General features: G+C 44.7%; 7 protein-coding genes and 1 long non-coding RNA gene across 12 annotated transcripts; 5 read left to right on the forward strand and 3 right to left on the reverse strand.

The window, feature by feature from the left end:
• Positions 1–26,371: 26,371 nt before the first annotated feature.
• On the forward strand, positions 26,372–56,970 carry BEAN1 (brain expressed associated with NEDD4 1). The gene is made up of 5 exons (XM_036897921.2): positions 26,372–26,510; positions 31,732–31,838; positions 49,166–49,414; positions 53,657–53,807; positions 54,763–56,970. The coding sequence occupies exons 2-5, from the start codon at positions 31,814–31,816 to the stop codon at positions 55,100–55,102; spliced, it is 765 nt and encodes a 254-aa protein (XP_036753816.2). The 5' UTR covers positions 26,372–26,510; positions 31,732–31,813; the 3' UTR covers positions 55,103–56,970.
• LOC130681016 (uncharacterized) lies at positions 49,274–64,131 on the reverse strand. Its single transcript, XR_008994054.1, has 4 exons — positions 63,781–64,131; positions 52,097–52,171; positions 51,795–51,871; positions 49,274–49,701 (listed from the first exon to the last, which is right to left on the reverse strand). It is a non-coding gene; the product is annotated as an uncharacterized LOC130681016 (long non-coding RNA).
• A 7,847-nt stretch (positions 64,132–71,978) lies between these two features.
• On the reverse strand, positions 71,979–153,806 carry TK2 (thymidine kinase 2). Of its 3 annotated transcripts, XM_036897713.2 has the most exons (12): positions 152,695–153,806; positions 101,977–102,156; positions 100,142–100,353; positions 96,007–96,044; positions 92,401–92,475; positions 89,406–89,459; positions 87,322–87,411; positions 85,230–85,303; positions 79,564–79,652; positions 78,886–78,965; positions 76,593–76,673; positions 71,979–75,416 (listed from the first exon to the last, which is right to left on the reverse strand). In XM_036897713.2, exons 7-12 carry the CDS (start codon positions 87,403–87,405, stop codon positions 75,318–75,320), a joined length of 507 nt encoding a protein of 168 aa, XP_036753608.1. In that variant the 5' UTR covers positions 87,406–87,411; positions 89,406–89,459; positions 92,401–92,475; positions 96,007–96,044; positions 100,142–100,353; positions 101,977–102,156; positions 152,695–153,806; the 3' UTR covers positions 71,979–75,317. The 3 variants fall into 3 exon arrangements, with proteins under 3 accessions (XP_036753608.1, XP_036753605.1, XP_036753607.1); XM_036897710.2 differs by lacking the exons at positions 100,142–100,353; positions 101,977–102,156; positions 152,695–153,806 and adding an exon at positions 97,008–97,314; XM_036897712.2 differs by lacking the exons at positions 76,593–76,673; positions 100,142–100,353; positions 101,977–102,156; positions 152,695–153,806 and adding an exon at positions 97,008–97,316.
• CKLF (chemokine like factor) lies at positions 100,393–104,385 on the forward strand. Its single transcript, XM_036897719.2, is given in 3 exon segments — positions 100,393–101,602; positions 104,268–104,321; positions 104,324–104,385. Coding segments are annotated over 3 exon segments (294 nt in total). The 5' UTR covers positions 100,393–101,403; the 3' UTR covers positions 104,365–104,385.
• LOC118918689 (uncharacterized) lies at positions 104,618–105,256 on the forward strand. The gene has a single exon (XM_036897714.2). The coding sequence runs from the start codon at positions 104,618–104,620 to the stop codon at positions 105,254–105,256; it is 639 nt and encodes a 212-aa protein (XP_036753609.1).
• CMTM2 (CKLF like MARVEL transmembrane domain containing 2) lies at positions 124,393–140,724 on the forward strand. The gene is given in 6 exon segments (XM_057492893.1): positions 124,393–124,422; positions 124,463–124,690; positions 124,816–124,974; positions 138,726–138,797; positions 138,799–138,828; positions 139,285–140,724. Coding segments are annotated over 6 exon segments (732 nt in total). The 3' UTR covers positions 139,498–140,724.
• Positions 153,807–153,914: 108 nt separating the features above from the next.
• On the forward strand, positions 153,915–162,432 carry CMTM3 (CKLF like MARVEL transmembrane domain containing 3). 3 transcript variants are annotated; one of them, XR_008994165.1, is made up of 5 exons: positions 153,915–154,203; positions 157,146–157,301; positions 157,805–157,997; positions 158,289–158,384; positions 158,782–158,902. XR_008994165.1 is itself a non-coding variant. In XM_036897717.2 (5 exons), the coding sequence occupies exons 1-5, from the start codon at positions 154,051–154,053 to the stop codon at positions 161,316–161,318; spliced, it is 555 nt and encodes a 184-aa protein (XP_036753612.1). In that variant the 5' UTR covers positions 153,933–154,050; the 3' UTR covers positions 161,319–162,432. The 3 variants fall into 3 exon arrangements, 2 of the variants coding, with proteins under 2 accessions (XP_036753613.2, XP_036753612.1); XM_036897717.2 differs by lacking the exon at positions 157,805–157,997 and adding an exon at positions 161,290–162,432 and having other exon boundaries at positions 153,933–154,203; XM_036897718.2 differs by lacking the exons at positions 157,805–157,997; positions 158,782–158,902 and adding an exon at positions 161,290–162,432 and having other exon boundaries at positions 153,918–154,203.
• Positions 162,433–170,363: 7,931 nt separating this feature from the next.
• Positions 170,364–232,820, reverse strand: CMTM4 (CKLF like MARVEL transmembrane domain containing 4). The gene is made up of 4 exons (XM_036897716.2): positions 232,311–232,820; positions 182,859–183,035; positions 171,736–171,834; positions 170,364–170,627 (listed from the first exon to the last, which is right to left on the reverse strand). Exons 1-4 carry the CDS (start codon positions 232,494–232,496, stop codon positions 170,463–170,465), a joined length of 627 nt encoding a protein of 208 aa, XP_036753611.1. The 5' UTR covers positions 232,497–232,820; the 3' UTR covers positions 170,364–170,462.
• Between the last annotated feature and the right edge of the window lie 30,250 nt (positions 232,821–263,070).

Consider the following 263,070-nt stretch of genomic DNA (forward strand, 5'->3'; position numbering starts at 1 on the left):
GCTATCTGTTAGGTCTAGTTGGTTTATAGGGTTGTTCAAGTCTTTTATTTCTTCATTGATCTTCTGTCTAGTTAATCTATCCATTATTGAAGTGGGGTGCTGAAATCTCCAACTAATATTGTTGAATTGTCTATTTCTCAGTTGAATTCTGACAGTTTTTGCTTCACGTTTGGGGTCTCTTGTTAGGGGCATATAGTTTATAACTATTACATATTCATGATGGATTGACACTTAGCATTATAAAATGTACCTCTTTATATCTAGTAACAACTTTTAACTTAAAGTCTATTTTGTCTGAAATTAGTATAGTCACTCCAGCTCTTTTAGTTACCATTTACATGGTATATCCTTTTCCATCCTTTTACTTTCAATCATTTTGTGTCTTTTGGTATAAAGTGTCTTCTGTGGACAAAATATAGTTGGATCATGGCAATTTATCCATCTTACCAGTCTCTGATTGGAGTGTTTAATCCTTTTATATTTGATGTAATTACCAATAAGGTAGGATTTATACCTGCCATTTTCCTATTTTATGTCTTATGTCTTACTGTCTTATGTCTTTTTTGTTCCTCTATTACCCCACTACTGCCTTCTGTTATGTTTGATATTTTCTAGTGTACCATTTAAATTTTCTTGTCATTTCTTTTACTGTATTTTTTTAGTTGTTTTCCTAGTGGTTCCCCTGAGCATTAAATTCAAAATCTTAACTTACAACAATCTACTTTGAATTCATATCAATTTAATTTAAATATTGTACAAAACTTTGTTCTTATGTAGCTCTACTCCTTCCTCTTCTTCGCACTATCATTGTTGTACATACTACATTTTTATACATTGTATGCCCATCAACATACAATGTAGATTCATAATTATTGCTTTATGCAGTTGTCTCTTAGGAGGGAAAATGGAATTACAAATATATACATATATATATGTATGTATGTATGTATACTTAAGTTGTCTTTTATATCCACCTCCACAGTTATCTTTACTGCTGACCTTTATTTATTCATGTGGATTCAAATTACTGTCTAGTGTCTTTTCATTTCATCCTGAAGGACTCCCTTTAGTATTTTTTGTAGAAAAGGTCTGCTAGTGAGGAATTGTCTCCATTTTGTTTGTCTAGGAATGTCTTGATTTATCTTTTATTTTTTAAAGGATAGTTTAGCTAGATATATAATTCTTAACTGGTAGGCTTTCTCTTTTAGCACTTTGAATGTCACCCCACTGCCTACTGACCTCCCTGACTTCTGATGAGAAACTGGCTATTGATCTTATACATATATATTTTGTATGTAACAAGTTGTATCTCTCTTGCTGTTTACAATATTCCCTTGGTCTTTAATTTTTGACAGTTTCATTATGAAGTGTCTAAGATAAATTCTAAGACTTTATCTTACTTGAAGTTCATTGAACATCTTAGATGTGTCAATATTTTTAACAAATTTGGAAGATTGGGGCCATTATTTCTTCAGGTATTCTTTCTGCCTCTTTCTTTTCCTCCTCTCCTCTGGGATTCCCATTTTTCATAGACTAGTATGCTTGCTAATGTTTAGTAGCTATCTGTAAGGTTCTATTCATTTTCTTCATTCTTTATTCTCTCTGTTCCTCATACTAGATAGTCTCAATTGACCTATCTTAAAGTAGGTCGATCCTTTCTTTAGCAAACTCACATCTGCTCTTGAGCTCTTCTAGTGAATTTTTCACCTCACTTATTATACTTTCAACTCCAGAATTCTATTTGGTTCTTTTTTTATAATTTCTACCTTATTGATAGTTTTTTTTGGTGAGACATCATCCTCACACTTTTCTTTAGTTCTTCAGACACGGCACCCTTTAGTTCTTTGAATATAGTTTAAACAACTGGTTTAAAGTCTTTGTCTAGTAAGCCCAACACCTGGGTACCTTCAGGGATGGTTTCTATTGAGTGCTTTTTTTCCTGTAAATGAGCTATACTTTTGTGTTTCCTTGCATGCCTCATAATTTTGGTAAAAAATTGGATATTTGAAATAATATAATGTGGCAAGAGTGGAAACCAGACCCTTGCCCCCCCAAGGTTTTTGTTGCTATTGCAGTTTATTTAGTAGCTTTCCTAAACTAATGCTGTAAAGTTTGCAGTCTTTGTTGTGTGTGGCTACTGAAGTCTCTGCTTGGTAGTGGTCAGCTAATGATTGTACAGAGATCCCCTTAAATGCCTGGAACCAGAAGTCTCTCAGCATTTGCTGAGGTGTTCTGTGTGTATGTTGGGGAACTCCTTCGATGCTCATGCAGGCAGTTTACAACTCAGCCTTAGCCTTCACCTTCTGATGGCACAGGGCCTTGAAGTCAGTGGAGATGAGAGCTCAGGGGCTTCTCAGGTCTTTCCTAGGTGTGTGCCCAGTCCCACATGTGTGAGTGGCCTTTTAGATTTCCAGGAATATGCCAAAGGTTTTCAAAGCCCTCTGTAGACAGCTCATTCCCCAACTTTTCCTTTTAAGATTTTTGGTCAGTCCCTTGTTTGTCCCAGCTGTTATCACTGCCTCCAGCAGCTACACTGTTAAATGGTTGCCACTATTTTCAGTAAATACCCTCAGAAAATAAGGCTATTTTCACTGAGCAAGTTTCAAGTCAGATCAGATACAACCTTGCAAGTGAGATCTTCTGGGGAACCACCAGACAGGTCAAACAATGACAGTCCCCTGGGGACTCATCTTCAGAGGAGCCCCAGCCCTGTCCTGTTCTTTCCAACGGCTTCTAGGCTTCTGGGATTCACTGTGATTGTGGGGGTATTCAGTTTCAAGGCTACCGCAGGGCTAAAGGGAAGAGGATGGGACTAGGGTAAGTCAAAACAACATAAACTTCATATTCCTTACCATGATTTAGCTATTTTTCTTGAATAAACATTCCCGGAATTGTTGCAAACCTTTAGTCAATAGTTCTGAAAAAAAATTATTTTGTCAATATTTTCCAATGTTCTCTTTGCTTTTATAGAAGAGGGGATTGCCTTATTCTGCCATTCCTATTGATGTTGCCCCCACAGGCTGGTTTTTGAGCTCTGTTGTCCTACCTGTCTGAAGTACTTGCCCCCTGAACTCACAGTTATCCAACATCTGAAGTCCCTAAGATCTGTCCACTACCTTCTCCTCCAAGAAACCTCCCAGACCTCAAGTCACCTCCAGATCAGCCACTCCCTCTCCCTACAACCGTCCCATGGGGCCTGGTTCTGAGCTCCTGGCCACCCTGGCCACCTCCTCTCTTTGGCTCCTGTTTACCCTGAGGTGGGAAAAGTGATCCTCTTGAAGACAGAAGACTCACCTCTGAATTTGGAGCCTTTAGTGGACACCACAGCAGGATACAAACCCAGTGCTCCCTGGAATCTGTGAGCCACACTACATATATCTGTTCCAGCCAACCGTGGGCCTTGAGTCAGGCCAGTGGTCAGGAGGCAGAGACTCAGAGACTTTCCCTTCCCCAAGGTGTGACCCTCCTCATTTCACAGATACTAAAGTGAGATTCAGAAAGGGTATGATGTGGCCAAAGCAACACAGTAAGTTAGAAACAGAATTGGGGCTAGAACCCACCTCCCAGCTCCCAGGAAAATGTGGGCCTGCTTGGGACTTCCCCATGCCTGGGGACTGAAGGCTAGACCAGGATGCACCATCCACACCCTTTGTGCTGGTCATGAGCAAAATCACCACTAGGGGGTGCGCAGCATCAACAAATGCTCAGCCCTCACCAGCAACTGCAGGGCTGTGCACCCAAGCTCTGAGAATCCTGAACCTTGGCAGAGAACCTGGATTGGAGAAGCCGAGGAATCTGGCCCCACCACCCACTATAGGCTCCAGCTCCACACCTTCCCCTCCAGCCAGGCTCTGATTGGGATAAAAGAGTCAGAGTTGTCTGCCTTCCTGAGGGAATGGGATACCTGTGGCCTCAAAAAGCCCTGTTGGTACCAAGAATCTCAATTCACAGGAAGCAATTGGCTGTGGCTTCAGGATCCTTTGACCTGTGAGGGTCATAGTGCACCATTAATCCCTCCCTGCACTAAGGGCCCCTGACTCAGTGTCCCTGCCTCGCCCCCTGCTCTGCCCCACTTTCACCAAACCGATCCTGCAGCACTGACTCCGGGCCATCAATTGGCCGTCCCTAAGCACCCTGATTCCAGGCACCTACAAGGTCAAGAGTCCTTACAATAAATCCTACTGCCCTTAAAGCAACAGATTAAGTCTCTGATCCTCACAACCAAAATCCCAGACCACCCAGAAACCCCCCTTCTAAACACTAGCCTTAGAGCACAGGGTGTGTCTGCCGCAATATTAATTTCTGGTTGTACAGAAAGCAAATATTGGAAATCATAGAAATGTCCAACAATAAGAGAGTGGTTAAGTAAATTATGGCAGATACATAGAACAATACTGGGCAGCCATTAAAAGTCAAGTGACATGGTGATCTTGAACTAAACGAAAGGTCAAGTAAAACAGCAGACCCTACTGTATTATTTACAGTCAGATCCAATTTTTTTACTAGATATTCATCTCCAAGTTTTGGAACTATGAATCATTTTTCTTTTCTTCCTAATTCTGTGTTTTCCAAATGTTCTGTAATCAGCATGCATGTTTCTTATCAGAAAAGATGTTATTTTAATGTCAATCTGTAAACAATTTCTTCTAATTGAAAAACACTGAATTTGGTAAGCAAAGTTTGTCTCAAGTATCTTTTTAACATTGAAAGTTTTCGTTTTAAAAGAAAAGTTTGAGTTTACTATTTATTGATGCAAGAGATAATTTTTTTAATTAACTAATTGCTTTTGAACCCAGGAAAACTGTTGTTGGAGAACTGACTCACTTAACTGGGTTCTTTAATTTTTTAATTTTAATTTTTGAAAGCATTTCTTTGAACTTGGTCATGTGGGGTCTGTACCTCTTAACCTTTGCGGTCCTTAAATCTCAAATTTCCAGCTGCTTTCTGTATCAGAACAACGCAAAACACAGGAAGAAAAAAACCTGGCTTTCTCATCAGGTGACCCCCACAGTATTCTACAATGCATAGAAATTCCCTACATTACTTTGTCAAAAACTAAGAGAAACAGCTGGGACCAATTTCCCACAGCCCATCCAGGCCATCTGGGAAAGCTGAACACAGGACTTCACAATGTGCTTTTGTAGCCTAGGGTGTATGTAGTACAGTTAGTTAACCTATGATACTCCTGAGCAGTGGTTGCTGGAGGGATGTTTAACGATGTTACACAGGAAACTATGCAAGAGGGATTTGTTTTCATATGGGACTCTGAGAAGGAAGTGAGTCTTCACATCAAAGGAAGAAAACAAAGCTCTACCTTTTAGTTCAGGAAACCAGAGAAAGCTTTTCCTAGCTGAGCAGAGAGAGACCTATAGGCATAGGGCACTCTACAGGAAACAGAAAAGCCTGCTCTTGAAAGCAGCTGACATTTTACAGAGCATCAAGAGAGTGAAAAGTGATAGGGGGCCTTTTTTTTTTAATTTTATTTAAACCAACTGTAGCATAGACATACATTGAAATACTATTGAATAATAAAAATGAAGGAAACACTGACATGTGCAACAAATTGCATGAATCTCAAATGTGTTATGCTAAGTGAAAGAAGGTAGACACAAAAGACTACATTTGCACGATTCCATTTATACAACATTCTGCAAAAGGCAAAACTGTAGCAGCAGAGAACAGATCAGGGTTTCCAGGAAAGGATTTGACTAATAAAGAGAGGAATGGGGGAAACTTTTGGAGTAATGGGACTGTTCCACGTCTTGTATGTAGTAGTGGTCACACAAGTCTACGCATTCTTCCAGATCATATAACTGTACTCCAAAAACAGGAAAGGTTACTGTGTGCAAATTAAAAGGACAATTTTTTAAATCACCAACTTTTTAAATGGAGAGATATTTGATCAGGGTCTGATTTATTTATCAGTCACTTAATTGGCACACAAGGTCCAAGGGCATCTGCTTATTTACTTGTTCATTCTCTATTTCTAAAATATCTGTTCAATGCACCAAATTCCCTTGATTCTATTCCTGACATCTCTTGAAGACCTCTCCTTCTCTAAACTGTTCCCAGCCTTAGTTGGGGCCCTCTTCATTCTCTCTATCACATTCCCCAAATTTACCAATTGCTCTTTGTATCTCTAGCCTTGACACCTGACAGGCATTCTGCTGCCACTGAAATGGTTTTTTCTACAATGCAAATAAGATCTTGTACTCCCTTGCTTAAAACTCCTCAACCAAATTTTCAAACCCTCCATGGCTCTTTACTTTCAGATGATAGAGCCCAAACTTGAGCCTGTTACCCAAGGCCTTGCTTGATCTGGCTCCTCCTGAACATTTTAATCTCTTCATTGTCATATCTGCCCTGATGCCACACATTCTTGTCATATTAAGCTTTGAGCCTTTCCTCATACATACAGTAGGGTGCCTTATTGGTCAAAATATACACTGCCCTGCTCTGTGGGAGGATTACACATCTCTAACCCACTGATGTCAAACCTGGACAGGTAACTCACATTTTCAAATAAAAGGTGGATGGAAGTGACACTTGCCACTTCAGAGCAGAAATTTCAAGAACCAATTCCTGTTTCCACCTGTTCTCTTCACTCTCCCACTAGCAGTGAACCCATAAGTGAAAAATAAACCTGCACTGCTATAAGCCACTGATATTTGAGGGGTGTCACCATAGCATAACTTAGCCTCAGCTGACCAAAACACTCCGTTAGATTATAAACTCCATACTTACTCATTGTGCAATCTCTGTGCATGGTGGGCATTTAATATATATTTGTTGAATGAATAAGTATACAGGTGATCCTTGAACAATGAGGGGGTCAGGGGCAAAGAAGCCCTGTGAAGTCAAAAACCCACATATAACTTCTGACTCCCCCAAAACTTAACTACTAATAGACTCCTGTTGGCTAGTCTATGTTACTGATAACATAAACAGTTGATGAACACATATTTTGTATGTTATATATATTACATACAGTATTTTTACAATAAAGTAAGCTAAAGAAAAGAAAATGTCTTTTCAAATTGTCACAAAACCAAAAATTTTTGTAATGTATTTATTGAAAAAAATTTGTGCACAAGTATACCCACACAGTTCAAACCCATGATGTTCAAGAGTCAACTGTAATAAGTAAAGGAATGAACACATGACCTCTGGACCTTTGCACATGCTATTCTCTCTGTAAAGAGTGATGATCTCTGCTTCTTCACCTGCCCAATTGCTCAAATCAAACCTCAGAGATATCCTCCTCCAAGAAGCCCTCCTTGTCCATCCCCTTCCTCCTCCCTAAGGCATCTGTGTATATTTCTGCTGTCATAATTTTCAGTCTCCGTGCCCTGACTATGATATCTGTAGACAGAGCCAGGTCTGCCTCACCTGGGTGGCCCTGTGGCCAGGCACAGCCTGGCCTAGAGCAAATAGGTGGGGATGAATGAAATAAACATGTAGACAGTTTTCCAGTCCTTCAGGTAACCACAGGCTTTCTCTACTCCAGCCCTTTGCACATGCTGTTCCCCTACCTGGAGCATCAGTCCCTTCCCTATTTGCTAATATAACTCTTTCAAATCGTTTAACATCACCTACCCCATCCACTGCACATCCCTGTCACAATTAAGTCACTTCCTCTCCCTTGTTATCACAAACTTAATGCATCCCTTCAACAGAGCCTTTATCACATGGCACTGAGATCTTCTGTGGTCTTTCTCTCTATGCGTACTGTGAGAGCAGGGCCTGAGTCTGATTCACTACTATGTCTCCATACCTAGGACTTCATAATAATTACAGCAATAACAAAATAATAACCAACCAGAATTTACTCTGGTCAAATAAATGGATATATGGATATGTGAGTGAATGAATTAATTCCTGTGAGTGGGTTCCGTCAGAAAGCCATCTCACCACTGGAGGGTAATTCTCTGAATGTGATGAGGCCTGAGCTGCTTGGCACTTTACTACCCCAGTTGACTCCTCTCCCAGGTCACATGGACTACATGACCCCACTGGCAAGTGAAGGAGGGTTGTAAGGATCAGTGCACTGTCCCACTTCCCAAATCCAACTGGGAAGAGGTGAACCAGAGTGCATGACTCCAGAGAATTGTGCACACCAGGTCTGCTGGCCCTGGAGCCACTTCTGATCTGTTACTGACAAGGAACAACTGGGAGATGGGAGGAATGGAGAAAGACGTGCAGAAAAGGAGAAGTGAGAAGGAATCTGCATCCATCTCGAGTCAATGTGTGTGACTAATTGCATAAATGACTGCAGATGTGACTGGGAACTCTGAATATGACGGTGAGTATCCAAGGTCACAAAACCCTAATCACCTCCACATAATGCCTTGCTCCAGAGAACCCCAAGGGAAGCAAGGAAAATGACAGGGGAAAAGAAAAAGCATTTATCCAGAACACATCCTAAAAGCAGACCCCCAGGAACGTCAATCATCTGGAAACAAACAGGACCTCAAAGCAAATAAAAAGCTTCTTGATCGGTACTCATCAGAGATGTCAAGTCTAAGAAAGCAAGGTCCGCTCCTACAGATGGGAAGAATCCAAGGAAATACAACTATGAGCAATGTGGGATCCTGAAGCAGATCCTGAGACAGAAAAAGAACATTTGAGAAAAACTAGTGAAATTCATGTAAGGTACAATGATAGAATTGTACCAAAGTTAATTGCCTGGTTTTGATCATTGTGCTATAGTGATAGAAGCTGTTGTCATCAGGGGAAGCTGGGTGAAGGATATACATGAACTCTATTTTTGCAGTATTTTTGTAAATCTTAAAATAAACAGTATGTTTTGTTTCATCTTCCAAAGGACTGCTACAAGGCCAGCAAACTCCTGGTAAGAATGCAGTCATCTCACCAAACCTGGTTTGGCTGAGCACATATGAAGACAGCTTTTTTATTTAGCCATCGTGGATATTGCTCTCTCCGGAAACCTACAGTTCTTATGTGTGAAGCTTAAAGGCCTCAAATGGACGGAGACAAGCTAGAAGTGACACACTGAGAAGTCGCAGGGACAGAGAAGTATGACAGTGCCATTTGGGGCCATTCAGTGCGGATCCACCTGTGCATGTGAAGAATCTCTGGAGGCAGCTCCCTGTTCCAGCACAATCGCTGGGCTTAAAGATCCAACTCCATTTGTGCAGCATGTTTTTGTGGAGCCCTGAGCCAGACCCTGAGCTGGGAACAAGTATTGAACGAGTCTCAGTTTCATCCCCCAGAAGTTCACAAACAGGATGCACATATGCACAAACACAGAGGAAAATCTTACACAGTTTCTATCATTTTGAAATATGAGGTGTGTTATGGGACCCAACAAAAAGGAGCTTTAATTCAACCTCAGGGGAGACAAGGTCAGAGACGCTGCTTGAAAAGATGGATGTCTGGATGTTAGAAGTGGCTAGAACTAGGGGCTGAGGTGGAGAGTGGTTGGAATAGGACCTAGAGATGTGGGCAGGGACCAGATCAGAAAGGACCTTGACTGCCCTTCCAGTGCGGACTTGACCCTGTAGCAACGGGAAGCTGCTGAAGGGCTGAAGCAAGGGTGTGGACTGATTTAAGGAAGCACAATGCTGTAGTGTGGAGGGACGTTCTTTCAAGACTGAGCAAAATAGAAGTTACATTGAGGCCCATCTGTGCCCTGTTTTAGCGGTGGGTCGCCTCCAGCACAATGTGTGAGGGTGAAAATGAACAAGGCAAGAGCCCAAACATACTGAGAAGCAGCTTATTCCCCACAGGGTCGAAGTCACAAGACTCCACTGCCCACCAGGCAGCCCTGCCTTTCCCCACATGCGAAGGCTCAGCTGCTCCAGGCTCGGGGTGTGCATGAATTGCGCTCGCACTGTGCTGCATTCGCGTGTCATGATTAATGTACATCTTGGGGATAAGTTCTCCCAGCAGCATTTCAAGTCCATTCTGATTGGCTCAAATGATAGCAGACCGACTGCCTCCCAGGGGAGGAAGAAAAGAGAGGCCCCATCTCTCCTGCCCACCCAGGTTTCCAGCTGTGTCAGACGGCCCTCCAAGGCCTCAAGCTGCTGTGCCTGCTTGAGAGGAGCAGACGCAGGGGGCAACAAAGCCCCCAGAGTCATCGAGCTGGGTTCTGAGAGTCCCCCTTCCCGAGTCCCGTGGATGTGTGCAGGCGACAGAGAGATGCTCCTGAGTTCCCCAGAGTCGCCAGGAACTCCGGTGGAGAAGACCAGGACAGAAAGGAGAGGCAGAGTTAAAAGTCCCCTTTACACTCACTAGCTGCCCCAGTGAAGGGAGCCACAGGCTAGACAGGGGACCCAGGCCCCTGTAGCGCCTGCATGAGACCCCTTCTGCTGGATCAAGGTTCTGAATGGACAAGCGATTTGCCACAGGACTCACAGCAAGTAAATGGCAGAACGGGGAATCGAACCAGGGTTTTCTGGGTCCAAACCCAGAACTCCTGACCCAGTCCACAGTGAACTTCTCTGTGCTTTCCAGAAATTAGAGAAAGCAGAGGCCTCGTACAGTCCCCTGTGTTCCATCCCTGTACCCTGCTAGCCAATGCTAGCCAAGTGCATTGGACACCTACTATATGCCAGGCCAGCCCCACCTGAACCACGTCCTTCCCCTGTAACTAGCTTCTAAAATGAATGGTGGAAATACCTGATACATACATAGGTTTTCTATAAATGTTTTCTGCACTGCTTGATTCATATGCCATCTCCTTCCAAAAAGAATCAAAGCCACTTAAAAACATAAACATACTACTTAGGTTTTCTCTAACAGATGAGTAACTAGGTGAAAATGAAATGTACACATATCTCAATTTTTTTAAATAAGTGAGTAAATCAGGACAAAGGAAACACATGTACTACAATTTTTTTAAGTAAGTGGGTGAATTGGGACAAATTAAAAATAAAGATAGGAAATAAAAGAAAAAACTCAGGATGACACCAAAAGACACAATTCCGGGACTTACCAGAAGTGGACCTCAAAAATTGACTTTAAGTAGCAGCTACCGTAGAGGGAAGCTCCCTCTGTTGCAAGATTCATTATATTCAAGAGCAATTTAAAAATAAACAGAAAGAAAAAAATGTTCAGAAGTGGAACTATTTTTGCTTACTGAGTCTGGAAAGTTCTCCCAAGGAATAAATATTAGTTCCTTTCCTCTTACCCTCCTTCCTGGAATCCCAATTTCTCCTCCATCTTCAGGCTGTGAACCTACCTGTCCTGTCTCAGCTGGGCAGGTGCAGAAAGGTGGGGTACTCTTTTTATTTTTTAAAGCTTTTCATCAAAGTATAGTATATGTACATTAAAACAGATCTACATGTGCTGTTCAGTGGATTTTCACAAACAAAATACACCTGTGCACCCCGCACCCAGAGCAAGAAATAGCATTACCAACACAGCTGACGCCTCCTCCCTGCTGACACCTCACCCATGGTACATATTGCCTGGACTTCTCACAGCATGGATGTGCTTTTCCTGTTTTGGAACTTTGTATAAATAGAGTCATTCAGTGCCTGGCTTCTTTTGCTCAACCCTTTGTTTGTAAGTTGCCCATACATTGCTCATAGTTGTACTATGTTCATTCTCACTGCCTTGTTCTGCCATGTGACCATAACACAATTCATTCTCCTGTAGATGGGCAGGTCCATCCATTATTGGTCAGGAAAATAAAGACAATCACAGGTTGCACAGGGGTATTTTTACCTAAATTAACTCAATAGTTCATTTAAGTGCTTGAGTTCAGAAGATGCCAATGGTATTTTTCTAAAACTTTTAAATTAGACTCCAGTGTGCCATCTGAGAACTGTCAGTCTGGCGGCTGACATTATTTTGATCACTGAAATCTATTTTTGCAACCAAAGATGTCTCAGTCCTGTGGCCAGGAAACCAAAAAACATAGAGGAAAACCATAAGAACTTTTTTCTGCTCTTTTGTGATTAGAACATTCAGTATTTGTAGTCAACATTTATTTAGACTTTACTATGTGTCAAGAACTATGCTAAACACTTCACTTGTATTATTTCTTTCAATCCTGACAACAACCCTATGAAAAAGTTTTATTACTCCCATTTTTCATATTTTGTTCTCAGCACCTAGTGTAAGATCTTGTATAAGCCAGGCACTCAATAAGTGTTTATTAAACAAGCCAATGAATAAATAATAGTACCTATCAGGTTTACAGCCCATCATATATACCAGAAACTGTGCCAAATGCTTACATTCATTATCCTATTGAATGTTCCCAACAAACCTGAGGTAACACAGGAGACATCTTTAGGGGTTTTGCCCAACTCACAAGTACTCACTTTCTCTGAAAACTACCTCCTGCTAATTCATATGTCCACTAGCTGCCATGTTTGTGTTATATGACCCCGCCCCTTTGGTCCCAGTTGACTGGACTAAAAGTGGACACCTAATGCAGCTCAGCCAATCAGATTCTCTCTTAGGAATTTGTACTTGAGATCAAAGATGGTCAGTTAGTTCTACTTGTGGCTAGAATCGAGATACTGTGAGCTTACTCCCAAGCTGCAGTGTGGACTTTTTATAGAATAATAGAGAAAGAGGATCTGTAAGAGAAAAATTAGGAGACTGAGCAGAGAGAGGTACTGAGACATGAGGTAGAGTCCTGCCTGGGTTCCCACCTACTTCTTTGTTCTCCACTCCAGGACCTCAAAAAGCCCAGATTGGATTCTAGTATATTCTCCTTTTTTTGCTTAAAATGATTCAAGTTGGTTCCCATTAGTTTTTCTGCTACCAAAAACTCTCAACTAAGATAGCTAAGTTTTATTTTCCCCTTCCATGTATGCAGAAATGAAGCTCAGAGGAAGTAAAGTGACTTGTCCAAAGTCACAATCCAGTGAGTGGTAGAGCAAAGTCTTGAACCCAAGTCTACCCAACTCTGTAGCCTGAGGTGTTTCCCTTCTACATGCTGGTGTTCCCTGGGCCAGTTCAAGGGGACCCCCCTGCCAGATCAATCTTTCACCCCTCACTGCAAGCTTTCTGAGGACAGAGGCCACCTCTGACTCACCATAGCAGCTCCACCTGGGCTGACACTTGTCAGGTGCCACTGGCGAGCCACCACGATGGCAATTTCACAGGGCCAAAGGAAACATGATGGCGTGACTGATGGGAAGTTAATGAGTTTTATGGATGCAAATTATAGAGGCAGAAAAGTGGGGCAAAGAGCTGAGATACTTCCTAGTGACCTTGACAGACAAGGCAGTGAACAACTGGTGAAAGTCCATGGCAGCCACAAAGCTGGAGAGAGGCCACCACAAGACTAAAGACCTTGGTGGGGAGTATGCGTGCCACCCTGGAAAATTGAGAACCCCTAAATCTTCCTCATGCCACAACCCTCAACCTGACTGCCTTTACTTTAGCTTTGACAAAGTAAGTGAAGTGAGAACTGGGTTTGGGTCCAGGCCAAATGTGGGGACCTAGGCCATCTTCAGGGGCTGGACTCAGAGCACAGCATTAGCCAAAGTCCTCATTCTGCAGGGACCAGACCATCGATGCCCTCTGCACACACATACTCCACCCCATCTTCCACAAGGCAGCCAGAGAGAGCTTTCTAAAACACCAACCTGAACATGTCATCTACTCTATGAAGCCCTTACATGGCTCCCAAGGCCCTCAGCATGTCATTCATGGTCTGTATGACCTCCTGTGGTATAACAAAGAACAGATTTGGTCTTTGTTCAGGGTTCCTGGCACAGAGCTCCTAAAACCCTTGGAATTTCCCAAGGGTTAAAGGTGATAGAAGCATCTTTTGTTACATTTGGTTGTTGTACAGAGTTCCTAAGACTCTTGGAATTTCCTCAGTGATAGAAATGTCTTTTTATTCATAATAAGCCCCTTTGACCACACTTGAGTTCATATGAATGAAGTGACTTAGGGTGGGGCCCCCACACAGCCTCAAGTATGACTGTGGTCCCCAGAAAGACCAAGTGGTTACAGGGTTAGAACTTTCTGTTCCACCCACTGGCCTACAAGAAAGGGAATGGGGGAGAGGGGTGAAGGGTGTAAGGGGCTGCAGATTAAGCTGTATATGATAGGTGGACACATGGAGGTGCTGGAACAGTGATGTGCTCAGAGAGGTGATGGGAACTCCACACACCTCACCCCCACATTGCCCTATGCCTCTCTTCCCTCTCAATGTTCCTGAGTTGTATCCTTTATAATAAACTGATAAATCTAAGTACTTTCTCCGAGTCTGTGAGTTATTCTAGCAAATTAATGAACCCAAGGAGGGGATCATAGAAACCCTCTATTTATAGCCAGAAGCATAGTCTAGTGACTGGCATCTAAAATGGTGAGCAGTCTTGTGGTATTGAGTCCTTAAGCTACTGGGTCTGTGCTAACTCCAGATAGTCAGGGTCAGAACTGAACTGAATTGTTGAACACCCAGTAGGTGTCTGCAGTTAGACAATCAGTTGCTGGTGTTGGAACACACGTCATACCTGCCATTCCACTGTTCTCTCATAACATGCCACTCATTCACACTCAATTTCACTCCCAACATTGCAAGTTACCCACATCCCTGATACAGTTTGATTGAACTTTAAACTCAAGCAGCACAACTTCAAAGCAGCGTTTTCTAATCTCATAGATTGGGTTAAGTCTCCTTTCTTTGTATATACAGCAGAGTGCTGGGCCTGCAGTAGGCACCAGTAAATACGTATGGGATACACGGGTGGATGGACGCATGGTGGATGCATGCATGCGCAGATGGGGTAGGTAGATAAATGGGACAGATTTGTATAGATGGATGGATAGGAGGAAGAATAAATGGTATGTGGGAGAGTAGGGAGGTGGATGGATGAGAGGATGGATGGATGGTGGATGGTGGATGGGTGGATGGGAAGATATGAGAGGGGATGGGTGGATAAATGAGAGGATTTATGAATGGATAAATTGATAGATGATAGGAAGGAAGGAAAGAGAATACACGGATTCATAGGAGGATAGATAGGTGGATGGATAGATGGGTGCATCAATCAATGATGATGCGTTCATGCCTAAGGCTAGAATTTAGTCCTTAGCTTGTCTTTGTGGCCTGGATTTCTCTCAGAATTCTGCCGCCTGCCAATGACTACTGAAATTCAACATGTATAAAATCAAATTCATATTCTTCTTCCCCAAACTTGATTCCCTTCTAGTGTTTTCCTCCTCAGTGGATGGCACCACCACCCAACCAGCTATTCCGACCAGAAATTCAGGGGTCATCCTTGTCTCCATCTGTTCCCTCAGCCCCCATACCCAAGACATCACCAAGTCTGGCTGACTTTACCTCAGACATCTCTGTCCAACTGATCCACCTCTTCCATCTCTAGGGCCACCATCGCTTCTCTTCTAGGCTAGTGTGACTACATCTCCAGCCTCCCAGCCTCTGTTTTGTCTTGCCTTGCCCCCAACCATCAATAAAGCTGTCTTTTCAAAAGGCAGGTCTGATTATCAACAATAATTCAACACCACGAAATCTGTGGGACACAGTGAAGGCCGTGCTAAGAGGGAAGTATATTGCAATATAGGGCTAACTCAGGAAAGAAGAACTATCCCAAATGAACAGTCTAAACTCACAATTAATGAAACTAGGAAAAGAAGAACAAATGAGGCCCAAAGTCAGTATAAGGAGGGAATAATAAAGATTAGAGCAGAAATAAATAAAATCGAGAAGAATAAAACAATAGAAAGAATCAATGAAAGCAGGAGCTGGTTCTTTGGGAAAATAAACAAAATAGATAAACCCCTAGCCAGACTTATCAAGAAAAAATGAGTCTACATACATAAACAGAATCAGAAATGAGACAGGAAAAATCACTACAGACACCAAAAAAATACAAAGAATTATGAGTGAATACTATGAAAAATTATATGCTAACAAACTGGATAACCTAGAGGAAATGAACAACTTTCTAGAAAAATACAACTTCCAATACTAACCCAGGAAGAAACAGAAAACCTGAATAGACGAATTACCAGCAAAGAAATTGAACTGGGAATCAAAAAACTACCAAAGAACAAAACTCCTGGACCAGATAGTTTCACTGCTGAATTTTATCAAACATTTAGTGAAGACCTAATACCCATCCTCCTTAAAGTTTTCCAAAAAGTAGAAGAGGAGGGGATACTCCCAAACTCATTCTATGAGGCCAGCATCACTCTAATACCAAAACCAGGCAAAGACACCACAAAAAGAGAAAATTACAGACCAATATCCCTGTTGAACATAGATGCAAAAATACTCAACAAAATATTAGCAAAACAAATTCAAAAATACATCAAGAGGATCATACACCATGATCAAGTGGGATTCATCCCAGGGATGCAAGGATGGTACAATATTCGAGAATCCATCAACATCATCCACCACATCAACAAAAAGAAGGACAAAAACCATTTGAAAATCTCCATAGATGATGAAAAAGCATTTGACAAAATTCAACATCCATTCATGATAAAAACTCTCAACAAAATGGGTATAGAGGGCAAGTATATCAAAATAATAAAGGCCATATATGACAAACCCACAGCCAACATCATACTTAACAGGGAGGAGCTGAAAGCTTTTCCTTTAAGATTGGGAACAAGACAAGGATGCCCACTCTCCCCACTTCTATTCAATATAGTTCTGGAGATCCTAGCCACTGCAATCAGACAACACAAGGAAATAAAAGGCATTCAGATTGGCAAGGAAGAAGTTAAACTGTCCGTGTTTGCAAATGACATGATACTGTACATAAAAAACCCTAAAGAATCCCCTCCAAACTACTAGATTTAATATCTGAATTCAGCAAAGTTGTGGAATATAAAATTAATACACAGAAATCTGTTGCATTCCTATACACTAATGATGAACTAGCAGAAAGAGAAATCAGGGAAACAGTTCCATTCACAATTGCATCTAAAAGAATAAAATACTACGATGAAACCTAACCAAAGAAGTGAAAGACCTATACTCTGAAAACTACAAGACACTCTTCAGAGAAATTAAAGAAGATACCAATAAATGGAAACACATCTTATGCTCATGGATGGGAAGAATTAATATTGTCAAAATGGCCATCCTGCCTAAAGCAATCTACAGATTCAATGCAATGCCTATCAAAATACCAACAGCATTCTTCAACAAACTAGAGCAAATAGTTCTAAAATTCATATGGAGTCACAAAAGACTCCGAATAGCCAAAGCAATCCTGAGAAGGAAGACTAAAGTGGGGAGAATTATGCTCCCTGACTTCAAGCCCTACTACAAAGCCACAGTAATCAAGACAATTTGGTACTGGCACAAGAACAGACCCATAGACCAATGGAACAGATTGGAGAGCTCAGATATAAACCCAAGCATATATGGTCAATTAATATATGATAAAGGAGCCATGGATATACAATGGAGAAATGACAGCCTCTTCAACAGGTGGTGTTGGCAAAACTGGACAGCTACATGTAAGAGAATGACACTGGATTATTGTCTAACCCCATACACAAAAGTAAACTCAAAAATGGATCAAAGACCTGAATATAAGTCATGAAACAATAAAATTCTTAGAATAAAACAAAGGCAAAAATCTCTTGAATATAAACATGAGCAACTTTTTCCTGAACACATCTCCTCAGGCAAGGGAAACAAATTAAAAATGAACAAATGGGACTGCATCATGCTAAAAAGCTCCTGTACAGCAAAGGACACTATCAGCAGAACAAAAAGGCATCCTACGTATGGGAGAATATATTTGTAAATGACATATCTGACAAGGGGTTAACATGCAAAATATATAAAGAACTCATAAGCCTCAACACCCAAAAAGCAAATAACCCTATTAAAAAATGGGCATAGGTAGGCGAAGCTGTGGAGAAAGGGGAACCCTACACTGCTGGTGGGAATGTAAATTAGTTCAACCATTGTGGAAAGCAGTATGGAGGTACATCAAAATGCTCAAAACAGACTTACCATTTGACCCAGGAATTGCACTCCTAGGAATTTACCCTAAGAATGCAGCAATCAAGTTTGAGAAAGACCAATGCACCCCTATGTTTATCACAGCACTATTTACAATAGCCAAGAATTGGAAGCAACCTAAATGTCCATCGATAGATGAATGGATAAAGAAGATGTGGTACATATACACAATGGAATACTACTCAGCCATAAGAAAAGGGCAAATCCTACCATTTGCAGCAACATGGATGGAGCTGGAGGGTATTATGCTCAGTGAAACAAGCCAAGTGGAGAAAGAGAAATACCAAATGATCTCACTCATCTGTGGAGTACAAGAACAAAGGGAAAACTGAAGGAACAAAACAGCAGCAGAATCACAGAACTCAAGAATGGACTAACAGGTACCAAAGGGAAAGGGACTGGGGAGGATGGGTGGGTAGGGAGGGGTAATGGTGGGGAGAAAAAGGGGGGTATTAAGATTAGCATCCATAGGGGGGTGGGAGAAAGGGGAGGGTTGTACAACACAGAGAAGACAAGTACTGATTCTACAACATTTTGCTATGCTGATGAACAGTGACTGTAAAGGGGTATATAGGGGGGACCTGGTATAGGGGTAAGCCTAGTAAACAAAGTATTCGTCATGTAAGTGTAGGTTAATTAAAAAAAAAAAAAGAAGCAGTTCCTGTGTGGTGACCTCCAATGAGCTCAACACAATGATATAAAGGGCATATAAAAGTGTAGGCAAAGGGTCTGTTTGTGTTTATACAGAGGATCAAAGCCTAATTTGGCTACCCCAAAAATGAACTAAGATACGATTTGAAAAAGAACTTCCAACATCAGCACTCTCTGGAAGACTCATGCCAGAAGATGATCATCAAAAAAACCCCAACAAAGATCCACGCACTGCTACAGCTGTAGATGCACTCATCCCACCAGTTCCTGGACTTGCCATGGGAATGAGGAAGGAGATATCTAAGCTGGCCTGTGCATACAGTAAAACAACAAATTTGACTGGATCTATATGGTTGGAACTCAACCAAGAATTAGGAGAAGTGCAAATTGTAGCACTCCAAAATCTTACAACTACAGACTATTTACTGTTAAAAGAACATATGGGATGTGAACAGTCCCCAGGAATGGGTTGTTTTAATTTATCTGAATTCTCTCAGACAGTTCAAGTTCAGCTGGACAATATCTACCATATCATAGATAAGTTTTCACAAATGCCTAAGGTGCCTAACTGGTTTTCTTGGTTTCACTGGAGATGGCTGGTAATTACAGGTATGCTTTGGTTACGTAACTGTACTCCTATTATGTTAATGTGTGTGCGCAATTTAAGTAGTAGCTTAAAACCTATACATGCTGAAGTTACTCTACAAGAAGATATGTCAAAGAAATAATCAATCTTCCCATGTTTTCTTCCACCTGCTACTTCTATAGCTTTTCTTCTTCCTTCCTAAATACAACCCTTAAATAGAATTCGTGCCATATATCGAATTTACCGAGTATCCTAATTCTTCCAAGTGGTAAAGATACCTCAAGACAAATGCTGGGCATAGAAGCTACAGGGCATAAATATGTAAAGAAATAAAAAGCTAACCATTTCAAACAATAAGGCTTCTCTCTCACTTACCAACTTTACATTTCCCTGTATGGCCCCGGAAGATGACTGGTTAGCCAGAGACAGGTAAGATTCCTCAAGGGAGGAACAACCTAAGACAGGCACAGTCGCAGGGGGGCCATCAGGTGAGAAATTGGGGATCAACAGAGGTGAGGCTTAGAACCTCACCCCCCCTGTTCTGAGAGAAATCTTCTGCATACGTGGATGTTTTATTGCCCTGGTCTAGCTTGGATTAACACATAGTCTACAGGCACACACCTGATCATCTACATTTGCTCTCTTACAACACTAAACTATGTTTTCTACCTTTATCTTGTATCTACCTACCACTTCAGCATTTTATTAAAAATAATAATAATAAAGAGAGAAATGTGGTATCCACATATAAATCAAGTATAAAAATCAAATGAATATTCATATTTGAACTGACTGTTTATAGTTCATAATGCATGAGCAAAACCGAAAGCTTCTGTGATGACTGCCCTTGTACTACTGTTCACTATGTAACTTATTCACTATGTAAGAATTTGTTCTCCATGTAAGAACTTGTTCGTTAAGCTTCAAAAGATTGGAGACTGACAATAATTAGGCTTGGGGTGGATTAATGATTGTGCATTGAGCATTGACCCCCCTATACAGAATTTTATTGTTGTCAACAACCATTTGATCAATAAATATGAGCGATGCCCTCACAAAATATATATATACACACACACACACACACACACACATATATATATATATATATATATATATATATACGCACTTCCAATTGTAAAATAAATAAGTAACCGGGATGTAATGTATAGCATAAGGAATATAGTCAAAATATTGTAACAACTTGGTATGGTGATAGCTGGTACCTAGAATTATCATGTATATAAATGTTGAATCACTGTGTTGTACACCTGAAACTAATGTAATACTGTGTGTCAACTACCCTTCAGTAAAAAAATAAAAAATAAAAAAAATGGAGAGGATATGAACAGACAATTCTCCAAAGAAGAAATTCAGATGGCCAACAGGCACATGAAAAGATGCTCCACAACAGGGAGATGCAAATTATCAGGGAAATGCAAATTAAAACAACAATGAGATATCACCTCACACCAGTTAGGATGTCCAACACAGAAAAGAATAGGAACAATAAATGCTGGCAAGGATGCAGAGAAAGGGGAACCCTCCTACACTGCTGGTGGGAATGTAAACTAGTTCAACCATTTTGGAAAGCTGTATAGAGGTTCCTCAAAAACTAAAAATAGAAATACCATTTGACCCAGGAATTCCACTCCTAGGAATTTACCCTAAGAATGCAGCAGCCCAGTTTAAAATAGACATATGCACCCCTATGTTTATCACAGCACTATTTACAATAGCCAAGAAATGGAAACAACCTAAGTCCATTAGTAGATGACTGGATAAAGAAGATGTGGTACATATACATAATGAAATATTATTCAGCCATAAGAAGAAAACAAATCTTACCATTTGCAACAACATGGATGGAGCTAGAGGGTATTATGCTCAGTGAAATAAGCCAGGGGGAGAAACACAAGACCAAATGATTTCACTCATCTGTGGAGCATAAGAACAAAGCAAAAACTGAAAGAACAAAACAGCAACAGATTCACAGAACCCAAGAATGGACTAACAGTTACCAAAGGGAAAGGGACTAGGGTGGGGAGGTGGGTAGGAAGAGAGGAAGAAGGGGAATAAGGAGCATTACTGGGGGTGGCACGGGGAAGGCAGTATAGCACAGAGAAGACAAGTAGTGACTCTCTAGCATCTTACTACGCTGATGGACAGTGACTGTAATGGGGTACGGGGTGGGGACTTGATAATGGGGAGAATCTAGAAACCACAACACTGCTCATGTAATTGTATATTAATAATACCAAAATAAAAATTAATTAATTAATTAAATTTAAAAATGCAGGTCTGATTATGCCACCACCACTCCTCCAAAATATTGTTCAAAACATTTTAATGCCTTCCATTGCTCTTAGGATCGAAAGAAATCCTGGGCCCTACCCATTTCTCCTGCCTCATCCCATCCCCTGACAAGATCAGACCACTTACAACACTCTAAAACCGTGGCATGTTCCATCATTGCAACTTTATATCTATCTCTGTGACTCCATGATTAATATCTATCCCCCTCCTCACAGTGAGCCCCACAAAGGAGAGACTATGTTTATTTTGGCTTTACTTGTTTTTCGGTCACGCAGTCTTGGGTGCACATCTGGATTCTGCCCCTAATTAGCTATGTGACTTTGAGCAAGTTACTTGACCTTGATAAACCTCCTTGCTGCACATGAAAAAACAGAAAATATTGTCTCCCCTCCACAGGACACTGGAGGATGGAATTAAATAGTGTATGTAGTGTGGGTCACAGAGGGTCTAGTCCCTATGAGGACATCACGAGCTGGGAGCAGCAGCAGAAAGATGTGTATGTACTTCCTGCTCACCCCTCAGCCAGTCCACCCTGAAATAAGCTCTACACTAAACACACATCTTCAGGCAGGTCCAGAAATAAGTTCTTCAGCACCTGGAGATGAGACTGCTCTCAGGGCCCTGGAAGGGCAGCTTCCCTCCTAAGGAGTAACAGAGAGTGGCAGCCTGCTCTAGCCCCTTCAGAACACAGAGTGGTCAGGGATTATTAAATCCCCAGAAGAGCTTAGGGACCCAGGGCCAGCATTCTTAAGGTAGCCATTTCATTAAGTCCCTTCCTCCCACAAGAGCCTATGATGGCTCCCACTCCCTAAGCATCAGGTGTAGCCTCCTTTATCCGGAGCCTCACCTCCATCCCCCATCTGGCACCTGGTGCCCAGAGCCCATCCTTCATTCAGTCAGGTGTCTTCACCCACCTCCATACGGCTTCTTGACCCCAGGCCCTGATCTCTGTCCTGGAAAGCCGTCTACCTTCAGGTCTCCCCCTCTGAATCTTTTTCCACCTCTCAAAGCCCCCTTCTTCCAGAAAGCCCTCTAGAACTGATTCAGCCCATACTAATTTCTCTCCATGGGCCCAAGACCCTGATGCCTCCAATTAAAGACAAAGCTCTGGTGTTAAGACCCATCTGGATACAATCCCAAGCTTAAAGGACACGCTTTTTTAAAGGATAAAATCATGAATGCTATACAAGTATAAAACAAACACATGTCAAAGACTTCAACACATTAATTAATGAGGGAACCAATAAAATGCTACACACAATTTCAAAGGCAAATCCAAAGTGCAACCACATGTATAGCTTTCAGCCCACCCCCAAGATGTCAACTGACCTCACCAGGTGATGTTCATTTGCATCTCAACAGTAAGACTTCTCACTACAATCCGCTTTCTACAGCTTAAAGAATAACATCGCTCAGACACCAGGAAAGACACAAACTCCTATAGAAACAGATAATCATCTGTGAGATAACACCTAAGTATTCAATTCAAAGGACACTTGGTAATCTTTTTGCCTATTTTAAAGTGTTTCAACTTACCTGGTGCAGTTTAACCAGTTGTGCATCTCTGAAAAGTCAGTTAAATTTGGAGGGTCTCAGTCGCCTCATCTGCAAAGTGGGGTGAAAGCACAGAAACACCCCAAGCTCTCAGCAGCTCCAGGAGCTGCTTCAAGTTTTACAGATATTTCCCACCCCATGAGCTTCCTCCCGTACTTCAGCACCACCTCTGAGCTCCCTGACCCCAGTGAACACAAACTAAGGCTTCTTCCTCCATCTGCTCTTAACACCACCAAGACACATTCAAGAGGACCTTCAGCAAACTCAGAGGAGAGAGGAAAACTCTTTGAAAAGCTGGTGGGACAGGTTTTCCTCCTTCACCAGCTTCCCTTTTTAGAGCATGGTGTGCTTCCCAGCCCTAAAGTCATAGTAACTGGAGAACCAGGCGCTTTGTGTCATATTCAAGCCTGGAATATGCTTTTGACATAATTCTGTATAAGAGATACACTAGCAAGAGGTACACTTTCTGAAAGGCCTGCTGGGTTTTTTAGATAGATATCTCACTCAATGGTTTGACCATCCTGATGGCCCTTCCTCTCCCCTCCTTCACTCTTAGTATCAGAAGATTCCCAACAATAGAATTGATAAGTTGACCATCCCCTGTGAGTGACAGGGTCATAGAGAGCACATGCTGGGGCAAGTTCCCACAGCCTGGACTCAAGAACTCCCAGGGCACTTCACTGTGCTAAGATGGCACTGCTGGACTTCCCATAGACTCCTCCCTCCACCTTCCTGCCCGACCTTTCGCCAAGCAGACACTAAACACCATTATGCTTCCTTGGTGCCCAGGAGATGCCACTCCTGCAAGTCTGGCCCAATACAGAAGAAAGCCTCAAAAATATGTGGACCTACCCATCGAAATAAAGAATAATCACAGACATGCACAAATTTACCCATGAGGATGTTCATTGCAGTGTTGTCTGTAAGTGAGAAAAACTGGATGCAAGCTAAATGCCCAGCAATAGAGGATTGGCTAAATAAAATATAGTACAACCATCTGGTGCAGTGCTAGGCAGCCATTAAAACTGTGACGTAGGAGAGAAGAGATTAGTCAGCAAGCTCACTCCATTGAAGGACACTTACAGAGTTATGCAATTAGAATGAGAAAAAAGAAACCTTAATATTAAGTAATGAGTTTTTATGTTTTTTTGCCTTCAGATGTTTCCCGTCCTCCACTAATATGTATTTGTGGAATGAGTTTTTATGTTCTTTTGCCTTCAGATGTTTCCCAGTGTCCTCCACTAATATGTATTTGTGGATGGACAGATAGACAAATTGACATAATCCGATAACTCCCCTATAACCCCATGCCACTAAGGCCCAGTGGAAACCAGTTCTGGGTTCCAGTGTGAAGAACAAGCCAAATTGGCCAGACCAATGATGCTCAAATGGAGGATGGAGGGGAATAAACTCTTTAGGCTGGAGCCTTCCATAGGACTTACTCAAAGTAAGCCACCCTGACAAAACACACATACACATAGTCTGCTACAGTAAAACCACTACCAACCAGAATATCCATCCTGCAAGGCTTGGCAGGTGTCTGTCAGGGAGATCGAAGTCATCCTTAGCAGGGTTGTGCTGGAGGCTGTGCCTGGGAATCTTAGGACCTCCAGTGCTACCTCTCTGGCCCTGGTCTGTCCCCTCCTTTCTCTAGTCCTTTATTTGTTCATTCATAAAATAAATGCATGGGATTGGACAAGGGGCCTCCCAGGTCCCCTTTCTTAGGACTCTGAGAGATGTTTCCCTGTATTCTGGCCCCATCTCCCCCAGAGCACATATGCCATGACAGCCTCAGATGGAGCTAGAACAACCCAGCCACGGTCCCACTCCTTCACACATAGTCTAGGGACTATGAGGAAGGCAGCACAGGAGGCAAAGCCCAGAATAAACAGTTACCAAAGGAGGCTGGGATGTGTCCTCACTCACTGAGGCCCCAGACCGTGCTGGTCCTCTGCCTCCACGCAAGGAAGCCCAAGATACGGTGGCTGGCCGAGCTAGAATGGAGTGCCTTTGTTTTCCCCACCAGGGCCTGCACTGCCCCCACCCTCCCTACAGTGCCAGTGGCTGCCTGCCTTCTCGTCTACACAATCCCCATGGCTCTTGTGCTTCCCCATTTTCTCCTCAAAATGTGCAGATGTCATCATGTTTTATTTTTCAGAACCACTTCCTAGCCGCCATCAACAAAATGGGGGTTAGGGGAGAGTTATCAACAAAATATCCCATCAATTCATTCATCAAATTCAGAGTGCAAACTGTTCAGGCTTCCAACAGTCTCCCTCGTGGGAGCCCCGAGTTATGTACGAGAGACACAAATAATTGGAGAGCACCCCAACCTAGCAGGGATGCAATAAACAGGAGTTTTACTCTATTGGAGACTGGAAGGCCTGGAGGATGCCTTGCCCGAGGCTCCAAAGTAGGGTGCAGACCAAGCAGGTCCAGATGCCCGAGCCTCCGCTGAGCAGGCGTCCTGTTGAGAAAGGCATGCATCTGCTGGGGCCGAACTCTGTGCCCAAGGTTTGGAGGGAGAGGTGTACAGAGGGCACAGGGTGGAACCAGGGGTGAAAAGAAAGGCCTGCTGGTGGCTCAGGAGAGGACAGCTTCAGCGTGGCCTAGCTGACATCCGGGCACACCCCAGCACTCACCTGCCAGCAACTGGGGAGCAGAAGGCCCTGCCAGGCTCATCTGCCCCTCCAGTAGCCGAGACAGGGAGCCCCTGCCGAAGTGCGCAGCCTTGCCTCTTGCCAACCTGTCTGTCCTTCCCTGCACATATCTTTTGGACTTCTCTGCACATGTCTGAGTCTGTCCTTCTTTGCTGCCACTTGTCTGTATGTCATTCCCTATACACGCCTGTCTGTCCTGCTCACACGTCCGACTGGCTCGCTGGCCTCTCTGCATCTCTCGGCTTCTTCGTGGTGCCCGCCCGGCCTGCCTCTGTGTGGGTGTCGGGCTGGCCGTGCGCAGAGGGGTGCGGCTCGGCCCTCCTCCTCTCCCTCGTCCCCTCATCTCAGGAATGACCCAGGCGGTGGCCCTGCACTGTTGAGGCCCGGGAGCCGCGGCGCAGCGCTGCTAAGGCCCGGAAGGCGCGCCGCCGCCTAGGGGGGCGGAGTGGGCGGCCGTGGCGTGGGCGGCGGCGCGCGGCTGCAGCTGGGCAGGGCAGGGCCGGGGCCGGACCCGGGAAGCCGCCGCCTCCTGAGCCCGGGATCGCGGGCACCAGGTCCGCTCGGCGCAGCCCCGCCCCGCCCCGCCCCGCCCCTCCGCGAAGAGCAGGCCGAGGCAGAGCGGCGCGCCCCCCGCGACGCCCGAGCCCGAGCGCAGCGGCATCCGAGCGGGAAGCGGAGTGGGAGCCGGAGCCGGAGCCGGAGCGGGAGCCCGAGCTGGAGCCGCAGCCGGAGCCGGAGCTGGAGCTGGAGCCGGCACTGCAGCGCGCCGCGCGGAGCGAGGCAGCCAAGCCGAGTAAGGGGCGTGGGGTCGGGGGCGGTGCTGGGGGGGGCGGGGAGGGGGTCCCGGCCCCCTCCCCCGCGCTCTGCAGGGGCCCCGGGGCACGCACACACTCCGGGGCGCTGGGCGCGAAGCCTGGGCGCGCCGGGAGGGCGGACGCACGGTCTGGAGTGGAACCGCAACGCGCTCCCAGCAGAATCCTCGGACTCCCACAGACCCCTGTCTCTGCCCCTGCGCCCCCGGGCGGGCCGCCGGGGCGGGTGGAGGCAAGGGCTGCTCCTGAGCACGCCCTCGGGCCGCGGGGAACGGGAGGTTTCCCGGATTCTTGCCTGAGTCGAGTCCCAGAGGAGCATCCACCGCGTGTGTGGGGGCATAAGACAGTCTCTCCGGCCGCGCGCCCTCGGTTTCGGGGATCCCTAAACAACCTATCCAAGAAGGGCGAAGTAGGACGCACTTTGGACCACGGTGGAAGAGAAAACGGGCTCTTTTGGAGTTTGAAGCTAGAACTCAACCCCCACTTTTGAGCTAGGAAGTTTGACCCTCCGACAGGCGGGTCATCCGGGCCATGCCCCAGCTTCCGTGCCTGCCCTGCTGGCCTAGCTCAGCACCAAAGGTGGGAGAGGGGCGTCCCTACCGCCTTCTCCCGCTCTGGAGCAGACTTTCCCTTGCGCGGTCAAGTGGGACCCCAGGCTGAGAACGAGGCAGCTGCTTTAGCTGGCTTCGCAGCGCCAAGCGGCACTGCCGCCTCTCCCCAAGCGCCCTTGGAAGCTGGGTAATGTCCCCCCCCAACCCCCGGCTGACTCGCGCAGCCCTTCCTCTCTCCGCACCGGGCTCCGCGGTCTGGAGGTTGGTGCGCGAGGAACCAGGGCTGCCCTCCTGCCTGATCCCACCCGGGTGCCAGCGTGGGTGGCCAGACCCACGCCAGTAAGGGGAAGACACAAGTGACAGGTGTGAGAGGCATGTGCTCTACGAATTTGGTCCTTGGTCCTGATCCACGCAGTCCCACAGGCACTTGCCTTGAGGATGTCCCTTGGACTCCCAAACATCCCGATTGCTTTACTAAAGAAGTGACTTCACCTCCCTGGGCCTCAGTTTCCCCTGCTGACAAGTAGGCAACATTCAGTTATGAGCAGAATGTTTAAGGGCTTTGAAACCAGAGGATGGTCTTGGCAAATTTCCTGGCTGTGTGACCTTAGACAAGACATTTAACCTCTCTTGAGCCTCAGCTTCCCCATCTGAAACACGGGGAAGGTGAGCTACAAGGATTAAATGAGACGGTGCACGTGGGGAGCCTACTATGGTTCTTGGCAGACAGCCAGCACTCAATTCAGATTGGCTACAGGTGTTACTTTATGAAGTGTCCAGCACCAGTACATGTTGAGGCAGAGTGAGTTCTCCTGGGATGTGGGGACTTGGCACCTCCCCCACTACCACACACACACACACACAACACCCTTCAAAAAGGCCTTTCAATCTCCCAAGGCATTGTTGATATCTAATTGCAATGCAAGACTCTCTTCTCAGGGCCTACTCTTTCTCAGACATTCCCTCCTACTTGGCCTCTCCCAGCCCAGCTCTCCTCTGCCAACCCTACCATCCCCATCCAGGTTGGAAAAGACTGTATCTGACAGATTGTATTCCCTTTTGCCCTTGGCTGATGTCTGTTGCCCCAGTAGAGGGCTTCCCACATATTACTCACATTTTGTGAAGGGAATACTGCACAACTCCCTCCATGCCAGGATTTGGGGGAATGGGGAGGAGCAATCAGGCTGTCAGGTGGCTTGGGCATTCCAGTTGTGAAGGTTCAGACAGGCAGTGAAAGCAGCAGGTGTCTACCAGAGACAAGAGAGTGGGAAGTCCCAACCCTAATTCCATGCTGACCATGGTGTGTTCATCCAGGACACTGAGCCACGAAGCACCAGAAGTGCTGAACCTCCAGAAAGCTGACTGAGAGGTTAGAACTTCAGAGCTGGAAGATCCCTAGGAAGAGATCTACCCAGTCTGTTCTGCTGGGGGCTCAGACCCAGAGCAGAGCAGGAGAGGCTGGGGGCCTCAGAGAGGATGCTGGGGTCGTTGGGGGTGGCATATGGAGAATGTAGGTGGCTTGGAGCACTGTTGGGAGGAAAACAAAGGTCTAGACTGCAGACACCCATGTTAGTCCTGGCCACCTGTGGCCCAGCTGCCCAGAACGGGAGCGGGTCCACATGTTGCCTGGTGGGGACCTGGTGAGAACTGGCTGCCTCCTTGAGCTCCTCCTACACAGAAACCCCTCTCACCTCTTCCTCTGTAGCCCACTCCAGCCCCTCCTGCATTCACCCACTGAGGTGACACATCCCTGCATCTTCCATAATCCTCACACCTCTTCTTCCCAAAGGAGTTAATCAGAGACTAATTAGGAGGTTTGTGTCTCCTGGTTCACATATATTTGGAACACAGCCCATCAGGAATATGATGGGGTTATGGGAATTATCTTCAGTCTTTGGGAATAATCAGAAACACTCAGAGACGCATGTCCTGAAGCCTTTGTCCTGGAAGTGCTCAGAGCACAAGGTGAGAGGCAGGAAGGTGTCAATCTGCACTCAGTCTCCTAAAGGGAGATCACTTGGAGACTTCTGGAGCCCCTAGGCAAGTGAGCACAAGAGCAGTGTTGTGGCTGGGAGCGTGACTTCTTGGAGTTAGACTGCCTGGGTTTACAGCATGTGATTCTGGGAGGAGATTTACCTTTCAGAGCCTCAATTTCCCTTGAAAATTGTTTAACCAATGAGCAGTCTCCCGCCTTTTCTTCCTAACTATTGCCTTCATTTAGACATCTCCTGCCACAGCCTGCTGCCTCCCACACCTGGTCCGCCCTCTGCACCAAAAGGATGAAAGCAGATCACGTCACTACCCCCCGCTTAGAATCCTCCAAAGGCCAGCGAGCTCACTACCGCACCTGGCCCCCTTCCATTTCTCTGGATCTCAGTGTCGTCATCTCTAAAACGGGGATTTGTTTTGAGATCCATTAAGCAGATAGCACGTGGTTGAGCAGGTAAACATCACGGCATCAAGTGGCCTGTTCTACAGGCCAGCCCACGCCTGCAGCCCCTGGCAGTCCGCTGTCTGCTGCGCTGAGGCTGAACCTCCCGATGCGCCTACCGCGCATGCGCCGCGCCAGACTCTGCCTGCCAGCAGCCCGCAGCGCATGGCCGCTGCACTTAACCACACACGCATCTGCCCAGTTCTGAGTAACGCAGCGGGCCGCAGGGTGGAGGTATTCCGGGAGTGAGGACACGAAGCGGAGTGGAATGATATGGCGTTGCATAATACCACTGAATCCACTTCAAAGCCTGGCGTACCACTGCCCGCCCGCCAGCCCGCCCTCCAGTTGCTAGCCAGACAATCGAGTCGCGGATGAGTCACAGGCAGGAACGCGCCTCGCCTCAGATGCTGGGCTCCGAGAGGCGGGCAGCAGGAGACGTGACCCGGGAGTGCCCCCCCACCCCCTCAGCCCCTGCGCCAGAACTCCAATCGCAGCAAACCATACGCTCAGCCCATCCGTGTCAGACCCATCCATCCACTACCACATCACTAAATCCTCAGAGCCGCTCTGGTCACAAATGGGGCTACCAGGGTGGGCACTTGCTTACGTGGACACTTGACATCCAGCTCCTTTGTCTTGGTGACTCCAAGAGAAGCTCCACCCAAGGAGAAGGTCTGATGCCACCAAGAGATGGTTTTCCTTACGCTGGAATCCTCAAGTGGGGGAGGGAAGCTGGAAGAGGAAACAGGTTGAAAATCCCGTTTTAGAATCCCGAAAGCCTCTCCTCTGTTTTCCAAAGAGTTTTGTGGGACACCCTGTAAATATCTGAATAAACCGATGCAAGCTGGGATGCTGGGAGAATGCAGCAGGAGGGTGTGTGTGTGAAATGCTGATTGAGTTACACAACCCAGGGAATTGTCAGCTTCGCAGTCATGAATGATCTGGGGGAGCATCTCAACACCTTACATGAGTGTCCCCCTCAGGAAATAGAACGTCATTAAAAGGTAGCCTCAACACCACGGAAGTGATGTGTCAGCATCAGGCCAAGGTTTTGTTCTAGAGTTTTCCACATTTTAAAAAATATCCCTCAGTGCCCAGCCCTCAGTGAGTTCCAGAGGGCACACTGGCTCATGGCTGCCAGCTTTCCCCTGCAAAAGCCCACTGGGCTCTTCATCCATGGTCCCTGCTCAGCAACTCCCAAAGGTACAGTTTGGTTTCTCAAGTCAAGTGCACATACTCCCTAGGAAATAACTATTATATCTCCCAGCTGTTCACACAGCCTTGTGTCACTCGGGGCTCAGGAGATACTGAAGCAGTTTTTAGTAGCATGGGATCTTTAGTAGCATGGGAGGCTGGGTTACTTTTTGAAAGTGTTTCCTCCATCACAAATGGGTGTTAGAATGACCTGGTGCTCCCTTGCTGTACAGACGTCCAGGAATTACACCAAGTTCATACTGAGGGCTGGAGGGTTGGCGAAGAGACATTTTCATTCTCTAGGCCTTTATTAGGTGCCTTCCAAGGAAGTGTGCTGGCTGACAGTGTGGGCTTTGGAATCAAACAGACCTGGGTTCTAGTCCCAGCCTGTAATTAGAAGCCATGTGGCCTTAGACAAGCTATATAACCTCTCTGAGACTCAACTTCCTTATTTACAGAATGAGAATGGAAAGAGTGTCCCCCTCTTAAAGTTGTTGGCATAATAGTAATAATAATATGGTTTAAGGTAGGCAACTCTGAACACCCTTCCAAAACAGCTGTGGGGTCTTGAACTAGCCTTTTGCCCTTTCCAGGTCAGTTTCCCCTTCTGTGAAGTGAGGGCATTGGACTGGTCTTTAAGGGTCCTTGCAGCCCCAAAAGTTGTAAGATGCTTGGCATGCCATGGTCCATTGCAATTCTCCGAGGCAGTGGGATCTCACATGTTCATGACACAGGAGAACTCTGGGGCATCTCTTATTCCTGCACGAGGGTCCACCCATAAGAGAGATTCTCCCATTTACCCACTACTAAGATCCCAGCATTCATCTGCCCTACCCCTGTCTCCAGACTCCCATACTCTGCAGCCCAGAGCTCCCACAGGCCCCTGCCAAAACTGGGCACATCTCTCAAAGTCACCATCCTCTTCCCAAAGCTTGACAGCCCAGGATACATGAGCACCCAGCCTGCAGGGTCAGTGGGTGCCAAATGGGCGCCCCCATCACCTGCCTGTTTGTGTCTCTGCAGGTGAGCGGAGGGTCCTTCCTTGCGAGAAGTCAGAGCTGTGCACGTGGGCAGGCTGGCTCCGCTGTTCTGCTCCAAGGATTACATGTCCTTCAAACGCCCCTGCCCCTGTAAGTCTCCTCCCTACATCCTTCCACCGCTTGGGCCAGGTGAAGGCAGAGCGTGGAGTCAAGGATGCAAAGAATGGCTCTAGGATGTTTGCCCAGAGTTCCAGGGGTCTGATCAGGGGCTGATGTGATATGACAGCAATGGGGATAGCAACACAGAAGACCCCTGATATTTGCAAGTCTCACTTTTGCAAATCCCTCTATGTGAGCACTTTCCAAAGTGTGAGTTGGGGTTCCTCCAAGGGATGTTAATAATGGTGTTACTTTAAGAAGCAAAATCCACGGCTTAAATGAGTGTGTGGGAAATGCTGGGTGAGACAAGTTAGGTAGGTTTTGCTATCACAGGACTTTTCAGAGTCTTTAATGTGGTGATGTATGTTTGAGGCTCCCATAGGAAATAGAGAGCCATGGACTTCCCAAATTTAACTGATCACAAGAAATGTCTCACTCGACTGACGTTCCATAGACCATACTCCTTGAAATTCTCTGTCCTAAGGAAACCCTTCCTGCAGCATCGCCACCTTGAAGCCCCTCATTTACTAATTCATTTCATCTAATTAAGCCATTAGATTATTTTGCATACAACATTCCTCTCATGGCTCCCTGGTACCCATGAGCTCAGGCAATGGTCTTAGCAGGTGTACCCCTGGGGTTCAAGGGCACAACCCCGTTTGACTTACTCCCTTAGTCCCCACCAGCCCTGCCTTCACCCAATGCATGCTGGGTGGGATCATCACCAGGTATGCCTCAGGGAGTAAAGTGACAGTGGGGGTCATTGTCCAAAGAGTGGCATTCAGGGGGTACAGGAGCCCAGCCTGGTGCTACCATGGGTACTCAAGGAGGACACAGGTCAAGAGCTGGTAAGATAATTTCTGACAGATAGTTTAAACTCAGTAAGTTATTGTTACTGTTGTTACTGCAGCTGTTGTAGCATAATCAGGAAATCAAAGCCCAAGGCACAGGCCAGGTGACAAGGCTGCCATTTAGGGGCACATTGGGGCCCACAAACACCAGCACCACAGAGGTCTAGGATAGTCATGTCCTCACCCCCACAAGCCACTAGGAATAGAGAAGGCTGGTAAAGGGCAAGGCTGGACTACTGCTGAGTGTGGAAGGCTTTCCAGAACCTTCTGGAGTCAAGCCAGGCCCTCCAGAGCCCTGCCCATCTGCACTAACAGAGGCCCAGCACAGAACAGACCTCTGCGTATCCACCTCCTAAGGATTCCAGGGTGTGGCCATCAATCTTCTGAGCTGTTTATTTCTGCATTAGCCCCTCCCACTTTGGGCCTGGCACCTGGCATGCAGCAGGCACTCAATAAATGTTTGTTGTATGAACAAATGCATAGTCATATGCTCTGGATAAGAAGCTGGAAGCAGTGGGTTGGGGAGAAGTAGATGCTCCTGATTCTGCCACTAGATTCTCTCTGTGGCTTTGGCCAACCAGTCCACATCTCTAAAACTAAGGGGTAGCCTGAGGCCAGTGGGTTTCAGGAGCTCAGGCCTGCTGTGAAGTGACATAGAAGGTGAGGGGAGTGCAGGCTGGCATAACCCTGGACTCTCTACAACCCACTGCTTCAGCCAGAGCAGCTCTGCTTCTATCTGTATGCAGGTTGGAGTTTGCTCAGATTTCATTTAGAGAAAAGGGTCCCAAGCAGTGGCCATCTGGGTGCTGTGGGGTTGTGTGGCCCACCCCTTCTCTATCATCTCTCCTTCCCTGATGGATTCTTCCCCTCACATTGTCCAGTCTGATGCCTTTTTCTCTGAACTTGTCCAAGAAGTGTTCACTGTCCCCACTTTCAGTGGCCCCAGCCAGCTCCAGTCTGGCTTCTACATCCCCACCCCACACCCCGTTGACATCTATGTCAATAAATCCAGTTCTCAGCTGCCTCTGACCATATCGGTCATTTCAACTTTCCTGACGACTTCTCCTTAGGGTTCCTTCACTCTGAGCCCTCCAGCCCCTCTGGCCATTCATGACCTCCTTCAGCAGTGCTCTTCCTGCACCTGCCCTGGGATACTAGGGCCCCCAGGGCTGCAACCCCACCCATGGGCTTCTCACTCCAAGCGCTGCAGGCTCTCGACCGGCTGCTTCCAGGGCTCTCTCCCAACCCCGTTTCTGCCTGCACTCCACCTTCTGCTGCCTGTCTCCCCTGGGCAGCCCCCGCCCCTGCCCCTCAAATTCAGCGTGTCCCAAACTGCACTCTTCGTCTTGCCCTCCAAGCCGACTTTGCTTGGTTTTGCTGTATTAGTTTAGGGCACCACTGACTCAGTCCCGCAGGTCAGAATCTGGGTGCGACCTTCAGTTCCCTTCTGCATACTCATCACTGCCAACTGCCCGAGGAGACCCTGGGGTTTCCGAAAAGGGTCCACAAATTGCCATTCTGACTTGCCCCTATCTGGGCTCCCTCTTCAGAGCCAACCTGGAAATAACTGCCTTAGTAAATGTTTGTTGAACAACTGGACAAATAAGCAAATTGAGATGAAGTGAGTGCCTCTGGGCGGCCTCCTCAGCTCACAGACCAGAGACTTGCGCACAGTCCTGGAAGGGACGCGGAACCACAGGAGCCCCATCCTGAAAACACCAGACACGGGAACACGACGAGGAACGGACCCGAAAGTCACAGGAGGGCCCTGACATGGACACACACCCTCTTTTTTTAACACCTTTCCTGCTCTGTGAATGTAGACACCTAACAGGGCATTGCTTTAGCTTTCTTAGCTCACAGAATCACCTTGCTTGGAATATGTGAAGACACCAGAGCCCATTAAAACCGGGAAAACTTGGGTAGGAGACACAGCTTGTTCCAGTTCAGGTTTCCACACACTACCCTGACTGACTGAGGAGGATGAGAAGAAGTCGCCAGAAGGAAAAATAAGTCCCCCGTCTCCCAAGCGAGGCCCCGCTCCTGGGAGTCAAGAGCCCAGGAGGTCAGGGAGAGAGAGAGAGAACGTGGACGATACAGCACAGAGCAGGGAGGCTGCCATCGGTCTGTCCAGCCCCCACTACAGATGCTGGGTGAAGCGGGACATCCGTCAGCCTCTCAGGGGTCAGCAGACGAGAATGAGACCAGGCTGGGCCAACTCCTCCCAGGCACTGCCCACGCCCCAATGTCCCCCAACCCCATCTTACCTTCCAGGTGTTTCAGCCCATCTTGGGCCCCCTGATAGACCACCCCAGCAGACCCCAGGGCCCACACACCACCCCAGTTAGCAGGTGAGAAGACTTAGGGCCAAGGGAGGAGACAAGAAGAGGGAAAGGAAGGTAGGGGAACGTCTGACCCAGGAAAGCCCAGAGGGTTTTGGCTCCGTGGCTGAGAGAGGAAAGTCGGTCTTCTGCCTGCGAGTGCCGGACTTGTGAGCTGTTCTCCAGCCTCAAGCACCGAGTGAGAGAGAGGGCGGCCCAGCCTGGCACTGCAAGAAGGCTGCAGGCGTGGGAGCTTTCTCCATCTGGCCCTAGCTGGGCAGCGCAGCCCAGGATTTCCCCAGGACCCAGATTCCAAGAACAGATGCTCCACAACCTCTTCTCTGCCACTGGCAGATGGCAGCTCCATAGAGCTCCCTGTGACACGGAGGTGGCCTGTCTCCTCTGACTTTGCGGGATGGATCTCAGGGAGAAGGGGCCTTGGGATCCCAGGGGAGACTGAGCCCCATGGCAAAGCAGAAGGGAGAGTGGACATTAACGTCCACTAATTCACAAAGGATGTCAGGTGGGGCTTGTCTCTGCTAAGCCCACAGACCTCACACAGGCTGGCAGGAATCACAGCCTAGTGGAGCCTCTGGGCGGGTTTAGGTCTCCCTCAGAGTCCATGTGAGGTGGTAGACAGTGCTTGACTTCACGGACAGCCAGGCACTGAGACTTGCCAGCTGTGTGATCTGGAAAAAACTACTTAACATTTAGAGACCTCAATTTGTTCATCTATAAAATGGAAATAGTCATATCAGTCTTTGGTTTGGTGCTCAGATTTAACATGCCATAAGGAGAATCTGGCTTGGCATAGGCACTGAGAAGATGCTCAAGAAACTTGAAAGTCTTGTCCTTTTGACCACCCTCTCCCTACATACCTATTACCAAAGTGTTTAGTACTGGAGCAGGGAAGATGGAGACAGGTGGGGACTCTGGAGATGAATTTGGAGTTTGGACCAGGTACCACTGTTTTCTGCTCTGCCCACTGTAACGGTTACCTCTGTAGAGACTTAGCGATCAACAAACAGAAGCATTTGAGGACAAGGAAGTCAGGTGATGGAACACCCTCCACCATTTGTTGCTTCAGTGCCCAGAGAAGACATGGCTAACCAACAGCAGTGCTCTTTCCTGAGCCCAGATGCAAGCTCAGACTCCCTGAACACATGCAAGCTCTACACAACGGTCATTAACCTGTGGAATGAAACCTTTGTTCATTCTTTCCTGAGGTCTGACTTTGGAGTATAAAAATAGAAGGAGTGACTTCATCTGGTCATTTCTTTCTGAGACTCAGTTTCTTCATCTGTAAAATGGGGTTGATTGAAGGATCCACCTCTGAGGGTTGCTGTGAGCATCAAATGAGGTATCATAGTTTGAGGGCTTACAACACCTCATGATCATGTCTTTATGTGGCCTGCCTTGATGCAACCCTGCAAAGAGAGGGATCAGTGTGCCCATTCCACATATGGAGAAACTGAGGCTCAAGAACATGAAAAAAAAACCAGTCTAGGTGACACAGCTAGAAAATGGTGGGCAAGGTTACACCCCAGATGAGTCTTTCCAAGACTCAATTTTAGCTAAACCACAGCTGGACAAAAGGACAAGAGTGGAGTCAAGTCCATCCCTCTACCCCCAACCCCTGGACCGAGAGTCCACTCTGCAGCAGGACTTCCTGGCCTCACGAATGCCCTGGGTGCCCCTCCTCAGAGCTCTCTTTCTAGCACAGAGTCTGACTGTAGTGAGGGCTCAATTAATTGTAATTGTACCATCATTTTATATTTGAGTCCCAGGCAAGAAGGCACCAACCTCTGCTTAAGCACTGAATGTAGTAATAATACAGGTACCCCCCACTTTTAGAAAGTTCACTTCTCGCCACTTCACTTTTATGAAAGACCTACATTAGTTCCTGTTCTTGCCAACCAAAAGGTATCTGAAGAGGACTTTCATTGTTACGAAATGGTAATTGCTTCTTTGCTTTAGTATGAAAGTTTTTCATAGGAACACTACTTTCAGATAGCGGGGGGAACCTTAAGAGCAGTGCCCCCCAGCTTCTGCAGAGCACTCCCAGCTAGCACAGTTCTTGCATTTCACTGTGCCCTGGCAGTGAGCATCCTGGGTTATGAGCAACATCTATACACTTGACAGCCTCCAAATTTACATCTCCAGCCTCAGACTATCCCTGAACTCCAGACTCATATATCCAACTGTTCATTATGGACCTTCACTCAGATGTCCACTGTATGCTGCACAGCATCTCAGATGTAACATGTCAAACCTTAAATCTTGATTTTCAGTCCTGCACCAAAACCATCATCTTCCCCATCTCAGTAAATAGCAGCTCAGTCCTTCCACATGCTCAGGCCCCAAATTTGTCACTTTTTACTGCTCTCTTCTCACCCATCCCAAATCCATTTCTGCAAATCTTAACAGTTTCATTTTCAAATCTGACCCCATCTCGTCACCCTTATGGCTAACTCCCTGGATCGGTCACCATCATTATCTAAGGGCACCACAGTTATCACCTGGACCACAGTCCAACCTCTTCCCACAACTAGGGAGTGTGGCAAAGGGAAAGTTCTACAAACTGAGCCTTGGGTCAGTGGAGGACAAAATGGTTTCTCTATCTAGAAATCTTTCCAGGGAAAGCAGGTCTCCCAGAGTGTCACCCATGGTATCCCCAAACCAAGTGCACTTGGATGGGGGAGGATTTTCCTACAAATTGGAATGTTTCTCTGCCAAGGGCTACCCTAGATCAGCTACCCTGAAACAGTGCTGCCCACGCCTGGAACTATGCCCAGGCTGATTAGGAAAGGCTGCTTGTGTTCTGTGGTGTCTTCTGTAAAGAGTCTTCTGTGAAAGCCTGCATGCTTCCCAGACAGGAGAGAGACCCCAAGACAGAGAAGTCACATGCCGAGGGACCCACTGGAGGAGACAGGATTCAAAAGCAGGACCAGGCTCTGGGCATGGGCCACTCTGGTCCCCCTGGGAGCTTCAGTACATTTTCACCTCCCACAATTCCCTCTGTTTGCTTCTCTTGGCATTTAAAGCACCATGTCCCCCATCAGTCCCCAAACAATCAGCTTCTAGGGGCTGTCTCCTCTGCCCACCTGACACACCCGGGCTTCTTATCTGTAGGTGACCTCTAGGCCCTGCTAGAGTCATTCCAGAGCTTTTCTCTGCCCATACCCTAGGCAACTTCAGCCCTTGGGTGATACTTGTCTCCCATAGGAATGGGATTAGATGTAGCAGATGTAGTCTAATGCAGTAAAAACAGCAAGAGCTGAAAGACCCAGGTTCAAAGACCATTGGAGCAAGTGCATTTAACTCATCTAAGCCTCTGTTTATTCATCTGTAAAATGGGAGAAGAGACCCAGTTTCCAGTGTGACCGTGAAAGCTTGGTGAGCACATAGGATTTTCTCTTGTCTCTCTTCTTTGGCTACTGAATCACTTTGGAGTTTTCATTTGAATTTCTCTGGTGGCTAGTTTAGCACCTTGGACAGCCTCTTCTGCGCAGTGACTGTTCAAGTCTTTTGCCGATTTTTCTATTGGGCCTTTTTATCATTGATTTCTAAGAGTTCTTTATATATTCTGAGTACCAGTCCTCTGTTGGATATATTACTGCAAAAATCTTTGTGGATTGACTTTTGACTCTCATAACTCTGTTTCTGGATTAACAGATACCCTTAATAGTTTAGATGTGAAGTATTTATTAATTTTTGTATATAATTATTTACTTTATGCATATTTAACTTCAGAATTCACAGAAAATAAGATGATATGGGACATACAATTATGGAATACCCCCTGGTATGTCTTAGGAACAGAGAATTTTATTGATGCTCTTCAAAGAATACAATTTATAAATATAAAAGCCAAGGTAGGTCACCTTTTAAGTTGGATGGCAGCCTTGTTAAAGAGTTTTTTGTCTATTATTGAAATTTGAGGTCTTAGGTTAAGTGAAATTTAAAGGATTGCTCATGATAAAACTTTTTCAAAAACCTCAAACTTTTTTCAAGATAAAGAGGTACCTCCAATACTCTAAAATATCAACAGTGATCTCACTAGTTTTAAGGCTTTTTGCAGTACCTGTGGCTATTGCACATGCACAGTATGGCACCAATACTCTCTCAGCAGTGAGAATTACAGCACTGTGGCACTGTCCCATGTCATCCTTGTGAAGGAGTAGGATGACCAGTTACACCTGGGTGATAACAGTGCCCCAGTGTATCTACCATGCATGAAATCCAATTATCTAAAACAACATGACTATCAAATTCCCAGACAGTACATAATTTATAACTGAATTTGTATATTCAGAAACCCACGGAGTGTTCTTTGAATTATTTTCAAATAAAAGTATATTGAACATTAAATAAAACCCTGAACCAAATAGTAGAACCACAATAGTGGCTAAAGCTCAGTGTCTGATCTAACACATGTTTACATATCAATTCAATCTCAGTTTCTGCTCAATCCTAGCCCATCGAGCATTTCTCCTGCAGTAGGGTTTATTTTTAAGTGCACAAGAAAGACAGACCCATTGTCTTATTACAGTCATGGAGACAGCAAGCTGATGCAACCTGTGCAAGAGGAGAAAGGCGCATATAATATTTTTCTTTTGTTCAACGTTAGCTTTGACTTAGAGTAGAATGCAAAAATGTATTGTAAAAACTGAATGAGGTTCTGTTTGTAAGTGTAATTCAGTAACCAAGAACTATACCTCACCTGCAAAAATCTGCAGGATTGGAAGTACTAAAGTGACACTAATATTGATGCATAGGTAGACAGAGGTACCAAAGGCACTGGTAATGTGAGTCATTATCGAAATATAGCCTGGGTAAATATTGCACTATTCCTGCCAGCTGCTGCTAAGACTTGCACTTTTTGAACTGAAGAGGAATCCTGTGGGGCTTTTTACATATCCCTTATTTGAAGAAAGGCTGATTTAGGTCCCCTCATTGAACATGAGGCCTAGGTTTCAAAGTGAGTTTTCCTTTATCATCACAAGATGTATTATAATCGGTTAATACTGTTTGACATTGAACTGCTTTAATTGATGGTGTGATACTCTCTTGGGTATCCTGCCAAGAACAAACCCATTAGAGGGAAAAAGCTAATTGTGAAAAAAATGGATAATTCCATAAAGGTGTGAAGAAGGACCATTTTGTGTCTTGGGATCTATGAACTACTTCCAGGTACCTGTACAGACAGATACCTCCATGAGAAGCATTTTCTAGTGTCCTGGGGTAGGTTGCAAATGATGAATATATTTAGAAAATCTTTCCAGATCTTCCACTTGCTCCAGCCATGGCCTTGACACCCTGTTCACATCTAAGTCCTGTGCAATTCCTGCCCACCTTAAAGTCCAAACTCCAACCAAAGATCTTGATTTTAATATAGTACAAATTTATTGATTTTTTGATGGTTAGTGCTTTTGAATACTGTTTAAGAAATCCAAGGTCATGAAGCCATATTCTAGTGGTTTCTTCTCGAAGCATTACTGTTTTGCCTCTCACATTTAGATGTACGTCTGGGGGATATTTTTAAGATTCTAAGGTTTAACTGTCACATACTGAGCATCTACTGTGTGCCAAGCATCCTGCTAGGCAGTGTGCTTTGACCATTTCATAGCAGAGATTGCTGTTCCCATTTTACAGATGAAGTGATAGGGGCCCAGGAGAGGGAACTGCTCAGAGGGCACCACCTAAAAGAGGCAGGGTCAGGATTTGAGCCCAGGACTGGCTCTGGCTTAGAGCCTAAAACAAAGATGCAGGACAGCTCTGGTGGAGGAGCTCTGGACTTACCCAGATCAAGTGGCTGCTGAGTTGAGGATAATTTGCAACATTCGTAAATTTAACATTTTATACATCACTTATTCATAAACTTCCTGGAAAGTCCATGTTGTAGTAAATGGTCATTTTTTCCAAGCCGAGTCTTATAATGAAAGCTGGGAGGTGAAAGCTAATCCCCCAGCTGATGGGTGGGCCAAGCTAGGCCCCCAGCATTGCTTCTTATCACAATTCCACTATTTCCTACTCATCAAGCATGTACAGTGACTCAACTGGTGTTATAAAAACCTGTGTACTTCGTGGAAAACAGCCTAACAGCCAACTCAAGGTGGTGATGGAAAAGGAGAGGAAATGAGGTCGGGGCCATTGATGAGTCTAGCAAGAAAATGAGAGTTTGGTGTGGGTTCAAGTGGAAAGTCTAACTGCCATGGCTTGGCTCTGTGATGTCAGCCAGTTCACCATGTCCTCTGCAGACATGGGAAAAAGTGGTTTGTGATGCTGTTTCAGTGAACCTTTCAGCCAATAAATACATTGTTCGTCAAACCAGAGATAAAACCTCAGTGAATGAGGACAAGATGGTGAGCTTACAGAATTTGGATATGCAGAGGTACATGTATGTTAATTTTAGTGAGTTTACTTAATTGGTATCTTAATAGCATCTTAAGTGGTATCTTAATAGTGGAATAAATCCCTTCCATCTTGTATGTATAGAATCATGAAGGGCCTATGGGTGGTCACTTACATTTCTCCAGTTATATTTGAATGCAGTGGTTGAAAATCTTCTACTTGGCAGTGCAGCACTCATCTGTTAATTCTCACATGTAAGAGAGATGGAAGCAGAGCTACTCTGCATGAAGGGAGAGCAGGGAGGTCCACGATACCCCAAGATGTGGCCCCCAGGGCTGGGGCACCTGTGTGGGACCTCTAGCTTCCCACAGTTTGAGAAGTTCCTGTTTGTCTGATTCATACCCATGTTCCAAGTGTCTAGCATGTGTCCAGGCATGGAATAAGCACTAGTATTGGGGATGGATGGATGGATGGATGGATGGATGGATGGATGGATGGATGGATGGATGGACGGATGGATGGATGCATGGATGGATGGATGCATGGACGGACGGATGGACGGATGGACGGATGGATGGATGGATGGATGGATGGATGGATGGATGGATGGATGGATGGATGGATGGATGGATGGATGGATTACTGAATGCATGGACAGATGGATGATCAAGTGTCTTCTGAGTAGATGCCCAGGAGGGTGGATGATTGGTTGAGTGAATTTATGTAGGATTGATGGTGGATGACTTCACATTGCAATCTCCCTTCCACTATAATCTGCCTCACTTGTAATGCCACAAATGGCCAAGTAAAAGGTGTCTGGACCTTGACCTATTAGCTGCCTTCTTGCAGAGATGCATGCCGTAGTAAGAAGAATGCTGAGCCCCAAGCAGCCTTCTCCTCGACCCCGTAATCCCCATGTTCAGCTGCCAGCAGGGTGAGAGCCCACAGCCTCCCCCTCTCCCGGGCTCTGATGAGACCTCTGTGCTCCCGCCCATGCTTCCTCCCTCCCCTGTTCTTGGGCTGCCCTCTCGGGGAGGCTATCCCTGACCCATCCCCCATCACAGTCTCCTGGCGACCTGGATGTCAGCAAGCGAAAGGTCACCGAAAAAGGCAGGAGAGGAGACTCGGAAGTGCCCAAGCAGGTGGCCCTGCCCTGTCATGTCCCCTGCCCCAGCCCCTGTCCACATCCCTGCTGGAAGGCTGGGACCAGCCAGTGGCGAGCAGAGGGAAGACAGTGCCTGGATCCTGTTGCCCACATTCCCTCAGTGACCTCACGGCCCCATCCGGACGCTTTCAGCAGCAGCGGAAGAAGCCTACTGCTGAGGCTAGACCTGCCAGGGAAGTGGACTCATGACAGATGTCTTCAGAATTTTTTGTGACAGGAGCCATCAGTCAGATTTGAGTCTCCGGCTCTTCTCCCTCTAGCCAGCACCTCGGGGGGAATGGGCAGGCCTGGGGGTCTAACGGTGTTGGCTCAGCACCTCTAGTGCCGCACGGCGCTCCCTGTGTCACTGCCGCTCAGGGGCCGCAGCTCCCTGCACCCAGACGGCCCGCACGCTGTGCTCAGCAAGGACTCAGTGGTGGTGGTGTCTGCCTCGGGGTCCCTGCCCTGCATCCTTCCCAGCTTCCCCCAAATGGAGCCGGCCCTGAGCCATTCCCCGGACACAGGCCTGGATCTCCCTCCCTGCCCTCACACCAACTGGGCTCCTGCCCTTCCTCGCTCCTCTGTGGCCTGTTCACCCGCTGTGGAGGGAGAACAGCTCAAGAATAAGTGCCCCTTTGCACAGATAGCAAGCAGGGCCGGAAAGCACAGGGGGGGTGCCCGGGTCACAAGTGAGTGAGTGACAGAACCAGGAACAGAACCCAGTTCCCCTCTCTCCACCTGCACACCGTCCTGCTCTCTTCCCCTGCTCTGTGCCACTATGTGGTGAATTACCAGGCAGGCCTGGGTTCAAATCCCAGATCTGGGACATGCAGAGCCTTCTGACTCAACTGGGATTCCCAGTGCCAGCGCTGAACCAGAAGTCAGGAGGCACAGGACTTCTGCCTGGCCCGGCAGTGGCCCATGGACCCAGGCACCACTGCAGCCCCCAAGGGGACGTGGGGACCCCATGTACAGAGCTCGAGAGCACCAGGGCTGCCTCTGAGGCCTGCTCAGGGAACATCAGATTGGACAAGCAGAGTGCAGTGGCCTTATGCCCCTCAGGTGTGTTCACCGGAGCCTGCTGGGCGCTCATCTCTGCACAGTGTGGGGGGTGCAGCTCCGCCCCAGCTCCACACTCGTGAGGACCTTGCAGCTGCTTCCTCTCTGGTCTCCCGCCTCCCAATCTGCCCTCCAGTCTGCAGCCAGAGGGCTCTCCTAAAACACTGACCATGTTCCTTCCTGTCTTCTCTTTGCTCTGGAATAAAGACGGTCTCTTGATCTGACCTTCAAGATACCTCATGGTCTGGCCCCTCCAACCTCAGCCCCCAGCAGTCTCTCCTCCAGCCACCACCTCTCTCATGACTCCTCAAATGCACCAAAACTTCACTGGGATCCCCAAGGTTCTTCTATGGTGGAATTTGCCAGACTGATTTATCATTGAACACCCCAACCCCGATCCCTGGACTCCTCAGTTAAGACCTGATTGACTCTCCTAAACGGAAACATCTACTCCATTCCAACAATCTGCCAGTGCTTGTAAATGTCCATGGATCCTGTGGTTGGATGAGTGATGGGCAGAAGGAAGGGCCAATGGGTGAGTGAGAATGACTGAGAGCAGCCCGTCTGCCCTCCCCTGGGATGTGCTCAGGCATGCAGAGCAGCCAATCCAACTTCCCTTCGCAAAATTCAAATGGCTCTTAGCTGCCTTTCTGTGCTGGCCTTGCCCAAGGCACTGGGGAGCCCCACAAGGAGACAGAGAGGACCCAGGCCCTGCCCTCCAGGGGCTCTCATTCCATATGCAACCCACTCGGTTAAGAGTTCAGGCTCAGAAATTGCATAGAACTACCTGACCCAAGTTCTGGCTCCATCACTTTAGCTCTGTGCCTTGGTTTCCCCATTTGTAAAAGGTGGGGGGACAAAGCAACCTGACTCTCGGGTTGCTGTGGAGATTACAAGAGATGACAGTGCATGTAAAGTGTTGAGCCTGACTGATGAATCCTAAATGCTCAGTCAGTGAGAGTGACATTATTGTCCTTACCCCTCTTTGGAGAAATTGTCCCAAGGCCCCCTCCCTACAGTCCCAACACCACCTCTAGGACAGATGCAGAAATGGAAAATACACAGAATAGAGGGTCCCCACCCCAGGCCTGGGTTGTTTGCTCCCCCTCCCTATATACCTGCTTGCCGTGATCTCGCTCTTCCAGACACACACAGCTGTCTTCTCTGGACTCTTGGTATCTTATCAGCAGTACTCAGCTGTCAATATGTCTTCACCCTGAATAAGCCGTAGGCCATGGCCTGCTTTGACTACTTATAAAGTAGCCGAGAGGAAGCAAAGCATCGTTTTAGGGCTAGGAGCATTTTACTCTAGCAAGAGCCAAACAATATAAGCCCCAGAGCGCAGTGCCTGGTAGCCACAGAATAGCATCTTTGCTAAGAGCATGGGGCTTCGGCTGTCTACGTACTCAGGTTCCTCTGTGTGGGTTGTGGGTTGTTGGGTAAGTTACTTAATCTTCTCTGAGGCTCAGTTTCCCCCACCTGTTAACTAGGGATCCCATCACAGGCCAGCATGAGAATTGAATGAGATAATATAGTGTGTAAGAAGCACCAGGCATGGTGTGGGACACACAGTAGGTGTTGAGGAGATGGTAGCTATCATGCTGTTATGTGGAAGGAGGGTCAGCACCTCAAGGAAGAGCTGGTGTTTTGAAGCACAAGTTCCTCTTAACCATGGGCACCTCTGTAGAAGAGGCTTGGAATGAAAGTCCAGGATAGAGAGAAAGTTTGCTCCATCCTCTGTCCTTGCTGCAGCTGGTGAAGGGGGACAGGGAGGCCGAGGGGTGGGAAGGGGGCTGTCATGATGTTATTTCTCTGCAGACATATTTATCTTACTGATAAGATGGGCCCAGAGTTTGGAACTGGAAGAGTTTCCCTCTTAATTTAAAGCAGGGTCTACCTCTGCCAGTCTCAGTGACTGGAAGATTAATTTCGCAACTGGCCATGCAGGCGGGTGCCTGCGCCAGCTGGCTCCATCTGCAGGCACGGGCAATGCCATCTCTGTGCCTGACTGGTAATGAGCCTGGCACTGCCCTGGGGGTGAGGCTCTCATCTGCTGCTCAGGTGGAGGGAAGAGCACCGTCGAGGTGACCCAGTGGGGCTGGCACCTCGGCAGCAGGTTCTGCGTGCTGAGCAGGGCACGCAGGCACACGCACATCCAACACTGGGTTTTCACTCTGGACCCCCTCAGCTTGCTATGGTCAGATCTCTGGCAGTACATCTGCCTTGGCTCATGGGACAACCAATGTGTCCCAAGCTATTGCAGCAGCTAGGACACACTGAACAGGGCAGTCCAGAGCCCAGACAGCAGTGTGGACCCCATACATTCCTACCCTCCCCAAAGATGGCCTGTGTACCCGACACTTCAAAGTCCTGCCCTTGGCTTCAAAGGTGAGAAGCCACGTGGCAGAGAGGAAGAGGGTGACACTGGTTGGACAGCCAGATGCCCTGCACTTTACTAGAACACAGTAGTGGTGGAGTGACCACTAGCTCACCTCTAGTCCAAGCCAAAGCCCTGGTTGTGGGTTCAGGAGTGGTAGCACAGGGGACTGTGGTCCCGCTAGGTGAGTGGCGGCCAAAAGCTCCATCGCATGACCAGGTAAAATCACTGCGTGGAGTGCTGTGTTGAAAAGGAAGCTGAAGTTGCCTTCTAGGCTAAACAGGAAAGAGAACCATCGTCAATTAGTAATGTCTGCCATTGGCATAGACTCAGCAGATGGCAGCAAGCCAGCTATAGACTCGCCAGTCAAGGACTAGATTTCTCCTAAATTGAGGTCAGACTGGCCAACTCAAACTGCTCCCTTTTGCCTGGGAGAAAGATGGAGGACAGCCTCACTTTGCCACCTTTCACCTGTGGTTCTTGCAGAAAAACAGAAACATTTAGCTTAGTGCAGCTTAGGGCCAAGGAAATAAAAATGAGAAGTGGGGACTTCATCAAAACCTCAAGCAGTTATGGCCAGTCAAAAAGCAGAGAAGAAATCAAATTCTATACTGTACTGAATATGGAATATTGAAGTCTCTGACTGTTACTGCTGCATTGTCTACTTCTCACTTCAATTTGTCAGCCTTTGCTTCACACGTCTTAGGACTCTGTTCATAGGTGCATATATGTTTATAATTGTTATAACTTCCTGATGGATGGACCCTTTAATCATTGTATAATGTCCCTCTTATCTCTAACAACATTTTTGTTTTGAAATCTATTTTTTCTGATATTAGTATAGCCACTCCAGCTTTCTTAATGTTGCTCTTCATATGGCATCTGATCCTTTCACTTCAACCTAGTCATGTGTCTGGGTGCCAAGTGAGGCTCTTAAGAGAGCACATAGTTGGATCTTCTTTTTCATCCAGTCTGACAATCTCTGCTCTCTGACTGGCTCGTCTAATCAATTTGCATTTAATGTTATTACTGATATATTTGGATTTACATCTGCCATTTTACTTTTTGTCTTCTACATGTCTCTTGTCATTTTTGTCCCTGTTTCTACTTTTTGCTTTAATATTTTCTATTATAATATTTTAATTCCTTTAATGATTTTTTTCACTGTCTGAATTATATTCTTAGTGGTTGCTCTAGAATCTACTATATACATCTAAGCATGTCACAATCTACTTCATATTTATACGAAGTTAATTCCAGTGAGAATTAAGACACTCCAGTTACTCCTATCTAACCCTTTCCCCCTTCCCCTTTTTGTGCTGTTATTGTTACACTTTAGAGAGCTCCTTTTCTAGCTCCTCATGACTGGGTCAGGGGACCACGGCCCAGAGAGGGCCTGGCTTAGTCATTTACTGGCTGCTTGATTGTGGGTTAAATCATTTAATATCTTTGAGCCCCTCTCCTCACCTATGAAAATGGGAGAATTGTATGAACAGTGATGAAGTGAGCTCTTAACATGAGCCTATACATAGTTGAGGCTCTGAAAACAGGAATCTGTGTTTGGCTCTCAAAGAATCCCAGAAATCCATTTACCCCGGTCTTCTCCTATCAGAGTCAGGAAGCATGTGTGCTCAGCCAAAGCCGGGGCAGCAACCTGTCGCCAGTGCATGACCCTGCAGGGGAGCAGCTTACAATGAGCTTCCGCAAGCAAAGGCCTGTTTCTCAGGCGAGGGTGACATGCCAGCCCCTCCTGGTGAAGATCAGTAGGCTACAAGAGCCCCCCGCATGGGCCCGAACTGCTGGCAGGGCATGTTTGGGCTTTACCCACCCAACTCTGCCAATGGCTGGGTGTGGGTGAGGCTTTTAGAGGCTTCTAATTCTTCACTCAAATTCTGCTTGATTACCACCCAAGACAGGGGCCTCATTCCCCTGAAGAAGCTCAGAGTTTCCCTGATATTTCCCCATCTGGTCTCAACTCTGGAGCCACTCAGGACATGCCCTGGTCACCTGTGGTGTGCCCGGGCCCAGTGCTGAGCTTGACAACACAGAGAGTGATCAACACATGCCTAACAAATGCAAAGCAGGGACATGAGTAAAGGCTCTGTGAGGACATAAAAGGGACCCCTTTCAGAACAGGGCCGAGGAATGCTTGCCCCCACCCTGTGGCTCATTAAGTGTCTGAAGCTGGCTCCCTGTGGCTACCCAGAAATCAGGCCGGCAGCCTCAGGAAAGGCTCATACCTAGGGCAGGGGACACTGGAGAATGAGCACTGGACTTTGAGGCTTGGGCCTGACTCTAGCTTGACTCGGCCATAGAGTAACTGGGTGACCATGGGATGGTCACCTAGCACGGAGCCTGAATGAAAGAGCAGACGCCCGGGCTCTTCCTGGCTGACTCTAAACCCTCCCCAGGACCCCAGTTCCCAAAGCCCCATCATCTTATCCTATAGGAGGACAAAGTCATCCCAGTTCCCAGGAACCTCTTCGTAGAGCTCTCAGGCGCCTAGCTATTAGGCCTAGAGGAGGTTCTTGCATCCTATCCATACTCCTTTCTAGAAGTCCCCACTCCTCTATGCCTTTGTCCTTGTTCTTCCCCTGCCTGGAATGCGTCTCAGCTTCGCCTCCTCTGGGAAGCCTTCCCTGATCTGATCCAACCCCCTGACATGTCTGGGTCAGTTGCCGCCCAGCCCTGGGCCTGCCCAATTTCCTTGCAGTTCCCTGGGTAGGTTTCGTCCCCACAGCAGGCCAGTGTTGGAGGCCAGCCCAGCTGGTCCTCATACTCTGATCTCCTGTGCATTCCCCTCCCCTTCCCAAGACCTTGTTAAAGTCATGCTGACCTTCCAAGCTCTTGTCTTAGTCGAATCAAGTCCTTGACTAGCACTGAGTCCTGGGTTCAGGCCTCAGCTGTGCCACTCATTTTCTGTGTGACTGCGCAAGTCCATTGCCATCTCTGAGCTTCCCTTTATAATGTGTAGGTTGAAGTCCCAGGCCAGAGCTTCAGAGCAGGGGAGGTGAGCTCCCCACTGGCAGCCCCCACTCCTGTGGCACTGCTCCCCTCCTCCCTGGCTGGAGCAGACAGGACAGAGTCCATGAGCCTGACCCCGGATATCCTCCATTTATTCGGGGGTAAATGACCCACAGGGCAGCAGGGATGGGGGAGGAAGGCGCGTGACAGGGTCCGCGCCCCAGCTCAGCGTCTCTCTCTGTCCACAGTAGCTCGATCCAACCGCACCAGCTACTTCTACCCCACGTTCTCAGAGAGCTCAGAGCACAGCCATCTTCTCGTGTCTCCCGTGCTGGTGGCGAGCGCAGTCATAGGTGTGGTCATCATCCTCTCTTGCATCACCATCATTGTGGGCAGCATCCGCAGGGACAGGCAGGCCCGGCTCCAGAGGCACCACCGCCGCCGCCGCCACCGCCGCCGCCGCCGCCGTCGCCGCCGAGAATACGAGCACGGCTACGGTGAGCTGTGGCCGCCCCCGCCCCCTGGGACGCCCCTGCGGTGGCGACTACCATCCAGGGGACATCAGTGAGGTGGAGCTCTGCCATGGGCGGGGCGGGTGGGCAGGAAAGCATCCTGGAGGTCCTGGGTGGTCAGGAGGAGCTCAGGGATGCATGCTCACCACAATGTTCTCAGTGGCATGAGAAGCCCAGCTGTCTGCCAGGGTGAGGCCGAAGGTCAGAGGGAGGGCAGGGTGCTTCTCCCCAGCTCCCGTCCAGGCTGTACCGAAAGCTGGTCCAGCTGGTGCCTGCGTGGAGGGATGGATGAAGAGAGGAATGGGTGAGTGGGATGCGAAGACAGACGCATAGTGGGGTGAAAAGATGGATAGGTGGGGGGTTTGAGTGGATGGGCCAGTCGGTGGATGCAGAGATGAATGAGTGGGTGGGATGGGGATGGATGGCTAAATGGGTGGATGGAAGGATGGATGAATGGGGAGGCAGACCGATGGGTGGAAAGATGGATGTCAGGAGGGTAGGGAGATGGACAGGTGGAGGGTTGGATGGGACAAGTGGGTATATGCATAGGAGGATGGATGAATGGATAGGATGAATAATGTATGAATGAATCTATCCCAAAAGAAGCTACAAGGTGCAAAGAGAACCGATTTGAGAGTTTCCCGGTTATGGGAATCACCCTTACACAGAGTTGGTAGCTAATTCTTGGGCTGACCAGCCCCAAAAGTGTTCATCTGGCCAGAATGCCTGAATTTTTTATTGAATAGTCAGCCACCTGACTCTGCTTTATATTTGGAAGGGGCCAGTTATCTAAAAGCAGCAGGAAGGAACTCAATTCATTCAATTCTCAGTTTTCAATGGCAGGAAAAAGCCTGCACTGAAGCCTGACAGGTCCCTGCTTAGAGTTGGGAAAGAAAACAGGTCTGGAGTTGTATAACCCCAGAAGGCACCGGGCACACTGCAGATTAAGTGACTGGGAGGCTGCAGAGCCATGGCAGGGCCTGAGGGTCTTTCCTCCTGCAGGCCAAACAGCTTGGGAGAAAGAAAGGAAAAATTTTAAAACAGATTAAATTGGTTCTGACCAGCTTGGACCTTAGGAGGCCTGAAATATGCAGCCCTCCCCCAACACACCCTGATTAACCACCAGGTTTGTGGTGTTCCCTCTCCCTTTTCACAGAGCAACTAGTTAAGAATCATTAGTTAAGTTACTAGTTAACTAGAGTAACTAGTTAAGGAAGGTGCCACCTTTTAGCAATTAAGGGGCCCTGCAGCTGGTGAACAGAAGCTGGTAGTGACTGCCAGCAGGTAAAGGTAAAGAGTACTCACTGCATGCCCAGCACTTTTTAAGCGTAATCTCATTTAATCCTCACAATGGTCCTGAAGGTGGCTACTTTTTATTACTTTCCTTGTTTACAGATAAGCAAGCTGAGATTGGGGGTGAGCCTTAGCCTATTCAGGCTGCTGTAACAAAAATATATAAGCTGGGTGTCTTGTAAACAACAAAAATGTTATTTCTCAGTCTGGAGGCTAGAGATTCCAAGATCGAGGCACTGGTCGGTTCAGTGTCTGGGGCGGGGACCCACTTTCTGTTTCATAAGACAAGCCTTCCTGCTGTGTCCTCAGGTGGTGGAGGGGGTGAGCTAGCTCTGTGGGGTCTCTTTTATAAGGTCAGTGATCGAATCACTTCCCAAGGCTCCACCTCCTAATACGATCTCCTTGAGGGATTGGATTTCATTATATGAACTGGAGGGGGCACATACTCAGATCATAGCAGGGTGGTTAAGTAACTTGCCTGGGGTCACCGAGCCAAGTGGATCCCAAATTTGAGCCCAGGGAGCCCAACCTGGGTGCCCCCAATCTAGCTGCTGCACCGCACTGCTCAGAGAGGCTGGGCACTCCTGCCCGAGGGAAGTTGAAGGTGTGAGGGAAATGCCAGCAGCAGCCGCCTCGTGTACCTCAGGGCAGTGTCCAGCAGGCACACTCAAGGCCTACAGGCTCTTCAGGCCTAGATGTCGCTTCTCTAGTTAAGCCTAAGCTATTAGGGAAACCAGAAGAGTAGCAAGCTGGAACTCAGGACAAGACACAGAAAGACATCACCACGGCAGGGAGGCAGGGGCCGCAGCAGAAGAAAGATGCAAAAGGTTCGTGACTTGCATCACTGACCAACAATTCAGATGAAGAAAAAGGTCAGCAATAATAAGAGGTGAAAGCTCAGCTGACCCAGACCCCTCAAGTCTCCCCAGAAGCCAAGACCCCCCCCAGGTAGACAAGCCAGCAGCTCTGCCCACACCAGCCTGGCCTGTCCCTACCCTTCCATCAGCAGCCTGACCCTTGGGGATGCAGGTATTCCACAAGAGTGCAGCCCAGCTCGATGTCTGGGACTGACCTGGGTCATCTCTGGCTTGAAGCCTCAGCTAGGTGAGTGCCTCCGGGCAGCCTCGGTTTCCCCAATGTGCTCAGCCTCTGGGAGGTCCAAGAAAAGCAGTGTAAGGAGAGGGGTAGATGGCAGTGGAGTTTGGCCCTGCCAGCCGTCAGGTCTGCCCACTGGAGCCACCCCACACAGATCCAGGAAGAGCCTTCGCTTTCCTGAACATCCTACCGGCAGGTGGGGCCCTCCCCTGGCAATGGTGGCAAGGACAGGACCCCAGCACATGAGCACAGCGGTCCCGGTTGAACTTCCATCCTCACCCAGTTGTTGTGTACTGTCCTCCCTGGGTTTCTTCCCCAAATTCTTCCAGAAATGCTAGCTCTTCAGCTGGTGCCCTAAAGGGAAGCAAGTGTCATTTCAGCTCCTTTTTAAAGCATATGTTATTCAGTTCCTTATTTCTAGTAGAAAAGTAATATGTGTTCATTGTGGAAAACCTTTAAAATACAGAAAACATGAAGAAGAATATAAGGGTCATGATCCTGTCATCCAGACAGACCCACTGTTAACGTGTTTGGAATATTGTCTTCGGAGAGCTTTCTCAATATCCCATAGATAAGCCTGGGATTATACCCACAGATAGAATTTTTTATCCAGATCTTTCCACTCAGTTGAATCAAGAGTGGGAAAAAGAGATTAGGGGAGTAGGAAGAGCAGTCTTTGGGGTTATACAGACTGCACATGAATTCCAACTCCACACTATACCAGGTAAGTTTGAACCCTGAGCCTCAGCTGCTTAAGTCTGTAGAATGGGGACAGCAACCATGCTGCCGACCTCAAAGCAAGGCTCTGAGCCCCACCCTAGACAGACAAGCCCCGCCCCTGATGTTCAAACCTGTTTTCTGAGGGGAAGAGCCATGTGGGAGCCCACTGGGGGTGGGGAGACTTCATGCCTCACCTATCTTCGCATCTCCCACTGCCCCCAGCCTCTACTAGACCTGTCAGAAACGGGGAGGTGGAGAGCTTGCTGGGTGCGGAGCTAGGACATCCAGCTGCCCTCTGGTCCTACCAATGATTTGCTTTGTGGCCTCCAGCAAGTCACCAAGGCTCTCTGAACCTCAGCTGTAGAGTGAGAAGACTGTGCTCCATCAGTAGCATTTCCTAAGCAATTACTAGGTCTAAGAAAATAAGATTCTATGGTCTTATGCTGCACAAGCATAGCCAAGTGTATTTTTCAGATGCAGGAATTTTGAGAGCCTCTGATATGCCAATATGCAGTAAAAAACTCAGAAAAGAATGTAGTATATGGGCTCACCAGAATTCATCATTGAAGCCCCTTTTCACGGTGGGATTCCTAAAGAAAATAGTACATGGTTGGGATCAGGGAGTAGGGAGGTCTGACACCAGAGACCTCTGCAACCCGCATTCCCTGATACTCTCCCTATTTTTCATGCCCCAGCCCTTCCCCACAGCTCAAAGCTTTCTGTTCACACCACATTCCCAGATTCAGCTCTAGGACCCCCTCCTCTAGGAAGCCCTCCCTGACCTCCAGGCTGGGTCAGGTCCATCTCTGTTCCCACAACCCCAGTACTATGTCTATCTAACTTCATGACACACTGTCCATTACCAGGCTATCCCGAAGACAGGCTGCCCACCGCTGTGGGAGGCCCCCCAGGTCAGGGCCAGCTTTACTTACTGTGACCCCATGCCCGCCATGGCTCTGGTGCTCACACTCTGAAACTGTTGCTGAGGAGATGGGGTGGTGTGCTTGGTGAGGGACAGGATGGTGCGTTGGAGAGAAAAGAATCTGTGGCCTCAGGTAGACACATGAGGACCCTCCCTGGTGCTGGCTGAGGCCTAGGCTGAATGTCTGCTCCCTGCAGCGTCCGATGGGCACACGTACAGCCGCTCCAGCCGCGGGATGCGCTATGCCTGCAGCCCTGTCGAGGACTGGCCCCCTCCCTTGGACCTCAGCTCCGATGGGGACGTGGATACCACAGTGCTCCGGGAGCTGTACCCAGATTCTCCACCAGGGTAAGGGGGCCGTGTCAGGGGAGGAGGGCATGAGAGTGAGGGCTCTGGGCACAAATCCCACACACAGGGGAAGTACCTACACCTCCCCCAACTACAATAAATGCAAACATACACTCAGTGGGTATGGTCATCTCCACACCCCACCCAGCTAAGCGGATCCCAGTGAGGCAGGGCATGACTCAGCAGCAGCACCAGGGGACACATGAAAAGGAAAGGACAAGCTCAGCTCCTTCAGACTGGGGTGAAGGGGTGGGGTGGAGGGTCCAGCCCTAGCTCCTCAGTATGCACGCCCGGAGCACAAATCACATCCCCGGAGACAGGAGTGACTGTGTCCCAGACAGCCCTGTCCCATCAGAAAATTCTTCTCTGGGGCGCCTCTGGGTCCTCTCTTGCCAGCCACCCTCAAGCAGATCACCCCCCAGTTAGTACTTAACAAAAGTGGTCAGGCCTCTCTCATCACTTCCCTACCAGGGGGCCCCGAAGGCCCATGTCCCCAGGGCCAGTCCAGTCGGCCCTTTCTTTGGCCAGTGGATGCATTTTTGCCCTGCAGCCAGGCCCGAGGACTCCTTCCTAAACCAGAAGGGCCACTTTGGAGTGACTTGAGACCAAGGACTGCCTGGCAACCTGAGGTTCTCCCACCAGTACCACCGACACTCAGTGCCCAGCCTGGGAGGTGCTCCAACAGCAGCGGCTGCTGCTGTTCTGAGCAGACACCCAGAGCTCAGTGACTTGCTCTCTCAAGTGCACATGGAATACTGGAGCTGAGTCAGGACCAGAATCCAGGTTGCAGTGGTTCAGGGGTGCCCCTCCTCAGGGGAGAGAGGGGTTTCACTGCAGCCAGCATGACAGAGGCCTGGCCTGGTCCATGCCAGGGCAGCCTGTCACTGCAGACAGGCCTCTGGCCCTTGGGGAGAGAGCCCTGCACCCACCCCTAAGGGAGCCTCTTCTCTTGTAGTTACGAGGAATGTGTGGGGCCTGGCGCCACTCAGCTGTACATCCCTACGGATGCACCACCACCCTACTCGCTGACTGACTCCTGCCCAGCGCAGGACGGCGTCCTTGACCTGGGAAGTGGCCACAGCCCTGGCCAACACCAGCAGGCACAGAGGATCCAGGGCCAGAGTGGCCTCCGCACCATCTCCATGGACACCCTGCCCCCTTATGAGGCTGTGTGTGGGGCCAGCCCCCCATCAGGCCTGCTGCCACTGCCAGGACCAGAACCAGGGCCAAGGAGCTCCCAGGGCTCACCTGCCCCAACCTGGGCCCCAGCCTCCAGCCCAGAGAGGATTGTTTGAGTAACTCAGCTGGTCAGGTCCTGTCTTCAGGCTGAGCCACATCGTTTAGGCACATGGGGGCACACACACACACACACACACACACACATACACACTGATATGTACACACCAGTCATGCTCACATGCACTTCCACAGGCACACATCTAATTACAACTTGTACAGACACACCCATGTGCACACACACATCCAGACATGCCCGTGTGCAGACATGTGCACAAACACAGCGCCTCCCCCAACATCCACACAAACCCATCTGCAAAAGTTTCATGAAAAATGAAGCTTTCCCAACCTCCCTTCTCCTCCTCAGCCTGTCGATTATGCCTCTGCAGACAAGGCTGGGAGAAGAGAGGAGAAGGGACTGGGCTTGCTCCTCCCTCTCCCTGGGCCTGTCTGCCCCTGCCCTCACCTGGCAGGCTGTGCCCAAACTCCAATTCTGCCTCCAGAAACTTCTCTACCTTTCCAGGTCAGCTGCCTGCCCTGACCCCACCCCAGGGCACCTTGTCCTCCTGGCTGGGGGGACAAGCCTCAGTGAGGTTCAGCTGCATGCTGCACCTCTCTCTCAATTCCAGGGCAGAAGAGCTACAACATCACCACCCTGCCACTTACAGGGTGAGGGACACGGGTCTGGGGGCTCAGGTACAACCTGGAGGCCCTCACAGTCCCCCCTGCCACCACCACCCCCGAAAACCCAGTGCCCTCAGTCTGGTGGTGCTAGCGGAGTTATCTCAGAGCCCCCACCCCAAGCCACAGATGATAAACAGGATCTTTAGTGGGTGTGCAGTGGAGGTGGTGGGGTACAGCTGTTCTTCAAGTCAGTCCAACCACTGCCCAAGACTGAGGGTCTTCCAGGAAGATAAGGGCTGTCTGGATACAACTCTGAGGCAGATGTGGCCTCTCACAAAGTATGTGTCCAGCTGACCATTATGGCCTAAGCTTGAATGGGCTGGAGGCAGAAGCTGGTGCCGTCCTCCTGGACAGCAGCTCACAGCTGGGAATTGTAAGCCAATGAGTTCTGGCCCAGCCCTCCAGGGTGTTAGACAGAGACAAAATAAAGGGGATGTGAGCCCCGTAAATACCACCATGCCATGAGAGGACCAGTGGTCATATCGGAGCCTCACCACTAGGGGCGCCACAGAAGATCTGCGGGGTTGCCTGGCTGTAGAGAGACCCAGAGCTCGGCCCATGAATCCCAGCAATTTTCAACAGAGACCATGCAGGTAACAGAGCTGATTCCTGGAGACCCAGCCTGCTGGAGAGTGGCAGCCCAGCATTTTGGGGCGAGTTCCCGCCAGCATCACCAGCGGCAGGGAGTGGAGTTCTCAAGCCCACCCTGCCTCACTCCCCATCCCCTCCCAAAACAGCACCCCCATTCATCCTCTCCCCCTTATTTCAATTCCTCCAATGAAGGGCTAAGACAATTCAGTAATCCCTTTCTTAAGAAGAGGGGTGGCAAGGATGGCGATCGTGAATTTTATTTTCTGTAGAAATAGAATTTTCTGGTGCAGAACTGAAAGGAATCCACCCATTGGTTCTGTAGCATCCTGGAGCCCCTGACTCCACCTGGGGAGGGACCCTGTTTACAAGCAGTTCTGTCCACTTTTGTGGTGTACTGTTTTCTAGGCAAAAAATATCTGTCTGTTGTACTGTACAGCTTTTAAACGCACTCCAGGGATGACGCTCTTAAGAAACGCATCTTGCTTCCGCAACCCTAGAGAGTGCTGGGGAAAAAAGATAAAAACCCCCAGTACTCATCAGTGTTTTGGGGGGATGGAGCTGAGCAGCTTTTCTTGTTCCTGGATTAATCGCTGAATAAGCAACAGTGTATCTTTTCTGTGTTCAAAATAAATATATCAATAAAAAATGTTGCAAGGAGTAACTATGGAAGTACATGGGTGGGGTGGGGTGGCTGTTATGCCATCTGAAATTTGTAGGGAAAGGAAACAGTAAACAGCAGAAAACTGAAAATATTAGTTCTCTCAAGAGTACAGCCATTAAAGCCTTGTGATTTTCCTGTTGACAAGGATATCTGGGTGACTTGTAGGCATTACTTTTTTTCTTAACCTCACTGAAACATGGCATTATTTCTCTGAGATTTGGCCAGTGTAAACGTCTCCAAGACAGACCATAAACTTTAGGACTTGACTCCAGGGACACCAGGGACTATACATTTCACTTTGACATCAGTTGGCTTTCAGCACCTTTATGGCTTTGACTACCAAAGTGGGGAGGAATTTATAATTAGACCAAAATGTTTGTTTATTCCCCCTGTGCAGAAATTCTCTTCCTTTCTGTGCTCTCTGTAAGACCTCAGCTTTGGTCATTGATCACCTGGCTGACGGTGCCTGGTTCCCTTCCTCTGTCGCCTGTGCTTCCCACTCAGACTCTGGTGGAACCCACTGGCATAGTCCGAGACCCCCGTGTGCTGCGGAGGTCGTATGCCGATCCTGGAGCAACGGGCAGCCCCGGTCTCGTCCTAGCACTCCTGCGCCCATACTGCCACCTGCTGGCCGCCTGCTGACAATGTTCAAAGTGAACACGCAGGCCCCTGAAAAACGAGCAAACTCCCTTCTCCCGCTTTCAAACCCTCTGCTAAGGACACTCATAGTTGTATATGGCCCTGAGCTTGTCTCCCACCCATGGGATTTTCCATGAGGTTTAACCCATTCAAGCATCCCATTTTTAGGAATCGCTCCTGCCCCGCAGCATCTCTCTTTGGGCACAGACTGATACCTAAGTCCTCTCTCTGTATGCAAAACAACAGTCTTCTGTCTTTCTAAATACCACTGAGCATGGCTCAGATGCCACTTCTGTGCTCTGGGAATGAATGTAGCAGCCTTCGTGGTGATGGTTTCCAGCCCACAGGCTGACCCCCAATCTGACCCACCCACATTGACACAGTTCAGCAACAAAGACCCTCAGGACCCCATCAGCCCGGGGCCTGCTGGGCTTGACGTTCCCTCCCTCCTCTAGCCACAATAAACCCTGTGCCCACTGTGACCTGCTATGGCTTGCCCACATGTGGCACCACATTCAGGGTCCTTCTGCAGGCTCCTGCAAGGAGACTGGACTCTCCACTCTGCCAGGGGCCTGCACGGTGAGGCCAAGGAGAGCCCCTCAGGCAGCAGAGCTCAGCCCAAACTCACCGGGGCCCCAAGGAGGTGGGAGGTGGAGCCTGATTCCTAGGACAGTGGGACCAGGAGAGCGACAGGACCAGACTCTGGGACAGGATAGGAGTTTAAGGGGCTGATGAGGGAGGACCAGTAGGAAGTGGGCTGTGAAACACAGAAGGGAAGGAAGCTTATGGGGGGGCGGTCATCAAGCAGGTTGCCACTGTGGACAGCTGAGCTCAGTCCTGCCCTGACAATTCTGAGATAGCATGGAGCACACCTCCAAGTTACCCCCTAAGGGGAAGGGGGCTGGATCACTCATACACCACCTCTCAAGGGTCACTGTTTGAGGCTGCTCTTTGGAGATCGTCAATCCCTGCCCCCTGTGCAGCCCCGTGAGCTCCTCTGACCAGAGAAAATCTTCAGACAAGAGCTGGCAGCTGAGACCATTGCCATGGTCAGCATGATCTGCCACTGGGTCAGTACATTGGCACAGCGTGTTCCAAAGTCTCTGAACAGGGCACCAACAGCACTTGCCACACATGAGCAGCAGGAATCACCCAAGAGAGGACGGAGGAGTGTTGATCCAAGTGTGGCTGTCCACAGTAGCCCCTTGGAACATCAGTGGCTCACGTACACACAGAGGTCTCTCACACCAAGTTCCTACAGACACCCGTGGACCCCCAGAGCGTCACTCCTCTCACACCACCTGCAAGTTTGTATATGCTTGCTCAGATAGCTTTGGTGCACACACCCTAGTGCCCCTCACACTCAAGGCTCACACGCTCAGGGGTCCCATATGCATACTCCAAGGCCACTGACTCACACTCAGGTGTCACCATCAGTGTCCATCTGATGACTGACCAGGTTGCAGGTACGAGCAGGGGAAGGACAGGAAGCTTCATTGTCTGAGAGAGCGAATCTTCTGTCCTGGCTTCTGTTCTGCTCTGCTAACACTGAACCGCCCCAAGTCCAGGTGAATGCTCTCAATCAAAACCAATCACCTGGGTCAGGCCTGGTATTCTCGGGCTAGGGGGCAGGGCATGCCTTTGCCCCTGGGTTGCAGCACAGCTGTGCCTGCTCCGCATCTCACCCAGGACTCCTGGGTCTGCAGGTCCTCAGGCCCTGCTATTACAGCCTGAGCGATTCAACAACTACCCATCCTCACCGGCCAGGGCCCTGGGGACTTGAGGCCACCCCTCCTTCTGCCCCATGGCTGGTGGCTATCTGGTTCATCACCCACCCCCATTATAAGGGACAGCTCTTCAAAGAACATCTGACAGGCTCTGAGCCCCATCACCCACCCTTATTATTTAACTGCAAGAGACAGAAACCTAGTTTGAATCTTCTTAAGCAAGAAAGGATATTTATTGGCTCAGAGAACTAATGTCTAAGTGGTTAACTCGAACTTCAGGGATGGCTGGATCCAGGAAGTCTGAGAACATTGGGCAGGTGTATTGTCTCTCTTGAGTCTGCTGCCCCCTGAATCGCCTTCATTCTCCTGCAGAAACAATGGCTGTGGGTGCCCCAAGTCTAGCTGGCTGACTCATTATCCAAAATGAAGAGAGACCCTCTCTCTTCCAGAGACCAAACGTCAACTCTCAGAGAAAAATGATTGGCCTGGACACACACTCATGCGTGGCCCTCTGAATGGCTGTGGGAGTAGAGTTTTTGATTACTGGGCCTGGGTTACATGCACACTCCCACAGGCGAGGAGTCATCGAATCAGTCTTTTCTAAAGCAAAGAGGGACGAAGGTAGGGAGATTGGGCGCATGCAGAACAGCCAGCCCTGCCCGGTTCCCTGGACATGACAGCCCTGCCCACCAGCTCTGAGTCTCAGTGATGATGTCACGCCAGGGGAAAGCAGTGACCACCCCGTCAGCTATGCAGAGGCAGGGGCAGGGGGAGCTGGGCGTGGCTGCTGACCAGGGCCCACAGCAGAGGAAAGAGCAGGTAGAACCAGCCCCCAGCAGCCTGAGGGAACCACGATCTTGAATCTGTCCTGGCTCTTTCCCACCGTCGCCCTGTCTGGGAGAGGCTACCAGCCCAGTTCATGTGCCAGCTTCGGGGAGCTGGGCAGATTCCACACTGAGGGCACTCTGTGCCCCGAGGCGATTCACCTGAGGAATACGCCCATCCATAGTTTGGTTCCCAAAAAGGAACCAAATACATAGTTTTGTTCCCGAAAAGGAACACAGATTTAGGCAAAAGGCCAATGTATGGATCTGTGAAAGTGGGTCTGAGGTTCGGGGCAAGGCACCGACTCCCTCCCCGAGGGCAGAGCTCCTGCAGCCCCTCCTCCTCTCAGCCCTTCTCTTCCTGGACTGTCCCCGCATGTCTGAGCCATCTCTGCCAGATTGGGGGCCCAGGGTCAGGGCTCAGGCTGGATCCTCTCTGGGTAGTGGGCCCAGAGGCGTTTATGGGATGGGCAACTGGCAAGAACATTCAGTTCAGTTCTGAGAGAAACAGGTCCCTCCCTGTGTGTCACAGCCTGGATGACAGGCCTGGGACTCCTGTCCAGGCTGCAGCCCACCCCTGCACTCCCTGTGGCCTCTGAGCTCCTAGGCTCTATAGGGAACCTGGGAGCCTTTAGACAGCAGGGACTGTGAATGAAGGCTGGGTGCTGGGATCCAGAAGCCTGGCTGTCCCTGCTTCTTTCATCAGCTCACTGTGTGACCTTGAGCCAGACCCTTTCCTTTTCTGGGCCTCAGGATGGCCCAACCACAGCCCCTGAGATCTCTAGTGCCCCCTTAGTGTTAGATCCCTGCCCCCTGTAGTGTTGGCAGTTAGCCACCCTGGCAGGCAGAAACAGCAGGTTTCATTAAGCCAGTCACTCCTCTGAGGGCCCAGAAAATGTGAATAATGCAGTTGACACCAAATCCAACACTTGGAGGCTGCAGTGGCCCAGTGGGGAGGAAGCCGGCCCTGGAGAAGCGGGGCTGACCCCAACATGAGAAGGCAGCGAGGGGAATCCCAGGCGCCCTGCCTAGCGCCTTCCCCTCAGGAGCCTCAGCCACCCCAGAGACAAGGGCGGGAGGCAGGCAGTTCACAAGGACAGTGGGCGTCCTAAGAGCTGAGACCAGAATGTCCAGAGTGAGTGAAGTGGTTGAATCAGTAAGTAACCAAAAGCAGCAGAAGAATCACGAGAGGGGGATGGGACGATCACACTGTGTGGACCAATGGGTTAAACTTTGCTAATTAATAGGAAAAAATCAAAAGTCACTCCAGCCTTCTCCTCAAGGAGAAAATCTTCCTGGGGCCAAGGAGAGGGACAGAGACAGAGACAAAGAGAATTAAGACTCTTTTGTTTTAGACACCCCCCCTTCCTTGGCCTATGACCTCCCCTTCTAGACAAGTCAATGGCCTGGAACCCTGTATATCCCCCACCCTCAAATCTGCCACTCCCATTTGGGGCTCTCACAGATTTTTGGTATCACGGAAAAAGCATGGTCTTGGGTATCAGATAGAGTTGGTGTGATAAGCTGAATAAGGGGCCCCCAAGCTGTCCTGGTTCTAACCCCCAGAACCTGTGAGTGTGTTACCTTCCAGGTCACGGGGACTGTGCAGAGGTGATTAAGGACCCTGAGCAGAGGCAATTATCCTGGTTATGCAGGGGCACCCAATGTAACCACAGGTCCTTATAAGAGGGAGGCCACAGTGTCAAAGTAAGAGGCAGTGTGACAAACTGAAACAGAATGAAGAGAAATGGGAGACTGAAAGATGCTACACTGGGGCTTTGAGGAGGGAGGAGGCAGCACAGACAGGAATGCAGGCGGCCTCCCAAAGCTGGAAGAAGTGAGGAAGTGGATTCTCCCCTAGAACCTCCAAAAAACAACTGGTGAGACTGATTTGGACTTATGACCGCTAGGGTTAAAAATAAATAAATTTGTGTTGCTTTAAGCCACTACATTTGTGATTTGTTGCAGCACAGTAAGAAACTAACATACTTGGGTTTCAATGCCTGCTTTTGTTCTCTCTGCCTCAGTGTCCTCATTAGTAAAACAGGAGGAAGGGGGACTTGGTCACTGACAGGCAGGGCCTCAGGCTGTGACAGTGTGTAATGCCTACCAGCAGCCTCCCACGACAGCCTGACCCTGACCTATGTCTCCAACCCAGAAGGAGGCCGAGGGGGAAACCAAGGGGGTGCTACATGTGCGCCTGGACTAGTACCTAATCTACCTGAAGTTTGGGATCAGATGAACTGATGTATGTTAAAGAGCAACACCCCTAATACTGGACCTCAAATGAATAATCCAGAACAGGGACAGGAGGCCAGCAGAGACTCATAAAAAGCAAATGATAATCAAGAACCAGGTCTTCCTGGGCTGTTTCTACAAGGTCCTGCTCTACCACCACACCCTCAGCTGGGCTCCCTCGGCTGCCAGCAGGGACCTTTCTCATCTTTCTCTGAAGCCCCCAGGCTGGCAAGGACTGAGACACAGGCTGGCTGCCAAAGACAGCGTTTCCCCAAACACCAAACAAGGACGATAAAAAGGACCCAGGGTCCAAGAGGTTGAGAAATAGGCCCGTGCTGCCCCCTCCTAGAAATTCACACCCTACAATTAGCCCCCTACATAAGAAGTCCTGAAGCCCAGAAGCCAAGGGACAGTACTTAACCCAGTAATTCCCAAATTTATTTGGCCGTGGGGAATATTCACTCACATGTAAGTCTCAGAACCTCCAACAAATGCTCCTAGGGGAGCACACTTCGAGAAATGCCGACCCCCATGGAAAGAGTGAGTCACTGAGTGGCTGAATGAATCATTACTTAATTAAGTACTGGGTGAATGAATTGGAGGAAGGAGGAAGGAAGGAGCGAGGAGAACCGCAAGTGGATGGAGGGAAGGGTAGATGGGAGAGTGTGCAGGGTCCCTGTCTGTTCTCCTAAAAGCAGGACAAAGATTTGGGTTTAACTGGTTTTTTTGGGAGGCAATCCCAGGAAGCACGGTAAGGAGTAGAGAATTACGACGAGAGAGGGAGCAGAGCCAATGAATGGCGCATTCCTGTGGACAACTGGGGCCCAGCCCGCGTGGCTCCCTCTGAAGGACGGTGCACAACACCCCTGCGAACTGTCCCACCAAGGGCAGGAAGCTGGGGCTTCTATCCACCACCCCTCCTCGGTGTGGAAAGGGTGTGGAAAGATGCCGGCCTCCTGGGTCTAGCTTTCCCGTTTGTTTCAGGGACGGGGTGGGGGCTGTCTGACCTTGGCTCTGCTCCACCCAGGAGACAGGACTGGGGGCTGAGCAGAGGCCCAGCCACCCTCAGAGCTCAGCCCTCCAGAGTGACAAGCAGTGGCAGGGCCATTCTGAGTGCAGCTTTCTCTCTGGCTTCCTGATAAGCTTTGGGGTGGGATGCAGGCAGGCCGGCAGGCCACTTCTCCACATCCAGCCCCTCAGAGCCGCCATGAACCAGCCCCAACCCACAGACTCAGCTGAGGCCGCTCCTGAGCTGCTGCTGGGTGACCCACTACTCCCTGCAGGGAGCCAGGGAGGGCCGGCTCGAGGTCTGCGGGCAAGCAGCTCCCACCCACAGGGCCCAGCAGCTCTTGGGCACAGAGGCCCCTCCTCACCTCTGTCTCCCTGAGGATGTGGCCCCTGATGTGGGGGCCACATACTCTCTGGGGGCGCCCCCGCCCTGCTCAGCACATCTGCCACAGACTGGTGCAGGCACTGGAGTTCCTGGAGCTCATCTCTGTCAACCTACTTCTGTGTCCCTGGAGGAAGGAAATCAGATCCCTAAAGGTAAGCACCGTCATGCCCTTGACCAAGGGGGTCCCAGGTAGGGGCCAGGGCTCTGGCTCCAGGGAGAGCAGTGTGTCTATCGTGCCCACTGACTTTGGTGCCATTTTACAGTTGGAGAAACTGAGAGCTAAAGAGGCTAATCTAGGATCACCAGCTATCAAGTAGCACAGACAGGCCTCAAACTCCCGACCATGAGGTTACACTGTCTCTTTAAAGAGAAGAAACTAAGGAGCTCATAATAAACAAGGGAAGGACTGGCTTTGGAAAGCCACCGGAAAACTTTGATCTCTTCTGGCTCCAGGCCAGGGCCCCTGGATTGGGAGCCAGGATACCAGGGCCTCACCCCAGCTCATTCATTCTCTTGCTGTGACTTGAGACAGGTCCTGTTCTGCCTCTGGGCCTTAGTGTGCCCTTCTGTAAAATGGAACAGAGGTAACATGATCACCGGCCAGGTTTCCATTTGACCAACCTCCCTGGCCCAGCTGTTTCTCAGGAGCTTCCAGTGCCCCCGGCGTCAGCAGGGTGCCTTGATCCTGCCTGGCCCTTCTCAGCTGCCCTGCTGCGATGTATCCCACCTCTAACAAACACCCGTTTGTTCCACATGTACACTGGGAACTTTGCCTACTGGGTGCGGACTGTACTTTCTGCACACACACTGCATGGCATTCTGCGCAGGCTGGGCTGCACAGCCACCTCCAAGGCTGAGTTTTCGCTGGTCCAGGCCGACAGCGAGGAGGGACACCAAGCAGATGGTATTGGAGATCTTCCTGGTCAGAGTCGCATGTGAGGCTATTCCGGAAACCTCAGGCAGGCAGGTCCTGAGGCTGGGCAGAGAGAAACTGGTCAGGCTCCCCTGCAGGCATGGCTCAGAGAGAAGGCTGGTGAAGGCCCACAGCTGTCTCGAGGGGGCCCAGCCAGGTGCAGGCCCCTCAGAAGGAGTGGGATCGGAGAAGGCTCTGGCTGAGGGCCTTGCCCATCAGAGCTCTCTGCCAGCGGCCCTGAGCCTGCCTGAGATCTTGACAACCCCCCAGAGCCTTCTCACCGATCCCTGTGTCCCCTCGGATCCCCAGTGCCATACCAGCACATGCTCAGACAGTGAGGAGTTTTTGACCTGCTACAGTGGCCTTGTCCTGCACCAGGCAGCCCTGTTCTCCAAAGACATTGCCCTTGAGCAGCCTGAAAAGAAACCACCTCCAGGGTCTAGTGCTGAGTTCCAGCCCACCTTCACGTGAGGTGGTCACCCACTTGGGGGCAGCAGTGAGCGGCCCTGGTCCCTGATGCAGCTCCTAAGAGCAGAGGGGTCACCATCCCCAGCCAGCTCTGCCTGACGCCCAACCCCCAACTGTCAGAGAAGTCCTGGACCTAAAGCCAGAAGCACAGCCAAGCTGGCCACCCCCAGCACACACGCCGCTCCCCCAACTGCTTCCTCCGAGATGGATGAGCTCTGTGAGCACCTCTCCCACTTCCTCTGTCCCCCAACTCTAGCAGGCCAGCCCAGGGCTTCCTAGACCCTGGGTTTGAAGAGAATGGACAGAGACCCTCATGAGGCCAAAGCCTGCCGGTGAGGACAGAAGCCCAAACAGGAGGGTCACTTAGCTCTGGGGATGTACTCAGGCCCCCCTCTCATGTACAAGAGCCCCCCTAGCATTCACTATGTCTCCCCAGGGAGCCAGTTCCCACCCAAGGACACCTCCCAGAGAACAGCTGAGGATGTCACCCCTGGGTGGTACAGGAGCAGACACCCTAAGCAGGCTGCTCTTCCACCAGGAATGTGATCACTTAGAGAGGTGGCAGATCTGAGACCACAGCATGGGGCATCTATTAATCAACCCCAGCTGGTCTCAAGTCCCAGCCCTGCCACCTACTAACTGTGACTTTAGACTACACACTCCACCTCTCCAAGCCTCCTTCTCCTCATCTATAAAGTGGGTGTGGTCAGATGTACCTCACAGGAGGCTGGGAAGAGTTAGTAGGGTGAACTAGGCATAGCACCCCTCAATACTGACCTCAGGGGGCGCATATCCCTGCTCAGTGTGTGATCTTGGGTGAGTCCTCCTACATCTCTGAGTTTCAGTTTCTCTCAGCATCCTAAGGTACCCGTCACAGGGCAGATTAAAAGACAGATGTAATATGCCCCTAATCTGTTTAGGGTCCACTGCCAGCCCCCCTTTTCTCTCAGCTAGCTTCTGGTTGACAGAAAACAAAACCACACTTGGGAGGTCCAGCTCAGCTCACATACCTGCTCTCTCTCCAGGGGTTGGGGGCTCCACCCGTTGGGGCTGCAGTAGAGAGACCCCTCCACCAGCCATCTTCTGCCCACACATATGCACAGATGCATGTACACTTGCACACAGGTGGGTGCTTCCAGACTCAGCACACATGCACCCTTAGGCATTCCTCATTGGTGTCCCTACAGAGCATCCTTCCCCAGCCCTTTCCTATGCGGTGGGGGATGACGCTTGCCTGGGCCAGCCTGTCAAATTTGCATCTGTGAAGTGGGGAGGATGACTCCTGCCTCACAGGGTAGTGGTGAGCAGTAAAGATTATGTAGGTAAAGGCCCTTTCTGGGCACACAGTGGGTGCTTAATGGGGCCTGCCTTGCTCTCCCCAGAACTGAGCCTATGACCCCACTACTTTCAGTCTAAGATCAAGGGGGATCACAGGTGGGAAGGATTCAAGGAGCATCAGCCCACCTCCCTCCCAGTCAGAGAGCCATTCACTGGGCCAGCTCCTACACGGGCTTTCCAGGGCAAATCAGGGAGCAGAGCGCATCAGAGGGAGAGAAGCACCCGGTCAGTCATCCACCATCCACCCTGCCCCAACCCCATCACTCAGCAGTCGACATGCGAGCTGATGAAGTGTCAGTGGCTGGGGTCCTAGGGGAGAGTGAGGGGCCAGACCCCAACAACCTCCATGCTGGGGAAGAACATCAGGACCAGGATGGGCTGGATGGAGGCAGAGGGTCCTCAGGGGAAGGGGTGAGTTGGGAAAGGGGATGGGCTCAGGAACCATGGCACCCAGGGCCTGTCCTCTGGGGCCCTACTCCTGGGTCTGACCTGGAGCAAAGGAGCCTGGGAGGGCAACTTGACCCATGGTTCCAGGAGCAGGAAAGACAAGCTAATGACCATCTTTATTCATTTTCTTTCTGATCATTAATATGCAGATGCCCAAACCAAAACAGCACTTGTGCTCTCACCCCAGCATTCCCCATGTAGGTAAAGACCCCACCACCAACTTGTCAGCCGATGCCTAATGTAGGAATCATCCTTGACTGTTCTCCCCCGAGCCCACCAACCCTCATCCAACCCATCTCGCTCTGTCACAAGAGCCCAAATCTGACCACGTCTCGTCTGAGCTACCTACCGTGATCTCTCACTCAGATCCATGGAGGACGCCAGCCCCCTCCCTGGCCCCCCAGCTAACACCCTCATCCCCCTTAATCAGCTCCAACCAGCCGACAGGGAATCCTGTTAAACCCTAAGGTCCACCATGACTCCCATGTGCTCATTTCCCTCCAGGGAGTCCCACAGGCTTGGCCCCTCACTACCTTCTGACCTCATCTCATGTCCCTTTCCCCCCAGGCCACTGCAGCCAAGTAGCTTCTTCTAGGTGCTCAAACAAGCTAAGCCCACCCCTACTCAGCCTCTGCACAGACTGTTCCAGTCCAGATACTGTTTTCCAGAGTTACTAGATTAGTTCCTTTCTTTCCTACCCCTGCAGTGTGGCTGTCCACTGTGATACTGTTAGGTTCATCTGGAAGTGTTTATATTCCATTTTCCACTCCCCTAGATCCTAGCTCATCTTGTTTACTTTGGGGGTGATGTGAAATGTTACTGGGGTGCTAGAAGTCAGTTATACAGAAAGATACATTCACAGAAGTGTCACTGCCTTCTCATCCCTGCAGCCCTGATCCCATTCTTCCCTTCTTCAAGCCTTTTCCCACCAATCTATCCTTCCTATAGTTCCTTTGCTCTATCTACACCTTTACTTGCGTCTCTTCTTTCCTATGTAAAGGGAAGCATGGCAGAGATACTCCTTTGGACATTGTGGGATTTTTTTCCACTTAAAAGGAAGTCCTGGAATTTGTTCTGTTCAGAAAGCTCTGCCTTGTTCCTTTATGCAGCTGCATACTACTACATTGTCCCGGGGCACCATAATTTATTTAACCGTTCTCTTATGTATGAGTCTTTAGGTTGCTTCCAGTGTTTTGCAATTACAAGCAATGCTGCAATAAGTAACCTTGTGCATATGTATTTTCAAATTGTAAAAAATATGGATTAGATCCTGGAAGTGGGATTGCTGGATCACAATGTGAGTCACATGTTATTTGTTAGGTGTTAACAGATTACTCTTTAGAAGAGTTATACAAGTTTGCACTCCCACCAGCAATGTATGAGAGTGCTTCTTGTTTCCCCACAGCCACCAACAGAAGGTGTTTTGTTGTTGTTTTTGAGTTTTGTTTTTGTTTCTCTTGCCAATCCGGTAGAAGAGAGATCTTATCTCAGAGTTCTTAAAATTTGCTGTCTTAGTCCACTGGGCTGCTCTAACAAGACACCACATACTGTTTGGCTTATAAACAACAGAAATTTATTTCTCACAGTTCTGGAGGCTGGAAGTCCAAGCTCAGCGTACAGGCATGGCTGTGTTCTGGTGAAGTTCCTCTTCCAGGTTGCAGACTGCTGACTTCCCGCTGTGTCCTCGCTGGTAGAAGAGGCTCAGGAGCTCTGCGGGGTCTCTTCTAAGAGCACCGGCCCCTTTCATGAGGCTCCCACCCTCATGACCTAATGACCTCCCAAAGGCCCTCCTCCCAATACCACTGCCTTGGGCCTTAGGTTTCCAACATACAAACCTGGGGGAGACACAAATATTCAGACCACAGCATTTGCTTTACTCTTATTGCATGAATTTAAATATTTTTCATGTTTAAAAGCTCTATTTTGATATCTTTTTTATTGTTTGTTCCCATCTTCTCATTTTTCTATTGAATTTTTGGTCCTTTGTTCTTCATTTTTGAAGAACTCTTCAAAGATATTTAGGGCTTTAACCCTTTGTCTGTGATATATGTTGTATTTTCTCCCAGTTTGTCAACTGTCCTTTGACTTAATTTACAGCAGGTAAGTTTCCACAAGTACTCAGATCTATTTCTGAGCTCTCTATTCTAGGCCACTGGTCTCTTTGTGTATTCATGTGCCAGTTCATCATACTGTCTTAAGTATAGAGGTTTTGTAGTGTTTTAATGTCTGGTAAGACCATTGTAGTTATTCTTTTTCAGGGGTTTCCTGGTTATTCCTGCATGTTTATTTTCCTATATGAACTTCAGCATAATGTGCCTAACTTCATAAAGCTGACTGTGATGTTTCTACTGGGATTGTATTAAATTTGTCATTTAACTTTGGGAGAACTGATATATCTTTTTAAAGTTGAGTCATCCTAGCCAAGAATGGGATGTCTTCGTATTTGTTCAAGTCTTATTCAGTGTCTTTCAGGAGTGTTTTAACACTTTTCTTGTATAGTTTTGCACATACATTTCTTGTTAAATTTATTTTGAAGTATTTTGTCTTGTTACCATTGTAAACAGGATTTGGGCACTATTAAAACCTGTTTATGTATGTGAATTTTGTATCCTGCTACCTCGCTGAAATCTTACTGTTAGTTTTTTTTTTAACCACTGGGATATATTTTAATCTCTGGGATATATTGCTGTATTGGGGTTCATTCTTTATCCCAGGAGAAGGGAGTGCTGAGGCTGCTGGCGCCCTCCTGCTTCGGTGTGGGTTTTCTCAGGGGTATTTCAGGGTGGGGCAGCTATAAGGAGCTAAACTTCATGCTTCGTGCATGGAGGGTCCATGTCTGTCCTGCTCACCGGGTGGTCCTGGCACCCAGCAGAGCCTAGCCCGGGGCTAATGCATGGGAAATGTTGTCAGGAGATGGAGAGAAATAGAGGCCTACTTCCATATTACCTGGGGACTCGTGAGCAAATGGCTGGCAAGGATGCTGAAATAGTATTTCCCCCATAACCCAGCTGTAGAAACACGCATGCTCTTCACATGCTCTAAAAATGAAAATGCAGGCTCTCTACCACCCTGGCTTGGAGCAGACTGACAACAGCTTCCCCCTCCAGGAACGTGCGAGAGAGTCTGGTCGCCTCTGCAGCAATGAGGTGGAGGGGGTTTGAAGGAGCAGGAAATAGCCAGGCACTGCTCTAGACCCTCCCTATGTTCCTAATTCATTAAACTGTCCCCTTCCTAGTCTGTGAGCCCCTCTCCTTGTGAAGGAGGAAACAGAACCACAGTGTCCAGGGGAGGAAGAAACAGGACCAGAGAAGTGAAGGGACCTGCTCAAGGTCTCACCACCAGTAACCAGGGAAACTGGGATCCCAGCCCATGTTCTGACCCCAAAGTCCAAGCCTCACACACAAAGCCAAGCAGCTTCCAAAAGGTAAGATACATTTAACAATTAGGAATTGGTCACTGCTCATTTCTCTGGGCACTTCCTAAAATAAGCCTAAAGCCTCCAAGATCTGGCTACAAATGCATCTGCTCTGTGCTTTAGGGAAAGGGCAGGTGAGAGGTCACCTGGGCCCATGCTGAAGGAGGTCTGCCAAGAAATGAGACAGACTAGAAAACATTATTTTTGTGTGTAAGGAAATCCAGGGCCTTTGAAAACAAGAGGCATCAGTTCTCTCCCATCCTGTGTCTCTCCCAGCCCTCCCTCTCATGACAGACCACCAGGTGCAGATCCGGAGTCCCCATAAGAAATGGAAACATTTTGAAAAAGAAAAGAAAGGCCAACTGCATGCCCCATGCTCTGTTATTCTTAGGAAGGCCATGAGGCACTTTCCAGAGGTAGAGTCCAGAGGGTCAGCCACAGTAAGGCCTGTGATCTATAAGGTCAGTCGAGATTAACTGGTGAGAGTGTGCATCCATGCCACTGTGATGAGAAGTTACTGTGGTCACCGCCATTACCAAGGCCCACCAGCTGCACCATGACCCAGTTTCCTGGGCATACCAGCTGAACTAACATTTATGGACTAGCATTGCTGCATACCAGACCCTGGTCTGGGACCCCAAATGCCAGGTTATTCTCACAGCTCTGACAAGTGAGCAATGCTCCTATCTGACAGATAAGATAACCAGCACTCATAAGAAGTTCAACAACATGCCAAGGTTTCTCTGAACTCCTGGATGTCCAATTCTAGAAAGCATAAATCTCAAGAAATAGTTCTCAAAGGGTGATCCCTAGACCAACAGCCTCATCATCACCTGGTAAGTTGTATAAAACAAATTCTTAGGCCCATCCCAGACCTGCTGAATTAGAAACTCTGAGGGTAGGTTCAAGAATCTGTTTTAACACCCACCCCCCAGAAGATTCAGATGCTCTTAAGTTAGAGAACAATGAGCAAGAGAATCCCAAAGGGCACAAAAGTCATCAGCGGCTGCTGATCCTCTAAAACAGTGCTTCTCAATGTGTGTTTTCAGGGAACATGACCACTTCTGAGATTGATAACTGGTATTCCCAAATGAGGGTTTCCACTGGTTTATGAGAGTCCCTGACTTAACCGACATTTAAAGGGTGTTTTTATCACAGAACTTCTTGAGGTTAACCAGGCTAATGTATCCTTAGGGTGTTACCCAAATTTCCTGGGCTACAGAACCCTTTTCTCAAAACACCTATTATTATCTCTGAGGACACCTGTGTTCCATGGACCCAAGTCTTAAGAAAAAGCCAAGAAATGCAGGAATTCAAGATGACAGCAATAAATGCCAATACCCATTCTGGTTTCCACAAGATTGGCTTTGTCTTACTTCTGTTTAATGACAGCTTTTGCCAGGCTCACCATCTTACGTATACTAAAGGAACACAGGGTTCATTGCAGCCTTAGGGGAGCTGCAGGGTTGCAGTTACCTGGCAAAGCAAGCCTGTGCCAGTGACCCTGGGGCCTTGGCTGAGTAATGCGCTGCCAAAGCCTCCAGAGGCCCCAGGCAAGGCATTATCAGTATCAGAGTCTCAACAATGGAGGCCAACATTTCCAAAAGCTTGTCAATTACTTTAATAACTGTAACCCTGCAGGGTAGATAAGCCAAAGGGCTGAGTGTTACTCATTCCACAGACATGTGAGCATTTGAAGGGGGCTCGGGGCAGTAGGGAAATGAGGTAGTGTATATTCAACAGTAGCCATGGACAGACAGGCTTTGGAAACCCTCAGAGGTGTATATACCTCAGTCCTTCCCCAGGTCTGACAGAGGGAGTCCCAGGAAGGGTCTCTGACTAATGTGTTCCTCAGGCAGAGGGGCACTTCTCATCTAGGTGAGGGGCTCAGGTCAAAATCAAAGGGGGCAGGAAGAGAAACAGGTAAAAATAAGCTGGGAGTGCACAGGATAGGTGGTCTCTGCCCTCACAGGGTCAGCCCAGCATGGGATGTAGGTTGAGCTGAGGCACTGCAGTAACAGGTGGTGAGGGTGATGTGATGTGAGGACAGAAGGGAGGGGCAGGGGAGCCCAGAGGGCACTGCAGCGCTGAAGCCAGATGGTGTGGTCCAGCCTATGGGTGTCAACTTCCTTCTGGCCTTTCCCCCACCTCCAAAGCCTCTAGCAAAGTCCTGTTAGAACCTTCCAGCCTGTCTTAGTTATGCCTTGTAGAGGTCATCATCCATATTTGAATTAAAGTGTGAATGGGACACAGTATGTCCTGATGCCAACATTAGCCAGAGTAGGAGCTCCAGCGCCCGGGGGATGGTGAGGCTCATGGAGGGAGGAAGCCACTAACCAGGAAGTCACACTGGGAACAGAAAAGCAGACAGAGCCTGGGACCCCAGGGGTCTCAGAGCCACCACACCAGCCGTAGACCACCTATCTCCATATTTTGTTTTACATGTAAAAGAAATATACTTTTATTTTGTTCTTTTTAAATCAGCAGATACATGAAGTATTTCTGAATGGTTCTAATCATGTATTTTATGTGTAAAATTTAAAAAGCTTAAGTGTAAACTGGAATTATTTCACTAAAAATGCTGACTGAAAGAAAGTGTATATGCTGCTCAAGATTTTTTTTTCTTCCAATTAGCAAGAGTCAAAGCAGCAGCAGTGTGCTGAGGTGTGTCTGACTTCGTGCCCTACAGAAACACGCCTCAGGGTAAGAATGGGGCGACACCAACAGGTCTGGAACATGGCAATTCAGGGATACCAGCCCCTGCCAGGCTCTTCCCAGCCATTCCCACAAGTCCCTGGGGAGTGCCTCCCTCTGCTCTAAGAACTAGGCCCCCTACCTACCATGGGCCATCTACCCTTTTCCTGCCCAAGCTCACCACAGTTTATAGCTGCTCTATGACCCCTGCTGCCACATGCACAGGGAAAGCAACCCTGGTGCAAGCTGGGCTCCCTCTGTTTCATGGGACATCTCTGGGCTGGGAGACTTCTGCAACCAGCCCCAGTGACTGCAGCTGCACACAGCATCCTCTCCATGGAGCCAGGGTGGGAGACAATGGTTCTTTTGGACCCATACATTGCATGTTAGGCAGCTGGGTGTTTAAGAAATAAAAACACATTATCCTAGTGGCACAAGGATGCTGTAGGGAGCTAAAATCACTGACGTAGGAAACACTCCAATGTTAACATCAGGTTTAGGGTGAAAGGTTTACTGGCTACCACAGAGCAAGATTAAAAAATATATATATCACACTTCCTCCAAAACAGATACTCAAATTGAGCTGTGGGAAAAATACTGGCCTACTCATTTACAAACTCCCAAAGATGGCCCCACTGTCAAGGTACCTGGTCACAGAGGTTCTTGCCTCCCTAAGGCTTCTGGTCAATCACTGACATTTGGGCTGAGACACATCCCCGCTGGGTTGCTGCCCCTCATCCCGCCCACATGGCCCAAGAATTGGTCCAGATGGGAAGGAGCAGGAGCCACAGGGCTTGCCCTCTTAGTATTCCCTCCAGGACTGGATCACCAGGGGCACCTGTCGCCTATGTACCATCAGGATGTTGCATGCACAGGTGCCACACTCACACAGAGGCTGGGACAAGGCCTTCCAACTTTTGTTTACACCAACCACTGCTAGGGAGAGGCCAAGGGCTGTTTCCGCAGAGCTCACACCTGACTCTTCCCTCTGCTTGCGGCAGTCTTCTTGAAGCTCTTCTCCACCCACCTCCGAAACATCAGGAGCGCTACTGCTCCACAGGCCTTTGCTCCTAGGCCCCAACGTTCCGTCCAGACTGTCCCAAAAGAGAATGTTCTTCTCTTCTCCTGTTTCCTGCTTGACTCAAGGGGCAGCTTTGTCTTGATTGAGTCATTGTGCACTGTCACAGCTGAGCAAAACAAGATATTTTCTGAACCAATAAGGATGGTTTCATGCTCTATGGCCCAAGGTGATGCCTTGGATGGAAAAACATTTCAAAAAGGCTTAATTGAAGGCCACTGGTGTCTTTCTGCCAGGCCACAAAGTCTCAGTAATTCCAAGGCCGAAGCTCCTCACACAAGGCTGCCAGGGAGTAGAGGAGCCTAAAACGCCAGGGCTAGTGATCCCTTGTCTCAGTTGGGCACTGAGCAAGCCAGCCAGATGCCAAAAGCCACTCCCCTCACATGGAACTGGCGGCAGCTCAAGAAGGATCTTCATCACCAAGGAGACCAAGCACCACGCAGGAGCCAATGCGTGATTCTCCTACAGATGTGGACGTCTGGTGACAGGGTGGTAAATGCCACAGCAGCCTCATGCTGGGAAACCACTGAATGCGGAGCTCAAGCCAAACTGCCCAATTCTGTGAAAGTCTAGAAATGCTGACTGTCACCGAGAACTGCTCAAATGATGAGAAAATGATGATACTGGCTCCATGTCGTGCTGGCTCTCCCCACACACGTGAGGCTCTCCAGCAGGGGAAGGCAGGGCTCTGAGGATGAGGCAACCTGGGGCAGGAGTACATTCTGGAGTCACCAAAAGCCTGCATTGTGCCAACTCCACTGTCACTGGCTGCGCAACCCTAAGGAGCCCCTTAGTCTGAGCTTCAACCCTCTCCCCTGGGATGTAAGGCACTCTCACCCTTCTGGGTGGTCTGAAAGGTTAGAGACCATGATCCCAGCATAGTTTCAGATGGTTTTCCCTTAATGAGAGGGATCCAACAGTGGGAAGCCACTAGGAGAGGCACCAGGAGGCATGCAAGGCTGGGAGCACCGAAGGGCAGGACAGATCCATTGGTCCCTTTGTCATTTCCCGTAACCCAGGGGAAGACACTGGCAGGGGAGAAAAGACCATTAGGAAAACAAGTCTGGCTAGACAAAAAGCCCTCCTGAAAGTACATATTTCCAAATTGCTTCTAATAGCTGACTTGGCAGCAGCAGGCATTTTTCTGGCATGATCTTTCCCATCCTATGGACCATGTTTCCAATTCTCTGGAGTTAATATTCGGTCCCGGGTTTGTTCAAAGAGTTCTAACATTTTCTGCATGTTGTGGTCAGCCTCAATCACCTGGAAATTAAGCACACAGGTCATGGGGCTGCACTTACCCTGAACATCACATCACCTTCCCTTCACAGATGGGAGAGAAGTGGAGTAAAGCTGGATGAGGCAGGGAGACAGAGAAGCCCAACATCACAGGCAGATAAAAAGGTCAGAGCCAACCAGCACCTGGTCCTAGGTCAATCTACATCCTCAACTTTATTTGCACTTGAAAATCCACTACAGCTGTCCCTGCAACAAGCTTGTGAATGATTTTTTTCCTCATCATTTTACTCTATGCAATTTTCTATAATGAGGGGAAAAAAAAGACTTTCCTTCTTTAAAAATCCAATACAGTAATATCTCACTTCCCAGCAACCTCACTGCCTGGAAGAGCCAGGAGTAATAGTATTTGAGCAGCCCAAGAATATGTCCCCAAGGCCACGCAGAGGAATGTGTGCGAAACCCCCCTCAGATCCCATGCTGTACACACATTCCTCACAGTCTTAGGTGTCCACTGCCTGCCTCGGGAACTTCGGCAGCAGCAAATCAAAAAATGAGGGGACAGGGAAGCTAGGGAACACAGAGCAGACACATCAACATAGTTAGAAGGGGCAAGTATCAGCAGGAGAAAGGAGAGTTACGACAAAAAGCAAACACAGGAACTCCAAAGACATTAGTGGTCTGGGGCAAACAATCCTACAGACCTCAGCACCTCCTAAGGGCATCACTGTGTGACAGCCCAGAGCAGCAACACACGTTCCTTCAGACGCCCTGGGTCGCCAAGAAAAGGTGCAGTGAGGCTCTGTACCTGCCATCCACTGAAGAAGGGGTGGTCACTTCAGGAAGACGACCATCCCAAATGGGCAAAGCCAAAACCCAGGTCTAGAGGCCACAGCTACCTGAAACGCTCCCGCACTGACGATGCTGGGTAAGCGAGATGCTACCACGGTCACCCAGTGTGATGTGATTCAGTGTGACACTGAAACAGATCACCTTCCCTCAGTCTGTCCATCTCCCTCTGAGACTCAGTCTGGAATGGAGACTGAGAAAGAGAGAGAGAGAGAGAGAGTCCCTTTCACCTTTCCCACTTCCTTCTTGCCTGTCCTTGAGTTCTGAAGGACCCAGCCCTTCCCCAGACTGCACAGTAGCCCACGTTCCCCTGGTTGCTTCTACCGAAGTCTCCTGCCCTGTTGGGGGACTCACCAGAACAGGGGCCACCACGGGGAAAAGGCCCCCCTTGATGAGCCACTCCTCGTAGAGATGGTGAATAGCATCCAGGTACTCCTGCAGGAGACACACACACATGCAGGCTGTCGGAGCAGCGAGAGGAGCAGACCTCTCCCGCCACAGGTCTCAGGCAGGCGGGTGAGCATCAGTGACCACGGGGCAGTGGCTTGGACAAAGGAGCCCACAACAGCCACCCTGGCCCAAGTGGGCAGCAGTGAACGCAGCTGCACACTCCACTGGCCAGCCTGGGCCTCCGTAGTCAGAAGCATCACTCCAGCTGCCCATCCCATCCTCCACCTCACTCCGCCTCACTGGTGCTTCGTACACTCTCCAGCCTGGCTTCTCTCATTTACCGCTGCTTTTCCATCAGCAGGGCCACCAGTTCCTTCTTGGGGGTGCCCCATGGCTGCTCCATGGCCAGGCATCCCAGCCCTGAACCCTCCAAACCCTGCCCTTAGTTCTTCCCAAGAGGAACACAACCTCACTGGCCAAGGAGTCCCCTCCCAGTGCGCCCCCTCCACCAGACACCTTGTCACCTATGGCTCCTCTAGATCACAAAGACCAGCTTGAAAAAGCCCGAGGAGGTGGAAGTGACAGGAAAACGGCCCAGACACGCCCCTAAGCCACAGTGCTTACACCCAACAGGCCCAGAAGGCACATCCTCTCCCACATGCAGGCCAGGGTGCTTTGGGCAGCCCGTGACCACCTCCTCAGGCTGCAGTTTACTCCCAGCCCAGGAACTCTAGGGCAAACTGCACTTCCACCTTTTCATCTGCCACAGAGTTCGCCCTCAGCACCAACAGACTTGTCCTTGAGGCCTTGTCAAAACCGTTAAGACAATGGCTTAGATAATAGTTTGGAGGGACTCCAGGCTTGCCATTTCTTTGGAATATCTGGGTCATGGCACAGAGCTGCTGTGCCCCATCGTAGCATGGTCCAGTCTGCCACATGGCACCCTCCTCCAATCAGTCCCACCTCCACATTTCAAAGTAACTGCCCACTGCAAGGACTGGGCCTTCATGTCTGGAATCAACCTTGCTGATGCCTGGGCAAACAAGGCTGGGCAGGTGTCAGGAGCTGGACAGATCTTCCAGGGCCCCCAATACAGCCCCTCCTGATCTCTGACCTCCATGACCTCACAGTAAATGCTTGCATGCCCAGCTGCCGTTGGTGATCCTCCAGTGGCATTCATGTGGGGCATTCAGTTCAACATTAACTGAGCAACTCCTAGTTCAATATTAACTGAGCAAGCCCTAAGACACATGATGGGGACACAGAGGGAATAAGTTCTAATCTTTAAAAGCTCACACTTTAGTGAGGGATAAGGAATAAACAAGTAGTTTCAGTATGCTTGTCCTAAGGGCTATGATCATAATAAGCCCAGAGGCTGGGGGAGTACAATGAAGGGAAGGTCAGGGAAGGCTTCCTGAAGGAGGTGACATCTAAGCTGAATTGGGTAAGCAAAAAAAGCCACTATGTAAAGACATATTTGTGTGACTCCATGATGAGTATGAGAGAGAGAGAGAAAGAGTGTGTGTGTATGTCTATGTACGGCCACAACTAGTTTAGGGCAGAATGTGAAAAACAGGGAATGGGGGGAGATAAAACCAATTATCCGGGGTCTCATATGGCATGCTACAAATGGGGACTTTATCCTAGACAAGCAGCAAGGCTCTGAAGGGTTTCAGGCCGGGAAATGTGCGAGTGGTGTTGTGTCTTGGAAACATCACCCGAGCAGCAGAGTGCGGGCTGGATTCTGGGGGCAGATGTGGGCAGAGAGAGCAGTCCAAGCCTGCTACAGCCACCCTAACTAGGATCAGTGTGTCCCTGAGCCAGAACCCAGGAAGACGAGGCACTGGACAAACACAGTGAGTGCCACCTCTAAGCCAGGCGCTGCGCTAAGCAAACACTGGGAAGCAGCAGCAGGCAAGAGGGCACGTTCTAGCCAGGGCACACACAGGGGCACAGCGGCGAGCAATCTTCAGGACGTGGACCGGGCAAGCCCTGGTGACACGCGGTGCACAGCGGGAGAAGGGACACCTCTGAGCACGGAGGGCACCAACCACTGAGTCCAGGGCCACAGGAAGTGAGACAGACCAGGACATCAAATGGGGTCTCCAGCCACAGAGGAAATCAGAGTTCACCCTCCGAAATGCTCAGTTCCTGTTTTTCTCTGTGACAACAGCACCACCGTCTCATGCAGGGTGGTGCCAGCTGCGAGGGAGGTGGTTTCCCAGGGCATCTTTAACTGGTTGAAGGGGGCTCTTACCAGTGGAATGACCTTTTCCTCTTCCCTGCATCGCATCTTTAACCTCTGGTAACAGGTCTCAGGAGTGGTCCGGAGATAAACTGAGAATAAATAAAAATGCGTGGCTCTAACTATTCTGCTCATGGCTTGGAAGTGAAAAACCAAGGAGGGGGGAAGGAAGATGCGCAGGCAAAGTGTGAAGAGAAACACCTGCCCGCAGCTTGGCGCAGGAGGCGCAGGTCACGGGCCAGCTTGTACTGACGCAGCTGTGTGGCCTCACAGGCATCGTGGCCCTCGTCCTGACTTTCATTCCCTTTCCGTGTCACCAGCCCCACGGGGTTTCTGTGATGCCAAATGAGGTTCCCTACACAGACAGAGCTCAGCGCAGGGCCTGGCACACAGTGGGTCTCAGGACAGGTTCTGGCCCTCCTCCCTCCCTTACAACAAGAAAAAAAACCATCAAATCACAATGGACCCAGGGAAAGGCAACTTGAGGAAAAAAGGGCAGGGTGCTTCTGCAGAAGGGGCCAAAAGCCCCCGGATTCCGTCTACCCTTGGGGAAAAGGCTGAACTGATGTGGGGGAATTACCCACATAAGCACCCTGCCCACAGCCCCTGCTGGCTGGCAGCCCACCAAGCTCACCCTCCCTGGACCCAGGGCAGGAGGGCAGGGAGGGAAGTTTGGAGGGGCCATCTCACCTATCAAATCAATGGACACGTCCATGTTCCTCGTGATCCAGTCAAACCATTCAGACAGAACCACGTAGTCCACTTCGGGCATCTTCCCACTAAAATGAGAGTTGTAAGGGTTTGTTCACCCACAAGAAGGGTCCTGGGCGGTGCCATTCCTCAAAAGGATCTGGCTTTCATTAAAAGGGCCTTGCCAAGGGCACATGGCCTAGTGTGATCCACGTGACATTGGACGTATGATGACGACAAGGACCCTAAACACCTCCAACCTTCTGCTGCCTGAGGACAGTGCACGGAATAATGCAGCAAGTTCCAAGGCACTGCCCAATGGGCTCTGAACTCTAAGCAGAGAAGGGGGCTATGAAGCCTGTCCCCTGGGAACAGGGACAGCACTCAGGTTGAGAGGTAGAGCAGCAAACCAATTTCACCTCTAGAAATTTATTTTGTGGAAATAATCATGGATGCCTAGTGTAGCACTATTTAAAATAATGAAAAACTAAATCTTGGTACAGATATACAATAGCAAACTGTGCACTAACTGAAAGATGATGCTGTAAAGTCATATTTAATGACATGGCATATGCTCATAATCGAGTGAAAACAGGAGGACATAAAATTGTGTGTATAGTATGACCCAACCTTACTTCCAAGAGTATTTGTCCACACATTTTGAAGAGACCGGAAAGAAAAACACCAAAATGCTAACAGTGCTTTTCTCTGTAGGATTACGGGAAGACTTTAAATTTTTTTTTTTTTTTACCTTTCTGTATTTCAGAAAATTTAACAACATATTAGTTCTCAAATTAAAGTGGAGGTGGGGAGGCAGGATTACATATTTAAAGTGTTAAGTGAAAAAGAAAGGAAGAGAGGCAGGGCCAGAGTGAAGACCTGTCCCTGGCCCCTGGGGTCCCCTCCCAGGAGGACCCGGACAGAGGAGAGACAGAGCAATGGCAGCAGCTGGGGGAAGCCAGCCCGCCAACGGCTGGGGGACCCTCAGAGGCCCAGGAGAGGAACTGGCCCATCTGACAGCCTCCACCCACCGTGGGTACCATCCTGGATCCACTCTGGGCCAAGTCTGGCAAGACTGGAAGCAGGAGGGCACGTGCGGAGCTGTGTGCAGAGGGCGTTTTGGGTGTCGTCTGGAGCAAGGGGTGGGGGACAAGCTGGCCCCCTGCCAGGCACTGTGAACTGACTCCTACCTGAGCAGGGAGATGGGGACCAGGGACGGGCAGGGAGGAGGCCACAAGCTGGAACAGTGTTGGAGGGAGACTAAGGGCATAAGCAGCCCTGCCTGGGGGCCCAAGTAACAGGGCATGGCACAGACTGAAGAGGGACAGTCCCCCCGGTCCCTGAGACCACCATGATGCCTTCAGCAGGGAAGAGCTGCACCTGGCTGGGCAGCAGGAAAATGTATGGCGCCCAAGAGAACAGCAGGGCCAGAGGGGCATTTGCTGCACCTCGAAGGGTCTTCTGGCATCAGATCTGAGCAAGGACCAGAGCAGACAAACACACGAGGACTCCCCGGGTAAGTGGAGGAGGGCTGGAAGGAAGTCCCACACCACTGCGGAGGAGACTGCGCCGATGAAATCCAGGCACTAAACGGAACACCTTTGGGACCATATGCTAGTATGGTATGAGGGCAGGTGGCTGCCTGTCCCCCAATTCTTTCCTTTTATCTCCTAAAACCAGCCCATTATTTATTTGGGGTCCATCCCACAGACCTGAGTGTTTCAGGGAAACCTGACCCCACCCCAAGCTTCAGGGTAGGCCTGTCAGTGTAGGGCACCCCCTGGCCACAGGGGCCCAACCTGGTGAGACACAAGGGAGGTTTGCAGGGGTTTATGGAAACCACGCTTCCTCAAACTTAGTGGAAAGCCACTGGCAGGACACCTACCCTCTGGCAAGCAAGGGAGAAGTCTCGTTCTGCCACAACAGTCTGTCACCGTGAGGGAATCATAGTGAGGACACTAAAGAGACAGAGTAGGAAAACACAGAGAAACGGGGCCAGAGGCACCAAACGAACCCAGCCCCAAAGCCTGGCATGAGCCAGCCAGGAACAGGCTCACTGTTGAGGCTACACTGAGTTGGGCTTCAGTTAGTTGCAGCTACGAGTACTTGGTGTTCAAGAAACCAAACCACTCTCTCAACATGTTTCCCTTCTCTGGGAAGCAAAGAGTTTTGTTCTCCAGAAGAAAAGTGACTCCAAGGGAATGAGGATTTGCAGAAAGGGAGCCGCTGATCAGCACCCCCCTCCCCCTCCCCACACCTCCTCCACCAAACACACAGCCTGAGGACACAGAACACCCCGGAAACACAGCGCTGTGGGCCAGGCAGCAGTGGGGGGGTGGGAGGGAAGGCGCCCAACACAACAGTCTCCCAAGTCTCTGCAGCTGAGCAATCAGGCATCAGACTTTGCCCTGGGAGGATTTCACATGTGCTTGCAGGGTTCACGGGAGTCTGTCAAAGCCCAGAGGTGGGAGGGGCCCCGAAGCTGCAACCACAGAACTGAATCGCAGTTCAGGACACATGTAGCACAGTGTTAACCAAAACCAAATCAAACACTGCCACTAAAGTGTCACGTGTGCATGGAGGCACATGGACACATGGGTAAAGGGTCACACCTACGGGGGAGTTCTGAGAGCCACTGCTCACTGGAAAGTAGCTACAGGTGGCCTTGTGACCTCTCCTAAGCGGCTCAAGGGTGTCTCCCGTTCCCACCCCCACCGAGCCCAAACCGGAGGCTTCCCCTCCCGGGCTGAGAGCAGATGGAGGAAGCAGGACCTCCCTTCCCACTGCTCTTCGGCCCAGGTCCTCTGTGAGGTAGCGCTTTGCAGCAGCGTCCCTCCCTCCGCAGGCAGACCTCCACAAAACCCTTCCAGGAGCAACGTGCTGGAAGGAAGGTGCTGGGGACCCAGGATGACTAATCACTGGCCGAGCTGAGAAAACAGCAGCCTACTTTCCATGATTCCAAGGGATGTCAGGCTGCGCGGGCACTGTTTTAGCCTTATTTGTGGTTTTCTTCCTGGAAACTCTTCCCAGACCCTCCTGTGTCTGCCTCAAGAACGGGGCACCCTGCACCACCAATAAGCCACTGCTGTGACTTCACAGAACAGACTGAGGGGGGTGCCTCTCTACAGAAAATCCAATTGCACAACTCACCAACTGTGGCCTGAGGGGGTTTCACAGGGCCTTCCCCTCACCCCAGGGTGGCAAAATTGGAGTCATGGGTCCATAAATCCTACTGTTTTATTTGGCACAGTTAGCTGCCACCAACTCCCTGAGGCGTGGAGAGGCCCCAATTTGCACAACACAGGTTAGAACAGAAATCTCATACTCAAATGCCAGCCTCCTTGCATACAGTATTTTCTTGTGAGGTCAGTTTTAGTCCCAATTTATAGATGAGGAAAACTGAGGCCCAGAAACATTAAGCTCACCTCTCTCTGAGCAGGAATTTAAGCCAGACTCTCCGTGGCCCCTAAACCTACATGGTCTCCATCCTATCACCTGTGCTCCCTGGTCTACCAGCTGAGGGGATGGTCTGGATCACATAGTATCTCTTCGGCCTCAGCTGGAGGAAGGCCAAGGGCTCTCAGGCCCATGACCCAGGCTGTGAGCCACAAGTCTGGACCAGAACAGGGGAGGAGTCCAAGCCCCAGGGGCCAGTCAAGGAGGTAGGAGACCTGCCTGTTGTTCCAAACACAGGGTCTTAATCAATGCCCCCGACCACCAACCCTACATGAGTCAGCATGTCATTACCCCAGCTGGGCTGCACTCAATTCCCTTGCTTCTGTTCTTGGAAAACACCAACCAGGCAATCTTGTGAAATCTATGCATTTAATTATTCAGCCCACAGGGCGGGGGCCATACAATTGCTTGTGTGGCCGCTTCAGCTACGTGTCGTTCTTGCCACCTTTTCAGCTTTTCATTTTAGTACAGTGCCCACACCTCAGAAGTTCCTGTCTTTAAGGAGAGCACACAACCAGAATCTTCCTCTTCAGCAATTAACACACCCTCTCCAACGCCTGGTGGCATAACTGTACTTACATCCTGCCCACCCCAAACTTGCTGGGGTGAAGGGCCTGGAAGAGGTGGGTCTATCCCTAGAACTCCTCGCTATTCAAGGCCCTAAAGGCAAGAACACCCTATGAGAAACTGTGCTTTGGGGGATGGAGAATTCTAGTATGTGGCCATGCCTGCAGCATTTCCTTGGGGACCCCCCAGATCCCAAGCCATAGCTGCAAAAGCTTCTGGTTAAAAGGATCAATTCCAACACTGAAGGGACAGCAGCAACTCGCACCCAGCCTTTTCAGTGGCCCCATCAAAGGAAGGGGTGTGGAACAGCTGGGGCCAGAACCAGGGGAACATGTCTGGCTGGAGACCAAAGAACGACTAGAGGTCCTCTTGCCCAACAACACTGACCAGGTGCCAGCTCTGTGCAGAGACCACTAGTAAACGTGGTCCCTATACTCAAGGGGCTTATGGTCCAGTTGAAAGACACAAAATAGATAACTAAACAAATAAACACTAAGTTGAACCATGTGAAACTGCCATTTTTGTAAGTCAAAATTGGTCAAATATTAACAATTTCATAAGGTTCAGCCTAATTAGCTGTCTTAAATATTATGAAGAAAACCAAGAGAACTAAGTAACCAAGAATAACAAGGGGCTCAACTCCTCTAGACAGGGTGGCTGGGGAGGGTCAGGACAGGTGGCATTTAGGATGACAGCTGCAGGTGAGAGGGAACAGGCAGCCAGCATGTGGAGAGAGGAAGGCAAATATCAAGACCAGCTCTGCAAGGGAGTGACAGTCACACCCCAAAGCTCAACGCAGGAAGAAGCAGTAATGTGGGGCTGCCAAGAAGAGGGGGACTGGATACAGAGGTACCAAGGAGGGAGGGGTGTGCAAGAAGCTGAAGTTTCAGACCTAGGCCTGCAGCCCATTTCTCCATGACCCCTAAAAATCAGCAGTCAAGAGAACACAGACATGAAGGGCCCCATGCCTGAGCCCTCAGCTCTGAGCCACCAGAGGCCCCCCAACAATGTCTGTACGACTGAGTATGCACCCATGAGAGCAGAAGACAGTTTTGAGTGCAATGATAACAAACATTGTACACACCATGCCAGACCGACCGATAGTTGCTCTGGATCTTCCCCCTTCTCTAGATGCTCCCACTTGGCCATGTAACCCACCAAAGGCCTCCTACCTCTCAGGCTGGGGTCGGCTTGTAGGACCTGCTTTGGCCAATGGGATGTTAGCAAATGTGAAGCTGAGGCCTGAAAGTGTTCATGCATTCCACTGGTGCTTTTGCCCTCTGCCATCACCATGAGAAGTGAGTGCCCAGGCTGGCCTGCTGGTCCTTTGAGGAGGATGAGAAGCATGCAGATGAGTCACCTCAGTCACCCTTGCTGGGGGCCATCCTTAATCAGCCGACCCCCAGACATATCATCAGGCCAAAGAGCTGCCAGGCTGACCACCCTAGAGGACTGAACAATCAATGCAGAGAACTGTCCGCCACTGAAGTTTTGAGGTTGTTTGTTACACAGCATTACTGTGGCAACAGGTAACTGATACAACACAGTAGCTGCTCCATATCCGTCAACTGAGTAGACAAGTTCCAATTTCATTTCTTAAAAATTAAAAGTTAATAGATTATCAATTGTGCAAACTAGAGTACCTTCTATACAGGTTTTCTACAAAAACATATCTTGCACTGTGAATCGACCGCTCCATCAATCGTACAGGTGATGTCTGAAAGAAAACAAAAAGTGATTCACTAACTCAGGAATAAGGAGGAGGTCAGGAAGCCTTGAAGAATGCCTATTGCTTCCCCTGCCTGTGGTCTACACTGGATACAATAATCAAGAAGTTGAGGGAGAGTGAAACAGTCACCAGAGGAGAAGCACTTAGGGGACAGTGGGCTCAGCAGCGTTCCTGCCTCAGCTCAGGGCCCTCCCCATACCCTGAAGCTCAGTAGCCAGTGCAGCAATGCCAAGACTTGTCAGCAGCAGCCTCCTTCACAGGAGAGGTAGGGCTCAACTGGATTGTGTGGAACTGCTAGAAAAAAAAACAACTGCTGTCCAGCAAAGTGTTGTCAAGTGCCAAGTGTGGTGATTACTATGGAGCTAAATAGCACGCATTTGCTTAAGCACAGGGATATTTATGCCTGAGGTAGAACCCTGAGCAGGCTGGGGTGAAGGTGACATTCTGGCATCAGTGCCTGAAGGTCTGGCTTTCTGGAACCCCACAAGGATGTGAGACCTGCCAACTTCACTGTCTCCTCACAGGGGCTGGTTGGGGATCACTGCAGCCCTTTGGAAACTGGGAAGGACTGTGCCTAAGAGGAAGGAGGATTTTGCTCACATCACCCTTTCTGTCAGTGTTCACACATCCACAGATGACCTTTCCCTTTGTCCACAGTGTCCCATTGGGAAGCAAGAAGGTCCCTTACCCTTGACACCAAGTGGGCAAACACTGCTCTCACTCAGCCTGGCCCACAGCACCCATGGGACCTGCAAATCAGAGGCAGATTCAAAGCTAGAACCCAGGAATTTCCTTACTCTCTCTCCATTTGTCTCTCTGTCCATCTGTCTTCCTTTGAATTTTTCCATCCCCTCCTTATGTATCTGCTGCCCATCTGTTGCTAGCTCCCCATTCATCCATCTCTCCTCTGTTCCTCTTTCCCAGTCTGGCCATGTTTCTTTCTCTGCCTCCTTCATGGTATAGGTCCTTGGAGCAACACACATGTATCCCATTATATCCAGATATATTAGATACAAATTAAGTTTGCAATTGAGTGCTTGCTCAGGAAAAGTAGGGTAGGCAAAGGGGAAGAGTGCCAACCTCAGATCCCCAGACTCGCATCACTTAGCCAGATATTGGGGAGATAGAAATTCATATGGTCTGCTCTTATCTTTCTTTTTTTTTTTAAAAGATGAAGATTTCTGGAATGATAGCTATAATCACAGGTGCCCACCCAGATGAGTGGCTGTGTCAACATAACTGGCTGTAGGCATCTCCCTTCTCCTTCATGGAGAGCCTCCAAAGCTGGTCTCAGGTTGTGCTTACAATCTTGAACCACAGGTGCCAATCAAGATCTTCTCACCAGCCTTCCTTCTAAGAAGCTCTTCCCCTATTCACACCCAGGCTAATGGAAGCATTGGCCTAAGCATCCCTGTTTGCACCCTGTGATCTGCCCCAACACTTGACTGGCCCAGGGCTGGACACCTGACCCAACCTGAGCAATTCTTCCTGTCGAGAATTTGAACAAAGAACCAGATCTTGTGAAGGTTAGGTCAGTTGTTCTCAAATATGCAAACAAAGGGTGCTTTAAAATCACCTGGAGAGCTGGATAAAACAGATTGCTGGACCTCCTCTCCAGGACTTCCTGATTCAGTAGGTCCAGGATAGGACCAGAAAGGGTGCAATTCTAACAAGTTCCCGCATTCTGCTCCTGGTCCAGAGACCACACTTTGAGAATAACTCAGTTAAAAGGTGTTTAGCCCAATAGCGGACAGGCTGTGAAGACTCAGGCTGACGTGGCATCCCTAGCAAGTTCTTCTTGGCTAGATAAGGTTGGTGGGTGGGGGTACTGGAGGCTGGACCCCAGAGAGCCTCAGAAAACGAAACTTCAGCCCCAGTGACAGAAGGCTGAGCAGTGCTCAAGACCCAGCGAGGCTTCCTTATGAGGTTTCTCTTTCCAGAAACCCTTTACCCCTCATTTGAAGAAAACTGTTTAAGAAGGTTGAAAACAAGCTTCTGATACATACCTGAGGACGAGTGTGCTGGTCCAGCATGGTGAGCTGCACGTACGTCTGCAGTGTGAGGCCCCATCGATGGGCATCATGGTACATCAGACCCTGCAGAAGGGAGGACACAGCAGTTTGTCTCGAAGTGCTCTCTCTGTAGGCCCCTGGTCTCTTCCATCACTGACTGCCATCCCATGAAACCTACATGGGGCCGAGCTGGGGCCGGAGATGAACCAAAATGGTTGCAGGGCCCTCAGCCCAGTAACAGCTATAATAGGAGCCTATATGAAACCCCCAGGGAACACCCATTCAGTTGTTCAATAAATGTGCATTGAACCCCCTACAGTTTATTCCCTATCCAGCAGCCAAAGTGGGTGAAATCAGTTCTTGTCACTCCCCTACTCAGAACATTCCAGTGGCTTCCTGTTGTATTTAGAATGAAATCCAAAGCTCTCGCAAAGGCCCACTAGACAATCCCTTCCACCTTCTCCTGTCTCCTGCTTCCAGTACACGAGCCTCCTTAGTATTCCTCCAAACACCCAAGCACAATCCCACCTCAGGACCTTTGTATCTGCTGTGCCTTCTGCTGAAGGCTCTTCCTCCAGACATCTGTACTGCTCACTTCTTCACTGACTCAGATCAAGGGACTGAATTGAGACTTCGCAAAATTACAAATCTTGCTCCTCTGTCCAGAATGGAAACTTCTGTAAAAATATCTATTTCTATTTCTTTTTTTACTATAAAACTGTCATTGGAAATGCTCTTTATAGCAAGGATACTCAGATTTCTGAGAGTGGGACTATGTCCTATGAAATGTCACCCCTAAACCCTAATGTCTGCAACTCTAGTTATCTTAATCTACCCTGGTTACTGCCTAGTCCTAAAGAATATCAATGTTTCTGAGGCTTCTTTGTTATGCCTGAAGAGAGTGATTGGCATTCCATCTTCTTCCACATGCACAAATATGGTGAAACCCTTTCCACATCTCTGGGATTCTTTATTCAAAGACTGAGAGTTTTTGCCTTATTTAAATAACATCCTTTTACCGGTTTATATTTTTTCACAGTTCCTATCACCACCTGCCATATCATAAATTTAACTGTCTTCTGCCTCTCCATACTGGAATACTAAGGCCAGGAGAGCAGGAGCTTTGAGTTGCTCACTGCCCCAGTGTCTAGAACATGATAGGGATGCAATGAATATTGACTGAATGAATGAGTTAACAAGCATGTACTTAGTGCCTAGCAGTGTACTATGTTCTAAAAAATAACTGTGAGCCAAATTAAGTCCCTGTCCCTAGCAGAAGTTAAGAGTCTAAAGAACCACACAAGGAGATGCCAACTGTGTTGCTAGAAAGGAGAAGACAGCACAGCCTCCCCCAAGTCCAAGGTTCAAACCCAGATCTGTCATTAACCAGCTGTGTGACCTTGGGCAACTTATTTCATCTGCAGTTTCCTCACTGGAAAGTGAAATTAATCATCTACATCATGGGGCCAGAGCCCAGAAGCAACACCACTTTCTTAAATTCCCTCTTACAGACTCAGACTCCACGCATCTCTTCCAAGCAGCCAGAGTAGATCTTTCTGAATAGGGAAGGAAGAGAAGGAGGCATGGCGTGCTCTAGCCCCTGCTTGCTAGGTCCACCCTTAGGAAAGCAGATAGGTAGCTACAGGGCAAGCCATGGAAGCCCCTAGACATTGCCAAGTACAAACCCAAATCAGAGGTATACCAAGGAACCTGGTTACTTAGATAGGGCCTGGGGGGCTAGGCCTGGGGAGACCTGGGTTCTAATGGAGAGTGGGAGGGTAGAATGAGCAGCAGGAGATGAAACCCCCAGTAGCTGAGGCCAACCACTTGGGATAGTTTGGGAGAGCTGACAGGAGGTCCTTTGCAAATGCACAGCCAGGCCTCAGAGGTCCTTGACCTCAGAACACCAACATGCCACCACTGTCCATTTGTGATCTCCCGCTCCTCTTCTGGCCCAGCTGAGTGTGAGGAAATTGCCTCAGGGGGCCAGGGGGCAGGCCCAGGGTCAGATACCAGTACCACGGTTCCCAGGTACTTAAGGGAAAGTGGGCAGTTCACACACAAAACAACACACTCACCAGAGGATTATGGCCACGGACATTTCTCCATTTGGACACAGGTTCTGTTAACACCTGCAAAGAAAGAAAACATCAAGAGCAGCTACCCAAGATTCAGGTACTCAGTGTGGGCCCAGAGAGGTGAGAAACCCTCTCTGTGAGGCCACAACTCCATTTAGACATGGTTTCCTCACGTGATTTCCAGAAATGACTTTAGAACAACTCTATCCATCCCTATATACAAGAATATGCATACCCCACCTATCCAGCTGCCTTGGGAGCTCCCCGAGGGCAAGGTGGGTTCTCTCAAGCCTTCTTCCTACATGTGTTTCATCCCAGCCCTTACTGCCACTGCGTCAGGCTGGGCAGGGAGGTGAGAGAAGCTGAGAGGACAGCTATTTCAGGCACTTACGGCACCAGCCTGAAGCCCAGCTTCCCCACTAGGGAGTGCTCCTGGGGACCTTGGCAGCTTGCTCTGCCTCTATTTTCTCCCTCTGATCTCTGCACTAAGCATACTGACAGCTAAGAGTCATTTCCTAAACCGTGCAAGAGCCTTTCTGGGTGTGCAAGTGTGTCCTGGAGAAGATCTGAATGGTGTTCTTGGAGCCAAGATTTTGACAGTGCCGGGATCCATCTGGGGACCTTCAAGTGCACATGAGCAAGTGACATAGGTCACAAGAGACCAAAGGAAAGCAATGCATAGGACCCTTGAAGAGTAACCTCCCCCCTACCTTTGACACTTCTGTGTCACCTTTACTCATGCTGTTCCTTCTGCTCAGTATGCCCACCTCATCTCATTTCACGTCACCTTTCATTACATGGAAAGCTCCTACATATCCTTCAAAATCTAGTTAAAAAAATCCCTTCCTCTGTCAATCATTGCCTGCCTTTCCCAGTTCCCTCTCCTTCTTCTAGGTCTTCAGCACTCTTCCTGTCCGAGTAGCATATGCTATACCAGTCAGGCCCACCAAAGGCTGGGTCACAGGCAGCCTTGACCTGTGCTCCATCTGTGGCACTGTTACTCTCACTTATCAAGCACAACTGTGCCAGGAGCCATACTTAGCACCAAGGATACAGCAATAGCAAAACTACCCCAGCCCCTGCTTTCATGGAACTTATAACTTAAGGGGAAGCAGACTTCAATCAGATCATCACAGAAATCAACATGTATTTTCAAACCCTGAGAAGTAATATAAAACAGGGCACACAGGGGCCAGAAGAAACTACACTGGGGAGGGTAACTAGTTGGAGGAGCCACAGGGCACTGGGCTGAGATCTGAAGGCCGAGTGGTCTTCCTAAAGCCAATGAAGCTCTTCACAGTTCAGAAGAACCAAACAGGACACGACGCCTGAAGCCGGCCGGCCTGGTTGGGGCTCTGGCTCCGCCCACATTAGCCATGCAACCCCAGCCACGCCATTTAACTTCACTGAGTCTGTTTCCTCCTCTGCAACCCAGGTAATAAATGTAATTACCCCCTGGACCCACTCTTGTAAGGATGAAATCAATTAGATAATATAATGAAGCCTCAGCACAGTGCCTGGCATATGGTATTATCCTAGTTAGATTTTAACCATCACTGCCCTTATTATTATTGCTGTTCTTCATTCGCTTCAAGGTCTTCACTGAGAATATAAGTGCTTCTAGAGTGGGAGTTACACCATTCAGGACAGGCGTACTGGGAGTCCCTAGGACCCCCACCTCCCCAGCTTTGATGATCCACTAGGAGGACTCACAGGACGCAGCACTGTGCTCACGGCTAAGATTTACTACAGTGAGAGGATACGAAGCCATATCAGCAAAGGAAAACAAGCAAAATCAGTGCATGGAGCAGTGTGGAGGGAACTCAGGCATAAGCTTCCAAGGGGCCTTATCCAGAGGAGTCACACAGGACACACTCAACTGCGAGTTGTGACAACACGTATGCGATGGTGCCTACCAGGGAAGCTGACCTGAACTGTGAAGTCAGGATTCTTATCAGGGCTAAGTCATGTAGGCAGTATCTGCCTGGCACATATGAAAACTCTAGACTGCCAGAAAGAAAACTGCTATACAGAATAAACCATATTGTTTGCACAAACAGTTTAGGCAGAGAGCCACTCCTATCAGTTGGAAATGATGGGAGCTCTCCCAAAATCCAAGTTCCTGTAGCCAGCCCAGGGCCAAACTTGCAGACAAGCCTCTCTGAGGATGGCAGTCTCAGGCCTGTTAACTCTTTTCTGCACAGCAGGATATGAACACAAGCAAGACAAGGGCTATAGAATGTTTATTATTTTTAGCAAACCACATATATTATTAATGGAAGGAAAAACAGGAAAAGAAAGAAAAAAAGAAAATGACTCCAAAGGTATGGAAATTGTAGGATCTATAATAATGAGAAAGAATCATAAACAGAAAAGATTACACCACTACAATCTGCAGGGAAGAAGTATCAGGGTCTTAGTACATAGAGACAATTCTTAAACATCTGTGAGGTTATTTTTGGTGACTGGGCTGTGAATAAACTAGAAATTACCTTAACTGGCTACACAGCAATACTTCCCTACTTGAATACTGTATCTCAGATGTAACACTGTAACATTCTAACCATGCTCACCAGCCTAACTTCTTTTCACATGCGGACTCCTCCTAGCCAGACCATGGGGATGTCTATATCTGCACCATCCAGTATAGTATCCATGAGCCACATGGGGTATTAGAAACCTGAAATGTGACTAGTCCAAAATGAGATATGCCATCAGTGCAAAACACATTCGAGATTTCAAAGACTTAGTATTAAAAACAGAACGAAAAGCTTTTATATTGATTACATGTTGACATGGTAATATTTGGAATACATTATGTTAAACAAAATGTTCTTTTTGGGTTTTTTAGCAAAGCTGTTAGAAATTTTACATTACACATGTGGCTTGCATTTATGGCTCACATTATATTCTTTTGGACAGGGCTGCTCAATGCCCTCTGTAAGTGCTCTGACAAGCTTTGCAGGTTCCTTCAAACCTGGTGTGGAGACCATACCTCAATGTCAGTTGTGTGGGAGAAGAACTCCAGGCATGTCGTCTTTCCACTTGCAATATTGCCCTCAACACAGATCTGACAAAAGACAAATGTACGTGAGAATCAGAAATCAAGCACCTGGGGGAATTTCAGGGAAGAATTTTTATGGAGGAGCTCAGGTAAACAGCATATATGGTTCAACCTGTATATAAAGCCTTCATTGTGTATACAAGAATCCCTCAGCAGAAAGTCCCCAAGTTCCCCTCAGTGGCAGGCTCCAGGCCTACTGCTGGTGGCCACGAGACCACTGCCCTCCAGGACAGAACCTCCTTTACATCAACCCCTAGACCATACACAGCTTGCTGTTGGCCACCCTGGCTCTGCCTGTCTGTCATTCAACCTCTGAGACTATCAGACTTTAGGCCCAAGTGTCCTACCTCCTTACCCAGACCTAATGGCTTTGAGGTTGGGAAGCATGTGTATGTTATCTAGAGCCTAAGTCAATGCTTTGTGCAGAAAAATGCACTCAGCCATGGACTGGAAAGTATTAGGACAGGACAGATAGAAGGACTTGCTCGGGCCCCTTGCTGCAGGCCAGGCCCTAAGTCAAGTAATATACACCATTAGTGCATAACCTTACCAGAACCTGAGGAGTGGGTCCTCACATTTTCATAGAAGAAAAATGTGAGGCTTATAAAAGGAAATAAAGCAGGAAGGATAGCCTGAATTCACACTCTGTTCACGCTAACTACACTGCGGGAGAGAGGTGTCCTGGCTCTGATGGGAGGGGCCGGTCAGCCATGTGAGGTCTAGCAATCCCAAAGACCAAGGAGCCTCACTGTAGGGAAAGAAAGCATTCCAAGCACTGGTGCTCAGTCTTGGATATGTTAGATTCACTTGGGAGCTTTTAAAAATCTCCACAAGGAAGCCACTACCCAGGCCAATTACAGAACAATCTCTGAGGGCTGGACTCAGGCCTCAGTACTTTACACAGCTCCCAGGTGATTTCAACGAGCAGGAAGGCTGAGCACCACCCGCCCGCAGCAGGGTTTCTCAATGTGTAGTCTACAGACACCCTGCTTCAGAAGCACCAGAGGAGCACCCAGACCCTCTGAATCAGACTGCCCAGAGTCTGACCAGGTGCTGCTCGGCCAGGCACTCCGGGTGACACAGGCCAAATGGCTTTGGCTCCAGGAGATCATAAGAGGTAATGGGCAATTCCACAGCTATAAGACAAACTGGCCCTTGAGAACACCTATTAGATGTCCCCTGGAGCACACACAGTCAGAGGACACATCCTGCCACACAGTGACCTTTACACCCAGGCTGGAGGCACCGAGAGAAACGTGGACCACAAAGGGTACTTGCCTAAGGCACTAGGCCTGGTAGAGAAGAGATGGAATTCACACCTAGGTCTGGCAGACCCCTTTCCATGATCCCAGTGGAACCTCAATTACATCCTACATAAGTTACAGGGTCACAGTGGGCTGTCTCACCTTGCCCCACCCCTACCCACTCTCTGACAGGCAGCTGCAAAGGTTTCCCCCTGCTGGATATCCAGGAGATATCATACTTCCAGAGGATGCCAGGCCACCCTCCAATCCCAGGCCCAGGCTAGCTCACTCCTTTAGAACGCAAAACTATAAAACGAACCCAGGGTGTACACAAAAGCCAAATCTGATCAGGGTACTAAAGGATCTGATCTTTTTAAATTGTTATTCCTTAAAGGAAACAACTTTTCCTCTTCCTAGAAACCTATGAAGAGCTCAACCTAGATATCACTCTGCATAATATTTCTTTCTTTCACTGCAAGAAACATGTTATTTAGATAAACCTTCTTCCAAAATTATTTGTTCCTACTCTGTGTTGGTGAGTGACTTCCCAGTTGCAGATATTCGCTAACTGTCCTATATCATGGGCTGTCCCATGGTACCCTAATTCATCACCTCTCAACACCCACATACGGCTTCTCTTCCCATTCCAGTCCTCAGGAAAGGCACCATCCACTCAGATACCCTCAACACTCTGGACATCTTCTCTCCTCACCCAGCAACTCAGCACCTCCTCTGGGCCCTGCTTCCTACTCATCGGCAGAACCCAGGCCTGTCTCCTTGGCTGGCCTTTACCTCTCCTTGCTGAGCAGCCTCCCCGCTGGCTTCTTGGGCTCCAATCTGACCCAGCAGGGCTCTTCACTCCCCATCCCTGGCAGCCCCCATTTCCTCTGGGAGACAAGCCACAACACATCCAGTGAAGTCTTGCAGTTGCTCCAGGTATTGGGGTCCACCATCTCCTGTCCCTTCGCACTATCCCCAGGTCCTCCCCAGCCATCTCTCTGGGGACCGGCCACAAGTGTCAGGCCTGCAGGTTCTCTCCCTTCTGTGACTTGCCTCTGCAATTCCCTCTGCTCCAGCGCTCCTGCCTCACCCTCTCCTCTATCTCCCAGGACACTTAAGGCTCCCCAAGGCTCCCCTCAGTAATTGTCCTCTGGAAGTCCTGCCCCCTACTCACAGCCTCCAGATTCACTGCTGTTCTAGATCCATCACTGTCTTATTTACTGCCATCTCCCCCATCAGACCCACTAATGCCAGGGGCTTTCTGGTCTCCAGGTCCATACAGGAACGCAAAGAATTTTAATGCTTAAGAGCAGCCCTGGGCCTGAATCCAAGTTCCACACCACTTTCTATGGACTACCTACTGTGTGTCTGATAGCACAATAATGCATCAATTTCCATCCAGCTCAACTTAACATCCCTCTGCCCTTCCATGCTGCCTCTTGCCATACCCCACACCACCTCTAATTTCAACAAACTTCCATCTCAAGCATTTTAATCAATCATCCTCTCTGTGTGACTTCACTCCTTCTCAGGTTCTCTCTGCCACCCCAGATACCCCAGGGGGCCTGTCCACCCCTTCCTCCCTTTACATATCCTGATCCAAGTACTCCTGCCACCACCCAGTAAGCCACTCCCTTCCCAGTCAAAGAAGCTACCAACTTCCAGCTCTCTTAAGAAACTGAGCTTCTGGATTGATAGTGACTGAAATATTGCTCCCCACCCCAGCCAGCTAAAAGCTCCAGCTTCCCCATGGACATGTACAACTTGACCCTGTTTTGATCTTCAACCTCACACCAGCCACAGCCTCATCCCAGAGCTCACATCTCAAAGTCACAGTACTCGCTGAACCCACGTCTGTGGACCCCCATGGATTCTCTCTAACCACCATCCACTAGTCTCCGCACAGGAGGTTAGGGGGGTGGGTGGTGGTCAGCAGCCTGGCTGCTACCCACTAACCCAAGGTGAGACCAACCTACCCCACGGAGAATGAGCATTTTTCAAATCCTTTTGTAATTGTTAATCAAGCTAACAGTCCCAATCTACCTAAAGCTTATGAATACATGTATGCTGCCCCCTGTGTAGACTCTGAGGAAGGATGCAGGTATGGAAATTGGTAAGAGGTGGCCTCTGGGGAGGGGGTCTGAGGCCAGGGAAGAGATAGACGTCCTTATCTGTGAAGATCCTCTTGTATTTCTGTTTTTATTATGTGCAATATTCCTTCATTCTCTTCCTCAATACAGATAGACAGATATAGATATGTACACTGCAGGATCCACATAAAAGAGGGACTTACCACTGATTTTTTCTCTTTTTCATTTTCTCTATCTTTACCTACAAAGAAAAGAAATAAATTTTTAAACCCAGTTTAAGTAATTCACTCTTTCTCCTAATTTTCTAAACCACCGTGAAAATAGTCATTTTTATGCTTGCTCCCAGGCCTAAAAACATTTCCCAGTGACACCTGGGGCTCTCCATGAACGCATGGAGGCTGGCTCACCACTGCTGTTTACCTGTGTGCAACACCAAGCAACTGCGGCCTGTCCCCTCTGGAGACCAGCTGTGCTTAGCTTTTTTTTCAATTAGTAAATTATACTTACTAATTTTCCACACAACTTATATTTATATTGATTGCTATATTAATAATAGCTTTCACATATGGGTGTCCATCAAGTTAAAACGCAGAGTGGCCTACACTCGGAGCCCATGGATAAGGGTGGGTGGCAGGCATGGGTTTCAGCCAAAGCCTTAAGTTTCTCGTCTAGGCCCAGCGCTGACTTCGTGGCTCAAGGCACAAGTGGTTCTGAGATGCCACTGAACAGCCCTGAGGCTAAAGAACGCTAGAACTTGGCTGTAACTGCGACTTCCATTTATGGGGGGAGGTTTCCACTCCCAGTGAGAGCAGGAAGGCACCGGATCCTAAACTACCCACCATCCACTGGCACCAGCGTGAGCTGGAGGCTGGTTAACTGCAGCCGTCTTCCCCAAAGCCAAAAAACTCGACTAAAGCAGCCCCCTCGCCGCAGGGACGGGGTTCTTTCTGGGCATTGGGGGGCTTCCCATATTTGAACAAGCGACGGGTCCTGAGCCCCAAAGCTCCACCCACTCGCTGCCAGCTAGGGTCCTGGGTACCGGCCAGCTACCGCCCCCTCCCCTCCCCGCAGCCGCCCGGAGACGCCCCGGAGGAGGAGTTTCGGGTTCAGGCGGGTCTGGAAGACGAGGGCAAGGAGTGGGGCGGGCGGCCGCTTAGTGCCAAGACGTCGGCCACGAGGAACGTGGAACCGAGAGACGCGTTACCCCGAGGCCAGGCCTGGCGGCGCGGCCCCAGGCCTGAGGCGGGGCTCCCGGGCCCCAGACGGCGCAGCGCCCCGGCGGCACCGCTCCGCAGCAGCCGCAGCATGGCCCGGCCGGCGGACCCGGCCGGCTGGGATCTCCTTCCTCCACGTCGGCTCGGCAGCCGGGCCGGCGCCTGCGCGCCGCCTACCTGGCCGCGCCGGCGCGTCGGAGCGCCGGCTGGGGCCCGGCTCTTAAAGAGACCCCGTCGCATTTCACTCCCCGAGAGGGAAATAATTAAAGCGGAGGGGTCTGCCATTTGCAGCCAGGAAATCTTCCCACTAACGGGACGCTATCAGAATGAACCCACGACTTTGCAAGGCTCGGGGATGGACGGCCAACAATACCATCGACTGACTGGTTAATGAATTACCAGGTATTACTTAACTGAGCACCTGTCCTACCCAGGCACCTGGAGCACACAGTGTCATTTATTCTTCCCAACAGTCCTGCAAGAGGATATTGTCACTCTCATTCTCCCAGTTGAGCTGATCCTCAGAATCTTAGGTGACTTGTTTAAAATAATCAGAAGCTTTCATGCAGGGAGTGGAGCTGGATTTCAAGCCCACCTAATCTTGCTTCACAGTCTGCGTTCTTCCCTTTGAACGTTGACATTTCCAGGGTAAATGTGTAATAGATACCTCAGAAAGGTGTTTAAAAAAAAAAGACAGCATTCCCAAAATGGAGTCACTTATGGTAAGCCCCAGGTCACCAAACCCAAACTTAATTATATTTTCGCCTCTCCTAGAAATGGAATCTTAAACCAATCAGTTACTGCCTGATCAGCAGTAGTTAGGTAATCTACCCAACAACCCCTATCATCCCCTAAAAGAAAGTAACCTTGCAATAACCAACCTGCTTTTTGCCTAGTAAAACTTCCTTGTTCCTCCTCTCTTCTGCCTATAAAAATCTTTCATTTTGTACAGCTACTTGGAGCTCCCTTCTATCTGCTGGGTTGGATGCTGCCCAATTCTAATCAATTTTTGCTCAAATGGACTTTTAAGATTTTTAATATGACTCAGTTTCTCTTTTAGCAAAGGCACAACAGCATTCCAACTGGACAATTAGTGAGTGGGCAGGATGCCTGTAAACCCAATCCATAGTCAGGTAGCAAAAGTTCAGCCTAGGTCTTAAGTAGATGGGGTATAATTCAACAGACTCAGGCCCTGAAGCATAACTAAGCTACTGCAGTAAGGAGCAGAGACTGCGTGTGCATGCCCACTCTAGTGATTGGCAGAGGGGTCTCCCACCTCTCCCAGGAGTGCAAGATGCTGGCAGTCACCTCTTGGGCAGGAAATGGAAGTCATTTGCAAGAGGGTTCATTCAGCCTCTAGATCTCTTACAGGAAAGCCACAACCCCATCTTGTGCTTCCTGTAATATCTGTCACAGACCTGGCACAGGGCAGGTGTGCCCTCGATAAACAAACTACAGGATTAAGTTCAACATCTTTGTGAGCCACTAGGGATGATGCTGTTAGAAGTACCTACTGATCAGATTTGTCTGAATGAAATGGACTGAATCTAAGATGGGCAGGATCCAAAGAAGTCTGAATGGACTGTGGGGATGGCCAAATTATCCAAGACAATTTAAAGCACATAAAAGATACCACACATACTTCCCATCCCTGAAAAGAAAGCCTCTGAGATGGTGGAACTATGGCTTTCATAGGAACACTTATGAAAAACACAAATTGAATTCTGAAGGGCCACAAGCTGTTCTTTGAAAGAACGAGCACCAGTGGGTGGCAAAAATCAAACTATGAACAAACTGGGCTCACAAACCCAGACTGTAATCCCTTGGGGGAAGGATAGGGTAGAGGCCCAGACCATTAGTTCAGACTATATACCTTCTATGTCTACTGTATGCCACACCCTGGGGACCCTGAAGGGAAAGAAACAGACGGGCAATTCATACTCTTAAATAAATGTATTATGTATCAGCTAGTGATAAATGCTTTGAGAGTGATGGCGACTACTCTGGACAGAGTGACCAAGGGAAATCCTCTCTAAGGAAGTGGCATTTGGGATGCCCATAGTTTGGGGTGACGAAACGGCCATTCCTGAACGCCTTTTTCTTCAACTCCCCCACTCACTCCTTTCCTACATTCTCACCTCTTCCACCCTCTGAGAACGCTTCCTGTGGAGAACAGGGGTGCAGTAGGATAAGGATTAAATTTAGTAATTCTGAAATGACTGATGATCTTAGCAAAAGAGTTTCCATACAGTGGTGAAGAAATTTTTGAGATATTACTGGCATATTTTAAAGAGAACTGGAAACTAAGGCCAGGCATTAGGAAAGTTATAAGAGCCGTAAATATGGTACTGTAATCACAGGTACTTTTTAAAAAAAATGGATTAATCAGTCACCAATGCTAAGTCCCACAGTACAGAAAGGTGGCAGAGGTTGGAGACTGAAAAAGTGACCCTTGATTTCACAATCCATGAAATCAAGACCTTGGTTCAATAGAGTAAATGAAGTGGTTTAAGATGACATGTTGCTAATAGTAATTATGTTAATTATAAAGAATGAGTTATAATTATATTTACTATGTAATTAAGGTGACAAATTTATAAATTTAAAGGTAGGCTAATTTTACACTAGGAAAGTAATTGAAAGAATTATGAATAAGTAGCTTGTCTAGATCAAAGGTTAAAAAGAGTATAGATTTAAGGTTTAAAGGTAGGTAGATGCTACCAGCTGACCGACTGATCATGAATGTCTAGCCAAGGAAGACTCTTAACACCTGTAAAGACAAAAAGATAAGTCCTGAAAAAAATATGAACTTACTTTATTAATAGTAGCCCCTGGTGACCTTTACCAGAGTGGTTTGCCTTGAGTGGACAGGTGACAGTAAAGCCATGGGAAAGGAGAGACAACTGTAATTAGAGGGGCCACCAGTGAGTTGAGGAAACCCGGCCAGGGACAAAGAAGGATAATAACAGAATAAGGCTCCTGGAGAGTAGCTGGTGGGAATGGGAGGCAGAGCACAACTGGAAAAGATGCCTGGGGCTCTTGTACAGTAAGAAAAGCAAAGGACACAAAGATGGCCAAAGATTCCAATTAATCCGTAGGTAAGGGAAGAGTAACATGTAAGTACCTCTGTCTGATGGCAGCTGTCTTCACGGGTTAGGTGAAGGCTTGGTCATCTGCACTCTTATGTGTTATGTGTGTCACGGTCCCAAAGAGGGCAGTGGTCTCTGACGGCTGCCCTCAAGTGCTCCAATGGCAGAAAACACACAAAGTGCGCCAGCGCAGAGCTTTGTGGTGGAATCCGAGTTCAGGCTCAAAATTTCTGTGAAATCTCCACTTCTGTAATTAAATTTACATTCACTCTATGACATATACTGACATTTGGTTTTTAGTATTAAAACAATGTTTTGAAAGACCATTAAAGGTAGTGATGATCCAGAGCAGGTACATAATTGTTTTTTTTCCTGTGGTTCTCTGCACTCCCTCAAACACCGCTTTTATCCAAAGCCATTCACATACACTTCCCCAAATTACTCATAGGAGGCAAGGCTGCCTGTCTGCAGTGAAGGTGTGGCCTGTCACGTTGAATCAGAGCAAAACATCCAGCACAGGGGAGTATTAACCCGAGACAGCTAGTCTTGATATTTCCTGTAAATGAGAATTTCCCAAATATATCTAATCTTGCCCTGTCACCATTGAACCTCCTCCTATTTCTTTTTAATAACTACTTTTCTAAGTTATTAGGGTTTTTAAGTTTGATTAGTTAAGTTCAATAATTCCTTCCTGCCTATAGTTATCTGCATATATAAAACATTCCAGAATAAGGACAATTTACCTTTCCCACACTATACATCCATTCAAAATATAAGTTGCACCTCTTAAAGCCACAGTTCAGAATGAAAATGCTTCATTTCAAGAAATTATTAAGCAAATAAGCTTCATAGACCAGAAGTAATAACATAATAGGCCAGCCGTTGCATACAGATATGTGAGATTTTTTTCCTGAAAGTTACCACTTTCTCTCTTAAAGTGTGCACTGCTCTAAGTTTTATTAATTGCATTTTAGTAACATAAAGTTGTTTGATTTACAATGCAGACTACTACACAGTGTCTCTTATATTATTAAAATTGAGCATTCTGACTTCCCAGTGTACCATTCTACATTGTCTTCCACATAATACATCATCCACTCCCAACCAGATGAGTTCTCCCTCCAACTACATTTAAGTAAAAAGTGAAATAAGCCTGTTAAGTAGTTAAGCGATTGGCATATCATAGGTTAAGAGAACATTAGCCATCACTGTAAACCACACACAATATATAGGTGTCATTTTACTGTGGCAGTTTGATTTCCTAAAAGATAAACCCTGAATAAATTTGTTTAGTAAAATGGAACTTTCAAAATCTTTAGAGAGCTCATTCATTTTTTTGGTGATTTTCAGTAAAGTTGACCTTTTTATTCTGTGTTTTCAGGATATTATCAACTCACTAGTAACAGCCATATTCATGATAATCATATCTGTGTTGGCACTGATTCCAGAAACCACAACATGTTCAATCTTTGGAGGGGTAAATGGAAGTCTTTCTGGTTTCTTCCTTTAGGTTTGGTCATAATGCAGATTTACTTGAAAAATAGGTCCAAGAACAGAAAACCATACTGTATTCATCCCTGGAGCTCTTACGCCAGTACACAGACAGTCCCTAGTGGCTTAATATTTTTTGTGTGAATACTTGACTTGATTAACATGAAGGAATATGACTTCACATAGTCCTGAAGTTAAACAAAAAAAGAGATTCCTATATATTTCTCATAGTTTGTAGGGCTAGACTAGACTTAGAAAACTAGACTGAGAAAAGCTACTGGGATCAGTTACAACATTTAGCTCTGAGAAACCTGATGTCAAGAAAAAAAAACCATGAATGAGTTTTATAGCTTTCCCTTTTAAAGAAAAGGATACATACCACTTGCTAAGATGAGACAGACTGTTCTGAGCTCAGTTATTTCTTGTCCAGATCCTTCTTCAGGTGGAATATAATAGAAGATGTATCATGATATGGTAACAGTAGTAGGAAGCCTTGTAACTAAAGGATTATTTTGAACACTGCTTGAAGGGAAGCAAATTAGCTTAATCAGACTTTATCCTGGAAGACAAACCAAAATAAAAAAAGAGTTAAGTAATTTATAGTTATATGTGATATTCTTCTGAGATTTTTTATAGGATGTTCAAAAACATTTGGCTTTTCTAGGTTCTGATCTAGAGAAGTAAATCAGAAGGTTCTTAAATCTAACCCCTACTTCATGTCTTTCCATAGTATGAGACACTTAGGAAAATGGACCACCCTCAGCCACATACATCAGAACCCATGGTTTTTCATCTCCCTTATTAGGCCCTAAACAACTTCATAGGGGATGGGAATTATTCTGAAAATGAGATAGCACTGTGACAGCAATTTCCCCCATTGTCTTTAAAGATAATCTTATCCTTCTACTATGGAGAAAGAGGGTCCAGGCAAGGGATTTACTTTCGTTCATTTTCTTATTCATTCTTTAATTCACTTTGGTAGGTGCTGACAAAGGATAGAGCTGTGCTGTCCAATGCAGTAGCCACTAGCCACATGTGGCTACTGAGCACAGGAAATGTAGCTGGTCTGAACTGAGATGAGTTGTACATGTAAAATACACACCAGATTGCAAACATTTACTACCAAAAGGAAATGTAGAATGTTTTATTAATAACTTTATTATACTGAAAACATGTTAAAATGATAATGTTTGGATATATCAGGCTAAATAAAATATATTAAAATTCATTTCACTTCTTTACTTTTATTTTTTAAGTTTTCTGTCTTTTTTTGGTATCATTAATGTACAATTACATGAGCTACATTATGGTTACTAGACTCCCCCCATTATCAAGTCCCCACCACATACCCCATTACAGTCACCATCCATCAGCATAGTAAGATGCTATAGAATCACTACTTGTCTTCTCTGTGTTGCACTGCCCTCCACTTCTTTACTTTTTAATGTGGCTATTAGAATAGTTTAAATTAATTATATGGCAATGGGGTGTGGGGGGACTCGATAATAAGGGTGAATGTAATAACCACATTGTTTTTCCTGTGAAACCTTTATAAGAGTGTATATCAATGATACCTTAATTTAAAAAATAATGAATAAATAATAAAGAAGAGCAAAAAAATTAAAAAATCAATTAATTATGTGGCTTACATCGGTGACTTTCATATTTCTTTGGATAGCATTGCACTAGAATGTGAGCCTGCTCTATCCTCAAGTTACTTAGAGCCTAATACAGGAGGCATAAGTGCAAACAGCTGTATACAAGCTATTGCCCGAGTACTGCAGAGCACAGAAAAGAGGAACCAACTACCTCTCTCTGGCGGTGGAATCAAAGTTTACCAAGAATAAGGGAGGAAAGGGGTATGGTTCCAGGTAGAGGAACCAACCACTTGCAGAGTATTGGAATCATGGAAGGACAGGTAGGAGGTCTCAGTGCGGTCAGAACCTAGGAAGCCAGGCTTGAGATTCAGAGTGGAAAAGGATGCGTATCTGGACCAGATGCCTGGCTGTTGGATGGAGCTGACCAAATAGCATGCAAGAGGTGACATCCCCCTTCTCCAGCCCTGGCACCAGTTCTCAAACAGTCATGAGCGTACCTAAAGACCACGTTCTAGTTTATTCCATTTACCTCAGTTTTATTTTCTTAAGTAGATGTAACCGCTGAGAGTTCACTTTGCACCATCTTATCACTCCAGCTCCCCAACACTTTTATTACAGCTACTATCACCATGGCTTAATCTTGAGCTGGTGTGAACTTTGACCTTTTCTCCAGTAAAGTTTGCAACAGAAAGTCAGTTAAACATTGGGGATAGAAACGTTGATAACTAAATATCGTTGGCAGAGCATTAAATGGTACATCCAGGAACAAATTAAGAGATCCAGACAAGTACTTATTTCACAGCTTACACCCGTTCAATATTTTTTCTACTCACTTAAATTACCTTTCCCTTTTCTTAGGCATGTACTGGGAAATCTGGGGAATGAGAATAAAATGAGCTCTGAGGTCTCTTCCCATTTTGGTATTAGGTGCAATGTGGGGAGCCATCCCAGGACCGTAGCAGGAGAGGAAGCTGGTGGGCAGACCACTTAAAATCTGTGTGAACGACTGAAGTCCATACCATGGACACAGCAGTAACAATGTATCTTTTCCATGTGTTTGAATTCCTGGCAGCAATGTGCTGCATCGCCGACAGAGCCCTTATTTACCAGAAGCTTCTATTTAATCCAGTGGTCCTTATCAGAAAACTGCTATTCATGACAAAATATAAATTCTGTAATTTTATCTTCCTTTTCAGTTGATGCTAAATATTAAACCTATCTTCTTTATTCTTCCATGTGTTTTCTGCAGTTGTTCTCATTTTAATCTCAATATGGGAGCTGGAAGAAGAGATTTAGGAACTCTGCACCCAGCGCCCACCCTTACTGTTAACCTCCATGCGAGCTCCGGGAGCACCCGGGTGGGATCCGGTTTTCTGTTCCCGGGTCTGGGTGGCAGAAAAGAGGGAGCCGAGACCACCCTAAATGGTCTCCGGAGCCCCGTTCCTGGCTGGCTGGCAGGCAGCACGGAGGTGCTGGGTTGCGGGGACACTGAACTCCCAGGCGAAGCAGTGGCATCGCGTACGGGGGGCGACGAGGATGGCTGGAGGGCTTGCTTTGCCCGCAGGCTGGGAGGACTGCGTGCGCGCGAGGGATAGGCTGCCAGCGGCCGCTGGGGAGCGGCGCGGGCTCTCGGGGAAAGCCAGCCGCAGCGGCCGCGCTGGCTCAGAGCCGCAGGGCCGCCCTGCCACGGCCAGGCCCGGGGGTCCCCCCCGGATGCTGTACCGCCAAGGCACCGTCAGGGAACCTGCATCCCCCGCAGCAATCGCGGGCGCGTCCTGTACACCTGAGCGTCCAGCACCTTCGGCGCACTCAGAGCAGTGCCCCGGGCCGCGCAGACCGCCGCCTCGAGGACTCCCACAGGACCCCCAAAGCGGGCTCCCATTGCACAAGTACCCCTCGAGCGCACAGGAGAAAGCGGCCATCCAAAAGCGTGCGGAGGGCCGGGCCAAAGTCCCACTCAAACTCAGGGACAGCTTCAAGCAGTTTTTGTTCTTCCTCTCGCCCACGGGAGGGCTGAAGATCCCTAGGCTGGTGACCCGGCCGGGCGGACGCAGGGAGTGATTCCCAGGGCCCACTCGGGAAGGCTTCCCTGATGCCCGGGGCTGTTGCCTTTGTTTCGCCTCACCTCTCCTTCCTCTCTTCCCTTGCACTGGCACACACTCAACCCTTACGACTAAATTTGGCTTTTTTCCCCCGTCTTAATTTTATATTTCTCAGGTTTTCCCTCACAAAGGGAATTAGAGAAGCAATGAAGGTAACCGCAGAAATGTGTAAATAAGCAAACAAAAATAACAGACTTGACCAATAAAACTGATAAACCACTGGCCAATGTAATGGGGGAAAACGGGGTGAGTACATTGTTGTTAACCAGAAAAGGAAAATAATCACAAACACTGATGAAACTGAAAGGATCCACAAGGGGACTTTGGAAAACAAGTGAATTTGGATAATTGGAAATAGTTGATTTTCTAGAAAAATATAAGTTACCAAAAACCTGAACAGACCAATATGAACACAGAAGAATATGAGAACTTATCGAATTAGTCTCTTTCAAAATGTATTAAGCCCACATTTTTTTAAAGGTTAACTTTCAATAGGACATAATTCTGATACTACTCAAACTTTTTCATTGGGAAAGAAGAAATACTTCTAAACTATTTTTACAAAGTCAGTATAACACTAATATAAAACCTAACCAAGGAGGTGGAGCCAAGATGGCGGCGTGAGTAGAGCAGCGGAAATCTCCTCCCAAAACCACATATATCTATGAAAATATAACAAACACAACTCTTCCTAGAACAAAGACCAGAGGACACAGGACAACATCCAGACCACATCCACACCTGCGAGAACCCAGTGCCTCATAAAGGGGGTAAGATACAAGCCTCGGAGCGGCGTGACCCGAGCGCCCCTCCCCCCAGCTCCCGGCAGGAGAAGAGCAGGCAGAGCGGGAGGGAGACGGAGCGCAGGACTGCTGAACACCCAGCCCCCGCCATCCAGACCAGAGTGCAGACACGGTGCGTGCGTGAGGCCCTGGATACTAGGGAAACAGGTTAGCAAGAACGGTGAGACGGTACCGGAGGCCTGGCGCCGGAGGACATAAGAAAAGCGAGTGGCCATTTTTTTTTTTTTTGCTGTTTTGTTTTGGCGAGCGCTTTTTGGAAGTCTTAAAGGGACAGGAAACCCAATACTAGGGAAACAGGGCAGCAAGAACGGTGAGCAGATGCCTGAGGCTGGCGCTGGAGAATAAAGAAAAACGAGCAGCCTTTTTTATTTTTATTTTTTATTTTTTTAATTAAAAAAAAATTTTTTTTTTTTTTTGTGGTCGTTTTCTTTTGGCGGGCGCTTTTTGGAACTCTTAAAGGGGCAGGGAGGGACACTTAATCCAGAGGTAGGATATCCAGGGATCTCTCGGCACCCTAATCCCCTGGGCTGCAGGGAGCAGGGAGGCCCCTTACGGAGATGAATAGCCTCCCGGCCGCTCCCCCTCCAACGCGACTCCACCACTTTGGAGCAGCTGCCCGAGCCAGGCCACGCCCACAGCAACAGCGGAGATAAACTCCATAGCAGCCGGGCAGGAAGCAGAAGCCCTATCTGTGCGCAGCTGCCCAGCACAAGCCACTAGAGGTCGCTGTTCTCCCAGGAGGGCCACAAACCAACAAGAAGGGAAGTTCTTCCAGCCGTCACTCCTCCCAGCTCTGCAAACTATTCCTATCACCATGAAAAGGCAAAGCTACAGGCAGACAAAGATCACAGAGAAAACACCAGAGAAGGAGACAGACCTAACCAGTCTTCCTGACAAAGAATTCAAAATAAAAATCATAAACATGCTGACAGAGATGCAGAGAAATACACAAGAGAAATGGGATGAAGTCCGGAGGGAGATCACAGATGCCAGAAAGGAGATCACAGAAATGAAACAAACTTTGGAAGGGTTTATAAGCAGAATGGATAGGATGCAAGAGGCAATTGATGGAATTGAAACCAGAGAACAGGAACGCATAGAAGCTGACATAGAGATAAAAGGATCTACAGGAATGAAACAATATTAAGAGAACTGTGTGACCAATCCGAAAGGAACAATATCCGTATTATAGGGGTACGAGAAGAAGAAGAGAGAGGAAAAGGGATGGAAAGTATCTTGGAAGAAATAATTGCTGAAAACGTCCCCACACTGGGGGAGGAAATAATCGAACAGACCACGGAAATACACAGAACCCCCAACAGAAAGGATCCAAGAAGGACAACACCAAGACACATAATAATTAAAATGGCAAAGATCAAGGACAAGGAAAGAGTGTTAAAGGCAGCTAGAGAGAAAAAGGTCACCTATAAAGGAAAACCCATCAGGCTAACATCAGACTTCTCGACAGAAACCCTACAGGCCAGAAGAGAATGGCATGATATATTTAATGCAATGAAACAGAAGGGCCTTGAACCAAGGATACTGTATCCAGCACGACTATCATTTAAATATGATGGTGGGATTAAACAATTCCCAGACAAGCAAAAGCTGAGGGAATTTGTTTCCCACAAACCACCTCTACAGGACATCTTACAGGGACTGCTCTAGATGGGAGCACTCCTAGAAAGAGCACAGAACAAAACACCCAACATAAGGAGAATGGAGGAGGAGGAATAAGAAGGGAGAGAAAAAAAGAATCTCCAGACAGTGTATATAACAGCTCAATAAGTGAGCTAAGTTAGGCAGTAAGATACTAAAGAGGCTAACCTTGAACCTTTGGTAACCACGAATTTAAAGCCTGCAATGGCAATAAGTACATATCTTTCAATAGTCACCCTAAATGTTAATGAACTGAATGCACCAATCAAAAGACACAGAGTAATAGAATGGATAAAAAAGCAAGACCCATCTATATGCTGCTTACAAGAAACTCACCTCAAACCCAAAGACATGTATAGACTAAAAGTCAAGGGAAGGAAAAACATTTCAGGCAAACAACAGCAAGAAGAAAGCAGGGGTTGCAGTACTAACATCAGACAAAATAGACTTCAAAACAAAGAAAGTAACGAGATAAAGAAGGACACTACATAATGATAAAGGGCTCAGTCCAACAAGAGGATATAACCATTCTAAATATATATGCACCCAACACAGGAGCACCAGCATATGTGAAACAAATAATAACAGAACTAAAGGGGGATATAGAATGCAATGCATTCATTCTAGGAGACTTCAACACACCACTCACCCCAAAGGACAGATCCACCGGGCAGAAAATAAGTAAGGACACGGAAGCACTGAACAACACAGTAGAGCAGATGGACCTAATAGACATCTATAGAACTCTACATCCAAAAGCAACAGGATATACATTCTTCTCAAGTGCACATGGAACATTCTCCAGAATAGACCACATACTAGGCCACAAAAAGAGCCTCAGTAAATTCCAAAAGATTGAAATCCCACCAACTAACTTTTCAGACAACAAAGGCATAAAACTAGAAATAAACTGTACAAAGAAAGCAAAAAAGGCTCACAAACACATGGAGGCTTAACAACACGCTCCTAAATAATCAATGGATCAATGACCAAATCAAAATGGAGATCCAGCAATATATGGAAACAAATGACAACAACAACACTAAGCCCCAACTTCTGTGGGACACAGCAAAAGCAGTCTTAAGAGGAAAGTATATAGCAATCCAAGCATATATAAAAAAGGAAGAACAATCCCAAATGAATGGTCTAATGTCACAATTATCGAAATTGGAAAAAGAAGAACACATGAGGCCTAAGGTCAGCAGAAGGACATAATAAAGATCAGAGAAGAAAGAAATAAAATTGAGAAGAATAAAACAATAGCAAAAAGCAATGAAACCAAGAGCTGGTTCTTCGAGAAAATAAACAAAATAGATAAGCCTCTAGCCAGACTTATTAAGAGGAAAAGAGAGTCAACACAAATCAACAGTATCAGAAACGAGAAAGGAAAAATCACGACGGACCCCACGGAAATGCAAAGAATTATTAGAGAATACTATGAAAACCTATGTGCTAACAAGCTGGGAAACCTAGGAGAAATGGACAACTTCCTAGAAAAATACAACCTTCCAAGACTGACCCAGGAAGAAACAGAAAATCTAAACAGACCAATTACCAGCAACGAAATTGAAGCGATAATCAAAAAACTACCCAAGAACAAAACCCCCGGGCCAGATGGATTTACCTCGGAATTTTATCAGACACACAAGGAAGACATAATACCCATTCTCCTTAAAGTTTTCCAAAAAATAGAGAAGGAGGGGATACTCCCAAACTCATTCTATGAAGCTAACATCACCCTAATACCAAAACCAGGCAATAACCCCACCAAAAAAGAAAACTACAGACCAATATTCCTGATGAACGTAGATGCAAAAATACTCAACAAAATATTAGCAAACCGAATTCAAAAATACATCAAAAGGATCATACACCATGACCAAGTGGGATTCATCCCAGGGATGCAAGAATGGTACAACATTCGGAAGTCCATCAACATCATCCACCACATCAACAAAAAGAAAGAGAAAAACCACATGATCATCTCCATAGATGCTGAAAAAGCATTTGACAAAGTTCAACATCCATTCATGATAAAAACTCTCAGCAAAAAGGGAATAGAGGGCAAGTACCTCAACATAAGAAAGGCCATCTATGATAAACCCACAGCCAACATTATATTGAACAGCGAGAAGCTGAAAGCATTTCCTCTGAGATCGGGAACTAGACAGGGATGCCCACTCTCCCCACTGTTATTTAACATAGTACTGGAGGTCCTAGCCACGGCAATCAGACAAAATAAAGAAATACAAGGAATCCAGATTGGTAAAGAAGAAGTTAAGCTGTCACTATTTGCAGATGACATGATACTGTACTTAAAAAACCCTAAAGACTCCACCCCAAAACTACTAGAACTGATATTGGAATACAGCAAAGTTGCAGGATACAAAATCAACACACAGAAATCTGTGGCTTTCCTATACACTAACAATGAACCAACAGAAAGAGAAATCAGGAAAACAACTCCATTCACAATTACATCAAAAAAAATAAAATACCTAGGAATAAACCTAACCAAAGAAGTGAAAGACTTATACTCTGAAAACTACAAGTCACTCTTAAGAGAAATTAAAGGGGACACTAACAGATGGAAACTCATCCCATGCTCGTGGCTAGGAAGAATTAATATCGTTAAAATGGCCATCCTGCCCAAAGCAATATACAGATTTGATGCAATCCCTATGAAACTACCAGCAACATTCTTCAATGAACTGGAACAAATAATTCAAAAATTCATATGGAAACACCAAAGACCCCGAATAGCCAAAGCAATCCTGAGAAAGAAGAATAAAGTAGGGGGGATCTCACTCCCCAACTTCAAGCTCTACTATAAAGCCATAGTAATCAAGACAATTTGGTACTGGCACAGGAACAGAGCCACAGACCAATGGAACAGACTAGAGAATCCACACATTAACCCAGACATATATGGTCAATTAATATTTGATAAAGGAGCCATGGACATACAGTGGGGAAATGACAGTCTCTTCAACAGATGGTGCTGGCAAAACTGGACAGCTACATGTAGGAGAATGAAACTGGACCATTGTCTAACCCCATATACAAAAGTAAACTCAAAATGGATCAAAGACCTGAATGTAAGTCATGAAACCATTAAACTCTTGGAAGAAAACATAGGCAAAAACCTCTTAGACATAAACATGAGTGACCTCTTCTTGAACATATCTCCCCGGGCAAGGAAAACAACAGCAAAAATGAATAAGTGGGACTACATTAAGCTGAAAAGCTTCTGTACAGCAAAAGACACCATCAATAGAACAAGAAGGATCCCTACAGTATGGGAGAATATATTTGAAAATGACACATCCGATAAAGGCTTGACGTCCAGAATATATAAGGAGCTCACACGCCTCAACAAACAAAAAACAAATAACCCAATTAAAAAATGGGCAGAGGAACTGAACAGACAGTTCTCCAAAAAAGAAATACAGATGGCCAACAGACACATGAAAAGATGCTCCACATCGCTAATTATCAGAGAAATGCAAATTAAAACTACAATGAGGTATCACCTCACACCAGTAAGGATGGCTGCCATCCAAAAGACAAACAACAACAAATGTTGGTGAGGCTGTGGAGAAAGGGGAACCCTACACTGCTGGTGGGAATGTAAATTAGTTCAACCATTGTGGAAAGCAGTATGGAGGTACATCAAAATGCTCAAAACAGACTTACCATTTGACCCAGGAATTGCACTCCTAGGAATTTACCCTAAGAACGCAGCAATCAAGTTTGAGAAAGACCAATGCACCCCTATGTTTATCGCAGCACTATTTACAATAGCCAAGAATTGGAAGCAACCTAAATGTCCATCGATAGATGAATGGATAAAGAAGATGTGGTACATATACACAATGGAATACTACTCAGCCATAAGAAAAGGACAAATCCAACCATTTGCAGCAACATGGATGAAGCTGGAGGGTATTATGCTCAGTGAAACAAGCCAAGTGGAGAAAGAGAAATACCAAATGATTTCACTCATCTGTGGAATATAAGAACAAAGGAAAAACTGAAGGAACAAAACAGCAGCAGAATCACGGAACTCAAGAATGGACTAACAGGTACCAAAGGGAAAGGGACTGGGGAGGATGGGTGGGTAGGGAGGGATAAGGTGGGGGAGAAGAAGGGGTATATTAAGATTAGCATGCATGGGGGGGTGGGAGAAAGGGGAGAGCTGTACAACACAGAAAAGGCAAGTAGTGATTCTACAACATTTTGCTATGCTGATGGACAGTGACTGTAAAGGGGTTTATAGGGGGGACCTGGTATAGGGGAGAGCCTAGTAAACATAATATTCGTCATGTAAGTGTAGATTAATGATACCGAAAAAAAAAAAGGCAGTTCCTGTGTGGTGACCTCCAATGAGTTCTACAAAAGGTTATAAAGGGCATATAAAAGTGTAGGCAAAGGGTCTGTTTGTGTTTATACAGAGGATCAAAGCCTAATTGGGCTACCCTGAAAATGAACTAAGATACGATATGAAAAAGAACTTCCAACATCAGCACTCTCTGGAAGACTCATGCCAGAAGATGATCATCAAAAAACCCCAACAATGATCCATGCACTGCTACAGCTGTAGATGCACTCATCCCACCAGTTTCTGGACTTGCCATGGGAATGAAGAAGGAGATATTTAAGCTGGCCTGTGCATATAGTAAAACAGCAAATTTGACTGGATCTATACTGTTGGAACTCAACCAAGAATTAGGAGAAGTGCAAATTGTAGGGCTCCAAAATCTTACAACTACAGACTATTTACTGTTAAAAGAACATATGACATGTGAACAGTCCCCAGGAATGGGTTGTTTTAATTTGTCTGATTTCTCTCAGACTCTTCAAGTTCAGTTGGACAATATTCACTATATCATAGATAAGTTTTCACAAATGCCTAAGGTGCCTAACTGGTTTTCTTGGTTTCACTGGAGATGGCTGGTAATTACAGGTATGCTTTGGTTATGTAACTATACTCCTATTACGTTAATGTGTGTGCGCAATTTAATTAGTAGTTTAAAACCTATACATGCTGAAGTTACTCTACAAGAAGATATGTCAAAGAAATAATCAATCTTCCCATGTTTTCTTCCGCCTGCTACTTGTATAGCTTTTCTTCTTCCTTCCTAATTACAACCCTTAAATAGAATTCATGCCTCATATCAAATTTACCAAGTATCATAATTCTTCCAAGTGGTAAAGATACCTCAAGACAAATGCTGGGCATAGAAGCCACAGGGCATAAATATGCAAAGTAAAAAGCTAACCTTTTCAAACAATAAGGCTTCTCTCTCACTTACCAACTTTACATTTCCCTGTATGGCCCCGGAAGATGACTGGTTAGCCAGAGACGGGTAAGATTCCTCAAGGGAGGAACAACCTAAGACAGGCACAGTCGCAGGGGGGCCATCAGGTGAGAAATTGGGGATCAACAGAGGTGAGGCTTAGAACATCACCCCCCCGTTCTGAGAGAAATCTTCTGCATACGTGGATGTTTTATTGCCCTTGTCTAGCTTGGATTAACACATAGTCTACAGGCACACACCTGATCATCTACATTTGCTCTCTTACAACACTAAACTATGTTTTCTGCCTTTATCTTGTATCTACCTACCACTTCAGCATTTTATTAAAAATAATAATAATATAGAGAGAAATGTATCCACATATAAATCAAGTATAAAAATCAAATGAGTATTCATATTTGAACTGTTTATAGTTCATAATGCATGAGCAAAACCAAAAGTTTCTGTGATGACTGCCCTTGTACTGTTCACCATGTAACTTATTCACTATGTAAGAATTTGTTCTCCATGTAAGAACTTGTTCGTTATGCTTCAGAAGATTGGAGACTGACGAAAATTAGGCTTGGGGTGGATTAATGATTGTGCATTGAGCATTGACTCCCCTATACAGAATTTTATTGTTGTTAACAACCATTTGATCAATAAATATGAGAGATGCCCTCACAAAAAAAAAAAAGTGCACACTTCTTATTGTACAATAAATAAGTAACCAGGATGTAATGTATAGCATAAGGAATATAGTCAAAATAATGTAACAGCTTGGTATGGTGATAGCTGGTACCTAGAATTATCATGTATATAAATGTTGAATCACTGTGTTGTACACCTGAAACTAATGTAATACTGTGTGTCAACTACCCTTCAATAAAAAATAATTATCTACAAAAAAAAAAAAAAACCTAACCAAGTTCAGAAAAAGAAAATGACATAGAAATCTTAGTGCATCAAAGCTACAAGTATTAATACATTATCAGAAAATATGTATCAGTACTTAAAAAAATACACCAAGAAGAAGAAATGTAAGGATGATTCCCTATCAGGACTCTATTAAACTAATCCACTATATTTATAAGTAAAAGGAGAAAAAATTAAAAGATTATATGAAATAGTGTAAAGAACATATTTGACAAAATTCAGCATTCATCTCTGTAAAGAGAGGAAGAAGAGGGAGAAAAGGAAGAGGAGGAGGAGGAAAGAGTAAAATAAGAATACAGAGATTTTCACTGACATTATAAAAATGACTCAAAAGTCAGTGTCATAAATTATTAAACATCAGAAATATTTCCATTAAAATGAGGAATAAAGATGATGCCCACTATCAATGCTGTTATTCAATATTTTTCTGGACTCATTAGGCATCACAATTAGACAAGAAAAAGAAATGAACATTTGAAAAGAAGAGACAAATATATCAATTCTTTCAGTTGATCTGATGATATATCTTGAGCACTCAAAATCAAGAAACTTTAGAACAAGATAATTTCTACTAATTCATTAGTGTACGTGAGCAAACAAGTACTTAAAATAGAAGAAAATATTTCTCTTTACAACAAATCAAGACAAAATATAAAAGATTAAATTTATTTGAAAGGAGACTTTAAAACTCTACTGAAAGCTATTTAAAAACCACTACAAAAACTGGAAAGACATATGTTCTTCTTGAATAGTAAGACTAAAATCTTTCCAAATTATAAGTTAAATGAAATCCCAATTAAAAATATGTCAGGCTTAGTTTGGGGAACTTGACCAAGACAAACATGGGAAATATAAACAGTCTGCGAATGAATGCTGAAAGGGGAATTAGGTCAGACAATAATACAATATAAAATGAACTTCCTGTTATTTCAAAAGTACTAGAGAAGAAATCAGCAGTCTCAAAAGGGACCGGAATACATTTTAGAATGTAGTAAATAATAAAGGTTGGGAAAATACTGGTGTTTCCCAATAAATGATGTTAGGGATAATGAGCAGGTGTTTAGAAAGCAAGCAAGCTGGGGCTCTACCTCACTCTTTCTACCAAAATCACTATATATATGTATTACATATACTTATGTACCTTTATAGACATAAAAAATATGTACATATTTTACCTGTATATACATCTTTCCAGTATGAAGTATACACTGTTAATGTGGTTACTTTTATCAGAATAACCAGTTTATCATCATATAACAGGAAGAGTAATTGTCACATATGCCAGATACTTGTGTTTATGAATAACTTAAGGAGAACAAAATCTATCTACTCATAAAGGGAGTTAGCAAGGAAGATTTTCTTCTGGGTGGGCCTAGACTAGGTAGAGGAAAAAAATGTCTTCCCTTAGAAGTTATAAGCATAGGCCCACCCTCATGTGGATTTGATAAACAGTGATTACTTTTAAGGAGATAAACTAGGGTTGGATTGAGAGAGAAGGAAAAAAACTGGTGTTATTTTTTACCCTTCTACACAGTGTGCATTTTTATTATTTGCATTTGTTATTTCACTTCTTAAAAATGTAAGAAATTTAAAAAATAAAATGTATGTGCAAAACAATACCAGCAATTGCAATATAATCAGACATATTCTGATGGTGTATGATTTTGTTTTGTTTTAATAGCCTCTGTGCATAAAACAATCCTGTTTCTTTTATTACAGGGCCTTATCATAGGAGCATTAGCTTATTTCATCACCAGTGAGGCCCCTGAGTTGCACGTAGCAATCACAGTGCTAGAAATCTTCATCGTTCTTTTTTTTTATTCTACTATATGTGCTAACCCTTCACCACTTGCTGACATACTTTGGCCCTTACTTGTAAGTGTTCATTTTCTTAATTCAGGTATAAGCTTTGCCCTCGGTCCCAGGGTAAAGACTGTCTTCAAGTGAAAACAAGAGCTATCTCTCTGTACAAGGACACGATTGAGCTGTGAGAGTTAGAGTATTGCCCTAGTCCTAGGGGAGAAACTTTACTAATACCCAGAAAGATTCCTTAGACCCCTCTGTCTACAAGATAACCAATGTACACACCTGCTTCCATCTCATTTTGACACTGAACACATGGTACTTTTCAGCTTGTTCTAAAGAAAATTCTAATTTGTATATTCAGTGGGTGAACACATTTCTCACCTATTGCTTGTAAAACAGCACATGCTTCTACTTTTCAAGCAGCACCCTCTCTAAAGGATTACCAACATCCTCCCAAAAATACACGGCTGAATTGTAGAAAATTGTCACGCGTAACCACAAAGATAGCAGGAATCAGCCTTTTCGGGGTGTTAAGTGTTCATACTCTCAGAGGAGTGCCATGAGGTGGAGTACTCAGGAGGAGACACTGCATAGCCTTCTTGGATAGATTTTTCCATTATTTCATATTCGTTACCAGTTGAGACATTCCCAAAGCTAATTCCCACATCTCAGGTCATTCCTATTTACTGTGGAGCCTGAGGCTCTGCTTCCTCACAGACCAGAGAACTACATCTTTGTCCAGATACAGACATGTGCCCTGTTTTCAGCCCTGCCACCTTACTGGCTATGTGAACTTTAGCCCCAGTTGCACACTGGAAATTCAGCAAACAAAAAGTGTGGCAATAATAACTGCCTCACAGGGTTCCTGCAACATTTAACTGCATTTAAAGCAAAAAACACAATGCTTGGCACAAAGTAAACATTCACTACAAAGTGCCCATCAGACCCCATAAAGTATCTGGGTTGCTTTTAACCATTTTTGTCTCATACTGCGAACAGTCCTAACTCTGAGCTCAGGCCTTTTCCAGATCCCATTTCCTTATAATACCTTTTATAAACTGAAGGTAGGATTGGTTGTTATTAAGCAAAAACTCAAAAGTATTTTCTTCAAGTGTGTGAGGGAGTTTCTGAAAAGGCTGCTGAGCGCTCTCTGTCCCACGAAGTGCCGAGTAACAGGAAGCGAAGCAAAACTGAGCAACTCTAATTGGAGATTTGGAAGACCCTCTTGTTATGGAGAGGTTTCTGAGGGGAAACTGAAATCTCTGTCCATGGAGATTTTCAAGAAGGAAAGTAAAGCAACTGTTTTTGAGTACATACCATGTGCCAGATACTTTTTCGTACATATATTACCTTATTTAATCCATCAACAACCCGGTGGGGTTGCAGTTATCCTGGACTCCTGTTGAACACATGAAAAAATTGGATTAAAGAGATTCTACTGCCCAAGGTCATATGCAGGCACATGGGAACTCAGATTTGAGCCCAGGTCTGTCTAACTCTAAAGCCCAGACTCTTTCCAGACTTTATGCCCTATTGCCTTGTGACAGTTTCTCAATCTCCACCCTCCCTACATCTTTGTCCTCCTCAGATTCTCTTAAGTTTTATGCTCTCTGGATCTTCTCCTGTTCCCTCATGTTGAACTGATTACCCTGGCGGAGGGGAGAGGCCCTTGGGGGCGGGTGACTGAGGGCTCCCAGCACCAAAGTCAGCAGCTACGGTCAGAAGGACAAGAGCCCTCTGAGAAAAGGTCCAGTGCCAGCAAGCTGGAGCCAGAGAGGGCCTCAAGGCACCATGCTCTGCTGTAGGGTCCAGGGGAGGTGTCCAGGAAGCGTCTTGGACAGAGGCAAGATCTGGGGTCTCCTAAGCATGAAGACGAAGGTCTTGTGAAAGGAGCTGGTCTCACAGTGGCTATAGGCCAGTTTTGTAGAGTTGCAGGCCTTTGGTCAAGTCTGATAAAGGCAGACCCCCTCTCCATACCTCTGTCCTTGGGTGAGAACATTCTCTTTTCCTTGGATGGATATGGAAGCCTAGTGCATGATTCAGAGCCCCTGCCTTTTTCTTGCTATTGTCCTCCAAGGTGTGGGCCAGAGCCTGAAACAGCCCATGGGCATACCTGGTGAGCTCCCAGGAGCTTCAGGTTGGGAAACTGTCTTAGCAAGAAGATAGCCCAGTTATTTTGAAGCTCAACTAGCCAGCAGTACACATACCAATCACCATAGTTGGTCAGATGGTGAGTGATGTAAAAGACCAATCAAAACAGGATCCAAAACTATGTTCTCTTCTCCTATCGAGTCCCTTCCTTTCTAATCTGCCCTTTCAGATCCTATAAGACAAAGGATGTGTACATGCAAGATTTCTCAGAAGGGTAAATAGCTACCACTGAGTGGTAACAGGGAGGCCTTGGCACAGTAGGGAATATGGGTTGGTGACAGCGTTGGTGCCTAAGAGGTGACGACTTGACACTTCAGAAAGGAGATGACCTGGTGATGTGTGGGCATCAAGCTATGGGAGTCACTTGGGACCTTACAGAAAGGCCAGTGTGGGAAGCCAGACAGCACATGGCCTATTTTCACACTGTAGCTTGTTTGGGGCTCTGCACAGGCTCAAAGACCCGCCCACACACTAAAGGTGCCCAGCGCATACAGCTGCCGCTTTCTTTCAGTCCAGGTAAGATGGTTTGGTGCCCAGGAGGTATAGGATTAGGGTAAGGGGTACTGATTTTAGGTGGCAATTTCCTTAAAGGCTCACACAAGAATAGAGTTCCTTATTCCCCCATTCCCATTCTTCTTTGGCAAAGGGCTAAGGATGGAAGTCCCCAGGAGGGAGACAGAAAGTATGATAAATCAGGGCTTCAGACCTTCAGCAGGGTAGCATCCAAGAGCTCTGGCCTCACATACAGAGGGTCTGCTGAGAGCCGTGGACTCTGGGACCATAATTTGATAGGGCTCTTTCTCTGGAGAGATGGTGGGGCCTGGGCTCAGGTGCCCAGTCTCAACTGCAGCTCCTTGCTTCTGTGAAGGCTGTGCCAGGGACCCCGACATCCACGGGGAGGGTGGAGGTCCACCCCAGCCAGCCTGACTCATCAGCATGTGTATGCATCAGGGCTAGTGAGAATACGGCTTTCCTCACCCCAACTGTGGTGGGGTCACTGACTTCATTTTTAGACTTCTTATCAATTTTACCCTCCATAATCTAGTGTCATCTGTCAATGTAACCAAGAGAATTATGAATTATAATTATTGTCTTTTAAATATCCCATATTTTTAATAGCTCTATATTGTAAAAAAAAAAAAACTATCTAATATGGTCAGAGAAACTGAGTTCCAGTCAAGCAGATTTTTGCCAATAGAAAACAACTTTTTAAGAAAACATAATAAACATATTTTAAACTACCAGCAATATCTTTACATTTATAAGAAGTATCAGCTTTAGAAATGTCTCCTTCACATAAGATTAATGAAAAACAACAGTTCTGGTGATTTCCGGTCAGGCTGTGCCATCTATTTGGAGAACTCCAGGTACAAACAGAACTATGAAAGTTACAGCTAGTTGAGCACCATATAATGTTTATTATATATAAGTGCTGTTACAAATACCACATTTTGTGAAATAAATTGTATATGTTTTACACTAATATTCAGTGATTTTAAAAATAATTATTCACTATTAAAGCATCTTTTTCTTTCCCAGTTATAATTCTACACAACTTTGTCTCAGAGAACAGTTTGGGAGCTTTATGGAAAAATAATTGTCAAGTAACAAACCCACCTCTCATTTTAGTCAGAGGAGACTACTTGATTCAATAGGGTATTTAGTCAAAGGGGAAAGAAAAAGATGATGAGTAAGGATTATGGCATTTATGGAGAAACCGTAAATTCTATAGCTCATGGCTTTCCGCTATAGTTATAATCTCACCCCATCAGGGAGAACATCTCTCTCTCTCTGTCGAAGGTGAGGCCAACAAGAAGGTTTGTGTCTAAGGCAAACATTTCTCTGGGTGGCAGGTGTTAGTCAGGAGAAGACCCTTGGACACTCAAGTCAAACCGCTGAGAGTAACAGCCACTTATGGCTGGGTAACCTTCGGCAAATTGCTTACCCAACTCTAAGTTGAGGATAATGGGAGTTTGTGTGAGACTCAAATGAGATCACATATTAACTAACACCTTGGCATAGGATGTGACATACAGTAAGTACTCAAGAGATGTGAGCTACAAGAGAAATGTTAGATATAAGGTAAACACTAGCTCCAAGGGGCAGTTCAGGAGACTTCCTTGCAAATAAGAACCAGAGTAAACTAACTAGTTCCAGCCCTCACCAGCCCTGCTCCACATCCCCTTTCTAGTATTCTCCACCAGACTCCCAAATAATGGACATCAATGCCCCTTCCAAAAAGAGCCCTGGATAGTAGTGTGCTTCCAGGAGGCAATTTACATTCCACACAGGGTGCCTTTCTAGCCAGACTCAACAGGAAGAGCACCTCGAGTTCGCAGAAAGTTTACTATCTGTGCACATTTTGAGGGCAAATATCATGAATCTATATTGTGATCTTCTGCTACCCACTAGATGCTGGGCATCTCAACTAATGCTTTCAGATTCATTATGCCACCTAATCCTCAGACCAACCCAATGAATCCTAATCATTATCCCCATATTAAAAATTAGTGTGTTGGCATAGGGGGGTGATAAATCATGCCCCAGGTCAGACATCTAGGAATTGGCAGGCCAACAGAATTCATGGGCAAAAATTACTTCCATTTGTCCCATACCATTTTGACCTTCCATGACCCCTTCCACAGAATCTGCCAAAACGGATGCTGCACTTCAAACCAAGGTACATAGTTCATTTCCTTCTTATTTGGATGTCCCTGATGGGAGTTGTGAGTTGAGTTCTGACACTACTCCTTGGCAGACAGTCAACCTTAGGCAATTTGATAAACCTCTCTAAGCCTCTGTTAACTTCTCTTAAAATGAGGATCATAACAATACTGACTTTGGGGAGTGTTTGTGAAGATTAAATGAGATGGCTGGGAAATGTGTGGCACACTGAAGAGCTCCCTTAGAACCAGTATAATCTGGATGGCAGCACTCCTGGCTGTGTTTGGGTGAGCGCATGAGGCAGGTTGACGCTACCAAGTCAAGCCCCAACACTTAAAAACTTGAAATGTTCAAATTGGGCGTCTGGGCCATATCATATTTATATCACTCTGGGCTTCTGCCCCTCTGAACACTGGTGCCACTGACACCTCTGCTTATACTCGGGAGTGTGCCGTGCCTGCGCCCCCCCACCCCCACATACCCTTTATTTAGCATACAAAGAAGCAGACCCGGCTAACAGTTAAAGAAGCCAGCACTGAAATCCAGAAGAAAAGACACAAACAGCTCATAGATGTCCGGGCAGACTCAGTTCTGGCTATGCCTCAGGAAAGAACAGAAGTCAGCATCACAGGCATTCACTCCTGAATTCCAGACCTGCTTCTCAGATGGGTTCCTGCCTTCTTGGGATGTGAGAACCTACAGAATAAATATGACCCAACTTCCAGAGTATCAGTCCTACGTGCAGATTTGGGAGTAGAATTAAATCAATAAAGTGGCGATCTAAGATTTTATTTCATTAAACACATAATATCAAAATTAAATACTAATCTTTTTTTAAATACTAAAATTAAATTTTAAACAAATATGTTATGGAATAGAATGCAGAATTTACATTAATTTTAAATACAAGACTTCAAAAAGTCACATTTATGGAGGACTAGTTTGGGCTAGGCCCCTAGACCTCTAGGTTTTTTCATGTTCGCTATCCTACATGCCCTTTAAGAAAAATCTGGTGGAAAAATTATTTTTTTAATGATGTTCTTTTTGATAATTTTTTTCTTCATGATGTTCTTTAGTGAAATTAAACCAATTTCTGCTGACAAAATCCTATCTAGGACCTTAAAATTACACAAACTCATGTCTCTGAAAGATGGAAGAATTATACTCCTGGGGTTCCTCTTAATATTCATCAAAGGGGAAGTTTTAAAAAGGCCACCGTCCTCAGATGGGTAATTGGCCAATTTAAATATTTCATGGAATTACATTTTCACGCAAAATTGACAATTTCAATTCAGTTTTATAGGATCTTATCAACAGTTTCATTACAACCATGTTCCTTTAAATAGTTGCCTTTGGCAATGCAAGAAAAGGACAGAAGGCATTTCTTCTATGTTGGAGGGGTAAGTACACACGTTCATGACTCCACTTAAGATCAGTATTTCAAGAGTGTTTGAAAAAGGAAACTGACAGACCAGCATTATTCATCTGCAGAACATCCCTACCGCCACTCCTTCTCCTTCTTCTACTGACTTCAGAAGACATGAGGTTGCTCAAACTCTGAGCTCATGAAAACCTTCATTCTAATACTCATTCTCCAAGTAGGTACAAAAACAAGTCTGTGGAACCCCATTTGAGAATGTTGCAATAAGATGTTCTTGTCTATATATAGGACTTCGACTTTTCTGGACTAGAGAATTATATTTTCAAACTACATTAAAAGAAAGATTGTAGGGGGGGAAACAAGGGCATTGTCAAAAGGTAGTGACCAGCCTTCTCAGGATGGCACATCCTGACTTATTTTTACTATCTTCAGTTTTACAGATGTAGGAACTGAGGTTAAATACCCTGCCCTGGGTCACAAGGCTGGTGGTGGGTCACAAACTGGGACTCAAATCCTCATCATAATGAAGAGTGCAAGAAATGGCAGATTAAATGTTTGGAAGATGGAGGGTTGGGAGTGGGGAGTTGACACCGTGGCTTAAAAAGTTAAGCAATGCAAACAGAAATTCATCCAGAAAAAAAAACTTCAAGTCCTTTGAATTCATTCCATAATCAGTCAGTCCCATTGGATTACACAAGGCCTGAGCCCAGCGTTAGGGATAGTCCCTTCCCACCTGGGGAGCTCACAGCTTAGCTGGGGCAAGACCTACCTAGGAAGTGTTCATTAAAGCAGCCAGGGATTAAGTGGCCATAAAGAGAAAAATCCAAGGCAGACAGGACATGGGTTGCACCAGGAATCTGGGTGCTGTGAGTTGCTGGTCCCAATCTGCTAACTCAGCCACCAAGCCTTCTCCTACCTGCCAGGGGCCCCCACCCCCTGGGCTCCATCACTTCTTACCTGGATGGCAGGAGCCCCCACAGACCCCCAGTCTCCCTGCCTCTGGCCCGGTTTGCTTTTCATTCACCTCATACCTACTTGCAATGGCTTTCTGAGTCTGAGACCTCACCTCTGCATAAAGTCCCAGATCCTGAGCTCCTCAGCTTCATCTCTGCCCCCTCCCCCAGCTCCAGAGGTGTCACCAGATTCCTTGGGGACCCCAGTCCACTTAGAGTTCTCTTCCTCCCAGGTGGTGCCCTTGGGAAAGATCTCCTTCCTGCAAACATAGTCCAAGCATCCTTTCCACTAAGGGGCCTTCTCAAGACCCCACCCCGACCCAGAGCCTCCTAAGGCCAGGGCTTTTCTCTGGTGCCTTCGGCATCAAGCAAGGTCATCATTACCGGGAGCAACACTCACCATTTTCAAAATCTCTGTCTCTGGGGATGGCAGAATGGGCCGCAGCAGCCAGCTGGGCCGACACCCAGAAGGCAGTGCAGGGTCCGAGGGGACAGGCGGCCACCTGCAGCCCCTGCCCGAGATGGGGATAGGGAAGACAGGCTGCTGCTGCTGAGTCGCGAAATAATCTCGCCTTCCTTCCCGCATATGGTCTTGTGTCTGGCAGGGCTCGTGTCTCACCGCGGCGATCACGTGTATCGATGGCGCTGTGGTCACCAGAAGGGTCAGGGAACATGTGAGAAAAACCCTGGGAATCGAAACGGAAAGCAGTCCCTCCCTCGCCGAGAAACAAGCGCCCGCACCCGCAAGGCCACCCAGCCTGACAGCATAGAGGGTAACCACCCCCGCCGCCGTGAGGGCGGCTGGCCAGGTATCTGTGGGGCACCCACGCAGGGACCTTCCCGGGCATCCTCGCAGAGGTAAGCGGCTGTGTCCCATCCGTCCCGCGAATTCCACCCCTGAGCTCCCAACCTGTCACCTATTTAGGCTCGCGTGTGATCATAAAATCAAGGCTGCAAAATCGGGAACCCTTTTGCTGTTTCCTGTTACCTTGTGTAGAAGTCGAGTTACATTTTCAAGTGCAAGTCAAGGGGCCCGCGGGTCTCTGGGCGCGGCTGCCCAGAAGGCCACGGTCAGGGCCCCCCCACCCCCCGAGCCAAAGGCGGGAGCAGCAGCTACGGCCTCGCTGGACCACGACGGGGCTCCATGCGGAGGCGGGGCCACCGCGGTGGGCCCAGACGTGGGGCGGGGGCTTCTGCGCAGAAGGGGCGCGGGCCAGGCAGCTGCTGGGAACAGGACACTAGCACTGGTCCTCGTGGTGAGACGGGGCGCGCGGACGGGGCGCGCGGATGGGGCGCCGGGCGTTGGCATTGGCCGCCCTGGCCGTTGGCTGAGCGTGGCCTCTGAGCAAGTTGGTGGGCACCAGGCTCGCTCAAAGGCCAGGCCTGTCCAGGGACAGCGGGAGAGACTGAGCAGGCCGTGAGAAGTTAAGAACCGCGCAAAGATGGCTGACAAAGGCAAAAAGGGCAAAGGGGCCCCAGCCCCAGCCCCAGTCCCAGCCCTTACTCCAGCAGCACCTGCTCCAGTGGCACCTGCACCGGCGGCACCATCGCAGGCAGCGCCCCCCCCCGGCCCACGCACCCCCAGACAAGAAAGATGAGAAGGAGGCAAAGCCCAAGGCCATGCAGCCCAGGGTTGAAGTGGGCACGAGGAAGGGGTGTCACCGCTACAGGTGGGAGCTCAAGGACAGCAATAGGGAGTTCTGGATGATGGGGCATGCCGAGGTCAAGATCCTGGCTGTGGTAAGTCGGGCTGGTATCTCTGGGCAAGGGCCCAAGGACGGGAAGAGAAGGAGAAGCAGCCCCCAGAGGGGCTACAAAGTCGGTGAGAGCCCTTTGCTGTGGCTCACACACGTATCTCCCAGCAGGGCTGCCTAGCAGCTTCACTGATACTGTTCACGGGGACCACTGTCCACCCTCTCCTGACACTCATCGTCACCATGGAGCTGTCCATCTTCTGCTTTTTCTTGAGTATCTACACCTTCGCCATCCAGAGATACATGCCCTTCATCCTGTGGCCCATTTCTGTAAGTGAGGGTATGGTGGGGAGTGCCCGGGCTGTTGTACAAGTGTGTCTGGGCACCTGCAAAGTGACTCAGAGAGACAGAGCTCACCTCCCATATTTGTGCCCAGGTCATGGCCTCAGCACCACAGGTGGGGCAGGGACAGCTGAACTTAGATAGATAAGGTTAGAAAAAGCCCAGTTTGGGGACCGGGGATGGAGGGCCACTTACCAACCTGGTGGTCAAAGGTAGAAGTCTTTGCTGTCCTTGGGAGGAGAGGAGGCGGGAACCACCAGCTGTCCCTCCCAAGCCCTGTGCCAGCTCACACCTTACTGGGGAGATCACTCCACAAAGTACCCCATCCCCAAATTCAAAGAAAATCAATCTTCCCATAAATAAGTAAAATAAAATGAGAATTTTTTTAAAAATCACTTCTAAAGCAGCCTTAGCTCCCCAGTGACTACCTCTGTGAAGGATGTTCATCCCAGAAGGATGTTCAGCCCAAAGCAACCATCCATTGGAGTGTGACCAAGCCGGGCAATTTACTCCACCACTCACAGCCTGTTTCCTCATGTGACATAAGATGGTACTAATAGACCATGGGATTATTCCTGAGAGGAAATGTAGAGTACTTGGCACTGTGACTGAGGACTCACAGACTTGAATCCCTGCCTATCACCTGTATGATCACAGAGCCCACCATCAAACCTCTGCCTAATCCGAGGTGCCTTGTATGCTGACACTCCCAGCGTGCCTCCAAGACCCGATGCTCAGTTTCACTCACATTACACATGAAATGGACTCAGAATGGCCCAGGTAACTCAGAGATTAAGTGGCAGAAAACGGATTCAAACCCAGCTCCGTCAATAGAGTCTTAGGTCTCTAACTATACTCTGGCCTGCCTCCTTGTTAAAAGTTACTAGGGTCCAGGGATCCATAGGTCTCAGTGGGGTAGGCGGAGACCCCCAGTACAGAGAGAAAGGAGAAGAGGCCCCAAGAAGACTCGGCAGAGGAACCAGTTCGCAGTCAAGGAGCTTGAGTAGATACTTTAAGTTCCAGCAAGATGAAAAATCAGTGGACCCTGAAAATCATCCTGCTGCACTTACCTAAAACTGCTAAGGAAAATGTAAACATGAAAGCTTTAACTAAATGGCTGAGCTGGCAAAAAAGAAAGGGAAATACACAAGTACCAGCAATGGAAAACAGGAGCAGTGGTCAAATAAACTGCTGAAGTGTGGGTTGGAATGGTCTGTAAGGAATTATCCCAGGAACCTAGAACACGGATTATCATACACTCTCAAGTTAGGAGATGAAGCCCTGGTTCTAAGTGGGGATTTACTGAGAACCCTGCATAAAGCCAGCACCCCGCAAAATCTTTATCCTTAGGGAAAAGACAGAAAAGACACCTCTTCCCCCACAGAGAGGAACAAGAAAGGATGTTCATTTCTACCTGAGCTTTGAGTAGTAAAAACAATAAAGACTACATTGAGAAATAGAAACCTTGAGCTTATACTTTGTACAGATTTGAATTTTTACTACCTTCAGCCTAAAAACCCTCATGCAGCCTAGAAAACTTCATGCCTTGGAATCAGCAAAAAAAATTTATCCCAAACTGGTGATATTCTGATGATATCTTTGGGTCTCCTGACAGAAATAAATATAGAATCACATTTGAAGCCTAGAGAGACTCCCGTGTGTGGACAGCGTATGTATGAATGCAGGGGCAAAGGGTGGAAGGAGAGCCTTGTCAAAAATGAACTCACAGTTTAAAACTACAAAATACCCTATTTTGAAATCCCCACGACTAAGAATCAAGAATCAACAAATATAACAAATGGGAGGATTAGACCTTGAGTATATCAGACAATAAAAGAACTGTCTGAAAATAATAAAAAACGTACTTAAAATTAATAAAGACATAAATAAGCACTCTAAGAGTAAGACCTTATGAGGACAGAATAGACATATTTTTTAAAATTAAAGTATCATTGATAATACAATCTGATGTTGGTTTCAAATATACAACACAGTGGTTCAACAGTTACCCATATTATTAAATCCTTAACCCCACCCCCAGAGCGATCACTGTCTATCAACATAGTAAGATGTTACAGAGTCATTAACTGTTTTAAAAAGTGCAAAATATAATGTCTAGAACTGACCATATAGCTGTTGGAAAAAATCAACAGATGGGTTAAAAAGCTTATTAGACAAAGCTGGAGAATTAGTGAACTGAAAGATGTGGAAAAATTACCCAGAATATAGCATGAGAGATATAGAAAATATGAGAGAAGCTGAGACACAGAATATGGAATGAGAAAGTCCATCATAAGCCTAATAGGAGTTCCAGAAGAGACTCAAAAGAAAGGAGGAGAGGAAATATTAAAAATGATAACGACTGAGAACCCTCTAGATTTAATGAGGGTGACACTAAGAATGGCAGAGTAGGGAATTCCAAAACTCTGTCTCTCTACGAAAGCAATGATTAATTAGACTGTCCAAAAATTGTCAGGATCAACTTTTTCAGAACTCTGGAATCTAACAAAAGACCTAGCAACAACCAGGGGAATGCTTAATAAAGAAAGAAGCTACTGAAGTTTGGTAAGAGAGCACTGGAGCATTTTAACTTTCCCAACTGCTATCCCTCACTACCCAGCTTGTTCATAATTCATGAACAAACAGAGAAAATATCAATAAAGAGAAATTATTAAAAGGAACAAAATAGAAATTCTGGAACTGAAAAGAATGTAACTGAAAAGAAAAATTCACTAGAGTGGTTTAATAGCAAATTTGGGCAGGCAGAAGAATGAATCAGTGAACCTGAAAATAGGCCAATTGAGATTACCCGATCTGAGGAACAGAAAGAAAAAAGAGTGAAGAAAAAATTAACAGAGCCTAAGAGACCTGTGGGGCACCACCAAGCCAACTAACACATGTGGAATCCCAAAAGGGAAAGAGAAAGGGGCAGAAGGAATATTTGAACCATGACTCCAGCTATATATCCTGATAGCTATCCAGTTGCTCCATACTATCATATGATTTATTCCTTTATTAAACAGCACTTTTGCCCACTGATTTGAAAAGGCATTTTTGTTAAATGCTAAAATCTCATATGCAGGGTTCACTTTGGCACTTTATATTCAGTTCCACTGTCTGTCCTTTTTTTTTTAAGAAAAGGCTTTATAATATGTTGTACTATCTAGTAGGGCTTTGATCTTGAGACCAGACAATATAAGGAGAGTGAGTTATATAGGTATATCTTATTTTAATATAGCCATAAAAATCCTCAAAATATTAACAAACTGAATCAAGCTAAAGTATAAGTAAACAATACATCACGATCAAGCAGGATATGCGCCACGAATGCAAAGATGATTTAGCGTTACAAATTCTATTAATATAATTCACCATCTTTTATCTAAAGGAAAAGAAATTTCATCTTATAAACTACATAAGAACTATTCAGTAACATTCAATACTAATTTTTAGAAAACTTGGCAAACTAGGGGAAAAGGGAACTTCCTTATCTTCTGACCCAGACCTACAATAAACATTGCATTTCACAGTTAACATAAAGATGCCTACTATCCCTACGTTACACCAACATTGTGCTGGAGATCTTAGTCAATGTGACAAGAAAATGATACGTGGATTGGGAAGGGGGAAAAATGAGCACAACTTGCAGATAATATGATTCTCTATATAGAAAATCTAAGAGAATCTACAAACTACTAGAACTGATTGAGTTCCACAAGTTACCAGAGACAAAAATGGTAATGTTTCTGAATACCAGCAACAAACAATGAGAAAAAGAAAGCATTTAAAACAGCAACAGAAATTACAGGGTGTCTGAAAATAAAACTGCTCAAAGATATGTAAGCCTTATATAGCTACTTTAACATTTTATTAATGGACATAAAAGAAAATCCTAAGTAAGTGGAGAAATATACCACTATCACAGATATAAAGAGTTGCTATCATAAAGATGGCAATTTTATTCTGAGAAAATTTATAAATTAAATGAAATTTCATCCTAACCAAGTGGTTTACGGAACTTTACAGGATAGTCCTAAAATTCTTAGGGAAGAATAAAAAGAATTACAAAGATGGACTCATCCAACCAGATATCAGAATTACTATAAACTTCTGGTGCTAGCTGAAGGATTGACAAAAAGACTAACAGACTTGTTATGGACTGAAAGTTTGAGCACATGGACCCAAAATTCATATTCTCAAATCCTAACCTTGAGTGCGGCTGTACTTGCAGATGAAACCGGTAGGTAGTAATTAAGATTAAAGGAGTAACAGGGTGTGGCCTCGATCTGATAGGATTAGAGTCTCTATAAGAAAAGGGAACAGAGAGCTCTCTCTCCCTCCCTCTTCTGCCCCCACCACCCTCTCGATCTGCCTCCTCCCCAGCCACGCCTTGTGTACCACTGAAAGGCCATGTGAGGACACAGCAAGAAGGCAGCCATCTGCACAACAGGAAGAGACGTTCACCAGAAACTGAATTTACTGATACCTTGATCGTGGACTTTTAGCCTCCAGAATTGTGAGAAAATAAATGTCATTTGTTTAAGCCACTCAGTCTGTAGTATTTTGCTATGGCAGCCTAAGAAGACTAATACAGGAATAAAAAAGAGAACTCACACATGGAACATTTTCCAGAATAGACCACATACTAGGCCACAAAAAGAGCCTCAGTAAATTCAAAAAGATTGAAATTCTACCAACCAACTTCTCAGACCACAAAGGTATAAAACGAGAAATAAATTGTACGAAGAAAACAAAAACACTCACAAACACATGGAGGCTTAACAACATGCTCCTAAATAATCAATGGATCAATGACCAAATTAAAACAGAGATCAAGCAATATATGGAGACAAATGACAACAACAGCACAAAGCCCCAACTTCTGTGGGACGCAGCGAAGGCAGTTCTAAGAGAAAAGTATATAGCAGTCCAGGCCTATTTAAAGAAGGAAGAACAATACCAAATGAATACTCAAAAGTCACAATTATTGAAACTGGAAAAAGAAGAACAAATGAGGCCCAATGTCAGCAGAAGGAGGGACATAATAAATATTAGAGAAGCAATAAATAAAATTGAGAAGAATAAAATAATAGAAAAAATCAATGAAACCAAGAGCTGGTTCTTTGAGAAAATAAACAAAATAGATAACCACCCCCCCTTGGACATAAACATGAGTGACTTCTTCATGAACATATCTCCCCAGGCAAGAGAAACAAAAGCAAAAATGAACAAGTGGAACTATATCAAGCTGAAAAGCTTCTGTACAGCAAAGGACACCATCAATAAAACAAAAAGGTACCCTACAGTATGGGAGAATATATTCATAAACGACAGATCTGAGAAAGGGTTGATAGTCAAAATATATAGAGAGCTCATGCACCTCAACAAACCAAAAGCAAATCCAATTAAAAAACGGGCAGAGGAGATGAACAGACACTTCTCCAAAGAAGAAATTCAGAGGGCCAACAGACACATGAAAAGATGCTCCACATCACTAGTCATCAGAGAAATGCAAATTAAAACCACAATGAGATATCACCTCACACCAGAAAGGATAACCACCATCCAAAAGACAAACAACAACAAATGTTGGTGAGGTTGGGGAGAAAGGGGAACCCCCCTACACTGCTGGTGGGAATGTAAATTAGTTCAACCATTGTGGAAAACAGTATGGAGGTTCCTCAAAAAGCAGAAAATAGAAATACCATTTGACCCAGGAATTCCACTCCTAGGAATTTACCCTAAGAATGCACCAGCCCAGTTTGAAAAAGACAGATGCACCCCTATGTTTATCACAACACTATTTACAATAGCCAAGAAATGGAAGCAACCTAAGTGTCCATCAATAGATGAATGGATAAAGAAGATGTGGTACATATACACAATGGAATATTATTCAGCCATAAGAGGAAAACAAATCCTACCATGTGCAACAACATGGATGGAGCTAGAGGGTATTATGCTCAGTGAAATAAGCCAAGCGGAGAAAGACAAGTACCAAATGATTTCACTCATATGTGGAGTATAAGAACAAAGAAAAACTGAAGGAACGCAACAGCAGCAGAATCACAGAACCCAAGAATGGGCTAACATTTACCAAAGGCAAAGGGACTGGGGAGGATGGGTGGAAAGGGAGGGATAAGGGCAGGAAAAAAGAAAGGGGGCATTATGATTAGCATGTATAATGTTGGAGGGGCACGGGGAGGGCTGTACAACACAGAGAAGACAAGTAGTGATTCTACAGCATCTTACTACGCTGATGGAGAGTGACTGTAATGGGGATTGTGGGGGGGACTTGGTGAAGGGGGGAGCCTAGTAAACATAATGTTCTGCATGTAATTGTAGATTAATGATAACAAAATAAAAAAAAAAAGATAAACCCCTAGCCAGACTTATTATGAGAAAAAGAGAATCTACACACATAAGTAGAATAAGAAATGAGAAAGGAAAAATCACAATGAACCCCAGAGAAATACAAAGAATTATTAGAGAATACTATGAAAATCTATATGCTAATAAGCTGGAAAACCTGAAGAAATGGACAACTTCCTAGAAAAATACAACCTTCCAAGACTGACCAAGGAAGAAACAGAAAATCTAAACACACCAATTACCAGCAACAAAATTGAATCAGTAATCAAAAAAATACCCAAGAAGAAAATCCCCGGGCCAGATGGATTCACCGCTGAATTTTATCAGACATACAGAGAAGACATAATACCCATTCCCCTTAAAGTTTTCCAAAAAGAAAAAGAGGAAGGAATACTTCCAAACTCATTCTATGAAGCCAGCATCACTCTAATACCAAAATCAGGCAAAGACCCCACCAAAAAAGAAAATTACAGACCAATATCCCTGATGAACACAGATGCAAAAAAATACTCAACAAAATATTACCAAACCAAATTCAAAAATACATCAAGAGGATCATACACCATGATCAAGTGGGATTCATCACAGGGATGAAAGGATGGTACAACATTCGAAAATCCATCAACATCATTCACCAAATCAACAAAAAGAAAGACAAAACCACATGATCATCTCCATAGATGCTGAAAAGCATTCGATAAAATTCAACATCCATTCATGATAAACACTCTCAACAAAATGGATATAGAGGGCAAGTACCTCAACATAATTAAGGCCATATATGACAAACCCACAGCCAACATCATACTTAACAGTGAGAAGCTGAAAGCTTTTCCTCTAAGATTGGGAACAAGACAAGGATGCCCACTCTCCCCACTGTTATTCAACATAGTACTGGAGGTCCAAGCCATGGCAATCAGACAAAACAAAGAAATAAAAGGCATCCAGATTGGTGAAGAAGAAGTCAAACTGTCACTATTTGCAGATGACATGATATTGTACACAAAAAAACCTTAAAGACTCCACTCCAAAACTACTAGAACTAATACTGAATTTAGCAAAGTTTCAGGATAAAAAATTAACACACAGAAATCTGTTGCTTTCCTATACACTAATGATGAACTAGCAGAAAGAGAAATCAGGAAAACAATTCCATTCACAATTGCATCAAAAAGAATAAAATACCTAGGAATAAACCTAACCAAGGAAGTGAAAGACCTATACCCTGAAAACTACAAGACACTCTTAAGAGAAAATAAAGAGGACACTAACAGATGGAAACTCATCCCATGCTCTTGGCTAGGAAGAATTATACTGTCAAAATGGCCATCCTGCCTAAAGCAATCTACAGATTCAATGCCATGCCTATCAAAATACCAACAGCATTCTTCAACAAACTGGAACAAATAGTTTTAAAATTCATATGGAACCACAAAAGACCCCAGATAGCCAAAGCAATTCTAAGAAGGAAGAATAAAGCAGGGGGATCTCGCTTCCCAACTTCAAGCTCTATTACAAAGCAACAGTAATTAAGACAATTTGGTACTTGCACAAGAACAGACCCACAGACCAGTGGAACAGAATAAAGAGTCCAGATATTAACCCAAAAATATATGGTCAATTAATATATGATAAAGGAGCCACAGATATACAATGGGGAAATGACAGCCTCTTCAACAGCTGGTGTTGGCAAAACTGGACAGCTACATGTAAGAGAATGAAACTGGATCATTGTCTAACCCCATACACAAATGTAAATTCAAAATGGATCAAAGACTGGAATGTAAGTCATGAAACCATAAAACTCTTAGAAAAAAACATAGGCATAAATCTCTTAGACATAAACATAAGCAACTTCTTCATGAACATATCTCCCCGGGCAAGGGAAACAAAAGCAGAAATGAACAAGTGCGACTATATCAAGCTGAAAAGCTTCTGTACAGCAAAGGACACCACCAATAAAACAAAAAGGCATCCTACAGTATGGGAGAATATATTCATAAATGACAGATCTGATAAAGGGTTGACATCCAAAATATATAAAGAGCTCATGCACCTCAACAAACCAAAAGCAAATAATGCAATTAAAAAACGGGCAGAGGAGATGAACAGACACTTCTCCAAAGAAGAAATTCAGAGGGCCAACAGACACATGAAAAGATGCTCCACATCACTAGTCATCAGAGAAATGCAAATTAAAACCACAATGAGATATCACCTCACACCAGTAAGGATAACCACCATCCAAAAGACAAACAACAACAAATGTTGGTGAGGTTGGGGAGAAAGGGGAACCCTCCTACACTGCTGGTGGGAATGTAAATTAGTTCAACCATTGTGGAAAACAGTATGGAGGTTCCTCAAAAAGCATAAAATAGAAATACCATTTGACCCAGGAATTCCACTCCTAGGAATTTACCCTAAGAATGCAGCAGCCCAGTTTGAAAAAGACATATGCACCCCTATGTTTATCGCAGCACTATTTACAATAGCCAAGAAATGGAAGCAACCTAAGTGTCCATCAGTAGATAAATGGATAAAGAAGATGTGGTACATATACATAATGGAATATTATTCAGCCATAAGAAGAAAACAAATCCTACCATTTGCAACAACATGGATGGAGATAGAGGATATTATGCTCAGTGAAATAAGCCAGACGGAAAAAGACAAGTATCAAATGATTTCACTCATCTGTGAAATATAAGAACACAGAAAAAAACTGAAGGAACGCAACAGCAGCAGAATCACAGAACCCACGAATGGACTAACAGTTACAAAAGGGAAAGGGACTGGGGAGGACGGGTGGGAAGGGAGGGATAAGGGTGGGGAAAAAGAAAGGGGGCATTGCAATTTAGCATGTATAATGTCGGGGGGTACGGGGCGGGCTGTGCAACACAGAGAAGACAAGTAGTGATTCTACAGCATCTTACTACGCTGATGGAGAGTGACTGTGAAGGGGTATGTGGGGGGGACTTCATGAAAGGGAGAGCCTAGTAAACTTGTTCTTCATGTAATTGTAGATTAATGATACCAAAAAAAAAAAAAACTGAAGGAACAAAACAGCAGCAGACTCACAGAACCCAAGAATGGACTAACAATTATCAAGGGGAAAGGGATTGGGGAGGATGGGTGGGAAGGGATAAAGGGGTGAAAAAGGAGGGCATTACTATTAGCAGATATAATGTGGAGGGGGGCACGGGGAGGGCTGTACAACACGGAGAAGACAAGTAGTGATTCTATAGCATCTTACTATGCCGATGGACAGTGACTGTAATGGGGTATGTGGGGGGACTTGGTGATGGGGGGAGTCTATTAAACATAATGTTCCTCATGTAATTGTAGATTAATGACAACAAAATAAAAATTAAAAATTAAAAGAAAACTCAAGAGATAGACCTACATACATATGGCAACTTGGTGTATGAGAGATGGCATTATACAATAGTTGAATGGAGTATTTACTAAATATTCATGGAACTAAGAGAGAGAGAGAGAGAGAAACTATGTATCCCATTAAAATTAAAGTTTTACAACAGAAGACATCATTAACAAAATTTTTTAAACAAGCCAGTAGAAAAATGGGACGATGGATAGCATACTTCTTCTTTTTCTTGCCTGATTGCTCTAGCTAGGACTTCCACTACTATACTGAATAAGAATGGTAAGAATGGGCACCCATGTCTTGTTCCTGATTTTAGAAGAAAAGCTTTCATCTTTTCATCATTGAGTATGATATTAGCTCTGGGCTGTTCATACATTATGTCGAGATATGTTCCTTTTATGCCTAATTTGTTAAAAGTTTTTATCATGAATAGATGTTGAATTTGGTCAAATGCTTTTTCTGCATCTTTGAAATAATCATATGATTCTTCTCTTTCATTCTATTAATGTAATGTATCACACCAACTGATTTGCATATGTTGAACTGTTCTTGCATCCCAGGGATAAATCCCACTTGATCATGGTGAATGATCCTTTTAATGTGCTGAGAATTTAGTCTGCTAGTAATTTACTGAGAATTTTTGCATCTATATTCATCAGGGATATTGACCTGTAGTTTTCTTTCCTAGGAGTGTCCTTTTTTGGTTTTAGTATCATGATAACGCTAGCCTTGTAAGATGAGTTTGGGAGTGTTCCCTCCTCTTCAATTTTTTGGAAGAGTTTGAGAAGGAATCGTGTTAATTTTTCTTAAAATTTTGGTGAAATTCATCTAGTCCTGGAGATTTCTTCATTGGGAGATTTTTTATTATTGATTCAATCTCCTTACTAGTAATTGGTCTATTCACATTTTCTGTATCTTCCTGATTCAGTCTTGGTAAGTTGTATGTTTCTAAGAATTTTTCCATCTCTCCTAGGTTGTTCAGTTTGTTGGCATATAGTTTGTTCATAGTAGCCTCTTATCATCCTTTGATAAGTTTGTTGCTTCAGGTCCTTTCTGACTTTTCCTTGGTTATTAGTGTAGGCAAGGGTCTATCCATCTTGTTTAAGGAATCAACTCTTAATCTGTTAATCTCTTCTATTGTTTTTCTGTTCTCTATTTCATTTTTTTCTTTGGCATAACTTTGGCATTTCTTTGACATAACTTTGGGCTCAGTTCACTCTTCTTTTTCTAGTTCTTTAAGGAGTAGAGAGGCTGTTTACTTAGAATCTTTTCTGCTTCTTAATGTTTGCATCTATTGCTATGAATGTCCCTCTCAGAACTGCTTTTGCTTTATCCCTTAAGTTCAATATGTTGTGTTTCCATTTTTGTTATTCTCAAGAAACTTTAAAATTTCCCCTTTAGCTTCCTCTTTGATCTTCTGGTCATTCAGGAGAGCACTATTTAATTGCCACATGTTGGTGGATTTTCCAGTTTTCTTCTTGTTGATTTCTAGTTTCATGCCCTTGTGGTCAGAGAAGATACTTGGTATGATTTCAATCTTCTCAAATTTGCTAAGACTTATTATGTGGCCTAACACATGGACTATCCTAGAAAATGTTCCATGTACTCTTCAGAAGAATATGCATTCTGCTGTAATTGAAAGAATGTTCTGCATAAGTCTATTTAGGTCTATTTGGTCTATAATGTCATTCAAATATTCTGTTTATTCTGTATGTGGATGATGTATCCAATGTTGAGATTGGGGTATTAACAAGTACCTATTATTGTATTACTCTTTATTTCTCCTTTTAGATCTGTTAGTTTTTGCTTTATGTATTTAGGTGCTTCAATATTGGGGGTATAAATATTTACAATTGTTATATATCTCTTGAGGCACTGACCCTTTATTATTACAAATGATCTTTGTCTCCTTTTGCCATGTTTAGCTTAAAGTCTATTTTGTTTGATAAAAATATAACCACTCTTGATTTTTTAAAATTACCATTTGCTTGAAATATCTTTACCATCCCTTCATTCTCAGTCTAAGTGTGTCTTTAAGGCTAAAGTAAGTCTTGTAGGCAGCATATTGTTAGACCTTTGTTTTGTTTTGTTTTTTAATCCATTCATCCATCCTATGTCTTTTTATTGGATATTTTAATCCATTTACATTTAAAGTAACTATTCATAGGTAAGGACTTACTATTGCCATTTTGTTAAATTGTTTTGTGAGGCAAGGGATACGAAATAGTCAGGAAACCCAAATGCCTAAAATGTTTTTTAAAATGCTTCACTAATAATCAGAGACCTGGAAATTAAAACAACAAGGTACCATTTTGAGTCATCAGACTGGCAAAAACATCCTGTATGTTGGCAAGGACATGGGAAACGGGAGCTCCTGCTCATTACTGGAATGAGGGGAAATTGACACGAGCACTTGGCAACATCTCGCCAAGGAGAAGATACGCATAGGAGGCACAGACAAGAGTGTTCACTGCAGCAAATATTTTTTTTTGTAATAATTTTCTAAAAAGTAGAAATAACCTAATATCTCTAGTGTGGTTTCTTCATACAGTAGACTACATCAGTTAAAATTAATGAATTCAATCTATAGTTCTCAGAATGGATCTCAAAAAAGTGTGTTAAATTTTAAAAGTCAGTGCTCGAAGAGATGGTATGTATTTAAATTTAAATTTTTGAAACACACAAAATAGTGGAAATTGTTTATGAATATATAATATGGAAGAAACTACCAATGCATCCTTGGGCACTACCCACCAGCTTGCAAGGCATGGTTTCCTCTGGGAGAGAAGCATGAGAAGGGATGATGAAATGGTGAGACTGTAGCTCACTCCACAGAGTTTTACCTTTTTCTTTTTCTGTAAGGTAAGAGACCTTACAAGATAAGAGATTGCAAGATGTTAACATATGTTTAATCTCTGTGGCTCATGGCTGGTGGAGGTGTGAGTGGAGACAGGATGTTCTATAATCTTCTGATGTCTGTGATGTACTACAATTCAAAACATTGGAAAGGAAAAAAGGCCTGTGACAACAAAGTGGCCAGGGAAGGATAATCCACAGAAAATGGCATCATAGAAACCAAGGGGAAGGGTGGGCTTTGTCCAGTGCTGCAGGGTCAGCTGCTGCCCAGAGGCTTAAGAGGGTGTGTAGGCTCTGGGCTACTCTTACTCTAGAAACGATGGGGTAGGAAGCTGGCTTGCTGGTTTAGCCAACTCTGAGAAGTCTGGCTATGCCAGGGAGCAACAGTGGGTGGGACTTCAGGAAAAGCAGCTTGGAAGGCATCCGTTTTGCCCAGTCTGGGAACATCTGGACCTTGTCAGTAGGTTAAGCAAGACAAGTATAGGGCAAGGGCAAGACTGAGGCCACAAACCACAAGGAAGAAGGTCAAATAGAACAGGTGGTACAGCCTTGCAGAGAGGTGAGGGGGTGATCTAGGAAGTAAGGCAGGGCAGCAGGTAGGAAAGACAGGGGTGAAAACGCAGCTGCTGGGCTCCCAATAGCCAGAATCCAGGAGAGCCTCCTGCAGGCAGCAAAGCCTGCCCGGGATCCAGAGATGGGAACTGACCCTGACAGCAGAAAGATGATGTGGAGTGGTGCTCAAGAGGGACATCATTAAGCTGCATAGTTGTGCATTTATTTAAATGAGTATTGGAGGAAAAAAATAACAAATAGAACTGGCCATTAAGTGTGTGATTTCACAGATGACATGGTAGTGGAGGGAGCCCAGCACAGAGGCAGCTCAACTTCCTGGGCTTTGGGTCTCAAACAGCCAGCTGGGAGGCCACAGGAATGTCCACCGAGCCCAGTGTAGGTTTCCTTTCATATACATACATATATAGATATAGATATATAGATAAATAGATTTTTTTTTCTTTAATCAGGCAGAAGTTTGAAAACCACTTCTTTTGGAGGAAGCCATGGCAGGTCAGATGTTGCCAGGGCCTGAGCAGTGTCTAAGCCGACTCTCCTCTCGCCATGCTTTCAGGACCTTCTCAATGGCCTGTTCGCCTGTGGGTTCCTCGTGGAGGCCATCATCTTTGCCGTGAGAAGTCGACAAAACCATGCCCGTGCACTACCTTGTTGCTGTGGTGAGTCTTTCATCCTGGGCTGCTTAATTGCTCAGAAATCACCTCTTTTGGAGAATGGACATTTTCCTGTGTTTTAAGGAAAGGTCTTTCACAAAATCTTGGGATCCAAGCAAAGTTGAAAAGTAAAGTTGGTACATGCCTGCAGTGGAGGTGCCATTTAATTAGAGATGATGTCCAGGGCGGAGCGAAGCTACAGCTTCCTCCTCGCAGCTGCCCCCCGAGGCGGAGGGCGGCCACACCGCCGCGTTTACAGAGAGAAAGCAAGCCAGTGAGGTGACAGGTCAGTGGGCACAGGAAAGCTGAGGCTGGGGGAGGGGCAAGCTGTCTGATGTCTGGCGCTTTGAGGGCACAAGGGGAGGGTGTTCAATAGCACCTACTGACAAATTAGAAAGAAGGAAGGAATACACCAGCTTTGGAATAAAAAGCAAGAGTAATGAGGATCCTTTTGTTTTCCAGATCCTTATGGGTGTGGCAGGATTTTTTGCTTTAATTGATGTAAGTCTCCAAAGAAAACACTTCAAAGGCAAGAAAGTCAGAAAGAACGTGCTGGTCCCTCCTCCACCAAAGGACAAAAGAAAGGAAGAGTCCCCCATGCCACCCCCAGATGCAAAGCCAAAGGCACCAGAAAAAGCGCCAAAAAAGGAAAAGGTGAAGGGAGGCCAGAAGTGACATGGAGGAGCCACCTACTGTCAGAAATGGCAGTGTATTCTACAACAAGACAGATTTCTACTGTCTTCCTTGGCTTCTTTCAAGAATGACTTTCTTTTCCATTTTAATAACCACCTTTGCTTGGAAAAGGACTTTAAATGGATTTCAAAGCTTAAAGTTGGCCTACACATTACTTTGTTCATTCAACCAAAGTTACTGAGAGTTGTGGAGCAGAAGGCAAGGCTGGAGCTGGGCCCCTTGGGGGGCACGCAGGGCACAGAGGGTCTGGGGGACCAGCAGTGAGGGAGACACTGGCTCTCAATACCAAGCAGCCGAAGGGGCCACAGGAAAAGGGCAGACGGGGAGGCAAAAGGATGCATCTTATTCAGATTCATGTTTTCCCTCTCCATTTGTTTAAAGCATCCAGGTATTTGCTGGGAGGAAATCCAGGTCGTTGGCTTTCCTTGCTTTCACTCTGCAGTGTAGAATTGGTGCTCACGGGAAGTGAACTCAGGTGGAGGGCAACAGGGGTGACAACAGGGGCTCAGGGCTCAGGGCCTCCAGGAGCTGGAGTCAGGCTGGCAGACAGGCCAAGCAGGGTGGGCACAGGAGGGACTCGGGGGACAGTTCCCTCAGAGAGCAGCCAGCCAGCCCCCTGGGACCTGCAGTGTCTCCCTCCAGTGAGGAACTGGGCACAAGCCCTGAGCCAGACCCAGCTGGGCTCCAGAGCCACAGTACACACACATATGCTTCCATCAGGGCCATGCTCCCGCCGGGCATTCCAGCCGACCTGACAGGGAAGGTCACCCTCATGAGAGGAAAGCCAGGTCCCATATCAATGCCTGAGTTGCTGGGAGGAAGTCTGGGGAGGGAGGGAAGTCCCCAGCCCAGCCACAGACAACATGAGAGAGGCTGGGAGGGTCAGCAGGCCTTGGAAACTTGGGGCTCTGTCCTAAGTGCCAAGGGGTCCCTGAAGGCCAGGAAGTGGCAGGGTCCGCTTACACAAGAAGGAGAGCCCACACTCGGGGGCTGCGGAAGAGAGAGGCTGGCTGGAGGCTGGCTGCTGCCTTCGTTCAGGTGGGGAAGGTGGGTGGCTGGGGCAGTACCCAGTAACGAAGCAGGCAGAGCTGGAGTTCGGGACAGCCATGGCAGCCCCTGACCCCAGCCATAGCACCTCCACCCTTCAAGGCCACTACTCCCTCTGTGGCCCCCACAGCACACCCTGCAGGCCAGGCAGGGTGAGGCAACCCTACTGAAAGTGGGAGCAACGAGGGAGATACATTGTAGTGAAAAATGCACACTATCCTGCATTTGACCCAGAATTCCTCTCCTAGATACATAGCCATGGTGTACTAGAATGTTTGTAATAGCCAAAAAACTAGAAAGAGCCCAAATGTCCAAAAGGAGATAAATTGTTATATTCATAAAGTGGAACACTATTAAGCAATAAAAAAGAATACTGGTATATGACTATGAATAATGACAAAAATAGAAGATTCCTAACAGTGAATATCATCACATTGCATGAAAGAAGCCAGACACATAAGATGTACCATACGATTCCATTTCTGTAAAGCTCAAGCAGGAAAAATATAGTGAAAGAAATGGAAACAGCAGTTGCCTCAGGAGGTGGAGGCTGGGGATTGATTCCAAAGGGGCATGAGGGAACTTTTGAGGCTACAAGATAGTTTTATATCTTCACTGGGGGAACTAGGAATATGGTTCCAGTTCAAAACATTCAACTGTACACTTAAGATCTGTGCATTTCATCATATGTAAGTTTTATCTAAAAATGTAAGCTAGATACGGCTATGCTCAGAATCCAGTGGAAAAGGGCGGATCTTCCTGACACCTTTGTGTGGCCACTCATCTCAAGCCCTGGGGTCAGCTCCCTGGAGCAGGCATTTTCTCCACACTCAGAGAAGGCATGCACTGGGGCCAGGCCAGAGTGTGGCAGGACTTACGGCAGCCACCGTCATGCTGAGAATGGGACCCCAGGACAAGGACATGGTCACCACAGACTGCAGGAAGATGGCCCCCTCCTGGGGCAAAACTACATCAGGTGAGTATCTGTGAGGAGAAGGGAATGACCTGTGACTAGGGCGTATAACCTACAGATCCAGTCAAAATGCAGATTCTGAAAAATCCTAACAAGTGCATTCAGAATACAGATGGACACTGCGTCCTTAAAACTAAAAGAAACTGTTAAAAGGGCCATAGTAAAAGGCTTACAACAGTTCTCCAGTGCGTGGCACTGGGGGAGGGGAGGGACAGGCTATGAATTTGAAAATATGAAAGATTTTCAAATTTAACAGAAGGGTTAAATAATAGAATGGACAATTAGTGATCTGGAAAATAAAGTCCAGGAAATCTTTCAGAAAGTGAAGCAAAAAGGCAAGGAGACTTTTTTAGAAGAAATTAAGAGAGGGAGGATAAATCAAGAAATCCAACAACCATCTCAAAGAAATCCCAGGAGGTGAGAACAGACAAAAGGAAAGCAACCAAAGCAATAAGAGGGAAACATTTCCCTCCATCCTCTGAAAGGGCCACGTGCTGAGGTTTACTGGGAAAGGATCCTCACATCCACACTTCTTAGTGAAACACAGGAACTCTAAAGATAAAAAGAAAACCCTAAAAGCTTTCAGAGAGAAACAGCACAAATACGTATTGACAAGAGACAAAACCCAACATCAAAGACCTCCCTGATAGCAGAAAACAAAGCAGTAGCTTCAAAGTTCCAAGGGAACTAGCAATTTCGTGGGAAGACCAATAAAAGACAACTTCTTACAGGTAGTGACTCCAAGATCACCACTGACAAATACTTGTTTAAAAAAAATCAAAACATAATGCAACAGCAAAAGAATTTAATTCTATATCTCTTTAGTCAAATCCTTTATTTGGCTATAAAAAAGCAGACGAAAATGAAAGAATTATACTTCAGCTTTACGCACACAAACTGTAAAAAAAAAAAAAAAAAAGGCAAAATACACAAAATTTACCATTAGTGACATCTAGTGAATTCACAATGTTATGCAACCCATCATACTATCTAGTTCCAGAAAATTTTCATGGCTCCCAAAGAAAGCCCTATACCAGTTAAGTAATCATCTCTATTCCTTCCTCTCCCTAGTTTCAGTCTCTATGGATTTGACTACTGAGTTTTTCATATAAATGGAGTCATACAAAACATGGCCTTTTGTGTCTGGCTTCTTTAACTTGGCATGTTTTCAAGTTCCATCCATGTGTCAGTATTTCACTGCCTTTTTTTTAAAAGGATATTTAAAATAAATTTTTAGGTGAAATTCACGTAACAAAGTTAACCATTTTAAAGTGAACAATTCAGTGGCATTTAATAAATGCAGAATGAGCACCACATCACTTTTACTCCCAAATCATTTCATCACTTAATTCCCTTTTTTTGGCTGCATCATATTCCATTGCAGGGCTATTCCATATTCTTATTTACCCATTCATCTGTTATTGGACATTTGGGTTGTTTCCAACTTTTAGTTATTGTGAAAAATGCTGCCATGAAGTTTCATGTAAAAGTTTTTGTTTGAAACCTGGTCAGTTCTTTTTGGTATATACCCAGGACAGGAACTGATGGGTCAGATGTTAATTATATGTTTAGTTTTCTGAGGAACTGCCAAACTGTTTTACACTGCAGCTGTATCATTTTACATTCCAAAAGCAATGTCCAAAGGCTCTAATTTCTCCACATCCTTTCCAACAATTGCTGCAATTATTATTTTCCTTTTTTCTTTAATTAAAGCCATCCTAGCAGTTATGAAATGGCATCTCATTATAGTTTCAATTTGCATTTCCCTAATGGCTAGTGATGTTGAGTTCCTTTTCTTAGGCTTGTTGGCCTACTGTATATCTTCTAAGGAGAAATGACTATTTAAGTCTCTGCCAATTTTTTAAATTGTTTTTGTCTTCTTGTTGAGTTGTTTAAGAGTTCTTCCATGTTTTATGTTTCTTATCTGATATATAATTTGAAAATATTTTTCCCATTCTATAGTTTGTTCACTTTCTTGATAGTGTCCTTGATGTACAAGTTTTTCATGTTGATGAAGACCAATTTATTTTTTCTTTTCCTGCTAAGGAAAAGGTAATTTTAGAGTTCAAGAAACAGTGGTGAGCAAATAACTCTATAAAACTTAAATCTAGAAAACAAGGGTAGTCAGAGAGAAGGGATATGACAATGCACTAAGGTGTTTAACCTGTTGGGTAGGAGATATACATATGAATTAATTCTATATGTGTAAATGTAATCACAGAAAGCACAGAAAAAGGAAACACAACTTTTAAATCACTAGAGAAAATTAAATAGGTAAAATGGAATAATCTAATTAATCTAATGGAAAAGAGGTCTGGCAGAAAAAAAACATGTAAAAATCAAAGTTAAACATAAAAGTAATCACAATAAATGTGACTGATTCCATTTTTCTATTAAAAGACAGAGACTATTGGATTAAAGCCTTAAAAATCTAACTTTATAAGAGATACACCTAGAAGAAAATAACACAAAGAGGCTGAAAATAAAATTATTTTATAAAATAATTTTTATTAAAATTTTTATTAAAAAATTCTAAGGAACATGAGCCAGGCATATTCTACCTCATTTCTCCCACTGGATGCAACAAAGAACCTTGGGCAGAGCAGCTCTCTAGGGTTTCTGAAAGGTAAAAGCATCAGGCAGTTTGGAGAAGGAGATCAGAATTTAAAATACCACTGAACCAACAGTGATTTCCATTTCTGGTATCTCCTAGCCTAGACTCCCAGGCAATACAAAACCTGAACTATGTACTAGGTATGGACAGAAAGAGTTCCCAGGAAAGCTGATTGGACTAAATGTTTGTGCTCCCTCCCCTCAAATTTATATGCTGAAATCCAAAACCACAGTGTGGCTGTATCTGGAGATGAGGCTTCTCAGGATGAAATTAAGGTTAAATGAGGTCATAAGAGTGAGGCATTCATCCTATAGGCTTAGTGTCCCTATAGGAAAAGACAACAGAGAGCTCACTGATGCTCTCACTCCACGAATGCACAGAGGAAAGGCCATGTGAGGACACAGTGGAAAAGTGGTCATCTACAAGCTAATAAGAGATCACTTACCAGAAACCAAATATGCTAGTACCTCTATCTTGGACTTCTAGCCTCCAGAACTGTTAGAAAATAAATTTCTGTAGTTTAAGCCACCTAGTCTATGGTATTTTGTTATGGCAGTGGGATCTGACTAACACTATGGTCCAATGAGCAAGAAACGGAGCCTTGTAGATTAGGAAGAATGGAATGATCCCTGGAAATTTTTGTTTGTTTTTCTCATTCTATATGACCTCAGGCCCCAGACAATACCACAGCATCAATGGCAATGATGGCAGCAGCTGAAGAAGCAGGAACTCGGATATTCCAATATAGGGAAAGCTTTCTCTCTGGCCCGAAGAACTGTGGTCCTGAGAGTGTGGGGGAAATTCCTTGGTTTTTCTCTGTCTGTATCAGGAACAGTGGCAGGAAGTGTGAAACAGAGTGGAGAAACTAAAGCCCCACCTTTAGAGACAGAGGACTCTTAGGAACTTGAAACATGGTCAGGGAGAACATGGAAAGGAGAAATTTCAAGAATGAGATTGTGTCAAGCTGTATATGAACTCCTGGGAACCCTTCCAAGCAGTGGACACATGGATTTCACCCTACATAGCATACCAAAGACCTGGAGAAATAAACTACAGAGTATGTTATAACCCAGTTCCAGACTGGCCACACAGGCACACACAGGACAGATCAGAACAACACTGCAACAATAATGGATAGGACATCTAGACAGAAAAGCAATAGGATATAAAGGACTTGAACAACACTAAAAACCATCTCTGGTCCTAACAGATGTATATAGAACACCACACCCAACAATAGCAGTATAAACATTCTTCTCAGTCTAGGACAGACTATACGTTAGAGCACAAAACAAGTTTCAGTAAATTAAAAACACCAAAATCATACAAAGTATCTTTTCTGATCACAATGGAATGAAGCTAAATATGAGTAACAGAAGGAAAACTGGAAAACTGACAAATAAGTGGAAAATAAACAACAAATGGGTCGAAAAAGAAATCACAAGATAATTTAGAAAATGCTTACAGAGGAATGAAACTAAGACATACTAAAATTTATGGCATGCAGCAAAAGCATTAAAAGGAAGATCTCAGATTGATTACCTAACTTTACACCTTGAGGAACTAGAGACAGAAGAGCAACTTAAAAAGCTAGGAGAAGGAAGGAAACAACAGATTTAAGCAGAGATAAGTAAAATAGAGAATATAAAAATAATAAGATCAACAAGACCAAGACCATTCTTGAAAATATCAGCAAAATCAACAAACCATTAGCTAATGACAAAGGTGGGGGTGGGGGGAAGAAGGCACAAAAACCTAAATCCAGAAATGAAAGTGAGGGTATTGATACTGAAAGAAAAAGGATTACAAGATAAATCCATGAATAACTGTATGCCAATAAGTTAGATAAAATTGACAAATTCCTAGAAACACACAAATTTCCTAAACTGACTCAAGAAGAAATTGAAAATCTGAACAGACCTACAATAAGCAAAGAGATCAAATCATCATTAATCAAAAACCTCCCAACAAATAAAAGTTCAAGACCAGATAGTTTCACTTGTGAATTCCACAAAACATTTAAAGAAGAATTAATACCAATCTTTCTCAAACTCTTCCAAAAAACAGAAGACAAAGAATACTTCCGATCTCATTCTGTGAGGCCAGCTTGATACCGAAGCTAAAGACATCACAAGAAAACTTGCTTCCACTATCTGTTATGACTATAGATGCAAAAATGCCAAAAAAATACCAGTAAACCAAATCCAGCAGCATGTGAAAAGGATCATACACCACAACCAAGTGTAATTTATCCCAAAATAGCACTGCAAAGCTTTTGAACACTTAACTGACATTGGAACCACAGTCCAATGGTGGGTAGGAAATTGTTACCTGAATCTAACCAGGTTGACTGCCTGCTTAAAAAAACAAAACAACTCTGCAGTAGCTAAATAAATCCAGAGTTCATACTACAATGTTCAAGATGTCCAGGATACAATCATTACTTGACATTCAATTACTTGACATATGAAGAACTAGAAAAACTCAACATCTTATTGAGGAAAAAGACAACTGACAGTAACCCCAACAATGACACAAATGTTAGGATGAGTAGACAAAGGATTGAAAGCAAATGTTACATAACCATGCTCTAAGAATAAGTGAAATAAATGGAAAGATGAAAGTCTTAGTAGAGAAACAGAAGAGGTATTTAACAAAAAGAATCAAATGAAAACTTCAGAACTGAATACAAATAAGCAAAATTAAAAACTCACTGGATTGGCTTAATAGCAGAATGGAAATAACAGAGAAAAGAGTTCGTGAACTTGAAGACAGATCAATAGAAATTATCCAGTTTCAACAAAGGAGAGTAAAAAGATTGGAAGAAACTAACAGAGTCCCAAGGACTTCAGAGACAATACAGAAAGGTCTAATATTTGTATTACTGGATTCCCAGAAGGAAAGGAGAGTGTGGTGCAAAAAATTTCTGAAGAAATGATGGCTGACAACTTCCCAAAATTAACAAAACCCTGTAAGTTTACAAAAATAGGAAGCTCAGTAAATTCCAAACAGAATAAACCCCAAAAATCCATGCCCAAATACACCATAATCAAATTTCTGAAAAATGAAGATAATGAAAAATATTGAAAGCAGCGAGAGAAAAATGATGCATTACTTATACAATTTGAATGACTGAGGATTTCTCAGCAAAGCCAGGAAGGAAGTGGCACCATTTTCAAATGTTGAAAGAAAACTGTCAAATCCAGAACTCTATATCCTGTGAAAATAACCTTTGTCAATGAAGGCAAAATAAAGACATTCTCAAAAAGAGGAAAACTAAAAGAATGCACTGCCAGCAGATTTGACTTGAAAGAACTGCCAAAGGAAGTTCTTTAGACAGACGCAAAATGATACCAGAGGAAAACACAGAACTTCAAGGATAAAGGATGAGCAACAAAAATAATACATATGAGAAAAAATTAAAGACAGAACTATCATATGACTAGTAACTCCACTTCTGGGTATATATCCAAAGGAAACAAAAACCTTATGTTGAAGAGATACCTGCACCCCCATATTCACTGAAGCATTATTTACAATAGCCAAGACATGGAAACAACCTACATGTACATCAACAGATGAATAAAGAAAAGTAGAATATATACAGAACGGAATTAGTCATAGAAAAGAAGGAAACCCTGCCATTTGGGCCAACATGGATGGATCTTGAGCATTGTGCTAAGTGAAATAGGTCAGGCAGAGAAAGACAAATACTATATGATGTCACTTACAGGTGGAATCTAAAAAAAAAGAAAGTAGAAAGAAAAAGCTGATAAAAAAGTGATCAGATTTGTGATTGCCAGAGGTGGGGCATAAGAGATGAGGGAATTGGATGAAGGTGGTCAAAAGGTACAAACTTCCAATTATAAGATACATAAGTACTGGAGATGTAATGTACTACGTGATGGCTATAGTCAACACTGCTGTATGGCACTTTTGAAAGTGGCTAATAGAGTAAATCCTTAAAGTTTGCATCACAAGTTAAAGTTTTTTCCCCTTATTTTATATCTATGTAAGATGATGGATGTTAATGTATTGTGGTAATCATTTCACAATAAATGTAAGTAAACTTATTATGCTCTACACCTTAAGCTTATACCATAATATATGTAAATTATACATCAATAAAAACTGGAAACAAAAGAAAGAGTAAATATCTGGTAAATAGTCCTCTAAAGTTTTTAAATATGTTTGATGTTTGAAAGCAAAAATCATAACATTATCTGGTGGGATTTCCAATGTATGCAGATGTAATATATATGACAACTACATCACAAAGAAGGGAGGATAAAAAAGACCTATGTGGTGGTTAGGCTTCTACATTGCATTTGAAGTAGTAAAATATTAATCCTAAATAGACTGTGAAAAGTTAAGCATCTATATAGTAATTCTTATAGGAAACCAACAAAAAAAACTGTACAAACACAGTAAAAAAAACCTCAATAATCCAGTTACAATGGAATACTAAAAAAAATTAAAATATTCCAAAGGGAGGAAAGGAGAAATGAGAAAAAAACAAAAGGGACAAACAAAACAAATAAAAAACAGTAAACCTAAATCCAAATATACAAATAATTACATTAAATGTAAATGGTCTAAACACACCAATTAAAATATATAGATTGTCAAGTGGGTTAATAAAAGGAAAAAGAGCCAACTGTATGCCATGTGCAGGAAGCCTACCTTAGATATAATGCTATAGGTAGATTAAAAATAAAAGGATAGAAAAAGATATTCCATGCAAACATCAATCAAAAGAAACCTGGAATGGTTATATTAACATCATACAAAGTATAAAGCAAAGAAAATCACCAGAGATCAAAGGGAGATCAATTCACCCTATGAAGATAAAACAATCCTAAATGTTCCTAACAACAGAGCTGCAAAATACAGAAAGCAAAACTGATAGAACTGACAAGAAAATGTACAAATGCTTGTTGAAGATGTCAACTTTTCTCTCTTAGTAATTGATAGAACAGATACAGAAAATCAGCATGGATATGGAACAGCTAGATAACACCACCAATCAACTGGATCTGATTGACATTTCTAGAACACTTCACTCAACAAATACACTTTATTTTTAAGTGTACAAGAGCATTTACTAAGATGAACCTTATCTTGAATAATAAAACAAACCTCAAGAAATTTTTAAAAATTGAAAGTATACAAACTATGTTCCTTGACAATAATGGAATTAAACTGGAAATTAATAATAGTAAGATAATTGGAAAAATCTCCAAATGTTTAGAGATTAAACAATATATTGCCAAATAATCTGGGTCAAAGATAAAGTCTCAAACAGAAATTAGAAAATATTTTGCAGTGAACAAAAATGTAAACACAACATATCAAAATTTGTGAGATGAAACTAAAGTAGCACTAAGAGATATTTATAGCATTAAACTTATATAAGAAAAGCATAAACAAGATATGCCAGATAAATGCTAACAATAAGAAAGTAGGGGTAGCAAAATTACTATTAAGTGAAATATAATTCAAAGCTAATAGATTCACTAGGAAAAATAAATGCTTTATTAAGATAACAGTTCATAAAAACGTATACACCAGGCACTGTTCTAAAATATTTATATATATGACTCATTTAATCCTTACAAAAATCATATGACTTATTATTCCCATTTTGTGGATGGGGATACTGAGGACATAAAAGTTTAGAAAGTAATAGAATCAGAGTTTAAAACCAGAGCTTATACTCTTGATTGCTACACTCTACTGCACAAAATATATGTTAGGTATTGTTCATCTAATGCCATAGCATCAGGAAAATTAAAAAAGCTACTAGAAATTAAAGGACAGAGAAATGATCTAAAGCCTTAATGAGTAGTTTTAATATACCCACTTTAATAAGTCAATACATGGAAAAAAAGGGTAAGTATACAAAGCACTTAAATTACATAATTAATAAGATATATAATAGACAAACTTTGTACCCAACTAAGAGGGAATATTGTCTTTTTAAACAAACAGGAGACATTACAAAAGTTGACTATCAGGACAAAAAGAAATCCAACAGCTTCCAAAATGCAGAACATAGAGATCTATTCTCTGAATAAAATAAATAATAAAATTAGAAACTAACTACAAAAAGTGTAGCCAAAGATTTAACCAATTAAAAAGTTTTTAAACATCCTTTTAAATTATTATTGGGGTAAAGAGGGAATTAAAACTGAAATTACAAGCTAATTAGAAATAGATAAAAACTGGAGCACTATTTTTGGGATGTGTCCAAAGTGGTCACCAGAAGCAAGTTATAGCTTTAAATGACTTCATTTAAAACAATGAAACAATGAAACAAGAAAGATTTAAAGGATAACACACACACACCAAAAAAACCCCGAAATATAAACTAGATGTCAACTCTATTTATGAAAATGAAGGCAAAAACCCCAAATAAAAGGCAGCAAAATGAATCCAGAGGTTTATCAAAAGAGCAAAACACATAACAAAGAGAGGCACAACCCATAAATACAAGGATGGTGGGCGTTAGGAAACTATTTGTTGTTCACATTTACAGATTAAAGGAGAAAACAGGTTCAAGAAGAAAAAAACTGTATGGCGAAAACACAAAGTAAAAGACAAACGACAAACCAGGAAAAACTATTCCTAACTCATATTTCAGGAAAGGGCTAGTTTCCTGAATTTACGCATTCCTATGTATCAATTTTTAAAAACCAACAACTTATAGAAAAATACACAAAGGATATGAAAAGTCAGTTCTCAGAAAAGGAAATGCAAATGGCTCTTACACATATATTTTTTTTAAAGTTTGATCCACTCATAGTTAGAGAAATGCAAATTAAAACAGCCCAGAGAAACTGGTTTCTAAATGCCATTCTACAAGAAAAAGAACCAGAGCTTCTTGGAGGAACTGCTGATTCTAGGGCTGGAATAGAGAGACTACAAAATGAACCTGAAACATCTTATAGCATCAGAAAATAAGGAAATAGACAAAAAAAATAAATGATAGAGCATGTTAGGTACACCAGGAACCCACCTGAAAGAGTGCCTAATGGCCAAAAATGGAACAATTTAACCAACAAAATTAAGCACAATAGTATTTAATTATAACCCAAAGAATAAAACAAATACACAAATGGAGGGAAACAAAATATTCTTTACGCAAGGAATGTAAAAGGAATAGAGCCACCCTCCTTCACTCCACAGCACACATGACAGGCCCCAGGGAGAGCTCACAGCCTGGGGTGGGACAGACAGTGGTCATGAGTATCCAGGCACCTCCTGGCAAGGGCACCCCCTCACTTCTGCCCTCTCCATGGGCCCTCTTAGCCACTCTCGTCAATCACCTTATTTTCATTGTTCTCAGTACCATTTCAGTAAACTGAGATACAAATTTCATGAAATAAAATGTACCCAATGTAAGTGTATGGTTTGATGTGATTTGACGATTATATCTTCCTGGGTAATCACAACCCTAGTCAAAATAACACTTCCAGTCCCCCAGAAAGGGTCCTCCTGTCCACACCCCTGGTAATCACTGATCTGTTTTCTGTCACCATAGCTGTCTCATCTGTTCTAGAATCTTATAAAAAAGGAATCACACAGTATGTATCCTTTGAGTATGACTTCATTCCTTCAACATAGTATCTGCAAAATGCATCCATATTGTTGTGTCTGTCAATCATTTACTCCTCTTTATTGCTGAGAAGTAATCCATTGTATGGATGTCCCAATTAATTTTTCCCCTCACCTGTTATAAACCACCAGGTGGTTTCCAGTTTGAGCTACTGAAAACATTCACGTACAAGCCTTTCTACAGACATGTGCTTCCATCTCTCTTGAGTAAATACCTATGAGTAAAATAGCTGGGTCACAAGAAAGGCCTCTGTTTCACTTTTTAAGAACCTGCCAAACTCTCTTCCAAAGCAGTGGTAACAATTTCCACCCCATCAGCACCTTATGTGAGTTCCAGTTGCTCCATATCTTCACCAACATCTCAATAATAGCATCCCCTTTTATGAAGCCATTTTAGTAGGTATATAGTAGTATCTCACTTGGCTTTAATTCACATTCCTAGATGTCCAGTAATGTTGAACATCTTTTCATGTGCTTATTGGACATTAATATATCTTTGATAAATTGTCTGCTCAAATCTTAGGCCTATTTTTAAATTTGGGTTGTTTTCTTCTTATTATTGAGTTAGTTTTAAATAACACAGACCAGAACCAGGTTGTCCATGTTTTAAATAACACAGACCAGAACCAGGTTGTCCTCTGTTCTACCCTTCACCTGGCCACTCCCAGAGAATGTGGAGTAAAATCCAAACATTAGGCCCTGGTCCTCCACAATCTGTCTGGTCCCTTGGCATTCAGCTCAGTCCTTTCTTCTACACAGGCTGCCTGGTGCTCTCTGAACCAATCAGGCATCTATCACCAGGAATCATTCAGGATTCTCTGGACACTTTTAGTGTTTACCCCCTCCCCCAAAATAAGCTGAGGCTACTCTGCATCCTGGGCTTCTAGCACTGCTGTTGAACGAAAAAATAAATGAGTAAATAAGTTACCTAGCTGGAGATGTCAGTGACGTCTTCTATGAGGAAGTGACACTGCAGTATGATCCCAGAAGAATAAAAAGGAGTTCATCAGATAACAAGGTGAATAAGAGCGTTCCAGGTAGAGGGTCATCATGTACAAAGGCCCAGTGGTAGGAAGCACCATGGTTTGTTCAAGAAACTGTGAGATCTATGGGTGACAGAGACAGGGAGGAAAGGGTAGCAAGGGGTTATGTTTTTCTTTCTATACCAAGACCCTGAGCAAGATGGGAAGCTCCCAGGGGTTTGGGGTTGAGATGAACAGAGATGACTGTGATTGAGGAGTTAAGCATCCTTCTGGCTGCCAAGAGAGGAAGCAGAGAGGCCTCTTAAAGACACCCTCACAACAGTTCAGGGAGTAGACAGGAGCGATGTGGCATCTAGTGGCCTCAGTGGTGATGAGAAGTGGACAAGAAGTGGAAGAGATCAAAGAAAGCTTTAGCAGGTTAAGATGTGCTGGCCTTGGTGATGGATTGATGAGGCTGGGGGAGAACAGGACAACTCCCAGGGACCCTGGCTCCTGGGGTAGAAGGATGGAAAGCAATGCCCCTCCCAGGGGCCCAGGCTCAGTGAGAACGTCATGGGGCTGGGGCTGGGTCACTGGACTCCAGACACCCTGAAGATGTGTGTGTGTTATGCAGGGGCTGGGGCTCTGAAGTGTACCTCTGGGAGTCCTCCCAGGATAAATGGGACGTGGGGATCGGAGAAGCAGGTCTGGGACCTCCAACAAAGAAGCCCGGGAGGCTGGGCTGGCCAAGGATGGGCGGGCGGAGTGGCCAGGAGAGTGAGGGAAGCGGATGGGGAGCTCACAGCGCCGTCGACGCCCAGGAGGACAGCAGAGGGGTCTTGCTGTTTGGACGCCAGGATTCCTGGATCTTGACCCCGCACATGGGTAGGAAGCTAGACGGTAGACAGCGGATGCAGACAACCCTCCCGGGAAAGAAGCTATGGGGAGCAGCTCCGCCTGGGTGTTCCGGGGCGTCAGTAAAACGGTCTCGAGCCGCCAGGCCACGGGCGAGGGCGCGGGGGTCTAAGGCGGCCTCAGGCCTGCGTGGCCCGGGCGGCCGGGTCCGAGGGCCCCGAGCGGAGGAGGAAGGAGGGCGGAAGAGGGGAGGCGGGAGGCAGGGGAAGAGGGGGGCAGGGGGCAAGAGGGCGGGGAGGCGGAGAGGGGCGGGGCGGGGCGGGGCGGGGCGGGGGATGCGCCCCGCGCCCCGCGCCCAGGCAGTCTCGCCTTTTTCTCCTTCCGTGCGGTCTGGGTTTCCGCTTCCCTCCCGGGCGCGGGGTGAGAGGGAGCGAGGCCGAGCCTCGGCCCCTGCCGCCGCCGCCGGCATGTGGCCCCCAGACCCGGACCCGGACCCCGACCCGGACCCCGAGCCCGCCGGCCGCCCTCGGCCCGGCGCGGCCGTCCCCGGGCTCCGCGCCCTCCTGCCGGCGCGCGCCTTCCTCTGCTCGCTCAAAGGCCGCCTCCTGCTGGCGGAGTCGGTGAGTGCGGCGCGGGCGGCCCCGGCTCCGACCCCGGCCCGGCCGGGCCCCCTCCCGCCGCCGGGCCGTGGGGCCGGAGTGGGGCCCCGGGGACGGCGGCCGCCGTCTGAACGCCCCGTCCCGGCGCCCCGCCCGGCCGACCTCTCGCCGAGCTGCGCGCAGTTGGGCGAAGTCGGGCAGATTTCCCCGCGTTTCGACGGGCTCCGCGCGCCAGTCGGAGGCGAGGCGGGGCGCGGAGCTGGAAGCCTAGCCGGGCGCTGTGTGACCTCGGGCGCCTCCGCCCCTTCTGGGCCCCGGGGCGGGCCCCGGTTCGGGCTTCCCTCGCGGGCGCTCCGCTGCTCTGGCCCTCCCGCCACCCCCGGCTGGGCCCCGGCAGGAATCTGCCCGCTCGGTCCTCCACGACCCCGGGCCGGCTCGACTCGCTTTCCTGGGCGCAGGGAGCTCCGGTCGGGCCTCGAGCTGCAGCTTGGAGGCCGAGTGGAGTCCGGCCCGCCGGGAGGAAGGGGGACAGAGGAGAGTGTAAAGGGATCTGCCAGAGTGCGGGAGGCCCGGGTCGCACTGTGGGGGCGCGCAGGCAGACGCCACCCCCTCCCCCCGGCTCCCGCAACAGCTATCCCCGGCTGCTGGGGGCGGGAGCCCAGCGGGTGACTTCATCCCCCTCCTCCCTCCCTCGCGGGGTTCCAGCCGCCCCGCCCCGCCGAGCTCCTTCCTCTTTCCTGCAACCCCCACCCCGGCCCTGCGCCCTTTGTCTTCCCCGACACTCTGAAAACTCCCGCACTGCCTGCCTTTGGGCGTGGGGGTTGGTGCATGGTCTCCGTGAAGGGAAGGGCCGACGAGGCTGGGTGGAGGGGAAGCGGGAGGAGGGAAGAGCACTCGTTACTGAGATCCCCAGCAGCTTGACGTCGCTGTCATAATGCCCACTTAGCAGACAAAAAAGCTGAGGATCGAGCACCTAGGGGATTTGATAGGTGGGGCAGAAGAGGGTGACAGCAAGGACTTGGGGCTGGAATCAGGAAGGAGAATTATGTCCCAGACCTCCTTTGTACTGCCCAGGGCAGATGACAGGAGGCAGTCCTAACACCTTTTCTGCCCGTGGGGTCAGCCCAGAGGTCACTAGCCCAGCACCTGCCTGACTCCCAAGTGAGGCGCCCGGGCGCAGGACACACAGCCCACACTCCAGGAATCACCTGGTTGGCCACCCGAGTTCCACCCTGGAGACTGATAGGAGCCACTTTTGCCAGAAGCCTTGAATCCATTGTTTACTGAGGGGGCCCTAACCCCACCCACTCAGAACTACCTCACGGGTGGAGGGCTGCTGGCCAGAGCATAAGGGAGGAGTGTAGCTGGGTGTGAGGAATTCAGTTCTAGGAGGAGGAAGGAAGGGTGAAGGGTGGGCACTGAAGACACAAGGGCAGCCACTCTAGGCCCCTCCTGCCTCCCTCTGGTCACCTCCGGTTGCCCCCAGACCCAAGCAAGTGGAAAGGCTGACATGGACAGGAAGAGGGAGGAAGTGGCCCCAGGAATCAGGGAATGAGGAACAGGAATCAAGAGGAGGATCCCCAGAATCGGGCTTTGGGGATAGGGGAACAGAAGGGGAGGGACACTAGATCAGCCCTTAGAGGAAATACAACAGGAGCTGTGGTCAAGGCTGGGTCAGGGTCCTGTGGTCTTGTCTTCCAGGGAAGTCCTGCAGCCACTCAGCCCCTCTCTCTGTCCTAGTTTCACGTCTGTTTGTGTTGGGCTCAGCTACCTTACTGGTCATGTTCAAGGCAGATGTGGGTACCCTGGGGATTCCCTGGGATCTCTGCAGCTCATTTGCCTGAAGCAGCCGCAGTGCTTCCTGTGGGGCATCTGGGTGTACCTTTGAGCTACTCAGCTGTGGACACGCTCAAACTCAGCCATAGTGACAAACCAGGACAGATAAAAGCCAGCACGCACCAGACAGGGTTGCTTAAGATGTCCAACTCAACCAACCCTGGGTTCAAATGCTGGTGCCCTTTTATTAGCTGTATGATACTGAAAAAATCACTTCACCTCTCTAAACCCCAGGCTTCTCATCTGAGAAGTGGGCTGTGAGCAGCACCTGGTGCATGGGTGGTGGTTGTGAGGATGCAAGGGGGTCCCACAAGCCTCAGCAGACATGGGCATAGTGAACAGCCCCTGGAACTAACTGGGTACCTTGGCATCCATTCCCAGCCATAGTGCGTGAGCAGAGCCACGGAGAACATTTCAGTTCTTACAGGTCCTCAGGGTGAATGACACAGCAAGGAAGAATCAGTGTCAACAGTCCCTCTCCTGGATGTTCTTTTCTTAAGAAAATTTGCAAATATGTGGAAAAGCCAAAAGAGTTAATACTGTTGCCACCCATATACCCACCACCCAGACTGCACAGTTAACACATTGCTGTATTTTGCTTTATCACATAACTTAGCCATCAATCCATTTTTTTATGCAAATTGCATAAGTCAGTACATATCACTCTGAACACTTGAGCATGCATAGCATTAACTAAAGTTCAAGGTTTGTGTATTGTTTTTCAGGTGAAACTTCATTCGGTGAAAAGCACCAATCTTAGGTGTTGGGTGTAATTTTTTAAAACTGGTTCCTGCTTATTGGACTACCTTTGACACTGCTTAGGTTTGATTTGCCCCAGTTGGGCATCATCTGAGTTGGGTATATTCTGCCATAGAGCTTGTTGGGGTTGGGATGGGGGTGGTGAGCAGCTGCAGGAGGTGGCCTCCTGGGGGACTGGACATGTGGGAGACTGGAGCCCCCTGACTGGATCCTAGCACAAAAGTGCTACCACTGCTGGTAGTGGTTTGGGCCTGGAGCTCATGACAGGAGCTGGGGGACTGTGGACAGGTTGCCTCCCCTACTGGAGCTTCCTCTATTCCTGCAAGACCTGGCTCAGAGGCTCTGACTTCTCCCTCCCTCACCTCCAGGGTCTCTCGTTCATCACTTTTGTCTGCTATGTGGCGTCTTCAGCATCTGCCTTCCTCACGGCGCCTCTGCTGGAGTTCCTGCTGGCCCTCTACTTCCTCTTTGCTGATGCCATGCAGCTGAATGACAAGTGGCAGGGCTTATGCTGGCCCATGATGGTGAGGGCTGGGTCCCAGGAGCAAGGAATTGGCTGGCCATCACCTGAGTCATGCACTCAGCCCTCACCCTTTCTTCAACACCCATGAGGGGCTGTTTGCAGTTGTTTGGAACCAGGCAGGTAGACCTGGCTTCAGATGATCCAGGCCCCAGTGCTCAGCAGTCGTGTGACCTAGAGCAGGTTGCTGGACCTCCCAGCCCTCCAGTGTCCTTCTGTGAGGCAGGGACCCCCAAGCTGCATCCTCACCCCTGGCCACCAGGTGGCGCTGGTGCTCCCAACTGCGCCGGCAGGAATGAGCCTCAGTTGCAGGAATTCAGTCCATTTCCACATGGGTAGGGCAGGTTAACTGAGGACTTGCAGAGCCTGCCCGGACCTCAGTCTTCTGGCAACTTGTTTTATCACCTGGGAGGACCCAGAGCACCGCCTCAGGCTTTGCTGTATGAAATGGGTCAAAGAGAAGGAACAGCAAAGGCTGCACTTGAACCCTCGTCTCTTCATATCTAGAATTCTTTCTGATGGGGCTGCACCTGTGTCCCCAATTTAGAGACAGGTAAGGAGAAACCACGATACATAAGTGGATCTGCCAAAAGTATGTGGCAAAGCAAGGCCCAGGGGCAGATCTCCCCATTGGAGAGCCAGAAGGGAGCAAGTGACAAGGTTTCCAACTTCCTCCTCCCCACCGAATGGGGAAATCTGCGTAAGTATACAGAGCAAGTGCCACTGGGTGAGCTGCAGCCTGGTGCATATCTTGTCCACTGGGCAGGGGCAGGAGTGGGGCTGGAAGGACCAGGGAGTGCAGGTGGGGCCAGGACAGGATGGGAGTCCCACGGGGGACTGGGAGTATGTCCAGGCTGCCAGGCCCATCTTTCTCTGGGAACAGTGGGATTCCAGCCCAGTGCCTGCCGTGGTGACCTCTGGAGCCCCTCTTCTTTGCTTCAGCTCCCATTGGCCTCTTCTATGCTCACGGCAGTGTGACCTCTCTCCCCAGGACTTCCTACGCTGTGTCACAGCAGCCCTCATCTACTTTGCCATCTCTATCACAGCTGTCGCCAAATACTTAGATGGGCCTTCCAAAGCAGCTGGGGTAAGTGCCCATCCAGTGGTACCCCAAGTTCACCCCACCTCTCCTGAAGCCCCAAATGCTCCTCAGGACACCCACTTAGCAGCTGGGGTACATTCTCACCCTGTGTAGGCCTCCTAGGCTTTCGCATGGATCTGAGATCCCAAAGTCCTCTTAACTGGAGATTTTCTCTTCCCCAAATGTTGAAAGGCCAGTTGCCAAAACAGCTTGTTTTCCTACTTGTCATTAATGGGAGGGGTCTGTTCTTGCCAATCCCAGCTGCTTACCCAAGCAAACAAAAATGGCCTATGAGGCCAGGCAGCAGCTTCTCAGACAGCCCTCCCCATTCCCAGGCTCCTGGACCAGGGCCTTCTAGCTCCTGCTTATGTACCCCATCCACCCTGTCCCCTGCATCCCACAGGTGTTTGGCTTCTTAGCCACCATCGTGTTTGCAATTGACTTCTACCTGATCTTTAACAACGTGGCCAAATTCCTCAAACAAGGGGACTCTGCAGACGAGACCACAGCTGACAAGGCAGAAGGTGGGTGGGCACCTTGTGGGTTTTCACCTGGAAACCGAACTTCTCACCCCAGGATTGTGGCTGCTCTTCCTTGGGGACACTTGGCTAGTTTGAGGCTGGAGGGAGAAGCATTTTGTCTCTCCCGTGGGCAGGAAGTATTTTCGCAGCCTGGTTCTCATATCCCTTCACGCAGCATTGGTCATAAAGCTGGTCCTGGTCCCCTTAGGGACCACAGGGCACCCCCCATGGCCTCAGCCTTCCCACAAAGGGCAAGCTGAAGGTGTGTCCCACACTTCCTTAGTGAGACCTTCCCTGATGAGCCCCCAGGGCAGCCAGTCACTCCCCATCAACTCCCTGGGCGCTGTCCACGGGCTGCAGAGTGGCCCCCCTCCCCGAATCTGGGCCTCCCACCCAGTCTCACCTGTCCATGGCTTAAAAGCCAAGAAAGCAAGCTCTCGTCCCTATCCACAGCACCCAGGCAAACCCAAACAAGTTCAGGCTCATATTGCTTTTTATATCTAAGGGAAGTGCAACAGACATTTTGGCCCCTCAAGCCATCCTTCAGCTCAGAATGGCTGTGGTGACTGCCTAATTAAAATACAAAAACACACACTGCAAGTTGGATGGCTGGTTTTCCATCCCTAACACCACAGCCATAGCCACATGTGACCTCCATGGGTGCTTGTGTTCCACACAGGACTGGGCATGTGGTGGGGGCCCTGCAAAGGTGCATCAGGAGGCACCACAGCTGGTTTGGAGCTTGTAATCTCCCTCAGGCCTTCCTCAGCCACAGCCCAGGGGGCCTTCTGCCCAGGGAGGCCACCAGAGGCAGCCCCTGCTCCAACGGGCAGGAGCTGCAAAGCAGGTGGAGGTTCCAACAGAAATGCCAGGGAGCCAGGTGCTGACCTGGGATGGAGTACCCATCTCCATGGCTCTGTGGCCTACAGGCCATTTACTGACCTCCCCCCTCCACATCCCCAGCTAAGTTTTAAATAGAGAGAAAGATGTCAGCTCCTTGCAACTGAGTGATTTAGTTATCTATTTGGCTCAGCACCAAACACCCCAGCCTGCTGTTCCCCGATGCCTCCTGGGCCCTTGTACCAGCATGTTGACCCAAACACCTGCTGGGGCTGCTATGTGCTGCATCCTAGGGGTGTTGCAGATGGACGGGGCCAGACTACCAGCCCTCAGGGAGTTCAGCCCAGACAGGAGTTAGACCCAGAAATAGAGTGGTGCTGTACACATAGAGCACGTAGTGGGGCAGGAGGAGCCAGAGTAGATGTCAACCCTAACAGCAAAACTGAACCTAACAGATGTCAGGATAAAAGACCTGAGGGAGGCCCACCCTATGAGCCAGCCAGGAAGCTGTGATGGTGACCTCAGAGGTGGGTTTTGATGGGTAGGAGGAGGAGGCAGGCGGAAGAAAAGGGGCAGGTGGAGGGTGGACAACAGTATACAGCAAGTGCTCTCATCCAGGTGAGATGCTTCTCTGGAACAGATGACCAACATTAAGCTGAGGATCAGCAGTAACAAGGCTGGAGAGGTAGACAACCATGCCTGCAGGCCCTGCCTTGGAACTCGGCTCCCCACTGAGCACCTGCTGCTCCCAAATAGGACCCAGCGGTTTAGGTTAATGAACCAGCAGACTGTCCCAGTGCTAAAAATGGATGATGCTCATCTCATCCCATCCCATCTGCAGCTAATACCCAGGTTAACGGAGGTTCTCTAAGCTCACCTATGAGCCTGCAACAGTATGAGGACCAAGGAGGATTCAAAGGGATAGGCATCAGCCAGGAGGGGATATTCCCTCCCTGAAAGTAGCAGTTGGCACTGGGACTTGGGCAGGAGGGCTAATGACTTGAGTGCTTTTCCTTTCTGGGGTGGGGGGATTCCAGAAGGCTCTACACAATAATTTTTGCCACTTTTAGGAACCCTTGAGTGACATCTCATAGACAGGCCCTTAATGTTGTAAAATTGTTTCTGACCACAATATAAAGTAACGATTTGGGCAGTGGGGGATTGAAACTATAAAATGGCTAAAGAGAGGCTTCCTGATTTTCCAGTCTAGTTTACTGGACAAATATACAGCTGTTCCCACCTTGTCCTGCTGAATTGCAGGATGAATTTGGGGTGCCAATTGTACAACCCTGACAGCCCCATGTGAGAATGGCCCAGGGAGACAGGAAGGCCTAGAACCCCAAGGGAGAGGCAGTTGGGCTCCTCACCTCCATTTGGTCACACTCTGGACATGACAGCAGCTGCCTACAGAGGGTCCCAGGCCTTCACACCAAGCAGACACCAGCAGCAGCAGTCAGCTCCGGCCAACAGCCATGCTGTGCCTCCCAGAAACAGCTCCCAGGCACCGCTTGCCTAGAAACTGCCAACCATCCTCTTTGCTTTTCTTTCAGAAGAGAATTCTGACTCAGACTCAGACTGAAGGCCTGGCCTGCCCTGGCAACCCGAGCCACAGGGGCCTTCACTCCTGTACCTTCTGACCAGGCTGGCTGGAACATGGCCCAGGGACTGTGTGTGTGGGAAGAGCGGCTGTGACTTCCAAGCAGCAGGATTGCTGATGGAGCTGGTCTCCTCAGAGCCCCAGAGTGACATTTCTGAGCCCAGCATACAGGATGCCCCCCGCCACCCCCCGCGGGCTGAGCTCTAACCACTCTGCATGTGAGGGCACCATGAATATCCTGCTACTTCTCCTTTCTGTCCCACAAACCTAAAACTCTTTATAACCTCTCTGCCAAAAATAAGCACAAGGGAACAAAGCAGATAAGAGCCTCGTTACCCTATCACAGGAAGCATTTCACACTGCAAGGCAGGAGGACAAGGGGATAAGTAAGACAGAAACCACTGCAGGGGCAGCCCACCAGGTCCGGTGCTTTTTGTCTGCATCTAGCACCCCTGCTCATGCCAAGTACTTTGTCAAGAATGATGCTTCTGAGATCATTTTGTTCCAGGAGCACCAGTACCCTCTCCATTTGTGAAGCAGAAAGAAAACTGACCTTTGCCAATCATCTAGGAGTGGGGGGCTTGGTGCCCATAACTGACACCTCACACCCTTGGAGACCACATCTTCGGGAGACATGACTATTCTGGGTCCAAGACAGTTTCAAACAAAAGCTCGCAGACTAGCTTACCAGGTCCAAAAGATCAAGGGTACCAAACGATGAATTAACCGACAGTGTCTGGGGGAGCTGGGCAGGCCCAGCCAAACCTTCTTTCCCCTGGGGGCCACCAGTAGGTGAGGTTCTCAGGAGCTCAGGCCAATGTGCTTCTCGACACCACAGTAGGTCTGACCACCTCACGAGAGGCAAGATGTGCCTTCTGTTCACCCAAGGACCTATGCTGTGTAATCTTCACTAGGATTTTGTAACTTTGTATAATTTTTTTTTTTTACACAAATCCAGCCTCTAAAATGGCTTATCTTGTGTCCCTTGAGGCCTCATGAATGAGCCAACGTTCTGGGCATTTGTAACCTTTACTTTTCCCTTGCATGTGAATCTCCTACCCTGAAAAAACCAGTGGATTAAACCAGACTGACTACCTGTTTGGAGTATGTGTCTGAAAGGCCGTACCCCACCTGGAGCTATGCTTTCCAGGGTCATGTGCATCATGCATATGGGAATCCTGACAGCCCCACGTGGCAGGAACCACACACCTGCCCTTGCTCCCTGCCCGGCAGCCTGCCAGTGTCTGGCATGTGTGCCCTTCCTGACTCCTTACGCAATCCTGTTTCACAGTCCAGGAAGCTGATAAAAGGTTTGGTAACTTGCCTGGATCACCACAGCCTCTTTGAGGAGGCCCAGGGCCTGCTCACTTAGAATAGCATCCCTGGGAGGATCCTAGGTCAGCACTTGGCCCAGGTCGGTGGGAAGGATGAGGCCTCTGCCCAACTTTCACATACAGCATGTCCTGAAAATAAGCATAGAAGTTGAAAGTGTGGAGGCCACGAGGGGGCATATGGTGGGAATTTCTGTTCCACCTTACTAGCCCGAGGGAAGCCAGCCCCGCCGCCCACATACCTATACTACAGAGGCCTCAACCTGGACTGTTTTAGCAACTGGGTTCACAGCATTTGAAGGGGTGGGAGATAAGCTGGAGCACACACAGAGATGACGCCATCTTTACACATCCATTTATTAGACAAGAATTCCTTGACAGTTTAATATAATATTTATTAGTGATTAATGTTGAGAAAATTATTTCCCTCTACATACAAAAATACATATTTGAACACTATGAAAACAATCCAGACAAGTACCATGAAAAATTGGTCCTTCAACAAAAGAAAGGGAAAAATCATGGGTAATGCAAGGCTTTGTCTACTTTCAGGGACAAACCAACAAAAGCAAAGGCTTTGGGGCCCCAAAACCACTCCAAAGGGATGGAGTCAGAGCTGAAAGCCAGTCGGAGCCAGGCAGCGCCCACCCAAAGACATCTGTGTTGGTTCGAGAAGCCAGGATGGGAATTGTGACCATCTAACAGCATAAAGTTTTTGCCCAATGGGCATCACCTCGGAATGCCCCATGGCTTTGACTAAACTGTTTAAGGTAACACGTTTAAGCAGCAGAATGTAATAGTTATTAACATTGCCCTCAAAAGTCCCACTGGGCCAAATACCAATGAGAAATCATACTGGAGTTGTTAGCCATCTGACTTCCTTTTAAGAAAATAATTACATATTCTGACCCTTCAAAAGGACAAAAAAAGGTGCTACAGTTTTATATGTTAATAAATCCATTCCTTCATTTTGCAATGGCTCAGCTAGTTTACTCAAGATCACTCTTGAGTAGACATAACTCATGTCCTACAGGGGTAGAAAAGCACAGGGAGCGGCTAGAGTGCTGTGTCTTGACTCATCAAGCTCCTCACAGCAGGGGATCAAATTTGTTCATGCCGAAAACCAGAAAGGGTCACAGAACCCACCCAGGGCATCCACTAACCAATCTGAGGTCAGGTGGGAGGTGAACCAGAGACCAGCCAGGGGCCTCCTGGAAGACTGTCTCCTGCAGGCAGGGAAGCCAGGCAGCAGAGCTGGGGGGTGGCCTGGGCTGGTCCTGGAAGAGCCCCCAGCCAGAGAACACCCTCTGGGTCACTGTTCTGCAACAGTGGGGCTCTGCACTGTTTTAGAACCAAAGAAGGCCAGGAAGTCATAGCACTGAAGAAGTTATGCTCTGTTCTTTTTATATGGAACCACTTTCCTCTTACTATCTGAGGTGAGCAGTGGCTCTCCAAACTGCAAAAGTGGTTAAAAATGCCAAATGCAATTATACTGATTAATCATTATTTCACAGAAATATACTCTTACTCTCAGATTGTTTAAGCAGAAAACAAGATGCTGGGGAGAAAGCAGCAGCAGAGCAGACAGAAGAACAAGGGTTTTTTCTTTTTCTTATTTTTTAATACGTAACAAAGTTTAAAGGGAAAATGGCCAAACCTCAAAACTAGCATCACTGAAAGCAATATTACAAGGACACAATCTAAAATCATGCTACAAAAATAGTGTTATCTGGTTTAACTAAATGTACATCTTTTCTTCAATTCCATGATTGACAGAGTGTTTATGTGACTGACACACGGAAGGCACCAAAGGTGAAGTGATTATTATTTGTCTTAAAATATACAAAGACAATTACCTACTTTTGGGGGAAAAAAAGAGTCGTACCTGTAATAAATAGTTGTGTTTTTGCCATGGGTTCCTGAACCCCTACAAATTTCAACATATACAAATAGTTTCAATCCCTAACATTCTCTTAGAGGGAACCACATCAAAATTAAGTTATGAAAAGCACTGGTTTTATCCACATACATCAGTTTCATCATGAGGATTTGAAAACTCATTTTTAAATGGGTGATGGAGTGAAGGTTGGAAGCAGGTGGCCTCTCTGCAGAGCTGGGCCAGACTGGGGGGTTGTCCAGGCATTCTACCCTCGCCTTCCCCAACCCTTGGACCAGCGAGTTCTCCTGTCCATCCCTGAATACTTGCCTTCCTCACTTCTGTAGAGAGTGGAATACAGTCTTGAAACTTGCAAAATCAATTCTGGAAAAAAACAGGAAGCAGCCAGCTCTCAGACCTGGCCTTGCCTGGCATGGGCACCACAGGTCCTCATTTCCTCACTTCCTCATTCGGCCCACAAAAAGGGCTCAGATTTCATAGGTTCAGACTATTACTCAATCTGTACAAACCATTATCAGAATCAATTGTGTCACACCTTCTCTCCTCTTAGGCACAATTATGAAAAGAAACTCTGATTCTGGTAATTTGAGGCAAGTCCCTACTCTAAATTAGAACCATGGGAGTTTCTCATAGCTCACTAGAGTGCTGGCTATTAACCCCTTAATGAAGGCTCTCACGCCTTTGTGTATAATGCATCCCAAAGGAAATACACCACTCCACGTGTCTAGATAGCAAGTCTTGGCATAAAAAAGTGTAACAAACTAGCCTTATGAAAAAGATATACTATTCAAGGATCCATAATCTAAGCTTTATTCTAGGCAAATTGCCATTGATTCAAGTTCAGTGGGCTTGTGGGTAGCTTTTTGCTTTACTGTTATGTTTCTGGAATGAGAAAAACTAGAAAGGAAAAAGAAATCCTCAAGGCTGAGAAATTATATCTAAATGTATTAAAAACATAATCTAGACCAAAGAAGGGAAAATATATCATGACCCACTCCTCTGTTTCAAGCCTAAGACTGTATAAATGCCCTTTACTGGTATGAAAACTCAAACAGAACATTCACTTTCAGGAGGGAATTCTAGATCTAAAAGATATTGATGGCACATTCTTTTAGACACAGTTTCTAAAGAAAAGTAACATAAAAGACCAAATATTTCAAATTACTTTCTTAGACAATACCTTATGATCTCAACAATGTCTGCTGAGCAGAGAAGAAACACACAATTTTATAAAGAGCCAGGGAAGTTTACAAAGCCCAAGGCAGTGTTCTCACTAACGTGGCACCCAAACCAGAATCTGATTCACCGGTCCAGACCTGCAAGCTCCAGAGGTCAACACCAAGTGCCTCCCTGGAGCAGCGAGGCACACCAGTCCCAACATTCAGCTCTTGGCTCTCAAGTTGATTCCAGAACAAAGCCCTCACTTTTCCAAAGACAACAGGATAATAAGACAGTTAACCAAGGACACTGTTTCAAGACCGCTGGGGTTGGTAACCACATCCAGTGTCACCAGCAGTCTCATGGCCAAGGAGTCTGGGGGTCACGGGCCTCCTCTTCCCTCCTCCTCTCACCTCCCTGACCTGCCCCTGCTCCCACCTCACCAGCCTCCCACCTTGCTGACCCTGGGAGTGGGTGCTGGTAAGAGAGAGAACTCCTGGGTTCTGAAAACTTCACCAGGAATTAAAAAGGTGTCTGAAGACCTCACAAACTAATGGCAGTCCCTGGAGCAGGAGGCAACTCTTTGCTCAAGAGAATCAATGAGCAGCAGCCCTCAGCCTAGAAAATGTTTTTGTCTTTTGCCACCAATTTAATGTCGTCGTGTTTCCTGTAAATAAGATACGGAGCAAACGAGAGTCAGGCAGTGGGATGAGGACTCTCTCTATGGTTGCTTTATTTTAAACACGGATGGCACAACGTGAACCACTTAAATCATACTGCCTTTCAGAATCATTTCTAGAATCAGCCACATGTTGTCTCCACACTCTAATCTGTGAGGACAGCTTCTAAGAACTACCCACAAAAATCCTGCCCAGCCAGACTTGGCCCACCTCTCAGACACTTGGAGAAGTGAGGGGTTTCTTCCTGAACAGCATGTGTCTCTAAGAAAAGGTGAGCTTGGGCCACACATGAGGCATGAAACATACAGGGGTCATTCCAGGCTCATTCACTGCAAGCAAGAATTCCCATACCTGTGCAGACTTAAAAGAGTTAGTGCCTCATCTCCTCAAGAGCCCAAGTCTTAATGACTTAGAAAGCTTCAAAGAAAGGCAAATGAAACTGCAAATTTTTAAAGTAGGAATGTTTTCAACTAAGTCACAAAGCTCTTGCCAGAAGCATCCAACACAGGATAGAGGTTGCATATACTTCATGCCTACCCACAGGCGTAAGCCTTGCCACCTGGGGACGCTAATGGTGTCCACAGAGCTGGGGGTGCTGTCCACCCCATGGAGCCAAGCACTCACAGCTGGGCAGAGTCCTTGCCAGCCTCCCTGCAGCCAGGCTGGGCTCTGCCCATGTGGGCACTTCGGTTCAAGCTGCCAGGGAAGACACATGTATTGGGACTGGGCAGGCCGCTATGTTTTTGTAGGCGAAGGTATCTCTACGGGATGACCGCTGTTGCCGCACAGAGGTAAAGTCTATAGTAAGATAGTTCACTTTAAATTACTTCTCTTAGGAAATTTTCATCTGCAACTGCCTTTGTGTTTCTCTGACTTTATATAGGGCTAACAAGCATCTTTCGGCTTTCATTATTGTAATCTCTCTGTGTGAACAGAAATGGTTTTTCCCTCCATGCCTTCAGCAGTGTGAAGGGAGGATAAAGGAAAATCAGAGAAGAAAAAAACAACATCGACCAAATCTGTGCCAAGGTAAACTTTCTCTGAAGACGTCAGTGTTTGTATCCATCTAAAACCAAAAGAGGTTCTACCAAATGCTTGAGAGTTTCAACCATACAGTCTCCAGAAACAAATTCAGATGTACACAGCAATTGAAGATCCCTTCAAGTCTGGCACAAACTGTGAAAGCCAGTATCATCCCACCAGAAAATTGAGGAACACTAAGATTGCCTCAGACTTAAAATGCCCTAAACCAAACTGACATAGTGCAAATTGGAACTATTAAATGCAAAAATACACTTCCTTCCATTTCCAAAACAAAAGGTCCCGTTAAGACCCCCATATCTAGATTCTCTTGTCTGCACACAGAGGCAATGTAAGAAAAACACAGGTGTCTTTACAGGCGTCCTAGACAACCATATCTCTTTCATGACTTCTCGCCACCACACTGCATGTGATGAGAGACAGGACTCTGCATCATGCCAGCTAGGGTGGGCCTGGCCATTTTCGGTTGTAGGGGAGCTTATTAAATATAAAGAAACATATTTACAAAAACCATGAGAGAGAGTCATGGCACAAAGGATATTAAATAGTTACACAGACATAAATAATTCAAGATTCTAATGCAAAGACGCAGCTTAACTCCTAAGTCCCTCTGGCACAAGGTGTCATCACTTTTATCCTCTGTCAGCATTTCCAGTTTCGGTGGACTTCAGAACATTTCTTGCGGCTGACAACACACACTCAGGAGGCCAACAGACTCCTTTTCACCACATGATAAACTGGTTTTATTTAAGCGACTTGGGAAAACTTGGGCAACAGTCCTGCCTGAGTGGTATATTTTTTTTTTTCAATCTCACTTCAAAGGCCGCTTTTTATTGAGGCCAAGTAACATGATTCCCAGCAGGAGACTTCTGATAATGTTCAGGGTGGTCCTTTTAAAAGGGCCCCATTTAATGCAAGGTGAACAAGTTAAATGAGCCCCGAAGTCTTTGTGTCCCTGCTTCTAAATGGAACTCTCAGAGGGGGATAAGCCCAATCCTGACTATGCAGACACACTCGACAAATGCAAAATAAATACATAAAATGAACAGATAAAATCTGGATGTCATAATCTCCTCAAAAATCTTTACATGTAATAGGTTTAGGTTCAAAGTGTGTGAAGCATGATTTGCACTGCCTCACAACACATGTAGGAAGAGGGCTATCAGACCCACTGGGCAGCACACCGGGCTGAGACTAGGCCTGGCTGCCCTCTGTGGGAGCAGTGGGGAGGTGAGCTGCCACCAGACCAGCTGGGTCTGAAGCAGACAAAGAGCCTGCACATGTGGCCTGGGCCATAGCCCCAAAAAGGACTGGAGCAGAACTTAGACTGTACCGGGTGTTTGGTTCAGGAGCTGATGCCTAACCTTGACTCTTCAGAGAGCACAGTACCACTTCCTGCAGAATCCCCAGCCTGGCAGCATTATCTGGCCAAACCCTTCACACTGGGCAATCAGAATGCAATGCCATGCAGGCACAGAAGGGTGCTTTCTCACATGCTGCCCTCCCACCCCAAGCACACAGCCACAGTCTGTGTCTTTTTACACACAGTACATGACCAATGCTGGGATTGTAAGCTGCTAGCACAACATCCTGGGGATTCTCCATTTACTGCAAAAGCTTCCCACCAGCATTTAAGCGTTTTTTTCCTTGGTGAGGAACATGGAACAGGAGAGCTAGAGTGAAGTTTGTAAACATTAAACCAATGTTCAAAAGAATGAAAACCTGACAACTTATAACAATTTTTCCATAAAAGATACAATTAGTCTCCAACACGAAAACAAAACAAAAATTAACTACAGCATCATCGGGGCTCATTTAACTTGTTCACCACAATAATCTTCACTTATCAAGAATCAATTCAAAACCTTACATAACTAGAATTTTTCCCAACACCTTCCAAGATCAATGTTCATAGTTATGACCCTGAGGCACAAAAGCTGCAGTTCGTGCCTTCTGAAACAACAGGAGAGGACACGTCATGGTGCAGATTCAAGTGTTTTCAAAGCCTAGATACATCTGCTTGGAATCCCGTTAGAACTCTTCTCAGGCATTTGAAAACTAGCACACACCCCTGAACTACAAGTGTGCCCCCACCGTAGTCTGTGAAGCCAGCACATGGGCAAGTGTTCTGGCTGGTGGATTGGACTGTATTTCTTCCTTGGCATTTACCTGAGAAAGTAAAATTACAGAAAACCTGCAATTCAGCCTCAAAGTATTATGGGTAGGTAGGAAACTGAAAAACAAAATGGTCCCCATATTCCCAGAGGAAAATCTGGGATTCAGGGAAGTGATTCATTTGAAGAAGAATTAAGTGATTTCTTAGCAGGGTAGGAAATGAAAAAGTGACCTTCCCACATACTAGCAGGTCTGTGGAGTTGTCCCAAAAGGGCATCAGCTTTTCCCATCCCCACAAAGTCCAGACCCAGCAAAGAGCTCCACCAGCACACTGCCAAGACCCCAGCGTCGCACATGGCTTTCCATGCCTGGCTCGCTGTCTTGATGCCCAGGGCGTGGAGGAGGATGGGTAGGGAGGATCCTGGCAGACTAAACACTGGCCTTGAGTGCACTCTGGGGCTGCCCAGCAGCAGCTGCTGACTGACTGCTCCAATCCTGTCCTTTCATTCTTTTATTTTTCCCCCCCTTCTGGCAGCTCCTATTTAATCCAAAGTCTTGACTTGTCACAAATACAGGTGACAGGGTGGCTGAGAACAGATGTGAAGCCTGTGCTAGGGACACTGAAGACCTAAAGTGGACATGGTGGCCAGTGAGGCCAGCTGCTCCTGTGGCAAACAAATGCTGGAGAATCAGGACTCTCCCACCCACCTCTGTCTGAACAGCTAGTTGTGGGGGGCTCCCTGCCTCAAATACCTGCCAACAGGGCCTCTCTGAAAACCCTTTCCCAAAATAAACTTTTACCAAAGAGGACAAAATTCAAATTTATCACATGAAAATCTGACATAATGAGGGAAAGAACTTGATTGAAAGGATGGGTGAGAGGGAGGAAGACTCTGGCAGGTCCTCATGTATCCAGGCGCTGGATCTCGGGGCGACCGTCCACATCTCTGGACTCTGTGCGGGCTCGGATGTAGTCATTGGCGCTCTGCTGGTGGATGCTGACTCTCCATTTCTGCACTGCCAGGAAAGTGTTCACCGCATACACGGCAGTCGCCAAAAAGCCAAATATCTATAAGACACAGGCACAGTTAGCCCTCAGGCACATCAGTCATCCATCTGCTATCTGGGCAGGACCAACCCCGCCAGCAGCTTACACTGACCTGAACTGTGCGCAGCCTCTTCCAACTGCACCCCTAACGCCCAGCCCCACTAAATGCTTAGCTGCCAGACCAAGGGCAAGTCCAAAGTCATATGATCCACATACAGTCCTGTCTGACCTTAAGATAACCTAAGGTTTCTTTTGAAGGATTTTATATCTTTTTTTTTTTTAATAGAAAAAGTGCCTCTTTTAAAGCACCTTCATGGCCCCTAGTCCCAGGTAAGAAAATACAATGTAGACAAAATACCATGTAGACAGAAAAGCAAGGTCTCATGAGTGAGCTCCAAATCAGGCCATGAGGCCTGACATTCCAAAGCAAGCCCCCACCTGCTGTCCAGCTGCCTCTCACCTGGGCAGCTCCAGGATGAGAAGCCTTGAAGTTTTTAGTATTTGATAACAACTGATGAATCTACTTGAGTGAGGCCTGGGGAAGCAGCTCATTTCTATTTGTTATAAACCTTTTAACCCTGCCTGTTACAAAAGCACTACATGTTTATAAATACAGGACAATACAGAACTACAGAGCATAGAGAAGAGAAGCCTTCATTATCTCCCTACCTCATAGCATTCTACCTTCAAGAAGCAAAAGGTCACCTGACTGCTAAATGGTGTCAACACTGTGTTCCTCTTCACTAAGAACCCCCACCCTGGCAGGTAAGGCCCTTAAAACAACAGACAGGACTCTGTTGAAAACAGACTAAAGCTGTGTCTCAAACTTATGCATGCATGAGAATTACCTGATGGGCTCATTGAAACACATTTCTGATTCAGTAGCTCTGGGGAAGCCTGAAAATGGCATTTCTAACAAGTTTCTGGGTGATACTGAGGCATTATTCCAGGGACCACACTTTGAGAACCACAGCACTGAAGGTATTAGGCCCTCCACTGGCCCAGTAACAGCATTAGCAAAAAAAAAAAGTAAAGGAGAATGAGGAGGGCACATGCTAGGAGATAGAGGAGAACATGTCACAGACAGTGTACAAATCAGCCCATGTTTTAGCCATCTGAATTAGCTTACCACGGCAGCAATTTCTGCTCCGGTTTTATGATTTAAAGCAGCCAGTACAATCGAAGCAATAAAGAAAAAGAAAGTGCTGAGTCCAGTGTTGACCAAATCCTAAAGAAAAAGATAAAATAAAATCACTTGAGAAGAATCATTTTATGCTTTGCCCGAAAAGCAACTGAAGAACTTTGGGGGTAAGAAGCATGATACCCCAACCTCTCTGATGGCCCCATATTTTAGTCTTGATGCCCCAGGATTATTATTGGTCACACAAAGGAAGGCAAAGATGGTAACAGTTTACGATGCTACCTGATAAATCACCACAGCAAAATCCCCATTTTAACCAACCACATTACCATTTCTTAATGACTTAAAGAAACCCAAACTGCTAGGCAGGAAGCTAGACATTAGCAGGAGGAAGGATCTGACGACCAGAGGTGTCTCCATCTGTTAGGACATTAGCAGGAGGAGGGGTCCGACGACTACAGGTGTCTCCAACCAGTAAGAAAACATAACTACTGAGCTGTAATTCAGCACTTGTTAGCATGAATCACCCTGCCTAAAACCCCCTGCAAACCACATAAAAAGCAGCCCTCCCTGAACACTGGGGCCTTAGGTCAGACATTAAGTTGGGCCTGCTCTGATAAAGAGCATCATAAACCTGCTTGCTTGTTTTCTTGACTTGGGTTTCACTCTGTCCGGCTTCCCTGTGACACCGAACCTAACTCTTTCCAACAAAACTGCTAACCCATCATAGTGACTGTAATGGGGTGTGTGGGGGGGTATTTGGTGAAGGGGGGAGCCTAGTAAACATAATGTTCTTCATGTAATTGTAGATTAATGATAACAAAATAACAATAACAAAAAAAAAAATACTGCTAACCCATCAAGGACATGCACACTAATCACCATTCAGAGTTCTACTGTCATCTTTTCAAAACATGTTCCAATCATTTCAGCATGGTCCAAACTCCCAAGAGCCCAGAATATACTGAAACTGGTGAAATTCCTTCCAACATCCCCTCATTCATTTGTGACATTTTAAGCACACTGATTTCAGACCTAGAGAACAAACTTAACCAGACCTCACACTCTCTTATGCATGGTCTTCCAAGCCTCTCTGTTGCTAAAGCCTAGAGGATTTTCTCCTAAGCTTCTGGCAAAGTAAATCAGGCTATATATCCAATGCCTCAAAGATTTAGCTCCTGTCTTACTTGTCAAGAGGAACACAGCACAGTGATTAAGAGTCACAGCCAGCCTAGGGTCGTAACCAACAATGACTTTGGACAAGCCACTTAGCTTCTCCATATGAATAGTACCCCTTCCTCCTGGAGTTGTCTTAAGGATTCAGTGGAATGACGAACATCAATTGCTGAGCACCATGCCTGGCCCACAGTAAGGGTTCCCTGCACATTTATTGCTACTTCTGTTATTACTACTTTGGCATGTGGCCCCCCAACAGCCCGGGTCATACCAGAGTGCTGCTATGATCTCTACGGAGAAAGAAAACCCAGGCAAATCCAGGGAAAATCCTCAACTGCTAAAATGCCAGGGTGACCATACCATCAACCTCAGGTGGGTCATCCCAGCTGACCAAGGTCCATGTTCTCTTCTTAAATACGCTAAAAGGCAATGTTCACATCACAACAGTACTGAGCCTGTACAGCAGGCCCCACACAGTCCTGACAGGGCTTTAGCACAGGCTCACACTGAGCAACAAAGTACTGACTAAGAAACTCTGCTCAGAAACATCTGCCAGCAGGGCAGTACTCAGCTGTGACCAGCATTAGGTCAAGGCAAATTTTTCACACATTCAAATCAGGAAGTGTTTGATTACACTCAGCTCTGGGTAAGTGGCTATAGGGAATAAAGAAGACTAAAATGTGTTTTCCAAACCAAAGACCAGGTTCATGTTACTTGTTTATGAAATTCACATTTAAAAATTCACCTTAATTTGGGGCAAAATGGTCTGAGTGTAAGATGCTCATCATATTATTTAAAATAGTAAAAAACTTGAAACAAACCAAGTGCTCAAAATAAGGGATTTTTTAAATCAAATTATTATTTCCATAAGGAACACCACGCAGGCATTAAAAATGATATGGCTGTGTACTTAACACAGAAGAAATTCTAGATATGTTAAATAAAAATGCATGACTTTAATGGTTCCATTTTTCTCCATGCATATGTAAAGATAGTCTAGAGAAAATAGTCTAGAAGATTATACCCAAATATTATAAGTGGTTATCCCTGGATGAGTTGTATCATGTATGATTTTTTTTAACAGCTTGAGATATAATTCATATACCATATAATACATGCATTTAAAGTGTACAATCACCATCATCTAATTTTACAGCATTCTCAGCACTCCAAAAAGAAACCTCATACTTATTAGCAGTTAATTCTTTAACCCTCCCCTAATCCTAGGCAGCCACCAATCTGCTTTCTGTCTCTATGCATTTACCTATTCTGGACATTTCATAAATAGAATACTGCAAAAGTTTGTCATCAACTAGCTGAGTTCCTTGGCCGTTAAACAAAATCAAGGCTTATAGATTCATCTTTTATATTAGGGGATACACAGACATGCCCTCAGATGTGGGTTTTGGGTTTGGGGAGTTTTTAGTCAACACTGGTAGTTTCTTTTTAATGCTTTCATTGGGACATGTACACTATCAGCCACATACTTTCTAGTCGGCCACAGTCATGTTCACTTGTTGCAGTCTCACATCAGCCACTTTACGTCCCTGTCTGGTCTCTAAAACACCCGAGGATGCAGCCCCTCCTCCTGCTAGGAGCTGACAGAGGAAGGTCACCTTCACATGCACAGGCTCTGGGTCTCTGCTTCACTAACATACCATCCAGTACAGGTGTGGGCCCTCCTAACTCCAATTCAGACCAACAGGATCTGACCTAGAGGGTGCTAACTTGAGGTCTATTGCCTGTATCTGGCCCACAGATAAGTTTAACTTGTATAGGGTTCAAAACAAATTTGAATAAGCCAACACTTAACACCAGAAGACTGCACGCAGAAAATTAACTTCTAAAAAAAATAATAAAAAATAAAACAAAACCTAACTTCCAGCTGCTCTTGAAAAGTTGTCCTAGAAGTCCTATGAAGCAACACCAGTCGGCTGGGGCTGAGTTGGAGAACCACCTCCTCTGGCTCCCCGACCTCCAGCCCAAATTTTCACTTGCCCATTTACATCATATGCCCAGCCCAGAGGACCTCAAGTCTGTAGCCCTGCTGGAGTCCCAGAGAATGGGCTATCCCATAACATGCCCTACCCTTCAGCACTTCTGTGTCCTGCAAGCACCTATTCAACCCTCAGGGCCCAAATGGAATCTATCACTTTCTCTGAACTTTCCCTGAATGACCTCCTCCTGGCCTCCTGGCTCTGAGGACTCCACCACCTCCTTGCCTGTGTTCTGCCAGGCCTCACACAAAACTGGATCGTACTGAGATACACACTGCGGGAGAGCAGCCCACAGTCTACCCTGTGCTTCCAGTTCCCAAAACCCGGTACAAAGCAGATGTTCATTTAATGTTTGCCAATTTATTATATGATTACAGATACAAAATTTGTAAACAGAGGCAGCCCTGGGCTGTCACTGCAATCACTCCTGTTAGAAAAGAGCATAAAACCTAAATGTGATTTATTCCCACCAGAAGGTTTAAACATTTTAACAGTAAGGTATTACTGTTACAGTGGCCTATAACAAAGGGCCACGTGGTGGAAGCTGCTCAGGCTGAGTGGGGGTGGGGGGATTGGTAAGGGCCTGGCTATACCTGTTTGAGTTTTTTTAAACCTACCAGTAAAATTAAGACAAATGTAAGGGAAAGAAATAAAGGGCTTAGACGTCCTCTGGGAAAGAATGTGAACCCTGTAGTACTCAGCCAATGAGGAACCAGGGGAGGGACTTGTGCACTAGGAGATAAATTACTGGCGCCAATCTCCCCAAGTGCGCCTGCTCAGTAGACAGCCGATGCTTGCAAGACCGTCATTAAAGCCTCGCTCCACTGTTCTCTTTGTCTCCATGTCCACTTAATTGAGTTTGGACCAGTGAGTGTGTTTCACACACTCCCAAGCCACTGAGCTCTGCAGCCAGCTCTAGTCGCAGCTCTACACACAGGTGAGAGGAAAGCTCACAACCACTCGGTCCACACTGTGCAGCGACTTGTGCTCAAATGATCCCAGTACGATGGGGACAGTCATAACACTGCCCATAGTGATCACTACCATCTATGGAGTCCCTATTGTGCCAATCATATATATATAACTTCCATGTCTCACTGAATCCTAACATAATTATGATCCAAAATAACTGTAAGGCAGGACATGTTACCTTGTTCTACTTTTACAGATGAGGAAACTGAGTCCTGGCAAGGATGAGTGTGGAGTAATGAAAACCCTGTGTTTGGCCTTTGTCATGGGCTCCTAGGAATCTACTGAGTGACAGGAGTGTCTTTTGTCATTCATGAGCCCCGTTCAAACAACCCAGAGTTTATGCTAATGAGGTAAGTCCCTGGAGCCCCCAGAGAGTTTCAGGGTGGGGTCTGGTTACCAAAAAAACCAACCAGGAGACCCAAGGATTGACACTTTGGGCCCCACTCCCCCAACCTACCTCCAGGGAGGGGAAAGGGGCTGGAGATGGAGTTCAATCTCCAAATGGCCAATGACTTTAATCAATCATGCCTACATAATGAGATCTCCATAAAAGCACCGAATGACATGGTTCAGGGAGCTTCCAAGTCAGTGACTATAACCACATGTCAGGAGGGTGGTGCACCCCAACTCCATGGGGACAGAGGCTCCAGCACTTGAGACTCTTCTGGACCCTGCCCTATGCATCTCTTCCATTTGGCTTTCCCTGAGTTGTATCCTTTATAGCAAACCAGTAATCATAAGTAAACCTCTTTCCCTAGATTTTAAAATGTTCTAGAGAATTAACAAACCTGTGAAAGGAATTGTAGCAACTTTCAAATCTGCAGTTGGCCAGGCAAAAGTTCAGGTCACCAGAACCCCATTTGTGGCTGGTATCTGAAGTGGGGGCAGTCTTGTGGGGCTGAGCCCTTAACATACGTAGTCTGTGCTAATTCCGGGGGTCAGTATCAGAATGGAATTGATCTGCAGGACCACAGTTGGTGTTGCAGAATTAAAATTGTTGTGAAAAAACTACATACGTTTGGTGTCAAAAGAAGTGTCAGGAAACACCACACAATGAGTTACAGCCAAGGCCTCAGGGCTCTGCAAGTGTCCCCTCTGGGTGAAGCAAATTCCTCTCAATTCACCACAGCCCCCAGCCTACTTAGATCAGGAGAAGTCTTATATCTGGGAAGAGCAGGGGCCACCAAGGCCACTGAGATAGAGCACCACAGAGGAAAGAACAGAGCCAGAAGAGTGTGGGGTGACTGGAGGCAAGAGCAGAGAGCATGGCAGGAAGGACTAGAACATACTACAGGCAATGTTTAGTGGGTAGATGGGAGAATAACCAGAGGATCCAGAAACATGTGATCCCCAAGTGATCCTAACCAGAGCACTTTCAAAGAACATAAAGTCCAGGCAGTGAATTGGGGAAAGAGGCAGCAGTTGTGTTTGGGAAGGACACAGGAGAGGCTTTTGAGGTGTTGATATTATACTACCATCTCTATCATTTTTCATTAAACTGTACATTTACTTTTACAAACTTTTCAGACTGTCCCATTTGACAATAAAACGTGAGAAAGGAGGGATTAAGAGGTAGGGAAGTAAAGAAGGCATGCAGAGACCTTCCTCCTCTTTACATAGTTTGTCTGAGTAAGCCTTGATTGGCTCTGAATGCAGGCTTTTAGTGATCAGAAGGGGATGCAAAGACAGAGGGGAGGGACAGGGTGGGTTAAAAGGCCTGTGGCACTAAACAAGGGAAACACAAGTGGAACACACGGGTATGTGAGCTCCTATACAGAGAAAAGCATCACAGAATAAGTCTTATTCATTAAAAAAAAAAAAAAACTAGCAGAATCTTTCTGATTTCATCAAATTATGATTATATAAAATAGATACTTTGTACCTGTCTCCTTATTTACCATTTCTCACGAATATTTGTGTCAACCGAGGTTCCTGTAATGAGCCATTTTTCTAAATCTATACAAATAACACCCTATTTCACCCATTAACTAGCTCTGTTGGGGAGAAAAATACTCCCACTGCCTTGGTAAGGAAAGACAACACACCCAAGGCCCTCTATAGAGACGTGATGAGCTGTGACTAGCCCTGAAGAACTCACTTTTTCTCCCCTCCCAGAGAACGGATGGCCCGAGCTCCCACCAGTAAGTACCATCTCCTCAAATTCATGCAACTCACATACTCTTTGTTGGGTAAACATGTAACTTCATCTGCTCTAAAACAGTGGGCAATCCAGAAAGGAACCCAAAGGATAGGAAGTGTTGTCAGGTAACCACATCCCCACCAGGCATTTCACCCAGCCAACAGCATCCAGAGGAAAAGGGTGCATTATTAACTTTCCAGTGAAAAAGACACACTTCGATATGACTAAATAATGTGGTAGTCAACAGTGGCAAGTCTTTCATGATTAAAATAGAAAAATCAGAATTTCATAAAGCTCATGAAATAGGTATCTCTAGGGATAAAGGCCAGTATGAATTAGTTAGAAATCTGAAACACAGTCTTTTAACAGCTTTATGGCTGTCAAATGAGTAGATATGACAGAACCAAGGGAGTAAAGTCAAACCTGGTGAAGTCTACAGGAGAAAGATGTGGCTGATAGACAACAATGGCTTCTTAGTCAGGGTAAGATTAATATTTCTCATACTGGCATAACTGCCCACTGGCTTCAAGTGCTTTTATATACACTGTTGCACTACACTGTTAAAAAAGAACCCTATAAGAAAAATATTATCATCTCCACTTTACCAATGGCAGGACTTCACCAAGGTGGGACTCTAAGTGACTTCCCCAGGGTCTCACACAGCTCTTAAGAGACACCGTGGGTTTGAACCCAGACAGGTCTGTCTCACTGAAAGCCCTTGGTCTTAACCTACCCAGCAGATGCTTCTTTATCAAATTTAAGAAAGCCTTAGAAACACCAGGATGGGCACACCAATGGATGAGATGATGACCTTACCCACATGGAGCTTGCATTTTGGTTGAGGGAGGTTTGTACAGTTCTCTTACACTATCTGTCAACTACACTATCAATTTACATCACAAGTCTGTAAGCATATCTTATGGGTAACACAAACTTTATCTTAAAGATAGCTGAGGCATTAAAACCTATCACAAAAATTTAGACAAAAAGCCTCCAGTATGAAAATTACAGACAAATATCCCTAAAGAACACAGATGCAAAAATACTCAACTAAATATTACCAAACCGAATTCAAAATACGTCAAGAAGATCATACACCATGATCAAGTGGGATTCATCTCAGGGATGCAAGGATGGTACAACATTTGAAAATCCATCAATATCATCCACCACATCAACAAAAAGAAGGTCAAAAACCACATGATCATCTCGATAGATGCTGAAAAAGCATCTGACAAAGTTAAACATCAATTCATGATAAAAACTCTCAACAAAATGGGTATAGAGGGCAAGGACCTCAACATAATAAAGGCCATATACAACAAACCCACAGCCAACATCACACTTAACAGCGAGAAGCTGATTCCTCTAAGATCTGGAATAAGACAGATCTCCCCACTGTTATTCAACAGTGTAGTGGAGGTCCTGGCCACGGCAATAAGACAAAACAAAGAAATACAAGGCATGCAGATCGGTAAAGAAGAAGTCAAACTGTCACTATCTGCAGATGACATGATATCATACATAAAAAAACCCTAAAGACTCCACTCCAAAACTACTAGAACTAATATCTGAATTCAGCAAAGTTGTGCAGGATACAAAATTAATACACAGAAATCTGTTGCTTTCCTATACACTAACAATGAACTAGCAGAAAGAGAAATCAGGAAAACAATTCCATTCACAATTGCATCAAAAAGAATAAAATACCGAGGACAAAACCTAACCAAGGAAGTGAAAGACCTATACTCTGAAAACTACAAGACACTCTTAAGAGAAATTAAAGAGGACACTAACAAATGGAAACTCATCCCATGCTCTTGGCCAGGAAGAATTAATATTGTCAAAATGGCCATCCTGCCTAAAGCAATCTACAGATTCAATGCAATGCCTATCAAAATACCAACAGCATTCTTCAACGAACTGGAACAAATAGTTTTCAAATTCATATGGAACCACAAAAGACCCCGAATAGTCAAAGCAATCCTGAGAAGGAAGAATAAAGCAGGGGGGATCTTGCTACCCAACTTCAAGCTCTACTACAAAGCCACAGTAATCAAGACAATTTGGTACTGGCACAAGAACAGACCCACAGACCAGTGGAATTGAATAGAGAGTCCAGAGATTAACCCAAACATATATGGTCAAGTAATATATGATAAAGGAGCTATGGACATAAAATGGGGAAATGACAGCCTCTTCAGCAGCTGGTGTTGGCAAGACTGGACAGCTACATGTAAGAGAATGAAACTGGATCACTGTCTAACAACATACACAAACGCAAATTCGAAATGGATCAAAGACCTAAATGTAAGTCATGAAACCATAAAACTCTTAGAAAAAAATATAGGCAAAAATCTCTTGGACATAAACATGAGCGACTTCTTCATGAACATATCTCCCTGGGCAAGGGAAACAAAAGCAAAAATGAACAAGTGGGACTACACCAAGCTGAAAAGCTTCTGTACAGCAAAGGACACCACCAATAGAACAAAAAGGCATCCTACAATATGGGAGAATATATTCATAAATGGCAGATCTGATAAAGGGTTGACATCCAAAATATATAAAGAGCTCATGCACCTCAACAAACAAAAAGCAAACAATCCAATTAAAAAATGGGCAGAGGAACTGAACAGACAGTTCTCTAAAGAAGAAATTCAGATGGCCAACAGACACATAAAAAGATGCTCCACATCACTAGTCATCAGAGAAATGCAAATTAAAACCACAATGAGATATCACCTCACACCAGTAAGGATCGCTACCATCCAAAAGACAAACCACAACAAATATTGGCGATGTTGTGGAGAAAGGGCAACCCTCCTACACTGCTGGTGGGAACGTAAATTATTTCAACCATTCTGGAAAGCATAAGGAGGTTCCTCAAAAATCCATCAATATCATCCACCACATCAACAAAAAGAAGGTCAAAAATGACACGATCATCTCCATAGATGCTAAAAAAGCATGAGGCCCACCTAATTAATTTATAAGCTATGCTTTTTAATAGATTATCTATGGATAGATTAATGATACCATTTGACCCAGGAATTCCACTCCTAGGAATTTACCCTAAGAATGCAGCAGCCCAGTTTCAAAAAGACATATGCACCCCTATGTTTACTACAGCATTATTCACAATAGCCAAGAAATGGAAGCAACCTAAGTGTCCATCAGTAGGTGAATGGATAAAGAAGATGTGGTACATATACACAATGGAATATTATTCAGCCATAAGAAGTAAACAAATCCTACCATTTGCAACAACATGGATGGAGCTAGAGGGTATTATGCTCAGTGAAATAAGCCAGGCGGAGAACGACAAGTATCAAATGATTTCACTCATGTGTGGAGTATAAGAACAAAGGAAAAACTGCAGGAGCAAAACAGAAGACTCACAGAACCCAAGAATGGACTAACATTTACCAAAGGGAAAGGGACTGGGGAGGATGGGTGGGAAGGGAGGGATAAGGGGCAGGGGTGGCAGAAGAAAGGGGGCATTATGACTAGCATGTATAATGTAGGGGGATGCACAGGGAGGGCTGTACAACACAGAGAAGACAAGTAGTGATTCTACAGCATCTTACTATGCTGATGGACAGTGACTGTAATGGGGCATGTGGGGAGAATTTGGTGATGGGGGGAGTCTAGTAAACATAATGTTTCTCATGTAATTGTTGATTAATGATACCAAAAAAAAAACAACCTGCAGTATCTTGAGCATTTGGAGCTTAAATACCATCATATTTTTCTTAGTTTTCAATGCCTGGACAAAACCAGCTGAGTTTAACTGACATCAGCTTTCCTAGTTCAGCTCTTCTTTTATTTTTCTTCCTCAAAGAGTCGGAAACACACACTTTGTCAAGAAGACCCCATCCTTTCGGCACCCCACAGGATCACCATGGGAGTGGCCCTCCCAGGTAAGGTGATCAATCTGGCTTCCTCCCCAGCTTCCAAACAAGGCAGCACTTTCACAGCCTGCACAGACCAGCAGTATCCAACAAGGGAGGAGCTCCCAGGAGGGCAGGTGGCCTGCAACACCCTTCTCTCCTTCTTTCCCTCTCAGCAGCTGTGGGCCCTCCGCCTTCCCTCCTGCAGGCACAGAAGAGTGAGGCAGTGCTTGTGCATCACTCTGACTGTGCCCTTTGAGCTCTTGCACATGCTTATTTGCAAAGAACTATCAATACAACCAAGTTTCCTTTCTCATTTGGCAGAGTAATGCAAGTAACAAATCCAGGGAAAGGGGACTGGCAGAGACCAGCACTGAGCATCCCAAGCAGATCAGAGGGGAAGGTTGTCAAACAGGGTTAAGAACCCAAATCATGGAGAGGGCACATTTCTACTCAAGACTCTCTGATCAAACAACCAAACCCTCCTGGTCCTCCCAGTTGCTTTGAATTTAATATTTCTAGGCTTTGCAAGCTATTGGCATTTTCGTTCAGATTTTCAATTCTTCCTGAATTGTAAAAGGCTTTTGAGTCCAGTGTGAAAAATGCAAAGGTACTGATTCCATTTTCTCTTTCCCACATTCCGTAAATATCAGATCAGCATTACCAACTTTCTCGGGGGATCACGAGATTGAAATGCATCTTTAAAGGAGTCAAAATAATTGTTATGATGCTTTTACCATTAATGATGATTCAATTAATTTTAGTTTTATGCAGCCTAGTAAAGAAATGTAAAATTTTGTAGTTGAATTACAATGGAATATTTAAGTATCAAAAGGAACTGGAACCAGACCCAACATGGAGAGATGCCAACTTTCCCTTGAAGACATGCAGCACCTGATCCTTTCACAGTCAGAGAGTGGTGACTGTACTCACTGTCAGGTTCCAGTTGATCTGGGGGATCCGCATGTGAAGGTTGAGACTGAACAGAATCAACAAGACTCCAGTCACCACAAATGCACTGCAGCTCACAAACTCAAAAAAGTAGAGGCCTTCACACGGGGAGCACTCCATGATGGTCTCGATGCAGATGAATGCAATCAGGGCCAAAATCTAGGAAGAAAATTGGAAACATACATGTATGTGTATATTTAGCACACATCCATGGACATTATATGCCTGCCACACATAAATGTGGCTCAACAACCAGTAATATATACAGCCACGGACTATCACTATCAGGAATGTGACTAATTCAATTATTGCATAAAAACAGGTATAGGGGCCTTAACAAAAGGATCAAATTCCTAATGCGAACAACTAAGCCCGCACTACCATACACTGAAACCATTCTGGTGCGGTGTGGCTCTTGAGAGGAAGCAGAAAGGAACATCCCTGCAATGTTTTTAGTTCCTGTGTTGCTGTAAGTGGACACTGCCTACAACACTTTTAATTCATATTCTCTACCACAATTATAACAAACATTGAGAGGACAGGATCCTAATAGTGTCCATTTTATGCCATCTCCAACCATAGTGGTTCATGCTGAGGTCACACAGGCTGACTGGGGCCCCTGATGGCTTTAAGAGCAGGACTGATATAATTCCCTCTTCCCCCAATTAGAAGTCCCTAATAATGAGGCCCACATAATTAATTTATGAGCTATGCTTTTTAAAAGTTAATCTATGGGCTTGATGATAAAAAGACGAACTGGCAGTTTACAAAAAACTTAAAAATCTACCAATCATAAAATAAATTTCTGTCTGAAGGATCAAACCAACATTCTGGCAAAATGTCCCAAGAGATTGGAGATCATAAAATCAAACAGTTACTAATGGAAATTACCAGGTGAACTTTTAAAAGCTGGATTTCAGAAGACAGAAGAGTCCCAAAGGCTGAGTTAATGGCTCTGTGATCTTGCTCCTAAAACCAGATCTGTCTCAGGCTCCTGGCGTCTACCCCACTTCTTTAATGGAGCCCACCTGTCATGCCTGGGCCAGCGCTGCCAAGCAAACCCTACCTCAAAGGTCGAGGAAGTACAGGGAGGCACATCTGTAGACAGATTTGTCCTTCAAGCCAGTAACATTGGCAGCCCCAGGGAGCTTGTTAGAAATGGGGAATCTCTGCCTCCCCTCCTTGACCTACACAGTCAGAAACTCAACAAGATCCCCAGATGATTAAAGTGTAGAAAGTGTATGAGGCATGGGCTGTTCTGGGGCCCATCTCTGCCTACTGGAGTTCCTCTGGGGCCTTTCAATGGTCACTCAGTGCCACCTCCTCCCGATGCCTCCCCTGATGATGCCTCTCCCTGCCAGCCACCATTTGATTCCATTCTCTCCCAGGAAAGCTTGCTAGTCTGTGACTGCATTCTCTCCTTTTTTATAATTACCACATTATGCATCTCTCTGTGCCCTGAGCTTTTAAAGGGCAGGAGCCAATCCACCTTTCGCTACTCCCAAGGCATCAACCACTGTAACTTGTATACAACTAACAAGCGGGGGTTCAGGGAGCCCCTACAAACCTACACCAACAATTCCTGATGTGCAACAGTGGGTCTGCTCTATACAGTGTGGATCCTTCCAGGTAGTAATCATAAAACACCCCTTCCCTAACAATATGTGCTATTCTCACATTGCTATTTTAAGTCAACATATTACATATGAGTGTTGAAGCACACACTTGGTGCTTCTCCTAATAGCTCTCCTTAAGATTCTCTACAGAACCAGACTTTAATTCACCACCTGAATTACAAACCTGACTTGCAAACAATTCACAAAGAAATAGTTCATACGTGGGGCGGAGTCAAGATGGCAACGTGAGTGGGCAGCGGAAATCTCCTCCCACAACCATATATATTTTTGAAAATACAACAAATACAACTATTTCTAAAAGAGAGACCAGTGGATACAGTACAACAGCCAGGCTACATCTACATCTGCGAGAACTCAGCACCTCATGAAGGGGATAAGATATAAGCCGCTGCCCAGACAGACCCAAGCACGCCTCCCACCCCAGCTCCCCGGAAGGAGGAGAGGAGCAGGAGCAGGGTAGGAGTGGAAGCCCAGAACTGCTACATACCCAGCTTTAGTAAACCGCACCAGGAGCACAGACACACATTGCATGGTGTGCTGGATAGTAGAGAAACGGAAAAGTAAAATCTGTGAGTGGGTTCCTGCAGCCAGCTCCCCTAGGACAAAAGAAAAGCAAGTGCTTTTCGAAAGTCTTAAAGGGACAGGGGCCTCACAGCTGGATGGAAGCATCCCAGCAGACTCAACCCAGCAGGCTGGGAATTCTGAGGAACTTCGGGCGCCACAGGCCCCTGGGTGGCAACGCACCCCTGAAGCACCTCACAGCAATAGGCAGCCTGCTAGTCATTCCTTAGGACTGCATGGCCCCAATACAGCGGCCAAGCAGCTGGAGAATGGACGCGTGTGCCCATGGTGGTGGAACAGCCAGAGAGCAGCTGCGCACACAGCAACCGTCCAGAATCTCCTCCCAGCGTGCAGCCACTCAGGCCAGACCCAGAGGCTGTCGCCAGTGCGCAGCTGCCTGACGCAGGCAGATGAAACTGGGGCAAGGCGCAAAGGGGTGCTGTTCTCACAGGAGAGCACATCTGGCACACCGGCCACTCCCCACAGGGCTCTGGGCTACCCTGACGGTGACCCTGCACACGGCAGCTTAGGGGATTAATACGGAGGCTGCTCCAGGTGTGCGGGTAACTGGCACAGGCAGCGGAGAAGGGCAAGGCGACCAACAAGCAGGAAAGGACTTTGTTCTCCCAGCTGACATGCACTACCTGCCTACAGCTACCTCAGTCTTCATGAAAAGGCAGAAGAATTTGGTCCAGTCCAGAATTACCCAGACAACCCCCGAGAGAGAGGCTGGGGAGATAGATTTAACCAATCTTCCTTAAAAAGAGTTCAAAATAAAGGTCATAACCATGCTGATGGACCTTCAGAGAAATACGCAAGAGCTAAGGAATGAAGTCAGGAGGGAGAATACAGAAATAAAACAATCTCTGAAGGACTCAAGAGCAGACTGGATGAGGTGCAAGAGACCATTAATGGAATAGAAATCAGAGAACAGGAACACAGAGAAGCTGAACAAGAGAGAGATAAAGGATCTCCAGGAATGAAAGAATATTAAGAGAACTGTGTGACCAATCCAAACGGAACAATATTTGCATTACAGGAGTACCAGAAGGAGAAGAGAGAGAAAAAGGGATAGGAAGTGTCTTTGAAGAAATAATTGCTGAAAACTTCCCCAAACTGGGGGAGGAAATAGTCTCTCAGACCATGGAAGCCCAAAGATCTCCCAACACAAGGGACCCAAGGAAGACAACACCAAGACATATAATAATTAAAATGGCAAAGATCAAAGACAACGACAGAGTATTAAAGGCAGCCAGAGACAGAAAAAAGGTCACCTACAAAGGAAAACCCATCAGGCTATCATCAGACTTCTCAACAGAAACATTACAGGCCAGAAGAGAAGAGAATGGCATGACATATTTAATGCAATAAAACAGAAGGGCTTTGAACCAAGAATACTGTATCCAGCACGATTATCATTCAAATACGAAGGAGGGATTAAACAATTCCCAGACAAGCAAAAGTTGAGAGAATTTGCCTCCCACAAACCACCTCTACAGGATATTTTAAAGGAACTGCTCTAGAAGGAAGCACTCCTAAGGCTAAATAGATGTCAACAGAGAAAATAAAATCACAACAAAGAAAGCAGACCAACTAAATACTAACTAAAGGCAAAAAATAAAATCAACTACTCACAAAAGTAGTCAAAGGAAAAACAAAACAGTACAGAATAAAACACCTAACATATAATGAATGGAGGAGGAGGAATAAGAGGGGAGAGAAATAAAGAATCATCACACTGGGTTTACAATAGCTTAATAAGCAAGTTAAGTTAGAATGGTTAGATAGTAAAGAAGCTACCCATGAACCTTTGGTAACCACGAATCTAAAACCTGCATAAGTACATATCTTTCAATAATCACCCTAAATGTAAATGGACTGAATGCACCAATTAAAAGACAGAGTAACAGAATGGATAAAAAAGCAAGACCCATCAATATGCTGCTTACAAGAGACTCACCGCAAACCCAAAAACATACACAGACTAAAAGTCAGGGGATGGAAAATGACATTTCATGTACACAATAGGGAGAAAAAAGAAGGTGTTGCAGTACTAGTATCAGACAAAATAGACTTCAAAACAAAGAAAGTAACAAGAGGTAAAGAAGGACACATTACATAACGATAAAGGGGTCAGTCCAACAAGAAGATATAACCATTATAAATATATATGCACCCAATACAGGAGCACCAACATATGTGAAACAGATACTAACAGAATTAAAGGAGGAAAGAGAAAGCAATGCATTCATTCTAGGAGACTTCAACACACCACTCACTCCAAAGGACAGATCCACCAGACAGAAAATAAGTAAGGACACAGAGACACTGAACAACACACTACAACAGATGGACTTTACAGACATCTACAGAACTTTACACCCAAAAGCAGCAGGATACACTTCTTCTCAAGTGCACATGGAACATTTAACAGAATAGACCACAAACTAGGCCACAAAAAGAGCCTCAGTAAATTCAAAAAGATTGAAATTCTACCAACCAACTTCTCAGACCACAAACGCATAAAAGTAGAAATAAACTGTACAAAGAAAAGAAAAAGGCTCACAAACACATGGAGGCTTAACATGCTCCTAAATAATCAATGGATCAATGACCAAATTAAAACAGAGATCAAGCAATATATGGAGACAAATGACAACAACAGCACAAAGCCCCAACTTCTGTGGGATGCAGCGAAGGCAGTTCTAAGAGGAAAGTACATAGCAACCCCAGATCTACTTAAAGAAGGAAGAACAATCCCAAATGAATAGTCTAATGTCACAATTATTGAAATTGGAAAAAGAAGAACAAATGATGCCTAAGGACAGCAGAGAGGGGGATATAATAAAGAACAAAGAAGAAAAAATTAAATTGAAAAGAATAAAACAATAGAAAAAAATCAATGAAACCAAGAGCTAGTTCTTTGAGAAAATAAACAAAATAGATCACCCCTAGCCAGACTTATTAAAAAGATAATCTACACACATCAACAGAATCACAAATGAGAAAGGAAAAATCATGACAGACCCCACAGAAATACTAAAAATTATTAGAGAATACTATGAAAATCTATATGCCAACAAGCTGGAAAACCTAGAAGAAATGGACAACTTCCTACAAAAATACAACCTTCCAAGACTGACCAAGGAATAAACAGAAAATCTAAACAGACCAATTACCAGCAATGAAACTGAAGTGGTAATCAAAAAACTACCCAAGAACAAAACCCCTGGGCCAGATGGATTCACTGCTGAATTTTATCAGACACACAGAGAAGACATAATACCCATTTTCCTTAAAGTTTTCCAAAAAATAGAAGAGGAAGGAAGACTTCCAAACTCATTCTATAAAGCCAGCATCACTCTAATACCAAAACCAGGCAAAGACCCCACCAAAAAAGAAAATTACAGACCAATATCTCTGATGAACATAGATGCAAAAATTTTCAACAAAATATTAGCAAACCAAATTCAAAAATACATCAAGAAGATCATACACCATGAACAAGTGGGATTCATCCCAGGGATGCAAGGATGGTACAACATTTGAAAATCCATCAAGATCATCCACCACACCAACAAAAAAAAGGACAAAAACCACATGATCATCTCCATAGATGCTGAAAAAGCATTTGACAAAGTTAAACATCCATTCATGATAAAAACTCTCAGCAAAATGGGAATAGAGGGCAAGTACCTCAACATAATAAAGGCCATACACAACAAACTCACAACCAACATCATACTTAACAGTGAGAAGCTGAATGCTTTTCCTCTAAGATCTCGAACAAGACAGGAATGCCCACTCTCCCCACTGTTATTCAACAGTGCACTCGAGGTCCTAGCCACAGCAACAAGACAAAACAAAGAAATATAAGGCATCCACATCAGTAAAGAAGAAGTCAAACTGTCACTATCTGCAGATGACATGATATCATACATTAAAAAACCCTAAAGACTCCACTCCAAAACTACTAGAACTAATATCTGAATTCAGCAAAGTTGTGCAGGATACAAAATTAATACACAGAAATCTGTTGCTTTCCTATACACTAACAATGAACTAGCAGAAAGAGAAATCAGGAAAACAATTCCATTCACAATTGCATCAAAAAGAATAAAATACCGAGGACAAAACCTAACCAAGGAAGTGAAAGACCTATACTCTGAAAACTACAAGACATTCTTAAGAGAAATTAAAGAGGACACTAACAAATGGAAACTCATCCCATGCTCTTGGCCAGGAAGAATTAATGCTGTCAAAATGGCCGCCATCCTGCCTAAAGCAATCTACAGATTCAATGCAATGCCTATCAAAATACCAACAGCATTCTTCAACGAACTGGAACAAATAGTTTTCAAATTCATATGGAACCACAAAAGACCCCGAATAGTCAAAGCAATCCTGAGAAGGAAGAATAAAGCAGGGGGGATCTTGCTACCCAACTTCAAGCTCTACTACAAAGCCACAGTAATCAAGACAATTTGGTACTGGCACAAGAACAGACCCACAGACCAGTGGAACTGAATAGAGAGTCCAGAGATTAACCCAAACATATATGGTCAAGTAATATATGATAAAGGAGCTATGGACATAAAATGGGGAAATGACAGCCTCTTCAGCAGCTGGTGTTGGCAAGACTGGACAGATAACATGTAAGAGAATGAAACAGGATCATTGTCTAACACCATAATACATAAAAGTAATTTCAAAATGGATCAAAGACCTGAATGTAAATCACAAAACCACAAAACTCTTAGAAAAAACATAGGCAAAAATCTCTTGGACATAAACATGAGCGACTTCTGCATGAACATATCTCCCTGGGCAAGGGAAACAAAAGCAAAAATGAACAAGTGGGACTATATCAAGCTGAAAAGCTTCTGTACAGCAAAGGACACCACCAATAAAACAAAAAGGCATCCTACAGTATGGGAGAATATATTCATAAATGACAGATCTGATAAAGGGTTGACATCCAAAATATATAAAGAGCTCATGCACCTCAACAAACAAAAAGCAAACAATCCAATTAAAAAATGGTCAGAAGAACTGAAAAGACAGTTCTCCAAGGAAGAAATTCAGATGCCAACAGACACATGAAAAGATGCTCCACATCACTAGTCATCGGAGAAATATAAATTAAAACCACAATGAGATATCACCTCACACCAGTAAGGATCGCCGCCATCCAAAAGACAAACAACAACAAATGTTGGTGAAAATGTGGAGAAAGGGGAACTCTCCTACACTGCTGGTGGGAATGTAAACTAGTTCAACCATTCTGGAAAGCAGCATGGAGGTTCCTCAAAAAACTCAAAATAGAAATACCATTTGACCCAGGAATTCCACTCCTAGGAATTTACCCTAAGAATGCAGCAGCCCAGTTTCAAAAAGACATATGCATCCCTATGTTTATCACAGCAATATTCACAATAGCCAAGAAATGGAAGCAACCTAAGTGTCCATCAGTAGGTGAATGGATAAAGATGTGGTACATATACACAATGGAGTATTATTCAGCCATAAGAAGTAAATAAATCCTACCATTTGCAACAACATGGATGGAGCTAGAGGGTATTATGCTCAGTGAAATAAGCCAGGCAGAGAAAGAAAGTACCAAATGATTTGACTCATCTGTGTAGTATAAGAACAAAGAAAAAACTGAAGGAGCAAAACAGCAGAAGACTCACAGAACCCAAGAATGGACTAACAGTTACCAAAGGGAAAGGGACTGGGGAGGATGGGTGGGAAGGGAGGCATAAGGGGCAGGGGGGTGGAAGAAAGGGGGCATTGATTAGCATGTATAATGTGGGGGGGCACCGGGAGGGCTGTACAACACAGAGAAGACAAGTAGTGATTCTACAACAGCTTACTACGCTGATGGATAGTGACTGTAATGGGGTATGTAGGGGGAACTTGGTGATGGGGGGAGTCTAGTAAACATAATGTTCCTCATGTAATTGTAGATTAATGATACAAAAATAAAATAAAAAGAATGCAGCAGCCCAGTTTGAAAGAGACATATGTACCCCTATGTTTATCACAGCACTATTCACAATAGCCAGGAAATAGAAGCAGCCTAGTGTCCATCAGGAGATGAATGGATAAAGAAGATGTGGTACATATACACAATGGAATATTATTCAGCCATAAGAAGTAAACAAATCCTACCACTTGCAACAACATGGATGGAGCTAGAGGGTATTATGCTCAGTGAAATAAGCCAGGCAGAGAACGACAAGTGTCAAATGATTTCACTCATCTGTGGAGTATAAGAACAAAGAAAAAACTGCAGAAGCAAAACAGCAGAAGACTCACAGAACCCAAGAATGGACTAACAGTTACCAAAGGGAAAGGGACTGGGGAGGATGGGTGGGAAGGGAGGGATAAGGGGGTGGTAAAAAGAAAGGGGCTGTTATGATTAGCATGTATAATGAGATGGGGGCACGGGGAGGGCTGTACAACACAGAGAAGACAAGCAGTGATTCTACAATATCTTACTATGCTGGACAGTGACTGTAATGGGGTATGTGGGGGGAACTTGGTGATAGGGGGAGTCTAGTAAACATAATGTTCCTCATGTAATTGTAGATTAACGGTACCAAAAAAAAAATTTCATATTTTGAAAAAAAAAAAAGGAAATAGTTCACATAAGGGAAAGTCCTAAACTTTTTTTTTTAACCCCTGTAATTGGATCTAGTAATCTTTGGCAAGAAATAACACACTGTACTGATGAGTTTCAAATGTTTCTGGTATGCTAACTTCAACTGTATTTGTGAGGGAAGGTAATACCTACATTCTTAAATACTAAAATAAAAATGGTCTCAGGAATATGCAAATCTAACAGGCTATTCAATATAGCAGTGAATGAAATAGACAAACATCCCTGTTCTCTTTCTCATATTCTTATGATGGAGACGTTTTCAAAAATTAAAATATAGTGTGTTAGGCAGTGATGAGTACAAAGAAAAATTAAAGCAGGGAAGGAGAATGAAATAAAACTAGTGTTTGAAATTTTAGGCAGAGTGACCATGGAAGGCCTCACTAAGAAAGTACTGAAAATATTACAAAGTTTATTATAGTTTATTACAAAGGATACTGAAGGATATGATTGGACAGCCAGATAAAGAGTTACACAGGGTTAAGTCCAGAAGGGTCTCTGAACACAGGAGCTTCTGTCCCGGTGGAGTTCGGAGTGCAGCACCCTCCCAGCACATGGATGCATTTTGTTTTTCCAACCTAGAAGCTCATTAACTCTCATGTCAAGAGTTTCTTCAGTGCCTAATCTGTAGCCCCTGCCTTCCCAGAGGTCAGTGGGTAGAGCTGAAAGTCCCAGCCCTCTAATCACATGGTTGGATCCCCTGGCAACCAGCCCCCATCCTTAGGTGATTTCCAAAAGTCTTATTAATAAAAATACAGATGTGGTTGAATAGGGTTTGTTATGAATATCAAAAAACACCTCTTACCTTTAAGAAAATTACAGGGTTTTAGGAGCTCAGTACCAGAAATGGAAGGAAAACCAAATATATATTTCTCACTACAAATCACAGTATCACAAGTGTTCATAGGCAGAGATGTAGATACATAAATACACACACAAGTATACACATACAATAATTTAAACAATCCCCTACTAATAGATATTTAGGTGGTTTCTAATGCTCTGTTTCTAAAAAGCAGTACGCTTTTTTTGTCTGCTTTCTAGCACAGCAAATATCAAATTTTCCTCCAGCACAATGAAATCTAACAAACACTGCTGAAGTAAAACCTACTTGTTGACCAACTATAAGAAAATGAAGACTGAGTTATACTGGAAGCCAACAACTTCAGAGCAACCAAACAGCCAAAAGTAATTCAATGTATTACAGTTTTTCAGTAGACAAATATCACATGTAAAATTGTACAGAGGCTTGGTTCAAGAAGATGAAAATAAGGAACAGGTATCGTATTTGCTTATCAGGAAATCATGGGTGCCCTTGTAAAGAGGCCTTTCCATGTAGCACCTGCCAACTGACCATGAGTAAATATTTTCATTGTTGGTAAGGAAATTGATATTAAAAGGTTGTCAGATTTGCACAACTGTGACTAGTTATGATTGGCTACATCAAAAAGCAGGAAGGGAGGGTGAAAAGGGTTAGCTAATTAAGTCATAAAACCCCAAGTTACTATTGGTTGGAGTGTAAACTGACAAACCCTTTCTTGAGGACTGTGGAACTGAACAGTACCATTCCCCAGTACATTTTCTCCTTCTAGGCACATTGTGGGTTGGAATTTGTGCTATGAGATTTTCCCAAATCAGATTTGTTCTCAAGATGATGGATCTGCTACTTCAGGACATACTTGCCACTCCAGCTTCCTATCTATCACAGCTCCTTCTGCCAGGTGGTGATAGAAAAGCAAAGGCATTTTGGGGATTCAGTTAATTGGAAGTTGAGTGAGAGACATATTCAATTAGGTTTAGCTGTCACTCACTCCCACACGTAGTTACTGGAGCCTTCCCACTGTGGGAATGGCTTCCAGATATGCTCTGATGGGACATATGATGAAGAAACAGATCCTAAAATTTGTAAATGTGTCCTGCCATGCCAAACTGGAAGTATGTGGGTGAAGGAGAAATGGGATTTGGAACATAGGAGCCAGAAGGTAGTCTGTGGAGAATTCTTCAGATCATCAAATGCATAAAACTGTTAAGTGGACAACTCTGTTTTTTATCAGTACCTAAATGGAAGTTTTGCCCTACAAGGAATATATTCAATAATGAAGAGTATGTAATTATAGACACACTATACATTTTCTCTCTTTTTGGTAGGAATCACATGAAATAGAATTTATCAGAATTCCAGGGTTTGTAGGGCAGCAACCTGTAGCGATACTACAAAGAGCCAGTACACATGTATTGTGTATCATGTATACCAGTGTATCAGATTGCATCAGTCCCAAATAAAATAGCACAAGAGCAAATTGCCTCCAACACACTGAAACAGCCTGAAGAAACAGATGTTTCAGCAACAGCCTGCTACACATACCCATCACTAAGGTGATGCAGGTAGAATATGAACATATAATGTAGAATGATGGTGTTCAATACAATGTAGTGGCAAACTAAAATTTTAATTGCTCTGGTATACACCTAAATCTCAAACTGATGTGTAGTTTTTCACAATTTACTGATCATACTAAAATCCAAATACCATCTATATTACTGGAGGCCAAAAACAGAAACAGGAAAAAAAATTTTTTTTTAATTTGTGATTTTCTGTGTTTCTCACTCTAAATATCCATTATTGCACTAAGTTTTATATTTTAAATTTTGTATCTTTTTCCTTAAAGTAGGCCTCCAAAATGATGAGAGTCTCAAGCCCCTCAAAACCTGGGCCTGCTTCTGAGTCCCGGCAATGAAAAGCGGGTGAGTGAGACCTGGTACTTCTGCAGCAGCCATCAGCAACCATGAGCAACTGCACCATGCTGCCCCCAACTGCAGGGGCAGCCAGCATTGCTCCAGGCAGAGCAGCCTGAGGAAGGCTGGTGGGCAACCAGCCTCCCACTGACCGAAGAGAAGTGTGTAAAAAGAAGGAAACCCCCCATGTGTTAAGCCATTGGGGTTTCAGGTTTGTTACCAGAGCATAACCCAGCTCCTGCTGCCCAGAAAGGGTACTTCGGCAGAATGCTAAAGTTGCGCATGTCCTGGGTATCTAACACAAAACTGCGGACTTTAGAGGATGAGTATGTTACCACTCCATTCACTCTTAAAGACAGCAGATCCAAATGGTTGTATAGACAAACTCTTTCCATATTGACAAGGTAAAGATAATGACTATGTTATTTAAACTCTTAAAGAGAAGTACTGAATACTCAGAAGCTCAGAACTCCAACTATGTGGTAGGATTGTGGATAGATCTTTTTCCTTATGTTAGCTTCTTTTATTTTCCAAAATTTCTACAGTGAGTATTTGTGTCTTTATTTTTAAAACTAAATATCCTACGTGCAAACACTTTTTTTTGAAACATCCAGGTTTATTTTGAGTTAAATGTTAGCGATCACTGAGAATCAATCCTTGTTTGTTTTGAAGCCATTTGTGACATTAAAATGACATTAAAAATTTTAATGGAAAATTAAAATCACTCTGCAAGCCCATGTTGGTCCTGTTTCTTTATTAGAAGAGTTCATCCTCTCTAAAGCCTCCTTGATAGCACACAGTCCTCCTTCCTGGCCACCACCGCACTGAATGCGCAGGGCGTGGGCACAGAGCAGCCTCAGGGCCAGCACACAGTAAAAAGGCCACCCTTACTCTCACTACTGTGATGGCAAGGACCTCCAGGAAGGAACAGTCTCCCTAGTGTCTATGAGGACATCTTCAAAGATTAGACAGAATCCTAATCTCTCAGTCACCAGTTTGCCAAAAGACCTAATGAAGCTCATTTAAAAATACACATACCATCAAAAATCACTGCATTTAAAAACAGCTTTAATGAGCCTAGAAACCACCAGATGCTAAAATGACTGTTGATCTGAAGACTATCTATGACAATGTGACTCTGTAGTAGCTCCTATATAAATAGCCAAACAACTTCTGCAGTGACCCTGATCACTCTGTGGCACCTGGAGGCTGCTGCGCTTAGAGTCTCAGTTCCAGCCCAGCCCACACACCTCATCATACACACAGAGACAGATAGCTAACCAGGGGCTTGGTGCCCAGGGTGCCAAAGTTGGAAGACTGAGGGTCACTGAGGGGTTCGGCGGCAGCAGAAGGCTTCTGAAGGCTTTGCGGACAGCACTCGTTCAGGTGGTCTTAGAGGAAAAGCAGGAAGAAGGTTTGCGTGAGGTTGGTAAGGCTTAGTTTTCAAATTAGATTTCTTGGTTGGGGGCAGAGGGCAGGGTCAGAACCTGGGCCCTCACCAAAGCACCTCCATTTTCTACTTACATTCCCATTCACAGTAGTTGCTCAATTTTCCTGACCAAATAACAAAACACCTGTTAACAGCCTCCTGAACTGATGCTCCAGGAAGCACAGTTTGCAAATCATCAGTCTGGTTCTTACATCAGGAAAATCTTTCAGTTGTACTTTAAACAACAAAATTTTTAAGTGTGAAAACTAGTATTGCAGTCTGACCCTTTCAGTTACATAGGAGCAGCCTGAATTCACACCGTGTGCTAGCAGGTGGCCCCAGCAGCCACATGGCTTTTGGTTTTCTTATGCTAAGCCCTGTGCTATTTCCACCTTAACTGTATCCCTGGTCTTGGGACACTCAAAACATGTCAGCATATTAACAGTTCTGGAAAGCCTCACTGGTTACCTTTATTTGACACGTGGGTCATGTTACCTGAAGAATTTCTTTTTCCCCCTCAGCACGCCTATTAACACTAGATAGGGTTTGGAGGAAAACCGGTCTGGGAAACACAAAAAGCCAGTACTCAACTTTGTCGGGTGATTCACATTTAAATGCACAGAGGAAAACACAGAAGCTCATTTACCTGGCAGGGTAACAACTAACTAAGGACCCTGGTAAATAAGTGATGAACACACACACACACACGTGCACACACACACACACAGCAGGGTCCAAAGTACCTTCAGAATCAGACCAAGCTCTAATCAGCTCTAGTATATTCAAAATTAAAATGTCTCTGTTCCCACTAAGACTGAAAAAAATATCTGAAAGATGAGACATGGCTCATATTTAGCCACAAAGACTCAAAAGGCAAGTTGTTAAAATGCTGCTTCTGCTGAAGACCTCAAGATGTGAAGAACAGAGAACCCAGAGAGGGTAGGACAGGGCAAAGCAGTGACTGCATTTCAGACACCAGCTCCATTCCTATCACCTCACTGGGATGCTAGTATGGCATACAGAGCTAGAACTCCATACGGGGCACAAGGTCTTAGGCCACCAGCTTTCTGAGACCTGAGGCCAGGGATCCTAGGCCACTTTATCTATGTACATGTTTGTTAAATAACAGATCACCTTAAAACTTAAGTCCCCAGAAGCTGCTTCATATGGTCTGCAAAGGCCTCAAACAGCTAAACTGGGCACTGCCAGGCACCTCAGGAAAGCAGTGGCTTTGGTTTAGGGAGCATCAGTAATGTAAGGAAGCTCCCAGGCCCTGTGCTGGGCACAGCCCATTGATTATCTCAGATACTCACACCCACCCTAAAAGCAGGTGGCAGCTCCACTGTGCAGCCAAGAAGGTTTGTGCAAGGCCCCAAAGCTAATTAATTCTTCCACATACCTTGTTCTCCTACACCAGATGCCTAACATTTAATTTATTCAGGGGCTGGTCCCTCCCTTCACCCTTGACCATGGGAAACAACATCACTGCTTGATTTCTCTTCAAGAAACACAGCATGAATATACAGATTCGATGCAATCCCTATCAAATTACCAACAGCATTCTTCAATGAACTGGAACAAATAGTTCAAAAATTATATGGAAACACCAAAGACCCCGAATAGCTAAAGCAATCCTGAGAAGGAAGAATAAAGTGGGGGGGATCTCACTCCCCAACTTCAAGCCACAGTAATCAAGACAATTTGGTACTGGCACAAGAACAGAGCCACAGACCAATGGAACAGAATAGAGACTCCAAACATTAACACAAACATATATGGTCAATTAATATTCAATAAAGAAGCCATGGACATACAATGGGGAAATGACAGTCTCTTCAACAGATGGTGCTGGCAAAACTGGACAGCTACATGTAAGAGAATGAAACTGGATCACTGTCTAACCCCATACACAAAAGTAAATCCGAAATGGATCAAAGATTTGAATGTAAGTCATGAAACCATAAGACTCTTAGAAAAAAAACATAGGTAAAAATCTCTTAGACATAAACATGAGTGACCTCTTCTTGAACTTAATCTCCCTGGGCAAGGGAAACAAAAGCAAAAATGAACAAGTGGGACTATACCAAGCTGAAAAGTTTCTGTACAGCAAAGGACACCATCAATAGAACAAAAAGGTATCCTACAGTATGGGAAAATATATTCATAAATGACAGACCTGATAAAGGGTTGACATCCAAAATATATAAAGAGCTCACACACCTCAACAAACAAAAAGCAAATAAGCCAATTAAAAAATGGGCAGAGGAGCTGAATAGACAGTTCTCTAAAGAAGAAATTCAGATGGCCAACAGACACATGAAAAGATGCTCCATATCGCTTGTCATCAGAGAAATGCAAATTAAAACCACAATGAGATATCACCTCATACCAGTAAGAATCGCCATCATCGAAAAGACAAACAACAACAAATGCTGGTGAGGTTGTGGAGAAGGGGGAACCCTCCTACACTGCTGGTGGGAATGTAAATTAGTTCAACCATTGTGGAAAGTAGTATGGAAGTTACTCAGAATGTTCAAAATAGAAATACCATTTGACCCAGGAATTCCACTTCTAGGAATTTACCCTAAGAATGCAGCACTCCAGTTTGAAAAAGACAGATGCACCCGTATGTTTATTGCTGCACTATTTACAATAACCAAGATATGGAAGCAAGCTAAATGTCCATCAGTAGATGAATGGATAAAGAAGATGTGGTATATGTACACAATGGAGTATTACTCAGCCATAAGAAAAAAACAGATCCTACCATTTGCAACAACATGGATGGAGCTAGAGGGTATTATGCTCAGTGAAATAAGCCAGGCGGAGAAAGACAAGTACCAAATGATTTCACTCATCTGTGGAGTATAAGAACAAAGGAAAACTGAAGGAACAAAACAGCAGCAGAATCACAGAGCCCAAGAAAGGACTAACAGTTACCAAAGGGAAAGGGACTGGGGAGGATGGGTGGGAAGGGAGGGATGGGTTGGGGGGAAGAAAGGGGGCATTACGATTAGCATGTATAATGGGGGGGCACAGGGAGGGCTGTACAACACAGAGAAGACAAGTAGTGATTTTACAGCATCTTACTACGCTGATGGACAGTGACTGTGAAGGGGTATGTGGGGGGACTTGGTGAAGGGGGGAGCCTAGTAAACATAATGTCCTTCATGTAACTGTAGATTAATGATACCAAAATAAAAATAAATAAATAAATAAAAGAAACACAGCATGAGACCCAAGGAGCCAGTGCCATGAGGGCCTCTGACAAAGCACACCACTTGATCTTTCATTCTCAAAGTTATCTGACTACAGTAACATCTTAATTTTTTCAATAAAAATAAGCCATGAGTTGCTCCTCTCAAGGGAGGCCCTCCCATAGGAAGGTAGATTTAAAACATTTACCTCCTCTCCCAGGAGACAACAGAGCAATGAGCACATATTTTTTGGTTCCCAAACAAAGGAGTTAATTGCAGGTCTAAATTATTTAACTGGCAATGGCAATCAATGTCTTTGCATGTGACCTTTGGTTTCATTGTTTTTCTCCAGCTATAAACAGTGCATAAGCCATGGATCTGAGAAATGCAAAGAATTAAAACTACCTGCTCTTGAAGGACAGGGACACCGTCAGGAGCTAAAGCCAAGCAGGCTGTCAGGGAGGACTAACTGGGCAGTAGAATTAGTTAAGCAAAGGAGCCAAGGGGCGGAGACAAGTAAGTTCCTTATTGGTGAGAAGAAAGGGAAAGACAGGGACAAAAGGAGGAGGCAGCCATGGGCTCAGAGTGGTCAGGAGAAAAGAGAGGACCAGGGCAGTGGCAGCTCTGCCAGGTACCGAGGGGGCAGCCGGGCTAGCCACACTCCAAGCTGTGCACGCTTCAAAGCCTAGCAGCTATGTTTTCAGTCAAGAACGGAAGGGCTCAAGGCTGTCACAGCTCCAGGAAGCTGCTGCCTTGCTTTGGTCTGAGTTTGGCCCACGTCACCAGGCCTACTCCCCCAGCCTCCTGACACCTTTTCCAAGCTACATTCTACTCTTTAAGCAATCTTGCTATTTTGAAATCCTAAAGCTGAACATAAGCTAAGAGCTGAATTCAGGAGACTGTACTTCAGTTCCTTTTTTTGGCAAGACTCTCACCTTTAAGATAATTCACTTAAGAGTATAAGTGAGCTCTAATGCACCCACATTAATTAAACCCACAGGTTACTGGTCAACAATGGCTGGCCACAGCATATCACAATCTCAAATTAAAATAGGCTTATTTTTGGACATCCAAATACCCAGAGCACAGAAACAGTATTACCCAATGAAGCACAAAACATTTCCTTGGTTTGAAAAAAAAGTCTAGAAAACCTTATTATGTGGTTTGATGATATAATTGCACATGATTTCAGAAAACCACAGGATGGTCAGCAACTTTCTTGCCAAAAAATGCCCACAACGTTTTACTGCAAATGCCACCCTGCCGAAAAAGCTACATTTTCAAACTGTTTAAATTAGTAATGGAGCAAAAACAATGCATATGTAGAGGACACAGGAAACAAGCTGCCTCCAAACTGTACACATCTGAAGATGTTTAACCATGCTGCTGGCATTCGGACTTTGTTTTCCCTCTTCCTTCCTTGTGTTCTAGTTTCATGGATGAAGCTGAAATCCCAGGAATCAGTGTCACACCCTCACATGATTCAAAAACAAAACCTTTCTCCTTTCTTTCCTCTTCCTGTTTTAATTCTTGGGTACCTCCACCCTAATATTTTCTCTGACAAACCTCTTTAACTGAATGGGAAGCAGAGCACTGCTTTTATCACTCAATGAAGAAAACAGCAGGCCAAGAGTAGCTTTTTGCTAAAAATTAATTTAGGCCAAAGTACTGAACCACATGTCCTAAGAGGCCAGGAGGAGGTACACTTGGAAAACTCAGCTCAGCCATGAGACCCACAGCCATAACAGCACCAGCACCTCCACATCACCCAACTGAGGGAGTCAGGCAGGAGAGGAGTCTCCTAAGCAGCCAAACCCAGGACCCACAGGGCCTCACACACACAGATTCAGGTTCCTGGGTATTCAGGTACCTTCCTCAATACCTTAGCACACAAATTTGGGGACTATTACTCAGCACTGTCTCTGCAAATGGTGTCCCTAGAGACAGTAAGAACAATGGCCCCGTGGCCCTCCTAAGAAATCCACCACCTGCTGAGCCTTTCTACTATGGCTCAAATGCTGAGCTGGGCACTGCCATCAGCCTTACCAGTCTTCTCTTGTTTTATTTATTCTTCATTCCATCCTGTGAGGAACATAGTTGGTTTACTTTGTTTTTAATCATGATAGAATTCACATACCATAACATTCACCCATTTAAAGTGTACAATTCAGTGGTTTTCGGTAAATTTAAAGCCATGCAACCATCACCACTACGTAAGTCCGGAACATTTTCACCACCCTAAGAGGAACATGGTCTTTAATCCCCATCTTACTGATGAGGAAATTAAGGGAAAGATGCTGAGCAACCCCTCGGAGATCACAGTCCCCAACAGAGCTGGGCTGAATGCCAGTCCCTGACCCTGCACAGCACTGGCTGCTGCTAATCACCCCTCCATCTCCCTTTGGCTGCCACTGCTCCCATAACATGCTTCCTCCCCACAACTGGTGGCTTCTCAACAAACACACATCCAAGCTGCCTGGGCTCCCACTCTCAAATCTACTTCCCTAGTCTGAGCTTGTATCTAACCTCCACATCCAGACTGAAACACTCCCACCCCCACCCCAGCCATTGGGCATCTCTACCTAAATGTCCCCAGGCACCCACAAATAAGAGCACAAAAATTCACCTTCCTTGACTTAGTTAATGCATCACCAGCTGTTAGCATAGCCACTCAGCACACTCCAGAGTCTCACAGTCCTGAGTTCTGACTTCAACTCTGCTACTTACTCGCTCTGGGCATGTTATTTCTCTTCTCTGGGCCTCTTTCATTTATCCATAAAATGGATGAGGACAATTCTTACCTTATTGGGTTGCTGAGAGGGCATTATTTAAATGTAAAATACTTAGCACCAATCCTGGCATATAGTGAGTGTTCAGCAAATGGTTGCTATTGCCATTACTGTGTGAAAAATCCAACACAATTCAGCCCGTCCCACCAAGCTGAGTCTGGTTGGGGGAATGTGTACATGCTGTAGCATGTATCAAATTTTCCTTCTTTTTGAAGGCTAAATAATAGTCCACATATGTATGTGCCACATTTTGTTTATCCATTCATCTGTCGATGGACACATAGGTTGCTTCCACCTTCTGGCTATTTTAAACAATGCTGCCATGAAAATGGCAAATATCTGTTTAGGTCCCTGCTTTCAATTCCTTTGAGTATATACCCAGAAGAGGGATTGCTGGCTCGTGGTAATTCTACTTTTAATTTTTAGGAATCAAAAATGTAAGCATAAGAGAAAATGATGAAAGTGTGAAAAATCAAAGTAAAAACCCTTAAATCTTAAATTTGAACAGAAAATATTAATATGAACTACTTTTTCTTCAAAAAAAAAAATAGCTGTATCCACTAAAAAGCCTAGAAATAACTTAGTAACAATGAGTACCCCTAGTGCCCAGACAGAGGCATCTATTAGTGCTCACTAACAGGAACAAGAACTTCTACGAGAAATGACTGATTCCAAGGGCAGGACACACACAAAATAAGCATATGAGAAAGCAAGGGCGCTATCAAAGACTACTGAGGTTGCACCAGGAGGGGGACACAGGAGTCAACTGGAAGGGTCCCCCAATGGCCAACAAAGGGGCAATATAAGCATTATTATATATATTATATATGTATACATATATGTTATACACACATATATGTAATATAAAATACATATACTATATAAACATATTTTATTATATGTAAATATTATATATAAAATAATCCAAATATTGGTTTCTAAACGCTATCATTTTTCACTTAAAGAAACTAGGGCTCCTTAGAGAATTCCAGGGCTGAGGTAGAAAGAAGAGTCTAAGATAAGCCTGGAAATCTCGTGTCAGGAAATGAAAGGAACATGTCTAAATGAGATTGGAGACAGCCCAAAGGGGATGGCACTGGCTAAATCTGGGATAATTTGAGCACTGATACAAAAAATGATAGTTAAACATTAAAATCCATGAATAAAATAGGAAGCCATGAATCCCTATTGATATACAGGGGAGAAGGTAACACTATTCCTTATAGTTGAAAATTCAGCTAATGAATAAAGATTGATAGATTTATAAAATAGCCATTTAGCAACCATAACACTACTTGATCTGAGCAAGAATTATCGAAGCATATTAAAACTAATGAGTGAAAATTTAAGAAGTTACAGGATATTTACAGTTTAAAAGTATCCTCCCACACCAAAAAAAAAAAAAAAAAAACACTTACTAATTACACAGGAAAAAATAGTAACTTCACAGTGGAGAAGTCTGGCAAACATCACTTTAACCAAGTTAAGATCAGCAGTAATGGAACAAATCTACATCATTTGCCTCTGATATGATGCACTGAAAAGAACACATCATCATTTCTGAGGTATTCCTGACAATACCACAAAATAACTGGCATCTAAATAGGAGAAAACGTCAGACAAACCCAAATTGAGGGACGTTCTACAAAATAACTGGCCTGTATTCTTCCAAAATGTCAATGTCAAAAAACACAGGCCGAGGAACTTTTCCAGACTCAAGGAGATTAAAGAGATGTGACAGCTGAATGCAACACATAATCTGGGATGTTCTTACACAGTTTCAAGACAACCAGTGAGACAATGAATAAGGTCTATAGTTTAGCTATAGTACTATATCATTGTTAATTTCCTGACTTTGATCAATATATTGTAGTTGTATAAGAAAGTGGTCTTATCTTTAAGGACACTCAAGTATTTAGGGATACAGAGGCATCAAGTATGCAATATACTCTCAAAAGACTTAAAATAGCACATTATATAAATATGCATGTACACATGCACACACAAAGAGAAAGCACATGTGGTGACAACATTAGGAGAATCTAGGTGAAAGTATGTATTATTTTGTGCTTCTCCTGCAACCTTTATGTAAGTCTGAAATTATTTTAAAACAAAAAGTCTTTTTAAATTTAAATATTGAAATACATTAAATACATAAAAGTTTATTAGTTTGTACAGACATTACAAGGGAGAAAAATCCCATTGTTCACCTTTGGAGGTTGTTAAAGCATCAGCTAATTATTAGGAAAACTGACACATAAAGGACAAAAATAAAACATGTGCCTTCCCTTTCCTATACAATCTGTATTTCAGGTTAATCAAATGGATGATGAGGAAAAGTTCCCTCAAATTATGCCAGCTAATAAATGCAGAAGGAATGGTAGAATTAGAAAACTACCAATTTGTAATGGACCTACGCCAGTTTTTCAATCCATGTGAGAACTAGATGTTAACTTTGCCAGACTCAATCAAAAAATATTCTTTTTTCTGTCTGTTCACTTACCAAAATCATCCTTCCAACTCTCATGCATGTTACCTTCCATCCACTAAAGCGTTCTCAGGCTCTTTGTTCAGCTCAAACAACCCTTATATCTCTCTCTGATTTCCTGTAGCTCTTGGTATACATGAGTGGTTCACATACATATGCTTGGTTCATATGGGGATCTTTTCAAAATTCTGATACTAGCACTGTTCTCCAGAACAAGGTTTCTCAAACTTGGCACTACTGACATTTTGAACCAGATCATTCTTTTTGGTGGGGACCGTCCTGTGCACCATATGACATTTAGCAGCAGCCCCAGCCTCCACCCACTAGGTGCTGGTTCTCAACTCAACACCTGTAGTGGCAACCAAAAAGACTCCGGACAGTGTCAGATGTCCCCTGAGAGGCAAAATCTCCTCCTACGTCCTTTGAGAACCATTGATCTCAGCCATGATCACCAAAGGCTATTAAGTAAAAGGCTAATGAGAAACTTTTAAATAGATGGATCAGGCTCAAAACACCTGTAACCCACCAATCACTCTCAGCCTCACTAAAAGTGAGACAATCAGCCACTATTGCCCTCTGATGAGGATGGAGTAGGACACATGCAACAGGACCTGTAAAGCTTTACTGCCCTTCCCCCAAATCAAGCCTGTAGATTGAAACAGTTTATATGGAAGAATTAGAAGAGCATATTAAAATTAGACTGAGGAGGCCATCAGCCAAACCTAAAATATGGGAAATTCTACACAACAAATGACCTCATGTCATCAACAAATAAACAGCATAAAAGGAGGGGGACTGTAACTGATTTGAGAGAGACTTAAGAAACCTACCAAGTAAAAGTAATGTGAGGATGTTGCTTGATCCTAATTCAAACAAACTAAAAAGGCATTTTTGAGATCATTGGGAAAAAATGAACACATACTGGTTATTAGATGATATTAAGGAACTACTAATTATTTAGATGTGCTAATACTGTGGATATGACATTTGGAAAAAGGCCTTTAGCTGTTACAGATGCATGCTAAGTATTTGTAGTTGAAATGCTAAAGTATATCAAAATGGCTATCCTGCCTAAAGAGCAATCTACAGATTCTATGCAATCCCTATCAAAACACCAACAGCATTCTTCAACTAACTAGAGCAAATAGTTCTAAAATTCATATGGAACCACAAAAGACCCCGAACAGCCAAAGCAATCCTGAGAAGGAAGAATAAAGTGGGGGGATTACGCTTCCCAAATACAAGCTCTACTACAAAACCACAGTAATCAAGACAATTTGGTACTGGCACAAGAACAGACCCATTGATCAATGGAACAGAATAGAGAGCCCAGATATAAACCCACACGTATAAACAGAACCGTACACTATAAAAAAGTGACATTTAATGTAAGCAAATTAAAAAATAAAAAAGGGAACAAAAAAATCCTATGAAGTCTATTAATAAAGAGAGGCATGCATAAAATAGTCATGTGATTAAGTAATTTGTTCTTAGTGTGTCTGTGTACACACCCATATATACACATGTGAATAAATACACACAGACACAGGTGTTATGCATGGTGTGAGCACTGCTCATCTCTGATTAGTAAGATTCCAGGAAATTTGCCTTCTAACTTGCTGGTATTTTCTGATTTTTTTTCCCTAAAATAAGTTAGTGTTGTATGATTTCTTTAAAAAGTAATTTTAAAACAAAATTTAAAAAAATAAACACAAGCTTGTCTGGGGAGTTCTCCTGATCCCTCCTTAAGTAGCTTCTCCACCCCAAGGCTTGCCCTCCATCTCCTCCAAGCACTTGCCACAGGCTGCTCTAGCCTTAGCCTCTCCTGCTAACTGAGCTGAATGAGGAAGTGCCTCCAAGTGGTCTTATCCCTGTGTTCACTCCAGTTTACCGCACAGTGGTACCTGTCTCAGGAGCCCAGGTGCTTCCCTGCTCTACCCCCCTGGACAGCCACTCAGTGATGGCTACCAAGGACTGAACGACCAACTGGGAATGAACCGGCATCTAATAAATGACTGTTAAACCACAGCCACAGGTAACAAGACACAACCAAAGGTTTATTAATGTTTTATGTCAGCCTAGAACACAGGTTCAGGTGAAGGGTCTTTGGGACAGCCCACTTAAATTTCTAGAAATTATTTGGGAAAAAATATATAAGGCTGGATTATTACTTGTTATATTGTGGATAAGAATCTTGGGACTGTTAGATATAAGATGATAAGCTTCACAACCTAAATGTCCATCAGTAGATGAATGGATAAAGAAGATGTGGTACATATACACAATGGAATATTACTCAGCCATAAGAAAAAAACAAATCCTACCATTCGCAACAACATGGATGGAGCTAGAGGGTATTATGCTCAGTAAAATAAGCCAGGCGGAGAAAGACAAGTACCAAATGATTTCACTCATATGTGGAGTATAAGAACAAAAGAAAACTGAAGGAACAAAACAGCAGCAGAATCACAGAACCCAAGAATGGACTAACAGTTACCAAAGGGAAAGGGACTGGGGAGGACGGGTGGGAAGGGAGGGGAAAGGGGGCATTACGATTAGCATGTATAGTGTTGGGGGGGCACGGGGAAGGCTGTGCAACACAGAGAAGACAAGTAGTGATTTTACAGCATCTTACTATGTTGAAGGACAGTGACTGTGAACTAGGTGACAGGTAGTGATTTTACAGCATCTTACTATGTTGATGGACAGTGACTGTGAACGGGGATGTGGGGGGGACTTGGTGAAGGGGGGAGCCTAGTAAACATAATGTCCTTCATGTAATTGTAGATTAATGATACCAAAATAAAAAAAATAAAAAAAATAAAAAATAAATAAAAAAGATGGTAAGTTTCAAAATAATCCCAACCAGATAGAAGGCCAGGCTGATGCCATAGGTGGACACTACTGGCATACACTTAAGATTCAAAGATAAATTCAGCTATGGGAATACAGAGTAGAGGACAGCGGACTTGGTAAAAGAAATCAAGTAAAAACAGACCAACTGACTTTAGGTGACATTAGCCATGCTGAAGCTAAATATTTGTCAGTATAGGATGAAGTAGAAAACTTAAATTTTGGTGACAGCGGTTGAGCTGAGATGAGATCTTTTACCTAGGATGTTCATTTTCACATCTATACTCTCAAGTCTGTTCATCAGTTTGAAAAGATATTAAGCCCAAACCTTATTAAAATAGATTATTTCTACAAGTCTCTGCACATGCCAGGAATATCTATCCAGAGTGATATTTTAAATATTTCCTTGCTTTAAAAACAAAACCCCACAGCACCAATTTATCTCTGTCCTAAGCAGATCAAGGTCTCAGCAGCCTGCAAGCCAACAACCTATTTGCTATAGAAAACAAATATATATTAGAAAGCTTCCAAATACCACAATTTTGGAATTTCAGTTCTAGTTAACAGAGTAAAAGCACATTCACTTCATCCTGTCTCTCTCACTAAATGTGCTACAAAATCTGGAAACAATGCAAAGAGCAGCTATTTCAGGACTCTAGAAAATAAATATGGGGAGAACCAACGGTCAGTTTCATATTTTTCTTCCAATATTCTCCAGTTTAGATTCAAGGCAGCCTCAAACCCAGCAAAGGGAACCAGGTGTGGACAGAGCTCCAGGACAATCCCTCCAGTTCTGGCTGGAGAAGAAGGTAAGGGGATTCTTTTTTTTTTTTAATTGAACTATCACTGATACAATATTATATTGGTTTCAAGTATACAACACAAAGCTTCAATAGTTACCCATATTATTAAATCCTCACCCCCATTAACACAGTTACTATCTGTCAACATAGAAAGATGTTACAGAATCACTGGCTATATTCTCCATGTTGTACTACATCCCCATGACCAACTTATATTATGATTGACAATTTTTGTGCCCCTCACTCTCTCCACCCACCCACCCCAATCTGTCCCCCATGGTAACCACCAATCACTTCTCAGTGTCTCTGAGCTTACCTCCGCTTTGTTCATTTCGTTTTGTTTTTAGATTCCACAAATAAGTGAAATCATATGGTATTTGTCTTTCTCCACCTGACTTATTTCACCTCCTAGGTGCATCCATGTTGCTACAAATGGCAGGATTTCCTTCTTTTTATGGCTGAATAATATTCCATTGTGTGTATGTACCACATACTTCTGTATGGACAGTTTGGTTGCTTCCATAACTTGGTTACTGTAAACAATGTGGCAATAAACATATGCATATATCTTTTCAAATTAGGGATTTTGTTTCCTTCAGATAAATTCCTAGAAGTGGAGTTATTGGGTCATATGGTACTTCTATTTTTAGTTTTTTGAAGAACCTGCATTCTGCTCTACACAAAGATTTACATTCTCACCAACAGTGTAGGAGGGCTCCCTTTTCTGCACATCCTTGTCAACACTTGCTATTTCTTGTCTTTTGGATAGTGGCCATCCTAACTGGTGTGAGGTAGTATCTCACTGTGGTTTTGGGGATTCTTAACACTATAAATATTGGGGAAATCCTGCTTTTTCTCTCCCTTAAAAATTTTTTTCCCTTTACTCTCTCATATTCCAGACCCTAGGCAATCCTAAAGTGGAAGAACAGCTGCAGCAGGAATCTGAGGATGCCCATAACTCTGAAGGAGAGAACTGTTCCTGTCTGATCAGAGGAACTAGAGTTCTAAGAGAATGGGTGAATCCCTACTACTTTTTTCCTTCTCTGTTCTCTCATTGTTTAGCTTCATGGACATGGCTGTGGGAAATATACAATAGTAACTAAAATGACAGCTTTCTGGGCACAGACCTGAAAGGGGAGTTCCAGGTAACTGGAAAGTACCAAGGAGACAGACAGAGGAAAGGGAAAATACATCCTTAAAGTTGCTTATAAACTCAGGAGCTCACCCCAAGCTGTACATGTGTACACTAAACAGCACTGACACTAAACAACACTGTAAAGACTTTGAGAACTCAACTATGGGAAAGGTCACCGCACAGGTCCGAGTGACCGCTGGGTGGCAAGCAAAAAGTAAAGATCCAAATAGCCATTGAAACAGGATTGACATTGAATCCTCAACTCATGGAAGGTTGTTAGAATTTGCCCACTAAATCCAATCAGGTTGACTGTCTTCTAAAACAAATTCCCAGAATTTATATAAGACCAGAGTCTCAAACATAAAAATCAAATGTTCATGATATAATCCAAAATTACTTGGCATACAAAGAACTGGGAAAATCTCAATTGAAGTAGAGAAAGACAATCAACAGATGCCAATGCTGAGATGACAGTTGTTGGAATTATCAGAAGCAGCTATAATAAAAATAATCCAAGAAAAAAGGATGGACACTCTTGAAACAAATGGAAAGACAGAAGGTCTCAGCAAAGAAACTGAGATGAACCAAATAGAAATTTTAGAACTATTAAACACAATATCCAAAATAAAAAACTCAGGAGATGGGATCAATAGCAAAATGAAGCTGACAAAGGAAAAGAATAAGTAACCTGAAGACACATCAATAGAAATTACCAAATCTAAACAACTAGGGGAAAATTGAGCAGAGCCTGAGGAACCTGTGGGATAATGTCAAAGGTGTATTATTTGTATGACTGGAATCCCAAAAGTAGAGGAGAAAGAACATGGAATAGAAAAAAGAATTTGATGAAATAATGGCAGGCAACTTCCCATATCTGGTAAAAGACATAAAGTTAAAGATTTAAGAGTCTCAGCAAATCTCAAACAGAAAAACTCAAAGAAATCTATGCCCAGATGTACCATAATCAAACTGCTGAAAACTAAGAGTCCTAAAAGCAGCCAGAATAAAATGATGAATAGCAACACAATGATTCTAAAGATGCAGACTTCCATCAGAAAGCATGAAGACCAGAAAGAAGAATAACATTTTTATACTGCTGACAAACAAACTGACAACCCTGGATTCTATATTCAGCAAAACCATCTTTCAGGAATAAAGGAGAAGTAAAGACCTGCAGATAAAAGAAAATTAAAAGAATTTATAGTGAGCAGACCCACTGTAAATGAAATGCTAAAATTTCAAATCTTCAGATGGAATAGCAATGATACCAGAGGGCAACATGGAACATCAGGTATGAAAGAAGAGCAAGAGAAATGGCAAAAATCTGGATAAATATAATAGACAATTCTTCTCTAATTAAGTTCTTTAAAATGTGCATGATGGCTGACAGCAAAATTCACAACATACTCTGATGGAATTTCAATGTAAGTGACAATCTAAACAAGGGAGAAAGGCAGAGGTAAACTGACCTATGTGGTGGTAAAGTTTCTCTATTTGCCCTGAAGTAGTAAAAGAGCAATCATAATTAGACTATAAATGTTAATATTAGTGTTATGTCAATGATGTATAAAGTAATTCCTAAAGAAAACACATAACGTATATAAAGAGATATTTTCAAACCCAGAAGATCAATTACAATGGAATATTAGCGAATATTCAAATAATCTAAAAGAGAGTAAAGGGGAAACAGAGTAACACAGCACAGGGGAAACAGGAAATATCTCAATAAATGGTAGGCCTAAATCCAAACGTATTAACAATAACATTAAATGTAAATGGTCTAAAAACACACCAATTAAAAGACGGAGATTTTCAGAATCAACTTAAAAAATAAAACCCAAATATATGCCATCTATAAGAAACTCACTTCAAATATAATTATATGGGTTAGAAGAAAAATAATGGGTAAAGATATACCATACAAACACCAATAATGGAAAGCCCAAGTAGCTACATTAATATTAGACAAAGGAGACTTCAGAGACTAGAAAATTATCAGGGACATAAAGGGAGATTACATAAAAATAATAGGTTCAGCCCACTAAAAAGGCATAATAATCCTAAGTGTGTAATCAACCTGAAAAAAATACAGTTGAAGACTTCAACACTCCTCCCCATAGCTGATATAACTGGTAAATAAAAAATCAGCAAGAATATGGAAGTACTGATAGATCAAAGACCTAAAACAATAAAACTCTTAGAAGAGCAATACGGGAAAACTTCATGATACTAGATTTGGCAACAATTTCTTGGATATGATACAAAAAGCACAGAAAACAAAAGCATATAAATTGAGCTATACCAAAATTTAAAGCTTCTATATGAGGGATACAACTGACAGAGTGAAAAGACAACCTACAGAATGGAAGAAAATACTTGCAAATCATGTATTTGCTAAAGGGTTGCTGTCCAGTATATATAAAGAATTCTTACAACTCAACAAAAAAAAAACAACCAGATTTAAAAATGGGCAAAGGTTTTAAATAGACATATTTCTTCAAAAAATATAGAAATGGCCAAAAAGCACATGAAAAGATGTTCAACACATCACTAATCATTAAGGAAATACAAATCAAAACCACAGTGAGGTATCACTTCACAGCCCTTAGGAGGGCGGCTATGAAAAACAAAAACAGAAAATAACAAGTGTTGGAGAGGATGTAGAGAAATTGGAACTCTTGTGCACTATTCACTGGAATGTTAAACAGTACAGCACTGTGGAAAACAGTGCAGCGGTTCCTCAGACCTTTTAAAAAGATTTACTATATGATCCAGAAATTCCATTTTGGGGTATATATCCAAAGGAATTGAAAGCAGAGTGTGAAAGAAATTTCTGTACACCTATGTTCAAAGCACTGTTATTCACAATAGCCAAAAGGGGGAAGCAACCCAGTGTCCATCGACAGATGACTGGGTAAGATGTGGTATATATATATATATATATATATGGAGTATCATTCAGTCTTAGAAAAAATAAAAAGGAAATTCTGACATATGCTACAAAATGGATGAACCCTGAAGGCATTGTAAAATAAGCCAGTCACACAAAGACAAATACTATATGATTTCCACTTACATAAGGTATCTAGAAACATAAAGTAGAATGGTAGTTGCCAGAGGCTGGAAACAGGGGGAAATGTAAAGTTGTTCAGTGGGTGCAGAGTTTCAGCAACGCAAGATGAAAAAGTTTTGGAGATTGTACAATTATGTGAACATACTTAACACTACTGAACTGTACATTTCAAAATGGGCAAAACAGAAACTTTTATGTTATGTGTATTTCATCACAATTTACAAAAAAGAATACAGAAGTCCTGAACAACACTATCGACCACCTGGATCTGACATTGGCAGAACACTTCACCTATCAAGAGGAGAGTACACATTCCTCACAAGTACACCTAGAATATCACCAAGACAGACCATATCTTGGATCAGAAAACATACTTTAATAAATTTAAAAGAATCAAAATCATATAAAGTATGTTCTCTGACCACAACAGAAATAGAAAGAAATTATGGAAAAAAATTGAAAAAATCTCTAAACACTTGGCAATTACAAAACATATTCTTAAATAATTGATACAAAGAGGAATTCTCAAGAGAAATTAGAAAATATTTTGAACTGGGGAAAATGAAAATACAACTTTTAAAAAACTTGTGAGATGCAGCTAAGCCAGTGCTTAGAGGGAAATTTATAACACTAATGCTTATATTAGAAAAGAACAAAGATCTCAAATCAACAATATAAATTTCCACCTTAAGAATCAGAAGAGGAGCAAAATATCATAAAGTATGTAGGAGAAAAGAAGAGCTAAAATCAATAGAATAGAAAAACAGGAAATATCATGGAACAAAAATTGGTTACTTCACAACCCAGAAGGACACAGAAAAAAAGAAAAGAAAAAGTTTACCAATTAATCAGGAATAAGAGAAAGGATATACCCACAGACCCCCCCCACCCACAAACATTAAAAGGACAATATAGGAATACTACAAATATCTCTACACACACAAGTTCAACAGTAACAGGGACCAATTTCTTGAAAGCCACAAACTACCAAAACTCACCCAAGAAGTAAAAGATAACTTTGTCTTGTTATCTGTCAAATAAATTGGATTAGTAGTTAAAAGCCTAAAAAAGTAAAACTCCAGGTCCAGGTGGCAAAGTCTACCAAATCTTAAAAAAACAAGTAATATCAATTCTACAAAAATCTTTTCCAGAAAACAGAAGAGGAAGGAGTATGTCCCAATACATTTTATAATAAGGCCAAGACTACCTTGATAATACCACAGACAGTTCAAGGAAAAACAACTAAACCTGTATTTCTCATGAACGCAGAAACAAAAATCCTCAACAAAATACTAGGAAATCAAATCCAGCAATATTATGTAAAAAGAATAGAATACCATAACCAACTGCGATTTATCCCAGAAACAAAAGTCTCGTTCAGTTTTCCAAATCAATGAATGTAATCTACCACATGAACAGCTTAAAGAACAAAAAACACATGGTTATGTCAATGGATGCAGTAAAAAACATTTAACGACATTCAACATTCATTCATGATAAAGGCTGCCAGCGAACTAGGAAGAGAAGGGAACTTTCTCAACCCAAAAAGGGCATCTACCAAACAGCTAACACAGTACTTTGTGTTGAAAGAGTGAATGCTTTCCCCCTAAGGTAGGGATCAAAGCAATGACCTCCCCTCTCACCACTAATATTCAGCATCATACTGCAAGTGCTAGTCATGCAAGAAAAATAAATAGAAGACATACAGATTGAAAGAAAGAACTGTCCCTGTTCACTGATGGCATAATTGCCTATGCAGACAGTCCCATGGGACTCTATAAAAAAGCTGCTACGACTAACAAGTGAGTTAGCAAGGTTGCAGGATACAAGGTCAATGCACAAAAGCAATCATATTTCTATATCCCAGCAATAAATCATTAGAAACTGAAATTTAAAAAAAAAACCCTGGCAGTTATAATAGCTCTGAAAAAAATGAAATACTTACATGTAAGTCTAACAAAACATGCACAGGGTCCACACACTGAAAACTCTCAAATGTTGAAGAAAGAAATCAAAGACAACCTAAACAACTGGACAGACATTCTGTGTTCACGGATTGAAAGATTCCACACAGTTACAATATCACTTCTCTACAAATTGATCCATAGGTTTAACACAATCCCAAAATGCCAGCAAGACTTTCTGTACATAGAAACAAGTTGATTACAAAATTTAAAGGGGAACTAAATTGGGGGATTCACACACACTTGACTTAATTAAGAATTACTATAAAGCTACAGTAATCAAGATAGTGTAATATTAATAGAAGGATGGATACATAGGTCAATGGAACAGAACAGAGCCCAGAAACAGACATACACAAATATGGCCAATTGATTTTTAACAAAGGCGGACTGGCAATTCAGTGGAGAAAGGACAGCCTTTTTGACAAATAGTTGAACAACTAGACACCAACAGGCAAATATATGAACTGCAAACTAAATTCTTCACCTTATATAAAAACTCAAAAGGGATCAGAGATCTAAATGTAAAATATGAAACTATAATTCTTAGAAGAAAACATGGAAAAGCTTTTCATGACCTGTGATTAGTTCTTAGATATGACATTAAAAGCACAATTCATGAGAAAAAAAAATAGATGAACTGAATTTCATCAAAACTCCAAGCTTGTCCTGAAAAAGACATTTAGTGAATAGAAAGACAAGCCACAGAATGAGTTAAAATATTTGCAAGTCATACATCTGACAGAGATCTTATATCGAAAGTATATGAAGAATTCTCAAAATTCAACAGTAAGAAAAACTATCTAATAAAAAACAGGCAACAGACTAGAACAATAATTCTTCAGCAAAAAGAATATACAGGTGGCAGATGAACACAAGATGCCTGACATCATAAGCCATTTACGACAATGCAGATTAAAACCACTGTGAGATGCTACTACACCACTATCACATTGGTATTAAAAAAAAAATGATAATACCAAGTGCTAACAAGAATGCAGGACAACTGGGACTCTCTCACACTGCTAGTAGAATGCAGGTGGTACAGCCACTCTAGAAAACTGTTCAGCAGTTTCTTACACAGTTAAAACATACAGTTACTGTAAGATCCAGCAATTCCACTCCTAGGTATTAACCCCAGTGAAATAAAAACCTACATTCACACAGAAACAGTATATGAATGTTTATAGCAGCTCTATTCATAATCACCAAAAATTGTAAACAACACAAATATCCTTCAACAGGAAATGAATATAGAAACTGTGGTATCATACCTCAGAAATAAAAAATAATGAAAACTACTGATAAAACACAGCATGAATGAATTTCAAATGCATTACACTAGCTGAAAGACAGCCTCAAGAGTCTCCGTACTCTGTGATTCCACTTATATGACATTCTGGAAAAGATAAAACTATAGTGACAGAAAGCAGCTGAGTGATTATCAAAGACTGGGTATGACAAAAGAGAATGAGCAAGTTTTGTGGGTTGATGAACTGTTCTGTATCCTAACTGTGGTTGTGGTTACATGAATGTAAATATGTGATAAAACTCATAGAACTGTACATCAAAAAAAGTGAATTTTACCATATTTTAACAAAAAATAGACTACATGGAGACCACCAACATCTTTGACATGAGCCCAGACCTCCATAGCTCAAACTTGTCAGTTTCTTATGCTCTTAGAAACAAAACAGTGTGTTCTCCCTTAGCAGATTTTTTTTCTTGTTGGCTTAATTCAAAACCATGACATGACAAACTGTAACTAGCTTTTAAGTGCTGTTTTTCCAGATTCAAAATAGAGAAAAAAAGCCTTCAATTTTGCCACTCAGTCATGAAACAAAAATAACCTAAAGAAAGAAACAGATCAATTTCCAAAAGGGCAATCAAAAAAGCAAGACAGAGTCTACTGGATAGGACCAACCAGTCTACAGCATGATGAAGCATAATGCTCAGACGACAGCTGTATACTTAAGACGTGTACTTTTCTGAATGTACACTGTATTTCCATGAAAAGTTCTTAATAATGTGAATCTACATTTATAACTCCAAAGAAACACTCTGTGCCATAGCCAAAAGCAAGTTATAGAAAAACATCCACAAGACCCCATTTGTACAAGTGTGCGCATACAGGAACAAAGTCCAAAACAACATATACCTGTTAATGGAAGTTCTCTCCAGCTGATGAGAATACTGCTGACTTTCTTCTTCCTTTTCCCACAGTCTGATTTTTTTTTGGAACAACAGACACAAATATTTTTATGATCCGAAAAAAAGTTTTCTATTTTGTAAAATAACATTGAAGTTAAAAATGTGATATTTAAATTACAGATCAATTTATGTATGACTTAGACTGTGCACTCCTTGACATAAAAGAGCTTTGTAAACCCTCACATAGTAGCAATTCCCAAAAGACGCTTTACCAGATGTGTGGCTGGAGAATGAATAGAAATATGGAAGACTTCACAAGAGAAGTGGTACCCTCTCTGCATCTCTGAGTAAAGAGTAGGGAAGGAATCAGGCAAGCAGCAAAGGTGTTCCAATGGAAGGAGGCCTGTGAGTGATGAAGAGCCAGGATGGATCCCAACACAGACGAAGGAGGCGAGTGATCTAGGGGGAGACCAGGAGGTTTGGAAGAGGTGGGAGGGAAAGGTCAGAGCTGAAGCAAAGGCTTGTGATGGAAGAGAGTAACAGTAGTTTCAAAGGAAAAGATCAGTGTGCTCACTGCTGCCCCTGAGCACTAACTATTCCATCTCTCTCCTCTGCCCAGCATTTCCCACCTGAGAGAAGCAACCCCATGTTCTTCCTTGCACAGGGGTGTCATGCCAGGCGCCTGAGAGCACAAGGCAAGTGGGCACCTAAGGGCAGACAGCCCATGGGCTGACCAGGTACGTCTAATTTGTCCTGGCTGGGAAAGCTCCACCCAAATAGAGACAGTGGTAATCAGGCCAACTGGACACTCTCTGAAATTAACAACTGTCAGCAAGTTAGTGTTAGACAGCAGACAGACCTGGAATGAACACATTTAAAACATACAGTTACTTAAATAAATTAAATAATCTATCAGAATATATTGATAACATGTACAAATATATCTCTACCAGAAAAAACACCTGCAACTTGGCTGAGCATTCTTTTATGATTCCTCTGACCTTTTAAGAGTTGCTTTTTGGGTTTTGCTGTCATTTACAGAAAATACCAAAGTGTACACACCACAGAGTCTGAATCTTGTCCTGTACTTTTGTGCAGCTACTTAACAGTGAAATGTGGTTTGTTCCACAGGGCCTCTTAATATCACATTCCTTATAGCAAGAGATTACATTTCCCACTGCAAACAAGTCAGACAGCAATGCTTTTAACATACTTCTCCTTGAAATCTACCTACTTTAAAAGTGTTTTCCTCAGCCAGTAACTACCTTCCTTTGTCATGGTTTTCAACGTCCACCTGGGCCCTGGACCAGACTCGCTCCTGGGAGTCTTTCAGGTCCTTGGCCACCTGAGACAGACACAATACCATATGCTGCCCTCCACTGGGGGGGCCATGGTCCCTGGGCACCCGCCTCAACCAGTTTTGCCCCCAAGGTCTCAGACCAAGGCAGTCAGTGCTCATAAGCCCCTGCCAGACAAGCCTGAGGGACAGATACCCCTCCATAACAGGCCCAGCTGGCAGAGGAAGGAGCACCCGGCTGGCCTCAGGTTAGAATGAGGAGCTGGACAGAGGCCTCTCCTCTTTCAGATGTGATTAGGTCACAGTTCAGTCTGTGAAGGGAGGACATGGGCCCTTTGTGGGCTGGACCAGGCAGCCAGAAAGAAAAACTGAGTCCCACTGAATGAAGCACTGACTCAAGTAAAACCACCGAGATTCATGAGACCACTTCTTGGCCCTCCCAAGTTTCCTCCAAGGCCTGGCTTACCTGGTTCTACAGAAAACCCAAAGGAAGCCATGTGCTGTTCCTGGCAACTCAGAGCTGACCAACACTGCAGGGAAAGGCCCAGCCTTGCACAAAGGTCCCTCAGTGCACACACCCGGACAGGAACTCCCACAGCAGAAGCTGGACCAGGTTATCTGTACCAACTCCACTACACATCACACATTATCAGTTGTTTCAAAGATGTGCTAATGATAATTTAGGTACTGAGATTCAAAGTTTTTAATTTCCACAACATGGGAGCTCTTACAGAAATGAGTCAGCATCTTATCTGTATTCGTTCATTCAGTCATGTGATACTGAATACATCATCATCTACATACCTCAGAGAACCACATAAAATGCTCTAAGGCCCTGCACATGCTTATTAACTCAAAACAAGTCTATTTAAAATACTGTATTAGAAAATTGCATTTAAAGCTTGTATTTTTGTTTTATTTGGTCTTATTTTAAAATATACTCTCCTATCCTATCATAGCTAAGCCATGTCTCTAAAATAAGCTTCCCAATTAAGTAAAGAAGACATAAGCTGCTCCGTACAGCACTTTTGTGCTAGTCAGAAACAGATTCCAGTCTGGATGGGAGCTTGGCTTGACAAAAGGAGCACAAATTAAATATGGCACCCCCTGTGGGCTGATGAGTTGGGAATAGTCAACTCCCAGTGGATGCTGCCCAGACCAGGGCATGTGCCTTGCCAAGCGGAGCAGGGAGGCTGGATGTCAGCCTCCCTTGCCTTCTCTGCTATACCCACTGTGCAGTGTATAACCTGCCCAACTGTAGCTTTGGACATCAGAAATTCAGAGCACGATGTTGGGGACTTTCTTTCTCCTCTATGACAATAACATTGTTGAGCCAATCTGGCTAAATCACTGTACTTGGCAGGTCTTAATGATCTGTGTACAAAGTGTTAAGAAATTTACTGTTATAAATGGGTAGACTTTTTTTCTAATTTTTTAAACTTTGTTTTCATTTTACTGATCTGGTCTGAGACATATGGTAGGTTTTTATAGTACATTAAAAAAAAAAATCTACCAGTCTCCTACAGAACTCTGTGGCGCTAGACACAGAGAAAAGGCTCCACAAACTACTGGCCCTACTAGGCTCCCCCAGGCTTCCCTCAACGTGGCAATTCGTCATTTTTGTGGGCTTTATTCTCTAACTGGCTTGGCAGCCCCCAGGCCCTCAAAGTCCTGGACCAACAGCTGCAGGCTTTTCCAAAGCACCTTCTACTGAAGGTGAGGCAGCACCTAGTGAAGGTGAGGCATGCAATGTCTCCAAATCCACCTTTGAGCACCACAATACTGGTAACCTCATCACCACCTCCACCATCACACACTTGTGGACCAGCAAACAACCACGTGAAGGTATTCTTCTCACAGGTAGGGGTCTATTTCCTTAGTTCCAGATCCAAAACCACACTCTAAAAGAATATAGACCAATTTTGCTGGTAGATTATCCTGATCTAATTTATTATCAGAGAAATCAAGGAGCTAAAAGGGAACTTTAACCTACCAACCTCAGGGTTTTGTTAAAATCCAAACTTTGAGGCTCCCAAGTCAGCTGCCCATCACAGTACTTTGACTTGGGCAATTTGCCTAGGCTGGTTAAATACCTGCACTATAAACAGAATATCACAGGCAAAGACTTGATTTGTCATAAAGTCGAACAATGCAGGGGTAAGGGGCGTCAATCCCCACACAGTCGAAAATCCACATGTATTTGACTCTCTCAAAACTTACCTATTAATAGCCTACTGTTCTTTGAATTTTCCTTTGAATAGGTTGAAACATCTTACTGGTTCTCTCACTAATAAAATCTTTTATATTTGTATGAGAGTCATGATTTTATCTTTTAAAATTTGTCCTTTAACACCCATAAGCAAGCTAAAGCTCAAATGGGTGCCGATATTCTGTAGAGCTACTCTGAGGGGAAAAAAGGTTCTAGAGGTCAATAATTCTTCCCACCCCAAATACTTTGAAGTCTGCTGGCTCACAAAAATGGGAGGATAATCAAGCCTCGATTTCTATCCCTCTATCCCTCCCTCCACCAGCAAACACTGTCTCCAGCTTCCTCATGACTTTCACTGGCTCTGATCTTAGCAATTCTTAAGTGTCACTGATAATCCAAGGAGCCAGAAGAGAAAGGCTGAGGGGCCTCCCTTTATAATGAAACCATCACCTCTCTGGACTCGGACAGATGTGACCCATTTTTTGTGGAAAAATTAGGAACCAGAAAGGCATTCAAGGCTGACAGACCCACCAGGAGCAGTGCCAGCAGAAGAGGGGAAATAGAAGTACACTAAATACTTGCAGGATGGAAAGGAAAGTGATGTTGGAACAGTACTCGTAATTGACCTAATGGATGCAAAAGCACACACACAGTGGGGTTCCAGGTGTGGTCTCTGCAAGCTCCTTGCACAACTTCCCACTTACCAGCTGTGGGGACCCTGAATGAGTTTTGACCTCAATAAGCCTCTGTTTCTTCACCTGTAAACTTTCTGCCTCATAGGATTGCTCTGAGCATTAAATGAGATAACACATGTAAAACACACTTAAGCAGTCTGGCGCATAGTAAATGCACAATAAAGTTAGCTTCAGTATTTTTTTTGACTGAGAAATTAATTTAAGGGAATGTAAAATAGAAACAAAGAATATAATAAAATATAATTTGCCTCCTCTTAACTCCCATTTGTCATGTCCTTTCCAACCCCATTACTGAAAGATCAGTAGGGTCTTTGTTTCTCACCTGAATTACTCAGTCTCTTACCAGGCCTTGATGCTATTATCTCATCCTTCTTAAAGCCATTTCTCACACCCTCTAACTCTGCAATACCTAACAGAAATATCCAAGCACAGAAGTAATTCTAATTTTCTAACAGCCATAGTTTAAAAACAGTTGAAATTAATTTTAGTAGTATATTTTATTTATCCCAGGAGATCTAAAATATTATTTCAACATTGTAACCAATATAAAAAATTGTTATTTTACTTTTCTATCACAGCTTCAAAATCTCGCACCTATTTTATACTTATGCACATCTTGATTTGTACTAGCCACATTATAAGTGCTCAACAGCCTCAGCTTTAACTGCTTCCTATCTCTTTCAGTAAATCTGAATTCATTAGTGCTTTCCTACCTGGGTCGCCCTCATTCCCCCGATCCCTCCTCACTTCCATACCTTTGCCTGATGAACCATACACACCTGGTTCACCTCCTTAGCCACCCCCTTTCCTGGACTTGCCCTTGACTCCCAGCTCCTAGTATATTCCTTCTCCCCAGATCACACCACACCTCATGCCAGGAACCATTCGACACTCAACATGTAAATGTGCCCGTTTCCCACAGGGTCTTCCTTGCCAAGCCCAGTGTCCCCAGACTCTGTTAAAGCACTTGGCTCTGCTAATAAGAACAATCTGTGTACTTTCTTCGCCCCATGCCAAACCCTCACCCTCAAGTGGACTGTGAGCTTCTTGGAGGCAGGGATTTTTTCTGTCCTATTTATGTACGTCTAACAGCACCCAGCCTAGGCATTCACACACATAAAAAATACAGATTTTTTTAAAGGGAGAGAACATGTTCGAACTTTCACCAACATCTAGCTACTGATGTTGATTTAATTCTAAGGTTACTTAGCCAACTCTTAATCTCAAATTATATACATATATAGGGTTTGGACCAAAGAGGATTGAGAAAGGAGGCAAGCTATGGAAGCTACTACATCTGGAAGAGCCATTGTTCCTGAGGTTTGTTTGTTTTGTTTTGTTTTTTTCATTGGCACAAAAGTCTCTTAGCCTTAAACTGTTTTTCATAGCCGTGCTGGAATAAATGGGAAACCACAAAAATGAAGGCTTCCAGTGCGCCAGTCATCGAATTGTAGTGGCAGGAAAGAAACCATCCAAAACTATCCACATTTGATTCAACTCTGAACAACTTAAGTACATATTAACCTGTTTAATTCCTAAATTTAACCAGTCATTTGAAATGTTCCAGATTATAGTATTTCCTACAGCACTCTCCAGCCTCCAGAAGATCAAGTCCTCCTTTCTCAGGCCCCTTGGAACTGCAGTTCTTTTATTTTAATCAGAGAGCTTTATAAAAACAACCACTTGGATCCTCAGCCTCCATCCCAACTTTTCTCTTTATACAGTTAAGTGCCTACTCTGAGGGTTCTCAAAGGATACTGGCGTGGCAGATTCTGAGCAACCCTCTCTCCCAACATGTTAATCAGAAAGCAGACAACTTCAATAATAATTACAGAATCCATGGTTTTCATTTTACACTTTCCTAAGCAAAAAGCTTGGCAAAGCCTCTTCTGGTTTCCCCAACTTTGACAAAAATCTGTCTCCTAAGCAAAAGCTTCTGTTTCCCAGTAGCAGTAGATTCTCTTAAAACTCAGTTAAAGAAAAAAGAATTACAATGGCATTTTATGTCCATACTTTCTCCCCAATATTTTCCACTTAGAACAGACTCCAGAAGTTTATTTATAAATGTTATTTCTCCCTTACAGATCCCATGTATTCAGATAATTTGACCTTACAAACTACATTAAGTAATAATGCATTCTTTCCCCTCTCTTTTGTAAAAACAGATCTTGTATTCAGCTGCTTCTTCAGTGGCTCACTCTGTGCCAGGGGATACAGCAGGGAACTGAACACACACTGCCCCTGCTCTCAAGGAGTTGACATTCTAGTCGGGTGGTAAATACTATGAAGAAAAATAAAGCAGGGTGAGGGCAATAAGGAGTGGAGACGAGTGAGTACGCAACTTTAGGTAGGGTGGCCAGGGAAGGTCTCTTTGGAACAGAACAGAAGAACAGCAGTTCTGAAGAATAGAGCTAAGTGATATTTTTAGGAAGGGTGGGGAACGGGGCATGGAGGAATAAACCTCAAGTACAAAGACTCTGAGGTGAAACAGCAATATGCTACTCAACGTGATAAAGCTTCTGATCAATATGACATAACTAGTACCACAAATTTCCAGTCAAAAAAGAAATCAGACTTATTCTGTTTAATGCCTTTATATTAGACTTTGTGAAATACAATTAGTACCCAGCCTCTCAGTCTCTCAATCCCCCATTTCTATGTTAATAAATTCTAGGGCTCCCAGGGGACTCCCCTCTGGAAACCAGCAACAGACCCACCACTTCATGTGTGGAGACAAGGCCACACACGAGAGGTGTTAAGATGAATGCTAGGCCCCCTTTTAAGTGAGAATTTTTCACACAAAGATCCTGCCCATCAAGAAGTTAAACTGCTTAAAAATAAGATACTTTCCAAATACTAAAAAAGTAAGATCTTCTCCCCGAAGGAGGTGTCATCTGAATTCTGTACCTTTCCACTCAGCTGTCCCTTCTGCAGCCAGCTGTAAGCCTGCTCCAAGCCCTAGACCATTTTCAACTGAGCCTTTGGAAGTGTAAACTGGCTCCTTGGCTCCTCACAACCACACAAGATGTGGAGGCCACCCCTTTGGCCAGGGGTGCCTTGTCCTTATTCTCTACCTCTCCCAGTCTATTCTTCCTCCTTCTGGGTCCTCTGAAAGTCCCACCTTACTAATGAATTCAAATCCCAGCTCATCTCTTGCACACATGGCCTGTCTCTGAGGAATAGTCTCATTTTCCAAACAAAAATATCAGGACACACTGTCAGTAGGTAGGTACTTGTTACAAGAATCACTGCAATTTCAATGCTTGGAATATTTCATAATTTAAAGTAAAATACTTTTTAAAACTTAAGATGCACTTACACATGGTTTGATGAGCAGCGTAAGAAAACGGGGGCTGTCTGGGAAAGTTTAGGATCTGGGATCAGTCACAGGCCTTTGCTGCTCTATTCTCTAACAACTTGATTTTCCAAAGAAATCTGACATCATTCTATAAAAGGATGTGAAGGCTACTTCCAAGAATAAAGATAAAGAGGCGGTGACATCAGCTGTGTGTTGAAAGCCAGAATGCTGGCATTTCCAGGTAACTTCAACAGCTGAGAGAACTAACAGGACCATCATGGGAAATAATCAGACTCAGCTACCATACAGACGTCAGCTTTTAAAGGGGTGTCACATATACACCATAGCTCAGTATACCCAGAACCAGACTGAGGCTGGAAATATGCCTTTCTTGAGCACCCAGGCAGGCAACCATTCCACTAGATGGGAGAGCATTGTGGACTCGGCAGGGCACATACACTCCAGAATTAGAAAGGCTCCCCCTGCTTTCTAATCAAAAACAGAGGTCTTCCGGGGCTGTCAAGAATAAATTAATTTGACCCTGGGACCCAGGAGGGGTCAGAAAGTCTTACTGAGCTCACCATTCCCTAATAATAAGTACTTGTGTGTGAGCACACTGGAGACTTGGAATATACTGAAATTTTCAGGTATGTTACAGAAACAAATGCTGACCAAGTCCATAAGCTGTTAAATGTTCAGAAATGTAATGGTATTGCCCTTTGATCTAGTAAAAGAACTCCTTGAAATTCAACAAAAAATAACAACTCAAAAAAAAAGAAAAACACAGGACATTTACTGAAGCATTCTTCTAAATAGCAAAAAAATTAGAAACCATGATCTCATGCAGCCTTTGAAAGAAAACAATTCCAAAGACCTTTGTATTTGTGTCTGTCATACTAAGACTTTTCTCCCCTCGTTTCTTTTAATGCTAAAATTTTTATTGAGATATAACTAACATTGTATTATATAACATACTGAGATATAATTGACTAACATTGTATTATATAACATACATAATATATAACTAATATTATATTAATTTCACGTGTACGTATTTGTACATATTGTGAAATGATAACAGTAAGTCTAGTTAATATCCATCACCACACATAGTTTTTTCTCTTCTGATGACAACTTTCAAGATTTACTCTCTTAACTTTCAAATATATAATAAAGTATTAACTATAGTTACCATGCTATAGTACATTAAATCCCCAATGTTTTAACTAATAAAATATGGGTAAATTCCTTTCAAATGGAAGAAATTTTGCCATTAGCAAAATAAATTAAGCACCTGCTATTTTGTAGAAGGCTTGTTTTTTACAGGAAAATGTACTGAAAACATTTTGAAGCTTCAAGTTTCTTCAAGAGGTCTGTATGACCTAAAGCGTTCTCCCCAAGGGTCTCCAAATTACAAAGTAAGGAAAGTAATAAAAGGCCAATTAAAGATTACGGCCAGTATATTAACTTTAAGGCTAATGTATACTAAGATGGAGCTAATAACTGCTAACATTTTAGTGATTTTTGAATAGAAGATATTTGCATGTGGTATACAACTCAAAATGTATGAAAAGTCACACAATGGAAACTAAGTCTCCCACCTGGGCCTCAGACACCCCAATTCCCAAATTGTATCATTCCAGAGATATTCCATAGCGCCAAGTTTGTATGACTTTGTAAGACACTTTGCTAAAGACTCTGTATTGAGGCCTCATCTGTGTTGATAGATAAATCAGCCCCAATTTACAAGTGAGACCTGCTTGTGTCCTGACATGATCAAGCAACTAGCCCAAAGTCTCATGGTGACGAGAAATAAAGACCACACTTTCAGAACCCAAAGTTCATACTCTTGGAACCTATTATCCCCATCCCATCCTCCCCCAACACACACATACACACACCCCTAAATGAAGGCGACTTCATGTTATGCTGTTCCCTCTGTCACAAACACTCTTCCACCAACCTCTGCCATCTCTTTGCCAGGCTAAATTTCCAAACAAAGTTTAGAATCAGTTTGTCCCTTATCTAAAAAGTCTTGCTGGGATTTTGGGATTATACAGATCAATTTGTGAAGAACTGATATTATAACTATGTTGTCTTCCGTTCCATGAACACAGTATGTATGTCTACTTACTTGGGTTGTCTTTAACTTCTTCAGAGTTTGTAGTATTCAGTATGCAGATCTTGTACATGTTTTATTAGGTTTATACCTAATAATTCCATTGTTTTGTTTTCATAGCTATTGTAATTAATAGTTGTTTCTTAATTTCGGTTTCCAATGATTCATTGCTAGGATACAGATACATAATTGATTTTGTATGTTGACCCTGCATCTTGCAAACTTGCTAATTTATGAGTCCTAACTCATTTGTTAGTCCGAGGAGCTTTTTTATAGATTCCCATGGGACTGTCTACATAAACAATCATGCCATCTGTGAATAGGGACAGTTCTTTCTTTCCAATCTGTATGCCTTCTATTTATTTTTCTTGCATGACTAGCACTTGGAATATGATGCTGAATATCAGTGGTGAGAGAGGTGGTCACTGCTTTGATCCCCACCTTAGAGGGAAACCATTCATTCTTTCAATACTAAGTACAGTGTTAGCTGTTTGGTAGATGCCCCTTTTGGGGGTTGAGGAAATTCCCTTCTCAGTTTGCTGGCAGCATTTATCATGAATGAATGCTGAATTTGTCAAATGTTTTTTTCTGCATCCATTGACATAACCATGTGTTCTTTATTCTTTAAGCTGCTCATATATTGGGTTTCATCTATTGATTTTGGAAAACTGAATCAGCCTTTTGTTCCTGAGATAAATCACCATTGCTTAAAGTATGCTATTCTTTTTACATAATATTGCTGGATTTGACTTCCCAGTGTTTTGTTGAGGATTTTTTTGTGTTTTGAGTTCGTGAGAATGATTGGTCTATAGTATTCTTTCCTTGAACTCTATTTGTCTGGTTTTGTAAAAGATGTGTACTATATATTCTTCTGAGTCCTTGGATGATAACCTTACTGTTTTTAACTATCATAAAATTTTTAAAGTGGTTTTAACTTTGCTTTCCCATTAGAATTTGGTTCTAAATCCTTGACCAAGAAGACAACTTACAAAGATAACAATAATCTTTCCAGGGGAAAATGAGACTGTTCTTTAAGGAGCCACTGTAAGGTAGATGTGAGACTCCAAGGCAGTGAAACCTGCCACTGCACCTCCCATCCACCCTGCCTGCCCCCATCCTGCCCCTGCACATCCCCCAAAGGGCAGGAAAGGTGAGGACGGTACTGTCTTGAGATAAAAGACTGACAAGGTTTCCATCAAATAAAAGACATGTTATTACTCAACCTTGAAATGCATATACTGACAGCTGTCTTTGAGTTACCTAAAAAGCATCCACGAAGATTTAACCCCTTCATTCTTACAACTCCTAAAATGCTCAGCCATTTCTACCCACATTCTACTATTGTGGATGCCAAGGCTAGAAACAGTTAAGAAATTTCAAGATCAGCAGACCTAAAATTTGATTTTAAAATCTCTTACCCAACTTTGTTATAAAAGGTCCTGAGCCATGGCAATGCAATACCAAAAGGTCAGTCGGGGATCGGGGGACGCAAGTACGCATCTGCGATATAATGAGTTATAAGAAATACATATTCGCAGAGGTGAGGCATAGAACCTCACCCCCCCTGTTTTGAGAGAAATCTTCTGCATCCGTGGATGTTTTGTTGCCCTTGTCTAGCTTGGATTAATACTTAGTCTATAGGCACACACCTGATCATCTACATTTGCCCTCTTACAGCACTAAACTATGTTTTCTACCTTTATCTTGCATCTACCTACCACTTCAGCATTTTATTAAAAATAATAATAATAATAATAAGGGAGAAATGTGGGATTCACATATAAATCAAGTATAAAAATCAAACGAATAATCATAATTGACCTGATTGTTTATAGTTCATGATGCGTGATCAAAACCGAAAGTTTCTGTGATGACTGCCCTTGCACTGTTCACCATGTAAGAACTTATTCGCTATGTAAGAACTTGTTCACCATGTACAAATTTGTTCGTTATGCTTCAGAAGATTGGAGACTGTTGAGAATTAGGCTTGGGGTTGATTAATGATTGTGCACTGAGTCCCCTATACAGAATTTTATTGTTGTTAACAACCATTTGATTAATAAATATGAGAGATGCCCTCTCAAAAAAAAAAAAATACATATTCGGTCATTCATATGACCAAACACATTTCTCAGGTGCATTTTATCTTCATCCACAGGAATGAAAACACTGCAGAACCTTAAAGGTGAAATGGCTGTCTTGTCATGCTAATGACACCTTTGGACCCCACCCAAGGGCGGGGCTGGAGGCTGAATCAGCCAATGCCCAATGATATAGTTAATCACGACTATGCAGTGAAGCCCCCACAAAAACCCAGAAGAACGTACTTCTCTCTATGATTCTGCTTCTCTGCTGGAGGGAGTCTCTACACTTCGGGAACCAGAACGTTTCCATGTGCTACTGAGCTAGGAGGCCCCAAACTCCAGGAAGACAGAAGCTCCTTATTTGGAACCTTGCCCTGTGTATCTCTTCATCTGGCTGTTAACTTGTATCCTTTACGGTATCCTTTATTAAACTGGTAAATATAAGTGTCTTCCTGAGTTCTGACAGCTGCTCTAGCAAATTAATTGGACCTAAGGGGGAGGTCGTTGGAACCTCTAATCTGTAGCCCGCTGGTCAGAAGCACAGGTAGCAGCCTAGGACTTGTGACCAGCATCTGGGGTGGGGGGTGGAGGGCAGTCTTGTAGGTGAAGCCCTTAACCTGGGGAATCTATTGCTGTCTCCAGGCAGATAGAGTCAGATTTGAGTTTGTGGACACCCTGCTGGTATTCAAGAATTGCTTGGTGGTGTGCGTGGAAAGCCCCCTCCCACCCCCAACACACACATACTGGAATTGGGTCCGAGGACCCGAAAGGAGTTTCACTACTGCTATATACTATTGCTGTGTAGAAGAAAAAACAGTATCTAAACCAAAAGAGCTTCCTGAGGGGTCTTTTTGGAACTAAATGATAACTGCTCTCAGCAATTTAGAGAAGTGGGCAGGTCTGCTGGGTGACAAGCAGGGCACAAGGGCACTGCACACCTGCACAACAGCCACTGAGAACTAAATCCCTGTCAGTCTCACCTCGGCACAGAAGTCACCCAAGAGGTTGCCAGGCTGCCCAAAGACCACAAAAGTGCCAGAGGCCTCAAAGACTCCTGCTCTGCTGCATGAAACAGCTCAAAGGCAGTGAAGAGCACATTCTGAAACCAGACTGCCTGGGTTCAAATTCCACACTACCGCCCACTAGTCACGTGACCTTAAATGAATTACAACCTCTGTGCTTCAAGTTTTTTGTCCATAAAATGGGAGCGACAACTGTAGAGTAAACACGCACTAAATCATGTCTGTTACTCAGCAAGTTACATCCAATCCAGGCCCTGTCCTCCTCTAACACTGTCCTTAAGTAATGGTATATGTGACAGTATGCCTTCCCCCAGACACTACACCCCCAGTGCAAAACTCTGCTTTCAACCAGTTGACAGGAAAAAAACACACATACAAACAAATAAATAAGCAAAAGGCCTAATTTAACTATTTCAATAAATGATGTCTGGGAGCTAAAAACCCATAAGCAACAATCCACATTCACAAAAAGGAAGAAGGCACTTAAATCAATAGCTTAAACCAACTCTTTTTTCCATAAAAAGTACATCTTTATTATTTGATATACCACAGGAGACATTCTCCCCAACCAAGAGATAGATATGAGTTTCATATTCCAAATATATAAGCTATGAAAATGCACTGATTAATTTTCATATTTCAGATTACTGTAAAAAAATTCCATTTAAAATATAAACTTAACTTTCAAATCACTAGAAAGTAAACTAACTTTAATTCAAATATATAATTATAATTTTGGAGTGTCATTTTCACCAAGCTCAAGAAACAGAAAATATTTAGCAACGATTACTAACATTTACTACACACTAAGTGCCTAATAAACTAGTACTAATTTCTACATACTACCTCATTCTCTTACTCTTTTGAGGAAGGTATAGGCTCATTTTACAGAAAACCTCAGCTTTGAGTTTGACCATTAATGGTTCTGATAGAAAACTAATTGGTAGCACCTGGGTGAGCCTTTAACACTAAAATGATCTAGAAAGGTAAGTCTCGAACACTGATGTGCATGTGAGTCACCTGAGGATTCTTGTTAAACTGCAGATGGATTCAGAAGGTCTGGCATGAAGCCTTCGAGTCTGCATTTCTAACAAGCTCTCAAGTGCTGGCAGTGCTGCTGTTCTAGGGACCCCAGCTGTAGCAGCAAGGACCTTCAGGTTGCAATTGGCCATTATCCACAAAAAAAGAGTCTGTAAAAACTAAAATGGATTGAAAATCAAAATTTCCTCAAAAACAGTAAGTTAATTATAAGGCCCAATGTGATAATTAGAACTTATCCGCATTTCTTGATGGGATCCTGAGCTTTGTAACATCTTAGAAATATCTTCATAATGACTTCTTGTTTAAATTTAGAGTCCAATTTCTTGGAGTTTTGTGGGGGGGGGGTTCCCCCTAAAAACCCTTATTTTATCAAGTCTGAGAAGCCAAGTACATGGAAGACTATTTCAAGTTCCTATACTGTTCAGCAGCGCCCTTCCTTCACTTGCCCATGTACAACCTCTTGCTGTTGAAATTCTAGAGATTAGACAAATGGCAGAGGTAGGTGACATTTAGGGGTTGCACCCCAAAGTTCTTCCAGATGGAAAGTACAACTACAACAAGATGGCACCTAACCAAAACGCATCAGTGACTGGCTTCCATTTCTGGCCTTCCATGACAAAGTTCCAGCAATGAGGTGATAATGAACGTTTTATAGAAACTACTGGATGTCCATTCTTTTATCAGATCGTTTGAGTGGCAAGTTCTATTTACTTTCAAAAATGTTTGAAAGCAAAGCAAGGTATTTAACGAGGCCCCTATACCACCACCAAGTTCACGCCCTGCTCCTCTATATTCATTTCTGATGATCTGTGCTATCATCAAACACTGGCAGGCAGGCTACCTCTTTAAACAGCCACACCTATACCCCACCACCCCCCATCCTCTTTGCTAACAGCAATGCCTAACTACAGAACCAGCAAATCTCTGAGAACATTCCAGCTTACCAGATAAGGTCAGTTTAAAATCCTACAGAGGGACAACCTGCTCCACTTGTCTTTCCTTCAAGACCTTCAAAAATACCCTCCAGAACAAGCCCTTCACCCAATCCAGAAATTAAACAAGTCTATGATTCTGCAATTTACAAACACTGAGACCTTTATTTAAAGAGTGTCCACATATTATTCCTAAGGAATATTTATCTATGTACTCCAGTAAGCACAAAAAGCCTAATGCTCGAAAGAAACAAAATGCACATACATTGCGGCTCTGTGCAAATGGCTTCTCTGGCTAAAAAGCCTATAAAGTTGTGCTGCCCAGCCTCAAAGGCAGGCCTATCTGTGAGGGGGTATATCACTGCACATATTTTTTCTGACATGGAGCGCACCCTATTCAAAACAGCCAAGCAACTACTCAGAGAGGCCTGTTAGAAAACCACAGAAGAGGGGCAGAGCTGACAGGCCCCTGCCCTGAACACCCTAGAAGCTAAAAATAAGAATTCTGAGAACGGAGCTCTACTACAGACAAGTCCAACAGAAAGTTCTCTGTTTCTTTTACCTCTAAAACTGGCTGCCCTCCCAGAGTGATTTAACTCTGGGTACCAGTTGGGGAATGCCAGCCACTGTGCTAGGGCGGAGGATTCAGGGATGCGGGTTTTGTCTTCTAGGTTGATTAGGAGTCAAAGCTCTTAAGGATAAACTGGAGACTTTGTAGGCAGATCTGGGCTGCCCCGCTGCATCTAGACTACATGTCTCCATTCAACAACCATTTATTGAACGGCTACCATATGCCCGGGAGGAAAAACAAGCCACAGTCCCCAGTGTTTTAAGTAAAGACAGACAAGGACCGTCAGGAGCGGTGGAGGTTGTGCGGGCCCCGAAAACCTGCCACAAGTTGCTATGACCACAGTACCCAGGGGACGGCATGACCCCGTGCCAGGCTGCGCGTACCACCAAGCCCAAAAATGCAACAGGCTCACAGCGAAGGAGGGAGTGGACAGGCAGGCCCAGGGGGGCAGGTGTTCGTGTAGGAGACGCACACCTGAGGTGGCAGGGCTGATAGGGGCAGGGGCCCCCAGGGGAGACAGAAGGGCGGCCCGGGGACCCCACGAGGGAGAACGGGTGCTACGAACAGGGGTCTGGCCCGGCAGGCGGGTGCGCGGCGGAGACCGGCCGGGCCTGCGCCCCCGAAGCGGGAGCGGAGAGAGAAGGCTAGGCCGCCCGCCCGCACCTAGGGCCCCGCCCGGCACCTACCACTTGGGCGACCTTGAGGCAGCCGAGCGCGCTGCGCAGGTAGTCGAGGTCGCAGCGCAGGCCGGCCAGCCCGCGGCGCTGGCTCACCGGCTCGGTGGTAGGCTGGTACGGGCTGCTGGCGCCCGAGATCATGGAGGTGCTCGAGGCCTCACCCTCGAAGCCGTCCAGCTCCTCGCCGCTCCGCATGCTGCCGCCTGGCCCGGGCCGCCTCGCGCGGCCGGAGCCGGGAGCTGGCGGTCTCAGCGCGGCCACCGCATCCCCGCGGCCGCCTCCCGCCTGACCGCCCGCCGCCCGCCCCGCCGCCGCCTCCTCAGCGCCCGCCGCCCGGCTGCGGCCGCGGCTCAGTCCGCTGGGGCTCGGCTCCCGTCGCCTCGGCAGCGGAAAGGAAGGGAGGCGGGAACGGGCGGAGAGGGAAGGAGCTGGGGACCGGCGCGGCGGGCCGGGAGTGGGCGGAGCAAACGCCCGCCCGCCGGCCGCTCGGAGGCGCTCCGCTGCTCCGGCGACGCAGGGTGGCTGCCCGCGCGGCCGGGCCTGGGGGGTGGGGCGGGGCGGGGCGGGGCGCGGCGCGGTCTCCTCGGGCCCCGCCCCTCACCTGAGCGCGCGCTGGGGACCCGCGCCGCGGCTCCGCGCCCGGCGGTCTTGCTTCGAGCGCGGGCACCGGGAGGAACAAGGGTTGAGAAGAGGGTAGAGGGGCACCTAGGGGACACGGAGTTGCTTTCTCAGGGCGCTACCTCAGTTTCTCCTCTGGAGGCAGTGGGGTCCTCTGCAGGTGGGCTCCGGGACTTTCCGGTGACGACCAAGATGTGCTGTGCGACCCTCGTGCTGGGAGCAGTGCATGGCCCTGGGTGGGCCTGACACGGAGTGTTTGATCAGAGGGTGTTAGGTGGACTCCCACACAGGGCGCTTTGCAACAAACCAGTTCTGGGGCCAGGGACCGAGAGGGGCAAGGGTGAGGGAGTTGGGGTGAGGGGGCTGTCATTAAGTACCACATCTGCAGAACCGACACACGGTAAAATTTATGATTAACTCCCAATGTAAGTTCTGGATCCACGGGCCTGACCGAAGAGGGGCGCGAGCGTACAGTAGACCCTCAGTAACTGACGTTAGTTTCCTCTTAGCTGAAAAGGTTTTAGGATCTCTGTCTAATCATCAAGTCAGGTTAAGATTTTTGCGCTGAAGGGCATTCATTAGAGACTAATTCGCAATGCAAGTGTGAAGGCTAGTTTTAAACTTAAGTAAAACACTGACTTTCTAAGAATTGTCGCCATGGTATTGAACTCATCCACACCACAAATATCGAGAGCTTCCCCTGGTCTAGGCGTGGAGCAAGGCACTTGTTCCCATTTTACAGAAGAACGGACTGACTCCAGAGTGGTAGTAGCTTGTCTCGGGCGACATTAGTTGGCGGGCAGAGCTCAGATTCCAAATTTTCTCACTACGTAATGTTGCCTAATATATAATTCAGATAAACTTGTGAACTCTACACTGAGAAGCAGTGCATACCATAACTAAGGAGATTTCAATTTAAAAGAGCTCTTACCTTTTTGGTTACCAAAGATAGTAAAGGCAATGACTCTAAAATACCCCATTCGAACAACAAATATTTTCTGGACACATATTATGTGCTAAGTATATGTTAGGAACTAGAAATAGACTGCTAGTCAAAGATGACCGTTTGGATGTAGGCTCTAGCCTCTGCTCTCTCCCAAAATCCCAGTGAAATAACAGTTACAGGGATTTATTTTTTTAAGGGAATAAAACCACTGGGACAAAGAATGGGAAAGGAGACAATGGCAACAAAATGTTGGAAGAAGAAAAGCAAATGGGCAAGTGGTAACTGACTTAGCAGTTCCAAGAAAGCTAAACCCTAAGCTGACAGGAGAGGCTGAAATGCAACCTCAGGTACATCACGTAACAATAGGCTCTGAAATGGACAGCATGGAGCACATCTAGAAGTGGGGATGGAGGCAGGAACCAAAAAAAAAGATCAATTTAAGAAGCAGTTGGATCCCTGGTTCCCCTCTCATGCCCAAGACTGGAGTTTTAGTCTCTGCAGAAGATAAAACAGAAAGTCTCTTAACTCTAGGGAGAAGTAGGTACAACTGAGGGCAGGGGTGCCTACTGAAAATACATATATATATATATATATATATGTGTATCTCTTTGGTTATTAAATAATACAAAGCAAAAAACTAAAAGCTCAATATGACAGTTAATGAAAACCTCACAGGAAATAAAGCCAAAAGACAAAAAGATGGAAAATGAGAGAAAAAAATAATAAAATTAGAGGAATAATCCAAGAGAATAATAGAATACTAAGACTTCCATAAGGTTAGAACAGAAAAAGTGGAGGGAAGAAAATATAAAATGATAATTCAATAACATTTTCCAGAACCAGAGGACATGAGTTTTGGATTTGAAGGACCCACCAGTGCACAGCACAGTGAATGAACACTGATCCACGCCCAGGCACATCAGACCAGCAGGGCAAGGAGAAGATTCTGGAGTTTGCAGAGAGGAACTGAACAGGTTTCATTATAAAGGATCGTAAATCAAAAGACATCAGACTTTTCCACAGCAACTTTGGGAGCTACAGGGAAAAGCAAACTTAGATATCCTGAGGAAAATAATTCCTCCCCCACAGAGGTCTGGTTCCAGCTGGAGTATCCATCAGGTATGAGGGTTGATGAAAGACTTAGACACGCAGAGAAAGATTCCCTCTGTCTCTTTCTTAGGAGGCTCCTTGAAGAGAACAGAACAAGGATTTAAACCAAAGAAATCACAGGACACAGGATTCAGGAAAAGGTGGGTGCAGCCTAGAGAGAGGTGATAAGGAAAGTTTTGAGATAGATTAGTTATAAATGCATAGAAAACTAAGCAAAGATGCATAGATATCTATTAACTGCAGGGAAAATAAAATGATGTATAGAAAAGAAGTACGGTCAATCACATGGGTCAGCTGTGAATAATATATGCATAATTATAAAGTAAACAGTGGATGCTGATCTAACTGAAAGTATGTAACCATATTTGGAGGAGAGGATGGGGGACAGGATGTGTGCACGTGTAATTGGGGAAAGAGAGGGTGTACAAGGGACCTAAATACTCACCATCCATTGTGGGAGATCAGTAGATGCTTAAAACTGAAAAATCAAGAGGAGGTAGTATATGCATGTTAACTAATACAAAGGTAAATACAAAAATAATCAGTTAAAAGTTTTAAAATGTTGCCTCTGGGGAGCAGGAAATGTGAGCATATAACTTTAATAAAAGCTACATTAAAAACAGATTTTTAAAAAGGAACTTGAGAGTTAGTGTGAACAAGGCAAATACAGTGCCCTGCCAGCATGGACATGGAGAACAAGTACTGAAACCAGTAAATACAACAGAACATGTGCTGAGTATTGTTCATGAATTTCCAGCAAGGATCTAATTGAGTCTGTGGATCAGAATTTCATCTGAGATTTGAAGTACACACACACACACAGCAGTTAGCTAGGCAAAGAGATGGTAAGGGTTGGTGGAAGAGTGTTTTGGGAAGAAGGAACAACACGTGCAAAGGTCCAGAGACAAGCAAAAGTAAAGCACAGTGAAGAGGCTCAAGTGCTGAATTCAAGGGGAGGAGGACTGGCAGACAAGACCTGAAGCTGAAAGGTAGCCTTGGGCAGAGGCTTGTGGGCCAAGAGAGACAGTGGACTCTGAACAGAAAAGTGTTTATCAAGCAGGAGAGTGGCCACTGAGCACTGACTTAGAATGTTCTCTCTGGCTTCATTAAGGGATTAAGCGGAAGCAAGATTGGAGGCTTCCCTCCAGTACTTACTAACTGTTCCCTATTCTTGGACACTAGCCTAAGTTTATTTTTAGTTCCAGGGACAGCCTCAAAATTTTTACTTCTGGTTTTTAACAGAAGTTCACAGACTTCCAAAGGATGTTGTTGGGAATCCCACATAGGAATTATAGATAAAATTTGGTATTTTGATGACTTTCCCAGTGTTAAATTGTAGTACATCGTAAGTCTGTGCTTCCAGGTATGCACAAGTGCTGAAGTCAAAATGAGGACAATAAATGATAGAAAGGTGGACAGCTCTTGGGCAGACCCCTGGGTTTCAAGATCTGGTCCACACATCCAGGGCTGACTCAAGACAACCAGACTCAGAAGAGACTGATGAATAAGCCAGATGCTACTTTATTAACTGTTGCTTGTGGGTAGACTCTGCCAGCAACTGTAAGGCTGATTTTTATCTCAGTCCCTGAATTCATCCTGAAAAAGCTGCTTAGAGTATTTCATCCTTAGATATGGGCTGTTCCCTGGGATGGTTCACCTGGATTAGGCCTGGCCTCTTTCCTAGCCCCTCACCCTCTCTAACCCAGGGCTCAGCTCTCCTCAGGGCAACCACCTCCAGGTCTGGGGGCCTCCTTACTTTAGCCCCATCTCCACAAGCACACCGATGCCATGGACTTATGGGAAGTCTTCACCTCAAAAGCATTGGTCCTACGAGGATTTTAGATTTTAAATTCCATGAAGAGCTGGGAGCAAAACCCTTTCTCAAATGGTGGTCCTTCTGTGCTCTGTCGCTGGAGGCAGTGCCTAATAATGGTGAGGAGAGGGGGTTTGCCTTTCACCTCATTTCTTACTGAGACCTCTCCCCAGTATATCTCCCTGAGTGCTGGGGGTGGGGTAGTTTTCCTGTAACTTCAATTAAGCAATAAATCTAATGTACTACTTTTAATAAGCTCAGTAATTAGCAGGAGCCCTAGAGACTTCCTATCTCAAACAGGAAAACAGACAGTGGTGAAGTAGAACATTTCAAGCATAAAGCTTACAGTGGGAAGACTCAGTTTATTATTATCAATTATTAATATTAAGCAAGAACTGACACTCAAGAAAATCTTATGTTTAATGTTACAAGACTAACAAATTAGTTTGAAATGATTCTACTTTTAAAAGGCTTTTTAAAGAAAAATACATATATAAATTCCTTATGTCTGAAGGATTAGACACAAAGATGTAAAAATAAATAACCCTTTTTGTGCAAGAAGCAGATGCCCCTGCCCTGTGTGGGGGGCACCAACTGGACCCCTCCAGCATTGTTCCCATGCGCCTGGAGGAAGGCTGGGGCCAGGGTGAACTCCAGGCCAAGCAGTTCAAGGGTTAGCATTAACTGCTGCTTCTGAAAATACTTATCCCTTCAGCCAGAAAAATGCTCTCCAAGTCTTCTCTAAAAATAGTGCTCACTGGGATTTTCCAGTTTGACATTCCTTTCGGTTCCTATGACAGAGGACAACCAGAGCCGATTCATCTGCGCCCCTTCCTGGTACCTCCAGTGGAATCCCACCCTCCTTGGGACCCCAGTTTGCAGTTCCTGCTACTTCCAAACCCTGTGGGCACTTGATGATTCAGGGAACGATTCACCTGCTCAGCAGCTGCCTTGTATCTCGCTGGTTGCCCTCCACCTTCTCTTCCCAAAGCAGAGGAAGGGGAATGGTTTTCTAGGGAAGAAGGTGGTTAAGTGTGGCTACAAAGCAATGTGGGCAGGGCCTTCACTTACCTCCAGTAGCTGTGGCCACACCGGGCCAGATGCTGGCTGAGCTAGCCTGTGTGCCTCTGGGAGCAGCTGAGGTAGTAGCCAGGAGGTGACTTATATAAACCAAACATTTGCTGATGGCCCGCCCCTGTGTGCAGGCACTAGGCCAAATGCTGGGACCTCAAGACTCTTGCAAAAAAACTGTGGGGTATTAACTGTGGAACCATAGTGGACATTCCTGCTTCTGTCCGCCCAGCATCCATCTCCCTGTTTCTGGGGCTGCTCCTCTTCTACTCCAATACTCACCTCCCTGGTGAGCTCACCCAGGAAACCAATGATCAGTCATGGTTCCCTTCCACCTTAGATTGGCTCAGACTGGGCATGGACCTGAGTTGAACCAACGAGAATCCTAACCTTGGATTTGTCTCTCTTGAATGCAGGGGTTCACACTTCGATGTGCACGGGAATCACCTCCTCCAAGAGCCTGGAGCTTATTAGGCCTATGGTGAGGGGCAGGAATCTGATGCTTTAAGTATCTCTAGGACTGCAAGGCTAGTATGATTGATTGGGGAACAGAGTGACAGGGAGAGTTTCAAGAAGCTATTCTGGGTCTTGAAGACTAGGTAGGAGTTCACTCAGCAGCATGTGATCGTACCGAACGCTTCTGCCTTCTTGTTTGGCATATATGACCCAGGCTCTCCTGATTTTCCTCCTGCCTCTCTGGTTGCTCTTTTCAGTCATATTTATAGTCTTGGCCCCTGAAGTTCAGTGTTTCTTAGGGTACTAGCTTCATGTCCTTTCCTGTGACTCCAGACCTTTCTCCTGAGCAACAGCCACTTGGATCCAGCTGCCTGCAAGACATTACCCTTGGGTGTCCAAAAGTCCATAAGGCCAAACATAATTCATAATCTCACCTGCTGACCACCCCCACCACCCTAAAATGAAAACACCTATTCTTTTATGAGGCCAATAGGAGGAGGAGGAAAAGGAGGCATTTTAAAGTACATTCCATGTGCCAGACATTGTTCTACCTGGTCTTCATATATTAACTCATTTAATCCTCAGAACAACCCAGTGAGGAGGGCTAACTCCTGGACATCTCGTAGGGCTCAGGCTAGATGTCAGCTTATCCAAGAACACCTTCCTGAGTCCCCAGGCTGGGTCAGGTGCTCGTGCGCTGGCTTCTGTGGCCTTTTGCATCAACACATTGATTACACTGTTATGATTCACTGTTTACTCGGCCATCTGCAATCCTTCCAGACCATGAGCTCCAAGAGGGCAAAGCCTCATTTCTCTCTGTTGTGGCCTCTGAGCCTGGCTCAGGGCCAGATGCAGGGTAGGCATGCAAGGAACCATTTGTGGAACATAGGATTGTGCTCACGGGCTGTGTAATCTCAGACACTAACCTCTGTGTGCCTGTTTCCTCATCTGCAAATTGTAAAGGGTTTAGAATGGAGTCTGAGACAAAGTAGACACTCAGCAAATGTTTACTCATTTTTGTGGTCATTATTCTGAACAAGGCAAGCGCAAGGCATTCTAAGCAAAGGCCCTGACAGGAAGGCCTGAGAGGTTCAGAAAGAGGTGAGCAGTCTGGGTTCTTGTTCAGACAGGGAGGGGTTAAAAGGTATGTGAAGGGCAGGGGCAGGGACAGATGGGCTGCAGATTCTGCAGGCCCCTGCAGTCAGGGACACTGTCAGGGCTGCACTTTGCTCTTTAAGCAGGGGACTGACATGATCAGATTTGGGTGCAAACAAAAGTATATATGAATAATTCAAAGTGTCACTGCCTCTATAGCAGATGGGTAGTAGAGACTCTGTTACCTTGAATAATGTACAGAGCCCTTTCAAAGAAAAGAGGTCTCAGCTCCCACATCTGTGGATGCCTAGAGGTTTCCAGACCTATTCAGGGAAACCCTAGGGCAAACAGAAATGCCCAAAGAGTTCAGCGAGCCTGAATCTGGAAGCCCTAGATCTGTGGGCACCTGAACTAAGGACAGTGAAACCTTAGGTAAGTGATCAGAGTGGGCAGGAAAGCATGATGATAGGGTTTGCCAAGGGCAGGGCCTGGGAGTCTAAGGATTACAGGAGTGCATGTGTGTGAAATAGTGGTTAAGGAGCATATTTATTAAAGAAGTCTTGGGGGTGGAGAGGTTTTAGGAGCTATTGTCAAAGGCCTGAATGTCACGCCACTTTTGCTCTTTAGCCTGTGTTGTACATGGGCAGACCTGAAGGTTGTTTTAATTAAATGCATTTATTTGGAAACAATCTCAAAATTACAAAAAACACAGGACTGTAAGTGCAGCACAAAGAACTGTTTTCTCTGAACTATTTAAAAGTTGCCCACCTAATACCCCATCACCCCCAAATACTTCAGGGCCTATGTCCTACACCAGAGACATTCTCCTACATCAGAATACAACCCTCAAAGCCAAGAAATTATCAGTGATACCTTACTACCATCTAATCCTCCAGTCCCATTCAGGTGTTGCCAAATGTCCCTATGTCCTGTAACAGAATCCCATAAAGAATCGTGTGTCACCTTTACCTGACACGTCTCTTTAATCTCCGGACTGGAACTGTTCTTCAGACTCCTCTTGATTTTTACAACCGTCACACTTTTCAAGATTACAGCCACTTATTTTGCAGAATGTCCCTCAATTTGGGTTTGTCCAATGTTTCCTCTGGATTAAACTCAGATTATATGTTTTTAGCAGACATACCCTAGAAGTGATGTGTTCTTCTTAGTACAGCCTACCAGGTATGTGATTGCTGTTTGCCCTATTTCTAATGGTATTCTCTTTGATCATTTGATCAGGCTTGTGTCTACCAGGCTTCTCCACTGTAGGTTACTCTTTTTTCCCATTGTAATAAACAAACCTGGGACAATTTGAACATCCAAAAAATGTTGATTGTAATGATTATAACCCACTAAATAAATCATACAAATTGAAGTGTTGATGAGGAATGAAATGCTGTTTTTCATTAAACTTTCAATTTATTAATTTATATCAAATATAAACTGGTTTCCAGACCTATTCAGGGAAACCCTGGGGCAAACAGAAATGCCCCAAGACTTGTGACTTCCTGTTTTTTGCAATGGATTATCATTCATTGCAATCACCTTTTTTTTTTAATGCTCAAACTGTCCCTGATTTGGCCAGTGGGCTCCTGTGTTTTACCGTCACGTTGTCATTGTTCTTTGAGCTCCTTCTTACTTTCTGGCACAGATGTTCTAAGCTCACTTGTACCTTCCCTGCCCCAGCCCTAGAATCAGCCATTTCTCCAAGGAGCCTTGATTTATTTTATTGGAGAATGGTGTTTAGAAACCAAAATCTAGGCACAAGATGTGCTAATTCAGCTATTTCTGCTCCCAGGCCCTCCCAGGGCAAACAGCTAGAGAACATACATATGTATATAAATATACACACAGGCATGGACATATTTACATCTATATAATTCTTGTATCTCTGTATATATATTGGAAACTATGAGTTCACATTGATACCTCCAACTCTAATCCAACATTCTAGTTTTTCCTTCCCTTATGTGTAATTCCCTTTTCTGGCTGTGAGAAAGCTGCTATTATTTTTCATACCTTAACTTACTTTATCAACACCCCTGTATGTAACCACTGTCCCTGCACAGCTGCCCTCCTACCACATGATCCCATATTGGGACACCCCTCTCACGTGAAGGCTCGCTTTACCCTGCTCAGTTCTGACACCTCAGTCAGGCCAGCCCCCCCCATGGGTTTTCTCTCCTCACTTCATTCAGGCTGTTGCTCTGTGTCCCTCCCATCCTGCTGCCCAGGAAGTTGCCCTCTTTACCCTGCTCCAGCTAGCACTCCATGCCAGGCCATTCCCCATCCCTACCTATAGGGAAACTCTCTTCATTCTGCTCAGGTTCCAAGAGCCAGCTCCGGACCACCATAGCTCCCCACCCCAGCCCCAGGCAGACACTACCATACTCTGCCCACCTTAAAGGCTTTAGAGATGAATCAGTGGGGAAGAGGAAGAGCACCACAAAGATTTTGGCTTTTATTTTGGGCAGAGATGCTGACTATTGTGTTAGAGACATCAGTGAGCTTGTCTGTTGCTCCCAGGACTACCAATCCTGTAGGGGAAGGGCCCACCTCATTTACCTCCCTATCACCGACATCTTGAGGGTCACCCACTCACGCCTACAGGCCCTTGGAAGATGGCTGTGGTTGCTGAGACAGGGAGGTGGCCCTAGGAGGCCCCATACCTCAACCACATATTCAAATGCCACATGCAGATGGTGGGGAGTGCCTTGCCCACCCAAGAAATCAGGCAGTTACCCAGGTGATGGGATGTATGGTGTGCTGGAAGCCTGTCTGCCCTAAAATAGCTCTCTTTCTCACAGTCTAAACTAGCAGTTTATTTCTTCAGCTTCGAGACCCGGTGTTTAGCCCAGCCTGGGCTGGGAAAAATAATGCACTAGGTAGAGGAAGGCAACAGGGCAGCAGCAGTGAGACTTGGGACTCCGCTCCCTTCTGCGAGACCTTGACAACTAATTTGCCTCCCTGGCCTTATTTCCCCATCCTGCAAGTGGCGATTTCTAAAGCCATTTCAGGAACTAAGGTCTGCCTCTCACACGGTTTTTTCAGGGCTGGCTCTGAAGACCACGGGCATGCTTGGCACTCTACTAAGCACTCATCTTGATGCATCCAGCCTCCCTGTGAGGTAGGTGAGATCCTCACCACTTCCCAGATGAGGAGGCTAGGATTTGGAGAGGCTGTGTGACCTACTTGTCTATGATTGCACAATTGCTAAGGTCTAGAGCCAGGACTCAAACCCAAGTCGGCCTGCCTTGGGGTTCCCAGGTGCCATGGCCCATGTGTCAAGGCCTGGAGCTGTGGGCTAGTTTTCTTTCTATATCAGAGCAGTTCCAGTTCAGCTCAATGCCAGAAATACTTATGGTTCCAAGTGTGGGCGAGAACCATCTGGCAGAGTAGCTGCTCTGAGTCTTTGTTTGGTGACACCTCCCATGAGGACCCGGGGCTAGCAGCACGGAGGTGTTTGCAGGACTCCCCTCTGTGCCAAGGACCGTGCCACCATGGGAGTCATGGGAGAAACCTGCTTCCAGGGGCAAAACCTCCCAGGGTATTCTAGTAATGGCAAACCACCAATTTGTAGATGATTTCCCTGGGGCAGGGAAAGTGAGAGAGAAGGTGGGGCAAGAGAGAAGAAATTGAGAGGCCACATGGGAAGATCACTAGAATCCAAATTCCAAGCCATGAAAACATGGACCTTGACCAAGCCTTAGACCTGCAAGTGAGTTCTCAGAGGGCATTCTGTGTGGAGAATATATTCATAAGTGATTTATCTGATAAGGGGTTAACATCTGAAATATATAAAGAACTCATACAACTGAACAACAAAGAAACAAATAACCTGATTAAAAAATGGGCAGAGGACCTGAACATTTTTCCAAAGAAGAAACAGATGGCCAACAGGCACATGATAAGATGTCCCACATTGCTAATCATCAGGGAAATGCAAATAAAAACCACAATGAGGCATCACCTCACACCAGTTAGGATGGCCACCATCCAACAGACAAGAAATAACAAGTGCTGGTGAGGATGTGGAGTAAAGGGAGCCCTCCTACACTGTTGGTGGGAATGTCAACTGGTGCAGCCACTGTGGTAAACAGTATGGAGGTTCCTCAAAAAACTAAAAATAGAAATGTCATTTGATCCAGTAATTCTGCTCCTAGAAATTTACCTAAAGAAAACAAAATCCCTGATTTGAAAACATATATGCACCCCTAAGTTTATCACCACACTGTTTGCAATAACCAAGATATGGAAATAACTTAAGGGTCCATCAATAGATGAATGGATAAAGATGTGGTACACATATAATGGAATATTCTTCAGCCATAAGAAAGAAATCCTGCCCTTTGCAACAACTTGGATGGACCTAGAAGGTATTACACTCAGTGGAATAAGCTAGGTAGAGAAAGAAAATACAGTATGATTTCACTTGTTCGTGGAATCTAAAAACAAAACAAAACAAAATGAACAAAACAGTAGTAGACTTAGAGACACTGAGAAGTGACTGGTGGTTACCATGGGGTAGGGACAGTATGGGGGATAAAGAGGCACAAAATATCAGTCATAATATAAGTTGGTCACAGGGATGTAGTACAGCATGAAGAATATAGTCAATGATTCATGTTCCTATGTTGACAGATAGTAACTGCACTAGTTGGGGTGAGGATTTAATGTAACTGTTGAATCACTGTTATATACTTGAAACCAATGTGTTGTATATCAAAAATACTTCAATTTAAAAAGGGGGGGCTTTCTATGGAACCTGGAGATGTCCATAGTCACAGTTGGCTGGGAAAGCCCAGACTTGCACCCTCCTGAAGAGTCACACCTACCCAGTCACCCACAGAACAAATCAAAACAAGAATCTGGTTAACCTTGACTTTTCCAATCCCACTTCACCACCTATAATATATGCCCATAACACACTTTTGGAAACCTAGACTTGGGCTTTTATAAATGGAAGAGGAATGTGAGGAGAAAGGCTGTCAATGAGAGGCAGTGCCTGCACCAGAACCAGGGGCATTCTCAGGTGGGTGTTCAGTGCAAACCAAATCCTTGCTGTTTGCTCCCTTTCCCTGGGCCTGCTGTAAGCCAGCATATCCTCTTCCATGGCTATTCAGGATATAGCCACCTAACGTTAATTGGAACCTCTGATACACCTTCTCAACACACACACATTATCTGTATACAAAGTTTAAATAATTACACTGTTTAGTTTCCTATATACTCCAAAGTTTAATTCCTGGCTAGCATTTGTTAGATGATCTGAGTAGGTCAAAAATGGATACACAGTAAACTGGTGCCAAATATTTTAAATATCAAGGACAGATGTAACACGCCACAGGCTGCTGACAGATGTACCGAGCACCCTGATGCTTTAAAATAAATCATTGCCCGAAGGAGGGACATAATTTTAAATTGTTGAATTCTTCCCTCCAAATTAAGATGCTTATAATCTGAAGTTCACATCTTGTTTCCCTTTTCTAGAACTTTAAATAGATAGTTCTTTAAAAAAGCTGATTGGGTGAAGTGGGTTTGAGGGAAGGCAGGGCAGAGAAGATGGAGGGGGCTGATCACCATTTAGGAATGTTAATTCAGTAGGTACACAAGAAGTAGGCTCAATTAAAAGCTGTAGAAAAACATTATATATGAAAATATCTCCACATCCTTGTGATTTATTTTGAGTTGCTTGATGAAAACAATCAAGATGGAACACAAAGTTAAATGCTAACGGCACTGTTTAAATTTTAAATGGTACCTTAAAAATTTACCCATATAGGAATTTCTCAACACAATTAGAAACACCTGAAAGGTTAGGCTCCTCCTGTCTGAACTGCTACCCAAGGTTGGAAAAGGATATCATGACCTCTCAACCGTCCCACACAGAACTCTGGTCCCCAGATCTGGTGCCCCATCCAACCCCCATTCCTGGCTTCTCAAACTCCTGCTCTTTCAGCAGAGTCTCCTCTCCTTTCAAGCTGTAAACCTCCCTAAGAAACAGAGCCCAGGGAGAGTCTTCTGAGCTATGTCAGCTGTGGCCTGGCTCTTTGTACCAGTGGGGGGCACTGTCTATCCACAGTGGGAGTTTCGGCTTCCTCCTGTCACCACCAATATTGCTACAGGCCTGTCATCTCTGTCTCCTCCTGGCCAGAATACACCATCTGTGCTTCATCAAGCAAGTCAGAGAGCATTAAGACAACATGTTGCATCCTTGTGGCTACCTGCCTATCTTCAGGGCTTGCAGGGTAAAGAACACAGTACTAACAAGCTGCTTTTGCCTCCAGAATTCAAGGCTCAGGTGTGGCATCCTATGGGAACTGCACTGGGTGAATGAATGGTTATAGAGTGTCTATACCTCCAGCCTCAGTGATAAGATATTTAAACTACCAACTGTGAAATATCACAAATGGACAGGGTAGATTCTACAGGACTACAAATGGGGTTGGCTGGAACAGTGTCAGGGAGCTTCAGGGTCAACAATCACACTTAAGACCAACCATATGAAAGCAAAAACACAACAGCCCAAAATCTGTGGGAGGTGGCAAAGGCAGTTCTAAGAGTAAAGTACATAGCAATACAGGCTTACCTCAAGAAACAAGAACAATCCCAAATGAACAGTCTAAACTCACAATTAAAGAAAGTAGAAAAAGAACAAATGAATCCTAAAGTCAGTAGAAGGAGGGAAATAATGAAGATTGAGTAGAAATAAATAAAACAGAAGAATAAAACAATAGAAAAAAATCACTGAAACTAGGAGCTGGTTCTTTGAGAAAAGAAACAAAACAGATAAACCCCTAGCCAGACTTATCAAGAAAAAAAGAGAGTGTACACACATAAACAGAATCAGAAATGAAGAAGGAATAAACACAACTGATTCCACCAAGATTCAAATAATTATTAGAGAATACTATGAAAAATTGTATGCCAATAAATTTGACAACCTAGAAGAAATGGACAGTTTCCTAGAAATATGCAACCTTCCAAGACTGACCTACTAAGAAACAGAAAGTCTGAACAGACCAATCACTAGAAATGATACCAAACTGGAATCAAAAAACTCCCCAAAAACAAAATACCAGGTACGGACAGCTTCACAGCCGAATTCTACCAAACATTTAAAGAAGAGCTAATACCCACCCTTCTTAAAGTACTGCAAAAAGTAGAAGAGGAGGGAGTACTTCCAAACTCATTCTATGAGACCAGCATCATTCTAATACCAAAACCAGAAAAAGACACCACAGAAAAAGAAAATTACAGACCAATATCCCTGATGAACATAGATGCAAAAATTCTCAACAAAATAGCAAACCAAATCCAAAAATACATCAAAAAGATCATCCATCATGACCAAGTGGGATTTATTTCAAGGATGCAAGGATGGTATAATATTCATAAATCAATCAATAATATATATACTACATTAACAAAAAGGACAAAAACCACATGATCATTATCAAAATATGCTGAAAAAGCTTTTGACAAAATTCAACATTCATTCATGGTAAAAACTCTTAACAAAATGGGTATAGAGAAGATCACGGGAAGATGGCGGCATGAGTAGTTAAGAGGAAATCTCCTCCCCAAAACATATATATTTATGAAAATACAATAAATACAACTATTCCTAAAAGAGACACCAGCGGATGCAGTACAACAGCCAGGACACATCTACATCTGTGAGAACTCAACATCACATGAAGGGGGTAAGATACACACTGCGGCCAGGCGGGACCCAAACACTCCCCCACCCCAGAACCCAGCAGGAAGAAAGGAGTCAGAACGGGGAGGGAGTGAAAGCCCAGGACTGCTAAACAACCAGCTCTAGAAATCCACACCCAGAGCGCAGATACAAGGTGCACGGGGTGCTGGATATTAGAGAAACGGAAAAGCAAAACCAGTGGGGAGGTCCCCACACCTGCGCCCCCGAGACAAAAGAAAAGCAAGTGCTTTCTGCAAGTCTTAAAGAGACAGGGACCCCATGGCTGGACAAAGTCATCCCAGCACACTTAGCCAGCGGCTGGGAATCCTGGGGAACCTTAGGCGCCCTAAACCCCAGGGAGGCAGCACAGCTCTGAAGCCCCTCACGGCACTAAGCAGCCTGCCAGTCGTTCCTCCAACTGGCGCGGACCCTGACACACCGGCCCAGCATCAGGAGAGTGGTACTGCGTGCTGGGGGCGGCTGTGCGAGAAGGGACCAGGAGCAGATTGCATGCGCCAATGGTGCCAGAAGAGACCAAGAGAGGCTTGTGCGAGCCTGCAGCAGCAGCAACCGAACAGCCTGGGTACGGCTCACACGCACTGGCGGCAGTGGAGCCAGAGGAGCCCGGTAGAGGCCCTGGTGTGAGAGCCCCGCGCACAGCTGCAGTGGAGCCAGAGGGAGCAGGCGCACTCCCAGCAGCCAACCGGAATCCCAGCCCAACGCACAGCCGCCCGGGCCAGACCCAAAGGCTACTGGTGACACACAGCTGCCCGGCAGGGGTGCCACTATCACAGAGGAGTGCACCTGGCGTGCCTGTCACTCCCCACAGGGCTCCACACTGCTCTGATGGAGACCCCGCCCACAGCAGCTTAGGGTATTAACCCGGTGGCTGCTCCAGGACTGCGGGTAACCAACACAGGCAGCGGAAAAGGACAAGGCATCCAGCAAGCAGGAAAGGACTTTCTTCTCCCAGCTGACACACCGCAACCTGCCTACAGCCACCACTATCACCATGAAAAGGCAAAAAAATTTAGTCCACTCCAAGATAGTTCAGACAACACCTGAGAGAGGAGCTGCAGAGACAGACCTAAACAGTCTCCCTGAAAAAGAATTCAAAATAAAAATCATAAACATGCTGACAGAGCTGCAGAGAAATATGCAAGAGCTAAGGGATGAACTCCGGAGGGAGATTACAGATGTCTGGAGGGAGATTACAGAAGTGAAACAAACTCTGGAAGGATTTATAAGCAGAATGGATAAGATGCAAGAGGCCACTGATGGAATAAAAACCAGAGAACAGGAACGCATAGAAGCAGACGCAGAGAGAGATAAAAGGATCTCTAGGAATGAAACAATATTAAGAGAACTGTGTGACCAATCCAAAAGGAACAATATCCGCATTATAGGGGTACCAGAAGAAGAGAGAGAAAAAGGGATAGAAAGTGTCTTTAAAGAAATACTTGCTGAGAACTTCCCAAAACTGGGGGAGGAAATAGTTGCTCAGGCTATGGAGGCACACAGAACTCCCGAGAGACAGGACCCAAAGAGGACAACACCAAGACACATAATAATTAAAATGGCAGAGATCAAGGACAAGGAAAGAGTATTAAAGGCAGCCAGAGAGAGAAAAAAGGTCACCTACAAAGGAAAACCCATCAGGCTATCATCAGACTCTCAACAGAAACCTTACAGGCCAGAAGAGAATGGCATGATATATTTAATGCAATGAAACAGAAGGGCCTTGAACCAAGGATACTGTATCCAGCACGATTATCATTTAAATATGAAGGAGGGATTAAACAATTCCCAGATAAGCAAAAATTGAGGGAATTTGCCTCCCACAAACCACCTCTACAGGGTATCTTACAGTGACTGCTCTAGATGGGAGCAGTCCTAAAAAGAGCACAGAACAACACACTCAACATATGAAGAATGGAGGAGGAGGAATAAGAAAGGAGAGAAATAATCATCAAACTGTGTTTATAATGGCTCAATAAGCGAGTTAAGAGGGGGTGGAAGATGGCGGCGTGAGTAGAGCAGCGGAAATCTCCTCCCAAAACAACATATATCTATGAAAATATAACAAAGACAACCCTTCCTAGAATAAAGACCAGAGGACACAGGACAATATCCAGACCACAACCACACCTGAGAGAACCCAGCGCCTCGCAAAGGGGGTAAGATACAAGCCCCGGGCGGCGGGAGCCGAGGGCCCATCCCCCCAACTCCCGGCGGGAGAAAAATAGGCAGAGCAGGAGGGAGACGAAGCCCAGGACTGCCGAACACCCAGCCCCAGCCATCCGGGCAAGAGTGCAGACACACTACGTGCGCAGGGGGCCCTGGATACTAGGAAAACAGGGCAGCAAGAACAGTGAGCAGGTACCAGAGGCCGGGCACCGGAGGACATAAGAAAAGCGAGCGAACAATTTTTTTTTTTCTTTGCTGTTTTGTTTTGGCGAGCGCTTTTTGGAAGTCTTAAAGGGATAGGGACCCCAATACTAGGGAAACAGGGCAGCAAGAACAGTGAGTGGGCACCGGTGGCCTGGCGCTGGAGGACACCAGAAAAGCGAGTGACCACTTTTTTTTTAATTAAAAAAATTTTTTTTTAATTTAAAAGTTTTGTGTTTTTTTTGGTGGTCGTTTTGTTTTAGCGGGTGCTTTTTGGAAGTCTTAACAGAGCAGGGCGAGACACGTAATCCACAGGTAGGGAATCCAGGGATCTCTGGGCACCCTAACCCCTGGGCTGCAGGGAGCAGGGAGGCCCCTTACAGAGATAAATAGCCTCCCAACCGCTCCCCCTCCAATGGGAATCCACCACTTTGGAGCAGCTGCCCCAGCCAGGCCACGCCCACAACAACAGCGGAGAAAAACTCCATAGCAGCCGGGCAGGAAGCAGAAACCCTGTCTGCGCGCAGCTGCGCAGCACAAGCCACTAGAGGTCGCTGTTCTCCCAGGAGAGGAGGGCCACAAACCAACAAGAAGGGAAGTTCTTCCAGCCGTCACTCGTCCCAGCTCTGCAAACTATTCCTATCACCATGAAAAGGCAAAGCTACAGGCAAAGATCACAGAGACAACACCAGAGAAGGAGACAGACCTAATAACCAGTCTTCCTGAAAAAGAATTCAAAATAAGAATCATAAACATGCTGACAGAGATGCAGAGAAATACACAAGAGAAATGGGATGAAGTCCAGAGGGAGATCACAGATGCCAGAAAGGAGATCACAGAAACGAAACAAACTCTGAAAGGGTTTATAAGCAGAATGCATAGGATGCAAGAGGCCATCAATGGAATTGAAACCAGAGAACAGGAATTCATAGAAGCTGACAGAGAGACAAAAGTATCTCCAGGAATGAAACAATATTAAGAGAACTGTGTGACCAATCCAAAAGGAACAATATCCGTATTATAGGGGTACCAGAAGAATAAGAGAGAGGAAAAGGGATGGAAAGTATCTTGGAAGAAATAATTGCTGAAAACTTCCCCAAACTGGGGGAGGAAATAATCGAACAGACCACGGAAATACACAGAACACCCAACAGTAAGGATCCAAGGAGGACAACACCAAGACACATAATAATTAAAATGGCAAAGATCAAGGACAAGGAAAGAGTTTTAAAGGTAGCTAGAGAGAAAAAGGTCACCTATAAAGGAAAACCCATCAGGCTAACATCAGACTTCTCGACAGAAACCCTACAGGCCAGAAGAGAATGGCATGATATATTTAATACAATGAAACAGAAGGGCCTTGAACCAAGGATACTGTATCCAGCAGGACTATCATTCAAATATGACAGTGGGATTAAACAATTCCCAGACAAACAAAAGCTGAGGGAATTTGCTTTCCACAAACCACCTCTACAGAACATCTTACAGGGACTGCTCTAGAAGGGAGCACTCCTAGAAAGAGCACAGCACAAAACACCCAACATATGAAGAATCGAGGAGAAGGAACAAGAAGGGAGAGAAGAAAAGAATCTCCAGACAATGTATATAACAGCTCAATAAGCGAGCTAAGTTAGGCAGTAAGATACTAAAGAGGCTAACCTTGAACCTTTGGTAACCACGAATTTAAAGCCTGCAATGGCAATAAGTACATATCTTTCAATAGTCACCCTAAATGTTAATGGTCTGAATGCACCAATCAAAAGACACAGAGTAATAGAATGGATTAAAAAGTAAAACCCATCTATATGCTGCTTACAAGAAACTCACCTCAAACCCAAAGACATGTGCAGACTAAAAGTCAAGGGATGGAAAAACATATTTCAAGCAAACAACAGTGAGAAGAAAGCAGGGGTTGCAGTACTAATATCAGACAAAATAGACTTCAAAACAAAGAAAGTAACAAGAGATAAAGAAGGACACTACATAATGATAAAGGGCTCACTCCAACAAGAGGATATAACCATTCTAAATATATATGCACCCAACACAGGAGCACCAGCATATGTGAAACAAATACTAACAGAACTAAAGGGGGAAATAGACTGCAGTGCATTCATTCTAGGAGACTTCAACACACCACTCACCCCAAAGGATAGATCCACCGGACAGAAAATAAGTAAGGACACGGAAGCACTGAACAACACAGTAGAGCAGATGGACCTAATAGACATCTATAGAACTCTACATCCAAAAGCAACAGGATATACATTCTTCTCAAGTGCACATGGAACATTCTCCAGAATAGACCACATACTAGGCCACAAAAAGAGCCTCAGAAAATTCCAAAAGACTGAAATCCTACCAACCAACTTTTCAGACCACAAAGGCATAAAACTAGAAATAAACTGTACAAAGAAAGCAAAGAGGCTCACAAACACATGGAGGCTTAACAACACGCTCCTAAATAATCAATGGATCAATGACCAAATCAAAATGGAGATCCAGCAATATATGGAAACAAATGACAACAACAACACTAAGCCCCAACTTCTGTGGGACACAGCAAAAGCAGTCTTAAGAGGAAAGTATATAGCAATCCAAGCATATTTAAAAAAGGAAGAGCAATCCCAAATGAATGGTCTAATGTCACAATTATCGAAATTGGAAAAAGAAGAACAGATGAGGCCTAAGGTCAGCAGAAGGAGGGACATAATAAAGATCAGAGAAGAAATAAATAAAATTGAGAAGAATAAAACAATAGCAAAAATCAATGAAACCAAGAGCTGGTTCTTCGAAAAAAATAAACAAAATAGATAAGCCTCTAGCCAGACTTATTAAGAGGAAAAGAGAGTCAACAGAAATCAACAGTATCAGAAACGAGAAAGGAAAAATCACGACGGACCCCACAGAAATACAAAGAATTATTAGAGAATACTATGAAAACATATATGCTAACAAGATGGGAAACCTAGGACAAATGGACAACTTCCTAGAAAAATACAACCTTCCAAGATTGACCCAGGAAGAAACAGAAAATCTAAACAGACCAATTACCAGCAACGAAACTGAATCAGTAATCAAAAAACTACCCAAGAACAAAACCCCTGGGCCAGATGGATTTACGTCAGAATTTTATCAGACATACAGGGAAGACATAATACCCATTCTCCTTAAAGTTTTCCAAAAAATAGAGGAGGAGGGGATACTCCCAAACTCATTCTATGAAGCTAACATCACCCTAATACCAAAACCAGGCAAAGACCCCACCAAAAAAGAAAACTACAGACGAATATCCCTGATGAACGTAGATGCAAAAATGCTCAACAAAATATTAGCAAACCGAATTCAAAAATACATCAAAAGGATCATACACCATGACCAAGTGGGATTCATCCCAGGGATGCAAGGATGGTACAACAAAGTCCATCAACATCATCCACCACATCAACAAAAAGTAGGACAAAACCACATGATCATCTCCATAGATGCTGAAAAAGCATTCGACAAAATTCAATATCCATTCATGATAAAAACTCTCAACAAAATGGGCATAGAGGGCAAGTACCTCAACATAATAAAGGCCATATATGATAAACCCACAGCTAACATCATACTGAACAGCGAGAGGCTGAAAGCTTTTCCTCTGAGATCGGGAACAAGACAGGGATGCCCACTCTCTCCACTGTTATTCAACATAGTACTGGAGGTTCTAGACACGGCAATCAGACAAAACAAAGAAATACAAGGAATCCATATTGGTAAAGAAGAAGTCAAACTGTCACTATTTGCAGATGACATGATGTTGTACATAAAAAACCCTAAAGACTCCACTGCAAAACTACTAGAACTAATATTGGAATTCAGCAAAGTTGTAGGACACAAAATTAACACACAGAAATCTGTAGCTTTCTTATACACTAACAATGAACTAATAGAAAGAGAAATCAGGAAAACAATTCCATTCCCAATAGCATCAAAAGAATAAAATATCTAGGAATAAACCTAACCAAGGAAGTGAAAGACCTATACCCTGAAAACTACAAGACACTCTTATGAGAAATTAAAGAGGACACTAACACATGGAAACTCATCCCATGCTCCTGGCTAGGAAGAATTAATATCGTCAAAATGGCCATCCTACCCAAAGCAATATACAGATTCGATGCAATCCCTATCAAACTACCAACAGCTTTCTTCGATGAACTGGAACAAATAGTTCAAAAATTCATATGGAAATACCAAAGACCCCGAATAGCTAAAGCTATCCCGAGAAGGAAGAATAAAGTGGGGGGGGGGGGGGAATCTCTCACTCCCCAACTTCAAGCTCTACTACAAAGCCACAGTAATCAAGACAATTTGGTACTGGCACAAGAACAGAGCCACAGACCAATGGAACAGAATAGAGACTCCAAACATTAACCCAAACATATATGGTCAACTAATATTCGATAAAGGGGCCATGGACATACAATGGGGAAATGACAGTCTCTTCAACAGATGGTGCTGGCAAAACTGGACAGCTACATGTAAGAGAATGAAACTGGATCACTGTCTAAACCCATACACAAAAGTAAATTTGAAATGGATCAAAGACCTGAATGTAAGTCATGAAATCATAAAACTCTTAGAAAAAAACAGGCAAAAATCTCATGGACATAAACATGAGTGACTTCTTCATGAACATATATCCCCGGGCAAGGGAAACAAAGGCAAAAATGAACAAGTGGGTCTATATCAAGCTACAGAGCTTCTGTCCAGCAAAGGACACCATCAATAGAACAAAAAGGTATCCTGCAGTATGGGAGAATATATTCATAAATGACAGATCCAATAAAGGATTGACATCCAAAATATATAAAGAGCTAACACACCTCAACAAACAAAACACAAATAATCCAATTAAAAAATGGGCAGAGGAGCTGAATAGACAGTTCTCTAAAGAAGAAATTCAGATGGCCAACAGACACATGAAAAGATGCTCCATATCACTTGTCATCAGAGAAATGCAAATTAAAACCACAATGAGATATCACCTCATACCAGTAAGGATCGCCATCATCGAAAAGACAAAAAACAACAAATGCTGGTGAGGTTGTGGAGAAAGGGGAACCCTCCTACACTGCTGGTGGGAATGTAAATTAGTTCAACCATTGTGGAAAGCAGTATGGAGTTTCCTCAGAATGTTCAAAATAGAAATACCATTTGACCCAGGAATTCCACTTCTAGGAATTTACCCTAAGAATGCAGCAGCCCAGTTTGAAAAAGACAGATGCACCCCCATGTTTATCGCTGCACTATTTACAATAGCCAAGATATGGAAGCAACCTAAATGTCCATCAGTAGATGAATGGATAAAGAAGATGTGGTACATATACACAATGGAATATTACTCAGCCATAAGAAAAAAAACAGATCCTACCATTCGCAGCAACATGGATGGAGCTAGAGAATACTATGCTCAGTGAAATAAGCCAGGCGGAGAAAGACAAGTACCAAATGATTTCACTCATATGTGGAGTATAAGAACAAAGGAAAACTAAAGGTACAAAACAGCAGAAGACTCACAGAACCCAAGAATGGACTAACAGTTACCAAAGGGAAAAGGACTGGGGAGCATGGATGGGAAGGGAGGGATAAGGGTGGGGATAAAGAAAGAAGGCATTACAATTAGCATGTATAGTGCGTGGGGGGCATGGGGAGGGCTGTGCAACACAGAGAAGTAGTGATTTTACAGTATCTTACTATGCAGATGGACAGTGACTGTGAAGGGGTATGTGGGGGGGACTTGGTGAAGGGGGAGCCTAGTAAACATAATGTTCTTCATGTAATTGTAGATTAATGATACCAAATTAAAAAAATGGGTATAGAGGATGCATACCTCAAAACAATAAAAGCCATATATGACAAATCCACAGGCAATATCATACTTAACAGTGAAAAGCTGAAAACTTTTCCTCTGAGATCAGGAACAAGGTGAGGATGCCTTCTTTTCCCACTTCTATTTAACAGTACTGGAGGTCCCAGCCACAGCAATCAGACAACACAGAGAAATAAAAGGCATCCAGATTGGTAAGGAAAAAGTTAAACTGTCACTGTTAGCAGTGACTGTAAAGAATCCACCAAAAAACTACTAGAATAACTGAATTCAGCAAAGTTGCAGGATACAAAGTTAATACACAGAAATTTGTTGCATTACTATTTACTAACAACGAACAAGCAGAAAGAGATATCAGGAAAACAAGTCCATTTACAGTTGCTTCAAAATGAATAAAATACCTAGGAATAAACCTAACCAAGAAGGTGAAAGACCTCTACTCTGAAAACTACAAGACACTCATAAGAGAAGTTAAGGAAGACACCAATAAATGGAAATCTATACCATGCTCATTATAGGAAGAATTCATATTGTCAAAATGGCCATCCTGCCTGGACAATTTACAGATTCAATGCAATCCCTATCAAAATACCAATAGCATTCTTCAATAAACTAGAACAAGTAGCTCTAAAATTCATATGGAACTGAATAGCTAAAGCAATCCTGAAAAAGAATAAAGCTGAGGGGATTACAGTCCCTGACTTCAAGCTCTACTACAAAGCCACAGTAATCAAGACAATTTGGTACTGGCACAAGAAAAGACCCATAGATCAATGGAACAGAATAGAGAGCCCAGATATAAACCCACACATATACAGTCAATTAATATACAATAAAGGAGTCATGGATATACAATGGGTAAAAGACAAGCTTCTTCAACAACTGGTGTAGGCAAAACTGGACAGCTACATGTATGAGGATGCAACTGGATTATTGTCTAATTCCATACACAAAAGTAAACTCAAAATGGATCAAATACCTGAATGTAAGTCATGAAGCCACAAAACTCTTAGAAGAAAACACAGTCAAAAATCTCTTGAATATAAGCATAAGCAGTTTTTTCCTGGACCTATCTCCCTGGGCAAGAGAAACAAAATAAAAGATGAACAAGTGGGACTACATCAAACTAAAAAGCTTCTATACAGAAGTAAAGGACACCATCAGCAGAACAAAAAGGCATCCCACAGTATGGGAGAAAATATTTGTAAATGATTCATCTGATAAGGGGTTAACATCCAAAATATATAAAGATGCAAATCAAAACCACAATGAGATATCATCTCATACCAGTTAGGATGGCCACTATCCAAAAGACAAGAAATAACAAATGCTGGTGAGAATGTGGAGAAATGGGAACCCTCCTACACTGTTGGGGGGAATGTAAATCTGTTCAACTATTGTGGAAAGCAATATGGAGGTTCCTCAAAAACTAAAAACAGAAATACTACTTGACCCAGTAATTCCACGCCTAGGAATTTACCCAAGGAAAATAAGATCCCAGATTCAAAAGAGCTATGTACTCTTATGTCTACCATGGCACTATTTGCAATAGCCAAGATATGGAAGCAACTTAAGTGTCCATCAACAGATGAATGGATAAAGATGATGTGGTATACAATGGAATATTAGTCAGCCATAAAAAGAAAAGAAATCCTCCCATTTGCAACATGGATGGATCTAGAGGGTATTACACTCAGTGAAATAAGCCAGGTAGAGAAAGACAAATACAATATGATTTCACTTATTTGTGGAATACAAAAACAAAGCAAAACAGAAGGAACAAAAGAGCAATTAGACTCATAGACACTGAGGAGAGAATAGTGGTTACCAAGGAGAAGAGAGGGTAAGGCAGAGGCAGGGAGGGGGATAAAAGGGCACAATGAATCACAATCTAAGTTGATCATGGGGATTGCTAAACCACATGATGTACACTTGAAACCAACGTAAGACTGTATATTAACAATACTTTAATAAAAAAATATGCCAAGAGTACGCGTACCTCCTCTAATGTTCATGACTGTGAAATTGTGAACTTTACAAAGAGGAGAGGGGTGAAGTTCCCCAATTTTGTTTTCTTGTCCTGCTTGATCAATTTCTCCTATCTCAACTTTATTGCCTGACTTAAATGAGACTTCTGTAAAGCAAGAGGTAGTATTAGAATTGGAACCCATTGGAGCTTATGCCTTCCCCAACACTCCAGCTGTCTCTCTCCATGTGCTGCTTGAAACTGAGGTGGCAGAAGAGGGAATCTAGAGTGGGCCAGGAGTGTGTATGAAGGCCACAAGGCAAGTAAACAGGAAGGCTGGCCTCACATGCACACTCAGGGACATTTGTACTGTGAAGGTCTATATTTCAGGGCCTGCCCAAGCCCTTTCCACAGGTGACACCCACAGATAAGGGAGTGGAAGGCACCTCAACCCACTTTTCTCAGCCAAGTGATTGCAGCCCCTTCATAACAAAAATGATTTCTCCACCCATGACAGGAAGGAAGGCTGACCAGCAGCACATGTCCTTAGAAGACCACAGATGAAAACACTATTATTTCCCCCATTTGTCTTAAATGAGTACAAGTACCAGCATAGCACCAGTTAGCTCAAACTCAGAAGCAAGGCCGCTTTTGTTCAAACTCTAGCTCTGACCTTGATAGCTGCCTAGCCTGTCTATACCTTTGTCTCCTTATATGGCAACTAAGATGGAGATTATAATAGAGTACTTGCCTCACAGATTTGCTGTTTAGACCAAATCAGTTTATATAAACCATCTAGAGGAGTATAAATCAATCTAACAGAAGTATCTGCTATTACAATGTTACTGCTAGTATCACCAAATAATCCCCCAAATAAGAACTTATTCACCAAACTTCCTAAACTCAATTTTAAGGCAAATTTTAAGGCATACTCACAGATGTGCAGAATGATGTAATCTTTATGGAAGGGATTTTGTTATCTAAAAAAACTACAGATGTACGTTTAACTTTTGACTAGGTAGTCCCACTGCTAGGAATTTCCCCTGAAGGTATAAAACAACATAGGCGGAAGGGGGCGGAAGATGGCGGCGTGAGTAGAGCAGCGGAAATCTCCTCCCAAAACAACATATATCTATGAAAATATAACAAAGACAACCCTTCCTAGAATAAAGACCAGAGGACACAGGACAATATCCAGACCACATCCGCACCTGAGAGAACCCAGCGCCTCGCGAAGGGGGTAAGATACAAGCCCCGGCCCCGCGGGAGCCGAGCGCCCCTCCCCCCAGCTCCCGGAGGGAGAAGAGCAGGCAGAGCGGGAGGGAGACGGAGCCCAGGACTGCCGAACACCCAGCCCCCGCCATCAGGGCCAGAGTGCAGGGCGCTCGATACTAGGAAAACAGGGCAGCAAGAACAGTGAGCAGGCACTGGAGGCTGGGCGCCAGAGGACATAAGAAAAGCGCGCGAACATTTTTTTTTTTTTTTTTTTTGCTTTTTTGCTGTTTTGTTTTGGCGAGCGCTTTTTGGAAGTCTTAAAGGGATAGGGACCCCAATACTAGGGAAACAGGGCAGAAAGACCGGTGAGCAGAGGCCTGAGGCTGGCACCGGAAAATAAAGAAAAACGAACTATCACCTTTTTTTTTTTTTTAATTAAAAACTTTTTTTTTTTTAAATTAAATTTTTTTTTTTTTTGGTGGTCGTTGTTCTGTTTTGGCGGGTGCTTTTTGGAAGTCTTAAAGGGGCAGGGCGGGACACTTAATCCAGAGGTAGGGAATCCGGGATCTCTGGGCACCCTAACCCCTGGGCTGCAGGGAGCAGGGAGGCCCCTTACGGAGATAAATAGCCTCCCAGCAGCTCCTGCTCCAACGCGACTCCACCATTTTGGAGTAGCTGCCCGAGCCAGGCCACGCCCACAGCAACAGCGGAGATTAACTCCATAGCAGCCGGGCAGGAAGCAGAAACCCTGTCTGCGCGCAGCTGCGCAGCACAAGCCACTAGAGGCCGCTGTTCTCCCAGGAGAGGAGGGCCACAAACCAACAAGAAAGGAAGTCCTTCCAGCCGTCACTCGTCCCAGTTCTGCAGACTATTCCTATCACCATGAAAAGGCAAAGCTACAGGCAGACAAAGATCACAGAGACAACACCAGAGAAGGAGACAGACCTAACCAGTCTTCCTGACAAAGAATTCAAAATAAGAATCATAAACATGCTGACAGAGATGCAGAGAAACACGCAAGAGAAATGGGATGAAGTCCGGAAGGAGATCACAGATGCCAGAAAGGAGATCGCAGAAATGAAACAAACTCTGGAAGGGTTTATAAGCAGAATGGATAGAATTCAAGAGGCCATTGATGGAATTGAAATCAGAGAACAGGAACGCATAGAAGCTGACATAGAGAGAGACAAAAGGATCTCCAGGAATGAAACAATATTAAGAGAACTGTGTGACCAATCTAAAAGGAGCAATATCCGTATTATAGGGGTCCCAGAAGAAGAAGAGAGAGGCAAAGAGATGGAAAGTATCTTAGAAGAAATAATTGCTGAAAACTTCCCCACACTGGGGGAGGAAGTAATCAAACAGACCACGGAAATACACAGAACCCCCAACAGAAAGGATCCAAGAAGGGCAACACCAAGACACATAATAATTAAAATGGCAAAGATCAAGGACAAGGAAAGAGTGTTAAAGGCAGCTAGAGAGAAAAAGGTCACCTATAAAGGGAAACCCATCAGGCTAACGTCAGATTTCTCAACAGAAACCCTACAGGCCAGAAGAGAATGGCATGATATATTTAATACAATGAAACAGAAGGGCCTGGAACCAAGGATACTGTATCCAGCACGACTATCATTCAAATATGACGGTGGGATTAAACAATTCCCAGACAAACAAAAGCTGAGGGAATTTGCTTTCCACAAACCACCTCTACAGAACATCTTACAGGGACTGCTCTAGATGGGAGCACTCCTAGAAAGAGCACAGCACAAAACACCCAACATATGAAGAATCGAGGAGGAGAAACAAGAAGGGAGAGAAGAAAAGAATCTCCAGATAGTGTATATAACAGCTCAATAAGCGAGCTAAGTTAGGCAGTAAGATACTAAAGAGGCTAACCTTGAACCTTTGGTAACCACGAATTTAAAGCCTGCAATGGCAATAAGTACATATCTTTCAATAGTCACCCTAAATGTTAATGGGTTGAATGCACCAATCAAAAGACACAGAGTAACAGAATGGATAAAAAAGCAAGACCCATCTATATGCTGCTTACAAGAAACTCACCTCAAACCCAAAGACATGTACAGACTAAAAGTCAAGGGATGGAAAAACATATTTCAAGCAAACAACAGTGAGAAGAAAGCAGGGGTTGCAGTACTAATATCAGACAAAATAGACTTCAAAACAAAGAAAGTAACAAGAGATAAAGAAGGACACTACATAATGATAAAGGGCTCACTCCAACAAGAGGATATAACCATTCTAAATATATATGCACCCAACACAGGAGCACCAGCATATGTGAAACAAATACTAACAGAACTAAAGGGGGATACAGACTGCAATGCATTCATTCTAGGAGACTTCAACACACCACTCACCCCAAAGGATAGATCCACTGGGCAGAAAATAAGTAAGGACACGGAAGCACTGAACAACACAGTAGAGCAGATGGACCTAATAGACATCTATAGAACTCTACATCCAAAAGCAACAGGATATACATTCTTCTCAAGTGCACATGGAACATTCTCCAGAATAGACCACATACTAGGCCACAAAAAGAGCCTCAGAAAATTCCAAAAGATTGAAATCCTACCAACCAACTTTTCAGACCACAAAGGCATAAAACTAGAAATAAACTGTACAAAGAAAGCAAAGAGGCTCACAAACACATGGAGGCTTAACAACACGCTCCTAAATAATCAATGGATCAATGACCAAATCAAAATGGAGATCCAGCAATATATGGAAACAAATGACAACAACAACACTAAGCCCCAACTTCTGTGGGACACAGCAAAAGCAGTCTTAAGAGGAAAGTATATAGCAATCCAAGCATATTTAAAAAAGGAAGAGCAATCCCAAATGAATAGTCTAATGTCACAATTATCGAAATTGGAAAAAGAAGAACAGATGAGGCCTAAGGTCAGCAGAAGGAGGGACATAATAAAGATCAGAGAAGAAATAAATAAAATTGAGAAGAATAAAACAATAGCAAAAATCAATGAAACCAAGAGCTGGTTCTTCGAAAAAAATAAACAAAATAGATAAGCCTCTAGCCAGACTTATTAAGAAGAAAAGAGAGTCAACACAAATCAACAGTATCAGAAACGAGAAAGGAAAAATCACGACGGACCCCACGGAAATGCAAAGAATTATTAGAGAATACTATGAAAACCTATATGCTAACAAGCTGGGAAACCTAGGAGAAATGGACAACTTCCTAGAAAAATACAACCTTCCAAGATTGACCCAGGAAGAAACAGAAAGTCTAAACAGACCAATTATCAGCAACAAAATTGAAGCGGTAATCAAAAAACTACCAAAGAACAAAACCCCCGGGCCAGATGGATTTACCTCGGAATTTTATCAGACATACAGGGAAGACATAATACCCATTCTCCTTAAAGTTTTCCAAAAAATAAAGGAGGAGGGGATACTCCCAAACTCATTCTATGAAGCTAACATCACCCTAATACCAAAACCAGGCAAAGACCCCACCAAAAAAGAAAACTACAGACCAATATCCCTCATGAATGTAGATGCAAAAATACTCAACAAAATATTAGCAAACCGAATTCAAAAATACATCAAAAGGATCATACACCATGACCAAGTGGGATTCATTCCAGGGATGCAAGGATGGTACAACATTCGAAAGTCCATCAACATCATCCACCACATCAACAAAAAGAAAGACAAAAACCACATGATCATCTCCATAGATGCTGAAAAAGCATTTGACAAAGTTCAACATCCATTCATGTTAAAAACTCTCAGCAAAATGGGAATAGAGGGCAAGTACCTCAACATAATAAAGGCCATCTATGATAAACCCACAGCCAACATTATATTGAACAGCGAGAAGCTGAAAGCATTTCCTCTGAGATCGGGAACTAGACAGGGATGCCCACTCTCTCCACTGTTATTTAACATAGTACTGGAGGTCCTAGCCACGGCAATCAGACAAAATAAAGAAATACAAGGAATCCAGATTGGTAAAGAAGAAGTTAAACTGTCACTATTTGCAGATGACATGATACTGTACATAAAAAACCCTAAAGACTCCACCCCAAAACTACTAGAACTGATATCGGAATACAGCAAAGTTGCAGGATACAAAATCAACACACAGAAATCTGTGGCTTTCCTATATACTAACAATGAACCAACAGAAAGAGAAATCAGGAAAACAACTCCATTCACAATTGCATCAAAAAAAATAAAATACCTAGGAATAAACCTAACCAAAGAAGTGAAAGACTTATACTCTGAAAACTACAAGTCACTCTTATGAGAAATTAAAGGGGACACTAACAGATGGAAACTCATCCCATGCTCGTGCCTAGGAAGAATTAATATCGTCAAAATGGCCATCCTGCCCAAAGCAATATACAGATTTGATGCAATCCCTATGAAACTACCAGCAACATTCTTCAATGAACTGGAACAAATAATTCAAAAAGTCATATGGAAACCCCAAAGACCCCGAATAGCCAAAGCAATCC

The sequence above is a fragment of the Manis pentadactyla genome, chromosome 15 (genome assembly GCF_030020395.1).
Source record: "Manis pentadactyla isolate mManPen7 chromosome 15, mManPen7.hap1, whole genome shotgun sequence".
Taxonomy (NCBI): Eukaryota; Metazoa; Chordata; class Mammalia; order Pholidota; family Manidae; genus Manis; species Manis pentadactyla.

What these genes read in the sequence shown, in the direction of transcription:
- BEAN1 (XM_036897921.2), top strand. Translation starts at nt 31,814, where the DNA reads ATGTCCTTCAAACGCCCCTGCCCCT. An exon ending in CTTCAAACGCCCCTGCCCCT is followed by an intron (nt 31,839 to 49,165) that starts GTAAGTCTCCTC and finishes CTCTGTCCACAG; the next exon opens with TAGCTCGATCCAACCGCACC. An exon ending in TACCCAGATTCTCCACCAGG is followed by an intron (nt 53,808 to 54,762) that starts GTAAGGGGGCCG and finishes CTTCTCTTGTAG; the next exon opens with TTACGAGGAATGTGTGGGGC.
- TK2 (XM_036897710.2), bottom strand. Translation starts at nt 97,302, where the DNA reads ATGGCAGACCCCTCCGCTTTAATTATTTCCCTCTCGGGGAGTGAAATG. An exon ending in CCGCCAGGCCTGGCCTCGGG is followed by an intron (nt 96,045 to 97,007) that starts GTAACGCGTCTC and finishes TTTTCTTTGTAG; the next exon opens with GTAAAGATAGAGAAAATGAA. An exon ending in GTAGAAAACCTGTATAGAAG is followed by an intron (nt 79,653 to 85,229) that starts GTACTCTAGTTT and finishes CTCTCATTTTAG; the next exon opens with TGGGAAGATGCCCGAAGTGG.
- LOC118918689 (XM_036897714.2), top strand. Translation starts at nt 104,618, where the DNA reads ATGGTCTCCGGAGCCCCGTTCCTGGCTGGCTGGCAGGCAGCACGGAGG.
- CMTM3 (XM_036897718.2), top strand. Translation starts at nt 153,919, where the DNA reads ATGCGCCCCGCGCCCCGCGCCCAGGCAGTCTCGCCTTTTTCTCCTTCC. An exon ending in GCCTCCTGCTGGCGGAGTCG is followed by an intron (nt 154,204 to 157,145) that starts GTGAGTGCGGCG and finishes CCTCACCTCCAG; the next exon opens with GGTCTCTCGTTCATCACTTT. An exon ending in GCTTATGCTGGCCCATGATG is followed by an intron (nt 157,302 to 158,288) that starts GTGAGGGCTGGG and finishes CTCTCTCCCCAG; the next exon opens with GACTTCCTACGCTGTGTCAC.
- CMTM4 (XM_036897716.2), bottom strand. Translation starts at nt 232,496, where the DNA reads ATGCGGAGCGGCGAGGAGCTGGACGGCTTCGAGGGTGAGGCCTCGAGC. An exon ending in GCCTCAAGGTCGCCCAAGTG is followed by an intron (nt 183,036 to 232,310) that starts GTAGGTGCCGGG and finishes TTTTCTTCCTAG; the next exon opens with ATTTTGGCCCTGATTGCATT. An exon ending in GAGCAGAAATTGCTGCCGTG is followed by an intron (nt 170,628 to 171,735) that starts GTAAGCTAATTC and finishes TGTGTCTTATAG; the next exon opens with ATATTTGGCTTTTTGGCGAC.